The sequence below is a fragment of the Cyprinus carpio genome, chromosome B17 (genome assembly GCF_018340385.1).
Source record: "Cyprinus carpio isolate SPL01 chromosome B17, ASM1834038v1, whole genome shotgun sequence".
Lineage (NCBI taxonomy): Eukaryota > Metazoa > Chordata > Actinopteri > Cypriniformes > Cyprinidae > Cyprinus > Cyprinus carpio.
The window spans coordinates 3,406,646-3,695,003 of NC_056613.1; the positions used below are offsets into that span (position 1 = coordinate 3,406,646).

The 288,358-nt window shown below is 36.3% G+C and overlaps 4 protein-coding genes and 2 pseudogenes across 9 annotated transcripts in view; 4 read left to right on the forward strand and 2 right to left on the reverse strand.

The window, feature by feature from the left end:
• Positions 1-7,794, forward strand: part of LOC122140236 — a 12,532-nt pseudogene extending 4,738 nt beyond the window's left edge.
• A 42,669-nt stretch (positions 7,795-50,463) lies between these two features.
• Positions 50,464-51,638, reverse strand: nkl.2 (NK-lysin tandem duplicate 2). 2 transcript variants are annotated; one of them, XM_042743057.1, is made up of 5 exons: positions 51,490-51,638; positions 51,291-51,355; positions 50,954-51,052; positions 50,713-50,874; positions 50,464-50,597 (listed from the first exon to the last, which is right to left on the reverse strand). In XM_042743057.1, exons 1-4 carry the CDS (start codon positions 51,530-51,532, stop codon positions 50,713-50,715), a joined length of 369 nt encoding a protein of 122 aa, XP_042598991.1. In that variant the 5' UTR covers positions 51,533-51,638; the 3' UTR covers positions 50,464-50,597. The 2 variants fall into 2 exon arrangements, with proteins under 2 accessions (XP_042598991.1, XP_018976518.2); XM_019120973.2 differs by having other exon boundaries at positions 50,717-50,874; positions 51,490-51,637.
• An 8,902-nt stretch (positions 51,639-60,540) lies between these two features.
• On the forward strand, positions 60,541-66,227 carry LOC109107516 (annotated as a pseudogene).
• A 3,341-nt stretch (positions 66,228-69,568) lies between these two features.
• Positions 69,569-84,014, reverse strand: zranb1b (zinc finger, RAN-binding domain containing 1b). The gene is made up of 10 exons (XM_042743210.1): positions 83,543-84,014; positions 80,211-81,147; positions 78,440-78,627; positions 78,200-78,353; positions 77,145-77,216; positions 76,359-76,557; positions 75,735-75,855; positions 75,016-75,145; positions 73,762-73,991; positions 69,569-69,958 (listed from the first exon to the last, which is right to left on the reverse strand). Exons 2-10 carry the CDS (start codon positions 81,031-81,033, stop codon positions 69,740-69,742), a joined length of 2,136 nt encoding a protein of 711 aa, XP_042599144.1. The 5' UTR covers positions 81,034-81,147; positions 83,543-84,014; the 3' UTR covers positions 69,569-69,739.
• Positions 84,015-85,848: 1,834 nt separating this feature from the next.
• Positions 85,849-214,291, forward strand: LOC109106976 (A-kinase anchor protein 6-like). Of its 3 annotated transcripts, none has more exons than XM_042743211.1 (15): positions 85,849-86,000; positions 99,332-99,705; positions 109,475-109,726; positions 110,043-111,440; positions 117,236-117,358; positions 125,813-125,909; positions 130,335-130,507; positions 161,282-161,415; positions 165,326-165,446; positions 189,564-189,710; positions 194,460-194,714; positions 204,440-204,655; positions 207,139-210,180; positions 211,366-211,485; positions 213,350-214,291. In XM_042743211.1, exons 2-15 carry the CDS (start codon positions 99,376-99,378, stop codon positions 213,389-213,391), a joined length of 6,450 nt encoding a protein of 2,149 aa, XP_042599145.1. In that variant the 5' UTR covers positions 85,849-86,000; positions 99,332-99,375; the 3' UTR covers positions 213,392-214,291. The 3 variants fall into 3 exon arrangements, with proteins under 3 accessions (XP_042599145.1, XP_042599146.1, XP_042599147.1); XM_042743212.1 differs by having other exon boundaries at positions 161,285-161,415; XM_042743213.1 differs by lacking the exon at positions 204,440-204,655.
• A 13,153-nt stretch (positions 214,292-227,444) lies between these two features.
• Positions 227,445-288,358, forward strand: part of LOC109048378 (neuronal PAS domain-containing protein 3-like) — a 407,723-nt gene continuing 346,809 nt past the window's right edge. Inside the window, exon 1 of one of the 3 annotated variants that reach the window (XM_042743215.1) lies at positions 227,445-228,565. In XM_042743215.1, coding sequence (XP_042599149.1) covers positions 228,411-228,565 — 155 coding nt within the window. In that variant the 5' untranslated portion in view covers positions 227,445-228,410. Of the gene's footprint in view, positions 228,566-229,285; positions 230,472-288,358 lie in introns of those variants that run through there. The other 2 variants (XM_042743217.1, XM_042743216.1) reach the window with 2 other exon arrangements.

Below are 288,358 nucleotides of genomic sequence, written 5' to 3' on the forward strand. Positions count from 1 at the left end.
GAGAAATATAAAGAGTATTATTTTTTTTTTTTTTATTTTTTTTATTTTAATATGAGAGTGTGCCAAATATCGTCTTGACTATCGACAAAGACATCTGCTATCGTCGATATCTCTGACTATCATCGATACACGATACTATCGTCTATCGGCACAACCCTATCATGTACACCTAGGATGCCTTGAGGGTGAGTAAAATGTGCCTATTTTCATTTTTGGGTGAACTAACCCTTTAATACTAATTGTACAAAATGTTTAGTAAAATAAGTAATATAAGTAAATTTATATAAAAAAATCTAAATTCATTTTATAATGTACATTAATAAATATATTTACAAGTATTTTTATAAATATATTTATATATTTTTGGGAACACTTTAAAATACGTTACCATTAGTTAATGTTATTTAATACATTAACATTTACTATCAATGAGCAATACATTTGTTACAGTATTTATTAATCTTTGATACAATTAATAAAAATTCTCTTGTTCATTGTTAATTCATGTTAGCTCAGTCTATTAAATAATGTTAAGAACAGAGTACTCTGGACTGCTAAGCCAGTGTTATAGGTTCAAACCCCAGAAGGAGAAGTTCATGGATTAAAATCTATTATAATGAAGAAGAACATAACTCAGTTATTGAACCTCCAATCAAAGACAAAATGTCACTTTTGGTAAGAAAGTATTTGCGAAATGAAGAGGAATGATGTAATTGCTGTGTGGGACACCCATTGGACTATTCTGACAATGTTTTTCATACTTTTCTCTACCTTGACAGTGTAACTTACTTGGCAGTCTATGGGACAGACACAGGCCTCCAGGTTTTTCATCCGAAAAATATCTTCAATTGTGTTCCGAAAATGAACAAATCATGGGGATAAATTATTAATGACAAAATTTTCATTTTGGGGTGGAGTATCCCATTAACAACATAGCCCAGGCTGTGTGTGTCAAGCTCCAAACAGAAATACAAATCCATTAAAGTATTCTGATAGTGCTATATTATAGTAGTCTTCTGAAGCCATACAGTGTCCTTGTGTGGTGAACAGGGTGAAAGTTGAAGTTGATTTTTATTGCAAACCTCTCTTTTTTTAATCTTTTGGTCAATCTATCTATTGCAGGTTCTTGCTAAGGTGTGTTCATGGGATCTTCCTCCTCTCCCTGAGAGCTACAGGAAAGCCTGTCAAAGTCTGGGAGTGGGTGAGTGTTGTGTCTTTCTAGTTTGGGATCTCTCTCACAAAACATGTTCGTTTCATACCATGTGTGTTTCAGAGTAGAACCGGCGTGTGTCTCGGCTGTGTGAGGTGCAGGTCAGCAGCTCCTGTGTGAACGTCTGTGGACTCAGTTTTGCCCTCTGACTCCCTCTCCTCAGAGTGCTCAAACTGCAGGCCAGCCTCACGGAACTGCGCATCTCTGCCAACCCTCTGAACAATGACCTCCTTCCAGAACTGATGTCTGTGGCGGCCACTATGCCCAGACTGAGGATTTTTGACACATCAGCCAATCAGATCACTGGAGAAGGGCTCAAAAAGCATCAGACACGTTTTGAAACGAAGAGTCAAGCTGCTTTCCAGGCAAGTGTACTTTCATTTCTTCCAGTAATATAAGATCATCTATTAGGGACAGACGTTACAGAAGTTTTCATATCAGTTATTGGCCATTATTAGTTTTTCGTATTGTATTTTTTTATTTAATGAAATCAGTCGATAAAAGATATTTAAAAGCTCATGTTTAAGGTAGGGCTGTCACGATATTAGATTAGATTTTCATATAACGGTTATTGTGGCCATAAAAAATTCACGATATCGATATATCGTGATATCTATAGAAACCTTGGGTGGGGGCAGGGGGGATATCAGTCAAATTATTTTTTACTTTGTTTATTGAATTTTTCTTTTTCACCCAACGAACAAAAGGATACTGATAAACGCAGGGCACAAGACTCTGGCTTTCTCCGTCTTTTATGAAGCTCCTGTGAAATAACGAGAGAAAATACAGTATGATGAATAAGTTCAACAGTATGATGAATAAATATTAATGGTAACACTTTACTATAAGATGTCATTTTTTTTTTTTTTAAAGATTTATTTATGGGCTTTTTATGCCTTTATTGGAAAGGACAGTGTAGAGTAGACAGGAAAGTGTGTTTTTTGGTGAAGAGAGAGGGGAGTGGGATCGGCAAAAGGACCACGAGCCGGGACCTCGAACCCAGGTCGCAGTCAGCGCAGTTGCGCTGTATATGTCGGCACACTAACCGCAAGGCTATTGGCGCCGACTAAGATGTCATTTGTTAACATTAATGTATTAACAAACATGAATGAACAAGAACCAATACATTTATTACACATTTTTTATTAATCTTTGTTAATAAAAAATAGAGTCATTCATTGTTCATGTTATTTCACAGTGCATTAATGTTTACAAACACAACTTGTAATTTAATAATGCATAAGTAAATGCTGAAATTAACATGAACTAAAATTAATAAATGCTGTGAAAATATTGTTAATTATTATTTATGTTATTTATATGTTAACTAATGTAACGTTAATTAACTAATGTTAAAACTAATGAACCTTATTGAAGAATGACCGCAGATGAGGCATTTAAGTGCTTGGCACTGCGACCAACTAACATTTTACATTTTACAAATACTAAAAAAAGATGAGTAAAGAAAATGCTGTACTTATTAAAATAATCACCCTTTACTTAATTATATGAACACAGAAAACCACTGTTTAACAGGTTAATATAACGTGTCCCATTATAGGACTAGTAAAATAATGACAACTTACTGAGGGGCTGCACCTCTGTGTGTCTTCTTGTGTGACAGGTGTCAGTGTTAAGGCACAATACTGCCACCTGGAGCTCAACCAGGTACTGGCGCTGGAGTTATTTACATGTGGGGGTATCATAAGAGAACTGTTCATTTAAAATATTGCGGTTTATCGCTAATACTGGTATATTGTCACACATTAAATTACAACATGAATATAGTTAATTGTTGCTTTGAATGTCACGGTTATCGTCAATACCGGTATATCGCGACACCCCAAGTTTAAGCTCTTTCCCCTATTTTTACATTAAGATTAACTTACCATCTTTAAAAACACTAATAACTTAGAACTTGCATAAATGTCATTATAGCAAATTGCGATATCGAAGAAGTTTCATACTGTGTGTATCCAATATAATCTATATATATATATATCTATATCTATATATATATATATATATATATATATATATATATATATTATATATATATGTAACCCTACGGTGGTAGTTCTGCTTATAGGCAGGCTAAGAATCTATTGTAGGAGTTATCTAAATCTAGATTCGATGAGGAGGTTGGTTATGTACTAATCATATGGTCAAAAGGACTCACAGATTCCATTCCAAAAGAAGCACAGGGCAATAGTATTAAAGTTTTTGAATGTAGCTCTTATTCAAATTATTTTTCTTATTTCCTTGTTCAAAATTCAATATTTAGTTCAGTTCACATAGCATTAGTACCACTGATGTTAACAAATCAGGCACAACTTTTGAAATCTCATGAAACAAAACAAAAGGGAAAATCCTTCAAAGAAAGAAAATTGTTACCCTTGAGTGCACTCAAATATTTTAACTGTCCAACCACCCCTTCAATACTCAGCATCCATATCAAACCACCAAATTGAACCGTTGCAGCGCTGTTAGTTGAGGCAGTGGACCAGGGAACAGGCACCAGGGGCAAACAGAGAGGAATCCAGCTTCGGTGGAAAGAACACCAGGGATCCGGGACCAGAGGAAGCCTAAAAAAAAACAGTCCTACACAAAAATGTGAAGAAAATTAACTAATGTTCAACTAAATGTATTTTTTCCATCTTTTCATCATTTAAGAGTCCATAAATGTTCAATAATACAACTTAAAAATTAAAATCAATCAAATGGAATGTGGACAAACAAAGTACAGTATAGCATAGTAACTCAAAATGACATACTTGACTCAAACAAAATTATTTCCTTTCAAAATGTATTTTTCATTGTACCAAAATATACAACAAAATGTACCTGTGTGAAACATCCACTGCTATTGTAGATAGCCAGACTGTTTTTTTAATCCACTGTAATCCACTGTAACGTTGAAATGTAAAACTTTTTAGTCATTTTTCACCATTTAGCTTCAAGCTAATCAACATAAAATGATAGGTTTCACTCAACGAGATAAAACTTCGTTTAACAACAGGTGTCGTCTAAATTTCAATGTAGTTCAACCTCGAGGATATTTCGGTTTTCTAAATCAATTTCAATCTTAATATTTACTTCGCTGCTCTGGCTCCCATTTTTCCAGGCTTTTTCACAGGCAGTCGAATGGCAGAAAACAGCAGACGAAGAACGTTTTATTGTGCACTGCCACCTAGTGGCGAACTAGTATTGCATTTTACCCTAGTTTTTAAGTGTTTGCATTAAAAGGTCATTTCAGTACTTTATTTGTTCAAAATTGACAGGGTTTTATATATATATATATATAGATATATATATAGTCATGGGCCAAAAATATCGGCACTCTTTGGTAAATATATGATCAAAGAAGGCTGTGGAAATGAATCTGATTTGTTAATCCTTTTGTTTTTTTATTAAAAGTATTATAAATATTATATTTTATTGGATATTAAGAATTTAAAATGGGGGAAAATATCTTTATGAAATAAATGTTTTTCTCTAATACACATTGGCCACAATTAACGGGCAATCTTTTCTTCAAAACATTTTGAAACCTTTATTTGGCAGTTTAACAGCTCTAAATTAGCTCTAAGGCACCTGTGCAATAATCATGCTGTCTAATCAGCATCTTGATATGCCACACCTGTGAAGTGGACGGATTATCTCAGCAAAGGAGAAGTGCTCACTAACACAGACTTAGACAGATTTGTGAACAATATTTGAGATAAATAGGCCTTTTGTGTACATAGAAAAAGTCTTAGATCTTGGAGTTGACAGCTCATGAAAAATGGGGGCAAAAACAAAAGCGTTTTGCGTTATAATTTTGTTACAGTGTGGTGTGGTTATATATAAGTTTTATATATATAGAGAGAGAGAGAGGAGAGAGAGGAGATAGAGAGAGCTAGAGCTCGCTGAGTTTTAACAAGCATATCTTAGTTTTGATCTCGTTAACTGCGACGTTCACCCCAACATGCATGAGTCACCCAGAGTGGTGTGAGTCACGTGAGATAGATCTGCAGCTATATAGATGGTGAACAATGAATATCATGATAATTAAGACTCTCTTGTCAGTATGTGATCAGGAGTTTTGCCCCTCTCTGAGAAGAAATTAACTGCTTCCCTTTTTTACTTCAGTGGTTTCACGAGGAAAGCATTAATGGTCAAGTCTAAAAGAACAGATGTGAAATTCACACGTCATGAAATCAGGATTACTGAGAACTTGTTGATCATCAGACAACAATGACAAGAGAGTGCTGCATAAATACTTTGATAAGCATGCATTGATAATGATATATTTTATATAAATTTCCCCCCTCTCCTTTTATATCCACTTTTTTTCACTCTGTAATGTCTAGAGGAGTTGACTTTAAGCATGAATCCTCTGGGTGATGGCTGGACGCAGGCATTAGCGAGTCTTCTGTCCGCATGTCCCCTGCTCTCCACTCTGTCCCTGCAAGCTTGTGGCCCCTCTGCACGCTTCCTGCAGCAACACCGTCTGTTCTTAGCCAACGCCATGGCCAGTACGTGCACCATCAGATGCATCTGATCTGACGTGACCTCTGTTTGACAACCGAATGAAATCATGCTGTTTCTGTCCTGTCCTGTTATTTATGCTCTCCACCAGGCACTGGAAATATGCGGTCAGTGTGCCTCTCCCATAATGACACTGGGCTCCACTGGTTTTGAGCTTGTGTTGAAGACGTTACGATGCACTGTCTCACGCACCTTCAGCTCTCTGCAGTCTGTAGAGGTCCATCTGACCAGCCTGCCCATGGAGATCCTCACTAAACTCCTGAACACACGTACACTTACTTCCTCTAGTCCAGTTTATTTTAGGACTTGCCAAACTTGAAAAGGAATTATCATCAGTGTTTTTAAAATGTCAGTACATGACTGAACTGTTTTTGTTTAATGCAACCTCTCCTCCTACCTGTCAGTCAGTTCCTCGTTCCAAATATAAAAACAAGAATGTGTGCGTAAGATGTTTAGTTGTGGGCTTGTGGGCTGTTTTTTGGCAATTGAAACGCTCCAGCCCTAAAGCCATTTAATCTCTGCTTTAAACCTACATCGTTCATCGCTATGTAAATAATATTGACTAAATGTTTGGGTTCCAGGGTGACTGTCCACTCACGCACTTAAATCTGGCTGGAAATGGCCTCACGGACCACAATGTCCTCTTGCTCATTAGGTGAATCATTCAACTCTCATCTTACTGTATTGAACAAACAACTTAATGCTATCATTTATATTCTTATTTTCAGTTTTCAGACCTATCGTATATATTATAGATATATTTTGGGTTATTTTTAGGTGTCTTCCTGTTTGTCCCTCTCTTGTGTCTTTGATACTTGTCTGCTAACCCTTCAGTGACTTCAGTTGCCCTTCAAAGTCTCCTTAATTGCCCTCATGGAGGCCCAACGACCTTGACCCATCTCGTTTTCAAAGTATTTTCTTTTCCTCCTGTAATAGTCAGGTTTAATCGCTTCTCAAAACAGCTCTGATGCATTTCCTTTTGGATCCTGCCGGTGGTTTGGTTGTAGGCTGATAAGGGGAAAGATTGGAGGTTTTTTCAAATCCCTAAATGGTGTTAAACTTAAGGGATATTTTTTTTAATTTTGAAAATTGTGGTTAGTTTTTTTACTTTGGGTCGTTCCAAGCTCTGTGCACAAAAAGTTTTTTTTGAGCTTTATAACATTACGGTTTGAACCGCTGATGTCACATGGATTATTTTATCGATCTCCTTGCTACGTTTTCTGAGCCTTGATCATGTAAGGAGTCCTCCTTGCTGTCTATGAGAGTCAGAGAGCTCTCAGAATACATCAAAAAATATCCTAATTTTTGTTCCGAAGATGAACGAAGGTCTTAAAGGGTTTGTAACTACCATAAGGGTGTGTAATGACAAGACTTTTCAAATTTTGGGTGAACTATTCATTTAAGGCAAAGAGGTTTAAACTCAAAGGGAATTGAGGACTACTTCACCTGTTAATTATTTTTTACTGACAATTCAGACCTTGCTTTCTGGGGCATCTGATCAAAAATGGTGAGAAATTACTACTACGAGTATGATGTTATTCAGTTTTTGCTGCACAAAGGCCATTTCATGAAGTAGATAGTAGATATCAAAATTAACTGGAAGTGATGACAAATTTTGACACTTGGACACTTCAAGCTTATTTTGTTTATAAAGTTGCATGTAGTCACATCATAATCTTGCAGCATCAGGATCTCACAGAAAAAGCTGTTTGAGAAGCTAATTTCGTGCAATGTTGAATTGCTGTATGTGTCACCAACCATCTAAACAAACTGATACTTGATCGCTGTATGTATTTAATGTGGACTTTTTTACTGTGTCCTGTAATGGTTGAAGTTCCTCTCGTTTTTCATGACAGGCTGTCAGTGTCAGGACCTCTGGGTGATGTTTTGTTTGGAAAGTCTGTCCTGATCACATTCAGAGACCTGTGTTTGTGCCCCAGAGTCTGAATAAACTAGACCAGGATGCACTGCAGCAGAGCTGGAGATCAGAACCCCTGCATGTGTTTTCTCGCAACTTCAAATGCATGCTGAGCATCACCGCAGCTTCACAGTAAACTCTTTCCGGCAGTAGCATTTAGGTCTAATGGACCAAATTCTTTGAAAACATCTGTCTGTAAATATGTCTAATTGTATCATGTGTGGCTGTCATTTATGTATTTTTTTATTGTAAATTATTTTTATGGACATGTATATTTGTTTTCTACTTGACTCAAACCCCATTTTATTCTATTTAGTGCAATTTCTTTTTTGCTGATATTTGTTGCTAAAGGTAAGAAATTATGAGTTTGAAATGGGGTAAGGGATATTAATATGTGCTGTGGTGCTTATGGACCAAGACAACGGACCAATAAATATTAACCAGACATCCTCTGTTTGTAAAAGTATCTCCAAAAACTGGGAAGAGCCAAAAACATGTTCACAAAACATGAGTTTTGGCATGCATTTATTGTGCCGTAATTTAAAGAAAAAGAGAGTATACAGTAAAAAAAAACTGGTATACAAAAGTGCAGTTATCACACCATTAGCTCTAGTGCAATTAATGTTAGCTCAGTTTTCCCAGCTAAAGCAAACACTCAAGGGGCTTTTCACTCTTGAAACCATTTAACTCTGGATCAACAGGATCCTGGGTTATCTTGCTTCACATCACACATTGCTCATAATGTACCAGGGGCTAACAATTAAAAGTGGTTATTCATATGCTGACGTTTCATACTGTACATTCCTGAAACCCTGAGTTTTTTGTTTGCTTTTTTTGTGCTTTTTTTGCATATTCGTAGGGACAGTGGACTAACAGATTGTGACTTGTTTACCTAATGGCTCTTGCGTCGCTCATCTTCATATTATATTGTTGCCAACTATGCTGTTTCTTTTTTCTCTATATGGAGTTTTGGACTGTTAAAGGTAAGAAAGAGACTGTCCTCTTTATCACTCAAATTTTAGCACATTTTCAGTCACCATTTGACATTTTTTTTCCCCTTAAAAGCTGAACCAACCGTTTATAGTGCGACTTTTCCATAACTGTTGCTAAGTGTTTAGCCCTAACATTTAAACAGGCCATTGTTTCGCACTATATATATTATATTGTACTGCTATGTGGGGTTAACACTAAAAAACAAGCGGTCTTTTCCTGCTCCAAAGCAGGGTTTATAAACCACATGAATAAAGCGGCGCTAAACCTGCTTCTAAGTGTGAAAGGTTTCTTTACCGGGGGCTTAAAAGCAGGGTTTAGAACGACAGTAATATTTTACCCCAAAAATGACAATTGTGCCATGGTTTATCTACGCACCATCAGGCATATGATTTTCTTAGTTTAGACAAATACAATTAGAGTTATATTAAAAAATAGCCTGCCTCTTCCAAGCTAACGGCAGTGAATGGTGGTTGAGAATTTGAAGCAAAATAAAGTGACATATATCCATCATAAAAAGAGCTTCACATGGCTCCAGGGGGTTAATAAAGGCCTTCTAAAGGTGATCTGATTCATTTGTGTAAGAAAAATATCACCAATAATCTCTAGCTGCTAACTGTCACAAATATGGATCTTTTTCTTACACAAATGCTTTACTTTGCACCAGAAAGCATTTATTAACCCCCTGAAGCTGTGAGGAGCACTTTTTAGGATGGATGGATACACTTTTTTTTTTTTTGCTTCAAAATCTTGACCAAAATTTTCTGCCATTATAAAGCTTGGAATAGCCAGGACACTTTTTAATATAACTCTGATTGTATTAGTCTGAAATAACAAGTCATATATACCTAGAATGGCTTGAGGGTGAGTAAATCATGGGGTAATTTTCATTTTTGGATGAACTATCTCTTTTAGCGCAGTGTGAAAAGCCCTTAAGAAACAAACAAACTAAAAAGCCTTATGCATTTATTCAATATATCAAAGGGATTCTTAAACTTTCAAAGGCCTTTAACAAATACCAACATGAATAACAGATGGTCCTGGCATCATCAGTAGTTGAGAGTTCTTCGATCAGGGAGTGCCCATGTACTTGTTCACCAACATCCTACACAGGTACTTCAGGAAGCCGATTCCATCGCAGACCGTCCCCAGCATATTTTTAATGTCATCCTGTAGGAAAGTGACCAGCAGAGTTAAGATTAAGCCATTAGCCTCATATGAACTTGTAAAAGTGTACGAAACAGTACTGTTACCAACCTTAGTTGAGCCCTTGGTGATCTCACTTTTCAGCTTCCCCATGGCCCACTTGCAAGCCCAGCACAATCCAGGGAGTTGTTCTGATGGCATCTCAACTAACAAGATAACAGATACAGCATATTAGAGTCAATAGTTATGATAGGACAGCTGGGTCACTATCAATAGGTGCGTTTTACATGGACACTTTTTGCTTCCATCGGACTGAAGTTAATTCTGATTGACGAATCCGAACGTAGTGTTTACATGAACGCTAAATAAAGTGATCGGGTTGGTATTCACGTTTATCCCATTTGTGCCAAATTTTTCTGAATGGTTCATACATATAGTCATGTTAATAGTGTCCTATGTGAAACATGTTCTGCATTTATTTTCCCCAGGTTTTAGTTTATTTTCTTGAAAAATCGTATTTGAATGGGCGGCAACTATAGTTGCGGGTGGGCAAATAGGTTGTATTCACCCCTTCAAATGTAAAATTTGAATAGGAGAACATTTGGCATCTAACTCCAAAATAACTGTTTTTCAACAGATTCAATCTTTATTCATAAACAAATTAATTATGCAAAACAGTTGAAGAACATTCGATGCAAACCCCCCAAAAAGTTGCATCTAGCTTGAATATGAAATACAGAATAAATCGTTTGTCTTAAAATGGTGGAACATAGGGCAGAACAAAGAGCAGGCAGCATAAGTTGACCCCAACATGGTATTGTGTATCCATAAGTTAGATATAAATAAATAAAAAATAAATAGAATTAAGGAAATATTACAATTTTTTTTTTTTCTAAAATGTTTTTATAATAAAAAGGTCTATCTGAAAGAAAATTATGCATGGTTTTTAGGCACATAGTATTCAATGGCTGACTGTAGTAGGTGATTTCATATAATAATGTAAATGTAAATTCATTACTTCTCTGAATTTCAGCATGACAATGGAATCACAAGCTACTAGTCATAAAATGAATTAGGGTCCTTGACCAATTAGAATTAAACGCATCCAAACTGGATAAATGGGCCTCAATATTTTGCCCCTTATGAGACATAATGTCATAAAAGAGATATATATAAGAAAAATATAATCTACATCAATTAATCCCATGTGTAAGCTCTTTATCTTTCCATTCTTCCTTTTGTGTGACTGCCTAAAGTTTGAAAACTGCTGCTGTCACTTTGAAAACGGGAAAATTTCAAACCCTCATGGCAAAAAGCAGACACAGAAGTGGGGCAGTAGAGCTGTGGGGAAAGATTGCTCTCTCTCATCTCCTCCTTTTGACAGATTTATTCCCGATAAAATTAAGGTTTAATGTACAGTAGAAATTGTAGAAATGTCATTTTTAAAAGGGTTTAAGTTCCGTTTAGGTGGGATATTATGGAAAGGAAAACAAAGCACCAAACAAAGGACCAAGAGCATGATTTATGAACCTGTTAAACACAATATATCCCCATTTCCCCATTATATGTAACTCTACAAAGTCATTTGCTCACCGACAACTATAATTGCCGTTGCCGCTTGGACATTTGAACAAGTATTACAAAAAAAAAAAACTTCTCCTGGAAAGATTTTGTTTGTTTGGATGATTCTAGAGACCTCATGATTATGTAGATATATTATATGTCAACAAAAAAATACTTATAGTAATATGAAAATTAAATTTCTTTGGAAAAGGGTGTTTTTGTCTTCACCATGCTTCCTGGGAGTAGGAGGTTAGGAACTTAACAGCCTCATGTAACAGGAATGACGTGAATACGTTTATTTTTTTCTTGAAATCCTTTATTTGGTTGTTTGTTTGCATGTCATTGAGAAAGAAACATTCGATAACATCTAGAAAAATACTCTCAAAAGGACATGGGTTGGCTTAAAATGGGTTATATGGGTCACAAGCTTCTGTCGGATTTACTGTTTTGACATGCGCAACACTGCCATGAAATTAGAGGTTTTCCAGCGGCTGTCGCATACTGGTTTTAAAAAACCCAATGTGATATTTATCTACTTCGGTTCATAAGTAGGTCCGACGACACCGAAAGGCATATGAACTGTTGTAATGCTTAACGTGTATGAAAAAAAAAAAAAATGTGTGAAAAGTGCCCCTTCCCGCACCCAAAAACTAGTCGTCTGTTGATGAGATCTTAAACAATAACTGGTGGTGACGGGACTGGTCTTTCCACTTTCACATAACGCTGAGTGAAGGGGAGTTGTATAATGACATGGACCCCCCACTTATTTATGAAACTGTATTCGCCTGGAAGAAAACCTTTGTTACGCGCGTCATACGTCATTTGTGCTATTTCTATGTCACTTTTAAAATTTAAGAACTAAAAGAAAAATTGTGATACACCCAACCACCATGTGAATAAATTAAATGTATAACAATCAAGTCCAAAGTAAAAATTTTTAGTATTTATTATGAAAAATGGATGATGGGGGAATCGGTTTATTGTTTGGTTTTTTAATTTTCTTTGGTTTTTTTGGTTTTTTTTTTTTTTTTTGTTTTTGTTTTTTTTTGTTTGTGTTGTGTTAGGTTGTAAATGTTTTGTTTTTTTTTTTTTTTTTTTTAAAAATTATTTTTGTATAAACTCTTTGCCTCCAAACGGTGCAATTTATTGACATTAGACACCTTAAAAAATTATATTGTTCAGCATTTAAATGGCAGTTAGGATCAATGTAGATCATTGGCAAATGAACTAACCGGAAATTAGGATCCATCTGTTGTACAGTTTATTTGGTATAATGATCAAGTTTACCCAGCCCTAAAAAGCATGGTTTAAGACAATAAAAATAACACAAACAAAAAAAAACAAATCTGGATAAAAGATAATATAGAAATACAGTCATTCGTAAAAAAAAAGACACTGCAAACATCTCTGTTAGTAAATTATGGTTGTTTTTGTTTTTTTTGAGACTTATATACTGATGCACAGTCTTGGTGAAATAGTTCACTTTGCTTCTTTAAATGCAAACACAAAATGGGATTGTGATAAACAACATTGAGGACAAATTACAGAGTCTTTCTTTAAGTTCAACTCAAGTTAGATTTGGCTTTGTGCATTTTCCAAGTTAGTGAACGAGCACAAACTGTAAGGGACAAATGCTGATGAATATATTTATTATAAGACATACTAAGTACTGCAATGTTTCTGCAATATGCTGCATGAGTTCAGTGTTTAAACCAGTAAGACTGATATGTATAGTTCAGGTACCACCTTACCAACCCAGGTGGTTTTCACATGCACAGCAGTGCACATCACATGAACTTAAGCTGGTCAAAAATCATTCTAAGAGTGTTTTTCAAATGATGAGGCACACAAAATATTAGAGAAATGGTTAATAAAAATAACTAACTAAAACTGATCTGTGTTAATTTTACATGAGGATATCAGCAGGGTGATTCAGGAGATACTCCGCAGCTACTTCTTGTTTGGCCAAAAGAGGTCTGAAGCCACAGTGTGAGACTGCAAAAATATCGTTTTGGCTTGATGGTCTTTGGTTTGCCACTACCCTTTTTAAAACACTGCTGTTAAAACAGAAGACCACATAAATTGTGGGGGTGAGATAATGAGTCGCACCGAAACCTGTCAAAGATTGCATTACTTTTTGTTGTTTTTTACTTCTTCCGGTATGTTGATATGATTATTTTTCTAAAAAATTATTAGTTAATTTGATTACATATATTCTAAATAGTCAACTATATGGCAGACTGTAATTGCTATTGCACAGAAAATTGAATGTGTTTGCCATCATAACGAGGAGAGGGCTTTTAAGGAATTGCAATTGTACTCCCTGAAACATGTATAATTGCAATCTAATAACTGGCATATACAATTAAACAACGCTGGTATGATAATGTATTTGTGGCACAGTGTTTGTGGTGAAACTAAACTCTACAGGTGCTTGTGGCACCTCCAGGAATTGACTTCTTGCACACCCCTGTTAGTTATGTTTGTATTTTACTTCTTATTATTAGGAAGTAACAAAAACCCTGATATATTAATTATCTTTTCTTGGTTCTGGTCCAGAAAGCTTATATTTAATTGTTTTTGATTAATATAAAATTTAGTGGATCCTGGACCACAAAACCATCATTCTTAACGTCGCTGGGGGGGTTTATTAGTAGCGCAATCGCCCCAAAAATAAATTGGATGGATATCAAAATTACAGAGTTGCCTGTATGCCAAAAAATCATTTAGATAGACAATCCATAATTCATATAATCAATCCTCAAGATAACATTCCTACCATAACATAGATTCAAATCAATTAATTAATTTAAGTTAGTAATAGGCATGCCTTAAGGACTTCATTTGACCAACGTTCTTCTTTTAGAAGGCAAATTTCTCAAAATTTAGATCCATTTTTTTTTTTTTGCTCCCTCAGACTCCAGATTTGTCAAAATTGTTGTATCTCAGCCCAATATTGTCCGATCCTAACCAACCATACATCAATGGATTATGACTGGGCGTTTATTATTCAGCTTTCAGATCATGATAAAAATCTCAATTTTAAAAAAAAATGACACTTAAGGTTTTTTTGGTGGTCGGGGTTTCTCCAGGGTCACTATTATCTTTATATTTGTGCAGTTTTATTAGTTTGTCCCTGGCAGCCTGACAACAAGTTATTTATGTTTCGCCATGTTGAAAAAGGAGGAAGTTTCGTGACACTCGGTTAAAACACTTGTTCCGATCTTGCCCCAAATGTCACACCTTTAATAATAGTTGGGTCCTCCTGAACATGCCAATGCTGTTACAGACTCCTAGCAACCATATTAAAAAAATGTCAGTAAGGGTAAATAGCTAGCAAACATGCTAGAAACTCGATAACAATGCTAGCACAATTAGCTATTTGCTAAAGCAGCTATAAAGGGGTCATATGATGTGATTTAATTTTTCCTTTCTCTTTGAGTGGTTACAAGTCTTAGTGCATGAAGGTTGTGAAGTTGCAAAGACTAAAGTCTCAAACCCAAAGAGCTAGTCTAAATTTTTCTTAAACGTCACAGTACCAGGTTTTCTCAAACCCGGTACTTGATGCACGTGCATGCCTGAAGTGCGTGCAGTTGCGTCCTCTAAGCCGCTGAGGGGACAGTGCGACCGGCGGTGTTTGTGCTGATTGATGGCTGTAAATCCACTTGTTGATAGAACGGATAGAAAGAGACACATATGGAAATTATTTTGTGGATTAGGCTATGTTCCTTAGCCATAAGTGGCGGATCGTTATTCCAAATGTTGCCTTTCTTTATGAAAAACTTACCAACAATTCAAGTGTTGATAAAAAAAGGATGCATGAAGCTAATAAATATTTTTAAAAATTAAAGTACAGTTAAAGGTACTTTAAAGGTCTGGGCTAAGCCCGGATGTCCTCAATGCGGGAAACGCCCCGATACAAGGTCAAAATTGCCCCATCTACAGTTTAATAACGTTCTGTCCTGAACACATCTACATGCCAATATTCATGATAGTCATAGCGCAACACTTTCAACAGGGAAGGACATGTTTCATCACTGTGATGCACAATAGCAACACACTAAAATAAGCAACTGAGTGCTAAACATGCTAGAAACATGCTCTAAAACACTATAAGTTGCTAAAGCATGTTGTTAATACCCATGAACCGGAAATTATAACTCCTGCATGCAATGTCCATCTGCCCCAAACTTCACACATTTGATGAGAGTCCGGGCTATGAACCATCTAAAGGCCCATATTCATTTATAATCCATAGCACAACTTTCTGGCAACAGGGAAATGACTTTTTTTAACACAACTTAAACATGCAGTGGCTGTAATCTGCCACCAACTGAACATGTTTAATAAGAGTCCTGGCCTGAACACATCTATGTTCCAATTTTAGTTATAGTCATAGTGCCACCACTGGCAGCCAGGAGTGTGCCACATTTTATAATGACTATTCCTCCTATATTTACAACGGTTAAATGCATGTTGCCCACCGTTCGATGTGGTTCCTAAAGACACCAGGTGGTTGTGAGCTCAGTTGCGAGGGCCCTTTCACACAGTCTTTTGTGACTGAAAGGCTCTGTCACCCTTAGGTTTCCAACGGGAAGAATGAGGGACAGATAAAAGAGCCTGTAAACGGAGCTTAAAAGTATGGTTAGAATGAATAATAGATTTTTAAGGATTTAAGGATGGAGCTTGATGTTAAGCGCTTTACAACAAACAACAGAATCTTAAACTGAACTCTTAAAATGGACTGGAAGCAACGTGAAACGGAAGCTAAAATGGGGACATGGTCAGATTTCTTTGCCCCAAGTCAGCACCTGCAGCTGCATTTTGTACCAACGGGAAGTGTGAAAGCGAATGATGACTGAGGCAACAGACCTGAGTCCAATGCGTCCAGTACATCTAAATTTTAGGTAATAAAAGCAGAATAACCTGAAAAGACAAAAAACGATTTACGTTTGGAGGATGAGACCGGTATTGAAAAAATTAATTTGTTTGGAAAAAAACATAATTCTGAGTTATGATATGCCCAGGTTTCTTACTTGTGAGGAACTGGAGGGGAATTGATTTCCCAGTCCTTAATAATATCAATGTCTCATTTTTGGGGGACCAAAAAACATAATTTCATTTTTTCTCATGAGTGTTTGAAAGTTATTTGATAACCTTTTTTGATATCTGAGATACAGTCCAGCAATGGTTGCTGGAATCACAGCTTTAGTAGGAGGTACAAACTGTGTATCATCAGCATATAAAATGAAAAGAACATTGTGCTCCTGATTTCAATCCCCCAGACGTGCGCATATATAAGTTGAAACGAAGTGGTCCCAGATAGAGCCTGCGGTCTCCCTAAAGTGAGGCAGATGATGAGGACAGCTGCCTGCTATACCAGAAAAAGACCTATGTTATGTAATGAAGAATGAAACCGTCCTAAGCTGAGCCCCTGATACCGATCAGGCTGTTCTAAAAAATGGCAAATAAGAAACATTATGATCCACAGTATCAAAGTCAGCTGTAAGATCCAGTAGTTAGAAGAGGTGTCAATTCATGTAGATAGTATTTGTAGAGCCACGGGCACAAAAGGTTCAGATTCAAACAGATTCCGACTGGATTCAGATTAAACTGATCCAACTAAGCAGTCCTTTAGGCTTATTTGAAAACTACAGGGATTTTCAGTAATGAATTTCACTAACGTTGATTTAAGGTTCACTTCAACCAGTGGTTTGCTATGAAGAAGTCTTGTCAATAATTATTGTCTCGTTTGGACCCCTCAAAAGGTACTGTATGCTTTTGGATGGGAACACTAAAAAGAACCAATCTCATTACAAACCTTTGTTTTTGTACATTGTACACGGTTGGTTCTGTTTTTAAATAATGATTTTTTGTTGGAACATTTTGTTAGAATAACAATAGGACAACCATTTAAAAAGAAACCACCACATTCATTGGGTTTAGTTTGTTTATCTTGTGTTTATTTTTTTCTAACCATCATCCTATTCTTGTTTTAGAGAGGTAGTAACAAAACCTCCACCTCACCACGTTTGTGTTGGGTTTATGGATTTTTCTGGGAGGGTGTGTGGGTGGTTTTCCATTTTTAAGTGTAAGTAGATTATCTTGCTATGACCACCAAATCAAATAAATACATAACTTGTGATTACATTTGGTGTAAGATGGGGTGGTTCTGGTGTCCAGATAGGTCATGGTTTGTGTTCCATAGAAGAATGGCATGTCATACAGGAGCTAAATCTTTTGGAAAGGGGTTTTAAGATTGTGTTTTCTTTTGTTCCCCTCTCTGTGTGCGTGGACTTGCTCCTGCCAACAATGTAGTGATCTCAGTTAGCCTTCTAAAGTCTTTTCTGTAACACCCTCATGGAGTCCACACGCGAACCTGTTGGCCTTCGCACTCTTCAATATTTTCTTTTCACTCAATTGATTGGTATCAGGTTTGTTAAGCGCCAGGGTCTCAGTCAGCTCCTCACGCACATAAATTGGACGTCAAATTATGTGCATTTGCTTTGTATCCTGCCAGTGTTGTGTTGTAAAGATCTGGGTGAAACGCAAAGATTGTAGGTTCAAAACAATGATGAAATCATATTTAAAGGAATAATAATAGGTTAACAATATAGACCTGTAATCAAACTGATAACGATCGTTATTGTAATGTTTGAAGTTTCTAGTTCTTTTTGAGAGGCTCCCAGTCTTTCAAAGTCTTGATAGTCTTCCTCCAAATTATCTCTATTGCTGATTATTGAGTATGCATTTAAGAACGGTATGAGTTTTAAAATATGTAGGAAAAATGTGAGTATCAAATATTTCGTTACAGTGCTGAAGCACCAACCAAGAAACAGACCAGTAAAAACTACTAATTCAAGCATTCTCTGTTTGTACAATACAGTCATCGTGCAGACATCAGTGTGACAAGTGCATATAAATATCATGAGTCACACAAACATTAAATGTCGAATCTCACAAAGTTATTTTCAATCTGAGCATGCAAAAAATGTTGTGTAAAGTTTGAGTAGGGACATGACAAATAGACCAGCACAGCCAACACTTGTGGCATACAAACGCACCCTATAGTAAACATCACACCCATCTAGACTACTAAGTGCAGAAGTTTGTCACAAGGGATAGGGTTCACCAATCGTCATAAACGAGGTCTTGGCTCTCCCCTCTTCCCCGCTAAAAGCTAACACTCAAAAGGGCTTTTAGACTTGAAAATAGTTCTAAGGGTTTTGTAGTCCACCCCATTAAAAATTAAAAGGTCTCTCATTATTTATTCACTCTCAAACCGCGATGACATGTCTTTTTTTTCTGTTGAACAGAAGATATTTGAATAAGGGTAAGCAAACACCTTACGGTCTCCACTGACTTCCATAGTATGGAAACAAAATACTATGGAATCAATGGGGACATCAACTCGTTGGTTACAAATATCTCAAATAATTGTAATGTTTGGTTCAAAAGAAGAATACATTTTATACAGATTTGGACATAACTTGGAGGGACGGGGTGTAATGATGCAGCATGAAGTAGCCTTCAGCTCGAGTTCATTCTAAAACAACGGGGGGGGAAAACGGAATCCTGAGTTAATTTGAGGTACAGCTTCTACATTCCTAAATCGGGGTTAACATTCTTCTTTGCATACTTTGCAGGGTCGGTGTGTCATTATGCTCTGCATGCACAGCCTAGATATTTGCTGACTGTATAAAGGTTTTTTTTTTCTTTCCTGAATGGACTTTTCTGGACTATAAAGGTAAGAATGTGAAAATGGACGCACAAAGTGAAAACCGTAAACATTTCCATTAACCGGAGTTAGAAGACCCTGGGTTTAGGCAAGAGATGAATGAAGTGCAATGTGAAAAGCCTTTAGAAACAAAACAAAAAAGCTGAACATTTCTCAGTTTGATCAAGAAAACAGGAATTCTAACTTTAAAAAGTTTAATAAATTAACTCCACCACCCATTTCTTGCAAATCACTGTTTAAACAGCTGGTTCTGGGCATCCCCAGATAGTTGAAAGTTCTTCGACCAGAGTGTCCTCCGTACTTATACACAAACTTCCTAACAGTGGACTTTCGGGAGCAATCTCATCACAGACCATCGCCAGCTTCTTTTTAACATCATCCTGCAGAAAAAGTGACCAGAAGAATATTAACATTAAGACTATTAGTCTAACATGAATTTTTATTAAAGCATATGACCAACAGAAACTGTCCTACCCAACCACAGAGTTGTCTTATGAGCTCTGTTTTTTTCAGCTCTTCATGAAATTTGCAAAACTTGCATATTCCAGGTTGCTGTTCAGTTTGTATCTCACCCTAACAAGACAACAGATGCCAATATAATAATTAACTCAAAATAGTTTACAAACAGTATCACAGTTAGAGATCTAGCAGTTCAAATTGCCACCAACCCCCCCCCCTTGTGCATCTTGCAAACCCTCTTTCCAGTATATGGCAAAAGATCTAACCTCTTATCATGATTGATGCATCTGCCAGTGTGATTAATCTCATATATGTGTTTTTGGTCAATTAATAGTTGTAAATTTGTCCAATCATCATGTTAAACAGATCAATGTAGTGTTTCCCATTTTACAAACACCAACCAGTTTGTGAATTTTTGATTAAATAAAGGTTTGTTTTTAAATGAGACACTGGACCACAAAACCCGGTCTTAACGTCGCTTGGAATTTATATTTTTTAGCAATAGCCAAAAAAAACATTGTATGGGTTCAAATTGCTCGATTTCTTCTTTTATGCCAAAACACATTAGGATCTTAAGTAGAGAGATCATGTTCCATGAAGATATTTTGTAAAATTTCTTACCGTAAATATATTCAAAACTGTTTTTAATTTAGTAATATGTATTGCTAAGAATTCATTTGGGAAAACCTCTAAAGGAAGGGATTTTCTCAGTATTTTTGATTTTTTTTGCACCCTCGATTCCCAGATTTTCATACCATAGTTGTATCTCTGCAATATGTCATATCATAATCTATAATCAATGGAAAGCTTATTTTATTCAGTTCATATGATGTTTTAAATCTCAATTTTGAAACAATTGACACTTAAAAACTAATTTGTGGTCCAATGTTACAAATCATCCTTGACATATATTAGTAGGTTAATTTGTGTACATTGTTTTATTCCATCAAGTTTACATGTTCATGTAAAAAAACTAGGATTTTTTTGTTGTTGTTTGAAAAAAAAAACAGAAATTAATGCAATCTTTTAAAAAGACAGAAAATTTCTATATTAAAAATTAACACACACAATCTGCTGAAAAGCCATTCACCCGAAGCTACTTTACAGGTGTGAACACAAAACTGGAGAAGCTCATGAAAAAAAGTTCATGATAAATGCTGCTTAAGAACTCACAAGAGCCTTTTTCAAGGTGCATTTCAAGTAGAATATTCTTTTCTGCATTTCCCAGTGAAGAGCACAAACTGTAAGGAAAAATGAAGGACAAATGTAGTACATACTAAATGTGGGAGGAATTTGACAAACTGCATGAGTTCAGTCCAAACATATATGGGGATATTAAAGCTGGTTTAGCATGGCCAGCCATTGCCACATCAAGGAAGTTAAGCTGGTCCAAATCAGTCTCTATGTTGTGTTTTTTTAGCTAGGCACATAAAATATGAACAAACTGATTGATAAAAGAATTGCTAACAACTTATCTGTGCTAATTTTACCTGAGGATATCAACAGGCTGATAAGGATGATATTCTGCAGCATCTTGTTGGCAAAAGAGTTTAAAATGCAATGAAAACACTTGCTTGATGAGGGTCTTGGTGCAAAGTTCTTTTGAAAACTATTGGTTTTAACCAGAAACCCCAGAAGAAGAGAAACAAGTACAAACCCTCAACGTTGTGAAGGTACAGTCACTTTGGCATTACTTTTTTTGTATGTGATACTGGTTGCTATTGGTTTGAAAAAGTCAGAGGGTGTGTTTTTGATAAAAAAAAAACAAACAAAACAAAAAAAAACTACATCCCGTATGTGTGTTGATAGGGTGCAATTGGTGAAAAAAAATTAGAGGCCGGTGGGTGTTTTTGACTTTTTTATAAATCACATTTCTTAATTATCGGAAGCAAAATCAAAGATATTGGTATTTTACAAATAGAATAACAAAAACAATTACCTATACAGCCAGGCTATGTTGTAGGAGTGAAAATGGTTTCAATAGAAATAAATATGATTGCACTCCAAAGGGAATTTTTCCATCAAAGGTATTCCCAAAAATTTTTGTGGGGTTTCCCCATGGAATGTACCCATTTGGCCATTTTTAAAAAGGTAAAACCTTTTTTAGACCGGGTTTGGCCCCCTTTGCCTTCAGAATGCCTAATTCTTCTGGCATAAATTTTAAACAAGGTTTTTAAAAACATCCCAGTGTTTTTGGGCCCCATATTGACATGATTCCAATCACAAAATTTTTTGCTGAAATTTTTGTCAGGGGCACCCAATTTTTTAAATTTTCTCCCTTTCCCAACTACTCCCAAAGCGCTCTTTTGGTTTGAGACTGGGGGCCCTGTGGGGGGCCCTTTTAATAAAGTAACCCTCATTTCATATTCAAAAAACCCATTCGAGAGGGATTTGAGCTTTGGGACATGGCCATTATCCTGCGGGAAAAGTAGCCATCAAAAGAGGGGGGGGGGTTAAAACTGAAAGCATAAAAGGAAAAGGGAAAGGGGTCAAAACCCAATTCTCAGGTAGGCTTTTGGCAAATTTCCCCCGATGCCCATTTGGGTACAAGGGGGCCCTTTTTTCCAATCTTCTTTTGTCCAATTTTGGTGAGCCTTTTTGTGATTGAAACCCTTCAGTTTTTTTTTCCCTTTTGCTGACAGGAGGGCACCTGGTGTGGTTTCTGCGGGCGTACCCCAAATCGGTTTCGGGGTTTGCCCATTTTGGGTGTTTTCCCCAGAGAAGTATTTGCATCCCTTTGGTTTTTTAACGATGGTTTTCGAGGGTTTTACTGTTCCCTTTCTATATAAAAACCGGGTTCCCCTTTAATTCCCCCCTCCTTTGTTTCCCGTTTTTTTGGTGGGGGATTTTTGTCCACCCAACTGCCACCCATTTTGGATATTTCACTTTTTTTGTCCATTCTCTTTTAAACCCCTTTTAGAGATATTTTTTCCTTCCAAAACCAAGGAGTCGGGGTTTTGGGGGAAAAGGGAGCCAAACCCGTCGGGGGCACCAAAAAACCTTTCCCACTAAAAAGCATTTTAAAAAATCCCCTTTTTTCCCCCCTTTTCTGAGTTTTTTTAAACTTCCTCAAATCGCCCCCCTAAACCACACCGTTTGCCAAAATGCTTTGATTTGCTGCCAGTGAGGGCCGGATTGTAATTTGTGTTAAAAACCCAATTAAAAAGTTTTTCCTAAAAAAGTGAGTGTATAATGAAATACGGGGCTTCTTTACTGTTGTGAGCAGGAGCTGGGGGGGGGAAAACAGGTGAGGGGGGACCCAAAGGGTCCAGGAAATTTAAATATAAAAAACAAAACACAGGTACAAAAAGCGAACAACCCCATAACATTCAAAAACTAAAAAAGCACAAAAGAAACCCAAGGGCTTTTATACACAGGGGAAAGAAAAACCAATGGTTTCTATGGAAAATAACAAAAGGGGTGGGTGGGCCAAAGAGGTTTATGGGTAATGCTAAAAAAAAATAATGGGTAGTTATGGGGAACCCCCCAAAAAGGGAACCGCAAACCGGGTAAAAACTTAATACCGTTAAGCAAAAATTCTATATTAAAATATTTCTTTACATTATTAACAAAAAGCATCATTGTGATTCAATGTTTTGTTACCAAAAACTTTTTTTCTCTGATGCCCCCTTGTGGAAAAAAATTACATAAATTTTATTTTAGGTTCTGCCATTAGAGGGCCTTTGGCCCCCCTAAACTTCAAGGTGATCTATTCCCCCTGATTTTAAAATTCGTCAAAGGCTTGTCAGCTTGGAAATAAAATTTGTAATTTGTTGCATATTTTGCATATGGTATTCCTGCCAGTGGATGATTGCGTCAAAATTTGAGCTCTCTGACATTGGAAAGGTGTTGGTTCAAACCAAAAAAACAGTGTGACACTAAATCAGGATGTTTAAACTCAAAGGAAATTGGGGGTTTACTTTCCCTGTAATAGGTTTATGGACTATTCAGACCGGAACTATTGCTCCTCATTGGCCTCTGTAGTGCTTGTGTTTGGAATATGCAGCCTATATGGAGCAGATTTAAATTAACTCAGAATATGAAAAAACATCTTCTTTTCATTTTTAAGTACCTAGGCATGTAATCACATTTCCTCTTGCAGTAGCAGGCATCTTGAAGTTTCTCAAGGAGGAAAAGCTGTTTGAGGAAGCTCATTAGTGCACAAATGTGAAATGAAGCGATGTGTCAACATCATCTTGACAACCTACGCAATGATCGCTGTTTTTGTGAAATGTGCATCTTACTGTGGTCCTGTAATCGTTTTCAAGATTCCTGCTTGCCTTCTTCATGGCCAGGGCTGTTAGGTGATCGGACTGTAAATAAACTTGCTCTATTAATGGACAAAATAAATGTTTGTCTGTTAAAAACTGTCTAGATGTTTGATGTCATTATGTGATTTTTTTTTTTTGTATCATTTTGTTGGACATGTATATTGTGTTTACTGGTGACTCAAACCCATATGTAGTTCCCTTATTTGGTCTTTCAGCAAATTGTTTTTATTAGCTGATTATTTGCAAAATGTAAGAAATTATTCATTTAAAATGCGGCATGAAGATATCAATGTGCATGCATGGTTATAGTGCTGTGGACCAAAAAACTACCGACCAAACCAAAAATTACTAAATTCAAGCACCCTCTGTCTTGTAAAAGTATCATGATCACACAAACATTAATAGTTTCAACATTTATTAGTTCCAGAAGAAAAAAGTTTGCTGTACAAGCAAATACGCACACCAAAACCACCCAAAAAAAAAAAACAACAAAATAAAAAAACAAACAAAAGAACCACACCAAAAAACCTGGTATTCAAAACCACATTCACAACCATTGCTCTAGTGAGAATTTCACCCACCCTTTCAAAAAAAAGCGAACCACTCTAGGGCTTTGTTTAAAAATTGAAATGAGTTAAAAGGGATAGTCACCCCAAAATTTAAATACCGTCATCAATTTACCAACCTGTAAAGATGTTCAATCGGTAAAGACAGCAGAGAGCAATGATATTTCTGTACAAAGGTAAATTAAGGATTATATTACTAATTATTAGGTCCAACTCAGTTTATGGCTAATAGTGATGGCGAGATGGAGCTCGTGAAGCATTGAAGCTTTTCAGCAAAGTGGTTCAAAAAAGGGTTGTTTCTCGAGGCTCATTTCCTCACATATCAACCTTGTGGAAAAAGAGTGTACAACAAGCAGATACACACAACAGATGACATGATCTGTGGGTATTTATTACACTGTATTTTGCAACAATTAAGGCTTAGACATAACAGTGAAGAAAAAAAATTAATTTCCACATAGAATTTGCTCATAATAGGCAGGAGAGGCAATATTATTAGTCTAAAACTGGAAAGTGGCGGAGTTTAACAGGGCAGAGGACTATAGGTGTGTTGGCCCCTACGCAGTGTTCACTGCTCCCTACTACCTGAACACGAGACATCAGTTGAAGTCTCTTTTTGGGCGCTCTGGAAAAACATCATCAAAGAAAAGGGCAATGATGGAGTGCCCGCAAGATTATTTATATAACATAATAGAAATATTCAAGTTTTTTAACAAAATTTTGTTGCGTTCTAAAGTTCAAACTTTGTGAACTGGTCTGTGAATTCACGATCACATGATACCATTGTTTTACGGGACCAACGGCATATTCATTATGTCCACAGCAGGACTATCTGGAATTAAAATAATATAAATGTAAAACTTCAGCCCACTTCGGACAACATCAAGTGACGTCATTTGCTCTAAAAACCAATACAAGCTTTGATATCGAGCTTCACTGAAAGCTAAAATAAATAAATGACCATGGTTTTGGCGCTCTTTTGCAGAACAAAGTCACCCTATTTTTAAAGACCACAATTACACAGAATGAGCAAATGTTTAATATTGAGATTTTGTAATGGCACGGATCAACATTTATATATGTAAATAAAAAGCCTTTGTAAAATCTGTCACAGCATATTAAGTGATGGGTCTTTTTAGAAGACTGGATGGATTTTAAACCAATTTTCAAAGCGTTGAACATGAATGAGTGCATTGAAAAAAATGGATGGACAAAAAAAAATGTAATTATTAAAATATCTACATGGTAAATGGCAGTATACAGTATTTGGTAGTTTTTGCCAATGGTATTGAAAATGATTTGTACATCATGAAATGAAAAATAACCAAACTGGCTTTTTTACATGCACGTACTAGTTCTTGTGGCAAACAGTTTGAACCATGCAAGTCAATACACTGCGGAAAAAATTGTCTGCCGTCGCCGTTCCGGCTCTGGAATGGCGTTCTTTGCCCTGATGATGTCAGTTTGATGGCTTGTGGAGAAGATCCTCTTGTTGTAATCATGACGTCAGTAAGGAATGCTGTTTCGCGGGTACAAGCCTCTATCCATGTTCACTTGAGGACTACTATTCAGCCAGGCCATTATTAAACCTCATTTCATTAATATTTACATATTTAAGCTAAAGTGTTTTACAAAATTTGCTGATGATTCAAGTACTAGCTATCTAATGATTAAGTAATAGTATCCTAATGAAATAAATACTAGTACATAATAGATAAGCACTAGTATCTAATGAATAAATACTAGTACATAATAGATAAGCAGCCTAGTATCTTTAATGAATACAGTATTCTTGTATCTACAATGATTAAGTACTAGTTATCTAATGAATAAGTACTAGTACCTTTACAAAATACACTAGTAGACTATAAGAATAAGCACTAGTACCCTAAACAAGAGTACGAGTAGGTTAAATGAATAACGTACTAGTACTTTTATTTGAAAAGATATCTACTAGTATCCTAAAAAAATAAGTACTAGTTACCGTTTAAATTAGATACTAGTGCAGTTTGGTAGATAAAAGGTTTACAACGGATTGCCCATAGGCTTTCAGTGACTCAGACCACAAAGGGGCATGAGATGTTTATCACTATTGAAATCACGTTCAAGAAGTGTCATTCAGCACACATCGAATATTTGGCCATCAGTTTACATGTGCCAACCGGTTGGGGTGATTAGATCGTAAATACGCTGTTATAATGGCCTGTTATAAAATGTTATTCTGTCTTTTTTATAGTAATCAGATTACGCTGTATTTTGTTATTTCGCTGTATTATATCGGTTCATCCGAGCTTAATGCTGGTCTTGAGTTTCATTCCATTTAACTAAATGAACACACCTGCTAACAATACAGATTACTTTGCCGTTACCACCGGTTCTCTGATAGCATTACGGAGGTGTCTCATATGGGATAGCCCATCCGCGTATCCTCAGAAGCCCAATTCCATTACAAAACCTCCCCTATTTTTTTTTTGGGGGCCCTTTGGGCATACATGACATTGCGTCGGGAGTGTCTCTCCAACTCCTCTCTGTATAAAAGGTAGCGAGACGCAGCGTGTCATTACGACATTACATTTGGGTTTGACACAAGTAACCTATTGTTCTCTCAAGCATTACGTTTCGTGTCTCACTAGGTATAACCTAACTCCCGTATATGCCAGAATAGCCTGTTCGAAGAGGTCTCAATGCCAACCAAAGAAACTATTATAGAGGCTGGATTTAACGACTTAGGATCCAACGCTTTCAAAGCAGCATTGGCGAAACGTTTGAGCTGTAACATCCATTTTATAGAACCTCTCAAATTTGTGTGCGGTGAAGAGGGCCTTTAAAAAGGGGCCCATGTCGTTGACATTCCTCTCTCGTTGAATTAGCACACTTGCGTAAACCATATGAGGCGTAAAGCCATATTGGAATATGCAAGAGAAAGTGCCTCCATTATCCAGTGGGATAAACGCTGTTTAGTAATCGGCTTCCCCATACGCAGGCTTCACCCAAGACACAACACTGATCACGTCTCTCTGAACCCTTTAGCCCTCTCCGTGTAAATGTTAAGCACGCAGCAGACATAACGTCTTCAGCCGTTGCTGTTCTGCCGAAAGCACAAGGTGTGGGTAAAGTCTCTTAACCTTGAGAGGAACAATATAATTGACGCCCCTTGGGCATCAGAAAGCAAATTGGGGTTCAAAAGAACCCCTGCGTCCCCGCATAAATTTTGTGACAACGCTGAAAAGTGCGTGAAGTTTCACTTGTGCGCTTCGCTGAAGCAAAGCTAACAGCGCACCGTCTTGAACGACAATAATTTCAGGTCAGCTTTTGTCCGGTGGCTCAATGGAGTCACAGAAAGCACATCAACACCAGAAACCATGATCCCATGATGAGATATCGGTTTTGACGACTGGTCAAGCACGACCGGTCGCACCAAAGCCTTCTAACCGGCATACCAAAGGGTGCTGGCCCGCAGCTTTGTTACAAGACCTACATGACGAGCAGATATTGCGGCCAGAAACACCTTTATTGTTGAGAATGCCAAAATTTCCCTGGCCACCGCGGAGCTACCAGTATCCATCTCAGTCCCTCCTACCTCACTCTGTGAAGGTTGGTAGATATCAATGCAATTGGTTGTGAACGCATATAGGAGAACACGAGGCCTACTGCGTGCGGACCAGTTGCATCTATCGCCAGTCGTGCTCTGATCATCAGAGAGAAGACTGAGGGCATTGAGCAATTGTCCTTGTTACAAGTAGCAAAACGATCCAGCTGGCTCTAACGAATAGGTTGCGCCAATTTGAACCACCACTTCCTCGCGGTTCATCTTCTACTCTCAAGAAAGGGGATTTCCCACTGGACAGCATATCTGCACACCCTGTTCATGATGCCTTGAACCTGTATCGCTTCCTCTAGGATAAAAGACTGTATTTGTCTCCATAAAAATCAATTTGCGTGCCAACAATGTGTAAAGCGGGAGTGATCTGAGATCTTTTCTGTCTCGTGTTATGTATGCTACAACTTTAGTGTTGTCCATTCTCACAAGAACATGATGTTGCCTTTCAGAAAAGGGAAGAAAATGCGGTCAAACGTTAGAAATACGGCCAGCATTTCCAAGTCAGTTTTATGTGACAGTGGCTTGCAGATGGGGACCCCATCTCCCCGCTCTGCACTGCCCCTGACCCTCGTGAATTCTGTACGCGTAGCCCAAACCCGCCCGCCAGCTGGACAATGACGCCAGCCCATCGCTATGACCTTCCTGGTCTGTTCAACACCCATCAGCACCCCTTCGTACCAGAAAGCAGCGGGGCGGTCTGCCAGTGACTGAAAGTGCCAAGACTGCGGGCGAATGTCACTCATCTTACTTTCCGTCCGGGAATGCCGTGACCTGTCCTAGTCTCAGACAAGCTACCCAGCGTTCTGAATACTCTCTGCTAGATAGTCATGCCTAAGGGAATGACTATTAGACCTGAGGCCATCAGACTTTATAGAGTTGAGTGCATGTGCTTAAAGCAACCCTGTTCCCCTTTCCCAAAATCGGCCAGGCATTTTCAGAATTTGTATTACTCTCTTCCTCTGACAGGAGGAGTCCAGTAACACCCCTAGATATACGTTATTGACTGTGCTGGGACAATAACACACTCCTTTCCCGGTGTCTTTAATTTTAATCCACGGTTTTGTAGAGGTTCTAGTTCGAGCATGGCTGTCTAATTCTCGAGTCCCTTTAGTCTTCAGGACTAGGAAGTATCCCTTCGTGTCTCGTAAAACCCACTGTGACTTTCCTCGGAGGAACCATTCACTCTTATTTGCCTTTTTGTTCAACAGGAAGGTAATCTCGTCCTGAAGAACATGTTACTATTGCTCCTCCCACACCTGAGAATAAATTATTCCTTTGAAGTGGGGGGGAGAAGTGGCAAACTGCAGTCTGTAACTGGTACTGTAACTGTTACCCATTGAAATCTTCCTCCTCTTCATCCAGAGAGAAGGAAATCCGATTGCCCATCTCCCCTTCCTCACAAATTCTCCTCCATTCCTTCCTCGTCTGTGCTGTAGGACTCCAGCCAGAGGGGTGCCTACATCCAGTTGTTCACCGGCCCATGAAAAGCGTTACAATAAGAGTTGCCGTGGTGGGCCGCCTCTACATCGGAATGGGTACCTGAGGGGCGGACAACCAGAGCGAGACTAGTGAACCAGCACAAGATAGCTTGGCGCGCTAGCCTACAAGACAGAGCTCTTCTGGCGCACGTGCAGCAGTGGCGATCACTCGAATCTGGGAATATCGCACACCATTTGAGCATGATGTTCAAGCCCAAGACATGCAGAGGCGGACCTGGTGTGGGTGTCATTGCAATGAGTATCTTGTTCCCGCATGAGCAAGAGCCACGGTATCTCCCCTTGCTAGCTTACGGTTAGTCTGCATTGCTTGCAGCCATAGGTGCGGTAGCTGAATGACCCTAACAATGTGACCTTGAGTGCCGATGTATTAGCGCGAACAGTCGGCGTTGGTGGCCAACAGATTGTCTAGAAGCAACAGTACCAGAATGACAAGCCAGCAACCAGCGTGGAGACTTAGACTGATGGCTATCAGAGGTGGGAGGCTTCTGTGTGTAAAGCGAGCAAGAGGTTTTTTGAATGTGCGTAATGACGTTGCGTTCCGCTCCATTTTTTACTGAGGAGGCGAGAAGCCACTCCCCCTGAGACAACCCGAAACGTATGCTTGAAGGGAGAACTAGGGTGATTAATGGCTATCTGTTCAACGTGACGTGCCTTTGACCTTAGGTCAGTTTATTAATATTCATGACATGCAGGTTCAAAGATTGTAAGTTGTATTTTGTAGTAAAATCTGGTAACCATGACCACTTACAATAGTAACAAATGAAATTTGAAGTTAAAACCCGGTAAACAAGACACTTACCATGTTTTTACGCACAGTAACTGTAGTTTTAACTATGGTTATAGTTAATAGCACAATAATCACCAAACTAAACTATGGTTTTGTACCTACTGTAAAGGTAGTGTTTTGATGTGCTTTTATATTGACAGATATCACAGTAAGTTAATCACATTGTAAGTGTTACCATGCTTGTAATAACCTTTTTAATGTAAATTCCAAAACATGTATAAAAAAAACACAACAAAAAACACCAATTTTTTCAAATCTTGCAGTTCATTCATATCAGTGATATATCTAAAATATTTTGCTCTCACAGATTCATTATTAACAGTTCTAGTATAGAATTCTATTTTATTTTCTCTCCCGTTTTTATTTATTATTTTTGTTTTTACGCTGAAAAGATGTAAAGGAAGCAGTCAGCACAGTCGCTGTTTGTGAAGAGGTATTCCTTCAGAAAAATGGAGAAGACTGAACAGTCGGCGGAGGCAGACATTGTGCAGGCGGTTAGTGTTCCTGTGTTAGTTTGACCTCTGTCCCATCAAACATTCCTGCTGTGTATAAGTTGCACAGCATTTGTTGTTTTCTTAAAACGTTTGCGCTGGTCCAATACCGACATGTTCACAGCTTGTCATCTTGCACTTGACCACTGGATGACTTATCTGATTTGTATTTCCTGTATTTGGCTCTCACTCAGTGAGTCATGAAGACCACGTAAGTGTGGTGTCGAACTTTTCATTACCTGATGGCAGTGGTTCCCAATCCTGTGTCCCTGATAGGTCCACGGTTTTGGGTGTCTCTCACTTATCTGACACACACATTTGAAGGTCTTTGGAGCATGCGGGTTACTTCAACATCTTAACCCTCGAGGGCCAGTGCCTGCCAGAGTTTAGCTCCAACTCCTGCATCAAACTCACACCTACACTGTGATTTCTCTAATGATCCTGGATAAGACACTGAATTAGTCTAATGCTCCAGGGGTGTTGATCCAGGGTTGGAGCTATAACTCTATGCAGTGCAGAAAAAAAAAACAAACCCAAGGCGCTCGAGGGGTAAGATTTTGAAATAGACGTCCTGTCGCTTGGAAGTCCTGACTTCACTATATGCATGCTGATGTATTGCATAAGGTGTAGTTTGAATAGGGTGATATCTAAAATGGTGCGCAGCTGCTGGAGTTCTACCTAGGATCAGGAGTGCGTAACCACTGCCTTATCGGGACACCACATGTTTACAGAGGAGAATTTTTTTTTTTTACGAACTCTTGGTTCAATTATAGAAATAAACGTCTTAAATGTCTGCTTTTCAATGAGTCCCTATTCGAGATGACTATATTAATTTTGTGGTGCTTCTAATTTAACGTGATAAAAGAGAGTTTGCTAAATGATGTACACAAATATACTTTTCTGTGCACCAATAAAACGTGGCAACACTATTTGTTTTACTACTAAAGTTATTCTTTAATTTCTACATTATTATAATTTATATTTACATACATTGAAAAAGGTTTCCGCTGACCTATCACGGAGATTCGTGAGATCTCGGCAAACACGTCTTCAGCGGACTTTATTCCCAAACCATGTATGTCTCATCTCTAGATTGGGAATAGCAAGATCTCCAGTTCCCGCTTCTAAGGCACGCTAAATAACGAAAAACAAATAAAAACTGCCCGGAGTCGGTTATCTGGACGATAGAGTGGGGGTTTATTGTGGTGCGGTTCAGCGGCCCTCTCATGAAGCTGACTGCGCTTTCGGGGCATTAGTAAAGATCAACCGGTAGTCGACGTACAGATGCTTGTTTGCCACAACATTGTTGCATGTCAACTCAACAAAATATGCTCGCGCTCAATATGCCCCGCCAAGACCCTATTGAAAGTGTGGGTTATTTGGACAGGGTCAAAGTCTTAAAAAAATGATCCCTAAATACAGTCCATAATACAAAGTCTTACTAATATATCATATATCAGTAATTCAATTAACACTTGCTTATGATATTGGTACCAAGCCCCAGGGGACCGTCCTCATAAATCTGACCACTATCCCACAGTATTGGTAGAATCAGTTGTCCATTTGGCTTCTTAATAAACATCTAGTACTCAAATACGCCCCATCGTCAGTTCATGTTCCAACTATATACATAATATCTCTCTGCACCTCGTCATTTATGTTTTCCACGAGTGGAAATTCTAGGTTTGATGTGTCACGTGATATATCAATTCTTTGATTAATTTGTCAGAAACCAGATCAGTTACACTACAGATAACAAGTGGCAATCTGTTCATTAGCATGGTAATCATTTTTTAAAAAGAATTCATACTGATGATATAGCATTGCTATTAATGGACTTGCTTTTAATAAGGATGCATTTAAACATTTAAATTATCAGCATCTTAACAGAGGCTGCTTTTGTGGTTTAAAAAAAACCCCACAGTAATGCGTACGTGCAGGTAATTTAATGTAATAACTATTTTTCATTTCTGTCTTACAGTGGCTTGCAGATAATGCGCTGTCCTTCTACAATCTTGAGCCCCAAAAACAGCTTTTTAAGAGCCAACCGCTCACAAAATCCTTCCTACGAAAATAAAAAAAGAGCTATAGTCTCAGCGAATCTTTGCTATGATGCAGGTCACATTTTGGTACATTTGTTTAGAATTTTTTTGAATCAACATTTACTCATCAATTATGTTCTGGTTCTAAAATCTTATTTAAACTAATTTACTTATCGATGTTTAAGGGAGCAATATTCAATGCAACACAGAGTATGTAGATTATCTTGTTTTACAAAAGAGAATGAAGACCAAGGAACAATATTGCTTCCGGATGAGGAATGAAGGACGGCCATCTTTGCGCCCAAACAAAGACAGACAGGTGCTGAAGTCCAACTGGTATGTGTGTATTGACGCAATGCTTGTGTATAGTGTTACCGCACTTTATGATGACCTCATACAGGACTGTCTCATTGTCAGCCGTGATTTTACTTTCTAAAACTCTTCTCATCATTCTACTCCGGGTTATGGTTTTTTGTTTTTTTTTTGATACAACTATTACAATTTATAGCATGTTAGAAAGTGTGACTGGACACATTTTTAATCTTTAAATGTTTACAAACCACACCACCTGTTTTTCTTAAATAAAAGCAGGACAAGTGTTCATGAAATTGGTTAGTTGATATAACCACCAATTTACTTACGTATTCATTGTTTTGTAAAAGTTGTTGTTTTATAAATTGTGGATTGATAGTTGATTGGTTGTGAAGCCAGGCCTTACACTGCACAGACTTAAAACACATTTGTGAGAGGAAGGTCATGAAATCTCGTGGAGAAAGATTCTAGAGGAAAAAAGACCACCATTAACTGCAACAACAACGATATATTCCTAGAGGCAAAAGACTCCAGTCACTGAGAACTTACACATGCTAATGGAGTCTCAAGGGAGCAAGTCCTTTGCCTCTGTAACTTTTTCTTAAATCGATGGGCACTCATGAAAGTGTTATTGCACTATTTAAGAATTTTTTACTTTGTACAGATGATCTTATCAGCCAAATAATGGGGTTTTGACCAAGTGATGCTCTTGAAAGGAGTGAAAGAAGAGTGAGTGTGGTTAAAAAATTGTCTTCAAAGCTAAAGATTCTCAACAAGGTCTTAAAACAGCTTGAAAAATGTTATGTGCTAGTACTTAAAGGGTCACTAGTTGCACTACCCTGCTAAAATCACGCAGAACATAAGCCTTAGCTGACTGTCCATTAACCAAAACGGCCATTGAATTGTTTGTGTTTTTTTTTTTTTTTACTTTGACCAGGTCTGGGATACTGTCTGAAAATGGGATGTTAGGACTGAGAGATCCTGTGTCTGAAAAAAAAGCTTACACCATATCGGTGCTGGATATCAACCCACAAAACTGTTTCCAGAACAGAGAGAAGGAAGAAGTCATGTTGGGGAAATGAAACCAGGTTACGATGTGATGATAGGAATACCATTATTTTCTGAAAAAACAGTATCAAATATCTTATACTGTATCCAGTGATCTGTATCACAGGTTGACTGATAGGTATTGTTTGACTTTTAAGGACAATTGCCTTACTCATCTGTAGTGAACTGATTGAATATATGATGTTAATGTCATTTTTGATGGATCCATTATTATTGTTCCTTGAACTTATTTGTCTTGATTATACAAGTCAAGTCAAAGCTCTGTAAGGGACGCCATTCAGAAATGGCGATCATCAAATCAGGCATGCCACTTTAAATTGGTTTGATCTGTCCTAGATATGGCAGAAGTGCAAGCTCCCTTTATTTATCTTTCACCCTGTCCAAACCTAATGCACACCTGTGCATAATCACAGTGGATGGTGGATACAATAGTTATTCTGCAAGAAACATAGTTGACTTTATGACGTAAAACATAGACTTTTCCAGTTTAAATTGACTAATCTCTTTGTCACTGCAGACAACACAATGCAATAGTATGGAACAGATCTGGTAAAAATGTATGATTATTTAGCTTATTTAGGTTTTTGCTTTTGAATGTTGTTGAGAATATGTGTTCTGCATATTTTAATAAACATGGTATTCTGTTTAGATTTTATTTACTTTGCATTTTTAAACTCTGTTTGAATTAGCTTAGATACTTAGAAAACCAATAAAAAACAGAACACCACAGGATAATTGATTTGCTTTCTCCTATTTTTATTTATTTTTATTTTGTCATTGTAATGCTTTCAAAAGTAATTTATTCTCATTCAGAAATTTCCATGAGCGTGATCATGACATACATACAATGTTAATCTCCTTAGTGTGCTCTGACCCTGCAAACAAACAAAACAAACAGAATAGAAGAACCAGGTTAAAAACTCAATTAATATAATCATCATTTAAAGCCAGTATTCATTACCATATTACTGTAGGACTAAAAAGACGTGATTGTACATTTTTTAGCATGGGTTTTTCTGTACCTATTAGCAGGTAATAAGAATTTTAGAAACGAATTTGTTTGGGCGGCAGTCTATCTTTCATTAGCCTCTTTGATCAGCGTGTTCATAACTTCTCAACCAAAGTAGTCACTTGCACGGATCCTTCCTCTGGATATCATCACCCCACAAAAAATACATGTCACAGCCCTTTTTCAGCTTGGTTTCTGATTCGATCCTGATTGGGGATAATTATTAAATTTAGTCAAGGTTGTTGTGCGATGGTAGAGAGGTCAGATCGAACTAATATTAGTATTAAACATGGACTACCCCACCCACCGGTGTTTATGAGGAGGAGTAATGTTTTCACCGCCTTTCACGATCATGATTTGCAGTATATGCACTCACTAGATGACTGCTGATTTCGGCATGCCATCAGCCTGAAAAACAATGCCATATGAAGCATAACATAAATTGTTATAACAGATAAAGCAGATTAAGGACGTACAGCAGCACAGCCAATCTCAAATCCTCTGCTGCACTCATAGAGACAATGCAATAAACTATGCGGCTTAATTAGTAGGGTCGACTCACACTGTTAACTCACATGCCAAATGAGTGAAAAGTTTTGCCCTAGTCTGAGTTAGAATCTCACAAAATATCATGCATCGGGTTCATTAGTTTTAAAGTATACACTTATTTAATGAACTGTTGTAATCAGGAGGATGCTTACAGCGAGCTCTTCATCTTGGTCCTCAGCAGAGAGTCCACCTCCTCGGAATTCCCAATGAGCTGCACGAACTACAAATAAATGGACAATAATTCATGTTAAAACAAAGTGATTCAATCATAAATACCAAAAATGTATACCTAACACAAAGTACTGTAGAAGTCCTATTAGAAACGGAACTGGTGATTAATTTTACTGCACAATATGTGAGCAAGCTGACAAGGACAATATAGGTTGCGGCAGCATCTTAGACAGATAGATCTCTAATCAGTGATGAAGACCAAAGTCTTTCAGGAATGCGGGTTACAGATGTCGCTCCTTCAGAAGCATGGTGAGCTCCGCAGATTTATACGAGGGTCTCCATCCACCACAAGTGTACGCGTTTCTTTCCAACCACCAAACCACAGACGTCTTGCCCAGGAGGAAAAAAATTGCGCTTCCAGAATGTACTTATATTGCTCTTATTCAGATGCATCTAATTTTGTCTTTATATACATCTCAAAAATTGATTCTTTAGCGACTTTTTAACACCATCATCTTTAAGAAACATCTAAAGTGTGGAACTCAGGCCTTTATAATAAAGTTAGTGACACAACTCACAACAGAAGGACTCTTCTTTAAAAGGAGAAAGCAAGGAAAGAACACCTCAACACAACCCATATTTCATGAGTGGATTCTAGTACTGTCACATGAAATCAAACGTTATAATTAATCCGAAACTGGGAGATCAATGTAGTTATGGTGAGCTACAGAAATCCTCCCGGGATCATGAGTAAAGTTACAAGGGATGTTTTTAAGTTCTGGGAAGTTGCGGATCAATTGTTGGACAATGTAATCCAAAACTAAATCTTTGTAGATGTCTGCACAAAGAAAATGTATTCAATCAAATCATTTATATCATTTGTCATGTGGACCATGGTTTGTCGGACTACAAGTCCCAGCAGCCCCAGACTAATATTAGGAAAAGAAAGTAGTGAAGGCTTGTTTGCGTCGATCTCTTCACTAGTTGATTCGGGAAGTGTTGTGGCGGATCTAGCAACTTTGAAAAAGAATGGAGTATTAGCACTTCAAAAGAATGGCAGCAGACTAAGCAGGGTTACATGAATTACTGCCAAGGAGCCCTCGTTGAGAAGTGAACATATGATGTACACGATTAAGAGTGTTGTGGCGGATTGATTGCCTGACTGATGGCTGCCTGACTGTTACCCAGGTCAGACATTGTGGGAGTAAAGGAAAAAAAATAGGATGCACGGTTACCGTTTACTTTAGCTTTAAGTACGTTTGTTATTGTTTTTTTTTTTTTTTTGTCTTTGTTCTGTTTGTGAATTTGAGGACCGCAGGAGTAGCTCAGAGGATAAATTAGGCACCAAAGAAACTGGGTTAATAGTGAATTGTGTTACAATGCTGACTTGCTGTTTTGTCTCACCTGCATTGCCCACTATTAATTAAGCTGTTTATTCTTTTCTTCGTAGAGGTTTAGTTTGGTTTCTTTCAGCCAATGGGGGCCACGGAGTTGACCTCACGGTGTGGATGGCGGTGGTGACGGGTGGCCTCTGGGATGTTTGTGCTAGTTTGATCACTTTATCACTTGTCGAAGCGTTTCTCTGTAGGTTTGCAGTGTGATTGGTGTGGAGCTGGAATGCTCTGTGGAGAACACTTTTGCTAGTGCCACCCTTTCTGTTCTTCACTTTCTGGGGGGAACCATGTGGCCATCTATAGTTTGGTTCTCTTTTTTGTTGTTTATTTATTTTGATTTTGTTTTCATGTGGGTATTTGCATCAAAAAGATGTGGTGGGATGTTTTTTAATACTTTTTGACTGTCTAAATTAAAAATATGCGTGCACTGGTTTATCAAAGTTCAACTCATGGCACCTTGCGCCTGGCAGGGTTACTACTGACCTCTTTTAGGTCATCCACACCACACATGGTAAAGAGTATGTTCAGCTATGTAATCTATTGCCTCCCAAACTGTCCTTGTAAAAAACTGTTTATAGGTGGTCAAAACTAAAACATAGGATGCAAATATCGATTATGGGATCCCAAAATGTGGTTGCGTACAAAGAAACAAAGATTTATCATATGTCAGTGCATTATGTTGTCGGTCAAGATTCTAATTCCTTTACTTTAAAGTTTTTTTGGTTTGGTATGGTTTTTTTGGTTTGGGTATGACTGGCATCGTTTTGAAAGGGTGATAGACTACAAAAACTTTTAAAAAGGAACGCCTTTTTGGGATATTTTCGTTGAGAGCCTAACATTTTTCCATGGGTTGAATGACGACTAAGATTTTACTCCATTTTTGTGAAACCATTATTAGTGTGCCCCACTCAACCCTGAATAATAATAATTATTGGACACACTCCTCTCTTCTCTCTTCGCTCTATCTGTAATTGGCTAAACAAGGTTGTCGATATTGGCCCACGCCCCATATTTTTTTTGGACCAGAAGAAGGGTGCCTTGGATTATTCTTTTCTCATAACATCACATAGTGATACTCAACTGTGCCCATTTTTGGCGGGCTGAAGACTGTTGCACTGGAAATTATGAACAAGAAAAAAAATGATGCTTTCAAAGCGGTTAGTTCACACTCCAAAAAATCGAAGAAAAAGCCTGTGTTTTACTCACCCTCAAAGCATTCTAGGTGTATATGACTTTCTTCTTTCAGACGAATCCAATCAGAGTTATATTAAAAATTGTCCCTGGCAATTCAAGCATTATCATTGCAGTAAAAATAAAGTGGCTCTTGGCTTTTATAGAAATCCTCTGACATTTTTCTTTACAATTACTCGGTTTGCACTTGTAATTCACATGACTAATCATGCTACCCTGACGTCCTATAAGTCAAATGCTGGGAATGGCTTCCGAGTACAACAGATGTGGGAGGGAGAATTGAGAGAGAAGTTTTTAGTACGTTTGAAATATGGATTTTTTTTTTTTTACAAAAACACATGGATTCGCTACAAGAGGCCTTCATTTATGGAAGCAGATTAGTCTCAAATATAATTCACGCAAAAAACACGATTCACACATGCATAGACAATTTCACATGCATGAAACCCTAATTCACGTACACCACAAAAAAAAAATTCACGTGCGTGAAAAAAAATATATATTCACAAAAAAGCAATTTACATGCGCAAAATAAAATTATGGTATTCATAAAATACATTTCACAAATGCAAAACACAATTCGTAGATATACAACTGTGTTTTCGCACAAAAACCTTTGAATGTTTAAACTGTACGAGTGTCTGCATGTACATAATCGTCATTTACTCGAATCCACTCGGATCTGTCGTGTGTGTGGTTTTTTTGAGACCGTTCCCTGCCGAGAGCTCTCTCCACACAGTGGGTCTGGCGTACTCTTTAGGCCAAATCAATGCGAGCGTTACCAATGCAAAACAAAGCATATCAGAAGCCCACTGAGAGTTGCATTCAAGGAGCATGCTCTGCGGCTTCTTTTGCGGTGCGCCAATATGGATTAATTAGCCGGACATTAAAAAAAAGACTTTAAATCAGTATCCCATAGACAGTAAAAAGAGATGGGACCACAGCGACCCAACTGGCACTCAAGTGAAAGACAAGTGAAGCCCATGGTTAGCGAGTTTTAGCACTGTCCTGGTTCTAACGCGCAGACTCAAACAAAGTGAGCTTCTGCCATTATTGTGATACTTATCATCTGAACAGGCTGCAAAACACATCTCCTTGAATGCACTCTCCAAGCTCTGCCATGAAAGTCTCAAAAACACACACACACAAACTCGAGTGGCTTCGTGGTAGGAAATGACGATTTGTACATTTAAGACACGCTTACATTTTAAACATTCAAAGGTGTTGTGTGCACAGTTGTATCTCTATGAATTGGGTTGTTGCCATTTGTGAAATTGTCCTGTTTATGAAATATGATAATTTTTATTTTGCGCATGTTGAATTGCTTTTTGTGAATATCTATATTTTGTGCACGCACGTTGAAGTTTTTTTGTGTGTACGTGAATTAGGTTTCAGGCCTGTTTAACTTGTTCACGCATGTGTGACATCGTGATTTTTTGCGTGAATTATATTTGCAGACTAATCTGGCTTCACCGATATTCATTTACCCACCCGGGGCGGAGCTGTGTTAGTCATGGTTTCAGCTAGATGTGCATGCTTTTAGTTAATGTGTTTGGGACTGCGTTAAGCAATAAACAACCCACCCACTAAAAATGAAAGAGCTTAGAGAGGGACCGAACAATGTTTTCACGTATAACTCCGACTGGGATTTCGTCGAAAAGAAGAAGTACTTTACACCTAGGATGGGTTTTGAGGGGTGAATAAAAAAGGTATTTGTCATTTATACAACAATTTCTGTCCAATTAAAAACAGTGACCCACGGCACCCACAACATGCTGATTGTTATTGTTTAACAGAGGCTACAACTCTTAAAGGAAATGAATGGCTCATAACTGATTTTTTCTTTCTGGAAGCTCAGCCATCCAACATACACTGACTGATCAAAGGAGTAACAACGATGTTCTTTAGTTAAAATGTGAGTCTTAATGATTGATAACTTTTCAAATTATAACTGAGTTTCCTAACCAAATCATGTCTTTTTGGATACTTCTCTCCTCTTTACTACTTAGAGTAAGTAACATAAAATAACAATTTAATTTAGTGGTTTTTTTTTTTTCCCCCAATTACTTAGGTTTGATGCATCAACATACACCAGTTCACAGCTGCATGACTTCTGACATCACATTCCACACAAAAACAAATTGAAGGAGGGAATATTGTAACCCAATTGTGTATTTCAGATGCACTGTCAAACATCCTTCCTATCATCCTCTGCAGAGAGAAACTACCAACTCAATCACATCATAAATACACGTAATGATGTTCTTCAAGCCATCCATCGAAGATTAATGAAAGACTAACTTTTTTTTTGTTTTCACAGGGAATGTGGTTTTTTAGGTCTGATAACGAGGATGCGGAGGCAGATATTTCTTATAGAATCCATTTGCAGGAAAGTTATTAGGGTAAAGATCTGACAGACAGTGGCAGTTTTAACACAGGCAGAGAGTCAGTAACGGAATGGGAGGTCCCAATCTTGTCAACATAGATTCGAAGGGGAATCCAATAAGGCAGGAGAGACAAGTTGCCAGGGCGGATGGGTCAAGCACCACAAAACCATCCAGTCCAATCAGGCGAAGAAATCTAATGGGGCTATCCAAGAAGCCTACGCCCGTGAAAACAGGTAAGGCAGGTACACTGACAATACTTCGCAATGGGGAAAAATCCTGCCTCGTGTTATAATAGTGTCAAACAGGAAATGACCCAGAAAACAAAATAAGCAATAGGGAATGCGGTGAGCAGTCAGTACTCAGGCAAGGGCTCCCTCATGCTGCCTCTACAGTGTTCACTATTTTCGGTCATCAGGCTCCAGCCACCCAGGAACTCACAGCAACCACTCATGCAGCATGACCATCCTTGCTCTCGTCCCTTCGCTCCTCTGACAGAAGGATAAGTCTCTAAAACTTAAGCGTCTCCAGCAAACCCTAACCACCTGCCCTCCGTAAATGCAGTGCAACTCAACATACCTACTACAAGCTATTTCCCATGGAACTTATTTATGCCTGCACAACACATTTCATCCATCAACACCAGCTCTTCTCACAGGAGGCATTTTTTTCCACCCGCATTCAGTTTGGACTCTGGTTAACCCCATTGCTTTTAAAAAAACCAACCACAAGAAAAGGCCCCTCACGTGAGAACGACAAGGCCCATGTCCTCTCCCTCGCCGTTCAGTAGGAAAATCACCTTGAACCAAGAGATTCTGGATCTTGAACCAAGCGGTATTTACAAAGTGGCCCTATAACACTGAAACCGCCTCTGCTGTAAGTCACTGAAGATTATTATAGTTCTATTCTCGTCCAAATGCTTTCAGTTCTCATGCTGTTAGAAAATACTCATGCTGCATTTCAAACATTGTTAATCATCAAATCCTTCTTTCCGATCCTCCTCATTGCTGTGCTCAATCACCGTAAATGCACTCACAGGTGGGTCCTTCAGGGTGTCTTGGGAAGGGAGGTATCCAAAGCACTGGGGTTGCTTCAGGGATCAGTTTCGGAAACCCTCTGTTCTCTTTATGCACTAGATCACTGTGCACCCAACATTAAGGCACATGGTTCCCTGCTATGCTATTCGGCACGCCATGATAACAGAGCAGCGCTATCTTCATTTCAACGCAGATGATCCAGTGGTACCTGCCACGATCTCAGACTGCCTGACGACAGTCTCAGCATGTATGGAAGAGCTAACACCTTCTTATTTTCCTTAAGACACCTATTAGTACCAGGCACAGCCGAGTTTACCATCCACTGTCCAGTTGGAAAAAGCTGTCAATTCGCATACCTGGTCCTACGTGAAAAATATTGCCCCATGCATGTTAAATCATGAAAGAACTTCGATTAGAACATTATGTTATAAAGCTGAGTTTTTAAATTTCACTAGCCCACACCCAGGCGCTGATTCCTGCCAGACCTGGTGAATCAAGAAATCACTTAAATAGAACCTGTCTGATGAAGTGAAGCATGCTTAAAGAGCAACACATCTTGCAGCAGATTTTAAATGTGAATCTGAAATTCAAGATGAGAAACAAAAAAATAGTTGACATGTATCAGTCTGGAAAGGATTGTAAAGCCATTTCTCAGGCTTTGGGACTCCAGCAAACCACGGTCAGAGCCATTTTTCACAATGGAGAGGAAACTTGGAACCATGGTGAACCTTTCAGGAGTGGCCAAGGCCTACCAAAATTAATCCAAGAGAGCAACAACGACTCATCCTTGAGGTCAAAAAAGAACCCAGAACACCATCTAAAGAACTGCAGGCGTCCACTTGCCCTAATTAGTGTTCACCTGATTCAACAATAAGACAGATTCTGGGCAAAAATGGCATCCATGGGAGAGGTTCCAAGGCAAAAAGTTATCGCAAACGCATGAGTGCAGTTGTTGCTGCAAAACGGTGGTACACGCAGTTATTAGATTTTAGAACCTTTTCTAAAAATCATAAGAAACCATTTTCATGGCACTCTCTCTGTGTGTGTGTGTGTGTGTGTGTGTGTGTGTAACTTGATAAAATGTTTAAAACAAATCAATATTTGTTTTTTTTTTGTGCTTTCATTTTGATGATTAGAGCTTACAGCTCCTGAATGTCAAAAATCCAGTATTTCAAAATATTAGAATAGTTTCTAAGATCAACCAAAAAAGGATTTGCAAAACAGAAAAGTTCAAGTTCTTTTAAAGTATGTTAATTTATGCACTCAATACTTGGTCGGGCTCCTTTAGCATTGCAATACACTGGACATTTTTTGTAAATTTAGTAATTTAAGTAAGAATCAAACATTTAATGTGTCTTTTTACACTGTAGTGCAATATGACTGATATATTGCATTTAATAATAATGTAGATGGTTTAAAAGCACGCTGTCTCCTGAATCTAAATGAGTTGAGCTCTGGGCACTTGATTTGTGTGATTAACAAGCCAAACAGAAACAAAGTGCATGAGTTTGAAAATAAACACACAAGACATAAAATACTGTAGTAGGTGTAGCTGTTGGGAAGTTTAGTTGGAAGTGAGAAGCTGTTGGAAAGAAACTTTTTTTGCAAATAATTTCAGTCAACATTTCTGTTTCAATAAATCTGTAAATAAATAAAACATATCTTTGTTAGGAAACTTGTACGTTTATGCATGACTGTATAAATACTTGATGTTAATAACTTTAATTGCTGTTAATATTGTTATGACCTTAAGATATGTTATGCATCTGTGAACAGGTTTTTTTTGTATGTTTTCTTTCCTCTCTCTGCTCGTGTATGTAGGGACATGTTTGGGTCCGCATTGGTGTGGCCTCTGTTAACCAGCTGAAGATGGTGGATTGGTCCTACTATGCACCTGAACCAGATATTAGCCCCAAACACTCGTCTAGTGCCTTTGAGCCTCTTTGACACAGTACTGTCGGGTTTCACTAGTGGGCTGATTGACTATTTTCTGTTACTGTTGTATCTTCGTTGTCGTTTGCGTGATGAGTGTCGTACCTGAGAGAGATATTCTGTGTAGTGAATCTGGTTGAGTGTCTGTCATAGTAAGATCAGATACTGGAATCTCCTGTTTCTCTGAACATTGGCCTGTTTTGACTACGATTTGTATTCTGATTCTGCTTTGTGTCCGCCCTGAACTTGGTAAATAACTTTGGGACATAGGGAGTTAGACGCCATTTTATTTATGTATCTTTTTTTCTCACTTTATGGTTGAGGGAGGTAAGTTGCTCTGTATTTTGTTTTCTTTATCTCCATTTGAGGGTTTAGTTAGTTTCAAAGAAAAGTTTTTTTTTTGTTGATTTTTGTCGGTTTTTTTTGTTTTGGCCTTGTCTGCCCCTGAAAAGAAAAGTAATAATAAAAAGAAAATAAAAATTGTTCATTTGGCAACTCTCTGGCTTGATCTCAGTTCTCTTTTTTCTGTTACGGCTAACCACTAGAGGGTCGTAACAACATCTTTTCATTCACTGCAACAATTCTACAAGCTTAGTATTGAATTAAGTCTGAGGATTCTTTTTTTCTGTGTGGCCAAAAAAAATAATAAAAAATTTACCCAGAAAAAAATACCAAAAGTAAAATTACACAACCACAGAAGGTAACAGACATGTTAAATCCCATTCTACTTCGTAATTTATTTCTGATATTTCCAAGGAACCACAGTATAAAAACCAGCGTGAGAATGGTAACTTTTCTCATGCATGTACATTTTTTAAAAAGAGCAAGTTGTCAAATTTGTTCAATGTAAGTAAGATATGTATGAGTAGGCTCCTAATAATGAAATTTACATAACCAGAATACAGACCTGTTTTAAAGGATAATGCTTGTTGTCTTTTAATTTTTATCTACCACATATGAAACCATAGACTAAAGTGGTAAAACTAACTTGAGGTTGGCAAATGTTCCCACACATATACACAGATCAGGCATAATATTATGACCACTGACAGGTGAAGTGAATAACACTGTTTTTTCTCTTTATCACGGCACCTGTTAGTGGGTGGGATAGATTAGGCAACATGTGAACATTTTGTCCTCAAAGTTGGTGTTAGAAACAGGAAAAAATGGGCAAGATGTAAGGATTTGAGTGAGTTTGACAAGGGCCAAATTGAGATGGCTAGATGGACTGGATTGGAGCATCTCTAAAACTGCAACTCTTGTAGGGTGTTCCCAATCTGCAGTGGGTCAGTATCTATCAAAAGTGGTCAAAGGAAGAGAAACAGAGGTGAACTGGCGACATGGTCATGGCTCACTGATGCACGTGTGAGAGTGTGGTCCGATCCAACAGTTGAGCTACTATCGGGCAAGTTTGTTTGGTGTTTTCCTCTCATTGGACTTACGTTGGCGGGTGTTTACCTGATTTAGCATGTTCAGTTGGCATGGGGAAAGTGTGTTTCAAGTGCAGCTTTTTGATCCGATGCTGCTGACACAAGACAACAACTCCGTCTGCTTTCGTCACCACTAGTTAGCTGAAGTTGGCTTGGTGTGTCCCTGGCCTTAAGATGCACTTTAGCAAGCCAGCAGAGGCAGTGTGATGCTTTGGGCAGTGTTCTGCTGGGAAATCTTGGGTCCTGCCATCCATCCACTTTGACACGTACCATCTACCTAAGCACTGTTGCAGACCATGTATACCCTTTCATGGAAACAGTATTCCCTGGTGGCTGTGGCCTTTTAGATAGATAGATAGATAGATAGATAGATAGATAGATAGATAGATAGATAGATAGATAGATAGATAGATAGATAGCTAGATAAGATAGATAGATAGATAGATCGACAAATCCCAAAGGAAAAATTTGAAAATCCAGTAGCATCAAACCATTTAAAAAACACACACTTATCGGAAGATGGACAAAAAAACTGGCTAAGAATCCTCCTCTCAGCTACCAATGTTAAGCCTAGCTCCCCACCCACCACCCAACTACACTTTCTCACCAACTCATCCAGCTGTGTGGCATCCCTCTTTCTAATGCTGCTCCCCCAGCACATGACGATGCTAGCGATGACAGTCTATTAAAACATCTACAACAAACTTTTGGCATAGGACATATGACACAATTCTGAATTATACTTGAAATCTGAAGTGTACAAGACAAACAGGACAGGGGAGAGCACTGTCCCCTGTGGTGCCCCCGTGCTGCTGACTACAGTATCAGCGATGCTATCCCTCAGTTGGACATATTTAAATGCACTGGTGAAACTGAAAAACATCATTCTCACAGCGTTACTTCCCTGATATATGATTATTAGAGAGGTTTATTACTCTCACCAGGTGAAACCAGGGTAGTCAAACCTATTGAAGAAGTTGTTGGCCCTCCCCACATAACTCATCACAAAATTCCCTCATTTCATGCCATGCCACACCTCCCTTATGCTTTTTTGCTGTAAACTTCTTCTCCACTTTTCTTCTGTATTTATCTTTAGCTTTTTTTCAGCTGGACTTTGAGCTCTTTTTTGTATACATCTAATCTCCTCCAAGTCACCCTTCTTAAAAGCCCTCTTCTTCTGTTTGAGGAGGTCCTTCATGTCACTAGTAATCCAGGGCTTACTGTTGGGAAAACAGCAAATGGATCTAGTTGGAACAACAATGTCATTCCCATACGACTCCTGTAGCATTCCCAAGTCAGTAGACTGAAAAAAGTCTTGCAGGGCCTCCTCAGCTCCAAGAGTCTACTTCCTAAAGGAGCGTGTGATGATAGGTTGCATCACTACTTAAGGCTTATACATGAGGCTGGAGCAAAACCAAACTATGTTCTGATCTCTCCAAGGGTGGCAGAGAAAGGGCAGTATATGCATCATTAACATTAGCATACAGTAGATCAACAGTCATGTTCCCTCTAGGTGAAGCAGTCCACATACCGAGAGAAAGCAGACAGTGAAGAGTCCAGTGTGACATGATTAAAATCCCCAGAAATAAACGTAAAGGCTATTGAATGCTGTTTCTGCAGTTTCGCAATGACCGAATAAATAACTTCACACCTGGCTTCAGCTTGCACACATGGGGGGATGTAAACCTAAAACTGCGATGGTGTGTCATCTTCACAGTAACATGCCTAGGATTACACTTAATAAACATTGCAAGTCCCCCACCTTTAATCTTTACACATGCCTTTGTGTCTCTGTCTGCTGTGACTGTGATGATGCCAGATAAGTCCACGTCAGCGTCCGGGATGCAAGCTGAAAAGACTCCAGAAATGAGTGAAAACTGTGGAAATGTAGGAGTGTAGGGGGAAAAAGGGATAAAACAACCAATAAAACAGACCTACAACACAGTCATTATAAAGAGAAATGAATATTAAAATACAAACATAAAGAATAAAGGCAGCTTCTTTGAATTTTTGGTATGTATCGTTTGCTGTTTATCACAATATTCCGCCATTGGGTGCGTGCTGGTTCATGTCTGAAGCACGGGAGAATATGAAATGTTTACATAAATTGAAACACGCTTGCTCCGATCTGGATTGCTCCGACTAGGATATTAAGTAAAGATCATGTTCCATGAAGTTCCATCTCCTACTGTAAATATATCAAAACTTAATTTTCGATTAGTAATATGATTGCAAAGAATTCATTTGGACAACTTTAAAGGCGATATTTTTTGCACCCTCAGATTACAGATATTCAAATAGCTGTATCTCGGCCAGATATTCTCCTATCCTAACAAACCATACATGAATGGAAAGGTTATTTATTCAGCTTTCATGTAATGTATAAATCTCAATTTCGAAAAAATTACACTTAAGATTAAGAAGGTTTTGTTGTCCAGGGTCACAAATAACAACTTTATTTAACTATTCGTCTCCTCTGTGTCTCTCCACATTACCATAGCGCCATTTTGTAGAATATCCACCAGTTTATATAAATCATACTATTGCAATACTATTATAGATCAGTGGCTCCAACCCTAGTCACATACTGCCACTGTGCTGAATTCACCCTATTAAAATATTTTGTGTTCCAAAAAAAGTAAGTCATACAGGTCTGGAATGACTTGATAGTAAGTTTGCGTGAATTGTTCATCTTCTCCAGCACCTACACACATCATACACACCACCTGTTTAGCAGGCCGTTTTCACACCACTGCCACAACAACCAGACAACTTAAAAAGCCCCATTTGACAAACAACTCACAGATGTACGCTGATACTACACAAACCTCTCCGTACAACTCTTCTTGCTCATTTTTTGTTACTTTAAAGGCTTTAGCCAATCATCTTTGATAAAGTAATAACATGTCTTGAGGTCATGAAATGCAGGATAGGGAGCAGTCATTATTTCCTTTGATTTAGTTTTTTTTCTGACACTTGGTCTAAAATGAGAAGAATTACAATAAATAGCTTCTGCTGCTGATTGTCATATTTTAAAACTGTTGTGTTTGAAAGGATGTAAAGATGCTCCGATGCTAACAGATATCTGAACATAACAGTTACTGTGAGAAATACACGACAAGGGAGGAAATGGCTTGTGTGGTTGTGTTGATCTCACGACCTCAGTTTGTCTTCAGATCTTCAGCCTTTTTGCATCTTAAGCAATAGTAAATCCTACTGACCAGAACTTATATTTTCTGCATTTGTACTTTTATAAAATACTTAACATTAAGTGAAATTCACCCCCCATATATCCTACTGTGTTACTGAGTCTGTCCAAAAACTAGTAAACTGAAACTGAAAACTGATAAATAAAAATAGTAAAAATAACTACCAACATCATCATGAAATCATTAAGATCACTTTAAAAATTATTTTGTCAAACTAATTTATGTAAATAAATAAATACAAAATATGCATAACAAAATGAATACAAAGGCAATATTGCACTAAACGTTAAAATTAATAATTAATTCTAATAAATTAATTCTAAAATTATATATATGTATATCTGATAAGTGGCAGGGTGTCCAGATATCATCAACCACACACACACACGCAAAAAGTATCAAATAAAAATTATTATTGTTAAAAATAATTACAAAATAATTTGCAAAAATTACTACCGAAACATAATGAAATCAATAAGATCACCTTTAAATAATTTTGTCAAACTAATTTCTGTAAAAAAATGCAATATTGCTCTAATAATAATTACTATTATTATTATTAGCACTATATTATGAAATCAAGATACTTTTTATTTCGTATTTATTTTGTCTAATTTTTTGTGAACAAATAAAGCATGCATCAAAATATAATATAAAATACAATATCACAGGAATATAAAAGTGCAATATTATGTTAACTTAAGCTAAAGATCACAACTAACCGATTGCAAATAAAGTACAATGAAAATTAATGAAAATTAATGAAAATGTAAACAACTCTGTATATCATTAATGATTATTTTAATGGCACTGATACAATAATATGGTACAGGAATTGATTTGACTAAATAATTGTTAATTTAATGCATCTGTTTAGCACATGAGTAGCCTATTATTTTGTCAGGGAAGTGTTGGGGGAGGATGTATAAAGGGGGTTTTGTGCTCAAACTAAATGACTGATGATGAGTGTGAATGTAGGAACTGTTGATCTAAATAGCCACATTCATGTCAGATGGCCTCATGGCCTCATTAGATGGTGCCATGTTGGTAATCAGTCATACTTAAGTTTGTTTAGTTTTTCGTCTGAAACTCCATAGTGGTTGGGTGTGGTTTTATCTGGTACTTACTCAGCCTTACCTGGTATCTGGATAGACAAGCCTCCCAAAATTTGATAGGGCTTATTTTCAAAGTTGGGCTGGTTAGCATGGTTATTTGGCCCCTGTTGGTTGTAGTGGTAAACTACACGCTTTGGCTGGAAAGAGCATATTCTTCCATTGACATCCTTTGAAAATTAGCCATGTACACCATTGTTCAAAAGCATGGGAAAGATTTCTGTTTTTGAAAGAAGTCTCTTATGCTCGCTAAAGCTGCATTTATTTACTATTTATATTTTAAAATGTAATTTATTCCTGTGATGCAAAGCTGAACTTTCTGCAGTCTTCAGTGTCACATGATCCTTCAGAAATCATTCTAATGTGCTGATAGTAGTATAATAGGGTAGTTTAAAAAGTGCCTGATTTTATAGGGGCTCATAAAAGAGTGAAATTATATTTTTCTCTCAGCATAGTCGTACAAGTCAAGCTCTTTAAGATGTCATTCAGAAATGGCATCATCAAATCAGGCATGCCACTTTAAATGGTGTGATCTGTCCTTGACATGTCAGAAGTCTCGTGGTTAGCCACAAGAACCCTTAATTTAACTGCAACTATGTACTAATGCTGTTCACATCTTTCATAATCACAATGAACTAATATATATTCTGCAAGCAACATAGTTGACTTATGATGTAAACATATAGTGGAAACCTGAGCTTGTTAGAAAGAAAACGGCATGAAATGGATCTGGTAAAACGATGATTATTATTGTCTCTGAATATTTGGATACCATTTTATTCCATTTTATTTAAATTATTTTATATTTAAAAATGTAGCTTAATAATTATTAAACAATAAAAAAACACAGATAATTGTTTTATTCATGTTTTATTTTGTTTTCACTGTAATGCATACAATGCTTTCAAAGCAATCATTTATTTTCATTCAGAAATTGTCATGAGCTTGATCATGTACCAAAATGAACTCCTTTATAGGTGGTTTTGACCTGGAACAAAACAAAAAAGTTATTTAAAATTTCTTCATTTAATCATATTATCACCATATTGCTGTGGGAAAAAAAGACATGATTGTAAACTTTTGGCATGGGTATTTCTGTGTACCTACTTGCAGACATGAATTTTAGTACAGATGGTGTTTGGCCCGTCCTCCGTCATCAGCTCATCAATTATATTGGGCAGATACTTCTGAACAAGTTTCTTGCACTGACCACTCACCGGCTTAAATTTATCACAGACGTTTTTCAGCTTTTCTTTAATTTCATCCTGAGGGAAATTATGGATTTAGTCAAAGTTGTGAGATGCATGGTCAGTTAAGTAATTTAATATCAATCATGACACTCACCGGCGTTGCATTAGGAGGGAGTTTCTTTTTCACTGCCTTCATGATCTTTTTGCATATATCGCACTTATTAAATATCTGCTGTTTCGGCATGCCGTCAGCCTGAAAAACATCACAATATGAAACAAACATGAATCATATAACAATAAAGCTAACAAAAATACAGTAATCTCCAAATCCCTCTGCACTGACTCAAAGAGACAATGCAATAAACTATGCTGCTTAATTAGTCATCGATCACATGTTAATCACATGCAAATGAATCAAAATTTCCCCCCAGTGTTGATATGTGCATCGGTCAAACTTATTTAAAAAACTGTTGCCACCAGTAGTTGCTTACAGAGATCTCTTCATCTTGATCCTCAGCAGAGTCCACCTCACGGATCTCCCAATGAGCTGCACAGACTACAAATAAATGGACAATAATCCATTAAAATAAATTATTCAAGCTTAAGACAAATATATATAATCATAAGACAAATAATTATCCCTAACACAAAATAGAAGTCGTATTAGAACTGAATTAGTGATTATTTTACCTGCATATACGAGCAAGCTGACAAGAAAGATATTGCGGAGCATCTTCACAGATGATCTCTAACCAGCGTGAAGACAAAGCTTTCAGAATCGAGGTTCAGATGTGGTCCTCAGAGGCATGTGGAGCTCTTTTTAAAGATGTCTGCATCAACCGCAGGTGAGTATTTCTTTCCAACCACAAACCACAGATGTCTTGATCATGTTTAACAAAATGATCCGGGTGAACTGTGAGAAATATTCTGAATAAAAACACTCTCTTGAGGTTGATGCTTGTGAAGACTAAATTTTGTAGTGTTAGGAGTTTATCTGCACAGGTCCTAAATAAAACGTACATGTAAAATAACTAAAAACAATGCATTATTATTTTTATAACTCTTACTTATGGAAATATCTGTACTGAAAAAGTGCAAATACACAGCTGTTCAAAAGTTTTTTTTTTTTTTTAACAGAAATTTTTGTTCAGCTTTTAAACTTTATATTGATCAAAGAATCCCAAATTCTCAACACAACTGTTTTCAAAATCGATAATAATAAGAAATGATTCATGAGCAGCAAATCAGTATACAGTGTATTAGAATAATTTCTAAAGGATCATGTGATCATGTTTCAGTAATGATGCTGACAATTCAGCTTTTTAACACAGGAATAAATTACATTTTATTATATTCAGATAGAAAATAGCTATTTAAACTATAGTATTTCACAATATTACTGTTTTTACTGTATTTTTTTCATCAATCAACTGCAGACTAGGTGAGCATGAGAGAATTCTTTTAAAAATTAAAAAAAATATCTTAACAACCCCAACTCTGTCCAATGGAGAGACTCTTCACTGTGATTATCTTCAACTGAAACAAGAACAAAAACTATGATAAAATTCCCAAGATCACTTGTGTCAAATTGCTCTTTTAATAACCAGCAACCTACTTTTGTCAGGAAAGCAAAGGAAAATGACCCCACTCGGCCTGAGGGTTTGTTATTTCTGAAGAACAGCAGACTGAAGGACAGCTTCATTCATCAGGCTGTCAGGAAGCAGAACCCACTCCCGAACTTGCCCCCTTCCCTCTTCTGCCCCTAAACTATGAACCCCTCCCCCCAACCACCCCCCCCCCCACGCCCCAAGATCCCACATCCCCAAGTCCTTCCACTCCCCCCTCCCACTAACATACGATGACATGCACCAGTCACTTTGTGCAGCATTGATCTGCTCACTACCTCATTCAGCATAGAAGTGACGTCATTCTACTACCTCTTCAGTCAGTTTAAATAATACAACAGCTCTCTGAGCCCTTTGTCACTTTAATCAGACTGAATAAGCATTTTTGCACAACAATCTTTTTATCTGCACTGTTTGTTCACCTCACTGATTTGCACTCTATCTGCCATGTGCCTTGCGCTGCTTTATTTAACCTTATTTTCTTTTATTATTATTTTTTTTTCATGCCCTTATTTGTATAGTTGTATTTTATATTTTATATTTGATCTGTATTTATCTGTATTTTTAGGCTGTACTGTTAGTGTTATCTGTATGCACCATGGGTCTGAGAGTAATGCAATTTCAATTCTCTGTATGTATGTACTGTACATGTGAAATAATTGACAATATGTCTAATGAGCATCTAATCTGTCTAATCAGCATCTTGATATGCCACACCTGTGAGGTGGATGGATCATCTCGGCTAAGGAGAAGTGCTCACTAGCACAGATTTAGACAGATTTGTGAACAATATTTGAGAGAAATAGGTATTTCGTGTACATAGAAGAAGCTTAGATCGCTGAGTTCAGCTCATGAAAAATGGGGACAAAAACAAAGGTGTTGCGTTTATAATTTTGTTCAGTGTTTAATTATATTTGTATTTATTTGTTGTTTGTTTGTTTATTATTTTGGTTTATTTAAATTATATACACACACACACACACACACACACATATATATATGTGTGTGTGTGCGTGCGTGCGTGTGTGTACATGAGTCCCTTGTTTGTTCTGAACAGTAAAACGGAGCACTGTTCTTCAGAAATCCTCCATGTCTTGCAGAATCTTCAGTTTTCCAGCATCGTTTGCATATTTGAACCCTTCCCAGCAGTGACTGTATGATTTTGAGATCCATCTTTTCACACTGAGGACAATTGAGGGACTCAAACACAACTATTAAAAAAGGTTTAAACATTCACTGATGCTCCAGGAGGAAACACAATGCATTAAGTGCCAGGGGGTGAAAACTTTTGAACAGGATGAAGATGTCCTTATTTTGTAGAAATATATATTTTTTTCCATTTAGTACTGCCCCTCGGAAGCAACAGAAGATACTTGCATTTTTCCCGGAAAACAAACCAAGTACAATTTACCTTGATCTTCAAATTCAACAAGTTTAAATATTTTTCTGTCAATGTGTTGTTTTTGGGGGGATACTGTCACTATCCAAAAACTAAAAGGCTTCACTTTCATTCAGCAAAATGTATTATTTTATTTTTTTTATTTAGGCTAGGGGTAAAATATGAATGATGCCAAATTACTTTCTAAAACAGTCCAGTTCTTACTTTTGATATGATCTTGGCAGGAAGTCTCTCATAATGGCTACTAGGCTGCAGTTTCAATGTATCTTGAGGTATGAATGCTTCAGAACATCCTTTCAACACCTTTATTTTTAAAAGCAACCACATTCAGGTTCTCATTTCCGAACACATTCACCCACTTCTAGTTCAGGAAATAGAAGACCATTGCTTGTGTCATACTAGTTTTTACACTCTCATTATTACTGATTAATAACAGAACCGACAACAAGATAACACGCTCACCAATGTCCCTTTTTAGGCTAACGAGACTAATACATTTTTTTGTGCACACGTTTAAACTTTAAAATACATAATATTACAGAAGCAAAGCTGGTTTTGAATGTCATTTTTTGTTGACTTTTGCTAACAGCATCTCAATCTCAATCAGGGGCAGCTGTGGCCTAATGGTTAGAGAATTGGACTTGTAACCAGAAGGTCGCAGGTTCGAGTTTCGGTGCTGGCAGGAGTTGTAGGTGGGAGGAAGTGAATGAATAGTGCTGTCTTCCACCATCAATACCCACGGCTGAAGTGCCCTTGAGCAAGGCACTGAAACCCCAGTTGCTCCCCGGGCGCTGGATATAGCTGCCCACTGCTCTGGGTGTGTGTTCACGGTGCGTTCACCTCTCACTGCTGTGTGTGTGTGCACTTGGATGGGTTAAATGCAGAGCACCAATTCTGACTTTTACATCTCAATCTTTACCTGTAGATTATGATGGTCTGTAGGCCTGTCACGATAACAACTTTTTGTGGTGTAATATATTGCCCCAGAAATAATTGCCATAATTGATAATATTTTCATTTTAAAGACTATTTTATGCCACTGAATATAAAATCATAATGTAACAGCATAAAATGCAAGAAGGCCTACACACTTCCAAATGACTTAACAAACTTTTCGTTTTTGAGAATATTTAGATAGTGGAAATGAAGTATCCAAATAATAGATACCTTAAAAATCTTAATAAATAGTAAATAAACTTTTTTTTTTAACAAAAAGTGCAAAGTAACAAGTAGAAAAAAAGAAAAATGCACAACAAACTTGTAGGGAGATTTTTCCATCTAAAGATTTTTCCCGGGCCTTCTTTTCTCTGTAAAGAAAGGGTGCACACTAATGTTGAAAAACACAATCACTACTTAACAGTCAGATGTCTGTATGCACAAAGGCACAGATCCCTAAACAAGACCAAATCTGCAGATTAAACTTTTTTTTTGTAGAAGCATGTTTTAAATTTGAACAAGCTCCTCACGGCTACACCACGTTATGTGTGAGAAGCTGCAAAAGACACAGGTGAAAGTGGAATGTACAAAACATGGTGACATAAATTTTTAAGTAAATACAGGTCCTTCTCAAAAAATTAGCATATTGTGAAAAAGTTCATTATTTTCCATAATGTAATGATAGAAATTAAACTTTCATATATTTTAGATTCATTGCACACCAACTGAAATATTTCAGGTCTTTTATTGTTTTAATACTGATGATTTTGGCATACAGCTCTTGAAAACCCAAAATTCCTATCTCAAAAAATTAGCATATCATGAAAAGGTTCTCTAAACGAGCTATTAACCTAATCATCTGAATCAACTAATTAACTCTAAACACCTGCAAAAGATTCCTGAGGCTTTTAAAAACTCCCAGCCTGGTTCATTACTCAAAACCGCAATCATGGGTAAGACTGCCGACCTGACTGCTGTCCAGAAGGCCATCATTGACACCCTCAAGCGAGAGGGTAAGACACAGAAAGAAATTTCTGAACGAATAGGCTGTTCCCAGAGTGCTGTATCAAGGCACCTCAGTGGGAAGTCTGTGGGAAGGAAAAAGTGTGGCAAAAAAACGCTGCACAACAATGAGAAGAGGTGACCGGGACCCTGAGGAAGATTGTGGAGAAGGACCGATTCCAGACCCTTGGGGGACCTGCGGAAGCAGTGGACTGAGTCTGGAGTAGAAACATCCAGAGCCACCGTGCACAGGTGTGTGCTTTTGAACCAGAAACAGCGGCAGAAGCGGCTGACCTGGGCTATAGAGAAGCAGCACTGGACTGTTGCTCAGTGGTCCAAAGTACTTTTTTCGGATGAAAGCAAATTTTGCATGTCATTCGGAAATCAGGTGCCAGAGTCTAGAGGAAGACTGGGGAGAAGGAAATGCCAAAAATGCCTGAAGTCCAGTGTCAAGTACCCACAGTCAGTGATGGTCTGGGGTGCCATGTCAGCTGCTGGTGTTGGTCCACTGTGTTTTATCAAGGGCAGGGGTCAATGCAGCTAGCTATCAGGAGATTTTGGAGCACTTCATGCTTCCATCTGCTGAAAAGCTTTATGGAGATGAAGATTTCGTTTTTCAGCACGACCTGGCACCTGCTTACAGTGCCAAAACCACTGGTAAATGGTTTTACTGACCATGGTATTACTGTGCTCAATTGGCCTGCCAACTCTCCTGACCTGAACCCCATAGAGAATCTGTGGGATATTGTGAAGAGAAAGTTGAGAGACGCAAGACCCAACACTCTGGATGAGCTTAAGGCCGCTATCGAAGCATCCTGGGCCTCCATAACACCTCAGCATTGCCACAGGCTGATTGCCTCCATGCCACGCCGCATTGAAGCAGTCATTTCTGCAAAAGGATTCCCGACCAAGTATTGAGTGCATAACTGAACATAATTATTTGAAGGTTGACTTTTTTTGTATTAAAAACACTTTTCTTTTATTGGTCGGATGAAATATGCTAATTTTTCATGGTTTTCATGAGCTGTATGCCAAAATCATCAGTATTAAAACAATAAAAGACCTGAAATATTTCAGTTGGTGTGCAATGAATCTAAAATATATGAAAGTTTAATTTTTATCATTACATTATGGAAAATAATGAACTTTTCCACAATATGCTAATTTTTTGAGAAGCACCTGTATAATGGGTGATATATATTGCATCACGAAAAATTATTGAGGTCATGTACATATATTGCACGATAAGTCGATATATTGATTATTGCAACAGGCCTAATGGTCTGCACTGGACTTCCTGTTTCCCTCCTTGGCATTTTTTAATGATATAATCAAAATGTCTCTTGATTCCTGCAGGTTCAAGCAGAAAAAATGGTTACAGTACTATTCAAAAGTTTGGGGTTGATAAGATTTTGAAATGGTTTTGATTTAAAAGAAGTCTGTTCTGCTCACTAAGGCTGCATTTATTTGACCAAAAATACAGTAAAAAAACAGTTATATTATTAAATATTATTACAATTTAAAATAACAGTTTTTTAAATATATTTTACAATTTAATTTATTTTTGTGATCAAAGCTGAATTTCCACCATAATTACTCCAGTCTTCAGTGTCACATGATCTTTCAGAAATCATTTTATTATGCTGATTTGCTGCTCAAGAAACATTTCTATTTATCATCAATTTTAACACCCATTGTGCTGCTTAATATATTTGTGGAAATTTTCAGGATTCTTTGATGAACAGGACGGTCAAAAAAGCAACATTTATTTGAAATAGGAATCTTTTGTAACATTAGAAATTTCTTTACTGTCACTTTTGATCAATTTAATACATCCTTGCTGAATGAAAGTATTAATTTCATGTCACATTAGTCTGTTATAACTTGTGAGATCAATTCTAAGGCACAAACCTTTCCAAAAATGGGGTGGTTTTGATGCTTTTTAATATCTGGGAAGCTGGCCGCAAACATTTCTTCAGTGTGCACGCGTTCTAGTCTTAGTGCTTCTCTAACAGCTGATGACTTCTCTCGTTTCTGATATAAGTTATCTTCAGTTATCTGGCCACCAAAAACACAAACATACTGTTACAGTGTAGTTATTGTATGTAGTGTAGTTATTGTATGTAGCGGGGCAATTCAGGGCTGCAGACTCATACTTCCCATTGGTCGCTCTTTTGCAAATAATTTCTCAGTTGGTCACAAGAGCACGGCTGTGTTTTTTTTTTTTTTTTTTTTTGCTACAACATGCTATTAATCAATGGATGCTGATGAACTTTTATCATAGTTAATAGTTATATGGAAACGAAAGTGGTTAACATTCAACCCGTTCTTTTTCATCAGTAGTATTATTTGTGATTTGAATTTTGTGAATGGGAGTCCCTCTTTTTCTATGTTATAAGCCCAGCTTCGGATGCTTTCACTTTTGATTTCGCGATCTTGTCACGTTTTGCAATAAAAGATAATTGTCTGTTTTGCTTACACGTATACACCTTTCACCTTTTAAGACAAAAAAAGAAAAAAAAGAAAAAGTGGCTTCATTGTTATTTTAAATTAAAATGCACAACAACAATAAAAAAGTATGATTCAATGACAAACTAGTCATCAAAACGTTTATTAACAAAAACGAATAAGATGAGGCATGGCCTACACTACATGCTGTAGGCTATGTGCTATATAGCCTAATGACTAATAATTTACAGAATGTTTAGCAAACACTGAGGAATCAAATACAAATTTTAAATAATAATAAAAGAGAGCATCCATAGCATAATGTGAGGTACGCAGCAAAGATAAGCTTTTCCAAATGAAAAACAAAACAAAAAGAGAAGTACAACTAAAAGTACAACTGGGGAAGTCTAGTGGCCTAGTGGTTAGAGAGTTTGACTCTTAAACTTAAGGTTGTGGGTTTAAGTCCCGGGCCGGCAATACCACGACTGAGGTGCCCTTAAGCAAGGCACCGAACCCCCAACTGCTCCCTGGGCGTCACAGGATAAATGGCTGTTCACTGTGTGTGTGTGTGTGTGTGTGTGTGTGTGTGTGTGTGTGTGTGTGTGTGTGTGTTCGTGTTCGTGTTCGTTCACTGCTGTGTGTGTGCACTTTGGATGGGTTAAATGCAGAGCATGGGTCACCATACTTGGCTGTATGTCACGTCACTTTCACTTTTTTCACTAAACTTGCTGCTGGTGACAGAATACCATCATGAATACCATCATGTTCACCTTCTCTGGTTTAAGAATACCATCATGTTCACCTTCTCTGGTTTAAGAATACCATCATGTTCACCTTCTCTGGTTTAAGAAGCGGTCTTTTACTTTACTTTAGCGTGAAAACCATCAACATTCGCGTCATTTTTGCCGCGGCAAGTATAAACCAGGCTCTACACTCTAAGCACTGCACAGTTCAAAGCATAGACAGTAAAAAAAAGCAGGTGTCCTTTGATGTTTCTCATATGCAACAGAAATCGCAGCTTTTATGCGCAGGGAAGCCCCCCTGTGGCCACCCCTAGAATGATTTGCAGTGGCTACTATTAATTTAAATGCAGAATGTAATTTCACAATAGTTTAAGTAAAAAAAAAAAAAATTGATTGGCGTATATATATATATATATATATATATATATATATATATATATATATATATTTTCCATATATATATATATATATACATTCATATATATATATATATATATATATATATATACATACATACACACACATACATACATACATACATATCTATACATACATATATATACATATATATATATATATATATATACACACACACACACACACACACACACACACACACACACATACAGGCATTTATGTATGATGGAGATGTGATTGGAAAAGTAATAATAATAATACTAATAATAATAATATTAATAACAATAATAATAAACATTACTAGTGAGCGGTGTAGCGGAGCAGCAGGATAGTAACCTTAGGCTTGTTTGAGATGAACAAAATCTGCGCAGAACCGATCACCGGTGATCACCGCGAGATGTATGCCGGTTAGAAAAGCGTCCGAGTTACGTCCGCCTTGCTCTGATGTCATGCTGACGTGTGCCGAAAAACTCTCGCGACGGCGAGGCGGCTGTGTCGGATTGAGCAGATGAGCGCAGTTGCTCTCCACCGACTGCGCTATTCAAAAGCATGATGGGAAACGACCGAGTGACGACACAGCTTAAAGCTCATTGGTTCAGACAACTGTGATGCTGCGTTCTCTTCTAAATTTTTTTTTTTATCTGATTTCATGTGATTATGTATTTAAATTATGCATGAATCTTCCCAAACACTATTACAGTGCGATATCTGTGTGAGATATGTGATTGTTGTCATATTTCTATCAAAATCTAAAATACATGTTTGTATTAAAGTAAATTAAAAACGGATGATGAAAATACGGCTTTCGTATGGAATTAAATAGCAAGCACCTTGAGTGTCTTGTTTATCATATTTATTTTCATATAAAAGCAACAGAACTGAAATAATATCATGTTTATTAGCAAACACAGCACGTGAGTGAGAATAACGCGATATCTGCCTTTGATCTCGTAGGTATCTGTGTTCCACTTCGAGAGCTCAGAACTGTCCGTCTTGCCTGCGCTTATTTCACTCCTCCCCTCACTTCAGCCGCCTACTCTCGCCTACATTTCAGGCGAGGCGAGGCGCATCTCAAACAAGCCTCTTCATTCTGTGAAAGTCTCGCGAGATTTTAACCACAGCCCTTCGTTGCAAACAGTGTAATCGCGCGATATTTTACTCGTGAGAAGCCCCTCTTGCGTGGTCCAATCGTTAAATATAAGCGCAAGTCAATGTGCCCTCCTCTCCAGAAGGTGGCGGAGGGGGACACACTTGTCTTGATCTGTTAGTGCAGAAGAAGAAACAGACATCTAACGACGATGGTGAGACAGCAGATTTCGCTTCTTCTGTTTTTTAAAAAGTGTCTTTTCTTTAACTTCTTTAATATATGCGTATGTGTTTTAGAAATGAACTATGAATATTTAGAACCGTTAGATATTTGTCTCTATTGGAGTGTTTGTTAGACCGTAAAGCAGGAAAGTTAGCTTGTTGTGTTAGCTAGCGTATACTCGATGTATTATATAAAACGAAAATAAATGCATGATTAATAATGTCAACACGTTATCCTTATTATTATATTATATTATATCCTTATTATATTCACCTATTATTAAGCATGGGTACTTGTATTAAAGAACAATTAGATAAATGGATGTCAAATTGTTCAATGCATGGTCGTGTGTATATAAATGTGTGTGTACGTGTAAACAAATAAGATGAATTATTCTAAAACACAGTTTACAAATGTTATTATCTCTCGATTACTCTCTCTCTCTCTCTCTCTCTCTCTCTCTCTGTATTTATATAGATAGATTTATTGAATTATTGTCATAAATTCATGAAACATGAAGCAAAATACTAACTGTAATCAATTCATAAGTCTGTGTAGGTGATAGACAGACATAATCAAAACATCAGGTTAAATGATTTTTTGATTTTTACAGGGTCAAAGTCAGAGTGGAGGACAAGGACCTGGCGGAGGGAAGAAAGATGACAAAGTGAGTATTACACACACACACAAAACCTCATTACTATTAAGTAATATTAAAAAAAAAAAAAACTTGTACGAATCTCTTAAGTGATTGATCTTAGAAAAATTTAGTAGTTAAAATTGACAGATTTACTGGACTGATCATTAATTTCTGTGCATTGAATTTCAGGATAAGAAAAAGAAGTATGAGCCTCCCATTCCCACAAGAGTTGGGAAAAAGAAGAAGAAAGTGAAGGGACCAGATGCTGCAAGCAAGCTCCCCCTGGGTAAGAGAAACTTAATTATACCAAACCTTTCTATAGGCTGTTACATAGATAGTAGTGATCCGTAAAATCATGAGCTGTCTTTGTCTCTTCCTCTCTCAGTCACTCCACACACACAGTGCAGACTGAAACTCCTCAAACAAGAGAGAATTAAAGACTATCTGCTGATGGAGGAGGAGTTCATCAGGAACCAGGAGCAGATGAAACCTCTGGAGGAGAAACAAGAGGTCAGCACGTTATTGTGTCATAATTTTATATTATATAAAATATTTTTTTTAGATTTGTATAATTAACGTTGTATTTATTTTGAATCAGAAGAACCATAGTTTGGTTCAAAGCCCTTATCATTGTGTTTTGTCTACAGGAGGAGAGATCTAAAGTGGATTATCTCAGAGGGACGCCCATGTCTGTGGGCAACTCTGGAGGAGATCATTGACGATAATAACGCCATTGTGTCGACATCAGTGGGCTCTGAACATTATGTCAGTATTCTGTCATTTGTAGATAAAGACCTTCTAGAGCCCGGCTGCTCTGTGTTACTGAACCACAAGGTTAGTGAGCCTCGAAAACAACTTTAACAACAGACCTTAAGATAAACTGGAAGATAAATAGACATTAATATTGACTCAGTTTTACTACAGAAGTCAATTTTATTCCTGAATTTTGAATGTTAGAGTTGTAAATAATAACTAGGGGTGGAACGGTTCAACTTTTTCACGGTTCTGTTTGTATCACGGTTTTAGAGTGACTGGTTCGGTATGTGCTGTTTATGGAAAAAAACTATACTTTCAAATAAAAATAAAGAAAATAAGAATATTCTATCTAACTACAAGCAACAGCACAAATAAATAAAAAGAGTAAAGATACAAATAAAATAAACAGTAATTTTTCAGGGGTTTTTAGGTAGGTCTAGCATTAGTTTTTAGGTACAGAAATTGAATAAAGTAATCAAATGTAATACAGCATTGCATATTTGACTGTATAAATTAAAGATTAATCTTTATTCAAGATCAAAAAAGCTATCCAATCCAAAGCAGTAAATGATTTATTTGTTGTTGCTGTTTGATTAATATTAAGACTGTCACTTTAAGAGAATGCACTGATCCAGTATGTCTGCTATAGGATACTTATTTCGACATCATTTTTTTGTGAATTTGTCCATTCAAACACAATACTTCAGAGAGAGCTTAATATTTGCACGTGTTCCGGGACGCGGGTTTGTGCGCTTCGGATGAGCGCATGCACAGATCTTCTCACTGCTCGCGCAAGCTCGCGTCCTCTGGCTCTTAAATGTTTAAATAGCAAATCTTAAATGAGTTTAGTTTCAACACAGAAATCAATGTGTGCTGTTCAAGTCTCTCCTGTGCGCCCGGGTGATAAAGAAAATAAATGACTGCTCATATTCCAGCATACAGCATTTGCATTGAACGAGTAAATAATTTATCCACAATTTTTTTTTTACATTTTTTTTCTCAACACTGTTGTTGTAATGTCCTGGGAAGCCAGAATGCACATCCATCAACAGGAACATACATTAGCCAAACCCTGTTTTTTCACGTGTTAATTATAAGAAACCATATAACAGATGCGTTGTCAGATTTAAGTTAAACCGTGGTCCTAGCGCATGTGTGGAGAACCGAATGGTAAAAAATTTTTTTGCGAACCGTCCCACCCCTAATAATAACGTTATGAAATTGTTTTATTAATTTATGTATTGAATATGAATTATCGAAATTGTTTTGTTACTAATTTATGTAAATGTTTGCAGGTTCATGCAGTAATCGGGGTGCTGATGGATGACACAGACCCTCTGGTGACTGAAATGAAAGTAGAGAAAGCCCCGCAGGAGACATACGCAGACATCGGAGGTTTGGACAACCAGATTCAAGAGATCAAGGTAAAAGATTAATCACCATAAAATTAATTTAACTTCAAAGTGGCTAAAAACTGGAAAGTTTTTTTTTTTTTTTTTTTTTGGTTTATAAAAATAGAACATGCATTGTATTCATTAAAATCTATATTTATTTAAATATTATTTTATTTCTTATTGGCGTTTTTTCTGTCTACTTGTTCTTGATTATATCAGCTGTTTAATTTAATTAAATTCAGAAGCAGATACAGTCTATACATTTTGATGAAATGTTTTTTTTTCTTTTTCTTCTTCTTCAGAATTACATACACTAGTGATATCCTGCACAAGAACATTAATCAGGACATTGCATGAAATCAAAATGAATTCTAAGGCATGTTTGACCTTGTGCATTTATTCTTTTAGGAGTCTGTGGAGCTTCCCCTCACACATCCAGAGTATTATGAAGAGATGGGAATAAAGCCACCTAAAGGGGTCATTCTGTACGGTGCACCGGGAACCGGTCAGTCTGGGGAGTCTTAAAAAACAAATTGCATTTGTATGTTGTCATTTTCTTAGCATAGGGTTTGTGTTGATGTTATGTATTGCTGGTGTGCAGGCAAAACTCTTCTGGCAAAGGCGGTGGCAAACCAGACGTCTGCCACCTTCCTGAGGGTGGTGGGCTCAGAGCTTATTCAGAAATACCTGGGTGATGGTCCCAAACTGGTGCGAGAGCTTTTCAGAGTGGCTGAGGAACACGCTCCGTCTATTGTCTTCATAGATGAGATTGATGCTATCGGCACAAAGAGGTGAGTATTAAGGGTTTTGCTACATTTTGTTAAAATGTAATTAATCCTGTGATACAAAGCTGAAGTTTCAGCATCATTACTCCAGTCTTCAGTGTGACATGATCCTTCAGAAATCATACTTTGCTGATTTACTGCTCAAAAACATTTCTTGTAATTATCAATGTTGAAATCTTTTATAGAATGTCTATCTTGTTTTTTTTTCTATATAACTGTCTTAACTGCTGTGGTGGTGAATAAATGATTAAAACTAATTTAGTACTATAACGTACAGGGTCCTGCAAGAAAAAGACATCTCCAAATCCATGGCCATAGAATAGCAGAATATGAATGCAGTGCGCATTCGCAAATGCAAGTCTCTTGCTAAGTGTTTTCCTCCAGTACAAAACCACAGACACTAAATATGGCTTAATGTATTAAAATAGTGCTATTAAAATATCAAATTCAATATACAGTTTATTAATATAATGAATATGTATATAGGGTTTTCCTCCCATACCGCCAAACGTGGCATAATGTGGCTTAATGGACTAAGATGATAAAGACCAAACTCAGTATGCTCCTCTTCACTATCAAAACATACATAACTAATATGTGCAGGTGAGCCCAGAATAAATGCAACACGCAAAGTTTCACGGTAAGCTCTTTGTTTTTTGTTTTTTTTGTTTTTTTTTAATCATTGTCTTTGTCCATTAAGCTATATTACGCATTTTATTTATCATTTTCTATGGGAGGAAAATGTTTAACATGCGGTTTAACACACTGCGTTCTGGGCTCGTCTGCTTGCCTGTACGGAGTTGATCCTTTTAATAGGCCTATCACTTAATGCATTTCATAATGCAAGTTCATTGCAAGTGACGTTGTAATTTAGTTTCTTTTTTTCTTGTCTTCTCCACCTGGCTACTGTTGTAAAATGTTGAGAGATTCAAACAAAAAATTAAGTAGTGCAAGTCTGCATCCAGACCCTTTTGGGTTTTGGCAGCAAAAGAGCAACCAACACAATATTAGGAAGGTGGTCATAATGTTATTCCTGATCGGTGTATATGTACAGTGTATATAGTATAGAACAAACTAATTACAAATCTAAATGTTTAAATGTGTGCTCTTTTTTTTTTTTTTTTTTTTTTTTTTTTTACATGCATTACTTTTTTATATTAACACATACCCTTATTTACCCAATATTCACTCATAATTCACAAAAAAAAAAAAAAAACAGCTGTTGGTAGATTTTTAGACTAACACTGACAAAATGTATGCTATGCTTTATAAATTATAGTAGCTATGCGAGATATAATTCCACTATTAAAAAAGCCCCAAAACATTTATCTGTGGCCCCAGGTGTGTGTATATCGTGTACAGACTAGATTGTTTTTATTATATATTGTGTTAAACGATTGGATTTTTTTTTTTTTTATCTGTGGGTATGACTCTAATTCAGGAGGAGAGCGTGAGATCCAGAGAACAATGCTGGAGCTGTTAAACCAGTTGGATGGATTTGACTCCCGCGGAGATGTTAAAGTCATCATGGCTACTAATAGGATAGATACACTCGACCCAGCTCTCATTAGACCAGGTGAATTAGTCAGATTACCGGTTATTTCTGGTGTGCGTTTCACATGCTTACTGAATCAAAGTGGACTCACTGGCCAGACACAAACGTCTGATGTCACAAACATTAGTGTGAGAGTTTCCTTTGTTTTAAAGTGCACATAATTGAATGAAGCACAATACTTTGTAGACTAAAATTAGGTGTTTCCTTTTTGTGTTTCCACAGGTAGAATCGATCGTAAGATTGAGTTCCCACTGCCAGATGAGAAGACCAAGCGCAGAATCTTTCAGATCCACACCAGCAGGATGACGGTAGCAGATGACGTGACTTTGGACGACCTCATCCTGGCTAAAGATGACCTCTCCGGTGCTGACATCAAGGTAGCAGGCACACCAAGGGCCCTTTAATTAAATGGATGCATAATCTTATGCAATTTGATTACACAGAAAAACATTGTCTTGCAGAACAAGATAATGTGGTTCATTTGACCTTGTCTGACTAATTTACAATTTTAATTTGGGTTTAATGGACCCCAAAAATTAACATTCTGCCATTTATTTATTCACCCTAATGTTGTTCAAACCTGTATGACGATTGTTGGTAAACAAATAGTTTTAGTTCCCCCATGACACCCATTAGATTTTTTTTTTTGTCCCTACAATAGAAGTCAATGGGAACCAGAGCTGGTTACTAATATTCTTCAAAATATCTTTTTGTATGTTGCACTGAAGAAAATCATACAGGTTTAGAGCAACATTAGAGTGAGCTGGACTATCCCTTCAGTTTGTATGTATTCATATTATTTTTAGTTATTTTATGCTTTCTTTTAGTTTATATGTACAGAGTCTGTGTTTATTGGTGTTTTTGAACGGAGAATGAAAGTTACTAATGAAGACTTCAAAAAGTCTAAAGAGAACGTCCTGTACAAGAAGCAGGAGGGGACACCGGAGGGGCTCTACCTTTAAAAACAAGTCATTAATACAGTCTTTTTTGGTTATATATTAACTCTGATTCTTGACTTAACCCTCTGTTGTTAATTTGTGCTCAATGCCAATTAAATATTTCAGTTCACTTTCTCTGAGCAATCTGAATTCTCTGATTAAAGCCTGAGATCTACCTGTCATTGGTTTGGATTTTTATTTTGTGGAACGTTTCAGACCTATTTTTTACTGATGAGCTTAAATTATTACAGAATGATTGCAGAGGCCAAAAATTAATTTTCAGTTTGGGCTGAAATGGTTTTGAAAAGTCGAAATCATTGGCTGCAACCTTCACGTTTAATTAGCGCTTTTCCTATGGCACGGTTTGATGGTGTCATTAGTGTCTGTTTCTGCACACAACATACAAGCTACAAAAGGTAAGCATGTCAGCTGTGAGACGCAGGGTATAAGTATAAGCTTCCAAATTTTGTCAGTTTTATAATGAAATTTAAACAACAAATGTAATTCTTTTGCCATTAAATGTGGCGTGGGATGCAACCGATCATCTCTTCCTCTTTACTACTAGCTTTAACGTGAAATGAATATGACTGAACATCCAAAGTATGTTGAAGGAAACAGTACAACTTTATAAAATGTATCATGTCTCATGTAATCGCTTAATGAGTGTTTTAACTGCAGAAATACGCCAATTAAACAACTTCTAATCAGTTGTCACGCAACTTTACCTTCACCTTAGGAAAGCAATGTAATGTTCATAGCTCGTTATTTAGCTAGATTTTTAATTTTTTTTAAAATAACAACAGAGGAGGATTTTACTAAATATAATGAATGTGTAATCTATTGTATATGTTTTTACTTAACCGGTTGTCTTCATCATGTCTGAAAAAAAAAATTATATATATATATATATATATATATATATATATATATATATATATATATATATATATATATATATATATATATCTTATAAGGCAGGTTTCATCACAGCCACAGCTTAAATGTTTACAGGGTTATCCAGTTTTACACTGTTTAGAATTTCCCCTGAGTCAGTAATTAAAAATATAGTTGTCAGGTTTTGAAACTTCACACTGTAAATCATTAAAACCTGGAATTTATGTTTGCATTTGTATATTTATGGCCTATTGATTTGTGAAGACTACAACATAATTACATATTTCTCTTAAAGGGATAGTTCACTCAAAAACTGAGAAGCTGAAAACCTGAAAAGTTTAAAGAAAATACTTTGAAGAACGTTTATAATCAAACAGTTGCTGGTTCCCATTTTTATTTTTAATTTCTATTTTTTTCTCCATAACAAGGAAGTCAATGGGGACCAGCAACTGTTTGGTTACCCAGATTCTTCAAAAATAACTTTTTTTTTTTGGTTCAGCACAAGAAAGAAACTCATACAGGTTTGGAACAAACATTAGGTTACATTTTGAGATATAAACTGAAATCTGCCTTCACTATAAAAAAGCACATTGTCTGGAGAAGTAATAGAAATTCACTTTTCAAATGTGGCAGAAACCCTGTACACTTGTTAATGAAGCACACATGCATTGTTTTAGAAGGTTCTGTGTTGCTAAACAACTCACCATGACATTCTAGCAGCCTATTGTTTAACTTGTAATGCTTTGGCATGACTGTTTTGGTTTTTCAAAATAACCTTTTAGGGTTAATGTGTAGTCTAAAAAGTTAATTTAAACTGCAAGGTATAGCAATGACTTTGCTATTGCAACATCCTAACATAAAACAAACAGCTGCAATGAGCATTTCTCATATGAGCATGTGTAGTTTGTATGTAGGAAATCACACATTTTGTTTTGTTTTGAAGTTTTATAATAGTTTCATAGTTGGACATTCAAAAACACTTAGGTCTTCAATATCACCAAGTTTGGTCTCCACCTTATATATCAAATATACCATAGTGTAGCAGAACTATCACATAATTTAAAAAGAAAATAAAACATGAGGATGTGAGAAGTGAGAAGGACTGGACACAAATACAGGAGGTGATGAGATGAAAACGGGGAAAAACAAAGCCAGTTAACCGGTTATATTAGCACTGCAAAAACACTCTCTCGTAATGTTCACTTTGGTCTACATCAAGTCTTTGAATGTGATGACAGAGTTTTGGAAACTGAATGAAAAAAAAACATGCACTGAAAAATCTGTGGCAGACATTTTACAAAAGACAAACGACACACACAAAAACACAACTGAAAGAGTGAACGGACCACATTGAAAAAAATAGCTGAAATAATGTTCCCTTCCAAAAAGGGCATGAAATTTTATCCAATGGACACAGTAAACTGAAACATGCCTTTTTCTTTGCAGCGTAGTTCAAAAATGGGACGACAAGAGACGACAATGTGAGTGGAAAAGCATTCATTTCTATGGCTCACAAACTATTATTCAGATAAATACAGAAAATCTGTTAGAAATAGAGTTAAAATATCCACTTGTGTTCTCCTCGTAACGACCAGGTGAGGAACGACAGCTTTAGTTAGAAAAGCAATCGTCACAGTCATATGTGTGATTCGTAGATAATGCTCCTTTTAAAACGTATAGTGAATTATGTTTTAGTAATCTCAGTCTAGTCACGCTACACAAATAGAAATAGACATCTGCGTTGGTCCTGTTACAAACTGAACCGGACGATTTAAAAAGGGTGCTTAAATTGCTGCAATTTACCTATTTAAATATCTTTTTCTCTCCCACTCCTTCCTCTTTTTCTTAAATCACTACAAGCATTGAAACAGCAAATTTAAAACAACACAAACGAAAGCAAAGAACATACTCTGTAATGACAAATACAATCATGATTGCATTCCTTTATTTTGCAACAAACCCAAATTAATTGGTGTATTAGAGACAGGAAAGCTTGGGTTTGTCTTTCGGTCGGGGTTAGAGGTGTGTGTTTGTGTGTTTCTGTGTGTCGGGGAACGCAAGAGGGCCGTGTTGTAGTGTCAAGTAATGCAGACTGTTCTTCACTCATCTTCGTCCTCCTCTTCTTCCTCTCCGTCGGAGAGAGTTGGACAAGCAGCAAGCTGCCGGTAACCGTCCAGCCACTTCTCCACCATCTGAGTGACAAGTGGGTGGTTCCGCCTCCTGGAGCTCTTCTGCATGGCCACCAGAACCCCGCCCTCCGTAACACAGCAGTCCATCCACTGCCGCAGCATCCGCTCCTGCTGCTCCTCCGTCCCCATCTGATGGACATGCACAGTAACCAATCAGAGAACACGTCACAGCTTACAAAAACATGCATTTACCATTCAGTACAGAAAGGTGGTGATAAAAACAGTTAAACTAATTACACATTTTCTTGCCAGCAAAAAGCAAGAGGGTCTGGCTGCAGACACCTGCGCTTCCGATAGTGACATCACTTGCAGTCTTTATTTTTTTATTTTGTTCTATTTATTTAGTTTTTTTTGTTTTGTTTTAATCTCTCAACAATTTACCACAGTAGCCAGGTGGTGAAGACAAGAAAAAATAAACTAAATTACGAAGTCGCTTGCAATCGCCACTTGCACTCGCAGATACCTGCAACATCACTTGTAATACACAAATTGTGCGTGTTGCCAACGGAGACAAGACCCTGTGGTGGTGATTAAATGATTAAAACTAATTTAGTACAATAATGTACAGGGGTCCTGCAAGAAAAAGACAAGACCCACAAATCTGCGGCCACAGAACAGCAGAATATGAATGCAATGCGCAAAGTCTCTCATTAAGCGTTTTCCTCCCGTAGAAAACATAAACACTTAATATGGCTTATTTTTTTGAACCTTAAACCGGAAAAAACATTGCATTACACCAAATACACAAAATAATGTTCTTTTTAGCAACGTCATATGACCCCTTTAATTGTTTGACATCAAAAATAGATGCCCTTATTATTTAATGATTAAGACAAGACACTAGGCAACACCATTGTTTTTTTCATACACTTGTCAATTTTGAGATTTTGGGCTATTTTGCTTCCATAATTGTCCTCTTTTACACAAGTGAAAAAAAAAAAAAAACTTTTAAGTGTTTATTTAATTATTTTATTAAACTTTTGCCTCTGTAGATTTAAATGACAATCAGTGGTGTTTCACTATTACTTAGGGACTATAATAGATTTTATTAATATTTTTAATTTATTTTTATGTTTTACATTTTTAGTTTTAGTATTTTTGTTGTGCATTTTTGACATTGGTAATAGTTTTTTTTTTGGTAACACTTTACAATAAGATTCCATTTGTTAAAATTAGTTGACAACATTAGTTAAACTAATAATGAAAAATAATTTGAAAGCATTTATTAATCTTATTAATGTTGATTCCAACATTTAAATCAAAAGTATCTATTAATGTTATTTAAACCCTTGTGCGGTCTTCGGTCATTTCTGACCGGATAATTTTACATTTTGAATTTTATAAATCGTAGCTTCACCAGAAAGGTATGAAACTTGGTGACTTTTATTGCACTTGATATGTGAAAAAAAAAAAAAAAAAAAAAAAAAAAAAAAAAAAAAAAAAAAAAAAACAACATTTAGGCCATGATTCGAAAAAGCTAAGTGGTCGTAAAAAAAATATAGTCACACTCATGGTGTACACATGAAAATACAGAACATTTTTATGTGTACATTCTACAAATCCCCCAAAATTTGGACAGCAATGAAGGGGTGAATCTCTAAAACATCTAGAGTGCAAAATCAATACACCAACTCACACACACTTGTACACACACATACACACCTATGAACTGGTGTGACTGTAACACTGCAACTATGTAAAATAAATTCAATAATTCAACTACAGTGCGGTAAAAAAAGTGGATAGCAAGGAAGGGGTTACACTCTAAAACATCAAGAGTGTAAAACGGATATATCCACTCACACACACTTACTTAAACTCACTCACAGACACACACACACAGAATTATACATACTCAAATGAATTGGTATGGCTATAACCATATAGCCAAAATGAGTCAGAAGACTGAAAAAAGAGATTAAAATCAGATCAGACCCAGAAGGATTAAGCTCTGATAAAGCATTCCTGTTAATTTTTGTCACATTTTTATAGAATTTTAATGTTTTGTGTAATAAAGTGCTTTCTGTGTTCAGGTTTGAATGTAGTAATAATAATGCAAAAAAACTACACTTCAAACCAATATTTAAAACAACAAAAAATATAACAACAAAAAAATATTAAGCTTGACAAAAAGTAGTCTTTGAGAATGCCTTAATATACATTTAAATCCACAATGTAAAAACAACTAGGGAATTCACAAGCCTCTCTATAGAGTCCTATACAGGAATCTAGTGGTTACACCATGAAGTTACAGGTTTTTCTTTTTTTGCTCTCACCAGGAGGTGCTATTCTGCCTTCAAAAATTGGATTGAATATTAGATTGATTTTACTGAAGAAAATAAAAGTTACATTTCAGGTGTCTGGTCACTCAAATGAGGAGCGCACAAGGGTTAATGGACTTGAGCTAACATGGACTAACAATGAACAGCTGTGTTTTTAATAATTAACATTAACTAAGATTAATTACTGCTGCAACAAATGTATTGCTTATTGCTAGTTAATGTTAGTTAATGCATTATATAATGTTAACAGATGAAACCTTACTGTAAAGTGTTACCATTTAGTTTATATTAATTTTTATTTCAGTTTTAGTACATCAAGTTACACTAAAATTAAAAAAAGAAATGCTTATCTATATTTTATTCAAGTAAACGTTTATTTAAAGTAACTTTTTTTTTTTTGTATGGTTTTAGTTTTAAATGTAGTTTTCACTAACTGTAATAACTGTTTTCTCCATTTTCTCAAATGTTTTCTGAAACTTCCACTTTGGTAGCACTTACACCAAACTTTACAGTTTATTGCTATCTATATTCTGAAGATTTTTTATAAAAGGGTTTGTTTTTATATCATTCACATGATTTATACACCATTATATTCCTAAAAACATAATGAAAATGTTTTATATATATATGTATGTGTATGTGTATATGTATATATATATATTTTTTTTTTTTTTTTTTTGCTGTTGACAGTATTTTCTGATTATTTATAGAGTGATAAAAGGAGATATCCAAAATATCCTCTCTCTAAAAAAAAAAAATATTTTCTGATTCATGCAGTGATACAAGAATATATTTTTGGTTTTATTAGAGATTCAGATTTCTGTTCTGGAAATATATGCAAATGAGCACAAACATTTGCATATTTAAACAACATTTTAGAAAACTTGTAATGCAGAACAATTGTCTCAATGTATTATGATTAATCAACTGGGGAATATATCTGTTAGTTAAATGCTTTACCTTATTCACCTTGATGTCTTAATTATAAATTAAAAATGGCTGCAAAACAACCCAGCCTCCACACAAAATAAAAAAGACAATCCATTTGTATATTTTTTTCACACTGCAGATTCAGTGGTAGTGTAAACAGGCCTTAAACCCTCATAAATATTCATGCTCTACAGCAGCGGTTCTCAATTCCAGTCCTCGTGACCCTCTGCTCTGCACATTTTGCATGTCTCTCTTATTGCTTCAGATGTTTGTTCTATTCAAATGTAAGTGCCCTACGAAGTGGACATCACAGGATATTTCGCCATGATTCCAGGTCGAAGCGAACGTATATGTTCCATTCAAAGTGCATTGAAGTGTGTGAGATGTGAATTTAAATTGTATTTATTTACAGACGTATATGATGTCACACTTGTCCGTGTGTGAAGACGTTGCGCAGCGCAAATGCGTGAATGAATGTTCCGAAGTGAAGTAAACTTCAACAGATTTCCCCTGCTCAGGGAGTAGGGAGCAGTAAACACTGTGTAGGGACCATGTGAATGGGAACACAGTTCATGCACGGAGCTCACTTCTAATGAGCTGATTATCTGAATCAGGTGTGTTTACAAAGAGAGACATGCAAAATGTGCAGAGCTGGGGGGTGCGAGGAATTGAGAACCGCTGCTCTACAGAGTGCTTTGATGTCAGCAGAGCTGTTCTCACCTCTTGTGCTGACAGAAAGTGAATGTGCAACAACTTTCGCTCGCTGTCAACCAGTGGCAGGAAAGTGACTGTGACATCATCGTCTGTGTTCAAGTTGGCGCCCGCGCCTCGATTATCGTAGCCATCGTTCTCCATGGCAACCAAGGCGGAAAAGTGTCCGCGAGTATAACCCAGGGCAATAGGGCTCTTCCAGCAGAAACTCTGCTCCCATAAAAGAGGCAGGTATACACCTACAAGATAACAGCCAAAGCAAACAGTAATTACAGAAACTCTGTGTGACTGACCCTAAAAAATAACACTGTGTTTGAAGTCAGTGTTTGTTGACAGAGATATATGGATTGTTTCTGCTGGTCGTTTCGTCATTGTAGTAGCAATAACAGCCTGTCAGCGGCAGATATAATAGAGCACACATTTCTTGGTCGACGTGGCCAAACAGCCCAGAGAATAATGTTAATGTGCTTACACTAATCATCCCTGTAAATACTGATAAAATTAATATAATCATCAGATATATGCAAGGACAAGCTCTTTATATTAAATCAAGACTTCGGCCAAGTCAATTATTCGGAAGAGATTTGGCCATTTCTTGGCTGTTTAGATTTAGATTTTTTGTAGCTGACAACTGCACCTATTTTTGTGATTTACAGAAGGATTCTAAATATTTTTTTGAGTAAACCATCCTTGCATAAAAACCTTTTATATAAATGTATGAAATATGAATATATAAATTATAGATCACATTTTAATTTATATATACACACTACCACTCAAAACTATTTTTTTAAGGAGTCTCTTTTGCTCGCCAGTAGAAGGGCAGGATTTATCTGATCAAAAATACAGTAAAAACGGTGTATTATAACAATTTAAAAGAACTGATTCCTATTTGAATATATTTTAAATAGAATTTATTCTGGTGATGTCAAAGCTGAATTTTCAGCAGCAATTACTCCAGCCTTCAGCGTCACATGATCCTTCAGAAATCATTCTAATAATTATATATATATATATATATATATATATATATATATATATATATATATATATATATATATATATATATATATATATATATATAATACATAATACAATAAAACTTACTGACTTTTGAACAGTAGTGTATATATCTGTCTATACAGATAGTGATCATAGGCCAATCTGTCCTTCTAGACCTGAGAAGCAGCCAATGCAAATTGAGCAAACCAAATAAAATGGAAATATCTACACACTATCGTAGCACACTTTAAAACAGCTCACCCTGAAAGCGTGTGTATCCCAGCGTCTCTCCTCTGAAGCTCTTGTAATATTTCACACCGTACACTATGATAGGCCTCCGAAGGATGTGTGCCAAGACAAACACGTGCGTCTGCTCTAAACTCGCACCCGGCTGCAGGAAGATGATACAAGAACAGAGACAGAGAGAGAGAGAGCAAGAGAACAACAATAAAATGTTAAAACAGCTTACTAGTGAAACCTCATTGCTATGTTTCCCAAACTGATCTGAATATTTCATTACAAGGAAAATAATTCAACATGAAACAGCATATGCAACTCATTTTACTTTCATATTTTGACATATTGATATTCAATGATCCATTCAAAGCCGCCAAATAGAAAAACTTTTAGTTTAGAGTTGGAGTAAATGTTTACATCTTGATAAAAGCATATTTCTTTGGAATAACACGCACTGATGAATCATTCACAATAAGAAAAATGTGTATTCTGAGTGTAAATATAGTCAGTTTCAATGCCATGTTGACTTTACGCACAATGTAACTGTCAAAATCTTCCGTAGATCTGTATGGAAACAACCAACTAATGGAAACAGTGCTATAAAAAGTGCTCATTGCTCAGACATCTGTTCAGCCCTCATCCTCTCGGGTGGGATGTGTGTCTGCATGTGTGTTTCTGTATGAGTCAACTGCAGCTATCTCAGTAGGTGTGAGATCTGAATGTTATCTCATCTGGTTGCTTACCTGACTGGCTAATGACAGTATGAAGGCCCAGTCCTCCTGCCACTGCTCCTCCCGCAGGGAAAAATGCAAACCAAAGCTCTGGGAATACCAGGACTCCCACTCTTTCCAGCGAGTGTAGAACCTGGAAGACACACGTATTATATCTGTGATAAAATGCACAGATGCAGTTACACTGATGTGAATAAACCCAGATGCAATTAAGCAAAGATAACATCAATGATTAGATTTGCTGAAGAAAATGTGCGGTGCCACCTTTGCAAAACAACACTAGGGTGTTCTCCTCAGGAGACATGCCTGAAACTTGTTGAGAATCACAAAAAACAACTAAAGACTGTTAAACACCAAAAGGGATACACCATTGACTATTAACATCAGAAGGCTAATAATTTTGGCCTGTAGACTTTTTTCATTCTTGGTTTTAATTTTGTTTCTATTTAAATTACAAACATTCCAATTTCTATTATGTTTAGAAAAGCATGTTTTGAAAAAAATCTTCTCTCTGTTAAAGAGCACATGGCAATTATTTAAAAAAAATAATGAAATATTTTATAGGGGGCTAATAATTTTGTCTTCAACTGTAAATCTGAAAAATTCCTGTGTTATTCTATTAATCTCCAGTCTTACCAGTGAGAGCAGTCGTGTAAGCTATCGTTGAGGCTTTTTCTCAGGACAGAGTCTTTGTCGTAAATCCCCCATGTGGCCTGTAACACTGAATCCAGAAGGCAATCTCCAGCGGTTCGGTTCCACAGAGCATACAGTCGGCTGTCCAGACGCGTGCCCAGCTCCAGAGACCAGTTAATGATGGGAGACTCCTCTTCCAGCTCTGAACACCAGAATAATAAATCAGTTTCTCAATGCGTTTCTTTGCACATCCAGTGATACATTTTGTTACTGCTAGCTGCATGCTGCTCTTTAGAGATGCAACAGAAACAGACCAGCTAAGGCATTTTCTAGATCAGATTCTTCTCAACTGGTGGGTCACAACCCAAAAACAAGCCATGGGCTTGTTCTGATACTAAATGCAAATAACAAAGTTCAACTAACTGTATAATTGGGACAGCAAAATCAAATAGGCTGATTAATTTTTAAAAGGTGGGACAAAATGCCTCCCATGTCTTTTGATGATGATTTCAAAGACTGGGCCCCTAAACTTGGCACACTTTTACTGTTGACTTGGTAGAAGCTAGTTATATTAGATGTCAATGTGGACAGGTTGAGTGACATTTTCCAAAACTATGAACACAATTATGCAAGGTAAAAGAAAATAAGGCCAACGTTGTGCCGACCACAGTTTACCATCAAAATATCCATTGTCCTGAAGTAGAACTAGTTAAGCAACTCAACATTTTAATGTGCTGCTCATTATTTTCTGGTTTAAAGCATAAAATAAATGCTAAAACGTCACGTCACCTTTTTGTACATCTCGATCCAGGACCTCGTCGAACAGTTTTTCTTGAACATTTGGGGGAAGGTCTTCAATATCTACAAAAGAAAAACAAAAATGGGACACATTATAGATTTTTCTTCCACTTTTACACAATGTTCATTAAAAGGTATATATCAGGTCACTTTTTGCATAAATAAATTTCACACCCTATTTATTTATGTATACTCACTTTCATGAGGGTTATTATAGTTAACTAAAACTATATAAAAAAAATTCATTATTTGAAATAAAATAAACTTCAACTGAAATAAAATGAAATATTTTTAAAAATCTGCTATTTGCCAAAGGACATTTCTTATTTACTTTAACATGATGTACTAAAATAACTAAAACTGAAAAAAAAATTCATGAAAAAAATTATACAGACATTAAAAAAAAAAAAGTGACAACTTTAACCTAAATTAAAATGAAAACAGAAAATATGATAATAAACTAATTCAAAATAACAATACAAATTATTATAGTATCTCAAAGATACGAAAACAACTTTTCATTATGTTTATATTTATTGGTTGCAACATTTCATGATGTATTTAATTATTTCATTATATTTTATGTTGTCCGTCACAATTTAGGCCAAGGTGTATTTAAATTTATATTTCATGATGTTTTACATTTTAATACTTATTTGATGTGATAATCACATTTCATTCTACATGGTAAAAAATAAAAATAATGCATTCCATGCCTTTTATGCATTTTTGCTTATTTCATTAAACTTTTATTCATGGCTTCTGTGGTTTATTTAATAATTTCATTATATATTTAATTTAGTATAATATATCCCTTCATAATGAAGATGCAATGTTTCTGGTAGCAAGAAACCTTGATTAACATCTTAAGTGGATTTTAAGGAAAACGTTTATTTAGTTGTTTCATGGTTTCAGTTTAGTTAACTTTAATAACCCTGGTTGAAATATGACAGACAATTGGTGCACTCTGAATAGGTTTTTGTGACTCATGTGGTCTGAATGCATGAGAAAGGAAATTTTTGTCTTTAGAAAATGTGAGTGATCACCTGCTGGTAATGTGAAGGTGACGAGGTCAGTGAAGAAGCAACAGGGAAACTCTCCTTTACGCCTGTGAAGTGCTGCCGCCACCTCTCTGCGGATCTGTTCTGTTAACTCAGGACACACCAGAGCTGGTATACACTTCGCCGTCTGCTGAGACACCTGAGTACATTCAGAAATATAGAATCATTTTACAATATCACGTTGTGAGATGACTTCTCTCCATTTACGCATGTAAAAACTCTGACCTCTGTGAGCAGCACCGCGAGCATGTCTTGTCTTTGGAAGCGGATGGCCAGATGCACCAGAGTAAAACCAGCATCAAACGCAGATGGACGGTTGAGAATCCGCACCTCGTCTGAGGTCAGCTGACGTGCGATATCACCACCGGATGACTTGTACGCCTCCACGGCGGCCAGATCCCCCTCCACTACACCTGATGAAAGTGTGCAGTACATATGAGTGGATTGCCTTCCTCTTTCACAGCTCTTTGAAGTTGCAGTATAAATGTTAGATTCAATTCCCATCAGACCTATAGGAGCTATAGGTATTTCCCAGAAGACAGTGACGCTGCTTTGGAGATCAATGATTTCATACCCTGATGCAGGAAAGCAGAGCGCTAACAGAAGTGTTCCCTAGTAGCAAAGCCCACGAGACAAAATCTGTCAGTTTGCATCAAACCATGCGTATGCAAACCGTCTCCCACAGGCTTAGTGATGAAAATAAAGGTTTGATACCAGCTGATATCAAACGATTCAGCTTTGAATTTCAGCTTCACATTGCAGTAAAACATGCCAATCAAATAGTGTGCCAAAGGGAGAAGATATTGTACAAAGTCCCAAAAATGATGTGTACACCTAAAGTCACAACTGGCCATTTACGTAACACTTTATAACAAGGTCAACACTAGTAAACTACATGAAAAAATACTTATAGAGAATTAATTAAACATATTTATTGCTCATTTAACTACTTTTTAAAATCAAAAGTTGTATGTTAACATTACTTAATGCATTAACGTGGACAATTGTATTTTTATTATTTTAAGTCTTTTTCAAAGACTATTAAATGCTGAAATAATATATTACTCATTGTTAGTTTCATGTTAGCTATTGGATTATTGTTCAGAAATACGATCTTGTTGTAAAGTGTTACCATAACGTCAATGCATTTAAGAAGTGTGATATTTATTTTTTATAAAAGAAAATAAAAAAAATAGGTATATGTGCACTTCTGTTCAAAACTTTGGGGGTTTGAGTTATAAATATAAATTAATACTTTTATTCAGCAAGGACACATTAAATTGACTAAAAGTAACAGTAAACATTTATAATATTACAAAAGATTTTAAATAAATGCTTTTCTTTTAAACTTTCTATTTGAAATTCCTGAAAAAAGTATCACAAAAAATAGCAGCACAACTGTTTTCAACATCGAAAATAATAAGAATTGCTTCTTGAGCAGCAAATCAGCATATTAGAATGATTTCTGAAGGATCCTGTGACACTGAAGACTGAAGTAATGATGCTGAAATTTCAGCTTAGTATCAAATGAATAAACTTCATTTAAAAATATATTACAATGGAAAACAGTTATATTAAACTATCTTTTTTTGTTGCTTTATTTCTGATCAACAAATGCAACCTTGGTGAGCATAAAAGATTTCTAAAAAAAAAAATTTAAATCTTACCAATCCCAACCCAAACTTTAACGTAATATATATATAAAAAATTAAAAGTATCTGAACATGTTCTTAGTTAGTGGGATGAACTACACTCAGCTACTGACTTCATACATCCACTAAAAAAAAATAATAATAAATCACCAAAACACCAGCTGAGACATTAAAACATTAAGCAAAACTGATGTGAAGTTAGTGAGGAGAATTGCTCCTGCAGCATCTGAGTGCAGATATTACAGACACTCAATCTAATGCAATGATATTTTCAAAATGCATTTTATGTGTCCAAATACGTTTTGGGGAAACTGTATCTGGCACTAATGGGTTTCATTTCTCACCAGCGCAGGCGTTCAGGAAGAGCCAGTCGCTTCTCCGCATCCTGTTCCGGATCTGTTTAAGTTTTTTAAAGTCCGCCTCTTGCTCGTTATCGCTGCCCACCGCTCCCGACGCCAGCTCGATCTTCACCTCCGCCTGCCCTTTACACATAGGTGGAGAGAGTTTCCTCTGCCTGCCCCTGCTCACCCCCCCTCCCCCCACTGTCCTCAGGTTATCCCGCTCCTGCTCGTTCACTATCGATGGGGACGTGGCACTCTCCCCCTCCAAATCCTGCTGAGGCGCCTCGGGCGAACTGCTGGGTTTAGGGTGGTCACAAACCACACACCTAAGACTCTTCGGCCAGTTCTCATAGGTGCAAGCCGAGCACGGCCAACGCTGTGCGTGCATGTTGAGCCGATTCCGATCATTATACTCCTCGCACGGATCCGAGGTGACCAGAGTAGGTCTGGACCCTGAGTCTGAAGTCTGTGGGGCTTCAGACGGACTGAGCGGGCCGTGTTGGGAGCCCTGATGCCTCTGACTGAGGCACTGCGTGCAGCGGATTGCCCGGGGCCAGTTCAGATAGGTGCACATGTGGCAGGACCATTTGCTGCTGGTCTCGGGCAGCTCGTCGGTGATCCGGACCCGAGGCCGGGCGCTGGAGTCGGGGCAGATGAGCTGGGTGGTGCAGAGCTGCGGGTCCAGGCTGGAGCTGCTCTTGAAGGGTTCCTCTGTGATGATGGGTGCGTTGTGCCTTTGGGCCCGACACATGGTGCATTTGATGGCGGACGGCCAGTTCTCGTAGGTGCAGTACTCACAGCTCCACTTCAAGCCAAAATCTGTCATCCTCGCTCACGCGGTCACCGCAGCTGACTGCCCCCCCTCCCTCCCTCCCGCCCGCCGGTCCTCCGTTCTTCACCTGCTTTCACTCGCTCACGCTCACAGCACCTCCAGCTTCTCCTGCAATAGTCACAGACAGGCAATTATTTTGATATACAGTGACATCCAAAGGTCTCAGAGTAAAATTACTCTAAACCATTACCATTTTTCATTCCATATATATTAAAATAAATGTAATATGTTTTAAAAAAAAAAAAAAAAGTTTGGAGACAATAAGATTTTTTTTTTAAAGAAATTGTAATTTTTGTCCAGCAAGGATGCATTAAATTGATCAAAGGTGACAGTGAAAACTTCTACTTTGTTACAAATTCTATTTAAAAAATAAATAAATAAGCATATGATCAATATAATGCCTTCCTTTTCTTTATTAAATATATATATATATTTTTTAATAAATTAATACTTTTATTCAGCAAGGACATATTAAAGTAATCAAAAGTGACAGTAAAGGCATTTGTAATATTCCAAAAATATATATTTTAAATAACTGGTGTTTTTCTTTCTAGTCATCATCAGTCCTGAAAAAACTGTATCATGGTTTCCACAAAAATATTAAGCAGCATAATTGTTTCCATCAATGATAACAATTAATGTTTCTTGAGCGGCAAATCAACATATAAGAATGATTTCTGAAGGATCATGTGACACTGAAGACTGAAGTATTGATGCTAAAAAAATCAGCTTTGCATCACAGGAATAAATTACATTTTAAAATATATTCAAATAGAAAATATTCCTTTTAAATTCTAATAATATTTCACAATACTATTCGTTTTACTTATTTAAAACTTTTAGAACACTATTTGGCTTGGCCCATTTTGATATAATTTGTTTTCATCCACAAGTTGAGGAACAACCTGATGATTCATGTAATGCAGCAAGCTTTGATAATGTTCCAAGAGCATCTTGTGCTTCAATGGACCTTTTGTACAAAGGACTTACATGGTCGATGTCACAAATTTGCTTACATTTGATTAGTGACCTAGAAATAGTGAAAGCTATTTTTACATTTACCATTTTCTTTAATTGTCAAAATCCTAAATTCAAGTCACTTACAATTTAAAACAATATTTTTTTTCTGAAGTACCAGGTAAATATCATAGCATAAGAATATGGTGATCACTTTGGTAAAAACAAAAGTACCACTGCATTACCATCTGATACCAACCAATGCATTGCAGTTTCCTTTTTTAACTGGCTTGGACTATTTATAAATTTCCATGCACTTAATTAAAATAATGATGACAAAAAGTATACAGTTTAAAGGGTTGACAAAATGAACATAGCATTGAAATCAGCATCAATCTCATTGAGTCCTGATAGCATACGTGACGGTGCATGTATACTCTGTGCTTTTCTCTTTATACAGTAACAGACACAAATCTCTTTATGTCTTTTCATCACATGTTTCTCCCTCTTTGTGAATGATCTTAATCTTTCCATTTGCTACCATAATAAAAAAGCACAATACACTTTATTCTGAAAGGCTTTTTAAACCAGAACCTGTTCAGGACTCTGGATTATTCCTGACAGTCCTAACAGGTGGGCAACGACAGAGATGAATCCAGCTCACTGGGGCAAACAGTCACATCCTTTGACCTACATTCCTACACTCTCATTTAGTCATTAACATTTGTTTTAAAAAAGAGACAGATTTTCATTTTTTCATGATGGCCTAGATTTCCTTGACTATGGTGGTAACATGGTACTATGATAAAGATGGTAATAATGTGGTACCGTATGATTCACATACACCACACAATTTACATGACATTTCAAAGCATGTCAAAGAATACCATGGTATATGGTATGAATATATATATATACATTTAAAATTAAAATGTAAAATTTAAATTTAAAATTAAAGGGGTCATAATATGTCAGTTTGGAAAGTGAGCTGTCAAACTGCTGCACGCGCCTTTGACACCCCAAAAAAAATGCAGTTTAGATATCTCCGTATGTTTTGACACATACCTCTTCTTACACGAATGGAAACCGGGCTATAACGGTGAGAGGAGTTTATATATAACGGGCGCTGGAAATGGAATGTGAAAGCATTTCCTCCGCTACAATGTATAAAGTTCAAATGTATCCAGCTCAAATGTATCCAGCACAAACTCTGCGCGGATACACTGTAAACACTCTCGGCTCGCTTCGGAATTCCACACCAAGGTGTCGATTTTAGCCGAATTACAACAACACCATAAAAGAGCTCCGGTTTGTATCTGCACTGTAAATAAACACATACAGCTACTTCTCTTCAGATTGTACACTGTCTATTGACATTTTCACTTCCTTAAATGACAAATAAATGTAATAAATAAATAAATATTTCTAAAAAACATAGGCGAGCATTTTAGGAAACTAAAAAAATAAGGTGCATTCATTTATTTGCCCTGTTGCATATAGTGTTACAGTGATTTTATTTCCCCCACAGAAACATCAAGGCCCTTACCTGTCGTTACCCTCCACACTTCAGTTTGCAAACACTACCGTTCCCGAGTTCGCCCTTCTGCAAACCGAACGTCTGTCCTACCGAAACCCAATCCGATCGGGTCCAAATCCAGCTCAGCACCGAAAATCTACCGCAACAGCAGAGCGATACTGCGACCGAACACCCATGTTATTTATCTCCCTTCCTCTGAAACCCCAAGCGCCACTGCGATCTTCGGATCAAAGCGGGTTTTAGTGGTTTTTAAACACCGGAATTCCCATTTCTGTTGCCGATGTGACTGGCTCTAATGGCGGCGGCACAAGAGCGGGGGGTAAACCAAAATAAACCTACTCCGGAGATACTGGTAGGAGGGATATCACCTGGATCAGCGGGCACATATGATTGGCTCTCACTCCGTAAACACCGTGGAAACCAATGAGGGCGCATTTCTTTCGTTAAAGGGCTTCACGGCATACTTCCTTCATAAGCAATAACGATCAGGAAACCGTCACTCTCGGTCCGCCATGTTGGCTCTAATATCAGGAATGGAATATTAGGTTTCACTCTGGAGTGGAGCCAAAATGGAGTGTGTTTCGTGTGTTCGGCTCCACTGCCAAGGCCAGGGGGATGATGTCATCGTTTCAGAAAGATCTACCGCAGCATCATCTGCAGTGACATAAGGGTAGTTTTTCAATGAAAACAAAAATAAAAGAGTTGACAATATAGCTCCAGGGCCGTTAGATTGTTCTGCGTGTAGATCTTTTATGCAGTGTTCAGTGCACCCCACGCCCCCTTCAAAAATAAATAAATAATAAATTAATGAATAAAAACTATATATTTCTCCACAAAATCTATGTAAATGCAAACTTAGCACGTTTTTAGCACGTCAGGTTTTTATTTCTATGTTTGTTTAAATTAAATATGATTCATATTATTATTTTTTTCTCTCGTTAAAAACCCAGCAACCTTGTGGCTGTTCGTCAGTTCTAAGACAAAAGCTTATTCAGTATAAGTTAATTTGGAGGATTAAATATCTACCCACAGGCAGTGTGAGAACCAACTGCAGGGTAAGGCTAAAAGTAGCCTAATGTTATTAGTGTAATGTAGGCTATAAACTACTCACACCATAAACCGCCTGTTTAGACAAGTACCTGATATGATGTCAGGCAATATTTTAATACGTCTGAATTTGTATTTAAAGTGATCACAACTCAATAAAAACATTCAAAGTCACAAATTATAAAGCTTTAATTTACATAGTTATTCAAACAGCGAGTAAATTATATTATAGATCAGTGGATGTGACATGAGCAGGTTTACATTTATTACAGCAATCAACACTTTTCATGTAATTTTCATTAGTTTAATGTTTCAAGTATTATTGTTTTTCTTTTTTATGAACCAGGGGCTTCATGGGTGGGTGGGGGGGGGATTTTTTTTTTTTTTTGTTAACATTCAGTCTGTTATAATTTAGGTTTAGTATAGTCATGATCAGTGAAACTACACCCTTTTATTAGCTGATTATCTTGTTTCGATCGATTGTGCAGAAAAGACGAATAAATAGCTTTTGTTTAGTTGCATCAAAAGTAAAGCGCAGCTTTGTCGCCATCCAGTGGAATATCAATATTCCACCATAAACTAATGCAAATGTTGGATGAGACACACTAGTTTGCGTTTTTATATCTAAAATGTAAATTTCATCCAAGAATCAAAAGAAAAACTAAATAATATCATATTCATTTTCTTATTACATGTTATTATATATTATGTATAAATGTTTATTTACACATGAATGTATAGTTATATTAGTGTATATTATATTTGCATTGTAACATTATTTTTTTATGACTAGTAAATGTTAAACATGCTCTTCAAATTAGTAAATAATAAAAATACAAAATAGGCTATTCTTGTTATTGTATTATTTGGTTAGGCCTACTTATTTAATTTAGTGTTGAAATGTTACCCAATAATAAAATAAAATATTGAAAACGATCATTTGATACCATCACTCTCCCATGCTTCTACACAGTAGTTTTAGTAGGGAGAGAAAAAAAAAATTATTTTGAGAGGAACAAGAGGGTATAAGTGAGGAACTTTTAAGGAACTAATTGTATATATTAAATGCCATTTAAAGTTACAATATATTACATTTGTGTATGTTACTGTAAAACGACACCCCTCTCTCTGATGTAGTGCATCTGCTTTCACAGTTCTGCTTCCTCTCTTGTCTGTAGCCACACCCACCGGGGGCCCCACAGTGGGAGCACCACCCTTCTCCAGCCAATGGCAGCGCAGCACGGCCACTCCATCACTCCTCAGTTTCCATGGTAACCGGGCTGCTCTCCTGAAAGGCGCTACATCATCAGCATCCGTCCGGCGAGGGCTGCTCGAGGCAGGCAGCCCTGCAGTGGATCGTATAGCAGGCACCTCCCTCATACACCGCACTGGATGGAAAAATGGAGTAGATAGTGTTATGGTGAGTACCCGGCTTCTGTCTTCTGCTGCTATGGGCTGCTGCATTTCTTATTTATTTTAATAAAAGCAGGGGACATTTGAACATGGATGAGATATGATGCTAGAAAGAGGTTTTAATCCATCTGAAGGCAAATTGTGGAGAGAGATAGCTTTGTTGAAGTGGCCTGCATAGGAAGGACCTGACGCATGCACAAATGCTATCTACAAGGGGGGCCAAGCATACATCAGAGCCTTTTAAAGCCTGGAAGGAGGGTTGTTTTCTTTTTGCACTATTGCTATATCTGTCTGTAAGGACAGGAATGTGAGCGTGTTAGTGTTTATTCTCCATCCTCCTTACACTGAAGCGTGGCCCGGTGTTTTCAGCTCAATTTCTGTGTATTTTTTTTTGTGTTGAGTGTGTTTGTTGTTTTATGATTATTGTGTTGCATGTTTGTTTGTGTTAAGCATGTTTCTAGGTGAATTGAATGTTGTGTTGCGGGCACGCCTGTGTCATTGCTTGGTCATGGTTCTCTCTCCTTTAGACACTGCCTCGTCACCTTGGGCCCAAACACACCCTGGAAGTGTGGCGTTGCATGACAGATGCTCTGAGATATTAGAATAGTTTTGCTTTCTTCTTGATAAAGCTGCATGTGCACGTCCTAAGGTGTGGTGTTGCACCACAGGCTTAGAATTAGCATCCATGTTTAACGTGGACGAGTTAAATTGGTGGAAAGGGGAATTTGTCTTTAAATGGAAAAGTAAACATGCTATAGTATGTCAAGTTCTCATCATATGACAATATACATAACAATATATACATACTATTCGCTATGTGGAACACCACTGTATATCGTAAACTTAAATTGTTTTTAAGGTAATACCATATTATCAGCATATCGTTTAATGCAGAAATGTTAATTTTGTGGTACTTTGCTTTGATGGCACCAGCATTCTAGCTAGTATGGAATCTGATGATCATGTAATCAAGGATGATTCGTTTTTTTATATTAAAAAAATATTAAAAATAAGAAAACAGCAACATGCACTAAAATTTGAACTAAAATTGAAACTAAAATGGACAACAAAAAACATTCAAAATATTAATAAAAGCTTTAAAGATAAACTCATGCAAAATATTAATTAAATCTAATAGTATGTCCATAACACTAATACACATACAATGAATTGTTTCATTGTATTATTTCAACTATCTTTTGTTTATTATCAAATGTGTTTCATGTATACATTTATAAATAGAGAGAAATATTTTTTTCAGTAATTATTTGCAAAAATATGTATTTATAAATTCTTTTACCCCAATGAAACAATCACTAAATAGACTAAAATGGTAAACATATGCATTGTGAATATTGTAATAAGAATAATTTAGCTTATTGCTAGTCTATTTAAGCACTTCTGTTATGTGTGACCTAGACATGATTGAAAAAAAAATTCCAAACACAGGTGTATGTTGGTCAAACCAATTATTTACCTATCTTTATATAATAAATAAAACATTGTACTATATTCCCAGTTTATGTAATCGTGTAGGTGTAGAATCGGTAGGTAGTAATAAATTACATTTAAGGTGGGTAAACAACTGAAAGGGAAGATTTAAGGTAATAAATGCAGCAGATATAATTGATTTGAGTCTGTTGAAGTACTGACTTTTTATTATTTTATTTTTGTCCTTACGGTGTGCTTGTTTGTGTCTAGAAATGTCTTAAATCTCCTAGGACAACTGTGTATTTCAGTTGTGTAGCTTTAGGCACTGTTGCAGTTGGGTTTTGGGAAGCGATTCCTCTGTGATCCACCCCTCCCTCCCCCACGAGATCTCTGTTTTATTATGCTGATGAGGGTTTGTGCTTAAAGCAGGGTTAGACGCTTGTCTGTGTCTGTGTTTGAGTGTGGAAGGCAGGGGTTGGGTGGCAAACAGAGCCCTCTTTTCCACAGCATTGACCCCGGTTAAACAGACCAAGAATATTCTGTGTAGCTGTCTGCTATTGTTGCACTGCAAGCCCTGAACACAAAAATGCTCTCTAAGCTTGTTATGACGGGGACCAGATGACCCAGAATTCTAGTGATGGGTGAGATCTGTGATCTTGAGAGCTGAGGGCACAGCTAAGGCCTTTAGCAGAGTGTGAAATTAGCAAAAGCATGCTGAAAATGTTGTATAGTTTAGCAAACCTGTGCAGGGTTGCATGCTTTCATGGCAGATTCTGTTTCTTTAAATGTCCTGACATTGTAAAGTGTAAATAAGCTTTTTAAGTGCCAAACCCAAATGCAGTTTAAGCGTGACGTGAACTACGGTTTGTTTGTACTTGAAAGCTGTTGTAAATAATGATATAATGTTGGCTTTTTCTAGCTTGGTAATTTCCCATTTGAACACAGTGTGCAGTCAGTCTGTCTCTGTATCATGTCCGCACACTTCTGTCATCATTCAAACATAATGAGAGCAGCTGCCATCTAACATCACCACCCAGGGTGTGGCAGCAGCCACTCGGGTAATTGTTCTCTGTGAGCTTTGAAATATATTTAATAATGCTTTAAAAAAAATGCTTACAATGAGTTTATCACACTTAGTGTTGTTAAATGTTTCAATAATAACGAACAGTAGTCTGAAAACTGTATTGAATCCAAATCAGTAATTCATATATAAATTGCTTTTCAGCAATGCTGTTATATTAGCAAGGTTGTATTTTATTTTATTTGTTTTTAATGAAAAATTTAAATGTGCTGAAAATGTCCTGTGGCCGTCTAAGATTTGGAGAAATTGCTCATAAATGGAGCCTCTGCAGTGAATGGGTGCCGTCAGAATGAGAGTCCAAACAGCTGATAAAAGCATAAGTAATCCACATAAATTCTGTCCATCAATTAATGTCTTGTGCAGTAAAAAACTGTGCATTTGTAATAAACAAATCCATCATTGAGATGTTTTTTTTGTTTTTAACTTCAAACCATTGCTTTTGGCTTTATCTATAATATTGCTTTAAAATTATTTTGTTTTTTTTTTTTTTATTGTTTTGGAATTTGTTTTTTTTGGTATTTCTTTAATCTGTTTTATGTATTTGTATTTACAGCCCCCAATCTGTTTTTATTTATTTATTTTATCTAATTCTTTATTTAACAGGGGCAATGGGCAAAGTTGAGTAACCCTTTCAAAACACAAGAATATTCAGTGATCACAAACTTGGCTCATCTTTAACCATATTTTCAAATGTAACTTAAACTTTTCAAAGGTAAAACACTGTCTAATATTCTTTGGTAAATTTTTCCAATTATTAACAACTCTTACAGAAAAGCTGAAAGACCAAAATCAGCAACTCTAAACTGCGCTGCACAATCACCTCTTGACGAAGCTCTTGTTTGTCTTCTATTTTCAGTACGTGAAGAAACAAATTCTTTCAAGGGTGAGGGTGCAAGGTTATTAACAATTTTGTACATTAAACAACAATTGTAAATGTAACAAAATTGTCAAAAGTATTTACTTTTTAATTATAACACAATGATTATATCTGTTAGGTTTCTTATCCAATACTTTTGAAGCACATTTATACAAAGTATATAAAGAGTAGATTTTCCTGCTTGTGACCATGAAGTAATACGATAAGAAAAATGAGAAACGATCAAAGAATGCAAAAAGATTGTTTGTACCTGGTGGATGACAAAAAGGGACCCGAGCCTAGAGAGAAGAATATGGGCGGGCCTTTTTGCCAGTGAGCAACCACCTAACAACTATCCAAAACACCTTAGCGACTACATAGCAGCATGTTGGCAACCAGCCACAACACCTAAGAACTGTGCCTCTCAACCAGGGACCAAGGTCATGAAAATTTTAAATATCCTAAATACATACAGTGTATATATAAATATATATATATATATATATATATATATATTATATATGACCATTTTTGAGATTAGTACAAAGTTATGGTAACAGTCATATGCTCATTAAGACTGCATTTATTTGTTCAAAAATACAGTAAAAACAGTAATATTGTGGAAATTTATTATGATTTAAAATAGCGGTTTTACTTTAAATTATAATTTATTCCTGTGATGCAAAGCTGAAGTTTCAGCATCATTACTTCAGTGTTCAGTGATCCTTCAGAAATCATTCTAATATGCTGATTTATTATTAATGTTGGAAACAGTTGTGCTGCTTAATATTTTTTGGAAGTGATACTTTTTTTCAGGATTATTTGATGAAAAAACAAACAAACATCATAATTCATAATAGAAATCTACATAGAAATCAAATTGAAATGCACTGTTGCAGCTTTCCTTATACGTACCGGAGGGGAAGGTTTTTCAGACTCTGAGACTACACTACACTGTAGCATAAATAGTGCATAATATAAATACATAGTGTATAGTGTATAGGGCCATTGTTCTAGAATCATGGTGATATAAGTAAATGCAACTCATTTGTTTTTGTTTTTGTTTTTTTATATAAAAATGTAGTCTACTTGTAATTTATGTAAACACATTTTATATACACTGAAAAAAATGTTGTGTAGTATTTACTTTGAAAATATTTTCACTCATAAATTGTAGTAAATTTCAAAAAGCATTATGTTAAGCAATACACTGAATTTAACATTTTGATGTTAAGTGTTTTTAATAGGTTAAATATTTGCTGAAGCAGGTCAACTGTGATGGTAAAGTGACTTTTAAATATTGTTTTTCCTTTGTGGGGTTCAGGAGGTCAGGTTGCCATGGCAGCAGTAGTAATGAACTTGCTGAATAAATGACCTTAACCTTTAACCGCATTGATGATTGAGGTTAAGGGTTAACAATGTATTGATTAGGAACAGGTCAAAACTGTCCTGTAGAAATGATGGACAGTTAAACAGAGCTTCCAAAAACATTCAGTTGTAATAGGGCCACGGCAGGGCTCATTGTGCTTTGACATCATGTCACATGTCATATAAAACATTGCGGGCAATAGGGGCATTACCATGGTAAAGAATGGTCTGGCTGTGAGATTGTGAGTGAGATAAAACTGCTTGAGCTACAAAGCCACATTACTTATTTTGTCAGTCAACATCTGAGCTGGTTAGGTGAACTCTAATTTTTATGATGATTTGAACTCAATATGCTGTATTTGCCGGTATTTTGAGCATTCCACCCTGCAACACTGACTCTACCAAGTGGTCTGTGGGAATGTTTGGAGAAACCCTTTGAATAATATTTTTTGCTCTTTGGTTTTCTGCGGAAATTATGCACTTTCCCTTTAGCTTTAAGTTACTGACCCTGTAGTCTACTTTTGTCATTTTGTCCTCACAGAATAGCATGATAAACAAGGACACATTTATATTCTAGAGTGAAAATAAAACTGCTTTATGGAAATGTTAGCCTCACAGGCTCTCTGTGACCCTCATATTTATAAATAAAAGCGTGTTTCTGCTGACTCATACAGGATTTTGCTCTCAGCTCCTTTCAGAGAGTGGATCTGATTCGGTGGAACCCAGAACACATGTAGACGTGTCTTGACTGTGATTTCTTCCCTTATCTTAAGATGCTGGAGGTTTGTTGTCCCAGCCATGCTCTTTACAGAATTAAATATCAGGAAATGTCAAGGCTTTTAATATATATTATTAAACTTTTATTAAATTTACTTGATATTCAATCTTTCAACTCACCTTTGTAGTCTTATGCATTATAACTGTGTTTGGCAGTTTTCATTATATAAAATTCAGAACTAATATATTTAATAGTTTAGTTGTATTTATTTTTCTTTTTTTTCTTTTTATTTTATACAATTAAGAATAAGATTATTTATTAAACATTATGGACAAAAGGAATTGAACAAAAAATTTTTTTTTGTATATTAGTTATATTTAATAGTTTAGTTTTATATATTAGTTATACTATTTTATATGCATGAAGAAGAAATTAGTTTATTTATTCAGTGATACTGACAGGAGAAGTTGACTATTATTACAGGAGAAATAAACTATGATTGTTTTTTAATAAACATTATATGTAAATGCACTGTAAAACAGTGACTGAAATAAGACACTATGTATAATAGAAGAAAAGTCCTCTTTCTACAAAATGGTGGATGTCGCAATTTGTGAGGTCATTGCCTCAAGTTTCATGAATTATTAAAGTCCATTGGATACTTCATAGACACAGTCGTCTCTGATTTGACCTGCCGTCATGCAGCTCATTGTTCCACTGGATGTGTAAAGCTGTGATTATATTTGTATCTGATCTGTGTAGATACTGTGTAGAACTTTTTTGGTTCTTTAAATGCCAAAATATTGAATATTATTAGTTAACATCTCATGCATGAGCACAAAAATACAAATGCTGCTTGTCTCTCAGAAGGCAGAGGAAGTAACATAGGCCAAATTAAAATGAAGTCCCGTTTATTTTAAATCCATTTTTTTTTTTTTTTTATGGTGTTCGAGGGCAAGACTTCTTTAGCTGATTTAGCTGTTTGTACTAAAGCTGTTGCTAGAAGCATAAAATCTGAGCATGGACTGTCTCGTCTGACCTCAGCATCTGGTGTAGGTCAAGGTCAGAGGAGACAGAAGCAGAAGGGAGTGAGTGGATGTGATAGATACACAGATGTTCTGCCAGGAACGATGCTGCAGGTGTGTGACTGTGAAGGGTAATGAACCATAAGCTGGCAGTATTTACTTTTCTCTATCATTCCTCCTACAGTCTCATTCATTATTGTAAAGGCTCTTTGTGTTTGGCCAGTATGCGACGGCCAAAAGACTCTAGCATAATGGTGGTTAACTTGCCAGAACATCCACACTTTCTTCAGTAAGTTTAAAATATAGTTCACTGCTCAGTTTTTTTAAAGGAATAATTCACTTAAAAATGTACTCAACTGCAAGCCATCCAAGATGTAGATGAGTTTGTTTTTCATCAGAATATTTGGAGAAATTTAGCATTTCATCACTTGCTCACCAATGGATCCTCTTCAGTGAATGGGTGCCGTCAGAATGAGAGTCCAAACAGCTGATAAAAAAATCACAAGTAATCCACACCACTCCAGTCCATCAATTAATGTCTTGTGAAGTGAAAAGCTGCATGTTTGTAAGAAACAAATCCATCATTAAGAACTTTAAACTGTCACTTCTGGCCAAAATACCAGTACATATTATTTTATGATGATGCTTCCTCCAGTGAAAAAGTCCATCACCTCTTGCTCTCCAAAATCCACCAACATATTTTTTTTAGAACTGCTTTGATTTGTTTAGATTGTTTTTGCTTGTTCCAGAGGACTCGTATTTTAGTGGAAGCAATGGTTTCAAGTTAAACATTTTCTAATGCTGTATTTTTTTATTTGTAACAAATATACAGCTTTTCATTTCACATTAATTGATGGACTGGAGTGGTGTGGATTGCTTGTGTATTATTACGATGTTTTTATCAGCTGTTTTGACTCTCATTCTGACGGCACCCATTCACTACAGAGGATCCATTGGTGAGCAAATAATGTAATGTCATTTACCCAAATCTGTTTCAATGAAGAAACAAACTCATCTGCAATCTTGGATGGGCTGTGGGTAAGTACATTTTCAGCAAATGTTATGTGCTAATATATTACAGCTCTGATATGCATAAAAAGGCTTTGGAGCAGGAGAACTACTCCTGTGGTTCTTTGGAAGCCAGTTTAGAACTTAATCACGGATTTGCAAAGGGATAATAAAGGTTCTTCATAATCGATTTTATATGCAAATGTGAGACAGCCACTTAAGATTTAAGATTTAAAATGATGTAGTCCTGACAGAGTGTTACTTAGAGTTCTTTATTGCATGTTAGAAGCTCATGTAATTCTATCAGAATTTAATGCTCCCGTATAAACAGTTTTATCCTGATGTCTTTTTTTTTTATTCCGCTTTAGATTTGCTCCATTTCTTGAAGGTGTGAGGAACATTTGAGAAGGGGGGGGGCAAATGTCTGCAACATATCTGCTTGTGGATACAATTAATAATTCAGTGGATTTGGGACAGAGCCCCAGAGAGAAGACTGCTACCTGCAGAGAGTTTCAGGCTTTACACTGTATTTATAAGCAGATGTTCAACTGTAGACCATTTCTGTAGACTCTCTTTCTCCTGTATGACGTTGCAAAGTGACACAGCAGAACTAGATTGCTCACATTATAATCATCAAAGCTGTCTCCTCTGCAGGCACACAATACAGATGGCTTTGCTGATTCTTAATGGGATATCTACCCAGAGGAAATGTTATTTATCAGAGGTTGCTCTTACAGAGATCACAAGACTTAATTGAGTTACCAGTTATGTTTTAAGTATCTACTTTGTCTCAGATGTTTCTCTCAAAATTCCTTGAGAGAAATAAACACATCACTGAACAATTTGATGTATCGATTTACATTGAAAATTTTCATTTAGAAATTGCTAGTAAATTTCACAAGTATTTACATTTGATGACATTTCTACTTGTCGTTTCTTTGTATTTTTATGAAATTTGCTAGCAATTTTTGAGTGAAAGGTTCTACACCACAAATGTGTTTTTTATTTCACTCATAAATAATTACAAAGTATCCATAAGTAACACATATAATTAAAATTAAATTTTGAAGTAGAAAGACTGAAATAGCATTTTCTTCTAAAATGTACTCCAATAATCTGTTTTATTTACAACTTCAAAAAATATTTTTTAAGTGCACTTCAATAATCTTTATTTACAACTTGAAAAATATATTTTTTTACAGTTTAACAGACACAATAAGACATTTGTTGACATACAGTAAGAGTTTAGTGCTATAAAATGAACATTGTACTGTAGCTCAGGTCATTTGAACTTGGAAGAATTTCATGAGAAATGTGTGAATTCACATCGAGATCTTAGACTTCTGTCTCTTGGCAATTCGTAACAGTTTGAGATGTTGTTGAGATGTCTTCTGATCTTATTTTCAGATGCAAGCAGGAGCCTTGAAGGAATAGTTCACCCAAAAATGAACTGTCATTGTTTACTCGCCCTCATGCGGATCTAAACCTTTATAACTTTAAGTGAACACACACAGGGATTTTTTTCCGTACAAAAAAATGATACAGCCCCAGGTCACTGTATGCTTTTGGAGTATGAAAAAATAGATAGTAATTTGGGTTTGGATCAACATTTTATTTTTTTGTGCTTTAAGCAAGTCTATTTGCTCTCCGTTTAATCTCATGACTAGCTCCGTTGCATTGCTTGGCTCGCTCTCATTACAGATGGGTTGTCATGTGGAAACGGCTCCTCTATAACTCAAATGATGCCAGTCAAAGTGAATCACAGCCTGACTGGAAATAGGTTTTAAATGCAGTTAGAAGGTTTAATGTGGGTGTTATGGGATTACTAGGGCTGCAATCTGTAGAGACTCAAGTCACCCACACTGCCATCATTCACTCCCAGCGCTGCTCTACACGTCTCTATTGATTCTGGTTCACTCATTTATCTAAACCAGCATGAAATATACAGAGAGATGCCATCTCAGCTATTCATTGAGACTTCTGACCCTCAACCTCATTCTGATGCTAAATAAAGAACTTAGTCTCTGCATAAAGACTGCTGAGAATATGCACAGTCACCTTCTGATGTTTGGTGACATTGGCTCTGTTGCTGCTGGAAAATTCATCATATCATAATATTATAACAGTTATATTTCCTTTTAGTCAGTAACTGCTCTGTGTTAAATGTACACTAGGACAAATGATAAACAAGGTATTTAATGTTTACCAGAGAGCTTACTGCTAGTATTACAAGGACAAAGCCTGTTTATGCCTGTGAATGTTTTAATGCACTCTCAGAAAAAAAAGGTACAAATGCTCTCACTAGGGTGGTACCTTTTCGAAAGGTACACCTTTGTACCTTAATTACCTCTAAAAGGTCCATTTTGGTACCTTAAAGGTACATATTTGGACCTAAATATTTGGACATTTGAAAAAATACTTTCCCAGTGACAACTTTTGTATCTTTTTTTTTCTGAGCTTGTGGTAATTTTTATGGAGGTCAAAACTTACATAAAAAAAAAATATATGAAGGAATCAGTTATGAATTTAATAATTTAGACGGAAAGAAAGAAATAATTTTTTAACTGACAAATTAGTAGACAAATTTAACTTGCATTTATTTAACATTTAATTAAATTCATTTTGTTAAACATAGTTAAATAAAACAGTATCTACTAAAGTGGCACTAAGTCGTGAGAGGGAGTGACTCTTAAAATTGAGTTGAAAGCTGATTGGTTGCCCCTCAGGTGAACTGTCAATTTTTTTTTAATTAATTGACAAATGGATAAAGAAAAGCATTTGATTAAAAAAAATAAGAAAAAGAACTGGGAAATTATTATTATTTTTTTAAATGCCATTTAAAATTAGCTTTTAAAAGCATTAAATAGTTTCAATTTTCGGTCAGTTTAAAAAGTGATCCATTTCCATTTTATGTTTGAATTATTAAATTGTTAACTGGTTCCTTCATTTTGTAAAATTGATTTACAAAATCTTTAATATTTTCATTAAATTGCAAAAATAATGTCTGTTTATTATTTTTGTCTGATTTCCCAAACATTTAATACATTTTCAAAGTGCTGTCACAGAGACATGCATATGATTTGTCAGGGCATCTATTTCAGTAATATTAAATTGTAAATTGTAGTAACAACAAACATAATGTAAAAAACTAGATAGTTCATTAGTGCTATTCAGCAGTTAAATGTTACTGTAATCTGAAGTGTGACCCTTTTTCTGGGTCACACTTTTGGGATGCATCTGCATCTGTGCATACTTCATTGTGATTTCTGTGGGTGTCAGATTGTGGTGTGAGACTGTATTCGCTAAGAAGCAGGAATCTGACCCATTTTGAGTTCTAACGGAGGTTGCAGCTCATTTCACAGGATTTTGTGAAGTCAGCAGAACTGATGGCTGGTTTATTGAGTGCCTGGGATAATTAAGTAAAGCATTTGGCTCTTGGACAGCAGCACATAAAAGGTCATTCTGCCTTGTATTATTCATCTGCTGTTTATTGTTTATTTGCAATGACACTTTAGTAGTGTGGAAATAAAACAGACAGGGTGACAGATGTGGATAAAGATGATTTTGCATCAGCACATCATATGGCATCAATTCATGGTTTGAAAGCAACATTATGGAGAGAGGACTCGTATTTTAGTCTGAAGCACTTATTACTTACAAACTTGCAGCTTTTCACTTTACAAGACATTAATTGATGGACTGGAGTCATGTGGATTACTTTTTGAAGAGTTTAATTTATGTATTGTTGTTGTGTGGATTACTTATGTTTGTTGTGTTGTTAATTTTGGGTTTTTGTAAGAATTCTTTTGTGTGTTTTTATTGGTTTGAATAAGTTATGCATGCATGTGATATGCTAATCACCTGTAAGGCCCTGTATAATCCTGCGTGAGCACTTGTTTGCATGTTCCCCTGATGCAGATGTGTGCCATCGTATGTCATTCTGTCACTGATGCATTTGCAAACACATCTGAAATTATTCTCTCTGCCCTTTCGTGTTGAATGTCAACTAATGAATCGGTTTGGACGGCTTCATCTGTGCTTTAACAAATACATGCAGATGAGCTGTAAATGCCAGAAATCCATGTAAACTGAATAATTCATGGGATTGCTGTGAGTCTGTTGGTGGGATGGCATCACTCGGTGATGAAGCAACATATTAACCAGACGCTCAAACCAGATCGTTCAAGATATTGATTTCCAATCGTTGACTTCTGTTGCAGTGGCCTAGATATCCAATGCTGGATAATGGTGGTGAGACAGCGTCATGATGAACGTCAGTTGTTCCGGTTCAGAATCATCTTCCTTATCATCAGATTTCTTTCTTTGTGCAGTGTGGAAATGACCTCAGCTGCTGATGTAATGCCGTTGTGTATGACTTTAGAAATGACCTCATTGTGCATTATTCATAGGCATTTAGCATCTGTTACAGTAGCTAATGCAATAATTACATTAGTAGTGAGTTTGCATTGTGGCATTGACTTTAGCACAAGCAGACGCCACTGGCTTATTCTTCAACAAATCCGAACAAATGTTTTTGTAATGATTGTGTATAACATGGACACTTTAATGTAACTGAAATATTCTTTATCTTTATGGCATAAACTTCAGAAACAGAAATTCTGTTTGTTATATTCTGTCGAGTCATGGTGAATTCAGTTATTAAAAAAGGATGTATTACATTTTATTGGTTTATGAATTCTCAGGGAGTCAAACCCCTTTGAGCTACAGGAACATGTTTAGTTTTAGCTGGATATTTTAAAATGGCTTAATATTGTAATATTATGACACACAGCACAGAAGATAATCAGTCTTAAGAAGATCTGCTGAATTTTAAGTCCTGCTTTTAATATCATTAGGCAGTTCATTAGTGCATGTTTTTAAAAGGTTTACGGTTTTAGTGGTATTTTTATACTGTCATAGGATTTATTAATATTTTGAATTAGTTTTTTGTTTAGCTTTATTTTTATTTCAGTTTTAGTATGACATTTAGAAATGTTACTTTGGCAACTAACTAAAAGTTTAAGTTTTTCATCTAATATTTATATTGCATTTAATTCCAGCGTCATATTTATATATTGTCAAGTTTAAAATTGAAATATGTATTTTTTTTTAAATACTGTTTACGTAGTTTGACTATTACTTGTCATAGTATTTTATCATGTTGCCATGTAAAATAGCATTTGTTGCTGAGATGGCAATATGCATAATCCTCACTGTAAGTGATGTGAAAGAGTTGATCCGGGATTAAACAGAGTATGATGGAGCTTGATTCGTGACATGAATTTATAGGTTTCTATTCCCAATGGACTCAATATTTTAGAGTTTTGTGGCTTAGTTTAGTTTAGCTTTGAGGTCATATGTATGCACTATATGTGCTCTAAATAACACATTCTTAATGTGTGTATCTGGAAAAATGCATGAAGTTATTGATGATTCATTTTGGTTTTAATAAAATGCTCTCTGCAATGAGAATATACTCTGGAGGATTTCAGAGTTGTAAGCCCAGCAGCTCAAATATGCATTCTGTAGGGTTTAATGTTTCCTGAACCAGCTGTGCAGTGTGTTTTGTCTGTGATTTGCCATTTTTATCCATGTTGGTAATATTTTTTTCTTCAAAATGGAAAATAATTCCCTAAGATGAGAAATCCCTTTCTTTAAATGCTTTTCTAATGCTTCACCATGAGAGCCACTTTACATGCTGTCATCTTTGACAGTGACCGCCATTAGATTTGCATCCCAAATTACCTCTGACTATCCATATTTAACTAAATCTGACAGCTCTTTTAATATTAATGGGTGTTGTGCACTCATACTACTTTTTTTATTTCTTTTTTGCCTCCTCTCTGAACAGCTAAACCAAAAAGCCCCTTCCTCAGGATCACGCTGTGTTTCACCATGAATGTTGCCGTATCACCGATGGCCAGTGAGGCTTCCTCCCCTATGATAACCTCTGTGACTCCCACCCTGGAACCCGGCCCCGATAAACACGATGATCCGTGTGGGCCCAGCGTCAGCGGGGACGAACCAGTCCAGAAACAAGATCCCTACCGCAGGTACCAAAAACCCCCTCCTCTCCACACAGGGGCAGACTGGAAGGTGGTTCTGCATCTGCCGGAGATCGAGACCTGGCTGAGGACCACGACGGAGAGAGTCAGAGACCTTACACACTCTGTGCAGCAAGACAGCATCAATAGACACGTGGATGTGCACCTGGTGCAACTCAAGGTAAGAGTACATGAATGCCTGATTATGATGGGTCAGTTGCAGCATTGAGGAGACCGATATTTTTGTGTAATGATACTGAATGCATATTTGTCCATGGCAACATAATGGTGCTATTTATTTCTGTTCAGAAGTTTGGGGTCGGTAAGAAGTCTCTTATACTCACTAAGGCCGCATTTATTTGGTCAAGAATACAGTAAAAACATTAATATTTTGAAATACTGTTACACTTTAAAACAATCGTTTTCTATTCTGAAATACTGGACTAGATAAATATGTTAGTGAACTAATCCATAGAAAAAGTAACTTGAATTACAGATTAATAACATGAAAATTAGTATTGTTGCAATGTATTTTCTAATTTGTAGAGCTATTTTTGTAACAGAATCTCAAAAGCTAATCTACTGGATCAATTCAGATTAAATCACCATTTCATGTCCATTGCATTTATTTATTAAGAAGCCATGTAATACAGTCCAACTCACATTGTCACGTGTGTATTTTTTTGAGCACATTGATTCATTGTCCAAAATGTACATTTACCAAGCATCAAATGAATGTGTTTTAAGAAATCTTTGTATTTAAGATTCATTTTCTCAGTTTGCCAGCCATTGGCAGGTGTGGTACAAAAATAATTTTTGGACTCTGCATGGACCCTAAAATAATGAAAAACTATATGCCTCAATTCCAGTCTTTTAGTCGGATCATTAACAGCACCGCAGCAGTCCATCTTAGATGTCTGGTAATGGAGGGATCGGCTGTAAACACAGTATTGACTTTAAGAGCCATAATGGATATTTGAGTTGTAGATTAGTTGGATATGATGTGGATCAATCATTGAGTGGACAAGAACTCTTATGAGATTCCTCTACTCAACTCAGACTCTATTTCTGCTAAGAGCACAGCATAGCTTGCTGGATCTTTTTTTCAGGTTGGCTTTGCATTGATAGATGTGTAAATATATATTTATTTCCACAAATGCTTAAGTTTGTCCAGATAAATGTCACACTGCATGGATTAATTTTTCTTTAATTTTTTGCTTTCATCAACTCGTGAACCCCAGCGTGGGAAACCCTGGTTTATTGCACTAGGACCCATATATTTGATGACTGGATGATATCCCATATCATCAAGTGTTTGATTCAGTGATGATGAGATCATAGTGAGAGTTTCAGTGTTGCTCTCACAGCTGAGCGGCTAAATCCCTCTGCTCCACTTTCAGATTGAGAAACTATTACATAACACTGTCTGAAAGAATGAGGTTTCAGTAACATCATTGTTTTCCAGTTGTGTTCTCATTTCTTGTTTGTTGAGGTTTAATCAGAACAGTGTGCTCAGTGGTCTTTAATAAGACGTTCACCCTCTCACTGTCTTTATGAGGGAGAATCAGGCAGCCTGTGGATCTTCTTCATCATGTTACAGCTCAGATAAACTGCTGCTCACATCATACATCATTATGAGAGCCATTCAGAGACCCGGAAGATTGTTTTGAAACTGAGACAGAAGGAAGTGTTTTAACCACAAAAAGCAACACGCTTTAGTTTTAAATAAGTGAAAATGAAAAGGAAACCGGCTGCGTCACAGTTCCTCTTGGTGAAGTCTGTGCATTATTAATGTGTTACAGGAATCTCTTCTTTAACTGAACGTGTGTCACAGCTGCTGGAACGTGACCTGCTGGTTTCCTCTCTTCCTCCAACATTGCATTTGTTCATTTGACTGCTGCTCTGTGTTGTTAAATAACACACTGCAGTCTCTGGTGTCACAGCATTTTACAGCCAGTCTGAGAAGCTGCCTTTCCTGTTAATAAATCATGTGTGAGGCTTTTAGAGAGAAAGTGTGTGTGTGTGTGTGTGTGTGTGTGTGTGTGTGTGTGTGTGTGTGTGTGTATGAGAGAGTCTCTGAAGCAGAGCTTTTCTCTGGCATTATAATTGCCACCACAGTTACATCTTTTTAGCTGCTTTATGAAATTAGATTGTGCCATTAGGCTATTAACAATCAAATCATTTCAGTCTTTTCTGAACAGTTTGAATGCCACATTCCTTTAGATCTTGTTTTAACAATCTCTCATAATGTAATGATGCTTTATAAAGAGACTGTTGGTGAAAAATTAGGTGATTCAATTTGCCAAATTATGCAAATGATTAAGAAACTATTCTAATTATATATATATGTGAAAAATTAGGTGATTCAATTTGCAAAAATTATGCAAATGATATATATATATATATATATATATATATATTATAATTTAGGTGATTCAATTTGCAAAAATTATGCAAATGATTATGATTCTTTTATAATTATATATTTTTTTAATGAAAATTGTAATTTATAACTTACATAGGACAAGCAATTTATTTGTAATTATTATGATAATTTTTCTGAGAGGTGTTTTGCATAATGTGGCAAAATATAAAATTATGTATGGTTATAAATATATAATTATAAATTAAATAAATGTATAATATGAACCCAGTAAATCAACAAATTAGTCATAATTGATAGCAAAGTTGTTTATCAGAAGTGCAAATCTTTAAGATTTATAAACAACCCTTAGTTTTCACCATTATATATGATGTTCTTGAGGTCTGATGAAGAAAAAGAAGCCATGTTTATAATCTAATACAGCTGAGGATGTTTCATAGGTTTAATATCGAGTGTTGCACCTTCTTTTTTTCCAGTATGGCATTCTGATTTTCTTCTTCTCTTTTTTGGTCGGTTGAGCACCGTTTTCTGCTTCTTTTGTGGACTGTTATGAAACTTCCCTCCCTCTCTCTCTCTTTCTCTCTCTCTCTGTTGATGCTTTGTGTTGTTGTTGTTGTGAAGAATTCTGTGTGTGTTTCTTGCTGAATCCAGTGTTATTTTGAGGGGGTGACTGAAGGCTTTGTGCTCAGTATCAGCAGACAATGAGTCAGTCGGGCAGCACGCATCTGCTTCTCCATGAGAGGCCACAGAGCTCAGCACGGACTCCTACACTCCTCAGTGACTCACATTCAGGCTTCCTGTGAGCTTCCTACTGAAGCTCAACATATAGGGCCACTGATTCCTCATCGATTTTAGAACTGGGGTTTCAGTATGTTATATTTATGCTGGAAAATGTATAATGTCAACAATCATATGCTTTCAGAATGAATTTTAAGGCAATTACAGATGATGAAAACATCTTTTCAGTCTCTCAGAAGAAGTCACATGTCTCTTCTTCCTCGTAAAATGAATTATTTAGCATCTTTTCAAGTCTAGTGGCAAGGACTTCATAAACTATATATTGGCTTTGATTTCAAGCCTACAGCGCCATCTTGTGGAGAAGATCAACACTACTGTTCAAGAGTCTGGGATCGGTTAGATTTTTTTTTTTTTTTTTTTTTTTTTTTAAGAAATTAATACTTTTCCTATTCAGCACAAATTACATTGATTATTTAAATAGACAGTAAGATTTTTGTAATGTTAAAATATTATTTTTCAAATAAATGCTGTTCTTTAGAAGAAAAAATCAATGTCACGGTTTCCACACAAATATTAAATATTTTTAACTGTTGTAAACTCAATATTAAAAACAAGAAATGTTTGAGCAGCAGAATGATTTCTGAAGTATCATATGACACGGAAGGCAGAAAATTCAGCTTTGCATCACAGGAATAAATTACATTTTAAAATTTGTTTAAATAGAAAAAATATTTCACAATATTATTATTTTTTTCTGTATTTTCAACTAAATAAATATGGCCTTTGCAAGCATTAGATACCTTTTTATATAACTCTAGTTTATAGTAATTAAATTATGAACACCCATTTGCTCATGCATGTTTATTTTATATATATATTTGTGTTTTGTATAAAGGAGCCTTTATATATATATATATATATATATATATATATATATATATATATATATATATATATATATATTATTTTTTTTCTGTATTTTTAACTAAATAAATATGGCTTTTGCAAGCATTAGATACCTTTTTGTATAAAGGAGCCTTTTTAAGTACACTGCTGTTACTACTTGACAAACTGTTGACCAAAAGATGGCATCACTTAACAAAGAATCATGAGAGAATGTCAAGATGTCTGTCTGATGGATGGATGGATAGACAGATAGTACAGAACTGGTTCTAAGAGGAATATTCTGGTTTGCAGTGGCAGCTGTGTGTAGTATGTAGAGAGTGGACACACTAATGGACATCAGTGCAAGGAGATCAGGACACAGCTGTGATGTCCACATTCCCCAGTGAGACCAGCCCACAGAACAATGTCTGCAGACACACCCTTATTCCACAGATTAGATGTACAGTATGAGAAGGATTCACACACACTTATAAAGCACACTTGCATTGGCACTAATAGCATGTAACAGCATTTTAGCAGTTGTCAGGACACCGGTTGTACACATGCTCTCTCACGTCTGTATTTTTACCCAGTTGAGACCAGATCAGTTCACGTGGACATACATTTAGAGTGATGTAATCTCAGTACTGTGGAGAATCCAGAGAATTCAGCTTCATCTACAGAGAGTGAACGGTGTTCAGTGGGCTGAACAGGTCTGTGTGATTTGCAGATGTGCCAAAGACTTCAAACTTTGTGCCATTTTCATGTTGTAGTATTTTTAAATAATTTCTATTACAAGGTCATAATAGAAAACATATTTACAAAGTTCTGCACATTTCTTGTCATTACTGTAGTGATGATTTTAAGAGTTTTAAAGAATTTTGCTCACAAAGGATCAAAAACTCAATAAAACAGTAATACTGTGAAATATTTTTTTTTCTATGTGAATATATTTTAAAACATAATTTATTTCTGTGATGCATTTTCAGAATTTTCAGCATCGTTACTCCAGTCTTCAGTGTGACATGATCCTTCAGAAATCATTCTAATCATGCCGATTTTCTGCTCAAGAAACATTTTATAGCTCTTGAATGAAGATTCTTTTGTTATTTTCTTACGAAACATTACTGTTGCAGTACAATGTTATTATTATCAATGTTGAAAACAGTTGTGCTGCTTCATCATATGTTGATGAATAGACAAAAGAGGCAAAGAATTACATTTTAAATATATGTATATATATATATATATATATATATATATATATATATATATATATATATATATATATATATATATATATATATATATATATAAATCTTGTAACATAAATGTATTTAGTGTCACTTTTGATAATTTTGATCATTCATATGATCTTAATGAACCCAAACTTTTGAACAGTGTAGGATTTACATGTGTACGTTTTCCAAAATATAATTTCATCAAATACCATGGTATTTCCATGATGGAAAAGTTTAAAACATTTTAGGTATTTACTATGATAAATGTAATAATTTTGAAAACAAATAGTGTGTCAATGCAGTATACAGCATACGTCACAAATTCTGCATTAGAAATGTTTAGTTTCTCTAAAGAATCTTTTGCATCTTCAGAGAGATTGTTTTCATTGTTTTAAATTCATAGATAAAAATGCAAATGTTGATGGTTATGATGCATTTGCTTAAAATCTACTGTACCAAGTAAACTGATCTGCATTATGAAGCATTTTAGTATGCAAATCCTTAACACAGCAGTAAATAAACCTGATTTTTTGCACATACTGTATAGGTTGTATTATACTGTCCAATGTAATGTACTAGCGTTGTTGGTGTTCATGCTAATGTGGAAGCCCCAGCATGTGCTGTGACCTTAGCGTCTCCAGTTACGCCTCAAACCCCCGTGTAATTCACCCCGCAGCAGCTGCCCGTGCTGGTGGGCCAGACAAAGTGAGAGCAGCACGAGGCTGCTGGAGGGAGGGAGAGGTCAGGTCCCAAAATAGCCCCTCGGTGTGGTGAGACAGCCCCTCCTCCAGAGAGAAAGACAGAATGGAAGAAACAGGCCAGTGAAGTGAGTGAGGAAGAGATACAGAGAGAGAGAACGACAGCATATCAGACAGCACGAGCGCTCAGAGCTGTCACATCTGACATCAGATCTGACACACATCAGCGCCGCATGCCGCGCAGAGCACACTAAACCAATCTCTGACTTCATTCTCTTTGATTCATTGTGTTTTACTTCAGCCAGCGAGCAGGTAAGAGGACGGATCAGCTGACACGCTCAAGTATATTTCTAACAGGAAGTCTCTGATGGGTTGACAATGCTGAGATTGTTTGAAATACTGTTAGGGTGGGAAGTCGAGTGGCTGTGTTTCTTTTATGGATAATTGAGTAGGCTGGCTTTGTGTTAGGTGGTTTCTAAATGATAAAGGCTGAGAAATGGCGTGTTTTGTAGGAAAAGATTTATGTCTAATTTTGCATTTAGAAAGGGAAGAACTTTTATTCAAAGTTCATTTATGTGAGAGTGTTTGTATGCGTGCCCATGTGCTTGTGTCATCAGAGGTCACATGGTATTGCGAGGGCTGCTGTGGTGTGCTAACACCTTACCCTGTCACTTTCATTGGCTAGTGATGAAAAAGTTTTTTGTACAACAGTGTAACTATAGCTGTACACCGTTTAAAATTTTTGGGTAAGTAGGTTTTTCAAAAGATGTTTGAAAGAAGTCTCTTATGCTCACCAAGGCTGTATTTCTTTGATCAAAAATACAATAAAAACATTACTATAGTGAAATATGATTAAAATGATTATATAAAATGAAAATATTTCAAAATGTAATTCATTCCTGTGATGCAAAGCTGAATTTTCAGCATCATTACTCCAGTCTTCAGTGTCACATGGTCCTTCAGAAATTATTCTAATATGCTGACTTGCTGCTCAAGAAACATTTCTTATTATTATTGCTGTTCAAAATTGTTGTGGAATAGTATTAATTTCTTTGGGGGAAAATAATTTTTTGGTGTACATATACATACAGTTAGCTGGTCAGTTTCAGAAAAAAATAAGGACTTGTGTGACCCTGAATGGTTTATTTTGTGACATTGACCTTGGAAAATAGGACATAAAATATTGATTTGAGTGGGGGGAAGACACAACAGAGTCGTATGAGAGACTTGAAACCTGCACAGCTATGTAAGAAATTGAGGCATTGAGCAATTAAATATTTTTAGGGTCATTATAATGCTGCAGTTGACCAATAAGAACCAATTAGAGTCATTTGAATCATTATAGAGTCAAACATAACAGATACTGTTTAAAATAAACCCTGATATGTTTTAAGCGTGAAAGTGCTTAGTGTAAAAGCATTTGTTTTGTTCATATGCCATTTAATAGCAAAACTAATGTAGTTCTCCCACTTTATCATTTAAATATATATTGAATTAGATATTTGAATCTTTTTAATATGATTCGTGTGTGATTTTTTTGTTACAATAAATCTTGATACTATATTCAGAGGACCTTTTGGTTTGATTAAGTCATAATCTGTATTACAATATGTGTGCTGCAGTAGGGGATCCATGAACCCTGTAACATGGTCAGCTTGTACTCTACTGTTTGTTTTTGAGCCAGCGAAGCAGGAGTGTATGGGACCTGCTGCATTTTGGCGGCATGTGTGACCTACATTCAGCGGTGCCGTGTTATTTAAGGGAGTGGATGACACCGTATCAGAGATGCTGCTGGCCACAGCTCTGTTGTTGCTGTGTTGACAACGAGCTGCAGTTGTTTTGGCATGTCTGCCCTGCCCCATAAATGCTCCTGTGAACTATATTCTCTCTCACCTTTCTCTTAATTGTCTCAGTGCTCTTTGGGTTCTGACATTTTCACACAAAATAAAACCACAGTGATGTCAAAGATGCAGTTGCCACTTGGATTGATATTTTGTATTTAATGCAGTTAAATACAAATAATATTTAATTTAATTTTATGATACAATTATAATGATATCAAAGTGGCAAAATGTTTCAAAAGGAAGTTAAAGTTAACGTCCTTGGAAACATGTCCTATTTTGACTCCTAAATTAAAAGTTTTTATAAATGACAGTGTTTTAAGTTAGGATAAGATGAGGCAACTGTCAGACTTTCCTAGCAGCTGAGCAGGCTGGGGAAGGGAACATGACATGATCTAACCACAAACAGTGGACCCAAACTGTATTTGGACACTTTTAAAAACTCTCTCATTGCATTAAAAGTGATGTGACATACAGCCAAGTATGGTGACCCATACTCAGAATTTGTTACTTACTTTGTAGAAAAAAAATGCAATTGTTGTCTGACTTCACATGCAGTCATTGTCTAATGCAATGAATGACACTGTTAAATGTGCAGTAGGACATCTTGGAAAGTGCTAACTTTAGCCTGATAGCACTGAAAGCAAACGTCCCACCCTCCTTGCAAATTGCCGTCCAAAAAGCCATGCCTCCTGAATGTATATATGCACACAGACCAGATGACCAGAGAAAACATTACTACAATACATCATGTGTCATTCACCGGTGAGAAAACTTCATAGTACAGTTAGTAAAACTACTATAATACCAAGAGAGAAGATCAGGTTGTTGATGTTTTGATGTTGACAGACAGGTAGGAAAGCCAATCATAACGCTCGGAACGAGCATTTTGATTGGACGAACATTTCTTGGTCCTATATGCCTTCCACAGAATAAATAATGTAAAATATAATTTATAAATACAGATAAAAACATTTAGTCCACTTAACTTAATGATTGCTATTGGGATGTGAAGAGACTTTCAACCAGCATAACAAAAAATGTTTCTGAAGACAATCACCTGTTGCGCCTTTAAGTTGACATTTAAATGTCCAAATACGTTTTTGGGGTCTGTTTAAATGTGCAGTCACTGTGTAGTGTTTCTACACCATCTCATCTTATTCTGTTTTGTGATCTCATTTTCTGAAATTAGTTACCTTCTTCTGAAACTAGCCTTTTAATATCAGCGCCTGGCTACTTGATTTATGATTTGAACCACAGTGACAGTAAAGAAAAGCCCCCTAGATCTAGTGACCCACGGTTGTAAATGTGCTTTTCGCTACTTTCACATCAGATTAACCCGATGCTACAAGCAACTGGTTAGCAACTATAATAATATTATATATATCCCAATAAGATCCCAGAGAAATCATCTTAAAATCATAAAAATGTCAAGTAGCACAACTGCACTGTACAAGTATGTATATACATTTTGAACAGTAGTGTATATGTCGTGAAAGGCGTAATTAACTGGGAACACCACATGGGCAGTGTGGTACTCTTTGGTATATTCTGAGATCTCCTCTGTATTATTCACTTGTCATGTGAAAATGACTCAAATGTCCCTCCATTTCCTCTTACATGGATACATAACATGGTGATGTTGTTTCACTTGTGCCTGGCTGAAGGTAGGTTCAAGTAGTCTTCAAGTAGTCTTCACAACTGAAGTTTAATTCCTTCAGCAAAACAATATTAAATGCTAAATCTTCAGAAAAGCCTTGAAATGGAATTTGGTATGCATGATGCAGATATATCCTGTTGAGTAATTCAATCTTTGCATCAGTGAGTTGTGATTATGGAAAAATCTCTTTTCTTTCAGAGTATTACAAAGTAATTGTTACTCATGTCCCGTTCTTTCTGCTCTTTCTCGTGAATTGTAATTCATATGAACTATTTTGTATGAACATTCAATGTCTCCCTTCAGAGGGATGTGTCTTTAATATCCTGTGGGTTCTGGGTTGCTGATGGAAATATGTATTTTAGCACAGGAGGAAGTAGTTGAGAAAGCCACCTGATCAGAAATTGTGCTTTATGAATCCAGTGCCATCATATGATGTGTAATTCCATGCATAAAATAGCAGATCACAATATCAGTTGACTGACTGTGCATTTGTCTGTCTGATAGGACATCTGTGAAGACATATCGGATCATGTCGAGCAGATCCATGCCCTGTTGGAGACCGAGTTCTCCCTAAAGCTCCTGTCCTACTCTGTTAACATCATAGTGGACATCCGGAGCGTGCAGCTCCTCTGGCACCAGTTGCGAGTGTCCGTGTTGGTTCTGAAAGAGAGGCTTCTCCAGGGCCTGCAGGACTCCAACGGCAACTACACCCGCCAGACTGACATACTGCAAGCCTTCAGCCAGGATCACGACGAGGTCAGATACATCTCCAAAACATCATCCAAATTAAACCACCTAAAGCGGGTACATCCCTTACTCAGGGTACATCCCTTACTAATTCACAAGGACAGAAAGTTAGTTATGAAACGTTCTGCTGGGAGTGTACCATAAACTCATTTGATATACCCTTGACCAAAGACATTCAGAATAGGCAACCCTTGCAAACATGCTTTTCTAGCAAACACTTATTTATACCACTTATACCAGATCAATTCAGGATTAATTTCATTACATTTTAAATTTGAGTTTGCAAATGAGTCTGTTTGTTTTTGTGATTTGTGATTACCTTTAGGCTCGGCTGGATGCTTTGACAGAAGTGGACGACTCTGGCCAACTGACTATTAAATGCACTAAGGACTACTTCTCCTTGGACTGCGGCATCACTGCTTACGAACTGAGTGACTACAGCCCCAGTGACGACCAAGAAGGTCGAGGGCCACGCTCCCTTTATCCCGAGTTGGAGCAAGACTTTCCAGAACTGCTTCAGAGTGTGGATCTCCTAAACATTGCGGCCTCTAGACAAAACCAGGTGTCATCTCCACCTGCAGAAGAGTCCGTTACCTGCACCCAGGAACCTCAAGAGACAATCAGCGTCCCCAACGAAGAAGAAAGTGCACCAGATTCAGCAATGCAGGGAGATTGCGGCTTTGGCCTTTCCAAACGCCCTCTTCAAAGTGGCTTTAAGAGTGATGTGTCTCCTACACAGCCTTTGCCTAAAAAGCCCATGTACCTGGAGGGTGATGGGGACACGAGGTGCACTAGGTCTTCGCCTCTCCAGTACCAGGCTGATATAAGCAGAAGCACACCCTCTCTTCTGGATACACCGGATCGGTCGAAGTTCTGGCTGGAGCTAGAATCAGTCTATCCAGGCAATGGGAGTCAGTCCTATGAGAGTCTCCATGCCGTAAACGGGAGGAACTTGCAGATGAATCTCAAGAGACCATCGGAAGTCCCTCTGGAGAGACGCTCATCAGAGGCCATGCAGGGATTCCACACGCAGAAGCACTTGACAAACTTCAAGACTATGCACTCCAAAGCCAAGCAGGCTTACAGTGACTCTTCCAGCCCTCCACCATCTTCAGGGGAGGACATCTCAGACCCTGACCAGCGGGAAGTGTTATCCAGCCCAGACAATCAAGCTCCCACCACAGATTCTCTCTGGATCGTGAACCAGAATGCTTTGTGCATCTCCAACCCATCAGGGAGCCCCAAAGACCACTGGTACGGCTCGGATGAGTTCCTTGCTCTTCCCACCCAGCTGAAAAAGACAGAGATGTTGGCATTGAAGCTGGAAAGCCTCACTCAGGCTTTACCACAGAGGAGTCTGCAAGAGTCCATCCAGGACGTGGATGACTGGGAGCTTACTGAGGTCAACCCTGATTGGGAGAGCAGCAATGATCTTCTTTTGCTTCACCCCTATAAGAAGCCCTCCAGAGCCGGCCGCTTTTCACCTACCTCCTCGAGCGACGTGGCACCTTCTCTGGATGATAGCATCGAGTCTGGCCCACTCAGCGATCTGTTGTCCGAGGATGAGGGGGCACGAAGTACACCTGAGTCCAGGAGTAGAAATATATCAGCTGGCCGGCCCAATGCACCAAAGATGATGTTTCAATGCACACCCTTGATACAGCAACTACTAGAAGATATTCAGCACCAAGAGAACTACCATGATGTCTGGGCGAAGCTAGAGGTAAGAGATTTCTGCTTTTTGGAATCGTATTCTTGTATAACTTTCCAAGGACTATTTTTAAAATTGAATACTAGCTTACTACTTACTGAGTACTGTGCAGCATATGTTATATACTGTGCCGTATATACTAAAAACCATGCAGTATATGATTTATACTGTTCCATACTGTATGTTGTGCCACACGTAACTACAAACTGTTGTATATACAGTATATTAAATACTGTGCAGTATATAATGTATACAGTTCTATATATACTGTGTAACGTGACATTGAATGTTGTTGTATATACAGTATGCTGATTACTGGCCAGTATATACTGTACTATATTGAATGTACTTTATACTGTTTCATGTATTCTTTGCTTTCTATACTGTATACTAATTCTGTACAGTATTTACTGTACACCATGGAATATGTACTGTATACTGAATACTTTGCAGTATATACTTTATACTGTTCCATATATTCTTTCAACTGTTGTACTTAACTGGATGCTGTGTTATGTTGTAAATGCAGTATACTGAATACTGTGAAGTAGATACTGTATACGGTCATAAATACTGTATATTAATACTGTGCAGAATATACTTTATGCTATGCCATATGTACTGTATACTGAATACTGTGCAGTATATACTTCATATTGTTCCATATATACTGTATATTGTGCTGTATTAACTGAATGCAGTAAATACTATTTATTGTCCCTTAATCAGTGTATTGAACACTGTGCAGTATGTACTGTTAACTGCATACTGTTTTTATAGTAAGTTGAACTGTGATCTCATGATCTCAACATGTTGCATGTGAGTGGGGTTTAGTTATTAACCTTATTTTGCATTTTGAATTACATTTTCAGAAATATTGTCTTGACTTCCGGCTGTCATGTCAAATAATGAGTGGATACATTTCAACAAAATTTGTGGGTTGCATTCTGAGATACATTCTTTCCAGTGTACTGTCCATAAATACTGCTAATTTTGGCAAATTGGGTCATCCTAGTATACATTTTGCAGAAATATTAAGAGTAGTTAGTCCTTAAATATCACTCAGCAAAACTAAATAAGCAAATGTTAATGTTAACTCTTTCACTGGTTAAGCTTACATTTATCACAGTTCTGCATTTCTGATTTAATTTGAAATGTATATAATCATTAAGGAAGTAATTTGTATGCCTTAATCCTCATTCACATAGAGGCGGCAGTTAATATGTGTCACTACACTAAGCAGATATTAAAAACAGCTGATAACTAAAGGGGTAATGAACTAACAAGCCACCTCAGCCTTTTGCTAATATTCAAAGCTTAATTAACAGGATTGCACTCCTCAACAACCTCTCTTCAGTCCCAACTCTGTAATTAAATGATTAGCTACGTAATTAAGAACATGCAATCGTGTTTATAAAGGACCCGGGTGCTTGAGAAGACCCAAACTTGTCAGACTAGTTCTTCACTTTCTTATAGGTGGGCTATGTGCAGAATAGCATACAGTACTATCATACTCCTACTATTGCTGAACTATATCGTATGCGCACTATGCACAGTATGCAAATTTTCTAGATGCATGGAAATGCCCAGATGACCTACTGTAATACATTTGCTGAAATGTTGTATCCCACAATGCAAAGTATCCACATGAACTGTGAAATAGAGAAATTTAGTTTTTAGTTTTTTTGACTCATTTGATCAGACTGCCACATCAAAACATAAAAAAAAAAACAATTATATATGCAATTGTATTTACATTTTATTAGCAGATGCTTTTATTAAGCAAATAAGGAACATCACAAGCAAATGAGCCAAATATATGACGCTTACTGTAAGTCATGAGGTCGGCACAATGTGACAACAATGTGGCATAGCCTACTGCTGTTTGAAATGTTTTTCATGGAATAATGCATGTAAATGTATTTTTTTAAATAGATTGCAATATACTGTTGCTGTAAGCAGTAATTTATTTTTGTGACCTTTTTTTATTTAGCAATCTAGCTTCATCAGATCTCATCATCAGTTATGCATTACATTTTATGTTTTAAAGAACATAGAAAGGATTACATTACTGCAAAGTTTTGTTCTAAAAAGATTAAAGAATAACACATTTTTTATTTCCTGATGGTTGACCATGAGATTTTTAGTTTTACTGTTTGGTTTACTGCATTAGATACACAGTAGCGTACTATTGCCATCTGGTGGTCAAATACAAATTCACACCAAGATTATCAAATTAATATAGATTAATAACTGTGTTTATGAAAATGTCTCAATCAGGGTCAATTAAAGGTCATTTTAAAAAACGTTCACAGTGCCCCAAAATGTAATAGAAATTTAAGTTGTGTTTGTTACAGTCAAAACATGGTAATTTGATATTAGCCACTATTGTCATAAAAAATAAGCCAAATAATTCTTGCACTGTTTGAAGGAGGTGTCATATTATTTTATTAAGAATTTGCATTAGTTTTGTAACTCTGGTATTTTGGTGGGAACTATGGTTGTACTGTTTGTGTGCAATATTTTGTCCATTCATTCTATGGTCGGCTGCATAAATAATACTTAGACTAGTCTTACAAATAAGTCATCTGTTTTCATTATTTAAGATCAAAGGTCAGTTACATTAAAACATAAAAAAAAAAAAAATAATAAAAAATAAGACTTGCTAGTTGGTCACACTAGTTCTTAACACAGAGGCTAATTTTATGTAGATGACCACTGATTTACAATGATCAATATCATTAGACACATTTTGGCCAGTGTCATGACTTTATATCGTCCACTGGAATTCTTTCAGTTCACACTAATGTATATTTTATCACCTCCAAATTCAGTCTTCTGTTTTATCCAAGCAGATCAATCCTTACAGCATAGGAAGCACTTTTGAAAGCTACTTCATAACACTCCTCATGTCTTAACAGTATCCATGGCAATCATGCCGATCCGATGGAGGTGAATGACTAGTGAAGGGAATGGATGCCCTCAAAAGTTTTCAGCTGTAATCCTTACTTTGCTTCAAGTGCAGACGTGTGAGTGTGTGTGTGTGTGTGTGTGTGTGTGTGTGTGTGTGTGTGTGTGTGTGTGTGTGTGTGTGTGTGTGTGTGAGTGTGTGCAGTAAGCTCACTGGAGCGGGTGGAGGTAGGCAGCCACATCCACCTGATATGATGCGTGTCACAGGAGGAGGTGATTGATTACATTAGTATTCAGCCGCTGGAGATGACTTCATTCTCATGGCAACAGACAGCTGGCAGCTGAAGCCTCTTCTTGGGGGCGTCTCAGGGGCCTAGTCATGTGTGACGCCACCTACCCGTCTTCCCCTACTCCTTGTCTTTTTCTGTCTCTCTCTCTCTCTCTCTCTCTCTCTCTCTCTCTCTCCGTCTCCTCTGCCTCCCCCCATTTTGACATTCTTTGCATATCTTTGTCTTTGGGTCTTTATTTTTGGTGCCAGTTATGGTATTGAAAAATAAAATAAGAATGTACAAAAAAAAAAAAGTATTCCAAAAAAAAAGATTAAAAGAGATTAAAAGGGATATTAAATAAGAGTGCTAGATAGATAGATAGAAAATAAGAGATAGAATATAAAAAAAAATTGTTAATTTGTATATGCAAATTATTAAAATTAAGCTTATACTTAAGACCATATTTATTTATTTATTTATTTATTTATTCATTCATTCATTTATTGCATGTAGAAAATTAAGCCCGTTTTTCATTTGTCTTCACAATGTTTATTTTATTTTATTTTATTTTATTTTATTTTATTTTATTTTATTTTATTTTATTTTATTTTATCTGTGTGATTGTTCTCCACATATTCCCCATTTGCATTCCAAAATATATGAAAAATATCAGCATGCAGGTTCGAAATGACATCAAGGTGATTAAATGATTAACAAATTTACATTTTTGAGTGAATAATTCCTTTTTAGTGCAAATAAAAATTATATGCTGATAAAGCAGACATGCAACATGAAAAAGGTGATTAAATCAACAAATTTTCAATTTTTAGGTGAACAATTCTTGTTGTAAGCAATGAATATGGCAATAAAAGCAGCAATTGCTTTCTGAGGTTGTCCAATTCAAATATGAATTTGGCGGCAACCGACTGCCCTCGCCCATTAGCGCTCTCTCACTCTCTCTGTCTATCTGTCTCTTTCTTTTTCTTTCTCTGGGGCATGGAGTTGCGTCTCATTTTCTCTTCCTCCCTCTGTAACACACTCACAAACAGGTCTGGTGACAAGCTCAGTTAATGCCGTGACCAGCGGCTACATATTCATCTTCTCTGAGAGCTTTATCAGTGCACAAGATGAGAGCGAATCGCACGCCGTCCCTGCCAGGGGAATAATTTAGCATCAGTATCTATTGATCTCCATCGACTGCCACAATCTCACAGAATTCCTTTGGTCTATATGATGATGTACCATATTGTAGCAGAGCTGGAGAGATGTGCGATAGTTTTAGGGCTTTCTTTCAACATAAAAGTGGTCTACCAGCTCCGGCCAGCTTGACCAAGACAGTCCGCCAGACCAAAACCAGGTCCAGTTGATCTGCTCAATGCATAGAAACCAGTAGGATATGCACTCAGGCCTTATTCTGACATCTGAAATGGCAGATCTGATTCCTCTCCAGCATTTAGCTTTGAAAGCAGAGCCAGTCTCACCCACTTCAAAGCTTGTCTGCTGGTGAAGGCCAAACAGTCGATAAATTATGGGATTTTTAGCCAGCGTCTGCGGAGAGGTCATTTATATCAATATCTTTGATTTTTGCCAATGTTAGATAATGAGCAGGAGGAGCTGCCTTGGAGAAAGGGTGAGATGTTCTCATATTACATTCAGATGGTTCATTAGAGACTTTATGAAATGGCATTTGATCCGTTTGGGCGTATGACATCAGAACAAGCATATTTGTCACTCTGATTAGAGCTTAGATCCTTGACGTTCACCCTCTGGTTAACCACAGACTTGAAGGAATTGTTCACCTGAGAATGTCGTCATTTACTCACCTTCATTTCATACTTTTTCTTTCGTATGCAGAAGAAAAATGTCCAAACTGCTCATTTTTCATGCAATGAAAATAAGTGCTGTTGAGCACCAAAAATAACACAACAGTGCCACAAAAGTATACTTTTTAGACTCCTGAAGTCTTATGAAACATTTGAGAGCTGCGGCAGACGTGGGAGATTTTCAATGAATAGCAACTTCAATTTCGGCCAGTTCTTCACACAAAGCTTTCATGTGTCTTCAGAAGATTTAACAGATAGCAATATATATAGACTCCTTTATGGGTTGTTTTGTCCTTTTTGAGGTATAAAACACTCCATCTGCATTTATTGTTTGGAACAGAGTAGTTTGGACATTTCTGTAAAGCGTCTCCTTGTTGGTGTATGGATGAAAGACAGCTTTATAATGACACAGTTTTCATTTTTCAGCGAGCTGTTCCTCCAGTATTTGTTTAAGCTAGTACCAGCTGGTGGAAGCTAGTGTTTCTTTGGTCCAGCAGATGGCAGTATGTACACACCGAGCACATCTCCTCTCGCTGAAAAAATCCATTGTGGCACATCAAGGGCAGCTTCTGTGTGACATTCCCTTAAGCATTGTGTGCTTTTGACAAATGCTTCGAAACTTTTATCAGTTTATCAAACCTTATCAAAACACTTGATTATTTTTTTCTGAGGTCCTGTTTGTTGTGTTGTGATGTAACACATGGTGGTTTTGTTAAGATTTGTATGTTTCGAGACTTTTGATGTCAAAGCACTCACATTTGCTGTGTTTGACTGTGTTGATGTGTCTGTGTGTTTGTTCTTGCAGGGTTTTGTCAGCAAACTGGATGAGTTCATCTGCTGGCTGAGAGATGCTCTCGAAACCACAGACAACTGGACGCCACCCAGAGCTGATATCGACAGCCTCAAACTCTACCTGGAAACTCACCTTGTGAGTAAACGTCTATCCGTCGATATCATTCAGTGTGTAAAAACTAATATAATTTAACAAATGAGCACATGTTCAGGAGTGTTTCCCCTAGTGTTCATACTGCTGTTTTTTTTTTTTTTTTTTTTTTTCATTTTACAATCTTAAAAGAAGGATTTTTGCTCAGATGTTGCTCTTTCATAGTTTCGTCATGTCTCTCAGTCATGTTTAATTTAAATATCACCTTTGTCTCCAATGTTTCTTATAAATTGCTTAGGAGGAATCGAAATGGGCACAAATGAGTTGATTGTTTATGTACAAAAAGATTAAATCTATAAAATGAATGCAGATAGCAGCTTAGATGATTTGGTCTTGAAATGTATTAACACATTTATATTTTACAGTAATAAATAGGTAGTTTATAATTTACTGTAAATTTTGGATAAATTACACTGTGTGTGTATAAAACATAAATCGTTTATAATACTTTTCATATTATCAAAAGTATATTAAATCTACAAATTTTAGAAATGTTAAATTATTTATAAATAAATAATAAATATACATGAATAATTTAACATTTTCATATATTGTAATAAATAATATTTAAATAAATAATTTTTAAATGTACTCTAAATGTCTTCTATTCCAAAATACATTTTTATGAATGTAAATATATATTACTCTGTTGTCAAAAGTAAATTATAAATGTAAATTAATTTATTTATATTTTTGTTTTATTTTAAATTTTTTTATATGTTTTTATATTTTATTTTGTTAATTAATTTACAGTAAATTATACATTTCCTCTATTACAAAGTTAAAAAATTTCATTCATGAGTATAAATACATAGGATTATATTTAATGTTATCAAAAATTATTTTAAATGAACATGTATTATTTATAAACGTGTATAATTTAACATATTTATATATTATCAAAAGTAAATGGTGAATGTACATGTATTTATTTATAAATCTGTATAATTTAAAATTATATTATATAGATAAATGTTGATATTGTATTGAGATTGGCAGGTCTGTTTTCAAGAGAAACGTAGTAGACAGAAAAAGTAGGAGACATTGCTCCATTTGTTTTTCGTTAAATCTCATTGCTGTCTAGAAAAACGAATTGAGATATTAAAAAGACCTCATTTATGAGTTGTCCTTCCACTGAGAGTGTGAAACCCTTACTAACCCGTATCAGAAGCATATCATGTTTACCCCGTGCACCAGCAAGTCATGTTTGTTTATCCATCTGTCTGTGTGACCGGCCGTCTGTACTGCAGCAGGAAAATCACATTGTGTTTTATAGTGAAGGGGCTTCACTCATTTTTATTGATTCAGAGAGCGGGGTCACACACTCACTGTCTCTCATCCAGCGTTCGGGGCTCTCAGGATGTGCTCACAGGTTTAATGTCTGGGCATTAAGTCCAGCTGGCAGGTGGGGAGCGTGTGTGTGTTTGTGTCCGTGCGCATATATGTGTGTGTCTGTGAGCACAGATCTTTCCGGTACCCACGGGAGAGCCGTAAGGAGGAGGTTGGCTGTTGCAGGGTAGGAAGAGAAGGAGAGAGAGAGAAAAGGAGTGGGCTTTCTTTATAAGGCATTGAGAGATTGTGAAATGAAACAGCTATTGATTGCACTGGGTGGCGGATCCAGGTCTCTGAATCACATTAACGACACACAAACACACACACACACACACACACACACACACACACACACACACACACACACACACACACACACACACACACACACACACACACACACACACGCCGGCCTCCACTGGCAAATGAGACACAGAAACAAGGGCCCCCAGTCACACAGATAGTGAGTTGTGCTCCTGCTTTCCAACATACACACAAACATTAAAGACATTCTTTATACGTCAGCTAGTACATAAACCACACAGTGTTTTACGTTTGAGTGGAGAGTGTTTTAAAAGGTTAATTGGAGTTTTGTGGCCATGACTATTAGTTCATGTTATTTACATGCTGGTGTGCTCCTATAAGTTAACAAACTACTGAAGCATTAAGTAAATTTATATATTTTTGTTTCACTTCCAGAAAAATGGACTACAAATTTAGCACTTACAAAATTGTCTAGTCAAGTGGTCTCTGGAAGTTTCTGTTTGCAATGACAAACCCTGTTTATCCTGTTTTGTATTTGCATGCTAGTGTTGTCATCTAGCTAAATTAATTATTTTAAAATGTAGTACTTCATAACTTGAATTTGCTGCTTAACTATTTTATAAACTGTAGTTGCTGCTTCAGAATTTGTTTTTTTTGTCCATCTGAAAAAATTGAATGTTAACCCCACTGAAGCAGCCCAAGGTTGTTTTCTGGTCTTGCATTTGCTCCTTTAAGATATTTTAGCTTGTTTTCTAGTCTGACCCATTCTGCTCAAAACCTCTTTAAAACCATCAAACCAGCAGCTTGGCAGCCAGCAAACACACCTTAGGCTTTTTAAAGCTGTTTATTTCACCAGAGAAAAGTCATAAACTCGTCTTCTTTCGCAGTGCAAAGGGGTTCCTAGCCAAAAATAAAAAACCTTCCATGAACTTCTAAATTCACTCAAAATGGTTACCATCTGGGCATCATCAACATGCTACTTTCAACATACTAAACTAATGCAGAAAGCATGTGATTTGTAAACCAGTATTGTTCTTCAGCTTTTTGAAATGTATTTGTACATAACACATTTATGAATATAACATAATGAAATTTTACTTTGTAAGAAATTTGTATTTTATAAATATTTTATTAAGTATAATATATAATTTATTTATGGTATATATATATATATATATATATATATATATATATATATATAATATATATATTATATATATATATATATATATATATATATATATATATATTATTTTATTTTATTTTTTTTAAAGGTACATTTACATTTTTTTTATATTTTTAAATATAAAAGACTTAATTTAAAAGTTCTTAAAGGGATCTTTCAACCAAGAAATACTGTATGACCATTTTTAAGTACAATTCTTTCATCACTTTCTCACACTGTCATTCTGAACATGAAAGAGGAAGAAGAAAAAAAAGAAAAAGATATGGTGTCAAAGAGTGTTTTAAAGAACGTTTGTCCAAAATATTCCTGGGAAATTTTCCAAAATATTTCCTTGTGGTTTTTGTATGGAAGAAAGAAAGTCATGCATATTTGGAATGAAATGAGTGTAAGTAAATGATGACAGAATATTTTTTTTTGGGTGAACTGTCCCTTTAATGACAAGCACAGCACTCATGATCCAGGAGAGACTGACAGGCCATCCTCCTGTCTCCTCACCCCAGAATCCACAAATTCCTTCAAACCTGCACACCACAAACCCCAATCTGTCTCCAGACACCTCCTTGCCCAGCAGCCTTCCCTCCATTCCCTCTCTCTCTGATTTGAGGATTAGGACAGAGGGAGGTTTGTGGTCCACTGGTTGCTGTGGCACATCTATTGATGTCAAGTAAGCGATAACCTGTCTGCCCTCACGTCTGATCCTAGCCAGAGCTCGGCGGCAGCATGCTTGCACACAGACGCGTCACACGTCAAGAGCTAGCAGAACAAGGCATGTATCACCTCCCATGTGAAGATGCAACACAGATTTGTAGCATAATAGCAAACAAAACACGCCTGATTTAAGAATCAACTTAAAATGCAGATTTCGGCTTTGTGCGCTCAAACTGTTAGGTTTCTTTCATGAACACATTGGATTTTCTCTTTGAGTTTGGGTTTTTTAAGGTAAAGGTGATGATGAAATGGATGTAAGGGTATTTTTCACACCTTGAAACTTCACAGGAATGTTTTTGTGTTGTTTTTGAGGTGTTTGTACATCCTCGTTTAATAAAACATGACATGCGTTGCCTTATTCCTTATGCTGAACCTTGAATTGGAGCTGCATGAATTGATATAAAGAGTCTCTTAACAAGATTATGTGATATTGATATCGCCTCAGTTATAGTTGATGGGATTGTTACAGCTTGCTTTTTATGCCGTGGAATACAGTATAAGAGTGTCCTTGCCATTTGCACCAAAAATTGATATTACACACTATTACTACAGCATTTTGTTGTAGCACAAATCAGTGATGGATATCTGTTTATTCTGCGTTTTTTCCCCCTTCGGTTTGTTTACTCATTTTAAAGACGTTTAGCTCTGTAAAGGATATCAATTTCAGCCTGTATCCGAACTCATAAATAAGCTCTCCTCACTTTCTCTCGTGTCTGTCATGAGTGATAAATTCTCTCACCTGCTGATCCATCACCCGTCTCGTCCCGCTCGCGCTTTCTGATGGCACAAAGTTGAGAGAGAGCGTCTCGGCCCTCTCGCTCCGCTCTCAGACACCAGACCATCCATTTAGTATGTGTGACGGCCATTTCTGTGCTTTCTTAGTCACTAAACTTGAGCTTGTTTACTTGCACATGATTAGTGTTTTCTGATGTTATTTTAAAAATCAAGCTGTTTATTTAGTATACTGCCTGCTTAACCTGATAAAAAAAATTAGATATGCTTATTTTTAAAGCTTCTAAATTAAACAAATGATCAAAAATTCACTGAAAAAACTTATATAGAAGTTTATACAGATAGTTTGGTAGTTTCTACTTAGCAACGTCTCCCTTCAGGCTGTGGTTCATGTGTCTTTTTGCTGTGAAATCTTTCCAGATTTTTATAAAGCAGATTTTGTTAGTAATATTTCAAGATGAACAGGACTGAAGCAACTTAGGTTTACTTGATTATGCATATATTTTTTTTATTTTTTTTTTTTTTTAGAAAAATCATGTTCAGATGTGAGTATCAAATATGATACTTGTTATTTGTTCATCATCATTTTATGATCATCACGTTTTGCTGCCCACAGTAAAAACTGCAGAGCTTTGATCATAAAACTAAGCATTTAAATTTCATCTAAGATTCATATTATTGGGAGATAAAGTGACAACTGATTTTTGGTGCATTTTATGTAAGTAGTCTGTCATATTGTTATGAAGTTCTCATTAATTTATAGTACAATAATCTCATGAACTCAAGAATTCATTTTAATACTCTCCTCCCATAACTTTTGTGTCTGGAAAGGAAAACTCTTACAAATGCATATTCAATAAAGTCAGGCGCAAAAATAACTGTGTCCATACCTTTTCAGCGCTAAACTTCTGGCATGTGCATGGTTTTATAAATCGGAAAACTTTTGCACATACGCAAAATCTAGCTTTTGTGCATACGCACAATTTTAGGATGAAATCTACGCAAAGTTTTATACATGAGGCCCCTGCTTACATTTGCCAAATTGTGCAGTATACAACCTGAGCGCACTGCATTGAATAATAAATACAGTATATCCCATAATGCAGTGGACTCTTTTTGACCTTACATTTCCATATTATTATTTTGTCTGACTGCAAAGATATTTATAGATATATATACAAAATGGCACTACAGTGCAAAATAATATTTTTGTTTGTTCAGAGAGCACAAGGGATATTATGGTTGGAAAAAACTTTTAAAATTTACACATAATTTATTCCACTTAGTTGACAAGACAACATTTCTCATTTTTGGTTAGTTTAACTATTAAGTATTCAGTATTTATTATTAATATAACTAAAACTTAGATATAAGCGATATAAGATATTAACAAATAAAAACTAAATAGACATAAAAAAAATAAACACAATTAAGACACAACACAATTAAGAAAATTACTTTTTTATAACACAAAATATAAAAATATGAACAAAAACTATAACAGATACTAAAATAATACTGATGCTGCCAAAATAATAATTATTGTAATTATACATTTAAAAACAAGGGTTCTGTTGAGTCTGACTGAATTTTGAAAAGTCAAGTCACGTGTCAACAAACCAGAATTGCAATGTTAGACTTAATCGAGTCATGGCGTACATTATTCTACACGCTATGCTATTGTACACTACACATTTTGAAAAACATAGTCATCATAATCCATTCCGTTCAAACAGAAAACTGTGCTCAGAGTATACAGTGCGTAATGCAAAATTAGTATGAGTAGCATGTTAGACTGCATGTATGAACAGACATTTGTGACAGCAGGATGGATTGGAAACTCTTTACAGAACATTGATGCATCTTTCTGTCAGGTTTGCTGTCAGAGAGACAGGCAGGCCAGCAGACAGCTGAAGGTGAAAACGGGCCGTGGCGGCTCCCGCTGCCCTTCGTGCCGCTGGTCAGATCAGAACGGTCGGTAATGGCGTGAAACAGGGCAGAGGGAGATCTGAGGAGATGCGAATCGAAGGTGAGGATGGCTCTAGGCGCCTCAACCGCGGGCCCCCTGTGGGAGCGCGGCCCACCGCCCCCCTCGTTCCCACCCGTCAACCTCTGCACATCTTCAAAAGCACATCCCTCATCGGCCCCCCTTTCCTCGCGGACGCAGGATAATGCTCTCTACTCTTTGATTACACTTAGCAATTGGAGAGCCCTCCGTTCGAGAGCACTGGGTATTATCAAAACCAATCAACATGAAAGTTTTTTTCTCCCATCCGCTGCCGCACCCACTGGAGGGCGAGAGCAGGGGGGAAAAACAGTGTTTGGTGGGGGTTTCAAGAGAAAAAAAGGTGAAATAGAGACATCAGAGTAAATGGGCAGCCTGTTGGGAGACATACACATGACTGAGAGTTGGAAAGCACCCGACAGATGGATCCTTTGAGCCGCTGAGCGCCACGCAGTGAATTGTGGGTTTAAGACAGAAATAGACAGACAGGAACGCGGTTGCTCAGTCCCGAGGTCATTTTCTGGAGGGAAAAACGGCTTCAGTTTTATAACGTCATTTGAATATTAGTTTATGCCGCGGATGATGAATTAGAGGGACGGTTGTCGTTTGTTAATAATTCAGCGGTGCGGATGGCAAGATAGACTCGGACAAATACAGAGAGATGGGCTTCATTCCTCTGAGGATGTATGAATAATGCTCGTTTGAGATCAAGGAGTGTGTGAAGGGTGTTTAAAGGTTGCGTGTCGACAGCACAGCGGGAGATTATATACATTCTTGCTGAAGCACTTATTGTGACTTATGAGTGTTTGTTTCAATGGGATGAAACCGGATGATGAGTTCAAGAAAGCTGATTTCACGTGCCCCGAGTAATGTAGGAAAGAAACATGAGACCATCTATATCCTAGGTTGCATTGAGATTAGTTGGAGAGCTCAAGTTTTCTGAAAAGATCTCAACAGTCTCAAATCATGATCAGATCAATATTTCTCATCAATTTCTCTCATGATCAAATGTTCTGAGCTGCTATTAACATTTATTTATGGATGTACATCTATATCCAAAATACAGTAAAAGCGGTAATATTGTGAAATATTATTATAGTTTGAAATAACTATTTTCTATTTGAATTTATTTTAAAATGTGATTTATTCTTTGATGCAAAGCTGAATTTTCAGCATCATAACTCCAGTCTTCAGTGTCACATGATCCTTCAGAAATCTTTCTAAACAGCAACCTGTGAGCAATCAAATATACATTAAAACTGGTTTAATGTGTCTTGTTTCTTCTTGGTTACATTGAGATTAATTCGAGAGCAAATTGAGAGTTTTGCTCAAGTTTCCTAAAGCTATCTCAACAATATCAAATTGTGATCAGATAAATATTTCTCATCATGGTCTCTCATGATCCAATGACCTGAGCTGCTATCAACATTCATTTTATTGCTCTATAGTATTGCTGTTTGTGAACTATTAACTTTTTATTTGTTTTCAACTATTTTTTGTTTTTTTTTAAGTCATCTAAGTTTATTATTAAATAAAACAAAACCATTTAAACTCATAAGTTATAAAAAAAAAAAAGCTACCAATGGGCAATAATATATTCATTATTTGTGTGTTCCATTGCAAAAATCTAACATCTAAAATCACATTTTGCTCATTGTTTAATGTTATAGTTGTCTAGCAGGAAAAAAAAGTTATTAAATACATCTTATTTTATTTCTTTATATTTTATTTACTTGTCTTTTTCTTCAGTTTTTTGTTCCTGATATTTTTAAATATTATTTTATTGAATATTTTATTGTTTCTAAGAAGTCTAAATGGGGGATTTTGAGGGGAAATTGTGCTTAATGTTCATGAAAACTATGCAGAAATATTAATATTCTCCTAAATCAGGTTTCACTTCCTTTATGCAAAATATAACATTTTTCTTTTACATTTGTGGCAAATTTTAATCCGGAAGGTTTTTTTTATTTTTTTTATTAGATTCAACCATTAACTCTCTTGAGCAATGAAAGAGCAAGCCCTGAACAAAACAATCCTCCCGGCAGATGAGCCATGATGTTTTTTTGTATGCATTTGTGTGTGAAGATGTTCTAATGGAAGATAAGAGGGAAATCTGAAGAGGACAGAAAGTATGAAGGAGGAGAAAAAAAAGAATTCTTCATTTCGAAATGTCTTGCACTGACATGTCGTTTCTGTGTTCATGTGTGTGTAGAGTTTCAAACTCAACGTGGAGAGTCACAGTGCCCTGAAAGACAGTCTCCTGCAGGAGGGACGGCAGCTCCTGGAACTCATCACCTCCCACAAATCAGGTACGGTTCTGCCAAGCCACACATTTATTATTAATGTTTGTATTAACATAGTGACCTTCAGAATTTATAAATCCTCAAGTAACCGCTTCTGAAGCGCTGAGCGCACGCCTTTTCACATACATTACAAATGGCGCACGGCCTGCTGAATTGAGTTCTGGGATAAAGTGGAGAGACAGGTGCGGCGGCCCGGCCAAGCGCTTCCAAAGCTGTATATGAAGAGAGCGGGAATTAAGAACAGCAGGTTAAGGAGTCAGAGGCCATTGCAGACACTCGTTCCTCTACAATATCTGTGATTATTCACCTGAAGAGGCTCGCCGAGTGCTCGGCAAATGCACAAATCCACTCAGCTGACCTCCCTGCTGGTATGTCTCGTCTCCGCTGGGTAAAGCCGGCTACCATTAAATATGCAGATGGCTCTCAGAGGCAGGAGCGCTCCCTTATAATGCCCCAACAGCCCTGTCCTGCGGTGCCGCAGCGTGACGACAACTCCCTGCCAGCTATACAAACACAAACATGCACGCTCGCACCTTTACTATAACCCAACCATCAGGGAGCTTCTTAAAGGGGCCACTTCTATACGTTTTCCTCCATTTATGGGTCATTAGGGCCAGGAATGAGTGTTAAGTAAAGTAAATAGTGGACATTTTGATTTTAAAAAGGACATATTCTGCACCTTTTACTGTATTCTGCAGTTTGAATGCACTAATGGACAACAGGTTGGGGTCAAAGTCAAAATGTATTTTTATAGCACATTTAAAAGCAACAGAGTTGCACCAAACAGCTGTACAGCAAAACAATATATAAAAAGCATAATAGGAAACATGCATTATATGAAAAAAATAAACACATTAAAAAAAGAATCAGAGAAAACTGACATCAAAACTTTAAACTGACATTAATCAAATGCCAGAGAAACAAAGGTCAGTATGATGTTTTTAAATGAAGTCTTTTATAGTCATCAAGATTGCATTTGTTAAAAAATACAGTAAAATAACCATTTTCTATTTTCATATGTTTAATGTTTTTTGTTGTTGTTGTTTTTTTTACCTCAGAAATCATTCTGATATTCTGATTTTGTGCTCAAGAAACATTTCTTCCTATTATCGGTGTTGAAAACAGTTTCCTTAGATTTTTTAAATAAATAGAAAGTGCAAAGGAATAGCATTTATTGAAACAGAAGTAATTAGTAACAACCTTTTCATCAGTTAAATTTGTATTAAAAAATACAGAACAATTGTAAAATCATGAAATATTATTGCATTTTAAAATAGAATGGTTTGCTATTTTCATATATTTAAAATGTAATTGTGATGCAAAGCTGCATTTTCAGCATCATTACTCCAGTCTTCAGTGTCACATGATCCTTCAGAAATCATTCCAAAATCCTGATTTGCTGTTCAAGAAACATTTTTTTTTTTTTGAAAACAATGATTTTTTGACATTCTTGATGATTGGAAAGTTCAAAAGAACTGCATTTATATGACATAAAAGTCTTTTGGAACGTTATAAATGTCTTTACTGTGACTTTCAATCAGTTCAGTCATTCCTAAATACTTTGAAATTAAATAAATAAACACATGAATAAATGCATAAAAAAGAAAGTAAATAAGAAAAATAATAACTGGACACTATTCAATGAAATACATGTAACATAGAGAGGTCATCTGACAACAGTGTATCATATTAAGCTTAATGCACATAATAACGCATAAGACATTTCAAGTAATAGTATGCACTAACAGTATATACCGAATACAGCTACTTTCCCAGGCATATATGTGTATGCTGCTAATGTCAGCCAATGGGCAGAACACCCACTTAAACCCTACAGTGAGATGTTCCTGCCGTCCAGCCGGCCCGTCCCACACATACACATTCCCCTACAGTTGTTTTTAATGAGCCTTTAATGTGCTGTGATTTAACCATTTATCACGACTCACCCTTAATGATCCAACAGACACATTTCGCTTTCTTGTTTCCCTCTTAAACTCAAACATCACTAATAATAACGCTCATGGCATTATCATAATCACCACCACCATCATCATCTAAATCATTAAAACCAACCTCTGGTAAAAAATAAAATATTGAACGAGTTAAATGATAATATCTTCCTCTACGCTGGCTAATCAACAGATGGGGGAAAAAACAAGGCGTTTGATTTTCTCGCTACTTGAGGGTTGTGACCCGAGCCGGACCGCGTGTGTGTTTTCGCATCTGATGAGGACTCGAGCGTTCGGTTAATCCCTCAGTATTACCGGATGCTTCTATATTCCAAACCCATCATGTGTCCGCTGCGTCTCGACCGGCCACAATCAGCATCTCCGTCTGCAAATCCTATTTGTTCAAAGTAATTAAAAAGCATAAATTAAGATAAATACGGTCGAGGCGGAAGTGGGGCTTCTGGAGTGTGACCCCGCATTGTGCCTGGATCAGGCCTCTCGTCGCAGCCCACGGCATTCTGTGATGGAAGCCGCTGCTTGTACCTGTGGAGTGATGCCCAGCTGCTGAGTTGCTAAGATACAGGACAATGATGCTCAAGGAGGGAAGTTGGTAGGAGATTTGCTTGTAATTACAGAGCAGAAATTTAAGGGGAAACTGGATTTTTTTGCTCTTTTTAAATACGAGTTTGATGCACTGTGTGGACACAAACTGAGATCTAATAGACTGAAACCACTAGTTAAATGTTTCTATTTTACATCTTTTCAAATGATTTTTTTTTTACAATTATGAATTATATTATAGCATAAAAATGTAAGTGATTTTTGTCACGTATGGACGTTGTGTTTTGTCTTCATTCATCCCACATGTTCCTTTGACCCAGTTTCTGTCTCCCTGTGTCTAGTTCACCATCCTCATTGACCCGTGTACTGTACTTAAGTTTCCCTTTGTCTTGGTTCAGTTGCTGGTTATTGTATTAAGTTACTCTATGTGTGTGGATGTCTCCTTCATCATTCCTTGTGGATTTATATTAAAGAATTAAGATTGCTTTCGTAGTGCGCTCTTGTCCTTATTCCAGCACATAGCCATGACAATTTTGGTGATTTTAAGTTCTTTTTAAGTTATTTAACCATGGTTGTTAACCATAATGTTAAACATAATAAGCTATTCTTATGCCAAATGATACAGTTTGCATATGTAAAAACGTTAACATTTTAATAACTGCATAAAAATAGTTCTTGCATACAGAAAATTTGCATACCTTGCACTATACATCCTACTTATCTTTCAAAAATACATGGCATTATATCTATCTATACATAATGTGTAGAGTGAAGATCTGTGTTTATCTGCATACTGTTGACTGGTTTTCATGCTTGCACAATATATTACTGATGTTTTTGTCTGTTTTAGTGTTTTTTGTATTGAGTAATAGTTTTCATTTGTTTTTTAGCTGAGTATATTTTGTTCCAGGAACAGGCATCTTTTTCAGGTTTCAACCTAATTTCGGATTACAGATCTTTAACCACTATTCATAACCACTACACTTATAATGTTTGTGTTAGTATTACACAGTTTAGTTTTATTATTGTAACACAATAAAACTCCATAATTACGGGAAGAAAGAGGCGGGAACCGGCGAACACTCAAATAAAACTTTAATAACCAAATAAAGATGAAACAGCGCGACAGCCCCTCACGGACGACTGCCGCGCACAAATAAAACCAAACCCAAAATAAAACCCAGGCCTGGTCCTCTCTCGTCCTTCACTGTCGTCTCCTCCGTGGGACTCGAGACCGGTGAGTGGAGCAGGTGTCGCTCATTTCCCAATCACTCCACCGGCCTCGCTCCGTTCCCACGGCTCTCGGCCCCGCCCCACTCGTCACAATTATCATTAATTATCATTTAGTGGCATTGATGAACTATTATAGTTTTTAACAAATAGTTTTATATTATAGTTTTCACATATTTTTATTTTATATTTTCAGTTTTTGTTTTTATTTGTATCATTTTCATTTAATTTCAAATTCAGAGTTTTTTTATTTGTATTTTTTTGGCACTTCAAGCTAAAGTCAAAAATAATAACTAGCTGAAAGAATATATATATATAAATATATTGTATTTCAGTTAACATTTATTTTATTTCAAGTAATGAAAATGAATATACAATATTTATGGTAGGCCTATATACTGAAGATTTTTATTTGCGTATTACTGTATTTGCTGTTTTTCATGTTTGTATAATATATTACTAATGTTTTGTTTTATCTATATTAGTGTCATTTGTATTAGTTAATAGTTTTTATTTGTATGTAGCTAAAGCTTAAATGAAGTAAGAAGTATATTTTGTTACAGGAACAGGCCTTTGGTTAAGTTCACAATCACCTCTTTTTTAGGTTTTTGGATTACAGAACTTTAGCCGCTACACCTCTGCATTTATAATGTGTCTTAGTGTTACTGTGTGCCTTTCTGTGTGCACACAGGACTGCGGGACATGCTCCACATGATATCCCACCAGTGGCAGGAGCTGCAGAGACAGATCCGCCGTCAGCACAACTGGATGCTGCGCACGCTGGATGCCATCAAAACCCACATCCTGTCCAGCGAGAGGGACGAGGAGGAGCGGGAAACTCACAGTCATCACGACAGCCCCAAGGTAAAGTTGAACGTGACACCCGTTAGCGGCCCGTATCCACTGCCTGAATGGTTCCATCTGTCCGCGGCTCTCAGTTCCTCTCTGGTAGCCCACGGCCATGCTCTGCTCGATCAGCAAAATAAACAAACAGGGCGGAGGAGTGCCTCAGATTTCCATAAGAAACGGCTCCAGGAAAGGCTCTTCAGTGAGACATTCTTTTCAGGGAGGAAACGGGGAGGGGACACGCCGTCGACGTGATGCGAATGAGAATTTTCTGTCCGTAAATGAGCATGAGACGTTTGATAGGTCGCACAAACACACACACACACACAATTATGCTGTGGAGGCAATGCGCCAGACTCAATTTATACTTCACACTTAATGTGTAATTGCAGACGTAGTTATTTGGGAGACCAATTTCTCATTGTTTAATTGTCAATTGTGATTGGGTAATTGCACTCCAATTAGGTGGCGTGTTTGTGTGCCGGGCCCTGAGAGCGAGGCCTGGCGGGAACAGCGAGGCGTGTTTGTGTTTCTGCTTGGCGTGCGCGACAACAGCAGCTTTAGGAACAGCGGGATCTTGGCTGGATTTCCCCCGGGAGCGTCAGCATCACCAGGGCGCAATCTCCCTTTCTCCTCTCCTCCGTAATCTCTTCTGCTTCATCTGCAGAAAACAGGAACGCTAGGGCCTCTCTCAGTCGCCTAATATTTTTCTCTCTTGCTCTCTCTCTTCAGTCTTTTCCTCTCTGCTTTAGCTGCTCAAACAGTCTGTGGTTATGTTCAGAATAGCCTACTACTCTCACTGTTTCAGCTGTAAAATACCCAGATGATCTGCATTTAGCAAAATGTGCAGTATGAATCAGATGTTATTGGAATATATTGATTTTCACTCTTTGAATTTACACAAAATTGAGTTAAATATGCAAAATAATCTATAGCAGTGGTTTATAATGGTATACTAGCATAGTGTATGATGAGAACTACTTTCTACAGTCGTAAAAATCTAAAATGTGAAAAATCGGTAACACTTTACAGTAACACTTTTTATTGTAATCTTATTTTTATATAAATCTTTATTTATCCTTGTTAGAATTAGTTAATACAAATACAGTTGTTCATTGTAACATTTTGATTTTAATAATATATTGGTAAATGTTGAAATTAACAATAACTAAGATTAATAAATGCATTTTTAATGCATTTAATAGTATTTTCAATAAATAAAAATAAGCTTAAACTATTTTTCATCGTTAGTTCATTTGAACTAAAGTAGGAAACTAATGTTAACTTTTGGAACCTTACTGTTACCAAAAACTCTTTGAAAAAAACATATAAAGTCATTTTTTTAAGATATGAATTATAATATGAATATTTTAATATGAATTTCTAATGATGATAACTGAATGGCACTTGTTAAATTAAACTTAAACTTATTAAATGTGCTATTTCACTTACTATTTTCTGCATAGTGTGCAGTATACTTGCAATAGTAGTTTAATGATTTATTTTTTTTATATAGTGTTTTGTATTTTTAATTATATTTTTTTTAATCTGTAAAAAATATAGTGCAGTTTGTAATGTTTAACAAAGTAGTATGCAAAATTTTCACATGAGCTCACTGTCAGTGAGTAGTGTCAAGTTATCATTGCAGAAACTAATACTTGTATATACTCGTGGCATTTTAATTTCAAAGTTTGTGTGCAAATATCACTTTTTGTGTAAAGTAAGTTGAAGGCTGGTATTTCTTGTTGTTCGTTGGTCATGCTGGAAATAGAAGGTCAAGTAGAGTCCATTGCAATGTGGGATACAGTAGTTTTATTTAGCAGTTTGTTCAGTGCATACAGAAAACTTGCATACTGCATACTACTTTCTTTGAAAATCAGTAGGTGGTATGGTATTCTGGAGTTAAATTATGTGGGAAAGGTCTTGTTTGTTTTTAGTTGGAGTTTGTGGGATAAGTAATATGATTGGTTTTATTTTGTTTTGTTTTGTTTAGATTATAAATAAAATCTGTTTGGTGTGTTAGGTTTGAGTTGCATTAGTCGGTTGGTTACAGCAAATTAAGAGAGAGAGGGGTGAGTGATTCATTATCTGAGAGCTGTTAATGATGATCGGATGCATCGCCTAATTAGAGACAGGCCAGAGGATTGTGGGAAGGTCACACAAGGAGCCACAAATCTCTCTCTGTCAGAGCAGGGGTTGTGAATACGGGTCTGTGTGGGACCTTGAGCCTTATTCACACCCTATGTGACACAGGTATTACTGGAGTTGATTTCAACATGGCTACTATGCAGTTATTTTAGTTTATTGATATTTTGTCTAATAGAATTGTTGCATACATTACTGCTCAAAAGCTTGGGGTCAGTAAGTTTTAAAAATAAATAAGTGCTGTTAAGCAAGGATGCATTAAATTGATCAAAAGTGACATTAAAGTTTATAATGTTACAAAAAAGTATTTCAAATTAATTTTGTTCTTTTGAATTTTCCATTTATCAAAAAATCCTGAAATACATCATGTAATATTTTAATTCCACAAAAATATTAAGCAGCACAACCTAATCAACCTAATCAAAATAATAATTGATAAAAATGTTTGTTTGTTTTTTTGTTTTGTTTTTTTGAGCAGCAAATCATGCATTAGACGTTGAAGTTAGACGTTAAAGTTTCTCTGTTTAACTTTACTGAAGGGTACGGTGTGCTTTCACTCCGGTCAAATACTCAAACAAACGCTTTAAAAAGCCTGTCTCAGGTCACCACATGGCCAATAGATTCATCTTAATGGAGGTTCAGGGAATTCATATCACTTTCAGACCCGTGTTTCACTGACTAAACAATATTTGGAAAGTGCTGTCAAGGCGCTCTTTTCAATGACAAGCCCCCCTCTTTGCTATTAATTCCTAATGCTTCTCCACAACAGGTGTCGTTTGCGGTCATTAATTTGCTTTGGTTAAAAAATGGCTCACAAATGAGCAATGCGCGCCGTCAGAGGAGTAATATATACCGCCTCGCCCAGACACTAAGTCTGTCCCTAGAATGCCATTAAGGTGTGTACAAAGCAGGCCGTGTCTCTCTCGACAGCAATAACGGTTTGTTATTATAGCTGCAAACATATGCTCGCACCCACATCTTGCCGTCACATTGTGCCGTCTGAATTATTTTCTCAAGACCATAAAGTTTTAACATGGCTGGATGCTGGTCAAATGGCAATCCTGAGGGAATCCTGTCTAGTTTAGTTATTCGCCTCTAATTAAACTGTAGGGGGAACATCACACAGAAAAAAGGCGGGAGAGAGGCAATCATTAACAGCATGAAGCACCAACAATCCACTCTCAATAACATGGTTCTTAGACGAGAAAATTGTCACGCTCAAATCTGCCTGCTAGACGGAGACGCTCATATCTGCACCAGCGTATACTGCAGTGAGGTACATGTGACTTTGTGTAAATCGGCTAAATGTCACAAGACGTTAGGAGAGGATAGATGGCAGGTGGACTTCATATGTTCTACATATGTGCGGGGATTCATGAGTAATATTTGCTATGCATTGACCAGGTGTGTGTGGTGAAGAGTTCATTTGTGCTGTGACATCCGCTGTGGGAATTCTCTGATCCCATGTCAGGCTTTGACACATGTTCGTTCTTTTCTTAAGAAGATTTATCCACCTATAGAAAGAGATTCTGTACAACCGCTGCCCAACTATTGCTTCTGACTAGTTCTTATTTGGGAATGAAATATGTGAGGACTAAATCCTACTCTACCAGTGCAGACACCTGGCATCCGGTTATTTAGACTAAACAGACTCTCAAAGACCAGTGGGTTTGAGAATGTAAATAAAGCAATGGTGTTTTTGTAGTGAAATGATGCAACCTTTTCCATCTTAGTGCACTTTTTATTTTATTTTATTTTGTTTTATTTTTTTTTTTTTTTTTTTTTTTTTTTTTTTTTTTTTTTTTTTTTTTTTTTTTTTTTTTTTTTTTTTTTTTTTTATTTTTTGAATTTGCTTTTTTAGGCTGTAAAATTGGACTTGATCTCTTATTTGACTTATTGGGCTGTCAACCACAAGTATTTTTATTGTTATTATTTTATTTATTTCATTTTGTATCTTTTATATATTTTCAATGTTTTATTTTAATTTTAATTTTTTAATTGTAAGACTTTGCATTAACACTCTCTCCATAAAAATTAGATCCTATTTTCCAATCTATTTTACTATCTGTTCTATTTTCCAATATTTTATATATTTTGAATATATTTTATTTTTATTTTTTAATTTTTCAAAGTCTTTGCATTCACACTTAGGGCCAGTTTTACTAAACAGGAGAAATTTGCGCGATAGCGCTATTCCAAAACAGCACCGATGGGCGTAGAAATTTCTGCAGGTGATTTACTGGAACAATGCGCTAATTAAAGTACACAGACACAATATTTCATTTACAAAAATGAAAGTTTGCTAAAAGTTTTGATAGAGCTGGTATTGCGTGACTTTTAGTTTAGTTGATGGTTCTAGGTCATCTTTTATTCTTTTATCTTTTATTTTATATATCATGGCTTGGCAAATGATATTTTCTGATAATGTTTTCTTCCGGCATTACAAATAAATTAATATGTGAGGGAAAAAACCCTCTCCCTTCTACCACACGCTCTCTGTTCTCTGCTGTGTCGCAAATTCCAGTAATTTGACAAGTGTGAACATTAGTAAAATGCGTTGCGTGATACATTTTAACACTCTCCTCCTATAAATTCTGCATCTGAAAAGGAAACTCCTACAAATGCATATTCAATAAATTCAGGCGAAAAAATGTCCATGCCTTTTCAGTGCTAATTCATCACTGCGCGTCTTTAGTAAAACCTGACAGTACAATTTTAACGATAAAAAATAGTTTGTGCTGACACAAGTTGTTAGTAAAACTGGCCCTTTGGCTGTAAAATTGGACTTGGATCTTCTTTTTTTTTTCAATGTATTTTACTTATGTGTGTATATATATATATATATATATATATATATATATATATATATATATATATATATATATAGTTTTAGTTATCTATTTATTTATTTTTGTAAACTGACTTATTAGAGAACATTTATAGAGTAATATATACCACTCATTATTTTTTCACTTTGATGAAAGATTAAAAGGCATTTAAACCCTCAAGCTCTTATTTTCACTTAAAACTGAAAGATCATCTTTGAGGTTTCGTATTTTTGAATAGTTCTAATAATACGCTCCTCATCTGGCATGCTTTGCATTCACAATGCACATTTAAAGTGGACTGAATTGAGCTGCTCTAAATTCGGTTTACTTTAAAGGGGTCGGAGTTAAATTGAAGTCTTGCGAAGCTCTCTCAGACACCTTAAACGAACCAAGTGTGAAAACAGCCTGAAAGTCCCTGCCCCTGATTAGACCATGTTATTTCTCACTAGCCAGTCTAATCCTGTAACCAAGCTTGTAAAAATGGCCCTGGGGTTAACAACCGAGCTGTGCTGCTCTAACATTTGCTCATATTTTTTTGGGACAGAATTTCCACACGCATCCCCTTTACCGGTTTATCGACTTGTTGGGGACCTCCTCCATGGCCCGGAGAGTTTGCAGTATCTGCGTCCCTCTCGCAGCGGCCGGGCAGAGTGTAGTCCCTGCCAGCTGTCTGTGGCATATTCCTCCGCTGTCATATGTATGTATGTATAAGGCAGGCAGAACTCTTATCGGAGACTCCTTAGAGACAGCTTGTCTGCCCCAGGGCAGTTATTTCACCCCTTGCTCTGCGCTGAGCGCGGCACAGTGAGGAGGAGGGGGAGAAGGAGGGCCTGGGTTCTGTTCGCTGGCATGTGTTAAAAGCAGCCATGCCACACTACGCCACCCAGCCATGCATATGGAGCAGTCTTAGGTATATCAAAGTCACCATGCTTAAAAAGTGACCCGGGGTTATTGCTGGTGAAAATAAAATTACAAGAGGTGGCTGCCGAAGTTTTGGAGGAGAGCGGCCCGGACACCTCTGTGTTAGCAGTGCAGACTTTAAATGTAGGGTTCACTCCAAATGTGACGTTAGTCTAGAAATTGGGAATTTAAATTGGACTTCTTAAGGTTTGATGTATATTTAGCCGCAGTGTGACAGACTTATAAGTTTGATGTGCTGTAAATTGAGATTTTTAGGGTGTAAGGCAAGTTTGGGTCTAGAAGTCTTGTTTAGTTTTTCCTCTTAGTAGTTCCTCCTATGATATTCAAAAAAGAAAGACTGAGGGTATATAGTCATAAGATGCATACTGTAATGTTGTATGTCTAAAGATTAGAAGATTAACTATGATGTTATAATAATATAATATAATATAATTTTATTTTTATTATAGTTTTTAGTAATTCATATTTTTTTCAGTTTGATGAAAGATTGAAAGGCATTTTAAACCCCAAGCTCTTATTTTCGCTTAAAACTGAAAGATCATCTTTGAGTCCATCCGAGACTCGTGAGAGGCTGTTTAACAGAACTTCTGTTAATTTCAAAAGACTTAATATTCATCCAACCCCTTCCCGAAAAAATGTTTATCAAGTTCTACATGAGAACTGAAAAATAATCAAGGCCCCAAATAGGTAGTCATTTATTCCAGGTCTCTCTGCTGATATTAGCATGCAAAAGCACTCGAGCTGTAATTCATAAAGTGACTTAAAATTGACATACCTCTTTAAGTGTTTTTTTTCCTCTCTCTTTCTTTTGCCAGCGGCACTTTGACAATTGAAATGAATGTTTTATGAAAAAATTAATAGCGCCTAGTTTTTGCAGACAGTTTCAAATATTTAATCACACAAATGATATGAATTAATATGCAGACAAGGTTTAATTCATATTAATTTTTTCTTCCAAATGAGATGTACGAGCAACGTGTTTTGCAATGAATATTGGTAGCATGACTTGCATAAGTGGCTGTGTGAAATGTGCACCTCATAACTGCCTTTGTTGTGCTTCATCTTCCTTGTCCATCTTTTTCCTGTCGTTCCTAATTTCAGAGTTCACCGCGAGATGCACTGGAATATTGTCATTTCTGGTTTTATGAAGGATGCATGGAGACTTGAGGTTTTCCAATCAGCCGTAGACATGTATGAAGTCGTAAACCCCCGGCCCGTGCTGAAACACTCCTCTAGTGTGACTTAATTTGTTTTCTTTTTTCATCCCTTGTCCTTTGGCTATATATCGTGCCTGAGAAAGTCTGGAATATAAACCAGATTGTATTATTTTTTCATTTGTATTCTGCATTCCACACTTGGCAATCGGATCAAAGATTATCCAACTTGCTTGCGAAATAAAGCAACGAGGATCACTTTAGGCCGTAATTATTGGAATCAGGGAGTTTTTTCTGAAGAAGGCACAGTGCAGAGGGATGGGATGCGCTGTCATTTCCTGTGTAGTCTGGAGCGCACGACTCTAGATGTTTAGGCAACTCCGTCAATCAGAATCAGATTAAGACTGATCTGATAAACGTGCAGGGATATTTTGATGAGGCTCTCGAAATGAATTTTTTTCTAACATACACTCTTAAAAATAAAGGTTCCAAAAGGGGGTTTCTCAGCGATGCACACGAAGAAAAAAAAAAAGGTCACATTTACGGTAAAAAAACAGCAGCTGTGGTTGCCAGAACTTTACAGTAATAATGTTATGTATTATAGCTATAGCTGTATATTCTAATGTAATATATTACTTTTCCACAAGCTAAGGAGATAAATATTATATATATATATATATATATATATATATATATATATATATATATATATATATATATATATATATAGAAATTCATGTACATATTAAGCACACAAGCACAGAACACCATTATGGAAACACACAACACTACATTATTTTAACAACAATAAATGTAACATAAAACATTATTAAATACTAAAAATAACTAAGAAAGTAAAATAAGTAGAAAGATCAAACATCAAATGTGAAGTGTCAAACTAAGAAATCTGGGAATGTCAATTTACGTTTTTTTACTGTAAATTCTACAATGACTTTTTTAACTTCCAAAAACTGTAAATATAGCAGTGTTCTACTGTAAAATTACATTATATGTAAGGTTAGATCTGTTACAGTTTTCACTGTATATAGTAAGTACTAATTAACAGGTTTTCACCTTAGCATTTGAACACTCTTGTATCAGTAAAATCACTGAATCAAAAGTATATCATAAAACCATTTTAGTTCCCAAAAGAACCTCTTTAGAACCTTTAAGAACATTTTAATAATCTGAAAGAACCTTTTTTCATGGGGAAGAACCTTTTGTACAATAGAACGGTTCCATGGATGTTTAAGGTTCTCCTGGAGCCATAAATGCCAATAAAGAACTTTTATTTTTGGAACATCATAATGTACAATTTTGGAAACATCATTATTCTGAGGATGTAAATAGTGCTCATTCCTGCAAAACTATAATAATGTGGATAGATTATCAAAGTGTGGTTATCAGTGTGGTCCTTCAGTGTAAGTCTATAAGAACTTTTAAAAATGTTAATCTTTTATCACTTTTATCAGAATATACTGGTATACTTCATTTATTGCTTTTATTTACAGATTTCTACATGTTTTCCATTTTGTATAAATGCTCACAGTCAGATCGCTATGGGACTGAGAGTCTCGCTGTGTCTAAAATGAGCTTGATTTGAATCTGCAGACATCGACTGAGGAACATGTTGGAAAAATGGACATTAATAATTGCATAGCTCTTTATTCTCAGTTCTCTCTCTCTCTCAGAAGCGAGCACTTAGCCTTCAGTCACTACGGAATAATTGTCAATGAATATTTAACAAGCCTTCAGTAGGACGGATAGGCATCTGAGAGGCATCAACGCATTCTCTGTATTATTAATATTGGAAATGCTATAGACACACTGTAGTCAGTGGAGCAGAGTGCATACTGGATTAGCAACTGAAAATGATACAGATGTGAATAAACCAACTCCACCACCAACCCAACCAGCGTCTGCTGCTTCCTGCAGGTCTGCAGAGAACAAGTTGGATTTGATTTTCATAATTTGTATGGGCTGAATCTCACAAGACCAGAAGAGTCAAGAAGCAGTCAAAAAAAAAAAAAAAAACGAAAGACAGAAGAAATACTATTTTGCATAGGGAAAATAATGGTTGGATTGTTTGTGCAAAATATAATTCATTTTCAGAAAAATATAAGCCTAATTTTCTGTGAAACATAATGTTATATATATTTTTTTTGTCCAAAATATTTACCAGCCATTTTTTTTATGCAAAATAAATGTTTATTTTTATTACACTGTTGTTTTTTCTTTAGAAGTGAACAAGATTTTAAAATAGAAATATAGTTTTTAAACAAAATATACATCTATAATATATTAAATAAAAAGTTGAAAAAAATGAGCTTTGTTTTCTTTATGCAAAATCAAATTTATTTTCTGTTGTTTTTGGATGAAAAAGGTCCTATATAAAAGTATTGTCCTAAATAGAAGTAATTTTTGTTTTAAATTGTTTTAAACTAAAAAGAAAAATATAAGCTTTATTTCCTCATTATAAATATTTATTATTTATTCTTTTGATTTTGGGTGAGAATGATCCAAAGTATTTACACATTTTCTTTATACCAAATAATATATATATTAAGGTTTTTTTTATTTTTTTTATTTTTTTTGATTTAGGGGTGAAAATGGTCTTAAAATATGAGTGAAATATTTATGCAAAATATGATATTTTCAGGTCAATTTTCACCCCAAAATAAAAGTAAAATAAGCTTAATTTTCTTTATGCAAAATATAACTTTTTTATTGAATTTTGGGATGAAGTGTGAGCTGGACTTGTTTTTCCAAGATCACCCCCAGAGAGTTGGCGACTTCAGTATGTGATTTTTATTTTATTTTTTATTTTTTTCTCACTGATGCTTTCGAAACCCTGTTTTTATTTGACATGTTTTGCCTTTCTCTTTGTCTCAATCAGTAATGCTTATGGCCGATCTGGTAAACATAAACCTGTCGGCCATGCGCTGAAATACGGTGTGGTGGAATTACCTTATCACGAGCGCATATTTAAGCATGCCTCTCAGGTGAGACGCACGAAAACACATCTCACCATTTTCTCTGAGTCCTCGATGACTGTCAGAAGAACTTCATGTTCTCCACTCTCTCCCTCCCCTGTCTTGAAGTGATATAAAATTCTAATGTCTGCCCTCTGGATCTCTTTCTCCTGAAATCTGGCCAAAGCACTGAAGGTATGCGAGCTCGCTGACATGCATGAGAAGGAAAACAGGAAGATGAGGTGAAGGCAGGAAGCCTCACTCATGAAATATATTCCACTGAAGGAGAAAAAAAGAAAGAAGACATAAAATGCATGGGCTTTACTTTGGTATTTGTATGTATATTTTATAGTGGTAGCACACTGCTACAAGCGCTTTGTTCTGTGCATTTGGATGCACTGATGAGCCATAATGATTCCCCTCAGCTTTTACGACAGACGGTGACAGATGCTCAGAATTGTAAAACGTTACATTATTCAGAATCAGAGAATACAGGTTATTCAGTGGTTCTTAGGTACACCAAAGAACCTTCTCTTTATCAAGAACCATTTATACTTCTTTTTAGATCAGAAATGTTCTTGGCGTAACTTTAAAGAGCCTAGAAACCAAATCTGAGCCTTTAAACCACTAGAACATAGTTTTTTTCTTCTAGTTCTTTTATATTTTATTCTTCTTTGTTTCTTAGTGAATTCACCTTGTTTTAAAGATGTTAAGATTTTCTACTAGACAATGATACTGATTAAAACTGGCTTTATTTTTTTGCAGTGTAGCTTCTGTTGATTGTTTCTGCACAAAAATTTGCCATTGACAAATGTGAAGCTGCAAACAGGGACACATATAAATCTTCATCATCTTTGACAACAGGTGAAAAGTGTCACATTCTGACTGAAACAAACTGCTTCCTCCTGACATGTCTCATGTGGCCTTGAGTTAAAGACACAGGCTGACAGATCGAGTGAAAAGTGTGTGTGTGCATGCTTGTACTGTATATGCTTAAACTTTTAAGCATTAAAGTGCAAATGCAAATGCAATGCAATTTTTTAGAGGGTTTGAATTTCCATTAAGGATTAAAATTCAACAAAGAAAGTTGAAACAAAAGGTTGCAGGGTGTCAGTCTTAATTTCATCCAGGAATATTTCAACAGCTGTACTAACAATGTTTCAAAACGACGAAAATTTTATTACAAGTTTGTCATTGTGTGAACGTGCCAAATAGACAACAATAATGAGTCTTTTTTTGTTGTTTAGTGACTGTCATTATTTATCAGTTCATTAGAGACTTTTATATCATACTTATATCTTTAGTGCTTTAAAAGTCTTTAGGTTTGGGTTCATTGTGTGCAAATGGCTGTTTGTTATTATTACTCTTATTTGTTTCGCCCAACATTAATCATCACTACAGAATTATACAACTTTTTTTAATTATAAAAAATGTTCTGAAGTAACACAAAATGTAAATTTTGTTAACTAGAAGCCATTGCACTGTCTCTTTTTTTTTTTTTACTCACTATGCTGCATTTTTAATTCAGCGAGGGGCATGTAGTTGCCATATTTGATCATTATTTTTCATTTTTAATAAAAAAGGTATTTAAATGATTTTGAAAATGGAAGGTTAAGTCAAATGCATTGCATTTTGTCATGTGGTTTTGCATGCTGTGTGAAAGTCATTGCATAATTTGTTTCCTGACCTTGAGCAAATCCAGTTTGAGAAATATTTTTGTGGGCATGTGTTGTATCTAGAATATCATAAATTTGCTTTCTGCATCATATTTGAGATGAAACAGGACAGTAATTGTTGTATTGTCATGTTGGATGTGAGAGATGGGAGCGGGCTGACTGCTAGAAAAGGAAATTTCACTTTTGTGTTACTTCAAATCGTCTTTTATTATACAAAAGTTTTAAAGTGATGCTTAAAATTGTGCAAAACAATCCAGTCCGGCATTGAATGCATCACATTTTATTTGTTTATATATAAAACTGCCTCACAGATAATAACTGGGACATTTTCACTCATCAGAAATGCACGCTTATCATTTCCAAGTCGGATCCCATTCCGTTGTTTCCTCTTTCTTTTCCAAACCCGATGAAATCCATTACTGCATTGTGGCAGTTACAAATGCTGGGCTTTCTCTGAACACAGAGAGGCTTGTCTGCAGGATTACTTTTGATTTATGCTCCAGCTGTGATATTGTAACTCCGTGCGATAGTGTCCTTGGACGTAAATGTAAGTAAACGCAGGGAAGGGCTTGGTGAAGGCCTGTGTATCAGAGCTGCTCTGTGCGTCCTCTGGGAATTCTGCTGCCGATGTGCGTCGGAATTCTGTGATCTTCCAGAGCCAAGTTTTCCGAGTTTCTCCCTGTGTAGTTCAGAGCACAGGTGATAAGGTGTGATAGGGCAGTGAATCACTAGGAGTAGTTTTGAATTTTAGTATGTTTTTCATTTTTAATTTCAGTTTCCTTTTTATTACTAGTGATAGTTGGGAGAAGACTATATGTCTATATAAAACAACATATTGTGCCTTTCAGAATTAAACTCCATTCACATGTGAACTACAACAGGAATCATAATAATCAATACTAAGCATCAGTTTGTTTGTTTTTAATCTGCAATCTTATGCGCAGTGAACGCTTCTACTTCCTGTCTCCCCTTTCCAATCAGACAGATGATTTTCTAATTGCTCTGCCCGGCAGGTTGTACTTACACAAGCTGGGCTGATAAGCACATATCACTTTTAATCGTGGGTTTTTGCAGGAACTTTCAGCAGAAGGAGAAATGAAATTGTCGGTTCTTTCACTCTCGTAGTGTTAGATTGTTTTCCTGAAAAACTTTTACACATAAACACAAATGCCACATACTGTGTACATATATATTTATGTATCAATTTATCACACACACACACACACACACACACACACACACACATATATATATATATATATATATATATATATATATATATATATATTATAACTAAAACTACCAGTAGATGCTAACGAAATGTAAACAAACGAACATTTTACATTGGCAAAATTGAACAAAAAAACACAATATTGTGTTTAAAATATAGCACAATATTAACTTCTTATTTACTGAACTGTTGTATAAAATCACATTTGCACTCATGTTCTTCTAGACAAAATCTGCACTCCTGTGATATTGCTCTCGCTGCTGGTGTGATATCACTCAAAAATGGTATCATATGATATAAATATGAGACAAAAACTCTTTTTTTGCCCCCAATATCTTGAATTTTAGGGCATAACTGCATTTATGGAGTTGTTGCCCTGCATCATATTTGGCAACTTTTAAGATGATGTACAGGTATGGGGCGGGGCCAGTACATTAACTGCGTTAAAATATTTTAATCAAGTTTTTTCATAACTAATTAATTAAGCAAACGCGTTAAATTGACAGCCCTAATATATATATATATATATATATATACTGTACATGTATTGTACACACACACGTATATATAGACACACACACAATGTAAAAACAGTAATATTGTGAAATATTAACCATATATATATATATATATATATATATATATATATATATATATACAATATATAAAATATTAAAATACATTTTAAAATAGAAATTGATTTTAAGATTTAACATTTTTAAGCCCTTATTTTGTGAATGTCACATGATCCTTCAAAAATTATTATAATATGCTTTTTTTGCTCAATTTAAATAAGTATTTAAATAATTAAATGATGATTGAATAATAATTTCTTAATTTTTATTTTTGTCAATAGTGGAAACAGCTCTGCTGCTGAATATTTTTGTGAAAATCATGTTTTTTTCAGGATTTTTTTGTTGAGTAGAAAAAGTATTTGAAATATTTGAAACAGAAGTATTTTGTAGCATTATAAATGTCTTTACTGTCATCAATTTTACATGAACTTCTTTGCTGAATAAAGGTATTAATTTTTGCAACCATAAAATGTAATGACCCAAATACAATAGCATATCATTTTTTTTTCTCTCTCAATTTATTTGAATTGGATTACTAGCTCAATGCATAGTGTATGCTATTTTTTCAATAGTATGCAGTCAGAGAGCTTCAGTTATTATTTGATGAAATAATAGTTATATTTTTGTTCTTCACAAAGGAAATGGTGTATTAAAATATAAATTCAGTAAAAAATACAAAATATTCCACACTTTGTGGTAGGTTATCCAGGGTTTGCCACTCCAATCCATTGCCATTCATGTCACTCTCAGTAGTCGTCTGGTTTCTCAGTCACTTCCCTGTCTTTTGTAACTCTTTTACAGTCTCTTTCTTTCCTCTTTTCCTCTGTTGTCAGCTTTCTACATCTGTTTATGGGTACGGCAACCACCTTGAATCTTAAATGCCACTTATCAGCCACACTTTATCTTCAACAAAAACACTTTCTATCTATCACACAGTTGACTTTAAATTGCACTTAATTGTTCAGAATTACCCAAATACCTTAATCACTGCTAATTTCCCCCCCAACGCGTTAACATATGCATGCTCTCCGTGAAGTAAATAAGTGAGCATGACTGATCTAAATTTTGATTCTTTGTTAAAGCAATAGAAATATGAAGATTTTGTCATTGAATTGTGATGTTTTTCAAAATTCACATGACTCAGAAAGAGAAAAAAATGTGATATATATATATATATATATATATATATATATATATATATATATATAAAACCATAAAACAATATTTGTTGCATGAAATAAATTAAAATATATAAAAAACACTTACTTTTGTCTTATATTATTAAACTTATTTTAAACTTATTTTATTTTATTATAGTTGCCCAAGAAACATTTTCATTTAGTTTATTTTGATGCATTAAAATAAAAAAAATAAAAAATTCATTAAAAATTATATAGACATAATAGATTTAATAAAATTTACAAAAACACATAAAAATTCTGAAAATTTTAACTTAAAATTAAATCAAAAACTAATTCAAAATATAAATAGTTCATAGTATTTCAACGAACTAATTAATGTTCTAATTCAACGAATTAATGTCATTTGAGAAAAATAATAAAAGTCATGTATTTTTTGGGCAAATTATTCCTTGCATTCTAAAAAATCATAGATCATGTCAAATAATTTAGTTTCAGATCTCAAAACTCTCATTTACCCGTTTGATTTGATCCTATTACCCATAAGTCCCGGTGTCCTTGTGCTGCATTAGCACACACAGCTAAGGACTTGAGGTGTCAGGGCACCGTTATAAAGATTGCGTTTTTTTTTTTTTCATGAACCTCTTCAACAAATCATATTTGATTTCATGCGTAATTAGTTTGTCCATCAGCAGCCGAGGGGACCCTGTAGCGGTGGTATCTGCAATATCTTTGAGCTCTGATGACAGAGGCTTCGGGACAACAGCCAATATGCATTAGAACAATAGCACGGTTCCGCCCCATCGCTCCGGATGAACTAGAACTCATTTCGTACGACTGGCATTCGTAACTACGCTCTCTTTACCTCGCGTGGAGCGGGACGAACATCTCAACACTCACTGGCAGCCTTCAATATTTGATAGACGCTCTGCCCTTCGTATTTGACTGGAAGATTTAATTATATTTTGAAATGATATTTTAATTAAATATTAAGGTAAGCAAAAATGGATTTCAAAACAATTACATCAAAAAAGTGAAGGCTCTTTTTTCTGCTTGGACAGCAAAAAAAGAAACCTTATTTAAGTCACTGAGAGATTCAATCTAATTTAATTCTCTCCCCTCTCTAAATAAACAGTTCTCCAACCTTTTTTCATCTGGGGGGAGAAGAGATGATAGAGGTAATCAATATTTCTAGCATTTTAATTAAAACCGTTAGTGGAATAAATCCATTTAATTATCAGTTAATGAAATACAAGGTCATTTACCTGACAGCAACTTTGAAGGTGGCTTACTGGTTGGAATGAGAAGGCTGGTGAGGTGTCAGAGCCGTTTAGCAGCTGCCAGAGCTCAGCTTCAGATTCTCCTCGCTGTATTAACCCCTCTCTGTCCGTCTGTGCACCGCGTGACTTGTACCTTCTGCTGCACACACACCAAAAACACAATGAAGATCAGGGTTAGCAGAGCATGCTTGGACACACACACACACACACACACACACACACACACCACACACACACACACATATACACACATACATATATATATATATATATATATATATATACACTCCCCTCCAAAAGTATTGGAACAGTGAGGGCCAATTCATTTATTTTTGCTGTAGACTGAAAAATTTGGGTTTGACATCAAAAGATGAATATGAGACAAAAGTTCCAACATTTCAGCTTTTATTTCGAGGTATTTCCATCCGGATCTGATACACAACTTAGAGGACAGCACATTTTGTTTGAACCCTCCCATTGCTCATGTTACCAAAAGTTTCCCAACCTTTTTCTGCCACGGTACAGTTTTGATAAGTAAAAAAAATCCCATGGCACAACGCTAAACAAAAAAGGGGGGTAGGTTTTTTTTTCAGTAATTAAACAATGCATCGTCAGAGTTGGTATTTTGGCTTTATATATGATTAGACACTTAGCAAAGTGACATTTAGTAAAGCTAAATGATTAGATGACAAAGGCTTCTTCTCCACTCTTGAAACACACAAAAATATTAGCCTTTACAGACATAGTGTTTTTTTAATAAAGAAAACGCTGTACTTATTCAAACATCAGTTCTTTATTTACTCTTACAACGCAAAGAAGTAGACGTCTGTCATCAATCTGCATTTCACTCTGAATGGAGGCGGGGTGGAGTAGTGATGAGGTTTGACTGACAGTTTAAGGATCCAAGGTTTAGTCACGAGCTCTTTTGAATGCTTTTCATTGGTTAAATATTTGTAGAACCCACAAACAGACATAACGATGACCAATAGCAATGATTTAAAATAATTATATGAAATATAATAGAAATAGGAAGTTTTTGTTAATTTTCTACGGCACACCCAGCAACCTGTCAGGGCACAGTGGTTGGGAAACACTGTTCTAAGTTGTGTTTATCAGATCCAGATGTGAATAACTGGAAATAAAAGCTGAAATGTTGATCTCTTGTCTCATATTCATCTTTTGATGTCAAACCCAAATCTTTTGAGTCTACAGCAAAAATAAAGGAATTGGCCTCACTGTTTCAATACTTTTGTAATGTAAATATTTTTTTTAAATATACATGCACGTTTGTATATTTATATATACATAGTAAAATATGTGTAAATATACACAGTACACAATATTTTTTTTAAATATACATGCACGTTTGTATATTAAACACATATTAATTAAGTAAACATTTTGAATGCAATTAAACTCAATATAATGCTAATAATATAACTTATTATAAATAAATTTTATTATTATAATTTTATTATAAATATATAAAGACCAATATATTTAATCTCAATATAATACTAATATATAATGTAATATATAATTTTATTATATGCCAATACACACATTCAAACAACTGTTCATATTTTATGTCAGTATAAAACTCATAAATATGTGTATGAAGATCTGTATATGCATGCGTAGATAGATTATTTGGTGTTTTGGGGGACTTCGTGGTTCCTAAGGTAAATTTTTAGGTAAAAATTATTTGAGTAATGTTGTATTGGAAAGTATGAAATTTCCTCATTTGTACTACATTTTTACAGTTTTGCATGTATATCACAAACTGCGGCACTCAGGAAGATGTACATATTGTTACTTATATTATGTAATGATAAACATGGGAGAAAGTTCCTACATTACATGATGCTAATAAACAGTCATCTCTCTTTGGACAGACAAAGACTTGCAGAACAAGTGTGATAGAGTAGCATAGCATCATTTAACCTCAGAAATTTGTTAGCCAGGAAACGTCTTTGTTGAAAATCACTTGATAAACTAGGAATTATCATTTAAGGCATATAGAACACTTTTATTTCAGAGGCATAGATTAGAAACTGAGCTGTATCATGTTGTTTGTCTGTGGAGTTGTAGCTTTAAAGGAGTGTGTCACTACGTGCGTGTGTGTTTGTGTGTGTGTGTCTCTCAGCAGCCCTTCCTTCACCATCTGGAACAAATACAACATATAATAAATAGAGATACAATGGGGCAGAGAAATGGAATTTAACTTGGCCTGCAGCACTTACCTGAAATGCGCATATAATGGTCTGGGGCATTTGTCATAGCGAATGCTTTCTGGAGTTTTTGTCCTACTGTTAATGAAATAGTAAACTTGGCTCTGTACATTACTCTCCGGCTTTATGCTTCGATCTCTGCAATTGCTTTCTTTGTCTTATTACTAAAATCAATTTCCTTCTGTGATTGCCAAGAAGAGCATTTAAAAGCACTTACTTCATGTGATGTTTTCTGACTCGGTTCCCCGTCTCTGTGCTTTTTATTGTTCGTGACAGTCCTTCCAACAACAAATGCCCTGCACATATGCCGTTCTTGGAAAATGCCTGGTGAATATTAGAATCAGTCTGCCAAAGACACTCAGTCGTACAGATGACAGACGTATTAAGACATTCTCAATCCTGTTCTGATCAAAGTCTAATAGTTGGGTACTGGCTTAATGTTGACATTTGGAGGCAGCTTTAACCGCTGTGGCACAATGTGAAGCACAGCGTGTTCCTGGATCAACATGCCTTTTTGTTCATGGAACAACATTATGATCCAATCGTAGTCTCATAGTCTATCCTCAAGATCCAGAGCTAACTTTTTGCCAAAGCTACCAATGACTGGTTTATTATACTGACCATTCTTATTAACCCTAAACTGTACATAAAACAACAAACTTAATGCCACCAGCAAGCAAATGGTGTTACAGTGGTTTAAGTTACATTAATGAAATTTTACTTAAGTCTACCAGTCTAAAAATCTACTCAAGTAAAAGTTAAAAGTATCTCATTTAAAATTTACTCAGAGTAAAATTTATTTAGTTACATTTTAACAGTGAGAGGGAGGCAACAATGGGATAGGCCAAGAGCAATAATTAAACACATCTGATCCAGCTAATCTAATCATTCAGGCTTATTTGAAAACTACATGTTATGTGTGTTGGAACTAAAATCTGCAGGTCTGCGGCCCTCCAGGAACTGAGTTTGACACCCCTGGGATACGCCTATAAGTCTCAAACCAGTTGTTTTTAATTAAAAGAATCAGTTAAATCAGTTCAAAATTAAATCATTATCAACAAAATTAAAATTTTCAATGCAGAGGAAACACAGAAGCTCCATCGGAAGTGGGATTTCGATGTATTTACACACTGTTTAATGCGGGGCATGAATGCATTTAAAGGGTTAGTTCACCCAAAAATGAAAATTGTCATTAATGACTCACCCTCATGTCGTTCCAAACCCGTAAGACCTCTGTTCATCTTCGGAACACAGTTTAAGATATTTTAGATTTAGTCCGAGAGCTTTCTGTTCCTCCATTGAGAATGTATGTACGGTATACTGTCCATGTCCAGAAAGGTAATAAAAACATCTTCAAAGTAGTCCATGTGACATCAGAGGGTCCGTTAGAATTTGTTGAAGCATAGAAAATACATTTTGCTCCAAAAATAACAAAAATTACGACTTTATTCAGGACTGACTTCTCTCCCGGGTCTGTTGTGAGTGCGTTCACAACACTGCAGTGATGCCGCTGATGTACGACGCTGCTGACGTGTTTTCTGGTGCACCCAATAACAAAGATGACCAAAATGTATTTTCGATGCTTCAATAAACTCTAACTGACCCTCTGATGTCACATGGACTACTTTGAAGATGTTTTTATTACCTTTCTGGACATGGACAGTATACCGTACATACATTTTTAATGGAGGGACAGAAAGCTCTTGGACTAAATCTAAAATATCTTAAACTGTGTTCCGAAGATGAACGGAGGTCTTACGGGTTTGGAACGACATGAGGGTGAGTCATTAATGACATAATTTTAATTTTTGGGTGAACTAACCCTTTAACCTGCAGTTACAAATGCAGAAATAATGTTTTGATATATAAGAAATAAAATGTTAAATACTCATTTGAAATAATAATAAAATAAAATCAGAAGATACTTTAAATGTGAAATTAAAACAGCCAGTAGGTTGTTAATAAGTGTAAATAAGTTAATAAGTTAATAAGTGTTAATAATTACTTGTTAATAAGTGAGTCTTTGCGATTGAACCAAATCATTTAAATGGGTGATTCATTCAGGAACGAAACACCGTCATTGCGGAGAGACGCAAAACTGTGCTGTAGCTGTGTCTGGAATTATTTTTGTTGTCGAAATAGAGCAAAAATAGGCAATGTGGTGTCTTAAACGCGTCTCTTAATTAACTTCTTGTTTATTGAACTGTTGTAAAAAAAAAAAAAATCTGTACGTAATCATGCTGATTTTTTTAAGGAAAAAACACTCTTCATGTGATATTGATTTACTATATGAAATGATATAAATATGTACATTTTCTGCCCCTGTATCTTCAATTTTGTGATCATTCTAAATGCATTTTAACAGACTGAATCACGCAGTGAAAGAACACACTCTAAATGTGCCCGTGCACTAGTCTGATCTACTAGACTTCACGGCACTCTGTAGGAGTGTTTTGTTTGTTTTTTGCAAAATACTGATAATGTCAAATCGCACATCATTAAAATAGCAATTACGATAATATAACAGACGATATATATCACATACCCTGCACCACTGTCTTTTTGGCTAATTTGTGCAAAACCTTTTGCTAAACTGTCAAAGCTTAATTTTAACCACCAGTGCAACGATGCAAGTATTTACCTTATCTCTACATGCTAGCGAAAGGATGATGTCGAGATTTTATAATCTGCTAGTTTGGTCTTTCTAGGCAAACACAACTTAGGCTACACTGCATAATAGAGCTTAAATATGGCCAGGGCTTCACTTCATTTCCTTCGAGTTCAACATAAGCAGAATACGACGGGGTTTCGTTTTCAGGTGAGTCTGCACCATAACACCTGTCGTGTCCATCTGCATTTTTTTTTTTACTCAGTAATTTGAAATGAAGCGAAGTACAATCCTTCAAACAAAATATACTTAAGTAAAAGAAAAATTACAGATTTTAAAAACTACTTTAAAAAGTAGAAGTACACAAAAAAGCTACTCAATTACAGTAACGCGAGTAAATGCAATTCGTTACTTTCCACCTCTGATGTACAGTAATATGTATTTTTCACATTCTAGAGATCAGACTATAAAATTAATAAGTGTGACTGTCTGATGATGCATTTTGCTGAAATTTCTGAAAACAGTTACTTGCTTAGTAGCTTGCAGTTAACTTGGTGAGTGCTAGTTTCTAACTCGAACCCGTACCTTTATAATTAGAGAGCTTTGATTGGTTGATAATAAACAAAGAAAGATGATCCAGGAACATGTCGTACTTGGTTAAATTGAGGTATAATTAACTCCTTTTTCTGTAAATGTGGATTATATTGCTCTGCTGTATATATCTCTCACGCATGTGCACACACACACACACACACACACACACACACACACACACACACACACATGCAGGCCTGCAGGCAGTGACTCTGACGACTGGTGTGTCTTTGTGCTTTAATACACTGACACAGTGTTTGACTTCAGTCTGTTCAGCTCAGAGGGGCCAGTAGAGCTCAATCTATCCTCTAGATATCAGTCTGATCTACTGGCGGTTTATAGTTTCATTCGACCACAATCCACTTTGACAAACAACCTGCTTTCATCTCGAACTCTCAAAAAAAAAAAGAAGAAAAAAAGCTCATTTGTGCTCCCCAAACCTCAAAAGAAACCATGTCAAGGTAGCTGCGATACCGTCTCCTTCCGATTTCAAATGAAGATCAGATTTTTTTACGTTGCTTAATTATTTCCTAATTAGTTTGCATGTTAATTAAAATGGTGGCTAATGTTAATTACCTATATTAATGGATTCTCATGTAACACCTGCCCGAAGCACTTGGCTCAGTTTTCAAAATATCTTCATCTAAGCCGGTTGATGCATGCCATCTCGCTTTGTTGAAAAGCGGCGAGGAATTGAAGTCAGGGGATTTTTGAAGTAGTCAAACCGAATGCTCACTGTTTTCTTCTCTTCTGCTTTCATTTGAAAGCTGCGTTTGCAGAGAGGATTGGCATATTGTGATTATAGTCATATTTGTAAGCGTGTGTAATCTGTAATGCTCGATCTGTTAGACGGGTCATTCTAAGAAACGACTGCCTTTTCCATTTTAAAGGAAAAAGTAAATCTTTCTAATATTTTAAAAATCAAATCTGATTAAAGTAATGCATTCAAATTATACCCTGAAATGTTTTTGGACACATGAGTCACTTAAAAATGCACAAATGCATTCTGTTTTCTTTTTAAGGTTTTTCAGTACAAATCCAATTCAGCAAACCTTTGACCCTCATCCATAGGATTACATCCATGCTGATAATTAATTTTCATGAGATAATTTGAAAAGTAGCATCCATAGCCATGTATATACACATACACACACAAACACACAGACAGAAATTCAGTCAACAGTAGCTCATTTACAATGACTTTTAATAAACTTTTAATGGCAATAAGTTTTTAGTGCCTTTTGTTTTCATTTTGAACACTTATCAGTTTTATAATTTCTTTTATTTTTTTAAATAATTTATCTTTTAATAAATAAATTAAACTTAGTTTAAAATGTTGCTACATAATGCAGATATTTCAGCATTTTTAAATGTTTCAATATTTTTATGGCTCATAGGTGATCAATTTAGAGTTTAATTTGACATTACAGCCATTGTACTCACGGTTCTGAGACTACAAATACTTATTACATAGAGATTTCCACAAATATCCACTTGTGTCAGTTGTTTACTAGATATTTCCATATGTTTGTTTGTTCTATTAGATATTTGCTAATACAGCAAGTAGCAAGCAAAGTGTTTGGAATTAAGACTTTTTTTGTTGATATAAAGTGCCTACAATAACATACATACTGTACTTATGAGAGGGACACAAACCCGTTTCTGTATAATGACCCAGATGTTTCCCATCACCCGTCTATGATGGCAGAATCTACTCTGACATTCTTGACACACACCTGGTGTGATTGCTTGGCATGCATGACAAAGCTAAAGCAAAGCAAGACCATATTAAAGCGAAGATGGTCTCTATTAGATTGAAAATTATCACCCAATCAATACGACCCCCTGCCTGACTAATCCATAACGTGAACATTGTTTCAGACCCCCGCGCCTTTTCCTGCATGTGTCTCAGGGTGCTTAGACTTCATGGAAGCAAGGATCAGCGATTAAATGTCACCTTTCAGCAACAACATTAAATAAGAAGCAGCAATTTGTCTCCTAGCAATTGCTAATTTCACGCCCTGATAAATGTTGCAGGAACTAAAGCTTTCAAAGATATTTCTTAAAGAGGCGGCAGCATATGCAGGTAGAGGCCTGATGCGTTTCGCGAGGACAAAAGCTCACTTTCATGTCAAGGTCAAAGGAGTTGTTTTGCTTTAAGCTAAATGTAAGTCATCCCTTATTACCAATTAAAAATTAATTCTGACCTCATCAATTAGATTAAGAGTGAGGGCTTTTTAAAAATAGATATTTAAAATCCTGTCTTAAGAAATGATGGTGCATTCAAAGATATTTGACATTTAACAGAGACAGTACACAGGGGCGTTCACGCACACAGAGGTTTACTGCCACCAGTATGAAGCAGCACAACTGTTTTTAGCATTAATATTAATAAGAAATGTTTCTTGAGCAGCGACTCGGCATATTAGAATGATCTCTGAAGGATTATGTGACACTGAAGACTGAAGAAATTATGCTGAAAATTCAGCTTTGCATCACGGCAATAAATGAAATTTTAAAATGTTGCAATAGAAATGTGTTATTTTAAATTGTATTAACATTTCACAATATGTCTGATCTTATTTTAATTGAATAAATGCAGTCTTGTCAGTAACAGTAGTATTAGTATAAAAACAATGTTTTGTTTTTGCAAAATATTAAGAAATACAAAATGCATAGGGAGACAGTTATGAATATTTGCAGTGCTTTATGATAGTGAGAAATTATTGGTGAGCTCTTTTACCTTTATTTCTGTCTTTATTGTAACAGTGGTTGATCTCTCTTTAGGATTTAGTTCTTCACCAGAAATTTGTCTGTTTTTTGACTGGCTTGCACGGAAGAATAACATGACTTGACTTAGCCTCAATTTCTCTCAGATTCTCAGTGGAGAAAATGAATGGAATTTTACTTGAACCCATCTGTTTCACTCTATAGTTGCACATGTGCATTGTTAAAATGGCCACCAAGTGAACTGACTTACCTTTAAGGTACTTTGCATCTAGAAGAACCTAACTTCAGGTATCTTAATTGAATAATGTAACACATTTTGCATGTCGCCAAGTGCTTGTTTGATAAAGCACAACCAATTCATCTTGCACCTACGGTGGGCGACATTGCAGATAGCCATAGAAATATGACCCCCTGTGTTTTTAGTGCATACATAATCAAATTGATTTGACCAAGCAGTCAAACAACTGCAAATGAATGCGGTCGTATCAGCAGCTGGTTAGCTGCAAAAGACAGATAAGTGTGAACAAACGAGAGCAACTTCTGTCTGACAAGACTGTAATAATCGCCATTATTTTGAGCCATAAAGTTGCGTGATTCATGTCGGAAGACCCCTCCACACATTAAATCCAGCTTTTATGACTAGTGATTTGAAAGTAATAGTTTCCAAATGAGTTTCATGCCTTCTAAAGCTCCTCGGAGGCCCACTCTCCTCAAATATAATCTCCCCTCGTAACTTTCCCGAGGAGCAAGACGCAGAATAAAGCCGGCCGTCAAAGAATAGCAGCGCATTCGTTTTCCTGCTCGTGAAAGAGAAAACACTCGAATGAAATACAGCCTCTTAAATGACAATTGAGGAATTTGGTTTTTCTTTTCTTTGTTTTTTTTTTAACACAATACGACAGCTTTTTCCAGACGCGTGTAGTGTTTGTGAAGGTGAAGCTTTGCAGGCGTATTTGTAAATTTATGAGCTGCTTTGATAGAACCCTCGTCCATTTACAGCTGCTGTCTCGACCCCACACACCTTCCGACTGAATTTATTTTCCAAGCATGCCTGCGTGTGTGCTGCTCGCCTCCGATGCTGCCTCTGAACATCAGGACAGACCTGATGGGAGACATTTCAAACAGGCCGATGTATGTTCTGGCTGTTTTGAACACCGGTCGCTGGGGGGGCGGGAGACTTCCCACCGTTTTCAATCTCGCCGCACCACTCCTCGCATTCAGAGCAGACGATAAAGAAATGAACGACCCCCGTGTTTTGTCACATAGCTTAAATGTAGAATTTAGGAGGTATCCACTGGCCCCTGTCCAGAAGTTCACCTGTTTTTGTTTTTTGGGGTTTTTTCTTGTACTGCATGCTAGAGTCACATTTTTCTCATTTCTCTTCATTCCCCAGCTGCTTTCAATGAGACTCTATCCTGTTTGCACTGCTGCCACATGAATCGTCTTCCCATCTGTCTCTCTGTCTTTCTCTTTCACTCTGCTTTTTCATTGCACATGAAGCAACACAAGAGCGTTACTCAATTCTGTTTGGATTATATTTGATCCCGATGAATTTCACCCTCCTGTTGGATGTGAAACACATGTGCCTCAAAGCTCAAGGACGATCATGTCTGTGATTGTTTTCCTCCAGTGCACGTTTTTAAATCACAATCTGCAGATTTTTAGCAGTCCTGTCTAGCTTACGAAGGTAAATCAGTCAGGTCTGTTCACACTTTGCCTGATGGGTCTTTAATACTTTACTGTTATTGACTTTTTTTGTTCTCATTATAATTTCTCTTTGGTATTATGCAGTTAAAAATATAGGGCTTTTTAGTGGTGTTTGGCATGGCTGACATGACACCTCAAATCATGAGGCTTGTTTGGAGTGTGTGCTATTATTTTTTTTAAGCAACTGGATAATAAAACACCATCATAGGCAGTAAGCAAATATGCAGCATGCACTAGCAACAGTTTTTTTACATTGTGGTGGCAAGTTTCAGATGAGCAAGCACCCACATTTTCATCAGAAATATAAAAATGCAGGGGTGTGTCTAGGATTTTTTCAACTGGGGGACACAAGAGTTAATACAGAGGGGCCAATCTTATGTTGTGGAATTGGTCACACTATATTTTAAGGTCCAAATCTAGCTATTAACAAACCATTAACTATGACTTTTGTCTCAAAAAACTTTTAATATGATGCTTATTAATTGTAAGTATAGGGTAAGTGTTAAGTTTATGTGTTACTTTAGGTAGGATTAGGGAAGTAGATGGTCATGTAGAATAAATGCTTTATAATTACTAATAAACAGACAATATGTTAGTAATAATAGGCATGCTAATAAGCAATTAGTTAAAAGTGAGAACTTTTAAATATACACTTTTTATAATAATATGCAAATTTATTATTATACGTATAAATTACTACAATTTTATTGATTCTATATGATTAAAAAAAATGTAAAAAATACAAATAGCTATATTCTATTTACACTATGTTAAAATAGCAGGATTTATTCAAATGCAAGCTGAAAGATATGATATGAATTTTTTTTCTTTTCTTTTTTTTTGGAGTGACGGACACATAGAAGGTGGGGGGACACTGGGGGGACAATCAGTTTTCAGGGGGGGCAAGTGCCCCCATGGCCCCTCCCCTGTCTATGTCACTGTAAAAATGTAATGTTTTTTCTTTTTAGTTTACATAATTTTTAGTGTAAATTTTCAGTTTTCCCTCATTTTCCTAATTTCTTTGCACGCATTGAGTGATCTTTGACGAATTGCTTTGTTCCTCCTTCGTAAGTCACTTAAACAACTGCCAAATGCATAACTGTAAATGACACACAAGAGCATTGGCTAATTATTCACACAACTGTTCAAAAGTTTGAAATCTATAAGATTTTAAAATGTTTTTTAAAGAAGTATCTTATGCACCCCACTGCCGCATTTATATAAAATTACAGTAAAAAATATATATATATTTTGAATTATCATTGAAATTTTGTATTTTAATACATTTTAAAATGTAATTTATTGCTGTGATTTTCAGCAGCCATTACTCCAGAATCATTGTAATATGCTGATTTCTCATTATTATCAATGTTGAAAACAGTTGTGCTGCTTAATATTGCATTTAATATTAATATGCATTTTCTTCAGGATTCATTGATGATTAGAATGTTGAGAGGAACAGCATTTATTTGTTATCATTTTAAAGGGGTCATATGATGCGATTTCCAATTTTCCTTTCTCTTTGGAGTGTTAAAGGATTTTGGTGAATAAAGAAGATCTGTGAAGTTGCAAAGACTAAACTCTCAAATCCAAAGAGATATTCTTTATAAAAGTTAAGACTCGTCCACGCCCCCCTGAAGGCAAGGCAAGGCAAGGCAAGTTTATTTATATAGCACATTTCATACACAATGGTAATTCAAAGTGCTTTACATAAAAGAAAGTAAAATAATCATGAAAGAAAAAAAAATAACAAAGTAAAACAAGGAATTTAAAAACTTTGAAAATTGATGAAACATTGTTTTAAAATGAATTTAAAACAGTTAAAAATAGAAAATGATTTTACATAGAATACAGTGAATACATAAAATACAGTGCAATCAGTTCGGACATCGCTCAGTGCTCATTCAATAAATGCACAACTGAACAGATGAGTCTAGATTTAAAAGTGGCTAATGTTTTAGCACATCTGATCTCTTCTGGAAGCTGATTCCAACTGCGGGCGGCATAATAACTAAAAGCAGACTCCCCTTGTTTTGTGTGAACCCTTGAAAAATCAGAGAAAAGTACAGAAATAAGAAGAAAAGCACAGAGCAGTAAGCAAGAACGTCTGAATGGTAGCGAAGCTGGAAGCCAAGTTTGGCTCGTTCTAACACGCCCCCACATATCTACGTCAGTATGTGGGAAGATTTGCATAACGCTGTCCAGATGTTCATGCAAAAAAGAAGGCGTACCTTTTATTCTCGTTGTAGTATTGTTGTTGCTGCCGCCGCCATGTCGTATAGACGCTGTGTGTTTCACTGTGAAAGAGAAACTACTTTGTTTGGCCTTCCAAAAGAGGACGATATCTGCTTCGTCATGCCTGGAGCTGATCTGTGCTGGTCGCTGAGGAAATACATCAACTTTGCACAGTGGATCGCAGAATGGGCTTTCACCGTGGACGAAGCGGAGTCCAGCCCGGGGTCATCACATGTGGTTGCTCCAAGCCCAAGGTACGCTCTTTCGTAGAATCCGCCCGCTGCACCGTTCTCAAGCCACCCGCCTCTGCTCACTCAAGCCGGCCGTGGCTTACTCTAGGCCTCTGGCCTCTGCTCATTCAAGCCTGCGGTGCTTGATGCTGTTTCGTTGAGAAAGCGAAACTACTTTGTTTTTGCCTTCCAAAAGAAAACACGACTAGAAATCATGTTTATATCATGTTTATAATGAGTTTTATGTTTTTGTCTCATCGCTCCGGCCGGACAAGGCATCACAATATGTTAAGAGGCGTAACATTTCCGTCACACGCTTGAGACATTCGGCCAATCACAACTCGCTGGATAGCTGGCCAATCACAGCACACCTCGCTTTTCAGAGAGATGAGTGTTGTGAAAATCGATGCGTTTCAGAGGGCGGGGCATAGAGGAGAAACAATAATGTATAGTATGTGGAAAATAATGTGGTTTTTTTAACCTTAAACCGCATAAACACATTTCATTACACCAAATAATGTTCTTTTTAGCAGCATCATATCACCCCTTTAGTATGTCCTTGGTGAAAAAAAGTATTAATTTCTTTCAAATAAAGACTACAAACTTTGAATTGTAGTTTGAGTTGTCTGGGTTAGTTTACATTTATTGATAATGTGAGATGCACATAGTCTGACATGAAATAGGAAGTGATGATGGCCACAGTTTCAGTTCATGATTGACAGTAGAAACGTCCCAGAAGACATGGACCTGACACAGGCATGTAAACAAAAGGGCCCAGAATGACTCGATTCAGCAGATTTTCCTGACATCTGAGTCTCGATTTCACTTGAGGGATGGAGGTAAGCATTCATCAAATGATTGAATTCATATTGATTCCTGCCATATTAGCAGTATAAAGCAAGACCTCTTTTGACGGCGCGAGAGAGAGGGAGACGGCGCGGGAGGTTTTTGAATGATTCTGTTTGAAATAAGTATACGGGAGATTCACACGCAAATCCCTTCTGTCTGCATATCTGAATAAGAATATCTTTAAACGGGCCAAGAGGGGGGAAGGCGGCAGTAAATCCAGCCTAACCATGGTGTGCAGGATCGGGGGGTTATTTACCACATCAGCGGGAGGCCAAGTGTTCGTACAGAGGTCATACGAGGAGCCGTGAGCGGCTGTAGGAGTGACGTGGAGCACTCCAGCCCATAGGAAAATTAATTAAGCGACGCATTGCTTTTAAGTCAGGGGCTTACATGCATTTTTCTTTGGTTGACATTGTCTGCCTTGAGATTACGAAAGCTTAGCCTTTATCTCAGACACTGATTGCACTGCATTGTGGGAACGGGCTCTGCGTACATTATGACAAACACACATCAATAGCCCGATTTCTCCTTCAAGTGTTGATGAATGTAGGTTTATGTGCTTGATATTGATGTTTTTCATATTCACCCATGGGAGCCGCATCTCGCAGCAGCTCAGCCGCGTAAGCCGTCATAGATTTCTAATACATTTCAGCTCTGCGTTTTTAATACAGATGGGTAATTCTGCTCAGTTTGGCGAGATCAATGCAAATGTATCTTAGCCATGCAAGTCACAGGAGAGGCGAATCTCCATCACGACAATGTCCTCGACTCGAAACCGAAGTGGTGTGCTGGGCCGAGCCGTCCTTAGGCTCAAGGTGGCTCGGAGAAATTGCTTTTGTCGGAGTTGGGCATCGGTTATTATTGTGTGTGTTAGCAACTCCGGTGGGACTGAGTAATTAGGATCCTGACATGGCATCGTCGTGCCAGCCGAGTGAATCAAAAATGAAGGCAAATGAAAGCAAATTCCTCCGAGGAGGGAGAGGAGAAGTCTGCGCGCTCGCGCTGCTAATTTTCTAGAGCTCCTAGTTAGGTTCATTTTATTCCTCCCAAATGAGCAAAGCGCCCGAGCCCCGGCGTTTGATGCCTCCCCAATAAATGGAATGAAAAAGCGACACATCTTTCTGTTGATTTTCTTGTTTATTATCAAGGGTAGCTTTGATTGAGGAGCAGTTTACATTCATGGAATCGTCTGACCTTTCTAGAGGCATCTGCCAAGCAGGCGCCGGGCACTCGGTGGAGAATGCGAAGCCGGCGCGCTTCATAAAGTGTTGAGAAATGAGCAAAAAATCAAAGCCGTCTGTTGGAGATTTTATTGGCTCGCTCATTCATCGTCTCGTATTTTGCACAATAACTGATCGCCGTCAAGCCAATGTAGCCAATTTTCTCAAGCACCGAGGAGAAATACATATTTTTTCCATCTGATTTGAAAAGCATGTACAAGTGCTTCCTAATCACTGCTGCAAACCAACACACTCCTTTCTGAAATGGAACGACGCCAGTTTCAAGTGTCGCTCTTTATTGCTGCCGTATTGATTCGGCTAAATGCTAGAAGTCTGAATTGGTTTACTAGTTTTGCGAGTTCTAATAGTTCATTGTTTTTTAATAGTTCTTGAAGTTGGATCAATGGCGTTGAGGTAATTGAGGTTATTCAAATGATATCTTTCTCTCTGTTTGTTTTTGGTGTCAGCAGGTGGAGGTCCAACAGAGCCATCAAGAGGCCCAGAAGGATGTTCTGGATCAGATGAGAGTGAAACTTAAAAGTCAGCAGTACTGCTCCAACAGCAGAAGCATCGACTTCACCCTGATGTCTAAGTCGAACAGGTAAAATGAGAAATGTGAAATTAGATGCCTAATTTTTTGGTCATATTCAAAAACAGCATCACACGTGTCCTTCATGGACTGCACTGTGAATAGCTCAGTGGAAAGATGAATACATTTTGATTATAAATACATTAAATGCTTAAAAGCATCAATAAAATGTACTATTACAGAATGCATGTACATTTATAAAATTGCATTGCTTATCACTGTATCCAAAACTTTTGGGAACAGGTAAAAATTTTGTCTAATGCTGTAGTGTTTTAATGAAAATGTGCTTTAAATTTAGTAAATATTTTATCATGTCATTAAATTTAGTCTGTTTTACTCAAAAATATGCATTTTTAAAAATGTTTAATACATTTTAATTTATGAAAATAACATTTTTGGTGGCGACAAATGTGCAAAATGATGCAAACACTTGTTTAATCGTACTAAATATTAACTTAATAACTTTTTTATTTAAAAATGTATTTTTTGTAATGAAAAGAATTTATCAAATCTAAAAATTTATTTGAGAATTTCTAGGATATTGTATTAAGTTTTTTTTTGGGCAACACATTTTTACTTTTTTTTTCTCCTAAAGTAATTGTTAGTGCAGTTATGTATTGCTTTGTTTTATTTTCATCAATGTTATGTTAAAATGATGCAATTATGCTTATGATGCAATTTGCAATTTCTTAAATTATTTTTTCGTCAGTAGTTATATTAATAAATACTGTTTGTAAGTCACGTCTTCCATGCACTTTGTTTTGACGTGGATTTGTTGTGTAGAACATTTCAAATCCTTCACTTATGGGCTTCTGTGAGTATTATGATGCTGACTTAGAATGCCAATAACTTCCTGGAGTATATTTTATATTTTGTACCTTGCCTCTTTTGTTTTCACAAATATCTTGCCGTTTGATCAATACTGTAGATTAGATTTATTTTAAGGGCCTGAAGTAACCTTTCTCTAATGCTACTTAGTGGTTCCTCATGTGGTTGCAGACTTTCATTATCTTTTTTTTTTCTTTGCTAAAATAACTAATCCTTTTATTTGGTGGTCCATTAGTTCTCTATCCTCCCCCTCTCTCTCTCCTGATCCAGTAAAGTCCTGAATGTTAACCGTAGAGTCCGGATCGGACTCCTCGGCTTGGCTTTGAATCAAACATCGTTTTAATCCTTTTAAGCTTCTCGTCGTAATGATTTATTTTGCAGTAAAAAACCCATAATGATCCTTTGAATTTTAATGATGAGCTGCCTGCTCAAGGATTCATTGTTTTGACTCTTTGGCCCTTACCTTTGCATGGAAACATGTCTTAAGGGAGGCGCTGTCGAATTCGATGGCCTCCTGTGCCTCTCTCCAGTTCGCTGGCCTCATCAAGGGCTGACGCCCACCGCCACGGCTCCAAGCATCCCCTCGCACCTGATAGAAACGGGACGCCTGCCGTTCAGGAATCAAAAGCACTCTCCAGGAGAGGAGAGACGAGGGAAATACAACAGACAGCGGTGAAAAGGAGATGTTAAGTCCCCGCATTAGGCGCCAGGGATTAGCACCATAAATTAAAGAGCTCTTTCTATAAAACTGTCACTTCGTATGAGATGTGAGGGGTGTCAATACATTCGGCCAACCTTTCCCGGTGAGGCTCAGGGTGAGCGCTGATGAATTAGACCACCTCCCCCTCTTAGAAAGGTGGTGCGGTGCTGAGTGGGGGGCACGTTGACGTTAAACAGATTTGAAAAGAAAGAAAGAAAGATGGAGAGGCATCCATTATTGTCTCACAGGAGTGTCAGTTCTGGGCTGACCCGGAGGAGCCTGTTTCAAGTGGCTAACGGCTAATGCTTGTCAACAAAACCAGTCCATGTGAGATCTGATGGAAAGGGGGTCTCACAAAACCTTTCAAGTTTCAAAAAAAGCATAGAAAGGAATATATATATATATATATATATATATATATATATATATATATATATATATATATATATATATATATATATATATATATATATATATATATATATATATATATATTTTTTTTTTTTTTTTTTTTTTTTTTTTTTTTTTTTTAACAGAATAAGTGCCTTGATGAGTTTTATTTTCTGTGATTGACATTTTTAGTCTGAAATAGCATTTTAACTGAAATAATAATGTTAATAATTATAAATAATTTGGGCATGTTGAACTTTTTAAAATTCCATTAGCCTTTAGTTTGCATTGCAGCCATGAACTATGATTTGTCAATAGTTTTTGCTAGGAGTTGTTAAATTATAATAATAATGATTACTATTATTATAATTATTTATTCCTGTGGAACGTACAACAACATCGTAAAGACATTTTGAAGTCACATTATAATATATATATATATATATATATATATATATATATATATACTAAAATAAAAATAATGTGGTTATTTACATGTAATCATATATATATATATATACACATATATATAAATATATATATATATATATATATATATATATATATATATATATATATATATATAATAATATAGTAATTATAAAAATAATATTGTTATTGACATAATATATCTATATATATTATAATATTTAAAATATACATATATATCTTATGGCTTTAAAGATAAGCTTATTTTTTATATATATCGACATTATATAATTGTTCTTTTGATTTTTGGGTTTGACACTTTTTTGGGAGATTCACCCAAGTGCAGGCATCAACCTTCAAAAGAGTTCATGTTTTAGAGGAAAGCATGTACAATAGTTCTGCTCATCAACCAAAGCGAGCAGGAGAAAATGATGCTGACAGAACAATATCCCATGATGCACGTTTGCTAAATGGATCTTACATTTTTTTCTCATACTTGTTTTTCGTTATTCGTTGTTAATGTTGTTTGGATGCCCTGAGAGCTTGTTTTACAAGCATTTAGATTTATGTTAGTTAGGGGAAAAAAAGAGAGTACGAAAAACAATATGGTATGCAAGAATACAGAAAGATGCTGTTTAACTCACAAACAGCATATTGAGTTTTAATATCAGTCGAAGAACGCAGAGCCTGAGGGAGTCTTTACACTTCCGCCGCACACGTCTGACTGTTTCTAATTTGCTGTCTTTGCCGTTTTGTTCTGATCAATGTCTTGCGTACAAACACAGCTCAAATTTTCACGTACTCCCCAATGCCGTTTTGTTTAATCAGCGCCTGCTTGGAAATGCTAATTCGCAGCTCTATCCTTGCTGAAATTTCATACGTGCTAGCATTCGATAGAGCATTCCAGTTTCTTTTGTCTGCGCTGAATTGAAATAAAAAGGAAATGTTGATTTTTCTCTTGCACCCTTCTTTGATCGTTATTATCGTCTTTCTTCTTCAGGGACAACAGGACCACTTGAAAAAGCGAGAGGGGGAAAATGGTGCTAGTCTGACATAGTTGTCAGAGTGCTCAAAAGCAGTGCGAATTCCAAACAATTTTCTGACTAATGTTTCTAAACATGCGGCCCTCCCGCTGAGGCAAATCTAAGCAAAGCTCAGACGCTAATATGTTTGTTTGTGAGTGTGTGGTGATGTGCTGCTATTATGAGTGTGCAGATATAGTGTAAACGTATGCACATACATCCCATCATCCCAGTGATGTTAAAAATATTGAATGTGCTTCACCGTTGAGCTGACGGAAGCGTTGAGCAAGAGGGAGGTGAAGTCATGTTTAATTAAGACATTCTGCCCACGAGCCGTCACTCAGAGCGCAGGTTAAAGATCCCTCGTGCTCCCCGAGTCTGTTCACACTTCACATACCCACGACGCACTGCGCCTCGGTGCACTGTAATTACCTCCGCTTGTCAAATATTCACTCTGTGAAATATGTCCGTACACCGTCTCTCCAGACCTCACCTGAGCTGGAGAAGCTGTGAACTTCTTTCTGCCTGTCTCATTTTTCTTCTTTTCATTCAGCCTATCAGAGTTTGAAGCGGAGTACCAGGAGCTCTGGGATTGGCTGATGGACATGGAATCCATAGTGACGGACAGCCATGATCTGATGATGTCAGAGGAACAGCAGCATCACCTGTATAAGGTAAATGGGTTCTTGTGCATTTAAAGTTGCTAGCTACAATTGATATATGTGTGCTAGCATATTGCATCTGTGCACAACATAAAGCAGATTTTGAACAATTTTTTTTGTAATTTTGAATATAGGGAAACACAAATGTGTGAAAGTTACTTTTAAAAATAATGCATTCTGCATTACTTAGTTACTTTTTATGGAAAGCAGCGCATTACGTTGTTGTTGTGGTAGTATTTTGTCACCTGAGCGAGGCTTGCTTATTTGTTTTTAATAACAAAAACCCCAAAAGTGATATTTTTGGTGACTGTAAAGGCCTTTTCACCTCAGACTGTAAGAAGTACCTCTGCTTCTGCATGTCACGAACAATTTCTCTAAACATGTGGACAGGAGAAGTGTCAGTGAATAAATGGGAAAACTTGCATTACTTATTTGAAAAAGTAACTAAGATAGTTGTTAATTTAAAAGTAACGTTACTTTACTAGTTACTCTGAAAAAAGTAGTCTGATAATGTAACTTGTATTGCGTTACCCCAAACACTGCTGCTTATGGTAGTTTTTTGGAGCCTCGTTTCAATTTATGAGAAAGATTACTGTATGCTGAGCAAAACTGTTCAGCAGAGGAAAGTAAGTCATATTGAACTGGAACAACATGAGGGTGAGTAAATGATGACCATTTTCATTTTTGGGTGAACTATTCCTAATTTTGGTGGAAATTGCAAGTGGCGTGTGGTGTCTCAGTGGTTAAACATCTGTGTTGGTAATCCAAAGGTTGTAGATTCAACCCTAGAAATGGCAATTCATGATCTTATCACCTTTGTGCTTATGGGCAAGACTCTTACACCAAGCCCTAGCATATCTAGCTGCAAGAATGATAATCCAGTAGCTTCATCAAAATGAGTTGCATCATTCATTATTAATTGCAGCACAGTTGAATAGTGTAATCTGGATATAGGAACAAGCACAAATTGGACAACTTTGGAATTTTAATGTGTTTATTTTATTTATTTTTGTTTTTATTTTATTATTTTATATTTATTTTTTTACCACAGCTGCATTCTCCATTATTAGAAAGATTGTGTCAAGCAAAATTATTATTTTTTATTTGTGTTTAACAGAAGAAAGGTTTGGTGAGTACTGTAAAAGACTGTCGTGACATGTCAGGCAGTTGTTAGTAATTAACCCACCATTAAATCCTGCTCTGCCTATTAAACATAAACAATGCTCTGATTGGCTGATTGTTCTCATTTCTTGAAAATTCAATGTGGACAGAGTGCTTCTCCCTGTTCACTTAGCTCCAGGGAGACTGTCCCTAATGTACTGTTAGTCACTTTAAATAAGAAATTGTCTGCTAAATCATGTATAATTGTATTTTTTTTCTTTCTTATCTTAAACTGGAAGCATATAATGCAGAATGTTAAATGATAGATTTATCAGTAATATTTCAAATGAGCCTTGACTTTTGATTCTCTAAAACCAATTTAGCAAAACCACGGCTGAATATCACAATACCGCGAGCCGGCGATTAGATTGTCTTCCATTTCAATCTCTGTCCTGCTGTCACACGTTCTACAGCCAGACTCACTCAGTCATTTTAACACATTTCAGTAAAAGTTCATTTCAGAGAAACGTGAGAGGGAGAGAGAATGAGTGCAAAGCAGAGATAGTACCTCGCCCTGTTTACAGTCCATGAATTTTTATTAGTCTCAGATAAAGTGGCCTGTATTGTGTTAGGTCAATATGTTTGTTCATGATTAAAACAAACTGATTTTGCTCCTCCGTATTGATTGCGTGCCCGCCTGCCCTAATAAATATGTACTGGGCCTCCATGTTGGTTATCAGCTTTGTTCGTGGGGTTCTCCTGTGACGCAGTATCAGGCTTCTATGTGGGATTGATTGGGAGAGGGGTACACATGTAGACCGAGCCGGGACGTCCTGCTGTTTCCCCATGCTGGGGGAGTTTATCGTAAAAAAAGAGGGGGAGGCAGAAAACCAGACTCGCCGGGAGGCAGGGACCGTAAATCAGCCTCATTTAGGCTTCCTTTACTGGACTGATTCCGACACTTGTCATCCTCCGATTGCTCCGAGCATATGGCATATTTCAAAAGAGCAGATTGTGAATCATAAAGAAATGAAATTAATAACCACCCCCCCAGCCTCCGACTGGAAACAACCCCTAATGACGAGGGAAATAACGGCACGCCGGCGGCCTCCTCTTCCTCCTCCCCTTCCTCTCCCCTCGAAACCTGCGGAGGTCGTGTTCAAGGTCAGAACTAATCTTCCCGCTCATCGGGCGCAATGACCCCACCATTATTCATATCTTACAGTAAAAGAGAACTGAGAAGAGATCAGCCTGTTTTCTGCGCGCTCTTAGTCTTCGAGTATGTTCAGCATACTACTGTACTGTTTTTGCTGTATGCAGGATTTAGTTTCTGTATACATAAAAATGTGTACTACCTGATGCATGTATCAAAATGTGCAGTTTAGACTGCATAGAACACTATATCCCATAATTCAGTACACTTGAATTGACTTTTGATTTTTAGTCTGGTAAATTAGTTAAATCTCTTTTATATATCTCTTTCATAAAAATGTGATTATTTATTTATTAATTTCTGATTCTAATGGTGAAATTTTCATAATAAATATAAATATATAAATATTATATGTATTTATAAATAAAATATATTTATAATGTTAATTCCTACATTATATTATATATAATTATTTATATATATATATAAATTCTATCCATTTGTAAAGAATAGAATACATTATTATGTCTTTGTAGCACAGTTTGCTGTATGCTAATTTCATTATGAATACAGCCAACCTTTTTTTGACTAGTTTATAAAAATGAACCATAAATCAAGACATTTTTAAAATAAAAGTAGATTAAAAATCCAGATTAAGTTATGAACTGATGGCAATCACTTAATTAAACATGGTTATTTGGCAACAGTGTCACATTCTGAATTTTTTATTTTGCTACATACTGCATACTGTTTACATAGTAGTAGTAGGTCATATACTAATCTTGCTCAGTATACAGTAAGCAATACAGTAGTATTTGTGTCTGTACATAACCTTCAAAATGCAATCTCAGAGATCGCCAACTGTCACAAGAAATCAGTTTGACCAGAATAGCCTCCATGTCGTCTGTTCCTTTCATAAAACAACCATTGATGTTTTTTTAGCACTTTCAACCAATTAACCTGTAGATTCTCATCTTTTGTTTGCTGCATGTCAATCAGACGTTAGCTTGTTAACCACTGCTGCGCTCGAAGCATCGGTGTGTGTATACAGCACCTTTAGCGCACACTGACATGCTGAATAGATCTTTGTCTAATCTAACACGCTCTAATGCGCTTGCTGATCAAAGCTCAGCTCAGCCAAACCTTCCATGTTCTCTTGTGCTGCTGCTGCCCTGCAGATGTACTCCTTTCTCACTGGTTTGTTCGTTCAAGCCGTACCTTTGAGTGCTGATGTTTAGGAGGCATTGTTATCTCTCTTTATGCATGTGAAATCAAAAGATCTGATCATCTCGTTTTTCCGTGATGCAGCCTTAAAAGGTTTTTTCTCACAAGAACCGTTTGTTCAAAGCTGTAGGATCTGACGGAACATGTAAAATGCAACTTAATCTGCTGTTTGGATTCTCAACTCTTCTACTGATCAAGTGTGTTTTAATGGCTCAAATTTATGTAATAAATTAAATTTTATTTATAATGTAGTTTTATTATGTTAATCAATGAAATGCATTATGTTTTTATTATAAGATCCATGATAACAGCACAAAACAATGACCATATTTGAAAAAATAACGTGATAATACCATGTTATATATTATTCATTTATTATAATGTCATTAATTCATGATAAATAATATAAGAATTAATACAGCTGTGCATAGATTACCATTTTAATTAATTAAAATATATTACATTATATAAAAAATGACAATTAAAAATAGATATATTCAAAAATATATATTAAAAAAATTATTTATATCAGTTTTTTTTTGCATATAGAAAATAAAGCCTATTTTGAATTTTAATGAAGCAATATTAAGCAATATCATTTCTTATTATATTAAATTTTTCCCCCTTCTGATCCAAACATGTTGTTGACAGGTGAGATTCACCCAAATGCAGGTGGGTGTCTTTTGTTGCGAATGTCAGGAATTCAACTCGATTTATGTTGTTCCTTTGTGATAAAGCGCAGGGATGTTTGTCGATGTGTTGCTCTGTGTCAGGAGTGTGAATGCAGTAGAGCAGCCGTCTCTCTGTGTGTGTGTGTGTGTGTGTGTGTGTGTGTGTGTGTGTGTGTGTGTGTGTGTGTGTGTGTGTGTGTGTGTGTGTGTGTGTGTGTGTGTGTGTGTGTGTGGAGCGACAGAGGCTGTGTGTGAGTGTGACACATTGCTGCTTTATAGAGCCGGAGCAGGTGGTATTTAATGGGAATCACAACATCACAGCGCCTTCTCCTGTGTGTCTCTCCCTCATCCCTCCCTCTCTCGCTTTCCCTCTTTCTCCTTTGTCTCTCTCTCTGTCTTTAATTTTATCTCTCACACACTCCAGAGCTCTGTTCCAAAACCTAGTGAGCTGCTTTCCTGTATATACTGTCGACATAGTCAGCTGCTGTCCAATGCATGATTTACTTCAGTGCTTCCCAATTGGTTTTGCTTCAGGACTCTGATTTTACATTGGGCCCAAGTGGCCACCAAAACAGTACTGAAATTGTTTATTGAACAAGGGGGGAAAAGTCATTAAAATCAAATAGGTGTTATTTTAGTAATATTAATATACTGGTATATAGTATTTATTAAAATTTGCTTTTATTTTTAGTTTTACACGTAGTAATTTTATTTTTGTAATGTTCACTAGTTTCTGTTATTCTGAATATACTTAATATTTCTATATAGATTTATTTTATTTTTATTTTACTTTTAGTCATTTTAGTACTTCAACAAATGTAATTCATTTAGTTGCTAAGGCAACATTTCTAATTATTAAGTTTACATTTTTCATCTAATATTTTATTTTATTATTTTATTTCAGGAAATTCCTCCCTCTTCCTTCCTCCCTCATATTCTTTCTTTTTTGTCCTATTTTCTCTTCCTTTCTTCTTTGCTTAAGTTTTTTTTTAATTTTAAGCTTTTAACCTAATATTTATTTTTATTATTATTTTTAAAATATTTGTATTTTATTTAGCTTTATTTCAGTTACATCAATTATTTTTAGTTAGCAATAACAACACTGAATCAAATACTAAAATGTATTATTATTGCACTGAACTGCATTTGGAAATTGACAATTATGTACTAAATTCCAATAGAGTTTGACATTAGCATGTTTCTAAGCTAATGATGTGATGAGGGCCATCCTGTCTAGGTAGGCAGCTCACTGGGTTTTTGGAACAATGCTCAACTTCCACACAAATGCACCAAAGAAATAACCATTTTCCCCATTATGACTGTTTCCAAAGACCCCACTTTGATGGTAAATGTGCTGAATATGGTGGTGATACTGTTGGGTGCACCTGCATGCGTCATTACCCACAGACACACACACACAGCATTTCACACCACTATATACACACGCAGTAGCCTCAGTAATATGTGCTAATGTAGGTAATCACTAATGGACATTTGCTAAATTTGATTGCATTGTGCTTGTTTATCTTGTACTCTTGCATTTCAGCTGTGTTCTGGTTTCTGTTGTTGGCTGGTATGTTTTCTATAGGGTAAATAATCCCCCCTCCTCTTCCTCTCTTGGATAGCGGGTGAAAAGCTTCTGAATAGATTCATACATAGAGTTCAGTGTCACCTGTTTTGAAAACACTATGGCAGAGTGCAGGAATGTACAAAAGGTTGGCCTCAGTAAGATTTTATTTTTTTATTTTTTTAAAGAAATTATGAGAAGTATGCTTTTATTGAGCAAGAATGTTTATAATGTTAAAAAAAAAATTATAAAAATGCTATATTTCTATTAATTAAATAATAAAAATAGATAATGTTTTGCTGGATCATGTGTCTGGAGGATCATGTGACACTGTAGACTGGGGTATTCAAATAAAAAAAATGTCTAAATTAAAAAAAATATTTATAATATTACTGTATTTTGTAAAATAAATGCATCATTTGTGAGCATAAGAGAATCTTAATTATTCCAAACTTTTGAACGGTAGTTTATATTAATAGGTTAACAGAATACATGCAACAGTTTGCACATCTTTTGCAGGTTAAAAAAAGTGACTGTTTATTGAGGGTAAAAATCACAGGCTCAAGAGACAGAGAGAGAGAAAGTGCTCAGGCTGGGAGAGAGCGAAAGCTTGAGATGTTGGCAGACGTCTGGTATATTTGAGCAGGAGTTTAGCTGGAGATGAGTGGTGTCATTGATGTTTAGTTATCAGTGTATTGATAAGTGAAAGATGGCTGACCCAGCACACGCTTCACCAGCTCACACTGATCTCCTCTCACCTTCTCATCCAATATCCATCGCTCTCACATCCAGCCAGAACCAGAGTGTGTGTGTGTGTGTGTGTGTGTGTGTGTTAGTGCCAGGATCTCAACACAAAGAGCCTAGTGTTGAAGCTCTCTCTCTCTGTCATTCTCTTCCTGCCTCTCTCTGGGGTACAACCTTTATTTCTTTCTTTTTATTATTTTTCCTTCTTTTGTTTCTTACTGCATACTATTTTCCCTTTCTTGCTTCCTTCTTATTCTTTCTTTATCCTGTTTTCTCTTCCTTCCTTCCTTCCTTCTTTCCTTTTGTCATTTTTTTACCTTTCCTTGTGTCTTTCCTTGTTTTTGTACCTTTCTTTCTTATTCATTTGTTTCCAACTCCTTCCTCACTTCTTTGGCTTTATCTATTTTCCTTCCTTCCTTTGCAAATTCTATATTTTTCATCTAATGTTCAATTTCTGTCCTTCCTTCCTTCCGTATATTCTTTCTTCTTACCCAGTTTTTCCTTCCTTCCTCTTATTTTTTATTTCTAATCCTGTTCCCTTTATTTATTCCTTCCTGCCTTTCAATTTTTCTTTCTTTGTTTTTATAGTTGCTGTTTTCTATTTCTTCCCTTTATTTACTTTTCTTTCTTTCCATCGTCTTTATTTTTTTATCTTTGCTATAATCCTCCTTTTCTTCCTCCCTTCTTTCTGTCCTTCCTTCCTTCTTCCTGCTCTCATTCTCTTTTTGTCTTACATTCCTTTTTATCTGTCCATTCATCCTTCCTTCCTTCCTTCCTTCCTTCCTGTTTTCCCTTTCTCCCTATTTCCTTATTTTCCTTTTTCCTTTCTCTTTTCTTTTTCTTTTGCTTCCTCATTCTTTTTTGATCCATCCTTGCTTTTTCTTTCTCTCTCTCTTTCTTTCTCTCTTTCTTTCTTTCTTTCTTTCTCTCTTTCTTTCTTTCTCTCTCTCTCTCTCTCTTTCTTTCTTTTCCCATGTGTGCGTGTCTATGCAGCAGATGGCTGCTCGTGATGCGAACGAGCATTAAAAAAGCGAGAGACATTCCACAGGGGAGAGACGCAACAAGCCTGCTAGTTGTTGGATGCGGACTCTGAGATCAAGTTGTGCCCCTGGTCAAAGAGCTGTTGGGAGATCAGTGCCGGCTGTCACACCCCAAAGTCCTCCTGACCACCCCTCCCTCTCTGACAATCAACATTAGACTAGAATAAAGCCCTCCGCTCCCTCCTCCATATCTATTAGAGAGACTAGTTCTGACCAGATTTATGCGCAACATGACGACTCGATGCCTGTGAAAAGGGAAATGCGGTTTGTCAGGAGAGACAGCCATACAGTCCTCACACCCCATGAATAATTGAAAGGAGGGATAGAGGAGGAGAAAGAGACACCTGGAGAAAGAAAGAGGGAGAAATGGAAGGATGACAGGAGGTGTAGGAACAGTTGAAGAGACACATCAGAGAGACAGCAAGTGAGGGCGAAATAGACAGGGACAGACAGGGAAAAAGAGAATGAGAGAGGAGGACAGACACTACACGAGCTGTCTGAAGGAGCCGGTTTCTCCAGCGTGACTTTACCAGGCTTGTGTAATAAATAATGTGCCAGTCCTGTGGCTCTCACCCTTTACAAGGTCTCACGTTTCTCAACCCTTCAGATATGGGCTGTACTGTATTTGTTTGTGTTTTTCTCTGATATCTGAAATGAGTGAAAGATACCAGTTAATGGAGCGGCTGGTGATCTATTTTTCTTTAATAATCTTGACTGAAATGACTAAAACTCTTCCATGTTTAAATGGCGAGCTGTTGGAGAAGGGGCCTGGTGGGCAGCAGAGGTTGTGCAGTAAATAATCATCATCCATCACTTTGACGGACCGGGATGTAAATTTTCCATTATGCTCTATTTTTATCTCTTTGTAAATATTGTACCACTTGTTATTTTTTAAAACGGCATTGATATCACAAGAATTTACTAAGCGCTTTGTAGCAAGTTTTTGACACTGCAGTGTTGCAGTCTGGTCATCCGATTTAATGAACAATATTCCATGAATTATTCCACTGGATTAGGCTTGGAATCTTTCATCTTTTGCACCCAGATCTTCACTCATGTCTCTATCATAGTCGCTTTTCACAGGGAAGCTTTTATTTTATTTTTTTATGTTTTCCCATTTTCTTTGAATTTATAGTAATGCTATTTAAAAATATTAATATTTTAATTCTTATTTGAATTATTTTAGGTTTATATTAATAATAATTTGTAATATTTATATACACTACCATTCAAAATCTTCAGTAAGATTTGTTAAATACCAGCATTTTTGAAAGTAGTCTCTCTTATTCTGTATTTATTTGATATTGTGAAATATTACGATTTAAAATAACTGCTTTCTCTGTCATGAGCCTAATATGCTGATTTGATGCTCAAAAAAACATTTCCTATTATTATCAGTGTTGAAAACTATGGAAACCATGCTACATTTTTTTCCAGACTTATTTGATAAAGGGAAAGTTAAAAAGAAAAGCATTTATTTGGAAGATTAATCTTTTGTAAAAATTTTATTTTATATATTTATTTATTTTTTTCCCCCAAAATCCCATCAGTGCATTTTTTGTTTGTTTTTTTTAAGAATTTAAGTGTTTTCAATAATTGCAAACAGCAGTTTATCCCAACCAGTCACAATATGTTAAATTTAAATATGTAGAAATGTGAATTTTGAAATTTGAGAAATATGAGTTGAAGATTTTTAGTGAATGCATCGCCGTTATATGGCTTCAGAAATGTGGCTTATAGAGCATTTCCCATGCATTGAATTTATTCTGCTACTGACTTTTTTGTAGCTTGTATGGAAGAGAGCAGCATGAGCATTCTGGTAGATAACAAAGAATATTGTTTAATAATAATAATAATAATATCATTATTAAGAAGTTTAAAATTTTATATACTTTTGTTTTTGACTCATCAGTAAACAGACAAATTTAGAATTCTGTGTGAACTTTGTCTTTAATTCGGGTCAGGGAAGCGCTCAGCGTGGATCTCTGTCCATTGTTCCCAGCTTGCATCTTTAAACTCCTCTCAGATGGATTACATATCCATGAATATTCAGGTTTTTGTGTTTTGTGACTGGCTGGCATGTGATGTGGGCTAGTTTTGTCCCCCTACGGCGTCTCTCAATGTCTCTACTCAGATGCTTCCTCATGTGGCATGCTTGACGGGAATTATGGGAGAGCGTGTGGTGTTTTGTGAGCAGGTTTGTTATCTCCGTGTGTGTTAGTTGTTATGGTGGTGCCGGCTGGGGCCCGTGGCTCTTTCTGCAGGACGCGGACTAATTAAAGCGCTAATGCAGGACCCCCATTGATACACACTCATTCAACACGGCCACACACACACACCTGCTTTTTCTGCCTGCCTCGAAAACTTCATTACTTAGACATGCACAAACACACACATGTAGATATTAAATTAGTATATATTGAAGAGTTTTTGTTTTGTACTTTTTAGTATTTATAGTGAAAGTTATCTTGCTATGTATGTAAACCTCACCTGATTTGTCTGTTTTAGGCAGTATATTTTATGCAAGCAGTAAACCACATCTGCTTATGTCTGTCTTGTCTATCTTTTGCAATTTATGAATACAAAAAAAATGTGAAATAAGAAGCTGGAGCGGCCGATAGACAGCAATGTTATTGCCAGCGTTTGTATGAGAACTGGCAGGCTTGAAGTCAACCAGCTGGTCAAATATATGTTTGATTCCCAAAGATGTGCTGCTCTGAAAGAGAAGAGGCTTCTTAAATTGACTCCGGGCTGAACACAAGCCCCAAATCCCCCAAATAACTCAATGCATTTAGATGCTCGCACCACTAGATGGCACTACAGCATCCGTAGCCTATTAAGAACAGAGGAGTTTATGAAAATTAAACACACACACACTTTCAGACGCTGGCATTTATTCGCAAACACTCTCAAACATGCTCCTGCTTGAGTTTGTTTCCTGTATATAGATGAGGAGAAGTGTTCAAAATATATTCAAACTGTGCTTTGTCAATTTCCCTCAGAAAATAGCCACATTTGTTAGTGTTCCCCTAAATAAATGCTGCATTAGTTTTGGGCTGTGCTGTTGTGGAGAGAGAGGGATCAGACCCTTGAGATGGTGCGAGGAGATGAATATTTTGTTGTCAGCAGTTCGGATGGAGTCTTGTTGTACCCCATGCATTATTCACTAAGACAAATATGCCATATCATTTACAAGCATGTGTGCTGGGGTGAAATTCACAGCTGGGAATTAGTTCTGAGATTAATTAACAAAGCAAAGCTCCTCGTTTTCTGTCTTTCTCTCGTCCTGGCGCTCAATGCGATTCAAATGATACAGCTCAGATAATGAGTTCTGCTTCTGATTGTCTGTGTACAGTGAATTCATTTAATCAATGTGAAAAAGAGAAATGAAATCACTGTAGAATATTCATTATGATTATTATTGCAGTGCATTCATAAATATGAGCTGTTATGCTTAGATATGAGATCAGAAACGCAGAAATCTACTGTGGCACAGTGATTGTGTTAAGATGGTGAAAGTTTGTTGCTTTGATATATAATTTTATTAATATACCATTTTATTTATATGCTACTTCAGGTTAAAAAAGTAACTTCAAAGTATATTACCATTACATGCAATAAGTACCAGAAAGTATGGTACATGCAATGTTTTTTGTTGTTGTTGTTGTTTTTATGTTTTTTGTGGAAGTAACATGGACTAACCTTTAAATTTGAAGCACTGAAGTACCATATGTTTCAAAATATGTATATAAATATGGTATTATCAGGTTTTTTTTTTTTTTTTTTTTTTTTCAGAAAGTACCATGATAATACGATGTTTACTATGATATCTAAATAGTGTATTACATTACACATGATTTCTAAGCAGCATATTATATATATACAGATATATATAATATCCTGTTTAGAAATCATGTGTGATGGTAATACAATAGTTAGATATGATAATGCATGGTTTTGGACAAATAAATATAAACAATGGTTAATGGTTACCATATATATATATATATATATATATATATATATATATATATATGAAGCAAAACTTTACCTTACCATGGTGCCATGTCCAAAAACTATGGTAATACCATGGTACTTTTTTAAAGTGGATGGGAAACTTTACAAGTTAATTTCAAACCAGTTCTCCAGTATTTGTATGCATGTGTCTGTGTGTTCATGTGTGTCTGTTTGCAGGCTGAAGTTCTTCTGCAACACACTGAAATCTGCCAGTGGCTTATGTCCTTATGTCTGTCACACACACTCACACACACACACACACACACACACACACACACACACTCATCTGCGCTCTCTGGAAGACCATTTTCCAGTAGCTAGGCAGTAGGAAAGCAGTATTAGCATTTTTGCCTTGAAGAACGCACTGTGGGGCTTTGGGAAAGTTTACTCATATGAGTTGAAAGCAGAGAGGGGCAGGAAGGGGGTGGTGCTCTAATTGTGGGCAAATAGTCCCGAGGCATTAAGACTATGGGAGTCGAGATGAGAGAGAGAGAGAGAGAGAGAGAGAGAGCGTGAGCATGCAGTGATGCAGTGTTTGAAAATAAACTAAAGTATGTCTTTATGTGCGTTTGGCTGTTCCCTTTCGATAGGAGGCATATAATGGCATTTTAATGCAGTGATGTAATGCCGGAGTTGTTCTCCGTGCTGGACGGCTGGCAGAGCGCGGTGTTGTTGTCTTTCTTCCCTGTTGTTTCGCTGGCGCCGCTCCAGGATGCTGGACGGACCTCCACAGCAACGGACAACGCTTCAGAAAAAAACCACCCTCTCTGTTTCCACTTTATGTGCTCTTCTCTTACTGCGGCTTGGCTGGGTTTGTGTGTTTTTCTCCCTCAGTGAGCTCTCAGCGAGAGGGACGCGCACACAAACATGCATAAATATGCTCACGCAGACAGTCACACACAAATATAAGACACAAGAACGTAGATTGCACATGCTCAGAAGGTTGTTGTTTGTCTTCTGCACTCCTAAAGACGAAATTCATAAAGTGACTCTGTGACTATGATGCTGAAAATTCAGTTTTGAATCTCAGAAATAAATTTCAATTTAAAATATACTGAAATAGAAAATAGTTATTTAAAATTGTAATATTATTTAATAATATTACTGTTTTAACTGTGTTTTCTATCAAATAAATGCAGCTTTGGTGAGCATAAGATACTTCTTTCAAAAACATATTACTGACCCCAAACTTTTAATAGTATTGTGTCTATAGCCAATATACCAGGATCCATCTGTAAAGCATAGTGTTCTATTTTAAGCATGTTGTTTATGTACAAACATCTGATTGACATACAAATTAAATCTCAATAGTTACAAATATCATTCTAACATTTGGCAATAACACTTTAACAACATGTATTCTAAAAGTCACACCAAGAACCATAACTAGGTGTTATGGTTTGTTATAAGCTTGCAATGCTGTTTTGTCATCTGCCACTTTAAGCGCTAGAGCTCTTTAAAGCAGGATGGATTCTGATTGGCTGTTGATGTTTTTTGTCATTCATCAGCTGAAAAAAAAGGGATTCCAATGATATTGTTCCTCTCTGTTATCTTATAGTCATGGTGTGGACTATTCTTTTATAATTAGACTTGTTTTTAAAAAAACTAGTTATCAGCCTTGGTGGGCCTTAACTGTTACCTTGGACACATAAACAGACCCCTCGAGTAGACATACATGTGATATCAGGAACAAATCCTCAATGCTTGACCTCTGGCTGATGACCCAAGATTGAGAGAACAAGACCACACTCAAAAGGGGTCAGGAAGGAGTCTTGGAGCCTTAGTGATCTGCAGTGCTGAAGCTCTGAGAGAATCTGTCTTGACTTGTGTGTGTGTGATGTTCTCTGGCTTCAGCGTTGTGGAAAGCCTTAGGGGATTCCTGTCTCACCTGCTGTTTGGAGAGAGTCTCCAGAAACAGTTGTACGGTCCCCTGAGGAATGGAGAGATGGGGCATTAAACGAGTGTACTCCGTCCATCATTACAGCTCCTGATCTGGCCCTCATGTTCTGCGCTATCTGCTGCACGCTTCCTCCCCCCTCGCTGTTTGCAGATGGCATTTCATGGTACACAAGTAGTGATTTATTTTCCTAGCACTAGCCAAGGAATTACCCCGATTTTATAAATATTATTGCTCTAACTTATTATATTATATTATATTATATTATATTATATTATATTATATTATATTATATTATATTATATTATATTATATTATATTATGTATTAAAATATAAAAATTAGAAGACCGACAATGTCTATAATGTGTTCATTGTCAGTATAATTTAAAACTATTTAATTATTTCACTGTATTAAACAATTAATAATTAAAAATTTAACAATTTAATTTTGTTATATTAAAATATTATACATTTATTATCTTACATTATTATATTAAAATGTTCATGGTTAGCATAATTTGAAACTGAATGTAATTATTTGGCTGCATCGTTTTCATTTATATATTTATTATGTTATTATAAATTCTAATTTCTATATTATATTTGTTATGAATTATATTAATTGTATTAAGAAATTAATATTAATTCTATTAAAATATATAAAATTACAAGACAGACAATCTCTAAAGTTTTCATAATCAGTATAATTTAAAATTAAATGTAATTATTTTGCTATATTATATTATTATGAATGTATTGTGTTAAATTAAAATGTATAAAATTAGAAGGCAGAGAAACAATCTTTGTGAAATTGTGATGCATCATTTGAAATATTAAACCTTTTAAATTCTCATTTATATGACATTATGTAAGGTCATGGGGATTTTGGAGCCTAATGTATATTATATTATATTATATTATATTATAATTTTAGCAATAACTTAATATTGTGGCTTTGGTTTAACATCTGGGCTTAAGTTATTATGGTCTGCTGTGTATGTACATCACTTCCTGTATATGATTAGATCCCTGCAGCATCTCTTTTAAAACTATTAGAATTTTTGTAATTCCCGCCACTCTTTCCCTGTTCATTCACATGCTTGTACACATGTGATGGTGTCTTAATACCCTGTATTTTCCCAGATCCCCTCCCCCAGCTCTTCCCTGAACCCACCCTGGCCTTCCTTGAGGACTGAGCGCTGAACTCTGCACAATTAACGCGAGAGGACTGTGGTGTGTGTGCCCTGCGCTGTACCATTCATCATAAGGCTTTTACATTGACCTTGACACCCACTTCATTAGAATAAAGATTGTCTAGCGTTTAGGCTACATTGTTCCTCCTCACCCAGACCCCATGCAAATTCCACTCGGGCTCAGGCGCGGCGGGTCTGTCAGAGGTCATCTGCATTAAATGATTGCTGCTATTCTCCAACTGCTTCTTTCATTCGGCTCAATTGAAACCCTTCTTCCTGCTCAGGACGGGACCCTTCCAGTGCTGCTGCCCGCCGCACGGATTTTAACTCCTCGCTCCCACCACTACAGCCCCGTATCACTTTATTACAGGACACGGGGTGTTCCAGTTTCCATTCAGAACTTATTGTGAAGACGTTTGGTTGTTGTAGGTCATTGCAGGGCGTTGCTATGCTTGGCCTTTGTTTGTAAATAGTTGGTGGTTGCCTTCTAACTGAAGTCTGTATGATATTCTGGTGTCTATAGTTGAGTCCCTTTTTTACTCTTGAGATAAGATTTTTATATCTCAGTTGTTTCTAATAGAAAGCAATGAGCTCTGAACTCACTCAGTAGAATCTTACTGTATGTCAGCTATTATCTAAATTTATGTATCTTCCTAGATATTGGGAGAAACATCAGAGATGATATTTATATTCTTTGAAGAAAAGTGGATTGTTTCTTGGTGGTTGCCTACTAGCTTCTAGTATAAGTAGTAAGTCTCTATGATATTCTGGTGTCTGATCATTTTTATATCTCAGGTGTTTTTTCTAGAAAGCAATGTGTTCAATGAACTTTAGATTTTTATTGACTCATTCTGTGTCTGTATTTCTCCCAAGATAGGAGAAACATCGGAGATGATACTTAGATAAGTGAGTGATGCTTTTTCGTGCAAAATGTGCTGGAAATATGCCTGGGTGTTGTTGGCCACTGCCAGGACATTGCTATGTGGTTTCTATACATTTCTGGTTTGTTGCTAGGCATTTATGGATGGTTCCTTGGGGTTTCTGGATTGATACTCGGTGGTTGCCTCCTAACTCAAGTCTTTTATCTCTATATATGGTTGGTTCCCATTTTTTTTTTCCCCCACTAAAGGGATCATCTTCATATCTCAGTTGTTTTTTCTAGGAAGCAATGAGCTTAAATGAAATTTAGACTCTAACTGTATGTCAACTTTTGACTTATTTTGTGTCTTTTTTCTCCCAAGATATTTTAGGGAAAATATCTGAGATGGTACTTGGTTTCCTTGAAGAGAAGGGAGTGGTGCTTTTCCATTGAAAACTTGCTGTGTTGTGTTGTTGTGGGTCATTACCAGGTTGTTGCTACTGTATATTGCTAGCTGTATAACTGGGTCCCTCCTTCAGTATAAGTCTATGGGATTTTTTCACTAATAAGCCTTTCATCTCAGTTGTTTCTCCTAGACTAGAGATTAAATGGAGGACTTTTTTGGAGGCTTCCTGCTTTTCAGATTTATATAAAAACACCCCAGTAATCTCTCATGTTACTCCTCTAGTTTCAGAGAAGATCTCAACAGTCAACAGTTGTCTAATTTGTGTTTATTTCTCCCCAGGAATTTTAGGAGATGTCTGAAATAAAGCTGATACTTAATTGAGTTTTTTAATTAAGTTTCCAGAGCTATGAAAGAGCAACCTCTTTATTTGCTTTTTGTTGCTCTTATTTTCTCGTTCTGTCTCACAGTCAAGAACTGCAGCATTTGTTGTGGAGACGGTTTACACTTTCATGGGCTGTTGAGTCAAAGCGCTCTGTCTCTCTCTCTCTTTCTCAGTCCCTGGCTTTGGACCCAAATATATCTCCATTATTATCACATCAGTCAAAAGCAGACGGCCAGTCCTGCAAAAAAAAAAAGAAAAAAAAAAAGAAAGAAATCCAGAATGAAAATGCTCATTCTGTACTACAGATATAATTGGAATTAAATTATTAATGAGAGATACTTAAAAAAGATTGTTTTAAGATTCGCTATTAGTGAATTTGCTATTCATTTTAATATTTGTCATTTGATTTATATGGGGATAATGCAATATAGGCCCCAATTAACAATGCATGGCCTGTGTAATATGATTTTCAGTTAATGCAAATGGAATAAGCTAGAAGAAAGCAAGCGATTCGACTCCTCAAATGTAATTTTCTCGGCCAGTTCTGTCAATTTTAAATGACATTGTACATTTTAATTTTCCCTCTCTTTTTCAAAGGTTGCAAATTTATACTCATTGAGCCAAACTGCCATTAATTTACATGGAAAATTACTTGCAGAGTTGGAATATCTGTCACGTTCACACCTATTTACTTTTAAAAGCTCTGCCTATGGAGCAGAGTAAGAGGTTACTGGGAATTCTGGCACTTTTTCTAACTAACTTCTGTTTGTAGTAGAAGTCACTAAATTGTAAAAAACATTCAAATCACGTGTTGGAAAATCACAATTGAGATCTCTTTAATATCTCAGCTGTTTCTTCTAGACAGCATTGACTTAAGCAAATTGGCACATAAGGAAGTTTTCTTTTTAAACCATCTTGGATAAAGGGTTAGTTCACTCAAAATGTATTCATTATATCATTAATGGATAATGTATTTGTTAATTTACTGGCTTAAAGTCACTGGCTTTCAGCAGTTAATCGTTGCAAAAGATATATTTTACAAAAAATAAATCCTGCAATAAAAAGCAATGAAGACCGGTGATGAATGGACAAAAACAGTTAGAAATATGTGACCCTGGACCACAAAAGCAGTCTTAAATCGCTGGGGTATATTTTTAGCTTTTTAGAAATAGAAAAAATTGTATTGTTTAGGTTTATATTTTTTTTTTTTCTTTTATGCCAAAAATCATTAGGATATTAAGTAAAGATCATGTTCCATGAAGATGTTTTGTAAATTTCCTACCGTAAATATATCAAAACCTAATTTTTGATTAGTAATATGCATAGCTAAGAACTTTATTTGGACAACTTTAAAGGTGATTTTCTCAGTATTTTGATTTTTTTTTTCACCCTCAAATTTCAGATTTTCAAATAGTTGTATCTCAGCCAAATATTGTCCGATCCTAACAAATCATACATCAATGGAAAGCTTATTTATTCAGTAAAAAGTTCCATTTGGTTTTATAAGATGTGGAATATAGAGAATACAGATTCAAACAGACTTTTTATGGTGCTTATTCTGTCTGTTTGGCATCTTGGCACTGAAAATCTTCCATTTTCATTGCATGGAAAACAGTAGCTTGGACATTTTGCTAAAATTCTCCCTTTCGAAAGGGTTTGAGTGTGAATGAATGATGACAGGCCTTTGATTTTTGGGCGATCTTACCCTGTGAGTCCCTGGAGCTCTGAAAGGGCACCTCTGAGCAGTAAGTTTCCTGTGCTGTGAGCAGCAGTAGCTCTATGAATTCTGGCACCATCACTTTAGATTACAGCCAGGCTGAGCAGAGCTGAACAGATCTTAGGCCTCTCTCGGCTCTTAAAGCCCAGAGTTCTTGGCTGATTGCATTGTTTCCTATGTTTGTCTAGAGAAGAAAAATGCCACGCTCAGAGTAGAGAGGGATGGGGTTTGAGTATCTTTCCATGAGAACCCCTCCTCCCCGAACTCACAGCTGAGCTCCAGACCCTGGGCCCCGGATAAATAGTGCCTTTGTTCGCCATTCAATGGCATTAGGCATGGGCTTCCTATGGGGGTCACTACCAATCCTTGTGAGGGGACAGAAGGGGAGGCTGAAAAAGAACAACACATCTAAACCATGAACTACCAGCAGATCGGAGGTAGAGAAACAGCGATGACTGCAGTTTGACGTTAGGAATCAAAAGTAGTATGTGAACACAAAAGAAACGTTGGGGTCATTTTTCTCTGTAAAATCCAATAGAAAATAGTAAGAAATTCTCTTTTACATAAATAAATGAAGCATTTTTGTTGTATTTATGATTTAATTATCTTTTAAATAATTTTAAATTAGTAATAAAGCACAAATCCCCACTCAAATCTCATTATCGTATCGCAAAAATGAAGAATAGTGCAATAGTACTTATAATAGACCAAAAAAGCACGTACAGAAAGGGCATAATTACATATTAAATGAGATATTTTTTTGAAAATGAATAAATTTACTTACTTGAAGCATTTTTAAAGAATTTGTAAGTGTTTTTCACACAGGAAAAACATAAATAAAATATATGATAAATTGTGATATATATATATATATATATATATATATATATATATATATATATGATAAAATATAAATTATAAAATATACTATATTATTTTAAATGATAAAATAATGTATATTAAGCATGTATTAATAGATTAATATATTTTCTAATATACTAATTATATACTATTTTTATTTTTATTTGTGTGCATTTATTTTAAATACTCCTTTTATATATTATGTAATATATAGGCTAGTCCTGAATTATGACCTGGTATTTTCTTTGTGAGATTCATCCAAACAAAGCATAATTACACAATCAGAGTGCCATAAGGAGAGTCCATAAAGGCCTGTTCAGAGCTCTTTCTGTATAAATCTTCAGGGCTAAAGGCCTGGCTGCTCAGTCTAACCATTTGTACACCATCAGTTGGACTGACCAGGCTTTTCTTTGTTCATTGGATTTTTTGAATCCCTCATTACCACTATAGAAACCTGCGTAATGCATCGTCTTTAGCTAGAAAGGGAGGTGAGAGCGAATATTCAGAGTGGTTTTATGCTCCATATTGTTTTGGAGATTGCATGCTATTATGTCGATGAGAAAGGGAGTCCCACGGGCCAACGTCTATGCGGTATTGTAACTAACTTTTTTTTTCTAATGCTCAACCTTTTCTTGTCGTCGTGAACGATGGCGTTGTCTGTGCAATTTGTTGCCACTCAATGCATTTTGACAAAGTGAAGTGCATTTGGTGAAGGATCCGAGGTCTGGAAAGGCCGGTGGAAACTCTCCTGGGTCCCTCGCTGACCCCATCGTGACTGCCCACCTTGTTCTTAACCAGAGAGAAGAGAGCCGGGCGGAAAAAAAATAAAAGCGCTTGACTCAATACTAGCCTTCTATACCAGCTGTAAAATGGCTTATTCTTCTAGTCGCCATGGTGACAATTAACAGTGTTTCAAGGACTTTTGTTCCCGGCCGGTTTGAACAGACCCCCCCACCTTCTTTTTTCAGAGCAAAGTGATTTTTCACGACGGAGGAAAAGCAGCGTCTATTTTGCATAAACAGTAAGGAATCGCATCCAAATGAAGGCTGCGCGTCTTCTCCTCCTTTTAAAGTAAATATGTAGCTTTTTACTTCCTGGTCTTTCAAGCCCGGCGCTCACACGTCTTTGAGAGCTTGGCTGGCGCTCCTCAGCTGTGCTGGGTTTCCATCAATGGGCCTCTTCTGCACGGTCTTCCTCCCCTCTCCACTGCTTCCTCTGCGCCTCCCTCCCCGAGCAGCCGTCTAGAGCGAATTACAGACATCAAGGATGCTGGCAAGATATGAAAAGGCCTCAAACTGATTAAGTAATTATCAGTTTTCCCAGCTTCATTCAGCTCTGTATCACGAAAGCATATCAAATTCCATATTTTGTACCTCTGAGTCAATTTGTAACTCATCAGCTCCCAGTGTAGGTTTTCATGTGGCTGATGCATATTCAGTATTTTTCTCAAATGGATTCTCTTTCCTTCGTGCTAAACATCTAATAAGGCAGCTTCGGCAGATAATCGCAGACTTTTTTTTTTTCTTTTCGCCCTTCGCAGATTCATTTCAGGGCAAAAGAAAGATGTTATTACTTCCTTTTTGATTTAGGGACAGTGCAGAATCCGTCATCGAGATGAAGGCCCGTCGGGAGGCCGAGGGTGTCCTGTGAATTCTCATTTTTGCCGCCGCCTGGCTTCTGACGTGTGAACGTTAGCATAAAATGATTTGAATACGCCCCATCTCTGCCTCAGTTCATGGAGTCTCACTTCTGTTGTCTCAACAAGTTACGGAGCCTAAACAAATTTTTAATTTAATGGATAAGATGAATCTGCGAAACCGCATTAAGTGTGTTCATGTGTGACTGCGTTTTTGCTGACATTTTCAGACTCACGTTCATTAATATGTGAAATAAATTAAACTTGCAAGGGCTTGTTGATATTTCATCTATTTTGCCGCCATCTTTGCTCACTATTGCAATGCCTTACTGTTAAAGGACTGTTAGTAAAGCTGCCTGTTTTCATCATGGGATCTCAAGGGACATTGATGTTATACTAATGTTTAGGACTAGTGTCCCGAACTATAAATATTTGACTTCAGCTCATAACTCAAATTATACAACTTGTTGAGGTGAGACATGCTTTTTTTTCTTCTTTTAAATAATCAGAAAGATTTTCATGTGGTGGATGATGAAATGGGTTCAGGACAGTTTTCACAAGTTTATGTTTAATGTTAAAATGTGCTTTAATTAATTTTGAAAAATGTTGAATATTTGGTGTATATTTGTACTTTTTTTGGCACTTTTTGTTATTTTTGTAGATAAAAAATTAGATGCCGTTTTTATAAGGTTTAAAAATTATTCATATGAGGGAATACTATACACTAAGTATTTACACAATTTTAAAGATATTTTGCCAAAAGATACGAACTATGACTAAAATAAAAAATAAAAATGAACACTGAGCTTTTAATTTAATCAGTAAGTCATATTCACATGATTCACATGATTTTAGCCAATTTTACTCTGAATCTGCATGATATTGTGAGTAATATTTTGTATATGTATGTGTGTGTATGATCTATAAATTCAATGTCAAAATATGGACGGAATATGTAGTTATGTCAGAATATATGGACAAAGTCTGCAGTTACCATGATGTTTATAAACCTTAAAGTGGGTTGTATGTTTGCTATGATTTGATCAATTTCTTCAGAATAATGTAGTTATTGTAATGAATAAAAACAAAAACTATGAATAAAAACAAAAAAGACTGTAAAAAATGAACACTATAGACCTTTCATTTAGTTAATAAGTCATATTCACGTTTGTCATTAACAAAATTTTAGTCAGTTTCACTGTGTATTCTCATTATTAACTTATTAGTTAATAATGAGAATACACAGTGATTAGCATGACTATTATTAACATATTGGCTGTTTATTAGTGCTTATAAAGCACATATGAGCATATTCTACATCCCCAATAAACTTAACAGCTACCTTACTATTAATAAGCAGCAAATTAGGAGTTTACTGAGGCAAAATTCGTAATTAATGGTTTGTTAATGGGAAGAATTGGATGTTAAAATAAAGTGTGACCCAATAATATATATATTTTTTTTATGTGTGTGTGTAATATATATATATATATATATATATATATATATATATATATATATAATTAATGAAAAAAATAAACCAAGAGGACAAAATGTACTTAGACATAGAAGTGGATGGCTTATTTTGGTTTCATTTCAAAAATGGAGTTTATCTTCTCTACTATAATGAAGGTTAAGTGTATGCTGTTGTGCGCTGATAACCTGCTTTTAAAAACAAACTTTCATCAGTTTTTGCTCATCAGGGTTAACGGAGCAATGCCAGAATCATGTATTTCCGTCACACCTCCACCTCAGTGGCATCCTTTGGCCCTGGAATATGTTTTTCTTCACCGTCAATTACACAGTTGACTATAAAGTTTTCAAGCCCGAGCTCCTTGGGTTAAATATGCAAATCACCCTATCTAGGTTGCAACGGTGAAAGTGACTCAAGGGCCAAAAGTCAGCCATGCACGTAGCTGAGGTTAGCCTGATGCTTCAACTTCTCATCGCTCCGGCATTCTAATTACTCAGGCTATCTTTCCCTCCGTCTGCGTTCTCCATCAATAACCTGCCATTTCTTAAACCAATGAGAAGCCTTAAAATCAATATTTGCTGTCAACAAACAAATTGTGTAATCCCCTTTACTTTAAAGAGGAGCGTCTTTAGTTTGGCGGCCACTATTAAAAACTGAAAGGGATGAATGATTTAAAAGGATGTGTGATACCATCTCCATCAAAACAAACGACAGTGAAAAATGAACGCTGGCCGGATGACAGCGAGGAATGGGGGGAAAAACAGCACATTTAAATATTTAAATGTGCATCCGCCATAATGATAAATGACATCCGAAAACTAGAATCAAGTAGCTATTGATGCAGAAAATGAAATGGGGGGAGAGAGAGACAGAGAGAGAGAGATGAAGAGAGAAATTAACTGAAAAAAGGTGTCGAATAGCATCACTTTCATCTTTTACTGTATGTTAGTCCAGCTTTTGAACAGACATGTCACAATTCTGCTCAACTAGTGTCGGAGTGACCTAATACAGTCAGTATCCCGTTAGACATGAGCTGAAGGGGTGAAAATTGCTATCATACATGCCCACTATCCTCCTGAGGTGACAAATGAGAAGTCACAAGGATTTAGAAGAAAAGAAATTGAAGTACAAAATCTTAGGATTTGATGTGTGTTCATGGTAATGAATGTTATATTACAGTTCTGGATACTATTGATATTCCTTGTTTAATTTCATATATATATAAAACATTTACTTTTCACCTAAATGTTACAATAAAAAATCGAATTGCCGAGTAGACAGGAAGATACTTTACTGTGTACTTATACTGGACCCATATTTTACACAATTGTGAGTTGTTAACCTATATTTGAAATATTTTTACAACTTGTTTTAAATCGAAAATGTTTCCCATTTGTTTACTTTTCTCTTAGATGTTTAATTAAAATGTTTACTGTAAAATGAAGGTGGGTATTTTTTGATAAAAATCATAAATTTCAGTAAATTGGATTAAGATTTATTGATAAACACTTCTGTACAATTAATGCTTAAAAGTGATAATTAATACTTTTACTCAGCAAGGATGCATTAAATTGATGAAAAGTGACAGTAAAGGCATTTCTAATGTTACAGAAGATTTCTATTTAGATAAATGCTGTTGCTTTGGACTTTCTGTTCATCTAATAATCCTGAAAAAACTCAAATGTATCACTGCTTTCAACATTGATAATGATGAGAAATGTTTATGAAATTAGAATGAATTCTGAAACATCATGTGATACTGAAGACTGGAGTAATGATGCTGAAAATTAGCTGTGCATCACAGGAATGAATTTCATTGTAAGATAAATGAAAATAGAAAAGCGTTATTTTAAACTGTAATATTATTTCATATTACTGTATTTTTAATCAAATAAATGCAGCCTTGGTGAGCTTAAGAGACATTAAAGAGACATTAAGAGAAAAAAAAAACATTTAAAAAATCTTACCAACCCCTAACTTTTGAACAAGTGTGTACCAAATATGCAGATCTTCTCTAAAAGGATTGTGTTTTAATTAAGCCCAACTATTTAAAGGGCAGAGAAAACACTTTACATACGTGTCTTGTGACCTCGCTTTATTATCGCTGCAATAAAACAGCAAAAGCCTGTCCTAAGATTGATATGTGTGCTTTTCTCCCCCTCTGACTGCTGTATGTGTTTCTGCAGGGGAACAGTGTGGAGATGTCCATGTGGCTTCCGAAGAAGATGCAGCTTCTGGGTTGGTCTGAATCTCTGAAGAGGAGCGGCACTGAACTTCCTGCGGACTTTGACCAGCGGTTGACGGCCCTCCGGAGCAAATGGGATCAACTCGAGGTTGGTCTCTCTCTGTTCAGCCTACTATATGAACATGCTTTATCAAATACAGTAAAGGAGTTACGAAACTCTAGAGTCCTGTTTGGGAAATCGCTATTAAAAACACAGAGCATCACATCAGTCAGGGGTCCCTTTGTGGAAAGAAAGTGCTTCCTGAACAGTCGGCTCTCAAAGTCAGCGCTGCTCTGACACAGGTGAGTGTCACACCTTTAGACTGATCTCACCTTGATACAGAGCTCCCTGCTGAGATGAGAGGAAACGGGCGGGTTGGGAAGATTTGGAGGAGAAAGAGAAGCTGAGGATGCAAGAAAAAGTTGGGAAGGCATAAAAATTCTATGTAAATCCATCTTAAAACACTTTTGTTTGAAAGCTTCCTTTACTTCAAATTGATATTTGTCAAAGTTACCCTGTTTTTAGTGCTCTTTTGAACTACCATCAAAATTTCTCTCTGCTTTATGTTAACGTTTCTTCTATTTTAAACCCATTTACTTGTACAATCTACTTCCTTGCTGGATAAGACAGCTCATTCAGCACATTTGTACAAAGCGACTTGCATTCATACACTTTTAAGTAGAAACACTGAAATAGTAATTTCTCCAATGATCTTTGTTGTAGTTACAAATATTGAAGAGACTGGGGGGAGTCAGAAAGATTTTTTAAGAAATTATTATTTTATTCAGCAAGGACACATTTATAATGCCAATAAATGATTTCTATTTCAAATAAATGCTGTTCTTTTAAACTTTCTATTCATCAAAGAATCCTGAAAAACAAATGAATCATGGTTTTCACAAAAGTATTAAGCACAACAACTGTTTGATATCAATAAGAAGTGTTTTTTGAGAAGCAAATCGGCATATTAAAATGATTTCTGAAGGACCATGTGACAGCCTGGAGTAATGATGCTGAAATTCAGCTTTACCATCACAAAAATAAATTGTATTTCAAAATATATTAAAATAGAAGAGTGCTTTTAAATTTTCACAGTATTACAGGTTTTACTAATCAAATAAATGCAGCCTTGGGGAGTGTCAGAGATTTCTTTCAAAAATGTTTCCAAAATCTTCACACTATGAGCTCTAATTGAGTCATAGTAAAACTGATTAACCTCCTAAACCATCTTAGACCAGCTTCTTACTTTTAGGAGCGTTTTCCAGCCGAATAATCACAAGTTTCACAATTTTATAACAGTGATGCTCCACAGCTCTTCACAGTGGTTTGATGCTAAATTATTTATCTTCACTAATAAAGAGTAAACACATACACCCACATGGATATGCATCTGCAATGCTCCTCAAGATTGGCATAACAGCCTTTGATCTGAAACATGAATTTTTTTGGAGAGTTTCAAAGAGTCAAACAACTCACATCTTCCCTCCCTGTTGCAATCAAGCATTAATTAGAATTATCCAGAAGAGGAATATTCAGCGGCAAACGTTCTGACTGGCGTGAGCGTGCACGACGCGTCCTGGCGATGAGTGGCGTCTCGTTAGGGTGCGTGCGACAGGAATAAAGCGTCAGCGGTGCGAAGAGTTCAGTCTGAGCGCCGCTGCTCCCTGCACTGCGCATTATGCCGTCTCAATTGCATATTAAACAAGCCTATCAAGTCAGCCATTGGCATCTGCTGTGCTGACACAAATTGTGAATTAAATGAAATTGATGTCCCCTGTCGTATATATTTATGAAGACAGACCATTCTCTGAAGTATTCTGCTTATGAAGAATTTATGATTGCAAACTGTTCCCGAATAAAATAAAGTGGCAATAAATTCCTGTTTTTTTTTTTTGCCGTGTGACCCTCCAAGGGCACTGACTTCACCTCCCACCGAGACATTTGTTACTCAGAGAAAACAATGGCTGGATCTGGATTCCATTGATGCCCGTCAAATCATCTGTATTCAGATGAGTGGAAAGGACAGCGAAATAAAAGGAGAGAGAATGTGAGAGAGACAGAGAGAGAAAGAGAGAGAGAGAGAGAGAGCAGGATAAACAGTGGAAATAGAGATTCTGTTCTCTGTCCATGAAACTGGACTTTTGCAAACTTTTGTATCACTTTTCTTTAACATTTTCTCCTACTAAACAGAATTAAATAGATTGTTTATTTTACTGTAACTTTACTGTACGAATTTTATAGAAATTGCGATTAGTACTATGATGTCATTCATTAGGGCGAATAAGCTGCTAAAATGTAAATATGGGTAGTTATATCCAAATAGATTTTCCCCCCCATAATTTTCCATTTATTTTTTTGTTATCATTATAGTATGTCTGCATAATCCATCTTTTTTTTTTTTAATGTTTCCTTAATATTACATTTGTTTCCTTTATTTCTGCTGAATTAATTCAATATGCCATTTAAATATGCATGAAAAAATACTGTTTTTCATTATAATACCTATTGAAATGCATTAGAATATTATCTAAACTGGTAACATGAAACAACATGTGCAACCTAAATCTAAAATATGATGTATTTTCAAGTTTAAAAACAAAATGTACAATACATGTTCAAGAGTTTAAGGTTGATAGAGTTTAATGTTGATAACATTTTTAATGTTTTTGAAAGAAATCTTTTATGCGCACCAAGGCTACATTATTTGATCAAAAATACAGTAAAAACAGTAATACTGTGAAATATTATTACAATTTTAAAGAACTGTTTTCTAATTAAATATGTTTTAAAATGTCATTTATTTGTGTCACGCAAAGCTGAATTTTCAGCATCATTACTGCAGTCTTCAGTGTCACAGGCTCCTTCAGAAATCATTCTAATATGCTGAATTGATGCTCAACAAATATTTCTTATTATTATGAATTTGAAAATGGTTGTGCTGCTTCATATTTTTGTAGCAAATGTGATATGTTGTTTTCAGGATTTTTTTATTTTTATAAAAAGTAAGTTCAAACGAAAAGCATTTTAACATTATAAATGTCTTTATTGTCACTTTTTAACTATTTAATTCATTCTTACTAAATAAAAGTGTTAATTTCTTTCGAAAAACAAGAGCCTAAATCCATAGGGTGCAATTTTATCTTTCATGAACTAATTTAATGGTAAAAAGTGTCGCTGTTAGAAGGGTAGTTTGAGGGGTTAAAAAGAAGGATTGGTGCTGTCAGCCTAAAGGAAAGTAGTAGTAGAGCCGGGGATGGTTATTCAATTTTAATGATTTTTTTAAATAAATGTCATGTTGACTTGAACTGTGTGTATCTCTATAAACTAAAGACAAGCATTTCACTCTGTTTTGTGTCAAAAGCAGCACTTTTTCACACACTAATGTCTCATAAAATCACTATGAGAACTGATTTTGCCTCCGTCAACCCAGCAGAAAACCTCAACATTTGTTTTCGCCCAGAAGAACCCATTTTCACATTAAAGCTAAAATGTCCAGCGTTCCATTTTCTTTGCTATTAACACTGTGCTGACAGGAGAGGAACACAGATGTGTTAATAAAGGCTGATCATGGGGGAGAAGCTCAGGCCGGATGCGTGCGGCCAAACCCTGAGAACTTAACTGATGCCGCATGCTAAAATAGCCACTTCATTGATGCGTCATAATCACATCTGTTTCCATTCCAGCTTCTCAACACACGGATCACATAAAGGAAGGGACAATTACAGCAGTTAGTGTGTGTATTAATTGGATAATGGTGTGTATTGTGCTTGCAATTGCCATCTCAGTATACAAGGTTCAACCTGTCTCTAAAAATTGCGATTGCCAAGCAGGTGGGAATACACAACACACACGCGCGCACACACACACGCGCACAGGCAGACTGCAGCTCAGCATGGTTCTCGCTTCTCTTGCTGTCAGTCGGGGAAAATTGTTCAGCGGAGCCCATTTCTAAACTCATTGGTGTGTTTTTTGCAGCTGATTGTTTGCTATTCAACAAACATTTGAATGTTGCTCTAAAATGCCACTTTGTGCGATGAGATTTTAACCCCTTCAGACTCATCAGATGAAACAGCCTGTTATCAGACACTTCAGGCACTCAGCAGCCGTGTGGAAACGGCAGTCATCACCACATCACACTTCTTAATTAAACACAAATAATAGGGGTTAATCACTACGTGTAAAGCAGTTCCATACATTTAAGTTAGCCTTTTGTCTTTAATGTGTTTGTATGTTTTGTGGATCCACATTTATGAATATTTATCATAGTTTAAATTTGTTTGTGAAAAGACCATAGGAAAAACAATAGACCTCAAAGTCATAAATATGTAAATGTGACTGTGATTTCTATAAAAGCTATTATTAGTTGTAAGTGTTCCCCACTTTTATTTTATTTTAATTTAATTTAATTTAATTTAATTTTATTTTATTTTATTTTATTTTATTTTATTTTATTTTATTTTATTTTATTTTATTTTATATATATTTTTTTGTTGTTGTTAAGTTTTGTTGTTTTCTAAATTTTTATTTTATATTGTTTAATATTTAATTGTATTACTTTTTTGCTTTATTGATTTTATTTTATTTTTTATCATTTATTTTTTGTGTTATTTAGTTTTATTGCTTTTCATATTTTTATTTTCATTACATTTCATGGCAATGCCATGCTGTTCTTATATGTATACTGTCTCAGAATTTTTTTTAAAGATCCCTATAAGATGAGCCTGCACTATTTTCACCAAAATGCCATTTTCATGACAGTTGGTGTTATTATAGTAAAACTATGGTAAATTGAGATGTTCTGTCCATGTTTGTGTTTATAGACTCTTGCGTTTGACATCTCTGTTTGTGTCCAATCAGAAAACCTTGGCAGAGCATGTGGAGCCCAGTGTGGGCCAGCGGAGTCAGCGTGAACTTCTGTCTCCAGACACCAATAGGATGGTGACCCAGCTGGAGAGCCGGATAAAGGAGTTAAAGAGCTGGCTGAGAGAAACCGAGCTCTTCATCTTTAATCTGAATCTCAGACCAGAAGCACAACAATGTGAGAGCAGCACTCAAGACACTGATGACCCACAACACGACCCGCAGGCCACCAAACAGCTGCAGCACTTCAAGGTGAGTATGAATATGAAGAGCTGTGTGCCTGTCTGGAGTTTTCTGTCTAGAGTTTGTCATCTTAGCAAATGCAATGGACTGTTGGCCTGTTTTACCACATGTTCAGATCACTGAAATATATATATATATATATATATATATATATATATATATATATATATATATATATATATATATTACACACATATTTTACACACACACACACACACATTTATATATGCATATCATTAAATTATACATATTATTAAATTACATTTACATTTTTAGCCCACATGAAATCTGGAAATCTGTTTTTAAATGCAATTCCCTATTTTACAATCATTTACAAAAGTTACGCATTTCCTGCAGCTTGCGTGTTTGTTTGATTATTACATGATTTGACATTGCTTTGCTAAAAGAACTTTGCTCTGTTTAACAAATTTTACGTTTTTACATCCGTTCAACAAAATGGCATAATTGCATGATCATTAAACTCCGCAGCCATGGGAAATCATCTTCAGCCATTGAAAATGCAACCACTGGTCAGCCACTACTTATCAGTATCTAGCATAACACCTGTAAGCCTGCAGCTGTTCATTAGCTATCATAAACTGTGCTAACACTTTGCATTTTCAGTGCAGCTTTCACTAAACCATGATGCATGCTTAAACTAGAGTACATGACGGCATCATGTCAGGTAGTCTGAGTGTTTAGCATATACACAGAAATGAAACTGCTTAGTCAAACTGCAGAGTGCTCTCTAAAAATAACCTGCTTCACTTGAGCCGTGCTCCTTTAATAAATACAGGGCAAAAAGCACACATCAAATCCCCTGACTGAAAATCTATATGAAATAATTATTTGAGTTAAAATCCTGAGAAACAGCTTGGAGTATTAATCAAGACGTGTCAAAACACAGGTAGCGGAGCTGATTACATCCACCTGCTGAGTGACAAACATAAGTGAGGAAAAGCTTTAAATATACACAGGGCTAAATGATCAGGAGGGGAAATAAGGCTGGCTTTCTCTTTTGATAAAATGACATGCAGCCAAAAAGCTCACATTGATTTCTCAGGGACAGTCTGGAGAAAATAATAATGCGATGATCAGAAATATTGGTAAGTGTGATTTATATGGACTCTGCCATTGCACTAAAATGGATGAGTGTTTAGGAAGAGAAAGGAGAATGATTACATGTATCTAGTTTTTTTCTAAACACTTTTAAAGCATGAATTGTCTAACTGGCATGCCGTGGCGTGATCACAGAGCGGTTGAAAGGCATCAGCGGGAGAGCTGAGATCTACACCTCTCTACATCTCACTGCAGCACTCAAACAGTGCAGCTGAACCTAAACACAGCATCAAATGGCTTTTGCAGCCTGTTTTACTTCTGTAATCTGACATATTTTTGTAAAATAGTGTATTTAATGTGAAATAATGTAAGCTCGAACTTGATTTTATATTTTAGATCATGGAAGGTTTGTGAATACCTTGCATCACTCACATTTTGTTCAGAAAAAGTAACAATCTAGTTTTATTATAAGTAATTATAATAATAATTAGTAATAATAATATTTATTATTATTATTATAAATAATACTTATAATAATAATATTTATTATTAGTAGTAGTATTATGTATAGATTATTACTGTCTATAAATAATAATAATATTTATAGAGATTATTACAATTATATAATATTTATTTATTTAAAAAAATTAATCTCTATGAATTATACAATATAACTAATAATAAAAATATTAACAACAACAACAATCATTATTATTGTCATTATTTATAGATTATTATTATTATTGTCTATAAAGAATAATTATTATTTATAGAGATTGTTATAATTAAATAATATTTATGTATTTTAATGATATCTATAATAGTCTATTCATAATAATGAAAATATTAACAACAACAATATTCATAATCAAAATATTAACAATTATTATTATTATTCTAGATTATTATTATTTAAATTAATAGTATTTATTTTAATAAAAAAATTCTCTATAAATAATCTATACAAAAAGATTAAATATTAATAACAATAACAGCAACAACTAATATTAAAATGTATTATTATTATTGAACTTTACATTTGCAGAAAACATTTTGCACGTCTGCATATGCATGTGAAAACTAGACATACAAAAAATGGAAGAAGTAATGGTAACCATTTTTGTATGTTTAATTTTTTGTGCATGTCAGAATTTTTTTGTTTGTTTGTTTTTTGCATTTTTCAGTGTAATGGCTCTGAATATTTGTCATATTATATTAACATATTGTATTGAACCACTCATGGCTGTATGTGTGACAGTGATTTTACTGTAGTTAAGGGGCTGTTAGTCATCGTAAGGGTTTTTTTTATTTTTTTGGTTTTTTTTTTGTGGCCGACTGCTGTGATTGTTCACTGACATGTTATTTGTGTGCTAGTGATAGTTGTTAACTACAGTATATCATAAAGAGTCAGTGGTTTAAGATTGCCCCAGAAACTTTAGGAGCTTCTAGGATAATTCCATCCCATATTATTGCGGTTTAATTGAACCTCAGTTTTGGCAGTTGAAGAGTTTATCCATGTTCTGTGTTGTGTAAAATCTCATGGCTGGAGCTGCTGGAATGAGTCTGTTCAGTGTAAATCCCTGATGCCAATAAAAGTCTGAAATATGTGTAAAAGGAGAGATAGTGAGATACTTCGTTATGAGTAACAGGTATGGTCACCCTTTAAAATGTCATCATAAAAATGTCCATCTTCCCCTGAATAAAAAGCATTAAGTTCTTTACTTGCTAGGGGCGAGTGGAGTCGTCTAAAATTAGACTCTATTGTATCTTAACCTTCTCTGGTCAGACGGTTCAGAGTGGTTGGCTGCCAATTTCACTTCTTTCATTAATAACTGTCTTCCCTTTAATAGTGTGCCTTCATGATATTAAAACCCCAGGGTTGGATATTTCCTGTCAGGGAGAGGAGAGATGACGGGAACCGCATGCCAACTTCGGTCATTAGTTAACAATTGTTTTAACTACAGAACCTGTTGTATCCTGAGCTGGAAATCTGCAGATGAGTTATCTTTATGAATTGAAGCTCTGTTTCAAAACCTAGTGAGCTTCCTACCTAGGCGTCAAGAATGTTATGCTTTCTTATATCTGATATATTTATAAGGTGACTCTTTACTACTGTTCAAAAGAAAATAAATTAGTACTTTTATTCAACAAGACAGCATTAAATTAATCAAAAGTGATCATTTCTAATGTTACAGAAGATTTCTATTACAAATACATACTTATTATTCATCAAAGTATCCTGAACAAAAATGCATCTATCTATCTATCTATCTATCTATCTATCTATCTATCTATCTATCTATCTATCTATCTATCTATCTATCTAAAATTTAGTTACAAATTGATTTTTTACTCAACAATTTTTGTGTATCTATTTTATGGTTAGAACAATATTGAAAAATGATCACATAAAAAAATCACATGATTTGGGGTATTATTCATTTCTGTAGCATAAACATTGTGGAATTTATATGCTGAAGTTTGTATATAGTATTGAGCCTTAGTCGATGCAGGAAACGCCACTAATACCCATACTAGACCATCTTCTTTGTCTTATCTATTCTGGTCTTTTTCAGAGATCGCTGTGTCATTTCGAGCAGCACCGGGAGCCTTTAAAAACACCTCCAACTCCAAACCACGTTCCCATTAAAAGAATTTCACAGGAGAATTAGACTAAATGGAAGCCAGACTGAATAGCGTTCGAGTCCATCTCCACGTCTCTCCCCGGGCACCTTTGATCAAGTCGCCACAGCGTGGGGCCCCGGGGCCTCATCCTCCGGGTCCCGTCTGGCTGATTGAATGTGACGGCGCAGATATAATATCAATACTTTCTCCATGATTAGGAATAAGGAACTCCTGTTCTTTGGCAAGCGCTAACCGCATTAAGTCAGTTCTGGGACAGGTGTGCGAGAGCGCCAAACGCAGAGTTAGCGTCTCATCAGCGAGTAATGGGGAGCAGACAGGTGACAGGCCTGTTCATTACACACACAATCGACTGGCCGCACACACACTTGCGCGCATAGAGTCGTATTTTTCATTATACGTCCATGCCGCTTGCTTTCATTTACAGGCGCTAATGAGAAAATGTCCCCATTGATGGCAGCGTTATCACTTTGCTGCCATTTGTTTGCCTTAGCACGGTAAAGATGACGTCTGCCGTTCGTAACACATTAGTCTCATTTTGAAAACACTGTCAGTTTTTTGTCTTAAAGGGGAAAAATAATTAAAAATAAGCTTTCTTTAACGACAAGCTTTATGGAAGGTCACCGACAGCCCGACTCAAACCAGTGCATTTCAGACTCAGCTAATTTAGACGTATATGAAATAACGAACACGTCAGGCTTAATGCAAAACAGGATCCTTCAATTCTTCTGTATTATATGACTAGCATAAGTCTGCAGACATCGAATTTCGGTTGGTTAGGTTTGCTTTTATTGTCTATGCGCTCACTGCGGTACGATTTCTCTCTATTAGTGCATCGCGGGAACGAGGCCTCGACTGACAGCCGTTGATGAAACTCGAGCCGGTCGGAGCCGAGGGGACGTGTCTGGGAACAAATGGCCGACATGAATTCGTTATACTCATTTGCGATAACAAGTGCTTGTGGTTTTAATTGACTTAATCAACAAATAGAATTAATCAGAGATTTCTAATTAATGGTAATTGATTGAATATCCACTGGGTCACTGTCAGAGCTCCGTCGCCGTGTCCTTGCCGTCACTGTAGGGGATTTGGGGCTCCGCTCCTCAATCTCGCCGAGATTAATTGAAAATGTTAAAATTGCTGCGGCTGTAAAGAGCGAGATGAAGTGTGCGCCGGTTTTCCCACTGGAGAACGGGAAACAAATACCCCCGAAAATGAAAGAGCAGAGCCTGGCAACTGGCTTTTTTTCTAATCCTATGGAAAGCGCGTCAGCACGCGTCATTTAAACTCTTCTCGCACTAAAGTCGCACGGAAAAAAATGTTATGATTAGAATATCATAAGGCTTAGATTTTAATGAAATTAAGGGGGAGGGAGAGATGTGGAATTGGAGTTTAAAGGCTTTAGGCTGCGTCTGTTCTCATTTTGTGCTGAATAAAGAGATAAGCAGTTTTTTTGGAGGAACACTCTTGGGAGGTCGGTGTAATACACATGCATCTTCACGGCTCGGCTCTCCGCCTCAGGTGTGATTACAGACTCTGATAGCGAGAGACCTGTAGATTAATACTGTACACCAGATGGATTTAACCACACGATAGCCAGGGGAGTGAGACGAGAGAGAACAGTCGTACTGCCGTTCTGGAGATTGTGTTAGCGCCTAAGCACGACACCAGGCGGCTGATCCGCTGATAGCTTTATTAAAAAGCACCTGATAGACGCGATGTTCTTATAGTGGATGGCCAGATGAAGGGTAGCTTTTTATGTTTTTGTTTCTCAAAATACTCCCCAGAGGCCGTTTTAAGTGAAGTGGACTTCCAAAAAGTCAGGATTATTAAGTATAGACTTTTGGTTTCACCCTGTCATTGTTAGTTTCGGTTTATTTAGTTTTTATTAAATTTAATGTTATACTTTCTAGGCTGCCAAAGTTCATGTGTTAATTTGTATTATTAATTACATTTCTTTGCGAAATTTAGTGTTATTGCTGTCTAGTGACATTTTTATTTGTAACACAGATTGGTTGTAAAATTTGATATTATATCATGCATCAAAAACTAAAACTAGATAATTGATTGTTTTTAATTGTTAATTACATTATAGTTAATTATATTCTGATTTATTTTTCTTACTATTGCATGAAAATATATTTTTGATTAGTAACTTGTGTTCCAAGTCATTGAGTTTCCATTTTAGTTTTTGTTACTGATAATAATGCTGATTTGAAAAAGCAATTCATTTGCAAGGTTTGTAGTTTACTGGTCTAATTGTTGGTTATTTAAAAATGCTCAATACATTTACTAGAATATTTACAGTCACCGTTTTGCAGGTTCTACATTTTACAGTGGTTCTGAATGCAAACAATACAGCAATATTTGACATTTAGTAAAAGTTTTGAGTTGTAAACTGTTTTAATGTGTGAAGCAGCTCAGATCATTGGTTTTTGAGAGAATTTGATGAGAAATGTTTGCATTCATATGAAGATGTCTGCACATTACTGAGATGTGTTGTGAAACTGGAGTCTCCGTTTTGTTTCATTGCTTTCTAGGAGAAACAATCGAGACACTTCTGAGTCATTTGTGATTTTTCTTTCACAATATGCTGTTCTGTTACTCTGGGTGTTCTGATATCTGACTGAGGCACCAGGGCCCACTGGCCCCCTGCCAGCGTTTCAGTCTCAGTGCTGGTTTGTGTGTCTGAAACGGAGTCATTGTGTGGACTCACATACTGGAGGAAAAACAGCCTACTCACTGCACTGTGTGTTTGGAAAAGGTTGTTTTTTAGCAAATATTGGCGCACTATACTGCACTGTTCCTCTTTCTCAATAAGACCCAATCAGTTTATAAAACCCAGTAATGCAGAAACAGCATCATATTTCTGAAACCTCATTGTTCAATGATGTAGTTTCATGTTTTGTGCTGTTTAATCCGAGGACACCTAATTGAACATTGTCACCTGTATCTCATTGACATATCTAAAGGGTAAAGTTATAGTTTAGAGACATTTACAGACATTTCGACTGTTAGAGTAATGTGTGGTCCATATCGCAACTTATTCTGATGAAGATATGTTCACTTAGACTGGAAACCTTCTGATTGACATGTAAGTTGACCAAACTTTAGAATTTATTTATAGAATTAAAAGGAATGCTTCATTATATTACATTGTCTTTCAAGTAATGTTTCACAAACTCTGTTTCATTTCATTTTGAATTCTAATAGTCTATTAAGAAAAAAATAAAAATCTTAATGAATCTTAATCGGATGCCGATTTTTTGATTCTTTGGGTCTTCATGAAATGCCTGTAACATACTTCAGTTAAAATTCCTCAATGGTTTCTTTTCAGCTTTTCAGAGCTGGCAGACATGCCAGAAACCTAACTAAATGCAAAAAAAAAAAAAAAAAAAAAAAAAAGGTAAAAATAAATAAAGTAAAAATTTCATCCCCATGTCCCCTTTAATTAGTCTTTTTAAACCCTTTTTCAGTAAAAATATCTAAAAGTCCTTAAAACTAGATAAATTCACTTTACTGTATATGATATGAAGACAGTATATTTTTTCTTACTGCACTGGCAGGCTTTTGCACTTAACTTGTTTATGCTTAAAACGTGTACTAAAAATCTGCCAGTGTAGTAAGACAAAATACACTGGCATTGAAGAGACGATCTATAAACATGTCTTAATATTTTATGCAGTGCTGCTTCTCAAGTAAATTTATCTTGTTTTAAGATGTTTTAGCTGGAAAATAAGACAAAATACTCTGTCTAGTCGATTACCATGTGGTGAAGTCTTTCTAACATGCAATGGGAGAATATTTTACCATCAAATATTTACATGTTTTTAAGAGACCAGGCCACTACGTTTCCCAGACACCGTACGCCATTAAAAAACAGTGTCCATTTGAGTGCCATTTGAGTTTCCATCACCTCCCACGTTTCTGTCTGTCAAAGTTTCAACTCTATCAGCGCGTTCGCTCCTTAGCCTCCTCTCCGGCATGCTGCCATTGCATTTTACAGTCTCATTACCTGTTTAAAAGACACGGGAGAGGGAAATATGCTAAAACAGAGAAGCCGAGCACTCCAGGAAAAATAAAATCCAATTTAAATGTAATGGTGTTTAATATTTATTGAAAAATGTACAGAAAATGTAAGGCGGTGCTTTTTGGGGCTGGCGGGATTTGCATAAATTGTTCTCTGAATGTTTTTGTCCCTTAACGCACATGGAGTAGCGCTGTTTCTTCGCAAAGCTGCCGCTGCATATTTAAAGGGGGTTTTGGTGCAGGTGTGAGAGCATCACAATAACTTCAGCCCCTCTAGAACATGCGTTTGTGGTCTGTGCTCTGGCATGGTCGTCTTTGGGAGAGTCTGTATGCTCCGGCGGTTTCATTAAACAAGTTTCATAGCTGGACACCGAAGCATGGGAGTGCAGCTTTGGCCTTTAAATATTTAATTCTGTCGTGTTTATGGGGAGAGGGGGAAGTGATTTACACACTCCTGACAGGCTGAATTGTTGTGGAGACCTCATCAAGCGCACAGGAGTCTCTCTTTCTATCTGTCTCTCTCTCGTCATTCACTATGTTCATTCATGCCACAGAAACTCTGAGTGGCTCTGAGGTGCTGTGAGTTCACATGCATGGCTAGCAATAAAGCCTGTGTTGCAGTTGTGGCAAATGGTGGAGAATAGTTCATTGAAAGTTATTTTTGTAGACTGTGATATATTTTTTGTAGCAAAGTATTTTTGCACCAACAGGTGTAGTGTGATTCTCACTATTTTTGTTACTTTGCATTGAGTATTAGACCTTATAAGAAGACTCTTGTAAGAAGCCTTTTGTAAATGTGTTGTAGAAATGCTTTAGAACATCTCTCTCCATTGTTCAAGTAACTCTGGAGAGTCTTGATTCATTTGATTGATTCATTTCATTTTAATCAGTTTGTTGACTGAATTTTAATAAAAGTCAATAATGTTTCCAGAAGTCCCTGAGCGGCATTTAACATCATCTTTTTTAAGTTTTCGGTAATAATATATATATATATATATATATATATATATATATATATATATATATATATATATATACTTTTTTAAATTGAATTTCTGCATCATTCATTCTAAACAGAATTTAAAACAAAATGTAAAAAGGCTTCCACAAACTAATCTTATTCGTTATAGTAAATTGTTCCGTTTGAACTGTTTATGTCAATGAACCAGCTCCAAAAATGATTCATTTCATTCATGAGTCATCAAATGAATCAAGTGTTCCCAGACGTCCCTGCACAGCATTAATATATTTATTTATTAATTTAATTTATTAATTTAAGGAAAAGTAATTTTTATAATTTTTTTCTTTTGTATATCTATTTTTTTTTTATTTATTTTATTTGTATACATCTTTTTCTTTTTTCTATTTTTTATTAATTCATATCACTGATTTCAGATTTATTATTTATGTCCTTTATACATATTTCGATAAATGTTTTTTGTATTCATCACTGTTGTAGATATATTATTTAGGTTTTTAATACAGTTTTTATCAATTGTTTTTTGTTTTGTTTTTTGCATTCATGTCTATTAGTTATTGTGTTTTTAGTTTTATTATTAAGGTTTGTTTTATAAAGATATTTGCTATATTCATTTCTATCATTTAGAGTATTTCTTAGTCTCATTTATTATTTAAACAGCTTTTAATAAATGTTTTTGTTTTCATTTCCATCAGTGTTTAAGTTCCTTTTAGTTTTTTGTAATACAGCTTTTAATCAATGTTTTTAAATTCATTTCTGTCATTTAGGGTGTTTAGTTTTAATATTTTGGTTTGTTCTTGGCTGTAGTTTTAACTTCTTTACATTATCAGTAGCGTGTATGTTCGCAAACTGCAGTTTCAAAGTTAAGCTTTTAGAGTTTAGTCAAAGTTAAGCTTTCTTTCATCAAATTCTCTGGCATTAACACATGAACCCTGCCCTTAACCTGACGACAGGGATGTTAAACCCTGTTTACTAACACAGTCTATGAGTGCATGAGAGTACTGACCTGCTCCTGTCTCTGCAGGCTCTGTGTATGGAGGTGCGGGGCAGACGGAAGGGCATTTCCTCTGTGCTGAGGCTCTGTCAGAGGCTGCTGGATGGGCCTGAACAGCAGAGGTCAGAGGCAGAGCGCCAGTCGCTGCAGCTGCTGCAGGTCAACCTGGAGAGACGTTGGGAGGCCATCGTCATGCAGGTCCTTCAGTGGCAGACCAGACTGAAATGCTCGCTGGGCAGAGACCAGGTCACATATGCTTTACATTACAGTTACAAGTAAACAAGAAAACCATGTTGTGAATATAAACAGGGTGATACATGCACAGGTAGTGCTGTCTCGGTATCCACACTATGGACAGTTTAATTGCGTTTGTGGTGGAGTGGCTAGAATGCATACTGTGCCTAGAATGCATACTGTGTACTGTATATTGTTTTTAAAAAAGTAGTTGTGTGCTCTGTTTGCATTATTTAGCACCTAATTCACAAAAGGATTATGCAAATTGGTGCAAACAAGCTCAAAAAATACTATTTGCATGATGCAATTTCCCATCTTGCAAATACACACAAACACCTCCTTTAATTAAACAAAATTGTTTACCTCATATTTTACATAATGCTTAAAAAATGTGCAGTCTATAAGTAAATTGTGTCATTTAAATATGCATGGTACAGTGCTATACCAGTGCAGATAGTGTAAAGTGGCATAACTGTTTAGTGAACTCACCTGAGTATGTGAACATACTTTTTCCCAGAAAAAGTCCTGGCTGGGATTTCTAAATTGCCTAAAATGTCATGTTTTTGAATGTTTTTTTTTTTTATTTTTTTTATTGTTTTCATGCTTGATGAATGTAATGACTGAAAAATAGTTTGACCAATAGTGTGGAGGAATTGTACATAATCAACCCTAAGTAGTATGCTGTGTTATTGACACGTATACTTTACTATGTTAGATGTTTAATTCACCAAGTGGCCAACCATCATGTCCTTAATGCAGTTATTTTGTATAAAAATGTTCTTTGACAATACATTTAAATACAGTATCAGTAAGGAGACTCCTTCCTAATGCAATTATAATTTTGAAAATCAACGTTCTACTATGTATTTTATTGAACCCATTGAATTGGCTTTTCAAAAATCTCCTTACATGTTGCTGTGCTCAAAGGAAGCTGTCCAGAACAATTTGTTAAGCAGAAATACACTAGTTCCAATAATATAGTGCAGCGCCGCTGTAACAGTGCAATAAGAATGATCTATAAGGCAGGGAAAGTGGCCACATATTATTCTTGAATACACATAGTAAGAGGACAGTGGCTAGATGCGCTCCCCAGATACTCACTGTACTGTGAACTCAATCGATTACATATGCTGCAAGAAGTATCTGACTGTTCTTTATGTATATTGAGTAACCCATAGCAACAAAATAGCTTGATCCTGTGTCCCCATCCTGCACTGAAGGGAGGAAGTAGTCTCTTAAAGAACATAACATGTGCACATACTGTGTTCACTGCCGTATAAAAAGACTTCCGATCCTGAAAACGGAACCCTTAACTAGTCTCTTATTGTATGTGTGGGACTGTTACAGTGCGTGTTAAACGGGGGAGTGGGCCGAGGGCTAGACTTCGCCTTTTGTCATGTAGATGTTGTGCATTCCTGCATGGCAGCAGCAGGGCTCTGGGGAGGCTGCGTGCTTCACGCAGAAAAGCCCAGCAACCTGTTTGTGAGCATCCACTCACTTACACGGGGAAGACAAATTACTCGCCCCTCGCTCAGCTTGACCTTGCGGGGCTGAAGTGCAATTTCACTTTTTGCGGGCGCAGAATAAAGGAAAAGAAAAATAATAGGGAGAGTTTGTTTTTGTGAATACAGTACACTTTATGAGATGATGAAATAGCTGACTGTTGAATGCTTCAGGAGGTCTTGCTCACAACAAGTCTGGTGTCTGAAAAAAAATCCAATCGTGACTCTGGATTTTTTTTTTTTATTTTTTTTAATTTTGTTTGTTGTTTTTGGAGGTAAATGATGGTTTTTATGTTTTTTTTGTTGCATTTTCTTAATGGTGTTGTGGGAGAGTGAAAGAAAAAAAGGTTTCAGAAGAGCTTTAATTGACACCGTCAAGTTATTACATGATTTCACTCTCAAGCTGAATAGTGTAGCAGAAACAATGCCAGCTATTCAGTCAAAAATCTCAGGCCATACTAGACAGTCTTATTTAAGCTTCTATAAAATGGCAAAATGACTTTTGTAATGACATAGCTAAAGGTTATAATTAGTCTATCTGATTAAAACGTTATGTGCTGCAGTCGGGGTACAAATGTTAGCTGAGGCAGCTAACTGAAATAATTTTTTATTTGATTAGACTGATTGATTGTTTTATTGTTTTAGGGTTTTTGTGTTTTTATAGTGATCTAGGGATGCTGGATTAGTATTTTCCTCATCAGCAGAAAGAGAATAAACAGAAATCTAATAAAAATTCATTTTATGGGATATATGACATACAAAGCAAGTGTTAGATTTGCCAGTTTATTAGATTAATGAGATAAAGAGGATCATATAAATAGACTCTTCCTGCTTGAACAAGAAGCAAAGCAATTTGTGTAATTATGCCCTGTGCTGAATGCCCATATCTAAGCAAAGACGTATTTGTCATAGATTAACTTTGCATTTGATCTGATTAAAAGTCCAACCAAGTATTTCTTTGCCCCTGACGTCTTTTTTCTCTCCCTTTTTCAGGTCCCTGAGAACCTCATTGAGCCTTCTCTCATGGAGCTCCATGGCCAGACGGAAGACTCTTGGGAGTGGGACGAAATGGACATGACCATCTGCGATCTGGATACACAGGACTGTGAAGATGAGCAAAAGCCTGGATCTAAATCACACCTTAATTCCCCGAAGGAGACTTCAAGTCTCACTGAGTCACGTCCAAATGACACACGGTGCGGAGCAGCCTTGAACTCTGCAGAACTGAATCCAGAATCTTCTTGTGTTTATCAGGTGTACAGTCTGCATAATGTTGAACTCTACCAACAACCCCAATATAATCACAAATCAACCAAATCCCAGCAGTCACTTTTGAAGCGGCTGAGCATGGATTCCTCCTTCTCCTCAGCCGAATCCTTACCTGACATCCTGGGAGACCTGTTGAAGGGGAAGCAGGAGCTGCTGTCGGATTCAGCCAGGAGATCGGAGAGTGAAAGTGGGATAGTTAGTGAAGGGGACATGGAGACCACAGGTAACTCTGAGGTTTGCCTGCCGTTCCAGAGTGATGATCCAAAGGTTTGTGTTACTCTCACCCCTCCTACCAGAGAAGATGGAGACAAAGTGTCAGATGAAGACATAGACAGAGTTTTGGAGCGTGCCAACAAGTGTGCAGAATATGGTGACAGTCTTACCATTGGGCAGAGAGACCAGCAATGGCATATCGTGAGAAAGAAGAGAGAAGATGGTGGAGAAACCAGGAAGAAACAACACAAGGAGCCAATGAAGATTCATGCCAATGGCTTTGGGCTAAGTCAAGAGGCAAACGACAAATATCTCAACATGAGCGGAGATGAAGAGAGGTTGACTACACACCGAAAGCTCCAAAAGGAGTTCACACAGCTATCTCAGGGGTCTTCCCTTGACTCTCTTTTCACAGTAGGAGAGTTATTTCCATCGAGCAAAGAGCCACTGACTCGTAGCACTTCCCTGGAAAGTTGGCTCACTCCATGTAAGAGCGCAGAGGATGCGGGCAGTAAGGAAAGTCTGAGGGATGTTGAATCGACTGTGGAGCCCACAGGGGAACTCAGCAGAAGAACTCTGGAACTTCTAAAACGCCTTGAGAACATCCAAAGCCCTCTTGACATGAAGATGACACGGAGCATCTCTGACGTAACACTCCAGAGCAGCTCGCTGTGGCATGGGTCACGCTCGGCTGGAGCTCCCTCCTCCATTAACGAGAGCTCGGCAGCCTCCCTGACGGAGCTGAGCAGCACCGAGGACTCGTCCGTGGCATCCGAGGACCTAGCTGTGCAAATGAACCGCTGCGTGGCTGCAGAGTCCAACGCATCCTTCCGTAAACATTGCCGCAGCCAGCAACAAACCGACGAAACTGATGCAAGCATTAGTATGGTCGTCAACGTTTCCTGCACTTCAGCCTGTACTGATGACGAGGATGACAGCGATCTTCTCTCCAGCTCAACTCTGACGCTCACCGAAGAAGAGCTCGGTATTAAAGATGACGACTCCAGTGTAACCTCAGAGGAGGAGTACATTGAAGGTTCCCTCGCTCTTGGGCTGGATTATATAAAGGGTGGGTTTCAAAGCTGGATGAAGCCTAGATCTCAGAGTAAAGAGAAAAATGAGGCAGATCTAGTGGATGAGCTGCAGTGTGGCACAATGTCTAAAGACATCCTGTCATCGGTTAAGACTGCCAACGATCGTCACAGCCAGTCCGCGTTGAAACTCTTGGAAGCCAACACTAATGCTAAAAACGAGAGCCTCGGGCAACGTGAGGTGGATGGCAACCGAAGGGACGCCACCAGGAGCTATATCAACCATTTCGTGGATGACATGGAGAACGGGAATGTTGAGAGCACTCACATCAAAGGCAAGGATGAAGACGACGAACTGCTGAGGGAAGAGGGAAGTCTGCTAACCAAGAAAGGGGAATCATTTAAAAACTGTTACATGGTGGATGCTGTCAACGGCGTCAAAAGCGCTATGGTGACCGCCACCTCGCCATCCTCATGTGAACAGTTGTGTTTGAGCTCCATGGAAGGGCAGTTGAAAGGCGAGCTGCCTTGTCACAATTCCCACCTTCCCTCACCCTCCATCTCTCCCATAGACGAGTGTTCAGGTTTATCTGCACACGCTCACAGCAGACAGAAGCAACTCGCCACCTTTCTGAATGACGTCCATGAGAACCATCAAGAAAACTCTTCAGAGAGCTGCAACCACCCTGCTTTCATCTCTGAAGAGGCCAAGAGTGACAGTGTCCATGACTTTGTGATGGAGATCATTGACATGACATCTGTTGCCCTGAAGACCAAAGAGGCACAGACAGAGAAGCCTACAGAGGTGTGTAGCCCGACGTCTGTATCTCAGATCAGAGAGAAGGTCCTCGAGCACTCCCATCGGCTTATCCATTTGCGCAAGGGCGACTTCTACTCCTACCTGTCGCTGTCCTCGCATGACAGTGACTGCGGAGAGGTCAGTACCTGCGCGGAGGACAAGAGCAGCAGCCCGATTCTTTCGAGTACGCCAGATATCCGTGACGAAGAGCCGCTCTTCGAGGCCTGCACAGAGGAAGTGTACTTGGGCCCTCCTCTTTGTTACAGCATGTCCATTAGCAAACGGCCCACGAGACACACCGCCAAACTAATAGAGCCGGCCAGTCTCCCGAGCCCAGCACCTTCATCGGGCTGTGATGAATACCAAAAAGCACATGGTATTTCTCAAGGAAGTGTAGCTGGTAGCCAGCCAGAGTGCCATAATGAGGCGCCTTATCTTAATCCTTTACCATGTGAAACCCCGATAGATACTGTTGAATGTTTTGCAGATACTAAAATGCTTGAATCCAATATTTCCCCTGTAATGACTAAGATAAGAGTCTCTTGCTCCACTACAAATCCTTTAAAAGAGGATGGCAGCCTTTATATTAATCCCAAAATTAACTGTCCGCTGATAAGGAAGACTGATAGCGATGAAAGGGCTCCTGCTTCACAGTTGATGAAACAGAAGAACGTCGGGAAAGGGCGCCGCTCTCTACAGGAAGCCAAGTCGACTCATAAGCAGGTGTGTTTCGACATTACACCGCACTCTATCTGCTTGTAATGAGAGCGGTGTGCGTTTCTGCTGAATTCATCTCGTTGACTAAATATTTAAGAGCAGATTTTTATTCATTCTCTCACCCCCTTCTCACCCCTCCCCGCCGCTTTTCCCCTGAAGTGCTAATGGAAGAAGGATTTGCAGGCGTAGATTTAAAATTTTAAGGTCTACAGAACAGAATAATCATAATCAGTCAGATTATATTATGATTCATAAGCAAGAATGCGGCGAGGATCATTACTTAATTTCATGACTGAATTAGCATGTATTTGTGTTCTTTTTAAGTAGTTTTCTATTTCATATGCAAACTTCTCCCTGCTTGCTTCCAACTCTGTCTGCAAATCCTGCGTTTGACCTTATATCAGGCAAATTAAGTGCCTGCTTTCCAGCTAATCATTGAGACCGAAAACACTAAATTAATTTTACTTAAGTCATCAATTGAATTTCAGTGTTTGTACTCATATGGACATATTGATTTCATTAAAATAGCTGGATGGTTTATATGAAAAAAGAAAGGGAACTATTACAATCTTTACCTTTTCACCCCCCCCCCCCCCAAACTCAATCTTTTTATGTTTCTTTCTGCTTCTGATCTTTTTTTATCTGCCTTTTTTTCTCTCAGTTTTTCAGTTTCAATTCAATGTACTCTATTGGTATAGATTGAATTTTGAAAAATTTCTAGCATATATGTGAATAGTGCCAAATAAACCATATAACAACAGTGCAAATACAGGTGAAACATTGTTATATAGGTGATATTTTTTAATGTTAAAATATTTTCATTATTCCAATTTAGTATTCAAAGACAACTAATTTTAGAACATTTGAGGAAATAAAGACATGTTTAGCTTGACTTTTCTGTAAATACTTTTCCAGTTGAAGATGTGTTGTCTGCAAACCTGTCTGCAAACAATCATCATTTTTTCTGTCTTGTTTAGTAACTCTATATTGGTGCAGAAATTCAAAGAACAATTTAATTTAATTTAATTTAATTTAATTTAATTTAATTTAATTTAATTTAATTTAATTTAATTTAATTTAATTTAATTTAATTTTTAAATTAAATATCAAAGTCACAAATTTTACAAACCAAAAAATGTTAAAAAGGACTAAATGATGAAGGTAACATTTCTCTTGTTCTCTCTCTTCCAGCTGGCAAGGTCAGAGAGCAGCGGTGGTGTTGTGGAGGGCTGCAGGGCTCAGATCAGTGTTCCGCAGACAGATAGCTCATCTGCAGGAAGGAGTAGAGTCAGCAGCAGGCCTCAGGTCAAGGTAGGTGCTATAGGACCCGCTTCAACACACACAACCTCTCCCTCCCGGCCACTTCTGCCGCACCGCTGAAAAACAGCCGCGGGGTCTTTTCGACGTCAAGCGTTACATTGCAAACAACCCCATTTTCCATTGCACTCCATACTGCACGTTAGCATGATTTATTAGTAGTGTGTTTTGAAATGAGTCTGTTTTGTGTTTTTCCATTGTTTGTTGCTTGTGAAATTCTGCTTGATAAAAACCCAAAGGCTCACTTCTCGATGACGCAAATGCCTGGTCTGGACCGGCAGTGTTATGGTTTAAATTATAGGCCACTGTACTTTCTACATGATGACTCCCTTACCAGTAAATTGGTTTGAAAAGCATTCATTACGTAACGTGGTCCATATATCCAGTGGGGTTAGCCTTGGAATTGTCTTCCCATTTTTCTCTGTCTTTCTCTCTTACTGTCTCTTTCTCGGTCGCTGCTGTGGCCTCATCAGCACAGGGCTGAAATAATGAACGTGTGTCAGTCTGCAATCATTTCTCTTGATGAAAAGCATATACAGCAGATGGAAAACTTAAAGAGCGCTGCTTTCTTAGTCTCAAATAAATTTCCTGACTGCAATAATATATGACACATTGTAATCTGGTGGAATTAACAGATGGAAAACCAACTTGAGCTAGTACTGGATTGGTTTTTAGGATTTGGCTTCCTTTCAGTTCATGAGCATAAATTTTGAAGGCAGTTCTGAATGATGCACAGCCCTGCGGCTAGCTAACACTTTGCAAATATTTCTAAGAAAATGTACATTTTGGTGTGTAACCACCACATACATAAATGATGAAATGATGACGGTTATGTGATACAAAAGGAAGGTCATCTTGAAGATTGTTAGTAGTTGGTGAGTCGGACACATTTCAGCAAGCGCCCGAGGCTTCAGGGACACGCTAAAAAGCAGAGAGAGCCAACTATCTGTCTCTACAGACACTATGATGTCATCCCTGCGGTCATTGTGGGTTCAGCTCACACTGCACAGTCAAATGCACTGCAGTGTCACATGACACAGAGAAGACCTGAGCCAAACTAACAAACATTCCAATCAAATGCAATGCAATTTATTGTACTTATAATATAACTTGGTCATATAACATCTTGCACATATAACATAGAGTGAATTTGAATTCAGTTGTAGACAGGATGTTGAATTGCAATGGCAAGAAGTGGAATTTCCTCAATTGCAATTCATAGTTAGTTAATTAAATAATGAATGTATAAGTTGTTGATAAAAAAAAAATCATGCATAAAAAAACAATAAATAATATAACTGAAATCCAGTATATACTTTATGTTTACATATTTCTTTACAAAAATAAAATATATATTTTTTTAATTATTTATTTACATTTATTAATATAATTATATATTTAACCATGTTTAATTAAATTATATTTAATTACATAAATAGATCTGAGAGAGTAAGAGAGAAAATAAAAGATATAAAATTTGATTTATATATTTTATACAATATTTTTTGTATATATTTTTATTTTGTATATATACATGTATATTAATTATGTACTAGATTTAGGTTATGTTGTGTTTGTGTAAATTAAAAAAAAAAACACACACACATACATATATATATATATATATATATATATATATATATATATATATATATATATATATATATATATATATATATATATATATATATATATATATATATATATATATACATTATAAATGTATATTTTTATTTATTTGTTATTTTTTGGCTCTGTTAAGCAATAAGTATGCTGTATATATGTGTTCTGGATTTAAGATCTGTGAGTTTGCAGTTGCTACAGTTTTACTAACTATATCAATCTGTTTTTCTCGTAGAGATTCTCTGGAAGTCTCGCCACACCTGTATGTAAACCCTGACTGACCCAGTGGAGGCCCTCTGAGGTCTGACACTCCACCTGTGGATAGTGATGTGGGGTCTGGAGCGGACACCTAAATGGATGTTAGTGCATGGGCCATTAGTCTGGCACTTTAGAGATCTAAGTCCTTCATCCTCAGCACCCTCATCCTCTTCCTACTTGCTGCTTTACTATTTACCCGTGACCTTTGCCCTCCTGGTGACCACCACTTCAAGCTCCACATGAGACTGAGCCACCTCACCAGTCTTCCATCATCCAGACCCTGTCTAAAAGTACACATAAACCTCTTCTATCATATCCCTGATGATACTAAACCTGATCAGCCAGCTAGCGACATCTAAGCAGGTTTAGCTGTTTCATGCCTAAACGTCAAGACATGTTATTTGAGGGTCGCCCCATCAATCAGTAATGTGGTCCTAATCAGCCTTGATTGAGACGTGACGTTGTGGTCTCTCACGTGGAGGTTATCAAACAGGCTTCACGTTACTCTCTAGCCGACTGAAGTAGCGCCACAGTTTCTATGCAACACGACGGTTGTGTGATGTTGTGTGGCATGTGATCTTTGGCAGTTTGATGCGAAACCTTTTTTTATTACTCCCTGATAAACAAAGAAATGTATAAACTTTTTGTGCCTTGCAGTTACTACATTTTGTGAAACACTGCTTCACCCCCTCATGTGTCCTGTGATCGTGAGAAAGCAGACGTGTGGCAAGGCTGAAAATGATGAATGGGCATCTGTAAATATGTAAACTGTACGTTCAAATCCTGGTGTATAATGATGTCATATTACTTCATGGTCGTGTTCCTGTTTGTGTTACGTGTCGTGGATAAATAGCTACTGTTAGACTGCATGGTGAACTATGTACAAGAAAACTTCCATAAATAAACTTAATTTAATGAACTCATCGCACACAGCATTCTTTTCACATGTACAGTAGTAAGTGAGACCTGGGCTAGTTGTCACAGTTGTTACAGCAAGGATTATTTCTAGGGATCAGGTAAGTACTGAAAGACAGTTTCAAAGTATTAACTATAATGTTAACAATGAAACAAAATTGAAGATTTTATTGCTCAACAAAACATATACAGAACAAATATTGCCATTTGCTTCTATAACAGGGATGTTATCACTATATGGGGTAAGTTGTCACAGTGTGAACCATCTGTTTATGGACATTCATGCTGACAAGTATATATTTTGAATTAAGAAATACTTGCACTATCAATCTGCATTTAAAATGCATTATGTCCTATAAATATTTATTATTTTATTCAGCAAAATTTAAATAATGGAACTTATTAATAAAACTTATTATAAATATACGTATTTTCTTAGTATTTCTAAGGCAAAACTCACACAGGCAAAACACCACAGACATTTAAAACAAAAAACAAAACATACAAAACCAAACCATTTAGCTCAGAAATTAGATAATTAAGTAATAATTAATCAAGTAATAAACTTTATAAAATTACATCATTTAACAAATGTGACAACTTGCCCCAACATGGCATTCATGAAAATACATTTATTCTGAAAGCACTTTAACCTTATAATTTCCATTATACAGTACCATTCAGAAGTTTGAGGCTATTTTTATCTTTTTGAAAGGAGTCTCTTATGCTTACCAATGCTGCAAACAGTAAAAACAACTGTGTTGTGAAATATTATTACAATTTAAAAGAACATGTTCTACTTCTATATATGTTGTGTAATTTATTCCTGTGTTGCAAAGCTGAATTCTTAGCATCACTACTCCAGTCTTCAGTGTCACATGATCCTTCAGAAAACGTTCTGATGATATCATGATGGTGTGCTGCTCAAAAAACATTTATTGTTATTATTAATGGTGAAAACAGTTGTGCTGCTTAATATTTTACTGGAAATTTTCAGGATTTTCAGGATTTGTTAATAAATAGTGAAAGTGACATGACATACAGCCAAGTATGGTGATACATACTCAGAATTCATGCTCTGCATTTAACCCATCCAAAGTGCACACACACACACCGTGAACACACACCCGGAGCAGTGGGCAGCCATTTATGCTGCGGCACCCGGGGAGCAGTTGGTGGTTCGGTGCCTTGCTCAAGGGCACCTCAGTCGTGGTATTGAGGGTGGAGAGAGTGCTGTTCATTCACTCCCCCCACCTACAATTCCTGCCGGCCTGAGACTTGAACTCGCAACCTTTGGATTACGAGTCCAAATCTCTAACCATTAGGCCACGACTTCATGAATAGAAGTTCAAAAGAACAGTTTTTATTTGGAATTGAATTTTTTTGCAACATTATAATGTCTTTACTGTCACTTTTCATCAAATGAATGTGCCCTGAATGAATAAATGTATTTTTTTTTTTTTTTTTTTTTTTTTTTTCAAACATAATCTGAACTAGATTCGGAACGGTTGTGTATATTCGTTATACATGCACATCAAACATGCAGCTGTACATATTTATAAATCTCAAACTCTTTTACCATAGCAACATACTGTAGATAACAAGTCATATACATCAGCTTTAAAGCCGTCAGCCGGTTATTTTTGTGGCTAATATGGTGTTTACAGGAAGTCCTGATGACTCTGAAGATTGCGTGATGGGCCCTCAGAGATTCAGATATACAGTGGCATCGGAACCTCTGGAACTCTTCGACAGCCAATCAAGCGCTCTCCTGATTGCGCCGCCACGGCATGATGATAAGCTCTCTGCCATAATCGCCCATCGGTGTTTGTTGATGATGAGTGCTCGCTTGCACCGGAACAAAATCAGTCGGCGGGAATGAAAGGCTTGTGGAGGACGAGAAAGCAACCTGCGTCTGGTTTCTTATGAAACGGTAGTACAGTGTGCTACTGTATCTCACCAAACCTGTCATATTTCACCCCAAAATCAAACGATTTATCTTAATAAAAGGAGTAGTTCACCCAAAAAATTTAAATTTGAAAAAAATTTACTCACCCTCAGGCCATCTGAGAGGTAGATGAGCTTGGTTCTTCATCAGAACAGATTTGGTTTAAATTCAGCATTGCATCACTTGCTCACCAGTGGATCCTCTGCAGTGAATGGGTGCCGTCAAGAATGTCTTGTGAAGCAAAAAAGTCCATTATCCATAATAGCGATTTCTCCAGTCAAAAAACAGTCTTGTCTGTATCAGGAGAGAAATATGCACAGATCAAGCACCAGTTACCAGATGTGAGAAGACAACAGGGGATGGACTTTTTCACTGGAGGACGCATTATTATGAATTATGGACTGGTATTTTGGTGAAGCAATGGATTAGTTTTAAAATGCCTAAATGATGGATTTTTTGTTTTTGTTTCACTATACGTTAATTTATGGATGTGTGGTTTACTTGTGGATTATTATGCAGCTGTTTAGACTCTCATTCTGATGGCACCCATTCACTGTGATGTAATGCTACATTTTTATAAATCTACGTCTTTGACGGCCTGAGGGTGAGTAAATTTTCAGCAAATTTTCATTTTTTGGTGAACTGTTTACTGCTTTAAGCACATTTATCTGGCAAACAGTGATCTTTTGTGTCATTTTTAAAAGCAGCAAATGCGAAAGAATGGAATCCAGAGTTCATACTGACCCCCCACCCCACCCATCAGAACTAAATAATTGCAAATATGCAATAACACAAACTTCACATATGCAATGAAAACCAGACATTATAAAACTGTCTGACCTCTTGAATCTCACAGTAAAGATTCCCAGTGTTTGTCCAGAGCTAACGCTACGGAGCCATATAACATTTGAGCGGGAAAGTCACGTTAATATTTAAAATCAGTTTTTTGGCATTGGATGATGGCATTGATAAATTAGGATGGAAATGAATTCTTACACTGTCTTCAAAACACTGCATGGTGAACAAATTATTCCCCTTTTTGCAATTAACAGGACATTTTTGTATGAAATGGAAATGGCTTTAAAGGTAGTAAAGGTCATGTGTATCGAACCATGGTGGCTTTGCAATTACAGCCAGTCAGAATGTTGATTTGGAGGCTTTGCCCAGGCATAGATGGAAAAATTAATAAGTTGAAGTCTCTTTGTTGAAAAGATCGCTGTTGATTATATGACATTATGTGACAAAGAAGACAAGTTGCGGGTGATTTTTTCCCCATGAGTTTAAGTGGGATAAAAGAACTGGAGAACAACCTTCAAATGTCAGAAATGCCTTTTTAGTTTGGTGGACATGAACTGAAAACTTTATGCTGTAGAACTATTTCTCGCTTTTGATCACAGCTGCATGAAACATGCCATTTTTTGCATTGGTAAAGATGCACGAGCTGCCTATTCTGATGTCAGATTCACTCATTTCAGTTCAACCAATTATCTTCTCTCTCCTTTCACCATTTTTTTTGTCTTCTGTATGATTCTTTAAAGCATGCGTCAATTCAAACATGTTCGGGTGTCATCAGCGCGCTGGACCGCGGGCTCGACAGTGTAAAGAAGGTTTGATGTGAAGGCACGATATTAAACGTGACATGTCACCATTACACAGAGTTCTATATCTTGACAGGATGTCTATACATCACTAGCTTTTATGTTTCAAAGTAATGATAGGCCTTTGAAAGACTGGGAAAAAGCATCATGGCTGTCCAGCTCAAGCTGTGAGGACGCTAGTCAGATCTGCGCTGCCAAATAGTATTTATAGTGAATGAAATGACCTTGTTTTCTTTATTTTTTATTGTAAGTGTTCGGTTGTACTGGAAATGGAACAGAAGAGTGAAGCACATTTACAATGACAAAGACTACAAGTGATCTTTTTAAAACCAAGAGCCAAAGTACTGATTAAATTAGAAAGTAAAATATATATATATATATATATATATATATATATATACAGCAAATAGATTTGAGCAATTTTTAATGAAAAAGATTAATGCTATAGTACAACCTTAATTGAATGTTAGCTTACCTTATACAACAAATAAGCATATTTAACAAGATATATTCAAATCTATCTATCTATCTTATAGGTATCTACGTATCTATCTATCTCTCTATCTATCTATCTGTTTTTAAGTAGATATTTAAAATCTGAAAATTCCATCATTATAATTTTTGTTGTGCGTGTATACACATATATAAACTCTCTCAATGTACTGTATATATACTCAACAAAACAATTATTATAAAGTATATTCAATAAAATAAGATTTTTCTGGTGAAAATCTATTTTATATTCAGTACTGACTTATATATATATATATTAAAAGTTAAGTACATGGTTGGTCTCAGATTTGAATATTTTATTTAAAAATGTTATATGTATATTTTGATTGTTTGTCTGTGTATACTATTTCATAAAATTGCATTTTTCTCTTTGTTTCTCTATTGTGAATATGGACATGGTTTTACATTAGGTATATTTATATTACAAAAGCTCAATTTTTTAGCTCATTTGCAATTGTTTTGTCAGATCACTACAAATGATATAAAAAATACAAATTTCTAGATTCTTTATAATGAGTCTTATTTCAAAAATACATAAGAAACATTAATGTACCAGACACTGTAACATTAAACAGCGTTAAATGAGACCGATTAGGACACAAATGCCAAGTTGCCTCTTTAACATCTGCATTCCAGATGATCTACGAAAGCTCTATTCCACAGCAGCAGGAGTATTACGGGTTGCATGTGGCCCAGGTGTGGTTTGTGATATATCACAGGTTTGGGGGATCAGATATCTCACAGACAGCAGCAGTAACAGGTTTGGAGAGGGTGTGAGAATCGGCGGGTGACACAGGTGCCGCCCCCATTAAAACACTCCACAGTGTGCTGAGTTTGTTCATGTTATTTGTAGGGTGAGTAATTGGATTCCAGACGTGTCATCAAAGCATATTAGAAAACAATCCGATGTGAAATCACACGGCGGGCTAAAAGGCCACGTGCCGCTTACCATCGAGAATAAACAAAATCCATGATGTCATTTGCCTTTGGCCCGTCCAATCAATCATTTCCACGCCATTTTCCCCTCCCCAGCTTTGTGTGTAATTTCCCACAGAAGTTCATTGCTCATTCTCTTCTGCAGACACTCAGGCAATCTTTCAAAATTCATTACAGGTTTGGAGAAGTGTAAGAGACGCTGTTGCTGTGACCTTTAACCTTTGCTTTTTTAATGCAATCTGCTTCATCCATCAGTGCTGGGGAGGAAGAGTCCGATAGAATTCATCTCTGACAAGTTCAGGAAGTATTACATTTCTGTTGCATTTGCATCCACCCACATATAATGACACGACATACACACATGCAGCAGACAATATCACGCCACAACCCGTGATGAATATAAGCTAGGAAATATATCAAATTAAACTGAAATTGCATTATCAAAACCTTAAAGGGGTGGTTCACCTAAAATGAAAATTCCGTCATTGTTTCCTTTTCTAAACCAACATGAACGCTGAATGAGATCTAATGGTGTTTTGCATGCAAACATCAGTTCTGAATATGTGAATGGACTGGAAAATGAATGAAATGGAATTTTTTTGTAAATATCTTTTTTTGTGTTCCACAGAAGAAAAAAGTCATATGGGTTTGGAATGGCCTGAGTGTGAATAAATGATTTTCATTTTTGGGGTGAATTGTTCCTTTAAAACTCTCCCGATGTGCTGGGGTCCATTTGACCCACACTCAATTGTCACACTGCTCAAAATACTGGTTTAACTATTTATTTCTTCTAGAAATTTTGTGCATATTTCTAATTTAGGATCATGAACGTGCATGGAAGGTTTTGACATGTTTTAGAAGGACCGTGCATGATAACTGCATGAGAACTTGAAATGAAAGACTCAAAGTTTACTCAAAATTGAGACTGTTTTGGTCATTAGTGTTTTGGGATCTCAATTACTAGACTGTTGCAGCACAGAAAAGAAGTTTGAGATACATATTTTACCCTCACAAGGAATTGAGAACCAGACAAAAAGGTGGAAGTAGTTCAAATAGCAATAAATATTACTTACACACGTACAAATAGTGTTAAATAATATTTATACCTCAAATAGTGTGCAAATGGTCCCTACAAGTAGTAGTGACACCATTTTTTTTCTTTTTTATGTCTGTGCAGCTGATGAATATAAAAATATGTGAGTGAAATTGACCTCTAGAAGGGAATTATTAATATATTAATTTATTCTTATTTATTTTATAATAAATTTGTATTCATTATTATTTTATTTTTCATATATTTCATATTTTTAGTCTCTGACAAGCTACAAGAGGTTTTTGTGTTTTTCATTTTTGTAAAATTGCATGGAAACCAATGTGGGTAAGTTTGACCGACAACACAAAAGTTGTACCCACTTTTTGAACACAACAGAAGAGTTTAGTTTGGCACTTACTTTTAGAAGCATAATTATGATATGAACTTTCAAAAAATGTTATTCTAATGAATGTCATATCGCATGAGCACAGCTTGTAAGTTTTTTTTTTTTTTTTTTTTTTAATACTGTATGTCCACATTTCATTTTCACATACTGAATCAGTATGAAGGCTGGACCTTGGAATTGAAAGGTTTCCCTAAATCGTCCTGACCATTCACTCTCTAACACACTCAAATTAAAATCAAAATACAACATCTTGGCTACAGAACAATGCAGTTTAAATGAACATTCTGAGACAAAGACGTCAAGCTCTATTAACAATGTCTGTGACGTACTATTGAATAGCACCGAAAATCATTTTGACCAACCAAAAACAAACAAAACAATAATTACATTTACAGTAATGCATTTACAATGAAATACGTTAAAATAAACTGTACAGCAAGGAAAGCCAGACTTAAACATGATATGTGCAAGAATATGTGAAAGAGAGACGTTCATCCACCTAGAACAGTAATCCCATGACTAAAATGACAACTGTAAACCTAAAAAAAACAGTAAAAATGTCTGTTTAACAAATGCTATGGAATTATTTTTTTTTTTTGTCTGTGATGTTTGTTGGATATAATTTAATGTTTTTTATTAAGTAAGGTTTAACTTAACAAAACATTCTTAGAATATATTTTTGTTAGATGGTAGGATATTTTAGAGATTTCACAATTTCTAATAAAAGCAAAGGTTGAAGATTTCTCTCAAGTTATGTGGCGCATTAAAATAGCTAATCGAAGTTACTTTAATTAAGAGGCGTCATCAGTAATCACCTCTGTAAGAAAGAAACAGTCATATTCATAGTGTACTGTTATCTTTCATTTAAGAAGGGAGAGAAAAAATGTAATTCACAGTTACAACTCCAATTATCCTCTTGTGATAGGAGCTGTGCTGATGACCTCATGATTGACAGAATTATCACATAATGGAGCACACACTTATTTCAGCACGTAAAGTGTTTAACATGCCACGTCCCGATAAGCTCAAACCACCGGCAACCAGTCGTACAACCTCCAAACTCCTCCGTAAAATACCCTTGACTTCATTTAACACAGACCTTGTGCTGATTGTTATCGCTGGAGTTGCAGGAGAGGAGCCGGGAGGAGAGAGGTGGGCGAGTTTGAGCCCCGGCCGCCGATTCTTCAGACAGCAGGAGAGAGATTTCTCTTTTGCGTGAGATGGAAAGAGTTTGGACAAACAGCGGGACCGACTGCCCCAATCACAGTTTATCCTGCTTCACATTAAGCTGACTTGTCAACATGTGGTTGGGAGAAGAATGGCATTGACTGAGAGCAAAGCCCACCTCTGGCTTCCAGAATAATCCACTGACCCTCAGTGAGCAGATCATGAGCTGCTGAAAGCTCACGTCAGCTCAGCCTCGAGTATTGTCTGCAGGAAATAGATTTATGGGGTGGGTTTGTTGTCACTGAGACAAAGCAGAAGGGTTGAAAACCGAGACAAGAAAGCAATGGCCAAATCAAATAGTGTGTTATGTTTCAACTCGTGCAATTTGAAGTCACACTCAGATGTTCTTTACATTATTGTGTTAAATGAAATGCCAGTCATCTCAGACTGGAATACTGAATCACAGCCGTATTCTATCTATCTATCTATCTATCTATCTATCTATCTATCTATCTATCTATCTATCTATCTATCTATCTATCTATCTATCTATCTATCCATCTATCTCTGTCCTATTTATCCATCTATCTATCTATCTATCTATCTATCTATCTATCTATCTATCTATCTATCTATCTATCTATCTATCTGTTTATCTATCTATCGTTCTGTTTATCTATCTATCTATCTATCTATCTATCTATCTATCTATCTATCTATCTATCTATCTATCTATCTATCTATCTATCTATATATCTATTGTTTCTGTTTATCCATCCATCTATCTATCCATCCATCCATCTATCCATCTATCCATCCTATCTATCTATCTATCTATCTATCTATCTATCTATCGTTTCTTATCTATCTATCTATCCATCTTATCTATCTATCTATCTATCTATCTATCTATCTATCTATCTATCTATCTATCTATCCGTTCTGTTATCCATCCATCCATCCATCCATCCATCCATCCATCCATCATCCATCATCCATCTGATCTGTCCATTTGTCCATCTATCTATCTATCTATCTATCTATCTATCTATCTATCTATCTATCTATATATCTATTGTTCTGTTTATCCATCCATCCATCCATCCATCCATCCATCCATCTATCTATCTATCTATCTATCTATCTAGCCATCCATCCATCCTTCTATCTATCTATCTATCTATATATATATATATATATATATATATATATCTATCTATCTATCTATCTATCTATCTATCTATCTATCTGTTCTATCTATCTATTATTCTGGTTACTATCTATCTATCTATCTATCTATCTATCTATCTATCTATCTATCTATCTATCTATCTATCTATCTATCTATCTATCTATCTATCTATCTATCTATCTATCTATCTATCTATCTATCTATCTATCTATCTATCTATCACAACCGTGAGAAGTACACTAATCATAATCAGCCTTGATTAATTTATACAAGAAATGGCCCATAAGCCCATATAACTGGTGTTTTCAAAATTATTTTAAACATATAATTCCAAAATGCTTTTTTACATTTATTTTATAAAATTAATTGGGAAAAACACTGAGGAAAAGCACTGAGGAAAAATTTTGATTGCACTTTTAACTAAAAAATCGCTTGTGAAAGTTACCTAATCTTATAAATGTTAATTTAGCCTAATATAAATTTGTTTCTCCTTCACAGCAATTAGACTAAATGGAGTGCAAATGCAAATTTTATCATCTTCCTTCTCAGATTTTTTCCTGAGAAATAAGCCTAGTATCTCATATAGACCTTGACTAGTCTGATCCACTTTGCTTCTTATTCTTAACAGGATCCACCCACTTGACATGACACGTGACCAATCACAGTTTGTTTTGCATTCACTAACCATTTAGAGGCAAGTTTATCTAAACAGGCCAGTGTGTAAAACCCCAACTCAAAAAACAAAAATATTCAACAGGATTTTGTGTGTAGATTTTTTCTGAAACATAACCGAGAGCTCTAAAAGAGCAACTTCCAAACAACAAATTTCCCCTGACTTTAAAACTTTGTGTATCTTCATAATAAGTGTACTTCTCTTATGATCTCACTTGTCTTTTAACAACACTCTGTGTTCCTGGCTGAGCAGTATAATATCGATTGCCAAAGCCTTCCTCAAGAGAACGCGCACCTCCCGCGTAGCGCTGTGATGTGGGAGGCTCACGCTGCCCTGGATCTGTCTCATGTAGTTTAGCAGAGCACAGTAGACAAATAAATGCAATACAGACCACTGCAAATACCCAGGGAAGTAAACAGAAGACAGCGTTAATCTAATTATATTAGGAGCTGCAGTGTCGGTTTAAAGCTTCCAGTGCAATCTATTCGATTCCATCACTGAGAAACAGCCCTGAAGAGAAGCCCCTCTGCTGTCTTGTTTGTTAAGGCTGTTTTATTAGAGAGCTCTTCCATTTACTGTCCCAGGTGAAGCACTGAGTGCATCTTTATTGCTATTTAATCATGTCCGCTGATAATCTGAGGGAGTATTTTTCATTTCAAAGGAGACAGCAAATAAAACGTTCTATCTTTAAGACTGTACACAACAGAGAGATTATGGGCACCTGCGCAGCTCTTGCGCCACGTTCCTTCCTGCAGCCAAGAAAATCACACATGAGATCTCTTTAATAGCTCAGAAGTTTCTGACAGACAGCTATGAGAATAATTGAGAGAAATGGAGATGTTTCTCCTAAGGAAAAAACCCTAGAAATCTCACATCTTCTCTGGAGTTTCAGAAAAGATCTTCAGATTTGCCGAGAAATCAAAGTATGTCTCAATATAAACTCAAACATTTCTCATTAAATGCTCTGATCAGCTATTCACGTTCATTTTATAGCTATTTGCTCTTATGTAATTTAGAAATTCTTACATTTGTGTCTGTTTTGATTTCGCCTGTATGTTTTTAAGAAATTTCTGATAGACAGCAATGAGATTAATTGAGAGCAATGGAGATGCTCCTCATATGTGAAAAAAAAACCTTAGAAATCTCACATCTTTAGTTTCAGAAGGGATCTAAACTAAGATCTCAAACTGTGATCAGATTTGCCAAAAATTGAAGTTAACATTTAAAAAATAACTTTTTAAAAGTTATAAATAAAACAAAGATATTTGGAATACATTTTACAACAAAATACTTCAGTTTAATATCAGTTTTCTAATTCAAGTTTTCTTGTTTAATTCAGTGTTTTACTTGCTGTTTTGTGACTGTGACTGTGAAATTTACTAGCAATTTCTGAGTGAATATTGAACTATTGAACTAATAGTGAACTATTTTTTTTCAGCAGTTGACACATTTTGATTGTCTTGATTATTCTATGGGATTTTTAAGATGTTTCTGATAGACAGCTTTGAGATTAGTTGAGAGCAATGGAGATGCTCCTCAGATGTTTTTCCTGAGGAATAAACTATAGATATCTCACATCTTCAGAGTTTCAGAAGAGATCTCTACTAAGATCTAAAACTGAGTGTAGATTTGCCAAGAAATCTAAGTAAACATGTCAACAATGATTTTTCAAAAAGGGATTTTTATTTCTAATTTTAATTCAGCATATTACTTGCTGTTTATTTGTAATTGTTTGTGATATTTACCAAAAAACTGTTTCTACACTACTTTTTGGTGTATGAACTCTCAGAACTCAAACATTTCTATGAGCTGCTATTCACATTCATTTTATAGCTTTATACTCTCACTGTATTTCTGTTTCTGTCTATGTTGACAAAGCTGATACATCAATGAAGCATATCAGAATTTTTCCATTGTGTCGTATCACTTGACATTCTGTACAAATGCATCACATGTAAATATGCTCACTGACAATTACAAATCTGCTGGTGACTTACAGATATCCGACAGTTTGGTTTCAAGGACTTCCTGCTGATTTCAAAGGTTGGTTTATGTCCACACTGAGATCATTAATAAGCTGCAAATGCTTGATAAACTATCATAAAGCTATACTCATACAGCGTGAACAGATAGCCGTCTTTGGTTTATCAAAGGACAAGTGAGCTACAGTAGAAGATTCATGAGTGTTGATGTGGATGCAGCTCAATATTTGCATTTTGGAATATTTTATTGGTTAACACTCAATCACTTTCACAACAATGACAGTTCAAGAACAGAAGAGTCAATGAGGAGCAACTTACAAGCAACACGCGCCCACCATCGCACAATTAAATCAGCGGAGAACATTCTGCCTTTCTCTGAGTCTTAATTTCATTTCTTCATCTGTACTTGCATCTGCTCTTGTGTAAGGTGCTTAATTTTCTTCAGACGAACATGAAATTGAGTAGGAGAAACTCAAAACTCAGTCAACATCATTTTGTTTGCTCAGAGAGAGAGTGATTTTTCATGAGCAAACTTTTCTCCATTTGTTTGTAAACCAAGCCATCTTTCTCCTCAAGATATATATGCTGAGTACTGCAATATTATAGCCTATATTCTTCTGAAAACATCACTATATGAGTGACGAATAGAAGTACAGTGCATTCACAATACACAAAATGTCTTTCTGAAAAAGAAAAAGAAAAAGAAAAAGAAAAAAAATCAGCAGACAAAAACTACATAATACACTCTGATCTAGGACCTTTATACAGTGTGTATCATTATACAGTGTGTATCATTCAGTCCCAAGTAGTATTGAAATAGTACACTTACAAGTATACTAGCCTATTATTACACAGATATTAGTATACTTGCTACAAGTATACTTAAAAATATACTTGAACTTTACTTAAGTAAACTTTATATATATACATTTGTGAGGGTAACGTCTACAGAAGTAAGTAACTAGTTTACCATGCTGATGCCAAGTCTACTAGGTTACACATCTAAAGCCACACCACAAGAAAGTATACAGTACATAATTATTGCACAAGATCTATAAAAATGGTAAATCGTTACAGAATAAGACAAATGTCATTGAATTATTTACAACTATAGTGCCTTCAAACGATTAATCGCGATTAATCGCATCCAACAGAAAAGTTTACATAATATATGTGTGTATACTGTGTGTTTTTGTTTTTTGTGTGTGTGTTTTTTTGTATTTATTTTTATTTTTTTATGTTAATTTTCCTTTTATTTATATAAAAGCAAATGTGTGTATATTTTTGATTGTGATGTGTTGTTTATTTATAAAAATATAATAATATAACTATATAAATGTATATACTTGTAAATATTTTCAAAATATTGTGTTTTTTATTAGATGTAAACCCAAAATTGTTTTTATGAAAGTGTTATTGAAAACTGCGTGTTTGGTTTTGTTCTTTCCAATAGCCACTGAATGCATGTATAGCCTATTTCATTGCTATTTATTTTTCCTGTAGTGCTTTTTGATTTCTCTTATACTTTTTATAACTTTAGTTCACTGAGTATGATTAACCTTACAGTTGCATGTGTCTTTCTCATCTGTGAATATTCTAGCAGGTCCTCATCATTCGGCTCCTAAAGGGTTAACTGCTGCGGTAAACCGCTGCGCGCTCCCGTGCGAGCGTCCCATTGGCTGCGCGGCGGCAGCGCGCGCCATTAATCAGCTGCAAGAGCGGCTGAGTTCATCTTCTCGCACGCGCTATAGGGATGGCATTGCCACACACAGCAGGGCAACACAACACAACACATCAGGAGCATGCACACAGCAAACATCCCATCAGCTTTAGACATTGATCCTGGCAGCAGCACTGACAGCACCTGACCTCTGCAGCATCAGCACCAGAAGAAGAAGCTGATCGTTCCTTCTCTCAGAAACTGAAAGCAGTAGCACATCATCATCACAACAGTAGGAGGCGAGCAGATCACATCATGCACTGGACTTTCCTCGCGTACATACTTAGATCTGTTTCCTAAACCACACTGGGAATGGACAGCTGCCTCTGATCTTAATCAACAGAGCTTTTTCAGGACTGATAACAAGTTCTGCGCTCATTTATTTATACGCACACATTCCTTTACACTAGGAAGCGTTTTCTTTTCTATTGTGGTGGCTATGTAAAGACTGCAGCTGTATATTCAAAACTAAAATGCATATTATTTACGCGTTGTAAACTTAAAATAACATTAGGATACTTTGATTTAAGATTTTAGGAGTTAGTGTGTCACTTTTTTAGTAAGTTTCCTAAACTGACAGTTATTAGTCAAACTTGGCTCAGAAGCAAGCAGTCAGAGCATTGATATATTGGAGGATATGGTTAAATAAAACGCTTTCGAGGAAGTTTACCTTTAAAAACATAAGCTCGGATTCGTCGGGAAGGCTCGGAGCTCCAGAAACTTTTCCGCGTAAAAGCGCACAGGACGCGCAAAGAGGCAGCAGTCTGCGAGCACCATCATCACCAAGCCTCTAAAAGCAGCAATTCTCTCCTCTGAAAGCAGAAAACAAGACGTAGAATGGCCGATGAGCTTGTTTCCATCACTAATGGGATTGTGCTGCTGTGATTTGTCGGACCGGAGGGAAGGTTGATCCACACACGCTCGGTTGGTGCAGCATCGCGGTGCGCGCTCGGGGATGATCAGGATCTTCCCGGATTTCAGTGTTCAGGTGACGGCGGCGGCGGCTGCAGGTGCGGGAGCCGGAGGAGGGATGCCGGCTGCGTCCAGAGTCCCGGGAGCTACTAACGGGAACCCGCAAAACGTCCAAGGCTTGACGTCTTACCAACAAAGGTACGCTGACTAAACGCAAAACATGTTTTTTTTTTTTTCTCTCTCTATCTCGTTTAGGTGACATTCATACTATTCATGTCATATTTGTTGCGTCTATTCACATTCACCGTTAATAGGTTTAGCCTATATATAAAGCAATATTGGATTTCCTGGAGGTTTGCTAAAACTTAGATTCCTAACATCTCCGTTTCACTGAGATCCGGGTTTTGCTTCATTTATTAGACACAAAACACCACACGATATAAAGCACGCCGTTTACTGAAGCTGTAAAGTTTTACTATGTGTCAAATTCCAGAACAGACACATACACACATATGTAAAGAAAAGTCATATTATGATTTATAGTCAATATAAATGTTTTGCATTCAGATTTTCAAACAAATAAGCATCTTAAATATTCAAAGCAACTGTGATCATTACAAAACTGGCATCGGAAACTATTTCAGTGCACAGAAAAACTCACTTCAGAACAAGTTATCTGAAATTATTCATTTAAAATGACAACTGAATGAATGAAAATGAATGCATAATTCTTACTTTCATCCTAGAAAATAGTTTATAATAGATTAAACAAGATATATATATATATATATATATATATATATATATATATATATAGATATATATATATATATATATAAAGTTGCAAAACTTCAATCTCCAAAGCCAAGAAAACACCACTAGATCACATGGTGTGATACAAATAGACATTAAGTCTTCGTAAAGTCTGTAAAATTGCTAAACAGATTTATTTTATTTTATTTTTTTCACATAAATTCACACAGTAATTTTCATCATCTACTAAAGCTAGGCGTAGACTGGCGTTAATGGATGTGAATGTTCTTATCTTAGTATATCAGCAGTATCAAGTGCACACATGCTTACATATACTGTCACGTTCAATTAAACAGTCTGTTTAGAGCACAACACGATGAACAGAACATTAGATGGGGTGGCTGTCAGCCCATGACCTTGACAGGTCACAGGTTCTAATGCACATCAGAAAACAGGCCTTTATTTATGTCAAGACGGATTAATTTAGAAAAATATAAATAATATATTGAATGTGCATTAATGCAAAAATAAAAAATAAAAAAATACTTGAAGCGTGCACGTTTTTCTGATGCACTTATCTTTAAATCTAACACATGGACATTGCATAAGAGATATCGCTTTTATATCTTTAATTAAAATATATATATATTTTTTCACTTTTAGAGCTTGGTTCAAAATAATTTAGTCTCAGACTAAAAAAAATATTAACTTGGCATGTGAGTTGATTTTGACAGCTGTCAATCATATCATTCGACACTTTACAGAAAATACGAAAGCAAACATCAGCGTGCAAACGTTCAAAATGTGTCATGAAGCGATTTCTCCAAGCCTTTCGGTGATGCATCACAAACAACCTGTATATTCCCCGTAAACTCAAACTATTTCCAACTACAACTGAGTGGCGTTGTTGCGCCGGCAGGAGAGGGAGATGAGAGGGAGAGAGAGGCAGGAAAAAAGCTGAAAAATGCGGACAAACACGCTGGGAAGAAGCGGCTGTGTTCGAGGGGCACATCGTGATGTAAAAGCCCCTCTCGTGCACTGATTTCTGCCTTCGTTTCTCCCGCGAGGACAACCACCGGATCGCACGAGCGTCCCCGGGTTTCCTCGCACTTTATTGGCATGCCTTTGGATCTCAGCGTCGGCTGGTCTCGCTCCCGTCTGAACTCGTCTTAACGCACGGAGACACGGGCACGAGCGCTCCGGTATCACCGATGGCGTTGCTTCGATGCTCCCGGTTCCGCTGTCAGCTGCTCGCCGCGTGAAATCCGGAGGAAAAAAGTGTAATTAATAATTGCAGGAAGATGGCGCCCACCAAGCCCAGCATTCAGCAAGACCCTTCCAGAAGAGAACGGTAAACGCTCGGTTTGTTGTGTGTCTGTGGAAACGCGTGCGCTGACGGGCATTTTGGACTGATGTGAAACTTTGCCCTTTCCGCAGGAGTGTGTGTGAGGGGGTGGGTAACAGGTATACACGCTGACAGAAGCCGTGAGTGTGTGTGTTTTTGCTGTGTGCGTGTGTGTGTGTGTTTTTGGTGGACAGAGGACATGACCGTTGTGTTCAGCGTGTGTCGCGCTGCTGGCAGGTTTCGCGGGAAATTTGTGAACATTCGAACGCGACCATGTTGCATCGTTGTATGCGCTCGGCGTTTGTTTTAGCGGCATTAGGCCAATCTGAGTAAAACACACTGTTTACTGCTGTGAAATAATGTGCGCCAGGCTGCTGTTTGACGAAGTTCAGCGTAGGCTGATGTGGATTTGAGTCCTCTGTTGGATCAGAAACTCTTGATGGGATTGTAATTTGAGCAGTAAATAATTCTGCACTTTGGAAATTACAGTAGTTGATCACAAGACCAGTTATATACAGTAGTCAGGTGTATGTTAAAGGATGTTGCTGAGTAGCTGAAATGCTTTTCACTTGGATTGGTGTTTAACACATAGGCTACATTACAGGCTCACGATTGCAATCACTAGAGTTTATATTTGTAGATATTTTATATAGTAGGGTGCATGCTAAAATATTTATTTTATTTTTTTTGTTTTTGTGCTGCTTATTGAGTATATTTCCTGGTGCCTTTTACACTTGAGGACAGGTGGTGGACTAAATTAATTTGTCAGATCAATAGATCTTAAATTGTGATACAAGACTATTTTAAAATGTGCATAAAGCAGATGTTGGAGAAATGCTTGAGGATGAAGAAAACATGACACTAAATTCATCTAGTTATGATATTGCTGTCATAATTAGTTAATTTATTGATCAGAATCAGGTGTACATGAATCAGTTGAATGTTTAAATGCTGTTACTGTATTACTATCTTGTGTGAATATTACTTGTTCATCAGCCATTTTACACTTAGTGATGCACCAAATCTTGGAATTATGAAATTATTTGGTCTCTAGATATGAAGTTGTGATAAGACTATTTTAATGTGTTCATAAAGCATCAAGTGGCTGTTTGAGGACTAGTAAATGTGTTTATTAGAAAATGTAGATGGATTTCATGTGCATATTTCTTTCATCCAAGGATTAGTTTTGTTGATCTGAAATTTTAATATGACTTTGTTGTATTGCTATTTTGCTTGAGTATTGCATATTCATCAGTCTTCAGATGACAGGTGTTGCGCTGAATTAATCTGCAGTTATGAAATTACTAATGATCTGAAATTGCAACAAGGCTGTGTTTTATTTACACTAGTCAGGTATGTGTCAAAACTTTTTATTGCAAATGCATCAGTTTTTTTGTGTTTAGATGATAAGTGGCTGTCAGATTACATTTAGAATATCACTGGCCCTTCTTACATAAACTCATACGAACAATAGGTATTTTAGGTATTTTTTTTCTCCTTAGCTTTCAGGAGTATTAAATTAGGCAGCACTGATTCACGCTGCACTGCGTGCGCCGTACAGCTTGTTGAACTAATGTTAAATTGTATGCAATAATTCACCTGCGGTGTGTGTACAAAATATCAGCTGTAGAGCCAGTGACATTTTACAATGTAAACACGGCCCAATTCATATACTGTAGCAACTCCACAAGATTGTGTGCCTGACCGGACTGTGAATGGTTATCATTAGCAAGCTTGACAAAACTCTCATCGAGCTCGATTATTTTATAATTCCCACTCGGAACGTGCCGATTACACTAATGCACCTACGTCTAAATAGGCCACGACATTAGAATTATATTCCACCCCCTGCCAGTCACAACAGCAGGAGATGTTTATGCTAAGTCAGTCTGCAGTAATCTTTCTGGCGGGAGCGTATTTGTGTGCCATTCCGAGCATATCGCAGAGATAGGAATCTTGAAGATGGAATTAATTTTGGGGGGGGAACTTCATAGCCAGTGCATGAGTGCTTCCTTTATCACCTGTTTCCGACTGGCATTCTGAAGGGCTAAATTGCACTCTGTGATTCGTTACGTGGCTCCACTTGAGAGTTCAACCGAATAACACTAGGACGAAATTCTCAAGGAAGGTTTGGGAGTTTATTTTTTAATGCAGTGCTGGTTACTAGCGCTGTAGCGAGTGTTGGGAAGGGAGGGATTGTGCTCTTGGGCAAAGCAATTCTGAAGGAGTTGGACGCGAATTCACAGGGAGAGAGAGAGATTGGTTGGCGTGAATTTATACACAACACTAAACACAAAGTTGGCTTTGTGTTGAAGAAAGCAATGCCTCCCTCCCTCACTGTGAGCAAACAAAAGTGCTAAATTGTTCCATTTCCTCTCCTACGGTGCAGCAGTGGATCCATAGATTGAGAGCCGAGCTGTGGCATTGTGAAATGCTTGGGGTTTATTTGGTGTTGCATTATAAAGTATCGTCTCTCTAATGGCTTGTGTATCAACAGGTCCATTAACAAGACGCCATATGTGATGCATATCGCTTCCGTTTCAGGTTAAAAATGTAAATGAATGTGTAAGGGAAAGTGTATATCTTTTGTTTTTTCACTGTTGATTGTTTTAAATGGGCCTGCGGTGTGGCAGATTTATTCTGTGTAGGTTCTAAATTAATATGGGCTCATAAAAGCTGCATGCATAACGATTATAATAAAATTAACTAAAAATTGGACTATAGCATGTCACGCTGCAACTTCTTGAAAGTATTTCATGTCAGCTACACATGTAAATGATGAAAATTGGCCTGTTTGTTATTATAATCTCATTCCGACATGTTGCTGCTCATTGTAATAATCCTTTGATGTGAAATTATGAATATCAGCATCTCACCAAACGCTCAGGAGTGTCAGTGTGCTGGGTTTGTGATCATTTTTTAAATTCCCAAATCACTGAATATTAGATATGCGTATGTTTATGGTGGAAACAAAGCGGTGATGTTCTCCAAATGCCGGAGAGGCAGACAGCCCAAGCTGAGCTATACCATCACACAAAGGATGCACCAATTCCACCCATTGATTTGCCAGCTTCGAGCGCGGCATGGAATGGAAGCAAATAAGCAATTCTGATGTGTATTTATCACAATTAAGAGGGATTTCCAGCCCCCATCTGTGGCTGGTGCTCTGCGTGTTGTGCGGTGATTACTGCGGCTCTTGCCAGCCGCCACTCGTCTCTGTTATTGTGAAGGTCAGAGCAGAGAGGCAGACATAAAGAAGATGCATCCCGCAAAGGTAATCGTGCAGTCTCTCGGTGCATTACTGCACAGCTCATGGAGTGAGATGTATACATCTCTACATCTGAGCTGAGGTGTTTGATTGTTCTTTTAGTTTAGATTTTTATGCACATATCAGGGAATCAGCTGTTGGTAGATCAGTGCAATGGAACACTGAATGACCTTTTTCATTTTTGCCTTTGTGTGTATATATATATATATATATATATATATATATATATATATATATATATATATATTATATATATATATATATATATTATATATATATATACTGATATTTTTTTGGTACCATGATGGTTTTTTTTTTTTAATTCTCTTTCTTTTTATTTCAGTGAGTGTCAATTTCCACCATTTTTGTCCAAGAAATTATTTATTCAGGATATGTTGATCTTTTGTGACAATGTGCCCCAATAGTGGTGTGTATTGTTGCACATTATGAGGTAAGTTGTCACAATGGAACCAGGCCTTTCAGCATAATTCAAACAGTAAATACTTATATAATAAAACCATTCATGAAGCAGTAATGTAAACAGTGCAAAATGTAATATAATCAAAGATGTCCAACTAATGCTTAACAGTTTTAATTATTTAGTGTCTCTTGTCTGAATGTATGTCAGTGTGGTTTTGTTAATTTAAACAGTAAATATATGAGGATATTTTAGTGTGGAGGACAGAAATTCTCAAAACTATTCTAATTTAAAGGAATAGTTTATTTAAAAAATGAAAATTAATTTACGTGTCATTAACCTGTACAGTATGATTTTTTTTCTTCTGTTTAACACAAAATAAAGTATTTTAAATAACAGTTGCCGGTAGCCACTGAATTCCATAGTATGGAAAAAATACTATGGAAGTCAATGGCTGCCAGCAGCTGGTTGGTTACCAACATTCTTCAAAACATCTTTTAAACCATTTGAAACAGCATACAAAATCACTGTAACTGTACATTTGATTGTGACATCTAGCCCCGGTTTCCCCTTTACTGATCGCTGACTTCTCTATACCGAAGGCCTTTAAATTTCAAAGGACTTAAGGCAGTACATACGTGCCTTTTTATGCCAGAGAGAAGAGATCAGAGAAGATCGTGCTCTAGGCGGCTAAAGTGTTGTTTCTGAATGTCACAGGTTTTGTTATGGTTTGTGGCTGTGGTAAAACCTGAGCTCCCCTTCTACGCGTTTAATGTCCACAGTGGTTTTAAGACCTTCATTTAGTATTTGGCTCTAAAGACAGATGTTCTGCCCGCTGACTCCCATCTGCTTCTTTGGTTTGGCTATGCCGCGATCATCTACTGCTGGCAGCAAGCGTTGCCCTTTACTCGCCCCCTCTAGTGTTCCAGCAGCACTTCTGAGCCCGAACAAACTCCACAGCGCTTCCAGAATACATGTGTAATCCTCCTATATATGCATTGGCATAGAAAATGGATTTAAATGCATTGCATACTTGGATTTGGGTTTGGATTTGCACATATTGCACACATCGAACAATGCCTTTATCGTTTTGATTTGAAGATGTTGCCACTTTTCTCTGTATTGAAAGCTTGTGTTAGATTTGGATGTGAGATGATTTTTCCATAGCTCTATTAAGCATTGAAAATTCAAAACAGAAGCACATTACCACTCAAATACTGTTAGGCTACTTTTGTTTTTCCTGAACTCAACTGCTTGATTGTTTATATCACGGCAAAATACAAACTATTTCGCCATTTTCACCCACCAATATATTTATATAGTACTTTATCTGCATAGATACAGTATACTCACAAAAGCAATATATACTATATAGCAAATCTCAACTGCTTGATTCACCATATTGTCACACATTGTAAATTATGTTATCGGCCAGTGATTTATTAATGTTGTACATTCAACTCTATACACATACATTCAGTATACACATGTAAAATGTATACCGTTTGATATAAAGTATAAATGTAAATGCTTTATGATTTACATCATCACAAACCTACATTATTGGCCAGCAATATTTTTATAAGTGTCCTTGTATCTAATACATCCAATTTTATTTGCATACATAAATTATGCATGTAATAAAAAAGCGATATACGTTTTTTTGTGTAGTTTGTATGTGTGTGTGTGCTGTGTGTGTGTGGTGTGTGTGTGTGTGTGTGTGTGTGTGTGTGTGTGTGTGTGTGTGTGTGTGTGTGTGTGTATATATATATATATATATATATATATATATATATATATATATATATCTATATATATATACATACACGTATATAGCAAATATCAACATGCAAAATGTAAACTATATTGTGTAAAACTGCTGTAAAACAAAGTGTATTTTAAAAAAAATTTATTTCACTTTCATACTACAATAATCTTTGTTATATTTACTTAAAAAAAAAAAAAATATATATATATATATATATATATATATATATATATATTTGTTTTATTTTTATATTTTACGTAGTTAAAAATTAGGGTTCCTGTGAGAAAATAATATAAAATTTAAAAACAAAATTCCCAGCTGAATATTCTGTAATACATCTCATTACGGAAGTTAAATATATTTTGAATGCTATATAATATCAATTTAAATAGTAGTTCCTCTTATCAAGCAGTGATTTGATCATCCGCACCTGCATGGACCTTGTAGGAGATCCCCAGTTTTGCGTGCAAAATTACAATTGATTATTCCTGTTCGGCAGAAGAGCTGCTAGAAGACATATCTCACATGACTCAACACAGGCCGCCCTCGCACCTCACTGTAATACCCGCTGCACACCCCGATAAATAAATTTTGTGGCGCATATGCTCGCTAGCCCACCTGTCACTTTAATAAGTGAATGTCATAGCTGTGATTTGGCTGTAAATGGAGGTAAGCCCCCATCACCTCGCCTCACAAAGGAGCTACAGCACGCCGAGGTATTTTCTCTATAGCATTCCTTACGCATGTCGTCACCTAAAGAAGCCCTCTTTGCAGGGATTTACTGACTGCTTTTGTGCCGGCGTTTTCCCAGGCTTATCACCGGGTACACTCATCTAAAGCAGCACCGCAGGACGCTGTGTCAGCCACTTCTGTGTCTCCTGCCACTTCCTGTGCTTTGACGTACCAAAGGCAAACTTTTTGAATTGATAATATATCTGTCCGTGTGTGGCGTGTAATGGAGTAACAGTAGGTCTTTCGTCAGGGAAAGGCTAAAATTAGCTCACAGTCCTGACAAATGAAGGCCTTTCCAGCAGCAGACTGTGGGAAAAGGTCAAATTGCTTATTGATGCTGTACAGCACAATAGCCATCAGCTAAAGTAAACACACAGTAGCTTTCAGAGCTTTTGCAAGAGGAAAGAGAATTTTTTAAGGGACATATGACATTTGTGCTATATTTACCAGTATATCAGAGTCTAAATAAATCCCATAAATGCACATTTGTGATTGTACACAGTATTGCTTGACAACTGTAAACAGCCTATAGTTAGACTATTGTGGACAATTAACAGTTTACAATTAACTCTAAATTTATCCATCCTATCTGTCTGTCTGTCTGTCTGTCTGTCGTCTATCTATCTATCTGTCTGTCCGTCGTTCCATCCATCCATCCATCCATCCATCCATCCAGAATTAACTGTCAAGTCACATGAATCACTTGAAAACCCAGAGTATTTTCCGTCAGTTATTATTTATATTATTATATATATTTCCGTCATTAAAGCAGCTGTATGCCACAAACAAGCATTTTCATTCCTCTTAATGATTTACAAACTAAGCTCAGGGGTTCACATTTGAACGATTGGTTTTGGCAAGAGCGATATAAATTCAATTTTGCTCATGAAAAAGCGAGCCATGTTTACGACATAAACGTGTATGCCGACATCTCGAGAGCTCTCCTTCGCCTTTCAGACGGTACTCAGAGAGCAGAAACGTATAGGACAGCTTTCGACAGAACAGAAAACAACTTTCCAGAAAGTGTAGTTGAAGTAGTTGAGGTTTTGTGAGGTCACATCCATTTTTTCCCCCTCTCTCTCTCCCATGTTATTTCATGGCTGCACGGCTCTCTTCTTTTTAATTCTTTTCATCTCATTGTAGCCCCCTGTGTTTGAAAGTCTAGGTCAATAAGGATGGGCACATTGTGAATTTCATGATCTGTGTAGTGGAACAAATTGAAAGCAAAGCCTATATCAATCACATTGAAGGCAGGGTTAATTGTTCCTGCTTCACAAGAACTGTGGACAGATAAAGGCGTAATGAAACACTTATGCCTCTGATGTGGGCACTCCTCAGGATGAAATGATAGGAAACAAAACAAATGTTTACTCCTATAGTAATTACTTTGGTGCAAAAGTCAAAGAATGAGAAACACACTTTGATGAGCGTGTCCTTGAAAGAGCCTGATTTATTCCACCTGCATTCTGTGCCCTTCAACTTTCGTTATGTGATGATTTTACCTGCATGGCATTGTGGGTAATATCTCTCATTCTTACAGGAGATACATGCTGCATTGTGATCTTGGCATGCTTGGATCATGGAATGCTTTCTTGGAATTGTTTATTTGCATGTTAATTTTATAAACCCAGAATGAAATTGTAAAATGTAGAAAGTTGTAAGAAAACAAATCACAAACACGTACATGCATATGAATGCATAATATGTCTTGGTTTCATTGTGCAGTTTTCATATTCCAAGGGGAAAATAAAATTCATAATCTTTCATAATGTTTAATCAGAATGTAAATAAAGAATTAAAGCAGGTTGCGAAATTTGTTTCAAGTTGACCTTTAACTGATGATTATTGTTATGTGATATTATTAAAGATTGTTGTACTATATATTTAATTTTTTAAATATAGGCCTAACTTTATACGTTTAATTTTTCTTTAAAACTTTAATTCATATCTTAGAACATTGAAATAAATCTAGTAATAAGTAGTCTGGCTGCCACATTTATTAATTTTTTTTTTTTTTTTCATCAGATGGATTAATTTTTTTTTAAGTTTAATTTTTCTTTAAGAAATGTTCTTTGATGTGTATCCTTAAAAGGGCCTGAATTATTCCACCTGCATTCTGTGCCCTTCAACTATTGCTGTCATGAATTTCCTGCAAGGCATTGTGGGTAATCTCTAGCTTTTACCAGAGAATCTGGATTTGAGCACAAAAACTGCACAGAATAGCAGATACATGCTGCATTGTGATGCAGACTTAAGTAGAAGATCTTAGCTTGCTTGGATCACGAATTGCTTTCTTGGAATTGTTTACTTGCATATTTATTGCATAAACCCAGAATGAAATGGTAAACTGCAGAAATTTGTAATAAAACAAATCGCAAAAGCGTGCTTGCATACATAAGCGCACTTGGGTAGGGTCATGCATGCATACATAGTCAGACACACGTGTATGTATATTATATATACGTTCTCAGTATTTAGTTAATTGAACTCTAAAGTCCATGACAGCTATCACAACACAGTGGGTAATTCTGAAAATTAATGAGAATGATAATTCTTAAAAGACTGTTCCAGACTTTGCCCAAACTCATTAACTAAATCTCTCATTTAAATACATTGTAAAGACTTTCGGGAAAAAGAGAGAGGGGGAAAAACAGTATTGCTATGTAAGCATTAACCCGATTTGAAAATGCTGAGATGCAGAATTTTATGGAAGACTGGAAGTCTATCAGTCTGTATTCTCAAACCGAAATCCTGCGCTAAACTCGTCTATCTGCTATAATACTGGACGATAAATCTGGTCACATGGTGAAGGAAAACAATCCAATGCCTTTGCTGGTTTATTTGTCTAGGGTATAAATTTAGTTTGAGTTGTTGATCTCAGTTTATTGTAAATCCTCTGTGACCCTCACATGTAAGCGGATCTCTACCTTCAGCTTTAAACCATAATAGTTATAGAAAGACCTCAAAACCAGATTAAATTTTGTGATATTTACAGTTAAGCTGTAAGTAACGTTTTTTCCTGTTTGTGTAGGTAAAACTGGTTCACATGGCCAGATAGTAAACCTTTCAGTGGGTAAAAGACACTGTGACATAGAGACATTTTTAGAGAACATAATGCTTTATTAAGTCTATTTATTATTATAAAGATTCCCCTTAATAAAGTAAGTTATACAGTGGACTGGAGAAAAATGAGGCAAGAAACATGAAATTTTGAACTGAAACTGAAATATTTTGTTGTAGAACATTCCAATAATCTTTGTTTTATTTACAACTTTAACTAAACTTTAAATAAACTATATTAACAGTTTCCTTTGCTTGACTTGGAGAAATTTATCTTAGCCTAGCGCATTATCCTTCCAGTGCTGATGATGTTGTAGTTTTACCGAGCTCCTGGTAGCTAAAGCTAATGTTTTCTTGTTGTTGTTGTCATCTTCTGATGGTGTCAGTTAGATGTTACGCATGATATTTGGCTTGTTCCCTCTTCCTCTTCACAGAAATTACTGCTCAACTTCCTCTGTTCTATGCAATTCTCTTCTGTCTTTACCTAAGAGACAAAAACTGAAATACTGTACCTCAGAGACAGAAGAAGTGTCAGTGGTTAAGAATGTGGCTAATGGAAAGGTTGGGGTCTGGCGGTCAGGTCTGTGGAGGGGTGGGAATGAACGCGGGGAATTGAAGATCTGCTCAGGTCTTGATCTCGGTCCAGTACCGATGTCAATCCTCGTTTCTGTGTTGCCACAGGGATTTGATAACTAGAATTGGCAAATTTTGGATAAAAAAGTTTTTCAGATTTCAAATACTTTCTTTGAGTCCTAAAATCATGTAGAAACATGCATGTCTTAAAGGGATAATTCACCAAAAATAAAAATGATGTCATGATTTAGTTACTTACCTTTCTGTTGGTCCAAACCTGTATGAGTTTCTTTTTAGCAGTACAAACCGCTGTTGCCGTGCAAGTGAACAGTAGTCCATACAACTTCTGCCCTATATTTTAGCTCTTATGAAGCCATATGATGATGAGAATGTTTTTTTTTCAGTCTGTTTGCCACACAACGGTATCATATAATTTAGTGCTGTCAAACGATTAATCTTGATTAATAGCATCCAAAATAAAAGTTTTTGTTCACATAATATATTTGTGTGTACTGTGTATATTTATTATGCATATATAAATACACACACACAGTAAAAATATTGAAAATATTTACATGGGATATTTAATATTTAGCTGGGATAATCATAAGTTTGTTCATGCTTTATTTATGGTGCTTTTTGCTTTTTGTGCAAACTATTCCTTTAATGCTAAATCTAAACTAATACATAAAGTTATAGACATACAAAAAGAAAATGGCCAAACAAAGTTTAAAATATAATATAACATAATATAATCATAGACGTTCCAAAATAAATTGTTGCTGAGTAAGGAATATAATACAATTGTGTAATATAATATAAACATTTTTATATTAGATATTTTACTATATTATATTTTCATATTTTAAAGTGGATTGCTCATTTAAAAAACCAAACCAACCAAGCCTCAAATAGCATCGTGTAAAGATGACAGGAAGTGATGTATTGGCAGTTAAGATGGTGTAAATGTTGGACTTGTTCATCTTGTGGTCAGACTAAGTCTTCGAGCGAGCGGGAGAGCGACTGAGAGAGAGAGGATGGAAAGTGTGCTCCAGGCCAGGACTGAGGGAGCCTCTGGCTCAGTGTGTGTGCTGAGATCTTCCTCTGAACTCTCTCTCCGCTGTCAGATGTGTGTCTCGCCCAGCAGTCTTGATTTACCCCTTCAGTGCCCACTCAAACCTGCCTGAGAAATCCCCACAGAGTGCGGACCCCTCCAAATCACTGCGGTGCCTCAAAAAAAGTAATAAACTCATATCAGCTGTCTGTCTGTGAGGAGCGGATGTTAAACTCATGTGTCCAGGAAGTTAGTTGTGTACAAATGTTTATGCTTTTTTTATGCGACAGGTTTCAGACGGTCTCCATTTGTTTGCAAAGCTTTTTTAAAAAGGCCATATCCTACACTTTTTTTTTGTTTAAGACTGCACCACTTTTTTTTTTGTGACTATTCCACCATGTTTGCAACTTTATCTCGAAGACTTCTAACTATTCACAAATTTCCATAAATAGTCTGAATGGATTAAAGTTTAAAATATGTACTGTATGTAGTTTAAGTAATTTAGTCTGACTTTTCTTTAGCATCAGCTGATATTTGTATAATTTTGTAATTTTTTATGTTTATATATTTCTTGAATTCATTAATCTTAGAATTCATTCATTAATCTTAAAATTGAAGTAGTTTAAGTAATTTAGTCTGACTGTCAGATTCATTTTGCATCAGCTGATTTTGGTATAATTTTGTCATTTTTTGTTTATTTACTTTATTCTAGAATTCATTAATCTCAGAAAATTGAGTAATTTAGTGTGACTGCCACAATTTCTTTTTTCGCATCCGCTGAACTTTGAGCATAAAGCCCGCAGACATGTGGCAGAGAGATGCATCACGAGCAAATGGTGAAGGGTTAAAAGAAATCAGTGGGGGACGGAGCTGTGTGTCAATATTTGGACAGTTACTGTGTAGCGCAGCAGATGAACGCAGCATCTGCTGTGTGCGGGAGGGTTTCTGGATGAGTGTGAACGGAGAGGGGGGTGGGTTATTGTGAAGGCTGGCACACAGTATGCTCCCAGACACATTCCACAGGAAGTCCTGCGATTCCGCTGGCGTGCGCGCCCACTATTCATCATAAATATTTTAGCAATATCATACCCAAACCATGCCCCAGTCATTTTGCCAAGCGAGGGGAAAACATTTGGCTTTCTCTTTCTCCTGCTCTCTGATGCCTTGTAAATTATTTTTCATGCTGCAAATGTCCATGTATTTATTTTTCCATGAGCTGCATCATTAGATATAACAAGAATAATCTTAAAAATCTCACTTCAGCAATGTATAATCTGACGCTTCACTTCAAAGCCAGACTGTTTACCATATCAAGGCGATGCTGTCAGAGAGTATTTCTCTATGCTTGTTTACTATGAAACTGGCAAAATTGTCAGAAATGGAAACAGAGAACATTTTTGTTAAGTTGTGATGCTCATTAAAATGGGTCTTCTCTCTCCCCCATGGCCTTGTGCTTGCGCTAATGTTCTGCCGAGACAGACACTTACAGCATTTTGTATTCCTCCGTCTTGCTTTGTCTCTGTTTAACCCTTGCACGTGCATATATTGTCCTTCCCTCTGATGTGAATCCATTAATGAGTTCTCTGACAAATACAGTAATGGCCTTTCACTTCCGCATTTGGTGTGCGGAAAGAGGCTGTCTGTTGGAATTACGTCCCGCTCCGTTGAAGGAAAATGGCTTGTATCCTCAAAGGTACAGAAGTGGCGACGGCACCACGAATGCTTTGCTGTGTGAGAGCTCTGAAGACATCTTTGTGGGAATTCCTTATTAAGACTTTAAATGAGACATATTGTGGAAAACAGGATTTTCTTTGCTCGTTTGAAATGGAGTTTAATGTATTATTCCAACATACTGTACTCCCTCCCTAGCGCACCTAGAACGTTTATTGATTTAAAGGATCTTCCACATAACTCCTGTCTGGGTTTCAAAACACTTTGACCACCATGTTATATTAAAAAAAAAAAAAGTTTTTAAAAAAGTTGGGCATAAAAACAGTGAAATGGCTGAACCAAAATTGCAAACAAAGCAGGAACCAGATTGAGAAAACATTCTTAAGGGAATAGTTCACCCAAAAATGAAAATGTACTCTCCATCAGGTCATCCAAGATGTAGATGAGTTTGTTTCTGCATCAGAACAGATTTGGAGAAATTTAGCATTCCATCACTTGCTCACCAATGGATCCTCTGCAGAGAATGGGTGCCGTCAGAATGAGAGTCCAAACAGCTGATAATAACCTTACAATAAGTAATTCACATGATTGCAGTCCTTCTAATAACATCTGTTTTGGACTGTTTTCACTTCTGAGTATTGCTTGAGTCGTCGCCAATAGCCCTGTGGGCAGCGCGTCAACATATAGCACCATTGCGGTACGGGCGTCTCGAGTTCCAATCCCAAATTGGGGACCTTTCCCGATCCCTCACCCCTCTTTTTCTCTCACTTAACTTCCTGTCAGCTCTGATCTGTCCTATCATAATAAAAGCGAAAATGCCTAAAAAGAAATGTTTAAAATAAACATTGATTGATCTGTGCATATTCCTCTCCTGATTCAGTATAGACTACTTTTTCATTGAAGGAAGCAATTTTGGTTTAAATGGTTTGAAGTTAAAAACAGCTAGATGGATTTGTTTTTTACAAACACAGTCTTTTGTTTCACATAATGTTAATTGATGGACAGGAGTCTTGCAGAATTACTTATTATTATTGTGATGTTTTTATCAGCCTCATTTTGACAGCACCCATTCACTGCAGAGGATCCATTGGTGAGTAAGTGACATGATCCTTTAAAATCTCATCTACATCTTGGATGGTCTGAGGGTGAATTTTCAGCAAATTTCCATTTTTTAAAATGGAAAATAAAATTATTCTTAAGTGAAATATTCTTCTTAGTTTAGAATAGAATGAGTTTGAATTCCATATATATAATCACTTTTTGCACTGGCAAAAATAGCTGAAATTGTGGTTGCGAAGTGAGCTTGAGGGAGAAAAATACACAAAAAGTACATAAGTGCAGAATATGTCTCCTTTGACATTCTCAGATGTTGCATTTCTGACGGCGTCTTTTTTTGCTGAAAAAGCCAAAAGCGTTCCCACACGCGTGAATGCTCTTTGCAGGTATTGGGAAGCCCACAGCGGGTCCGAGACGTCTGTTCTCTGTAGGCCGCGGCTGAAGAGGCTTAGCTGCATTTTTGTTCTCTGGCTCTGGGCAGCGTCTGAACAGCTTCCCTGTATCTCTCTCTCCAGCAGTCAGAGAGCACATAGAGACGCCACCAGTGATGAATGGGGCACCTTGTCAGTTAAAATGAAAATTCTTAGCCGGATGATAGCTTCATATTAATGCCTGTTTTATGGATTGGAGCAAGTTGTCTGAACAAGATGAATGTGGGTGATGAGAGGAGAGATACAAAATAAAACTGCTCCTGTACCTTCATCAGGAGAGCGGGTCTTTGGGTGTGGCTTGTCATAGGGGACGGCGACAGACGCTCTTTCCTGTCTGTGTAGAGCCTAACAGGAAGTAAAACCCCATTAATGTTCTCCATAGTGGTATTGATTTTTAGCGGGAGCCTTTCAAGACAGACGCACTTTGAGCTCAGAAGTTGTTAAATTATTGTGTGTGTGTCTATATAAACCACAAGTCAGTGCGATTTCAATGTTTAATAGACAAATTTCCAGCAAAGAACTACAGTATCCGCATTCCAGAGAAAACAGTGTTACCGTGGAAACGGAAATTTCTGCTAAAGAACTCAGCAGTGACTGTCCAATCCCATAAAGCATTGCGGATAATGTAACTGACTTTTATTTTATGGTTATTTATCCCTCATAGCTCTTTATTTTATATGGATCCAAGACAAGGTATCATATTTTGGTGTCTGCATCAAATGAAATTGACAAAAGTGGTTTTATATACATTGAAATCGTTAAGTGTTTACGGTTTCAAATAACTTTTGTGAAAGTATGGGTTGAAAAATGTTTTGTTGTCATTCAGCGTGACAGATACATTTATGTTAAAATGAAACAACATGGTTATTCTGACCTGTTTTTGAAAAGAATGTGAAAGAAATAAAGAAAATATGAAAGAAAAAGTGATACAAAATTTTATGAAAAACTAAAAACGTGTTGCTGACAAATGTGTAAAAACTAGTGGTTTGAAGACCAGTGGAAAAGATTGGTGAAGACTTTTTAAATAATTATAAATAAATTATAAATAATTTTTATTATTAATTAAATTTTTAAGGGTGACAAGTAAAGACGTTTCTGAAGGATCTTATGACAAAAAAATTAGCTAAATCATCAAAGGAATAAATTATATTTTAGAACATAATTAAAAAAAAAAATTCTGTATTTTGATCAAGTAAATACAGCCTAGATTTTAAATAACCATTATCTTTTTCAGATTAGGTTTTTTAATGCTTATAGGACCAGTAGATTATTCCCTCATAAAACATTTTTTTTGGCAAAAAGTTTACAGTTTTTTATCTTTATTGCTTGTTTTCATATACTGTACTTTTAGCTTTGAATCAAAGTTTCTAATGTTGTGATTTATCGCGGAGCAGATTTTATTCGTGGCTTCTAATTCTTTATTGAAGAATTTTTAAGAATCCCATGGAGAAAATGAACGGAAAAAAACACTTCCTGGAACATCCTGGAAAATCGAGCTGGTCGCGGTTGCTCTGTACAGGCAGTGGATGTTTCCTGACCGTCATTTAATGTAGCATTGTGTGGCAGAGTGCAAGTTCTATTACATGCAGCCGTTTCATCAGCGTCTATTGCCCTTAGAAGTCTATCTCTCTCCTTTTCTGGCATGCTCACTCTCTCTTTTTTGTGCTCTTTCTGGGTGCTTCTCTCCGTTTCTCTGGTTTGGCTGCGGCTGAAAGCGTTAAGTGTTCTCTCTGAGGTCTGTCCCTGACTGGCTCGCGCTCAAAGCTTTAGCGATCTGTTCAGACACATTCAATTCACACAAGCTCAGTGTGCTGTCAAAGCAATGATATTGATTCAGGGAAAAAGAGAAAAATCTCTCTCGTTTTCCTCCCTCTAATTTTAATGTTTACATCTTATTTTAATCCTCATGTCTCGTTTGAAATGAAATCCATCCATCCATCCCTCCTCTCCCCAAACAAATCAGTAATTACTTGGCCGTGACATGAAATGGACCTGCAGTGAGCAGACACATAAAAGAGGAGATGGAACGCGAGCCGAGGGCTTGGACACGACCGCAGTGAGAGGTCTTTGAGAGAAAAAGAGACGACTTGAATGTAGAGAGGGAGGGCTGAGAGCAGAGGGCACGAGAAATAGAGACAGAGAGAGGATTGCAAGCCTTGGCTGGTTGCTAGTGGCCATGAGCTGATGCGTTTCAGCATCACGGCACAGGAAGTGTTTGAGGTAAACACTGCTGAGGTTTCACTCTCGTCTGGTCTGGTCTGGTCCTATCTTTTTAGACCTGAATTTTATTATCTATTAGTTATTAGTTATCTATTAGGGATCCTGAAGTATTCAAAAAAATTTTTTTACAGAATTGTTATGATATTATCAGAGAAGATAATGCAAGAACTTGTTGTTATTTCATGTATTTGAGTATAGACTTTTTCTATGCCATGTTTTATGTTTTAAACTAGTTAACAGTAGTCGACCAATGTTTTATCTTTTAATTTTTTATATTTTTTTCTGACGCAAATACGATATTGAGAGCAGGTTTTTTTTTTTTTATGCAGTACCTGTAATATTTTATATTTTTTTTTTTTTTTTTTGGTTTTTTTTTTGTTTTTTCCATGTCGTCAAAAGTAGTTAATTTGCCTTTATCGGTAGACTCCCTAACGTTTGGTGTTGATTTACACCAAGATTAATATTATATTATTTATTTATGAATTTAGTTAATTACTAATTAACCTTTTTTACACTTTATCACACTTTATTTACTGTTATGATATTGGTATGTTTAAGTCAAAATAGCAGATAATAACATATTTTACCATGATTCAGTGCTTTTTCTATGGCAGGTTTCAAAAGTACTAAACAGTTTTTTGTATTTTGTACTCCATTTTAAAGTGTTTTGATGCTTTATTTCACTTTAAGTATGCACTTTCACTCAGTGTTAATGATCTTTTTGTTCAAAACAGTTGGATGAAATGGTACAGATTTATAATTAGGGATACGGCGATCTGATATTCAGTATCGGTATCGCTCCGATACTGGCATTTTCTGCCGGATTGGGTATCCAATAATCCAATCCAATTTTCCAATATTGTGCGTATACTATACTGTTATTGTTAAGCGCCACAAAAGCCACAAACACATAATAAAGCATCATCACACTGTGACTTCATGTTGCTTTAAGTGCATGCGCATAAGTGATTTGTGCCGTTCTGTATTTGGAGCCTTCTGTATTATAATATTTTTGTGCAATGAAAGATTATTAAGGGCCTTTCTCGTCTAGTTTCATCTGTCATATAGTGCTGCCTCATTACTGTGCTATAAATTTAAAAGAAATGACCTTTAATTTTACAGTATATATATATATAAATATATTACTTGTTTTTCATGAATGAATTTTACAACTATACAAAGAGCAACGTGTATCATTTTACCAGATTTAGTCATTTATTCACTTTTATCTTTTCCACACTAAATAATGTTTCTTCCCCGCTTATTTTAGATTTTATAAAATTATTGTGCACTCATGATTTTTCTAGAGTCACTTTTATCCACTAACCTTGTTTATAATAGTATTTATCATAGATTATATATATAATGTATATATGTGTGTGTATATATCTTTTTATATATCTTATCTTTTTTTTTATTTCTTTATAATGAAGTTGTCTATATTTAGTATTACACCGTATCACATAGTATCTATTACATAGTATCCACAACAGAGTGATGATCAGGTAAACACACATTGAGGTATATAAATTCAACACTGATTTATAAAAAAAAACTGCGCTGGTATCGGATTGATATCGGTATCGGCAGATTTTTGGCATCAGATCGGGATCGGTTCTGAAAAAGTGGTATCGAGCCAGCCCTATTTATAATAATGGTGGTTGTTGTTATGTTGTTTGTTATTTGTTGGTTGGTTAGGGTAGATACAATTATTAGTACAATTGGCTCTAATTACTACACACTACTTCTAAAATTGAGGTTATGAAACTACAATGATTTGAAGTGATCTTGACATTAATAAATATTCTCTGCTCTTGTATTTTATACTTCTCTCACATAGATACAGAATAAGTTTTGGCTGACCAAAGGTCTGGAGGTTTGGAGCAGTTCTCTGAGGGTTTGCTGCTCACTGCTTGTATTAATGACGCTTGCGCTGACTGAAAAGTGTTTTTCAAAGGGTTTTTAGGCCTTTTTGGAGTCTAATTATTGTACTCTACAGCTGATTTTTAACCACACTACCACTTTATAATGGAGGACAAGCAGCCTAGAATTTGTTTTCAGAAGAGAGCAAATCTCCCCTGTGGGAACTGTGGGATGTCTGTAGACTCTTGAGCACAGAATCTCATGTTAAAACAGGCATTCTGGTCTCTAACAGTAAGTGTGTGGAAACCCATGGGTGATTTCAACTGATGATGTCACTTCCTGCTAACCTTTTGCATAACTGCAGTCTCATTGTCAACGATAAATGCGCCTCAACTCTCGTTCCCCACTTGAAACACATGTGATATCGCCTCTGTCTCGCCACTGTTATCTGTTCTGCTCATCAGCAACAGAATGAATTGATCCAATCAAAGCAGTTCATCGGTGATGTCACATGATCGATTGCTGTTTTCACCCGCTGAGTCTCATCTCGGCTCGTCCTGTCTCTGGACGGGCTTTTCCGTCCGTCTGTCATCTACTTCATGCTTACTGCTTTATGTCGTCTGTCTTCCTCTAAATCCCTCTTTCTTCTTCAGACCACTCTGACCCACAGCCGATCCATTTGTATTTATTATTTTAGCTTAGGATGGACATCTCATTGAAATATGGTGTCTGCAGGTCTTTCATGTTGCCCCGGCCCATGTTTTATCTAAGTAATATGCGTCGTGTCTTTTGCTTTCTCTGCTTTTCTTTCATGCTGCATTAGACTGAACAAGGACAGCCAATGAAAAAAAAAACATCCAGTGTTCCTGCATGCTTACATTTCTCTTTTAACCTGCTTTAATTCAGACATGTTTTAATAGAAAATGCAACAAGAAGGAAACGTTTACCATTATTAATAGATGTTGTTATACATCTATATTGTTTTTTATTTTTTTATTTTTGTTTAAAAAAAAAAAAATCGACACAAAATGACCCAATGACATTTAGCCTATTAAAAATAATATTATTTTTTATTTCGGGTCCATCAAATTTTTAATTGAATGAGAAAATAATCAAATATTATTTGTTTAAAGTTGTGAGTATGCAATTTTGCTTAGCGTGAAAGACATTTTTGTTTAAAAAATAAGATTTTATAGATTTTATATTGGCTGTTTTCTTTTTGACTAGCAGTAATCAGCCATTATTATAATAATTACTGATTATCGCTCAAAAAACAATTTTGGTCATCATTTTCATTTTGGCTATTAGTAATTGGTTATTATTATAATAAAGATCAGTTATCGATCAAAATTAATTTTTGATCAATATATGCTAACTACTATAATAATAGTTTTATTATAGTAGTTAGCATCGATTTTTCAAAATTAATTTTTGGTGCATTGCTATTTGTGTGTGTGTGTGTGTGTATATGTGTGTGTGTATATATATATATGTGTATATATATATACAGATATATATATATATATATATATATATATATAATATATATATATATATATATATATATATATATATATATATATATATATATATATAAAATTACACATACAATTAATTTTATTTATTTATTTTTTTAAATTTTATGACATATACAGTATGCCTGTTTTTGGAAAAATTCAGTGGATTTTCTTTATATAAAATTAATTGCATTGTCCAAAAATTGGCAGTTATTATAACAATTATAACAATAGGATACTTTATATGGGATTTAATATGGGATATCATTAACATTATATAAAATATAAAATAACTCATATTTAAATGTGATATTTTGGCCAAATCATTTTGAAAAAAAACAAACAAACAACAACAACAACAAAAAGCCTACTTTTGTTTGAATTCGTCCATAGAATTAGAGTATACTGTAGGCTATTATCAGGAAACAATGAATCCTGAAATAATCTGCCTCCGATATCGGCCTAGATATGATACCGATAATAGTCTGAAAGAACTTCAGTATTGATTTATACTGATAATGATGTAGAATGTAGACAAAAAGTATGTCGCATCCACCTATTTTCTTTCTCTCCTTCTTATGAAGGATCTGGCACAGTTTTTTCCCACTGTCCGCAGACTCATGTGATCTGGAGCGGAGGGGAAGCTGTCATCATTTCTGATGCCTGTCAGAGACAGAGGCCAAACGATGGATGCTCTCCTCTCATCCATCTAGCCTGATGTATGTATATAGGTCAAAGACAACGGAGCGTAGAGAGAGAGAACTCGGCCACTGATAAAGTGCGGCAGAAAATTAAATGTTAGTGTATTGTGGTATCATAGAAAATGACAAATGACACGTGGTAATGGTCTTAAGCCGATAGCGACGCCTGCTTCCCGGCCACATTAATTCCAGCAGGCAGGTCCAGGATGCGGCTGGTGTTCTGTTCGGTGTGACCTGCGCTGGAGGTTCTGTAATAGACTGAGCGACTGCAGAGGAAAGCCAGTGGAGTTAGAAGATAAAGCAGCAAACTTTAAGAGGAGAGAGCAGATAAAATTCCTATTTATGTACATTTAAATAACTGTCTTTTTTCAGCTTCTCTCTTGGCCTTTAGAGTTTATTCTCTACGTTTTTCTTCTTTTTGCCCCTCACTCGTATTTATTTTCAAGAATACATGACGCTTGGTGAGGAATGACATCGTTCTGGTGTAGCTGAGGGTAGCTGGTGCTCATTGCAGGTAATTCTGGTCAAGAACTGCCACTTAGACAGGAAGCAGCCGTCTGGCTGACATGTACAGTGTCTAGCCGCAGTATGCCTGGGTGGTATGCCTGTACATACAGTTTGACGGTAAAAATATGTCAGTGGGAAGTGATTCTGCTATCCTGTATTGTATTGTATTGTACTTTAAAACTCTCAAACCAAGCAGAAAACTGTATTCTGCTCTGCAAACTGTCACAGATGGGTGATTTCAGTGTAGACAGCACTGATCAGAGCTGAAAGTGGTTTAGCTTTGTAACTGGAGGTTGTTGAAGATTCCCACATGCATGTATATTGCTTAGTTTTTTGCCTGGAATGTCGTATTCAATCACATTCATTAAACTTTACTTTACGTGTTTGTATGTGTTTTTTTTTTTTTATGTGTTATATAATGTTATATAAGACTGTTTTTTCCACTGAAGCCAGTGACTTTTCATTCATTTATAATGAATAATCTTATTTTTTGACACCTGATTAAAAAAACTAAAATATTTAAAATAAAAAAGAAATCTTTCTGATTATATTATATAATATTATATTAAAGATATTCATATAAAATTATTACTTAATAAAATATAATATAATGTCTGCCATAGTTATTTATATAGTTATTTCACAACTACCTTTATATATATATATATATATATATATATATATATATATATATATATATATATATATATATATATATATATATATATATATATATATATATATATACAGGTGCATCTCAATAAATTAGAATGTCATGGAAAAGTTCATTTATTTCAGTAATTCAACTCAAATTATGAAACTTGTGTATAACATAAATTCAGTACACACAGACTGAAGTAGTTTAAGTCTTTGGTTCTTTTAATCGTGATGATTTTGGCTCACATTTAACAAAAACCCACCAATTCACTATCTCAACAAATTACAATATGGTTACGTGCCAATCAGCTAATCAACTCAAAACACCTGCAAAGGTTTCCTGAGCCTTCAAAATGGTCTCTCAGTTTGGTTCACCAGGCTACACAATCATGGGGAAGACTGCTGATCTGACAGTTGTCCAGAAGACAATAATTGACACCCTTCACAAGGAGGGAAAGTCCTCTTTTCAGATGAGAGCAAGTTTTGTATTTCATTTGGAAACCAAGGTCCTAGAGTCTGGAGGAAGGGTGGAGAAGCTCATAGCCCAAGTTGCTTGAAGTCCAGTGTTAAGTTTCCACAGTCTGTGATGATTTGGGGTGCAATGTCATCTGCTGGTGTTGGTCCATTGTGTTTTTTGGAAACCAAAGTCACTGCACCCGTTTACCAAGAAATTTTGGAGCAGTTGATGCTTCCTTCTGCTGACCAGCTTTTTGAAGATGCTGATTTCATTTTCCAGCAGGATTTGGCACCTGCCCACACTGCCAAAAGCACCAAAAAGTTGGTTAAATGACCATGGTGTTTGTGTGATTGACTGGCCAGCAAACTCACCAGACCTGAACCCCAGAGAGAATCTGTGGTGTATTGGGATTTGGCAAGGAAAATGAGAAACAAGAGACCAAAAAATGCGGATGAGCTGAAGGCCACTGTCAAAGAAACCTGGGCTTCCATACCACCTCAGCTGTGCCACAAACTGATCACCTCCATGCCACGCTGAATTGAGGCAGTAATTAAAGCAAAAGGAGCCCCTACCAAGTATTGAGTACATGTACAGTAAATGAACAGACTTTCCAGAAGGCCAACAATTCACTAAAAATGTTTTTTTTTATTGGTCTTATGAAGTATTCTAATTTGTTGAATTGGTGGGTTTTTGTTAAATGTGAGCCAAAATCATCACAATTAAAAGAATCAAAGACTTAAACTACTTCAGTCTGTGTGCATTGAATTTATTTAATACATGAGTTTCACAATTTTATTTGAATTACTGAAATAACTTTTCCACGACATTCTAATTTACTGAGATGCACCTGTATGTGTGTGTGTATAGATAGATCGATAGATAGATTATTGTAGTAATTAACATTAAAACATATTTAAAAAAATATATCAAAAATTAATTTAATATAAAAATGATTACAAAAATGTTAAAATTATAAAAAAGTTGAATTTAGAGTAAATATAACTAGGCCTATATTGTACATTTTTTCACACTGTCTTAAACATAAGTTTTCAAATATTGTAAGATTCATTGGCATGAGCTTTAGAAATTTTAGCAAATCCAGTCATGAGTTTCTCATCAGAAGCACTCATTGTACATAACCTGTGCATCATTGTGCAAAGACAGCTAATCAGATTGGAGCTTGCTGTTTTTCGAGAAAGCTCTATTCAGTTTTCGGTACTATATCCATCAAATGGTCGGTTAATGGTTTGTAGGTGCATTGTCTGTAGGGGAAAATAAGATGTGCTATTGTCTCACTTGATGAAAAAGGTTTGATGATAATGGAAACATCTCTGTAGTTCACTGCAAGAGAGCAGCACAAGTGCGTTTCAACTGGTACGCTGGGTTTGGTGAAGGTTCCAGGCATCTTAGAAATCAGCACAGTAAAAGCAGCAGGTTTATCAATTTGAGCTGGCCAACTGCACAGCTAAATGTATGTGAAAGTTAACAAATCCCTGAGGTAAATTGAGCCAGATTTCAGCTGTCTGTTTGAGACTACTGAGGTGCGACATGCTGGATTGAACCTAATGCCTGAGGCTAGTGCAATCAAACCGACAGTTGAAGACTCTCCAGTTCCCAGCTGGGGAGAATCTCAACCGCACGGCAAATGACTCACCTCAGAACTGGGGGAGGAAGACGCGGTGACATTGTTTTTATACAGAAAGCGGTGACATTGTTTTTATCCACTATTAAAGCTCTCTGCCAGTGATAACATTTATATATACTTGCTTGCTAGAATTAAGGCCATGGCAGCATCCCAGTTCACATGCTATCAGTAGTATGTAGTATGCGGGATTAGTGCAAACCAAATCATAGTATAGTATGCCAGAGGTGACTGGAAGCTGCATATGTGTTTTTTTTCTTCTAATATTGCAAAGTACTGAAAGTATTGTCAGTTACAGAAATGTAAATGTTTGTCACGTTGTCTGTCTTTTTGCTTTAGTAGTAGTTATCCATTTTAAGTTACTGTATCTATCCTAAAAAAAGTCAGTTTAAAAGTCAGTTTAAACCAGTCTAAAGTAGTTAGTCTTCCAGGCTGGCCAAACTGGTTATTTTGACCTATTTTGCTAATTTTAGACCGTTTTAAGGACATTTTTAGCCAGATCAGGTAGAAAATCAGCTGTGTGACCAGTTAAACCAGGAGAACACCAGCTTAATCAGATTGGTGGACCAACTTACCGTCTTAAATAACCATCAAAAAAATCTAAGGCTGGTTTAAACTGATTTTTTCCCCAATTTTTTGATGATTCTACTGAATTTTACTATGAATTAATGAAGCGTATCATTGGAAATCATAGAAGTATGCTAATTGAGATTCAATTTACTTTTTAGTGCCCTGTTTGCTTCATATGTTGTAGTTGATTTTTTTTTATCAAGTAATAACTAGATTTTTTTTTAGAATTTTGCTTTACGAAACCTATAGAAAAGAAGCTTAAGAAAAAAGGCCTGTCAAAAAGTAAAAAAAAAAAATCACAATTACTTGTTTTGTAGAGAATGTCTTTGCATTCGGTTCTTTTAAAGGAATCTAGTATTATGTAAATCTGGTGTTTGGTGTGGATGAAGAGGTTCTAGAGCCTTCCTTATTAGGCTGCAGGGGCACATATGGCAAAAAAGGCTGGGAAACACTATTATAGACCCATCATGAGCGAAGCGGCAGAACCGGGCGAGCGATTCACACATCTCTCTCACTCGCTCAGTTTGTCTGTAATGCGTGTCTGAGGGAGTAACATGTGTCCTCCCCTGTGGTTGACTTGTGTGGTGATGCATTTGTTAGGGACGTGAAACGGCAGCAATGACAAGCAGATTTCCTCTCCGTGTGTCTCTGCCAAGCGCGGGCCTGCGTTTTCCTTCCTGAGTGACTGTGTACAGTATTGACATCAGCTGAATAAATAAACATAAGCTGGGACTTCATTCCCGGCCACTCGGACGGACAGAGAAACAGACGTTCTGCTCTACGGTAACAGCCCCCTCCCTGCCTTTCTCGCCGTAACGGTGCATTTACAGACAGCACAAACAAGGGCTCTCTAATCCCCGACCTCAGTGCAGGATATTTATCTTAGCGGCTAAATAAATTGATTAGAAAGCAGGAGTGAGGAGACTCGTCCATCAGGCGGATGAACTGCATTAGGGTGCCGGCTAGAGGACATCGCTCTGACCGACCCTCCCCCTCCTTGCCGATATCCGTTCCTCCTCCGCCATCACGCTGATCTCCTCTCCCGGCTGCAACTGTGACATAGCTCCAGTGTTTCTCCGGACACCTGCCTGCCTCCTTTTTGCATATGTACACAATATACTTAATGGGTCACCAGCTCCGGCAGAAAGAGCTGATTTTCTGAGGGGGCCGGGGGGGCGGCGGTGGAGAGCGGGTTTTCGGAGGCCTTGAGTTAGCTGCTCTCTTTTCAGATAATTCAGAGACAAAAGGGGCTGATTTCTGCCCGCATTCTCCACCAAGTAGGCAGCGCGCATTTCCATTTTTTATGTCCACACAGACGCTCCTCTCATCTCTCGTGAAACATTTCAACCCTCTTGGGAGGCTGTAGCTCATTGCCAGAGTTTGAAAAAGTTACCCTTTTGTTAAGTGTTTATCAACTAGCCAGCCTCTGTTTTTGTGGTTTATATTTAGCGCCAATGTATTTTTCAGCTTTGTCTGCATAATCACTCTGGAAACGTTCCCGTAACTAAATGCTTTCCATATGTTTCTGTGATTTCACTTTTCTTTCCTCTCAGAAGTTGATCTTTAAGCACAATTATTTCCATTTAGCTTAGTTTATTTTAGGTAAATACCTCAAGACTACTTGACCTTGTAGTAATGTCTTAAAGTTGCTGGCTGACAATTCATTCAGACTAAAGGAATTCAGTAGCTCAGTTTAGGACACTCTCTCTATTTCTCTCCTCTCTGGTCTGTGATGAAACACATGGGAAAGGAAGGTATTTATGGACCATATTACAAACCTGAAATACAGTGGAACAGTGTTATAAGATTTTCTCTCCAAGCACAAGTCCAGCTCCGTAACGGTTTTTGAGTATTGAGTTGTGGTCATTCAGCTTTTTGACATTTTGTACTGTTAGCACACAAGGCACCAGTGTTCGTTTGTAGGAAAATGTTAAAAGTAACGTAGCAGGTTTAATCGTGTCTGACCTCCGGTCATTTGGGATCCACTTAGGTAAAGTGACCTAGCACGCATGTGGCGGGAAAACCTCACACGATGGCCGACATGTTTCCAAATGTAATTTTCCACCCGAGCCGCATCGCTCACACTCTCCCTCATAAGATTTGATTGGAGCTGAAATCTAATTTATCATAATTCAAACATGATTCAAAGCACATGTCTTTCAGTTGTCTAAGCCATTTGTTTCATTCAAATATTTGCTTTGCTGGAGTTAATCCCACATCCAGTAAATCACATTTCAAAGCTCTGCGGCGTTTCAGATGAACGGCATGATGGATGTAGACTGGACGATGTGTGTGTGTGTGTGTGTGTTTTGATCAGCGATGGGCGCTTTAACCAGGTGTCAAAACGTTTCTAAACAATGAGCTTGTTTATTCTGATTTACGTTACTAGCAAACAATCGCATAGAAATCAAGTGATTTACAGAATGAGACGTGCAAAATATTTTGCAGGAACCGGGAACATGTGGCATCTGAAACGTGCCAGCACATCGATTTTGTTCAGTTTTGACAGGCCTGAAAGATTTTCGGTGTCATTTAACGTGTTGGCTAATGCTATTCTCTGAGATTTTGAACGTAAATGTCTGAATTCATCAGATGTCAGATTAGCATGCATATTGTTTAGTTTCGTTTTCCGAGTTTTATTGACGTAATGATGTTAGCTAAATGTTTAGCCTAGCAGTCAGTATTCAACATAGAAAAACCTGTAAGCAGTGTTTAAATGAATCGACTACATTTTAAGTCTTATGAATGAATATAGTATGTATTGTAGCTATTTGCATAACTACGCAAATAAAATGATGCGTGATGCTCTAAATGATCCTTTCTCACTCTTTGACAGAGACTGGAAAGCAGTTCTTGGTTTCTTAGATTTTAATTGTTGTTTGTATGAAACTAAAAAATTATTATTTTTACCCAAGACGGATCAAGACGGATCATGTCATTTCAGCATGTTCATGGTTTGTCTTGGGTTACCAGTTTTGAAGTCACATTAGTGTAATAATATTCAAGGCACTTTTCAGCTTTTGGAAGTTTAAAAGGATTTAAATCGAGAACATATTCCAATTATTTTGAGTTGTGCTGAATGTAATATATTGTACAAGTTAAGGCAGTTTGTCATTGGCTCTTAACATGTTTGAATGGAAACCGTCTTAAGTTACTCATGTAGATTTTCTTCCCAGAATGAGTAAGATGTCAGTTCAGCATTTGCATTCAGTTTTCGGTCACAGAAATGTAAGAATTCGGCTTGGAATTTTAAATGAAACAACTGTATTCTCAGGCTCATGTTCAGATATGATGCATTTAGTGTGTTTTAGGGGCGAGTTTAGACTCTGTCTGAATTTTCAGCCGTTTGCATTAGACGTCGCTCTCAGTACTGAGGCAGCCATGAAAGATGAGCGTTTAAACTGCGACGGCAGAGCGGGCTCCTGCTATAGCAGAACAAAGGGTTGCGTTTCTCTCTCTCTCCGTACTAACAGCATCCTGCACACTGCTCCTCTGTGACTCCAGAGCGAAGGCATTCCCGCTCTGTCATGGGAAAGTGTTCGCGGAGGAAGAGAAGAGCTCTTCCACTCCAAATCTCCTTTTGTCTGAGGACCCTTAATTGGGCCCCTCTTTGAAAACCAAGGTGCTAAAAGAGGGACTTGAAATTTATTTTTCCCCATCAATTAAACAAAATGAACAATATGTTCTCAGAGAAAGAAAATCTCCTCGTCTTCTCGTACACCTGAAAAAAAAGCTGGTCTTTTTGCACACGCACACACACAGAGGCTGTGGGAATTTTCTCGTCTCCCCTAGCGCCGGAGATATTGGTGCCCGTGTAAGAGGGGCCTGTATTTACAAGGCTTAGCGTTGTCGGAGCGGCTGTGGACGGTGGAGATAACCTGACTATTACAAGCTTTGTGTCTGTGCTTAGAGATGGCAGTCAGCTGCCTCTTATTAGGCCAATTTAATTAGACTCATTTCAATAGAATTAATTAGTGCAGTGCCACAAGATTTAAAAGGGAAGGTGATTGAAGTCGTGTGTTTTTTCTCGCCTCTATAAAAAGCATTGTTTCATAATTTAATTTCAGAAGTACTTTAATAAGATCTTGGATCTTTAAGCTGTGTCGACAAGCTGTCTGAATAATTTTTGAAACCATTATAAAGGTTTTGCACTTGCATTGTTCTCGTAATTGCACCGCGTACTGGTATAAATGTCTCAAGTTTTTCCTTTTTAAGTAAAATGTAGGTTTTTTTTTATTGGAACTTTTTTTATACAAAGGCCCATTTTTACAATCCAGTAAAAGAGGTAAGACCAGTATCACGGTTTGGATGGTCATTATTGCTAACTAGATTTGCTAGGTATTTTATGAGATTTCTGGGAAAAAAAAGTTTGTGAGAAGAAACCTTCATTCTTTTGCAGAACATTTTAGAGTCTTGGAATTAAAATTGGCCCATTTATTCATTTTTTTTTTTTTTTTATGATGTAATATCTCATGGGCACTAAAGAAAAATAGTATTAATTAGTAAAATCATAGCACACTTTTCACAGTCCATTCACATTGGTACGACTATTTTATCTGTATTCGTAATAATGCTCTGAATGCTGTTTGATGAGTATTTTCTCTACACGAATGTTTTTAGTTTAATACAAGTTAAACTCATTTGTTGCATAGATTACCACTTGAAATAATTTAGAAATATCATTTATAAATTTTTATTAATATGTTTTTATTAAAAAAAATATATTATTATATAAAAATGTATATAAAATGTATATTAGCCTATAAAAATGTTCTATTATTATAAAAATGCAAAAAAATTACGACTTTGCTGTTATGATGACAAAGATGAAACTAACTTCTGTTGGTCAAGCTACGCTGCTGTTTTGCTCGACTGAATCTAGAATCAAGAGAAATATCCCTCCACAAAAAATGTTTTATTTTAGTCAATTTTGTAACCCAAATAATACATGCTTTAATAAAACATGACCTTTACATTTAGTCATGTAACCTCTCAGGACACTGGAATTGCTCTTCCATCATACTCTAACCATGATTTATCTTTTTTTTAGAGTTGAAATCATATTCTGCTACAATTTGTATGTGTCACATGCTGTCAAATGAGCTAAACTCATATTAAACCCAGATCATTCCAGAAGTCAAGCACATCTTCAGAGGGTAAAGTTGTTTTTTTAAAGCGTTTGTCGTTCTAAGCGGGTTCTCGAGCTGGTTGTGTTTTGTTGCAGTATCAGCGCTGTGGTGAGCTCAGTCGGTGATAGCGACAGCACACGTGTTAAAGAAACACGTCCTCTGTCAGAACTGCCAAACAACAAGAGCCCCCTCTCTGTCCTGGACATGTGTGTGTGGATGGGATAAACTCCTTCTGTTTGATTTTTTTTTTTTTTTTTTTTTTTTTCCCCCCCCCCGTCTGTTTTGGCAGTACAAGGCCATCCGGCGCTCTGTCAGATATAAATGTTGCTCTTTGATATACACGGGAGCCTAAAAGATGCTGGTATTTGCGACTATAAAATTCCTCATCTCAGCACCGCAGCTTTACATTTGATATGGAGATAAGTGGAGAAATTTGAGGAGATTTACATATTCCGCTGTTGCTTCTCCGCTCTATGTGGTAGGTAAATTTTTAATCAGTACAGAGGAAAAATTAATTTGCTATCCCAGAAAGGAGGAGCAGTACCAGAGGGATGCTTACAGTTTCATTAGTCGTGTTTTGTCAAAACAGCACCAACTGGCAGAACTAGAGAGAGACCGAGTGAGGGAAAATAATAGAAAAAATACATGCACCAAATATTGTGTGAACAGGAAGTTCCTGGTTTGTGAGCAGGAAACCAACAGTGAGCATGCCAATCAGAGTATCGGGAACACGGTGATGTGAGACGGCTCACGCTGTGTCTACATGGCAAGCGACCAGCTTGAGGCTGTCTGTGAAAGGGTGTAAACTGCACGTCACCACAGATTGTTCACTAGCTGGGTTACTGTGATAGAAGAGTTACTAGTAGTCAACCTGAGATGGGGTTTTCAAAACCAATAGAAAGAGGATTGGAATGGATGACATAGGTATGGTGCTTTAATAAAATTTCTAGCACATTTGCAATATCCATTGAACATTTTTGTGCAATATTTACTCAAAATTCACTAAAATATTTGGAGACCAATTGTGTGCTATCCATTGAAAATTTGGCTGTTGGTAGATTTTGTTGCTTCTGTTCATTTGCCAAGCATAGTAAATGGCCAAATATCAGTTTATTTATTGGCCCTGCACTAGTTATAGCTAAGAAATTGTTGAAAAAAATAATTCAGTAGGCCAGAGACCAGAAACAAACTGCTTTAGTGTAACAGTAGTGAAGAAGGTGCCTTTGACTATCATAAAACAATCTAATTTTGTCTCATCTAGGGATTGTAATAATAAGTAATTTAACTTTTGATTCTAATTTTATTTAATGATTCTGGTGCCTTAATGATTCAATTAAGGAGTCTTTCGGTTCAGTGAGTCAGTAAATCAAGAACCACTACAGCTGATTTTTTTTTAGTGTGTCTGGTTGGTTGGTTATTTTTTGGATTTATTTAGTGATGATTAGTGGTGTGATGATGATTTTTTTTTGTTTATTTATGATTTATTTTTTTTAAAGAAAAGAAGAGTCATCCGTTCACAGGTCAAAAGTCATATGAATCTATTTATATGGATAGAATGAACTAAAAATATGAATCAAATATTTATAAATATAAAATAATTAAAAAATTACTTTTAATAAAATAATTATTATTTTAATAAAATATATTATTACAAAAGAAATAAAGTAAAAGTAAAGAAATATACTAAAAGAAGAGTTTTTTTGTATGGTGTTTATCTGTAGGTAGTTGAACAACAGGCAGGAACAGACGTTCAAGAACTTAAAATGAAAAATATTCCAGTTGCTGTATTTAAAAAAAAAAAAAAAAAAAGGTTCTGAATAAGAACCAGTACTGGTTTCCCAACTCTAGTCTCACTGTACGCGTCCAGTGTAGACATGATGTCAGATTTCTGGAAACGCTGCAGCACCTGCATCGTCTCTCATCTCTCTCTCACTCTGTTGTGTTCCTGCTTTCAGGCGAATCTCTGCCTGGAAAAATTTTAGATTGAAATCGCATCGATATCCTCTCGGAGAGTTTGATTAATTATATAAGGCACCGTTCAGGGACGCGTTCCCGCAACCTGTTTAACTCGGAGGGAAATCGGCAAGCAGACAGATGGAGGGAGTGATGGAGGGGAAGAGCAAGGCGTTCTTGCCAAACCTCTGCTGAGGGGGGGAAACAATTTAGAGTGTTAGCAACTGCCTGATAAGAGGTTAACAATAGTGCGAGCTTTCCTTCTCTTCTCTCGGAGCCGTGCGGGACCACAGAGAGGAATCCAGCAGCACCGCCTGACAATCACCTGCTTTAATGTATTCATGTATGGAGGCATGGGATCGCTCACGCACCACTTTACTGAAGTGCTCCATGAGAACGTACGGAGTTTGTTTCTGGGGAGTCTAATAAAATGTTAAAAAGAGATGAATAACAAAGTAAAGAGCAAAATGAAAGTTTTCGTTTTCCTTTTTTAAAAGTCTCTTTTGGGCCTTCTGCGGCTTGTGTTTGCTGAAGAAACGCTCGCTGGCAGTGCATCAAACGGCAGCTTTCTAAATTGACTGCAACGTTTTAATGTGCACTAAGTTTGCAGAAACGGATTCTTGGTCACTGGTAAAACCCATTTTTGGCTGGTTTTTAAAGAAAACATGAAATGACGCATTTATTGTTTGTTTTTATAATCTTTAATCAAAAAGTAATTACTCCCTTATCTGAAAGTTCTTTTCTTTTTCTGCTGACATAACCAAAGCTGCTGAGGTGTGAAAATATAATATTAAACTTTATTTTTCAACCTTTTCTTTTTTTGCGGGGGGGAGTCGGGGGGGGGGGGTGAGTGAGTGTTGCATGCCTGTGCAAAAGTCAAAGCCACAATGCTAGAAGTTGTCAGGGTGGTTGCTAAGCTGTTCTACATGAATAAATAATTTTTTTTTTAATGACATTGGTGGTTCCATGAAGCATCCATGTCTTAATGAGTGATTCATTGAATCATTCATTCAAATGATTTGTTCAAAAATGCTGATTTGTTTAGAGAATGAAAGCAAGTGACTGTCTTTATGATGGAGTATAGGAATGACGATTCGTTCAGGAATGAAACACCACAGTATTGCTCGGAGGTGCACAAATGTTCTGATCCAGCTTAGTTTGAAACTATTTTCATTTGTGAAAAAAACAGGCAATTTTGTATCTAAATTGTAAAAATCATTATCTTCTTGTTTTTTAAACTGTTGTAGAAAAGTCAATATAACATTTGTGATCGTGCTGATATTCTGGAAAACTGATGAAAAGGATATTTCATAACTTGAATTACAGGGGCCTTCATTTTTGCATATGTACTCATAAATGTCAGCTCGCATATTATTACAACAATTTACGATGATATATGTCCTACCAAAATGGTTCTTCTATGGGGAAAAAAACTGTAAAAACTAAAACTCCTTTGGCACCTTTAAAAATTTTACGAGTGTGTATTTCATCCAATTAGGCTGTGTCTGTTTAAATGTATAATATTGTGTACTGTTTTTCATTTTTAAATGATTAATGTTTTGACGTTTTGAGATGTTTTGTGAATTCTGCATATTGTGTCATGTTGTCTGTTAGCTGTAACTGATTTCATTTCCACAGCTCAGACATTCACACACAACTTGTACATGTACGACACACACCCGCCCCACAATCAGCAGTAGACGTGCTACCAGAAGAGCCATGCTACTCCCTGAAGTACAGGCCAGCTTGCGCAGATGTCCGGCCTGTTTGAGTGGCAGCGAGATGGAGCGTGTCCGACCTCTCTGTCTGGCTCCCAAACCCCATTCCCCCTCCCCCTCGAATCCCCTGTGCAGCCTCAGCTAAAGCTGAAACCGAGGCCCCGGGTCTGGGGCTCTCGCCGGGGTCCCGTGGTGGAGCTTCCCTGACCAGACTACAAAGTAACCTGCGAAGGAGCGGTTTGTTCACTCAAAGAGGCCGACCCTATGATTGCCTTTGAGTAAAGTGAATCTGCCGGGCAGAGTTGGGAATTTAGTACAGTACATGTGCACCTCTGGTCTCAGAGCCGAGGAGAAATAAAGAAAGGTGGTGTAGTATGTTAGAGAGAGTATTTTCATCTCTGCTGTAGGTTTCATAAACACTAATGTGGCCCTTTGCATATAGCTTTCAGTCAGTTGTCAGGTTTTTTATTGTATTCTAACTTTGTGGGATTTCTTCATGGTGAAGAGTGTGTTCAAAAGCCCCTCAGGCTCTGATGTTGACTAGCAACAGGAAAACACCCTTGTCGGTCGGTTGTGAGACCATCAGCTGATATGGCTGACAGGTTGACAGCATCTCTCGTTCCAACCCAGTGATACTTCAGAGAAAGAAGCTTCCTGTACTTAAAGAGAGACGATTCTGCTTCCTGCACAACGCAGCAGCTTTACATTTGATATGGAGATAAGTGGAGAAATTTGTGGAGAGTTACAGATTCCGCTGTTGCTTCTCCGCTCTATGTGGAGGTAAATTTTAATGCAGTACAGAGAAAAATTAATTTGCTATCCAGAAAGGAAAGGAGGAGCAGTACCAGAGGGAGCTGAATGAGTTACGTTCAGTTAGTTCGTTTTGTTGTCAAAACAGAACCAACTGGCGAGTAGGAAAACTAGAGAGAGACCGAGTTGGAGGGAAATAATAATGAAAAAAATAGCAGTGCACCAAATATTGTGTGAACCAGGAAGTTCTGGTTTTGTGAGCAGAAAACCAACAAGTGAGCATGCCAATCAGAGTATCTGGGAACACGGTGATGTGAGACGGCTCACGCTGTGTCTACATGGCAAGTGACCAGCTTGAGGCTGTCTGTGAAAGGGTGTAACTGCCACGTCACCACAGATTTGTTCACTAGCTGGGTTACTGTGATAGAAGAGTTACTAGTAGTCAACCTGAGATGGGGTTTTCAAAACCAATAGAAAGAGGATTGGAATGGATGACATAGGTATGGTGCTTTAATAAAATTTCTAGCACATTTGCAATATCCATTTGAACCATTTTTGTGCAATATTTACTCAATAAATTCACTAAAATATTTTTGAGTACCACTTGTGTGCTAATCCATTGAAAATTTTGGCTGTTGGTAGATTTTGTTGCTTCTGTTCATTTGCCAAGCATAGTAAATGGCCAAATATCAGTTTATTTATTGGCCCTTCGCACTAGTTTATAGCTAAGAATTGTTGAACAAAAAAAAATAATATTCAGTAGGCCAGAGTCCAGAAAACAACTGCTTTAGTGTAACAGTAAGTGAAGAAGGTGCCTTTGACTATCATAAAACAATCTAATTTTTTCTCATCTAGGGATTTTGTAATAATAAGTAATTTAACTTTTGATTCTAATTTTATTTAATGATTCTGGTGCCTTAATGATTCAATTAAGGAGTCTTTCGGTTCAGTGAGTCAGTAAATCAAGAACCACTACAGCTGATTCAGTCAGTCACTGAGTGAGTGAGTCTTTAACTGATTTAGAGCTGATAACTCGTGAGCTGAAACTGATTTTTGAATCTTTATGACTGATTTATTTTACAGAACCAAAGAAGAGTCATCCGTTCACAGGTCAAAAGTCATATGAATCTATTTATATGGATAGAATGAACTAAAAATATGAATATTTATGAATATAAAATAATTAAAAAATGACTTTTTAATAAAAAATTACTTTTAATAAATTACTTTTAATAAAATAATTATTATTTTAATAAAATATATTATTACAAAAGAAATAAAGTAAAAGTAAAGAAACGAACTTAAAATGACAAATATTCCAGTTGCTGTATTAAAAAAAAAAAAAAAAAAAGGTTCTGAATAAGAACCAGTACTGGTTTCCCAACTCTAGTCTCACTGTACCCGTCAGTGTAGACATGATGTCAGATTTCTGGAAACGCTGCAGCACCTGCATCGTCTCTCATCTCTCTCTCACTCTGTTGTGTTCCTGCTTTCAGGCGAATCTCTGCCTGGAAAATTTTAGATTTGAATCGCATCGATATCCTCTCGGAGAGTTTGATTAATTATATAAGGCACCGTTCAGGGACGCGTTCCCGCAACCTGTTTAACTCGGAGGGAAATCGGCAAGCAGCAGATGGAGGGAGTGATGGAGGGGGAAGAGCAAGGCGTTCTTGCCAAACCTCTGCTGAGGGGGAAACAATTTAGAGTGTTAGCAACTGCCTGATAAGAGGTTAACAATAGTGCGAGCTTTCCTTCTCTTCTCTCGGAGCCGTGCGGGACCACAGAGAGGAATCCAGCAGCACCGCGTGATGATAATCTGCTTTTTTAATTTATTGTTTTGTGGAGTGGTGTGGTTGATGAAGCAACTTTTTTGTGGTGTTCTATGTGAGAGTGTGGAGTTTGTTTCTGGGGAGTCTAATAAAATGTTAAAAAGAGATGAATAACAAAGTAAAGAGCAAAATGAAAGTTTTCTTAAAAGTCTTTTGGGCTTCTGCGGCTTGTGTTTGCTGAAGAAACGCTCGCTGGCAGTGCATCAAACGGCAGCTTTCTAAATTGACTGCAACGTTTTAATGTGCACTAAGTTTGCAGAAACGGATTCTTGGTCACTGGTAAAACAATTTTTGGCTGTTTTTAAAGAAAACATGAAATTGACGCATTTATTGTTTGTTTTTATAATCTTTAATCAAAAAGTAATTACTCCTTATCTGAAAGTTCTTTTCTTTTCTGCTGACATAACCAAAGCTGCTGAGGTGTGAAATATAATATTAAACTTTATTTTCAACTTTTCTTTTTTGGGGGGGATTCAGGGGTGGGGGGTGAGTGAGTGTTGCATGCCTGTGCAAAAGTCAAAGCCACAATGCTAGAAGTTGTCAGGGTGTTGCTAAGCTGTTCTACATGAAATAATTTTTTTTTTTAATGACATTGGTTGTTCCATGAAGCATCCATGGTCTTAATGAGTGATTCATTGAATCATTCATTCAAATGATTTGTTCAAAATGGCTGATTTGTTTAGAAATGAAGCAAGTGACTGTCTTTATGAATGGATTATAGAATACGATTCGTTCAGGAATGAAACACCACAGTATTGCTCGGAGGTGCACAAATGTTCTGATCCAGCTTAGTTTGAAACTATTTTCATTTGTTTTAAAAACATTTGTGAAATTTTGTGTCCTAAATTGTAAAAATCATTATCTTCTTGTTTTTTAAACTGTTGTAGAAAAGTCAATATAACATTTGTGATCGTGCTGATATTCTGGAAAACTGATGAAAAGGATATTTCATAACTTGAATTACAGGGGCCTTCTTTTTTGCATATGTACTCATAAATGTCAGCTCGCATATTATTACAACAGTTACGATGATATATGTTGTACCAAAATGGTTCTTCTATGGGAAAAAAACTGTAAAAACTCCTTTTTGGCACCTTTAATTTTACGAGTGTGTATTTCATCCAATTAAATGCATAAAATCAAATCCTGTGCACCATTTTTCACTCAGAAATGCTTCACGTTGTGCAAGTTAAGTGCATTCCAAATGCTGTCATGTTGTCTGTTAGCTGTAACTGATTTCATTTCCACAGAGAGGTCCTCATTCACACACACTTGTACATGTACACACACCCGCCCCACAATCAGCAGTAGACGTGCTACCAGAAGAGCCATGCTACTCCCTGAAGTACAGGCCAGCTTGCGCAAGGGAGTAGACGTTGATGGTATTATTCGGGCATGGCAGCGAGGATTGGAGCGTGTCCGACCTCTCTGTCTGGCTCCCAAACCCCATTCCCCCTCCCCCTCGAATCCCCTGTGCAGCCTCAGCTAAAGCTGAAACCGAGGCCCCGGGTCTGGGCTCTCGCCGGGGTCCCGTGGTGGAGCTTCCCTGACAGACTACAAAGTACCTGCGAGCGGTTTGTTCACTCAAAGAGGCCGACCCTATGATTGCCTTTGAGTAAAGTGAATCTGCCGGGCAGAGTTGGGAATTTAGTACAGTACATGTGCACTCTGGTCTCAGAGCTGAGGAAAGAAGGAAAGAAGGTGGTGTGGTAGGTTAGAGAGAGTATTTTTCATCTCTGCTGTAGGTTTCATAAAACTAATGTGGCCCTTTGCATATAGCTTTCAGTCAGTTGTCAGGTTTTTATTGGATTCTACTTTGTGGGATTCTTCATGGTGAAGAGTGTTCAAAAGCCCTCAGGAGCTGAGACTAGCAACAGGAAAACACTTGTGTGAGACCGTCAGCTGATTGGCTGACAGGTTGAAGCATCTCTCGTTCCACCCAGTGAGACTTCAGAGAAAGAAGCTTCCTGTGCTTGAGAAGAGAGACGATTCTGCTTCCTGCACAACAGCCTCTCCATTAGAGCATTCATGACCTGTAATAGTGGATTGTTGTATTTTTGTTGTTATTTTGTGATTATTTTTTTGAAATCAAATACATAGACTCTTTAACCTTAGCAATACATACTCAACATACTCAAGGATTTTTACAAAGTTCACTTGACTTTCATTCATTTGGAACCTCCTTCAATGTAATTTCATATTATATTATATTATATTATATTATATTATATTATATTATATTATATTATATTATATTATATTATATTATATTACTGAAAATTAAGAGGTCACAGATTATTGTATTCAATATTTCTTTTGGAACCTCCTAACAAAGTTATTTTAAAAAATGCCATTTCATTAAAAATTATTTGGTTATAATTATAGCATTAAAATCCATAATATACATTATAAGTTATTTTAAATATATACATTAAAAATGTTTTAAAAAGTGTATTTGCCCTTATACAAAATGCATATAATAAATGCATATATTAATTGTATTATGATTTGACATTTTTAAAGTTTTATATGTGTGTGTGTGTGTGTGTGTGTGTGTGTGTGTGTGTATATATACAGTATATATATATGTGTATATATATATATATATATATATATATATATATATAATTATAATATTAATTTTTATATAATATAAATATTTTAATATACTGATATATTTATATAAATTAATCATTAATGTATAGCCTATTATTTTTATATAATTCAGAAATAATTATTTATTTATTGTACATTAACAACATTTACATAGTATGTAGTTTTGGATGTATATATTTATGTCTATTTATACATGAAACCCCTATATTCAATAGTAATTTGCGATCTTAACTGTTGTGTAACTTGCATTGTAGCATTCACATCTTGTGTACTTTATACTTGCATATATTGATGTGTAGCAAGTATAATTAGGCGGTTATATCAATTATAATAAAAGTTATTTACATATACAATAGAAATCCTACAGTGGTAATTCAGCAGGATGGAAAATTCTCATGTAAATCTAAATTAGGACTGTTTTTGGTACAAGGAAGCTTGACTAAATAAGTGTACTTAAGGGAAAAGTGTTGAATATGGCCCTTTTAATTAGTGTTTGCCTAAAGTAGAGCATTTAAACCTTCTGTGTGGTGGTTCTTAGCCTGTGTGCCTCTCTCTAAGCCATCTTTACCGTCACTGCCAATTGTGTATTGTGAGAACAGTGCCAGTACTGAATGAGTTTCTCTTCTTTTCAAGTAGGTGATGCTGGTTCCGCTAGCTGGGCCGATTCTGGTTCTCTCTGTTCTCTAGCTTGATTTTGGGCTGCTGCCGACCCGTCCTTGCCGAGTGCACTTGTTTGCTGCTTCTCTTTCCTCCCCCTCTTTCCCAATCTATTCCTCCTCCTCCTTTTGCTCTAAACACCATCAAACTCATTTATCTCTCATCCGCAACATCTGCCCCCAGTGTGTGTGCTCATGGAGGAAGCCGTTTAGTTTAGCAAGCAACACAAATGCGATTTATTCCCAAACATCAAAAGGTGCATTTTTTTTTAATGTTTTACAGGAAATAACAGAGCAGCGCTTTTGCAGTTCGCTTTAGTGCTTAAAGACAACATAATAATGCATTCACAACTGTGGCAGTGTTATGTATTTTGGTTTGAAACAGAATATTTAGAGACAATACAGGTGAGACTTAATTTTATCCATTTGATTTGATTTGATTCCATCCATATATGTATAGTATGTAGTAGTATTAGTAGTAGTATATGTATATATATATATATAGACTTAATTTTATCCATTTGATTTGATTTGATTCCATCCATATATGTATAGTATAATAAAGACAAAAACAAAAACAAGTTTTTGTTTACATAATATATGTGTGTGTACTGTGGATATTTATTATGTATATATAAATACACATACATTCATAGTATATTTCGAAAATATTTACATGTAATTAAATGTGTGTATTTATATATTTTTTGTGTGTGTATTGTTTATATTTATTTTGTATTTTATTTCGAAAATATTTACATATGCGATTAATGCATGTGATTACTCATTACATACATATAGATATATATATATATATATAAATATATATATATATATATATAAATATATATATATATATTATGAGAGAGTGAGAGAGATTGAGAGAGAGATTTTATATGTGGATGTGATTAATTGTGATTTAGTTTTCATATATATAATATAGAATATTAATATAGAATAATAGGAATATATAATTCTAATATTATATTACATTATTTTATTATATTCTAATATTATAATACATTTTTATGTTTTTATTAGTGATGCACAATAAATATCGGCACGATATTAATGCGGATCTCTTCAGTAAAGCCGGTCCTGTAATCAGCGGTAAATCTCTACAGGGCGTGATTTATCGCTGATTACAGAACCGGCTTTATGGATGAGATGCGTATTAATATCGTGCCGATATTTATCATGCACCCCTAGTTTTTATGTATGCCACACTCCACCTTTAGAACTCAGGAACATGCCCTTTGTAACCTATGGTATTATTAGTTAATAATATTTTTATGCCACCTTAGTTAAGTCAGCAGAAAAGAAAAGTGTGTTTTTATATTTTCATAAAATGATGTAAGCAAACATTTTGGTCATGGACATGGAAAACCTGGAAATATCAAGGCAATTTTAAAGTCATGGAAATTAATAAAAGTCTAAAAGGTCATAGAAAGGCCAAGAACATTTGTGTAGGGGATATAATAAGCTCTTTGTGAAGGAAAATGTCATAAAAATGATTTTAAAATCCCTCACAAATGCCTATCTTGTAAGTTCATTTGTAATTTGGCTTTCATCTAAAAAACAGAACCGGAATAATGTGTGAATGACGTTTGTTAACCCTCTGAGGTCTAAGGGGGTTTTGGGGGCCTGGAGAAGTTTTGACATGCCCTGACTTTTGTGTTTTTTCCAGTTGCTTATAAACATATACATGGCTAAAGTCTGAAAACACTGTATTGTGTTTAAATTGGGATATGGTATTATGTAATTTGCATGTATGTACATGATTGTGTTTTTGAGAAAACAACGTTTATGCGTGGTTAGTGAAAAACTAAAATTTTGAATTCACTGAAATAAGGTCATAAAAAGGTCATAAGTAAATTGAGTGAATTTTGATATCGTTGTCTTTAATACAATAAACTGCGACCTGTTAATTTTCACATTTTTACGGTCCAGTTGAATTGTGAAGGAAGTAGAGCAGCAGGAATCGTCGTTCTGTACAGTCTTACAGAAATAGACTAGTGGCGCCACACATGCTATCAAGCATATGTTGATATGGTGTAATACGGCCCCTGACCTCCTTCTCTTACTGTAAATGAGGTTAAAGCACAGAGAACAAATAAAAATGTGAAGTCAGACCTCATTCACCCACTCAGTGAGACGCTGGATCCCACACACCGCTGCATAATCTGTCAGGGTCTGCGGGCGTCCTGACTAAATATTGCATGCTGGGTAATTGCGGGCAGGCAATGCAAACATCTCTCTCAAGCGGCTGATGGGGAAGACCCTCAGACTGCTGGCATTTGTCATCTGAATTATGAGTTCAGTCCACTGTGTAATTTTGCACAAACATTTCATAATACTGTAAAACAGCTCCACACGTCTGAGGCCGGATGTCGTTCTCAATAATGGAATCTTTTTAATAGCTAGCATGGACAGAAAACAATGGCAATATGATAAGACAACCTTCCCTCCTTGATGAGATCTCGTGATACGCCATAAGCTGAAGATATCGACCATGTTTACAGGTATTTATGCGACTATTGACAATCTTTCAATGTGAAATAGCAGTGAGTGTGTGTGTTTACATGCACAATGTCACACTGATTATGCTTAATAAGCCAGCAGCATGTAAGGTCTGAGACCTGAATCATAACACTATGCCAGCACAGATGCCTCTAGCTGCAGAAGTTCAATTTCACATTCTGTTGCTCTCTGAAATGTGTCTGTGCCGTTTAAACAAGACTGCATGGTTGCAATGTGCTAACTAAGCATTTGTGTCTGCATTTGAGTGCTTGCATAAAGTGTGCTTCTAGCTTTAAACTGATTTTTTTAGCCTGATAGACACACCTAACTTTTTTTTTTTAATAACCCATTTCACTTTGCATGTAAATCCTTTTATTGACATTCTGTATATTTACACATATCTGTATAATAGATGCAAAATAAATCATTACATGCCATGTTAGGGATGCACCAATATTAAAATTCATGCTGATATTATTTTCACACTATTGGTAATATTAAAATATTAATACAATTTGTTTAAATTATAAATAAAATACACAAAAGTCGAAATTGATCACTTTAATAATGTTAAATTAATGCTTTAATGGATTTGTAGCATTATAATGTTCAGTGTAAAATATTGATACTATTGATTTTGAGAAAAATTGTTGATAAAGTAGTTTTTTTATGTTAACATTTTTAGCTGATTTTTTAACCTGTTAATGTATTCAATGTAAACAGCATTCAGTATGACAATATAAAAAATGTAGTATGTTATTTTCACGCTATTGGCCAATATTACAATATGCACACAGCTTGTCTTAAAATATGAATAAAACAAAAAACTAAAATCATTAAATGTATTAAAGGGATACTCCACCCCAAAATGAAAATTTTGTCATTAATCACTTACCCCATGTCGTTCCAAACCTGAAAAAGCTTTGTTCATCTTTGGAACACAATTTAAGATATTTTGGATGAAAACTGGGAGGCCTGTGACTGTCCCGTAGACTGCCAAGTAAATAATAGTGTCAAGGTCCATAAAAAGGTATGAAGGTCGTCATCAGAATACTCCATCTGCCATCAGACGTGCAATCTGGGTTATATGAAGCGACGGGAACACTTTTTGTAAGTGAAGAAAACAAAAATAATGACTTTATTCAACCATTCCTTTGTCAACAGTCTCCTCTGTGTCTCTCCATATTACCGTATGATCTTCTGTATCATCCGCGCAACAAGGATGCACTGTTTTCTTTCAAATCAAAGCTAAATATACGTAGAAACAGCACATCCTTGTGGCGCGGATGATACAGAAGAGCATACGGTGATATGGAGAGACACAGAGGAGACCGTTGATGAAGGAATTGTTATTGCTGAGAGGATATGACATTCGGTAAGGGAAACGCAAAAAAATATAATGATATTATCAGTTAGAAACGTTATCAACACTGTCAAAAACAAGCATTTAACACTAGTACACAGATCTAGAACAAGTAGGTTACAGAATGAAATGAAATAGCCTATTCAAACACTAGCCATGAAGAAGTCAATGCACCCCCCCCCCCCCCCAATTTTCAAAGCTTGGCTACGGTCATGTATAATATCATTGGCTGACATTATTTTCACACAATGGCCAATATTAAAATATGTCTACATATTTTATATTTTATGTGTAAAACTAAAAATAAAAAACAAAATTAAATTTAGTAATTTTAAATTAGTTTTATTTTTTCATAAATGTAGGCATTATAATTACAATAATTACAATGTTCAATATGAAATATGGAAAACACTTGATTTTGATTTTTGTGATTTTTATTTTTTTATTTTTTATTTTTGTTGGTATTTTAGCACATTCAGCATTTTTTGTTTACTAATAAGCTGTGGAATATTACAATTTTAGTCTGATTAGGCTCTTGGCAGTTGCAAGCACAAAGACCAAAAATCCACGAGGCACAGTGTTTTTGCTAAATTTACTTGGAGACGGGCATGAGGATGTATTGCAATAACATGGCAAGTTAGTGTTTAATACAAGAGAAAATTTGGAAGTAGAAGTACGATCCATATAAACATGACATCTTACGGTATTTACCATAGTTGTTGTGCTGATTTTGTGATTCTGCAGGGAAAATGTATTAAATCAAAAGAGCATTTCTGTCTAGTTAAAAGTTCCATGGCTGCATTGTGACATTGTGTTCAAGACCCTTTTATTTCTCAGGGTTTCATTTTACTGTTTGTTCTTGGAAGGAAACAGCGTAAAGCAGAGTTTTATATGATTATTTTGTTTTGATTTAATGGTAGTGGGTGACATGTTTACCTCTGGTGTAATCTATGTTCTTATGTCCCGTACTCCGAGCTTTGCAGCCGCTGGTCACCCACTTGAACCCTCCGCACCCCAATTCATCATGATGGGGAGTGGAACAGGCTTGACCCCTGACCCCTCCGTTTTTGATTGAAATGAAGGCCGAGCTGCCGACTCGTCCACCCCGCCTCCCGCCGCGCGGAGCTCTGCCATGGCCCGGTTCCGCTCCCGCGGAGAAATCGATACACTATATCTTTCCCCCTGACCTGCGCTCTGACCCTGATTGCTGCTCTCCCGTCAGAGCGCAATTGGTTTGAACAGTGGTGCCTGAGAATAAAACAAGCCTGCACTGACGTGGAAAAGGTGCCTCGGCTCTTACTTTGAGTGAGCTGTTCACCTTGGCTTGGGTTATAATCATGCATTACATGAAAGGACGAATTCCTTTCATTATTGATCATTGTGTGAGCTCCGCTCTTGAGCTCTTGCCCCTGTAAATAAGCACTTCTGACAGGCCTGGCTGGCTCCAGCCCAATGCTCCATCCGCTAGCAATGCACATCGCCAAATGGGTTGTTATATATACAGCTTGTAGATGAAATGGAGTAGGCCCTGAGATGCCAGCTGTAAAACTCTGAAGGGCACGACTGCATGATAGCTGCTCTTCTTAAAGGGCTAATGTCCCTATTTTCCACTATATTAAGCAGGGTGTTCATTCGGTCAGTTCGGCACGTATATTAGCCAGAGAAGATGATGTATCAGAGACAGTATGAGGAGGAGGAATAGGAGAAATTGTTGGAATGTAAGTCCTGACATTGCATTGACTGCATGAGTATTAGCTGGATCTAAAAAATATTGTTGTTTAAGCCTGATTTGATCTAAAGAGGTTAAATTTATAATACCATTGCTGTAGATAGGAGCTGTTCTTTTGTGCCTGTTTCCGTAGAAAATGTCACCATGTACAATTATAGAGATAAATGGCTTCCAGCATCTTTGATTTGACAGATTAAGGTCAAATAAAATGTAAAACAAAAGTTGCAATGTTTTTCTATAGCAGACAATCTGTATGTCTTTCATTTTAATAAATCTCGCTTTATGATTCCAAATAAACTAGGGTTATTATTTTTAACTAAAACCAGAACCATAAAAAAATTTTTTTTCATTTTTTTTTTTTCACTTGAACAAAATGAGTTTTAACTGAAAAAAAATTAGGCTAATTAAATAAATCTTAAGCTTACTTTATTTCAGTTATTTGCCAAGGAAACATTTCTCACTTGATGTGCCAAAATATCTAAAACTGAAATAGAAATGAATAACTATATAGAAATATTTAAAAAAACAAAAATGAATAAAAATAACAAAACACAGCAAAATCAGCAACGTTGAACTCAAATTAAAATGGAAAAAGAAGTAAAAAAAAAAACTAATTCAAAATGTTTTTTAATCAAAAACTATAATAGTATATCAGTGATACTAAAATAACAGTTAAGCTACACAGTAAAAATATATAAAAATTGTAAATAAAATTGGATTTTCTTGTAAAACATACTCCTAAAATCTATTTCAGACTTTCTTCTTCAAAATTTTATGTTTTAATGTGTTACTTTTGTATTTGTTAATGTTTGGGAAATGTACAAATTGTGAAATGTTGATTTCAGATTTTTTAGATTCTCTTGAATTTTATTTTTAATTATTAACTAATTATCTATTATTTAATTGTTCTAAGTAACTGTACTTTGTTTGTTAATCTGAATTAGTTTGTTCAGTAAATACAAAATGCTTCATTCATCTAATAATTTATCAAGGCAACTAGAGATTTTTTTTTTTGTACAGTAAATTTTAGGACATTACATTGATATATGGTTCTGTGCACTGAAAAAATTTGCTTAGAAATTGTGCGTTTCACAAACATTTACAAAGAAACAGCATAACACATTGAAATAAATGCTAGATTTTGAAGTTGAAAGACTGAAATAGCATTTTCTTGTAAAATGTTCTCCAATAATCCTTGTTTAATTTACAACTTCAAAAAAAAAAAAAAAATTTTTTTTTCCTCCAGTGTAGGACACTTAATGTAGAAAACTAGCTATTCTTCTGAAACCGCATTCACCTTACAAATAAAGATATCTGGGATATAGTTTTTAAATTTGTGTGTATTGTTGTTCACATTTGAGGCTTGTTGAGTTTTAATTTTAAACCCTCCTCGTCCTTCTGAAAGAAATATATGAAAATAATTTGAAAACATAGACAAATAAAGTAAATTACTTTGGATATGAACTAAATTAAGATAAAGCATCTTCAGTTCTCATCACTGATTCAACCATATGCAAATGATGTCAGGGCACCGTAGTAAATGACATCCCCAAAGAAGTGCTTTAGGCTCGACAACATTAGAGTTAAATAGAGATAATTACCAGATACTTCCTTGAATGAATCAATGGGAGCTCGCTCTTGTGTAGCTACAGTTTAATTTTTTGTCCACACATATGTATTGGTTTGAAAGTGTGAGGATATGGAAGCAAAATGCAAAGGTCAGAGGTCATAATCCTGCAGGTTATTTCAATTCAGTTAAATTCAAGTTTATTTGTATAGCGCTTTTTACGATACAAATCGTTGCAAAGCAACTTTACAGAAAATTACATTTCTGTAATATTTAGTAGTAGCTTATCAGCGGTGACTGTCAGTTTATGTGCATATGGCAGAAATCAATTAAAGACGTTATTGGTTAAAGCGTGATCTGCTCATTAGGCGTCATTAGAACGGCTGAGTCTTCCAGCTCCAAATTAAAGATGGATTATTCAAGACAGAGGTTTTATAAAACATTTTCATGCTGCTTTTGGCTCAGAAATATGAACACATCAATGTTTCCCTTCCAGATGCAATGCTGCGTTTTTCCAGCCCACCACTGGCATTCCTCCAGAACTTCACACCCAACAAAAAAACCTGCTCATTTATTTTGCAGATATATACGCTGAGCCTCAAGATATATATCCATCAGCTAACATGACATTCTGTCTTTATTCACCTTCATACAGCAAATCAATTTCCCCTGTCCTCTAGCCTTCTAACACAGCGAAGACAACGTGCAAATGTGGCTGAAACCCAAAGCATGGAGTGGAAAGTAATTATGTTTACTTGTTTAAAGGTTTCTGGCAGAGCTGGTATGTGCCTTTTTTATTTTTTTATTATTATTTTTTGTTGTTATTGTTGCAGTCCAGCAGTATTGTGTAATATAGTGGTACAGCTTTTTATTTAGGATATAAATATATATATATAAATTTGAAGATAATGGAAATAAAAACAATTATTTGTAAATATCTAATTTTTTATATATATAATTACTATAAATAAAGAGAGATATAGATGACGGATTGAAATTTTAAATTTTTATTTAAATAATTGTGCAACCTAATTTAACATTTGCTTTTTATAATATTTTAAATAATATCATAAAAATATAAATGATAATAATTTTATAATATATATATATATATATATACACACACACACACACACACACACACACACACATACTGTATACAGTATAAAATTATTATATTTATTATATATCATGTTTAAAAAATAATATTTATTATTATTATTATTATTATTATTATTATTATTATTATTATTATTATTATTATGTGCAACGGAATTTAACATTTAAAATTACATTTTAAATCCATCTGGTGCAAAAGTCTTTGAGTTGGTGAGTGAATCTCAGTATGGTTTCTGGTTCTTGCTGATTCTGATTAAACAAAATGCTTTCAGTATGGCTCAAAATCTTCTGCAGCATGAGCCTGCATGGAGCGAGTACCACAAATTAAAGTCACTTCATGCAATTCTTTACAGTTTTACTTGCCAACATCACATTGTGAAAAGGAGATCTCTTTCCTAGCAGAGATGGACAAGATAAATAGTTAACAGTCGCTCTTTGATTGTGGCCGGTAGCGGTTGAAATCTCACATAAAGGAAGCCTTTCACAGGCCAAAAGGCCATTGGTAACAGAGGCGACAGCAAAGCTCTTTGGCTTTGATCCCGAAAATACATCCAAGGCGAGTAAACTGCACGCTTTGTTAGTGCGCAAGAGCGAAAAAAGCATACGCACATGCATCATCCCCTTACGGATGCTTTGCATTTGTCGTACTTATCACTGAGTGGCAGAGCCCAGGTTGCATTTGGTTACGCATGAAAGTAAAATGCGACTTCCCAGCTTGTCATGTATCAAAATGTTTGCCGACAATTGTTTAAAAAAATCATTTTGCTATGAAGTATCCCGCTTTCAGCCGAGGTGCCGAGAGATGGATTGCTTTCTGGAGTTTTTGACAGGTGTAATTGTTAAGGCGTCATCTGTTCTTGTTTGCACAAAATACATTTTAGCCAACTGTAGGACTTGCTTGCTAATCTTTCTCCCATCATTCTATTCTTTGCTTGCCACTAGACAAATCCCCTGTTATTTGACCAGATGGTGGGAAATCCATTCTCCATGATAAGTTGCTTCTAGTTTGCATTTAGATTACCTGCAAAAATGGAACAATTTACTACCCTGCCTCTAACCATAACTTGCAGTTTTCCTTGTATAGATTTGACTTACTTGTAACAAATTATATAAATCTTGATGAGTATGTTAAAATTTGAGGTAATGTACGTCAGAAGGAAGAACAGAACACTTTAATGGCAGCTGACGCGGTTCTGTAGAGCTGCGTGCGGATTCTTCAAGAAATGGCTCAGATCTGCACAGTGTCCTGTGATCTTGCAAAGAACAACAGAATACCTCATTTTACTCTGTATTCTCTTTGCACTGGAAATACAAATCACAATGGACATCTCTTTACTTGCACAAATGTTTCTCAGAGGCATCAGTGTGATTTAATAGAGACTTTGACTTTCTCCTGCTTTTTCAGATTTCTCTATGGAGACAATGTCCCTTGTCATTTCAGAGGTTTCAGTTATGAACTCAGACGTTTCTCATATCAGTCCTATCAAAACCTTCAAAGAGCAAATGATATGAGCTTTAATATCCACATTATTTTTTATATCTGTAAGCTTACTGTATGTAAAGTATTTTCTCATTTTTTAATCTCTCCTACAGATTTTCTTGGAGAACAATCTGAGATAAAGTTTATATTTAAATTATAAATATCATAGATGTACATTTTTAATACATTTTATCTACATCTGCTTCACATTTATTTTATTTTATTTTATTTTATTTTATTTTATTTTATTTTATTTTATTTTATTTTTTATCTACATTATTTTATTTTATTTTGTTTTATTTTATTTTATTTTATTAAATGTTAACTGAAAGTTTAAAGCACCAGATTTTGATTCAACTAATTTGCATGTAGTAAAAAGTAGGCTACGTATGTCATCTAGTTTTAAAAAAGGCAAACTGTGATTTACAAATGAAATAATGACAGCTTGTGTGCGCTTTATAACTAGATGGCAGGTAAACATGCTTTTAAGGTTTGCTGTCTATGGAAGCGCCTATTGCCCAGGTGCATTGCCTGCAGATATCCAGGGAAGGTGTATTATGTATAAATTATCTGTCACCATTTTTCAGTCTTCCTATGCTGTGATGAGCACTAATTTGCATAATCCTTTTAAGGAGTCAAATTATTCTGTCATGTAGCAGATTTAACATGCTAGCCAGGATTCCGCTGCCTCTCCGCTAATTAGTATGTACATTACTACGTGTTGAAATTTGCTGCTCGTATCCACGGCCGCAGACGGTTGAATGCATGTGTCCGTATCCAGGTCAAAGTACAGTCTGCCTGTCACTATCAGTGGATGCCTTCGGATTCCTTCAGGTTTCATTTACTTAAGTCTCATACGAGAATGTAAGAACAGGAGAGATGAGACATCTCAGAAGTGACTGTATGGTTTAAAGAATTGCAAAGGTGTATTGTTGAATATCTGTAGGTTTCTTTATGATTTGGAAGTTTAGCACAGCACTTGGCTTTGTGTTTAGACTGTATTTTATACACACACACAGTATATTTTATTTTATTTTGAGATAATGCAAATCAGTGGGGTGAAATAATGTTTTGAAATTCACTTACTTTCATTGTATGGACAAAACATTTCTTTAAAATAAATTATTTTATTTTATTTTATTTTATTTTATTTGTGTCTATGCAGTGTGCTTTTGCATTATGTTACAGTATCAGTTGTGGGATTATATTTACAAATTTGCATTTAATATTTCTGTGTTAAACTCGAATTTGTGCACCAAAATTAACTAACATATGATAGAAATGTAGGGACGTTCACAGTGGCAGCAGTTAGTTTATTAAATGTGGCCAAGTTGCTGTAATGTTGGTTAGTCACAGGTGTTCCTACTTGACTGCAGTATCATTGCTAGTCATTGCCGCTCATTTGCATAAATCAGAATTTTGTCACATAGCCAGCTTCTGTCAACTAGCATTTTGGAATATATATGACAAAAACAGTTGTTTGGTGAAGTGGTCAACCGATATTGGTTTTTTGACACCCGATGCCGACATCTTGGAAAGCAGGGTGGCCAATAGCCAATATAAACTTAATTTAAAAAAAAAAAAAAAAAAAAAAAAAAAAAAAAAAAAAAAAAAATATATATATATATATATATATATATATATATTTTGTCAACTAGCATTTTGGAATATATATGACATATATATATATATATATATAAGAAGTTTGAAATGGATTAAAAAATAAAATGTGTAAAATAAATAAATATTTAATAAAAATGTAATTTAAAAGGAAGTAAACACTGTAACCAACATGACACTCAGTATTCTGGGAAGTTTGTGTGCATTGGGAATCACATTTTTCAAATAATACCAGTGTAACACTCATTTTACATACAGCACAAAGAGAAAATTACATAAATATGATAGTGGGCAAATGCATAAAGCGCAGCATAATTTGAAATCACGAGTTTAAAGTTTAAAACATTCAATTTCACACAGACCGACTGTCACACAGAGAACACGTGATCATGCTGGATAAAATTGCACACTTCACAAGATCTCACAGCTTGATTCGACTAAGTTTGCAAGGCTTGTGAAAATAAATGTTCAATAGTCATTCAAAGACTTATTTAAATTATATAAATGTGCATTTGCTTAATGCTGACGGCAAAAGAGAAAGTATTATAATGTTTGCCTTTCTATTACTAGTAATATAAAAGCAATCGTTATAATAATTTTTGTATACATTAATTCCTTTGTTTAACCGTTCTATCTGATTATTAGACAGACTTCTATCTGCATTAGACAGAACTGTTAACAACGACAGTAAACGAGAGGGAGAGTGTGAGCACTGTGTGCTCAGGCACTGCTGTTGAACACATTGGCCAAGCAGAAAAACTTATCGGCCAATGCCAATATTTGAAAAATGCCAAATACCAGCCGATATATCGGTCTTGGTGATATATCGGTTGACCACTAGTTTAGTGGCGATACTGTAGTCTACTGGAAATGTTGCGGTTTCAGTCACTTTTAGAAGTGCATTCTCCACTTTCCTCCCAGCGTCCTGTGTCACCTGATAACAGGAGTCTGTCTCACCTGTCAACACTCTTGTTTTCCCTGGAAGCTTCCAAAACAACAGGAAATTAAACCAGCACTGTGTGCCAAGCACTTGGACTTTTCATTTCAAAACAACAATTTTACTGATATCTTTAATGAAAATCAGCAGGGTCAGCGAGATAAAGCTCCACCGAGAGACCCCTCAGAGCCAACACGCTCTAATCATCTGATTTCCAGAGTTTGGGGTGGTTTGTGTCTGAATCAGTGTTTGCCCAACATAAGTGCTTCGCCGTGACTCGAGATCGCGATCTTCAATCAAGAGTAAATTGGCGGTTTGACCAAACGTGTAGATTGGAGGACGGACGGGGCAAAATTTTAATACTTGCAGACTAATTGCGATTAGAATCACATTTGCTTTAATTCGAGCGGTGCGTTATGAAAGAGAAGCTCAGGACCTGAGTGTGGCCGTCATTAGCCATGCGGCCCGGTCCGCAGTCTTTCCACCAGCTTCTGTGTTCTCCTGTGTTAATTTCCTCTGCGTTTTACAGTGACATTCACTGAAGGTCATCCGCCGTCTCTCTCTCTCTCCCTCTCTCTAAGAGTGCCTGATGTTCATCAGGGCCTTCAGCCAAGTCGAGCTCCTATGCTTGATTCAGGCCATGTGTTTTGTACGCCATCCAAGCAAGAACGGCACTGCTGACAAATGTTGTAATGAGTCTCGTCCTGGCATCAGTCTGACCATCTGAGTGAAAGGTGCTGCACTCATCTGATCTCGTAGCTCCCTCTTCCTATTGTGCTAATGCTGGCTCACTAGGAAAAATAGCTTGTATTTTTACTGCAAACATCTGAATAAATAAAAAATGGCATTTGCAACCAATTTGATGTGACATATTTCTGAGTGACACAGGATTTGCAACAAGAAAATGAGAAATTTTGTTCATATGGAATTGATTTGATTGTTAAAATGGGGTTATATGTTCTAGGGTTCCGTGCCATTCATTAAATAGAGTTAGAATCTTTTAAATTCTAATTCTCGAATTGAGGTTGCAAACAGTATGCAGATTTGCTGCTCAAATTTTTAATGCAAGGAAGTAGAACTTAAAATGGTTTAAAAAAAACAAAAATATATGTAAGACGGACTTTGAATGTTGGTCCAAAAAAGCATGGTTAAAAAAAGTTAAAAGGTTGATATGGATGGATGGATGAGTTGGTAGATGGGTGATGGATGGATTGGTAGATGGATGAATGGATAGATGTATAGATGGATGAATGAATGAATGAATGAATGAATGAATGGATAGATGGATGGGTCGGTGGATGTATGGATGGGTTGGAAGATGGACAGATGGGTGGATGGATGGATCAGTGGTTGGATGGATGGATGTGTAGATTAATGGATGGACAGATGGGTTGATGGATGAATGTATGGATGGATAGATGAGTAGATGATGGATGGGTTGGTAAACAGATGGGTGGATGGATGGATAAATTGGTGTGTGGATGGATGGATGTGTTGGTAGATGGATGAATGATGGATGGATAGATGGAAGGGTTGATGGATGGATAGATGGAAGGGTTGGTGGATGGATGGGTTGGTAGTAGGCCTGGACCACAATATTCAATTATTCGAATATTCGCTCGGTGGGTTGGCATTCGATTTTCAATTTTGAGATTCAAATATTCTTTTTTTTTTTCTGTCATCCCCTGTGAAACTGTTCTCATTCGTTCTTGAATATGAATCGCCCATGAATGAACGTCATGATTCAGTTTATCTGGAAGAGAAGACAATAATGCCAAAGACCATAGCTGTTTTTGAGCACTTTAGATTGAGTGAGGACAAGACAAACGCAGTGTGCCAAATATGCGGTTAGAAACTGGCCTACCACAACAGCACATCACCTGAGTTCTGTAAGTAGTACTCCTATAGTATATTGTTGGTGTAAAAAAAAACGAGCTGATTTTATCCACCATGTTAATCGGTAATTTTACACATGATAAAAACGTGCACTTGATTTGCTTGGAAAATACTTGTGAATATGGCAGTCGTAAAAAAAACGTACAGTAGCCCAGCCTAATAATAATTTGTCTACATTAAAAGTATTGCTCTTAACAGACCTGTGTGTTTTGTATCACTAGTGCAGTCACAGTGTCTGTTCTCAGAGCATATTAGCCTTGCCCGCGTGATGCACGCCTCTTTCGGCTCGTGCTGTTCTGTAGTTTATTAAAAGTTTATAAATTCTAAATGTGTCGCGTGTCCATATTGCACCAAAATGCAACACTGCACTCCTCTGGGTTCGCAGCAACACACCCGCCACACCTGAAGTCAATTGGATGAACTGTTCTTGACATAATAAAACTGCAAACAGACAGACAGACACACAGAGATTCCTGCCTTTATTACACTGTGTCTACACTGTCTACACCGGATGCAACAGATCGTGTCAAGCCGCAACAGCTAAAGTCTGTCTACACTGGATGCGACAAAGCGACCATTGAAAATCATTTGAAATTTGTGTCAGTCCGTCATACATAGAACGCAGCAGCAGTTTACTGTCAGGAATCTGCCGCGCTGCACTGCATCCAGTTTAGACAGCATAATAGGTTCTATTGTATTTTGTCGCGTCGCTCCGCTCACGTCCGGTCACGGTGTAGACACAGTGTTAGAGAGAAGAATATGTGCAGCCCCCTCACACTGAAGCTTCGAATATTCGGTGTTGATTACTACCGAAGCTTCGAAGCTCAAAAAATGGTATTCGGACCAGCCTTATTTGGTAGATGGATGAATGGATGGATGCATAGATGGATTGATAGATGGATGGATAGATAGTTCACATATATTTAAAAAAAAATGTTTCATTGCATTACCTGTGTAATTATAATTCAGTAAATTAACTTACTGTTATTCCAATTCAAATTCTAATTCGCTTTCCTTGGGGGTGTGGCCAATTCAATTCAAATTTATTTCAGCTAAGAGTCTTATCTTTGTCTTCCACGTTTCATTTTTTCAAACAAGTAAAGGAGAGTATGCTGTAATTCAGAGTTTCAGACATGTCCTGTTGTCTGTGACCTCTTTTCCATTTCGCCGAAATGGATCTAGCCAAAATAGAGCAGCACTGCTGGAGTCCAGCTTCCCTGATATTTTTTCTTTTCTTTTCCAGAACCCTTCCAGCTGAGCGGCCACAGTTAGTTTAGCGGTTCCCACTCTGACGCGCGCTCGGCTCGGCTCGGCCCGGCTCACTCTGTCTACATGCCAGTGCTTTCCGCAGCCAGCAAATCATTACATGGGGAGCCCTGCCAAAGTTTTAAATACCAGAAAATAACACCATTTACCACATGCAGGGCAATTATTTCTGTGAAAAATTACCCAGGAGTTTTTATTTGTGATAAACCCCCCTTTCTTAACAGAGAAAGACGATGCGTAGCCGGCTCTTTCAGGTCCACGCGAAACTCCTCATTAATATTTATGGCCTGCTTTGCAAAGAAACAGTGATAAGCACTGGATGAATATTAAGTTTGACTTTATTTAAAAAAAAAAACGCATTAAAAATATTCACTAAATTAAAGAAAGAAAGAGGGCAAAAACCTTTAAAGAAAGGTAAAGAAAAGCATGGACTTCTTTGTGAAGAGGCTAAAAAGTTCATTTTGCACAGGGGGAGGAGAGAAGCTAAGTTGCAAATCCAGTAAAAGAGACAAACTTTTAGCGAAGTTAAAGCAATAAAAATGTAGAATCTTCCGGTAGGTGCCCATTTGGCCTTGCCGTCATTTCGAGGCTGAGTTGTCTGCTCTTTGTTTTGGCATGGCAGACGATCCTTGAGTTGTCTGACTGTAGGATGACATTGGCTTCTCTTTTCATGCTATAAATATGAATTAATAGTGTGTATGTCTTCATACAAGAAAGCACAGGGTTGTTACTTCCAGTACGATGAGATATCTCACTAACATCTGCCAAAACGCATGCATTTCACTTGAGTTACAGTGTTGAGACTGCTTGAGGAGTGTCATTGTGATATGAAATAAACAGTTTGTTTATCCTTCCAAATAGGGCTGAACGATTTGGGGAAACAATGTAATTGTGATTTCTGTGATTAAAAAATGCCACTGCAATTTCAAATGCCCAAAAGTTTTAGTATTTTAGTATAGCTTTATAAAAAAAAATTATTATTAATATTTAATCATTGGGGTGTAACGGTCCACAAAATTCACGGTTCAGTTCGATACGACACAGTGGTGTCATGGTTCGATACGTTTTCGGTACGGGGGGTGGGGTAATTGCTTACGTTGCAATGTTGGAAATATTTTTGTTTTAAACCATGAAGGCGAGCCAATGGATATCACACAAGCAACGTGCAAACTTTGTGCAAGAGTTAAGCCGGTGAACGTCTTAATCTCAGTTAATTCACTATGCAGGAAGTTAAAGTAAAAACGGAATGACAGAGTTTTGGGCATCTGATGCCACATATTCTCTCAGAGACAACGAGAGACGAATCTACTTCAACATATGCTGATAACGGTATATAGCTGTTTTAATTTATTCCCTTAATATTTCTCTTGTACATAGTTGAAAAAAATTAGAAGAAACATATTTTGTGTTAAACAGGTTGTTTTTGAAAATAGGTGCTTGAAATAAAAGCCTTTTATTTATAGCGCGTCAGTTAACCTATGTGATAATTATTGCAGGGCAAATTAATTTTAATCTTAATTTAATAATAAAAGTAACTTCATAATAATAATAGGCATAATAAAATAAGAATGTAACAGGCCTACATTAATTGGAAATGCCAAATAATTTATGTTTTTGACAGTATCTCTGGCTATCGTTGATACAAGATCATCATCTTTCGACGCAACCCAGCAAGGGGAGGTTATCAGGGGGCCGTCTTGTTTAGCGCAGTGGCACTGAGAAAATTATATTTCACACACTTTAAGCTCTTTTATTTTCCCAATGTAATGGGATTAGTCCAACGAATCGTTTGGTTTATAATGCGTACCGAACCGAAATAACCTCGTATCGAAACGGTTCAATACCAATACGTGTATCGTTACACCCCTAATAATCATATATATCATATATAGGTAGATAATGAGCAGCCCACATGTAAATGAACACAGTGCCATGCTTCACTATGTATCCAACAATGCATTTTTTTTTTTTATTAAATTGCAGTCTTTGAGATTTGATAATAGTGCTAATCCATATTGCATTTTTTCCCTGATTAATCGTGCAGCCCTTTTCTCTGTTCACTGAAAGCAAAGAATGTTTTATATGAGCCCTTTGAGAGTGTTAGTTCTTTGATGGGACAATTCTTTTCTTTTTGAGCAGTTCAAGACATTTCCACTGCAGTGACATTTATATCTATTTGCTCTAGTCCTGCATCATGACAACTCAAAGATTGGTTAGCTGCTGGTTTGGACATGTAGTGAAGAACATTACTTGTGTGCCTCAAATGTGACATTGCAGCTAATGTTTTGTGACACTAGTTGGAACAGTGTATCCGTGGAGGAAATGATCTGACGGAATAGTGCATGATATAGATGGCTTGTAGACAGTTTCGGTCTTTCTGCATGGCATGTAGCTGGTCTCATCAGGTCATGTCGTCCCGTACGGATAAGGAATGCATGCACTTTTAATTAAATCATTAAGCAGAAGGTTTTTATGCAAAGTGATTTATGCTCAGTTTTTACCTTTTATGAGCACTTTAACATACAGCCTTTTTGGTTTCCAGCAGTCAAGTTCTTAGGTACACCAGCTGTCCATGATTACTGCATGATTTTCTGCAGAGGGTTGAACAATGTCCGATCAGGTCCTGCCGTGACTCTGGGGTGAATGTGTGGATGAACACAGCAGTATTTGTGTTGTGAGATGGATCCTGTGGTGCAGGCCGGGTTGAGGATCAGGAGGCTCCCCTGTGAGATGGTAGGATAGCTCTGGATTCTTGCTGTGTCTCCGCCCTCCAGATCTCTCTTCAGGCTTTACGCCACTGTTCATTAACTCTCATAATAAAACAGCACAGGCATGTGGAGTTCATACTGACTGCAGCGTGTAGTTAGAAGAGTTAAACCCTTCTGTACGGCTTTCATGTGTGAGCGGAGGCTGTCCTGCGGTTTCCTGTAGTTATACTTGAACAGCTTTTGTTGCCTTGAGTTGTAGAGTTCAGTGTGTTGAACTGAGATTGTACGGCATCTTCTGCTGCTTCCTTCTGTCTTCAGCTCTTTCAGGTCTACTGCTGTCATAGCATAGTGTTCCTGGAGCTCAAACAGAAGAACTGGTGATCAATTGATAGAGCAATTTATTTGCAACTCCTTCCAATCATTCTAATTAAAGATCAATCATTCTGTCATTCGTTCTGTCATTCCATTCATCCATCCATCCATTAATTTTATCATTCTGTCATTGCTTTTTTCTATAATTCTATCTAGTGTTCTGTCATTCTTTCTACCATTCTAGCTATCATTCTATCAGTTTTTCTATTGTTCTATCTATCAATCTACCATTCAAACATTCTATCAATCTTCAACCTTTTAAACTTTTTTCACAATTTCAAAAAAAGGCCTTTATGAAGTAAACATTCAAAGTATGTCTGGACAAAAGCAATATTAATTTGAAGGGCACCCCTAGAGGTTGTTCAGCAGTACTGAACGAGCTAGTCAAACATTGGCCCCTGTATTTGCGTTCTCCCGTAGAGCATCTGTCTAACAAACCAGGCCTCTTGTCCACTGTCCAATGGAGATAATATCTGAGAAGCTGCGAGCAATCGTGCCCT

Excerpts from the sequence above, each read along its gene's own strand:
- nkl.2 (XM_019120973.2), bottom strand. The coding sequence starts at position 51,532 with ATGCTCCGCAATATCTTTCTTGTCAGCTTGCTCGTATATGCAG. Across the intron at positions 51,356-51,489 it reads CAGCTTGCTCGTATATGCAG|TCTGTGCAGCTCATTGGGAG; the intron begins GTAAAATAATCA and ends ATTTATTTGTAG. Across the intron at positions 50,875-50,953 it reads TCCCTCCTAATGCAACGCCG|GATGAAATTAAAGAAAAGCT; the intron begins GTGAGTGTCATG and ends AATTTCCCTCAG.
- zranb1b (XM_042743210.1), bottom strand. The coding sequence starts at position 81,033 with ATGACAGATTTTGGCTTGAAGTGGAGCTGTGAGTACTGCACCTACGAG. Across the intron at positions 78,354-78,439 it reads TCGCGGTGCTGCTCACAGAG|GTGTCTCAGCAGACGGCGAA; the intron begins GTCAGAGTTTTT and ends GAATGTACTCAG. Across the intron at positions 75,146-75,734 it reads TACTGTCATTAGCCAGTCAG|CCGGGTGCGAGTTTAGAGCA; the intron begins GTAAGCAACCAG and ends ATCTTCCTGCAG.
- LOC109106976 (XM_042743211.1), top strand. The coding sequence starts at position 99,376 with ATGAATGTTGCCGTATCACCGATGGCCAGTGAGGCTTCCTCCCCTATG. Across the intron at positions 111,441-117,235 it reads ATGTCTGGGCGAAGCTAGAG|GGTTTTGTCAGCAAACTGGA; the intron begins GTAAGAGATTTC and ends TTGTTCTTGCAG. Across the intron at positions 125,910-130,334 it reads CATCACCTCCCACAAATCAG|GACTGCGGGACATGCTCCAC; the intron begins GTACGGTTCTGC and ends GTGTGCACACAG.